General features: G+C 42.5%; 1 protein-coding gene across 6 annotated transcripts; it reads left to right on the top strand.

Moving 5' to 3' along the window:
* Nucleotides 1-99,558: 99,558 nt before the first annotated feature.
* Nucleotides 99,559-286,555, top strand: RALGAPB (Ral GTPase activating protein non-catalytic subunit beta). Of its 6 annotated transcripts, none has more exons than XM_073606330.1 (32): nt 99,559-99,782; nt 119,005-119,216; nt 131,254-131,456; nt 140,534-140,697; nt 160,266-160,452; nt 163,267-163,398; nt 165,870-166,048; nt 168,585-168,632; nt 175,161-175,306; nt 183,741-183,957; nt 185,849-185,884; nt 201,713-201,914; nt 209,743-209,910; nt 213,885-213,999; nt 214,114-214,258; nt 218,421-218,485; nt 231,257-231,383; nt 237,219-237,340; nt 242,264-242,446; nt 257,224-257,378; nt 257,734-257,921; nt 258,052-258,158; nt 263,430-263,582; nt 266,430-266,639; nt 270,869-271,027; nt 274,063-274,228; nt 278,727-278,849; nt 278,955-279,088; nt 279,544-279,652; nt 281,937-282,015; nt 282,102-282,250; nt 282,701-286,555. In XM_073606330.1, the coding sequence occupies exons 2-32, from the start codon at nt 119,031-119,033 to the stop codon at nt 282,889-282,891; spliced, it is 4,548 nt and encodes a 1,515-aa protein (XP_073462431.1). In that variant the 5' UTR covers nt 99,559-99,782; nt 119,005-119,030; the 3' UTR covers nt 282,892-286,555. The 6 variants fall into 6 exon arrangements, with proteins under 6 accessions (XP_073462431.1, XP_073462430.1, XP_073462433.1 ...); XM_073606329.1 differs by having other exon boundaries at nt 237,207-237,340; XM_073606332.1 differs by lacking the exon at nt 168,585-168,632 and having other exon boundaries at nt 99,560-99,782; nt 237,207-237,340.
* The last annotated feature ends 1,803 nt before the right edge of the window (nt 286,556-288,358 follow it).

The raw sequence follows: 288,358 nt of genomic DNA, 5'->3' as shown, positions 1-288,358 counted from the left end.
GACCACTTAATGTTATCTCACATATATATTATTATTATTATTAGTGGGACTGCTTTAGCAGTCCCACTATTGTTATTCGATTTTATTTATTTTTAATTTTAATAATTTTATTCCGTACGTTTTTTGGTTCTGCGTAACTTCTGCATACTTTCAGCTATTAAAACCATTCAACTATTAAAATGTTCGTCTCTTTTAGCATAGGTGTGCTCTTTTTCAACTTTTTTTCTACCATTTATACTTTTTAAAATATTAAGCTTTTTAACACTTTTTTTAAACATTGAAGTCAAAGGGAGCATGCTTGAAATCCTTAAATTCTTCTTCCGCTCCCAAAAGTTTCAGCTCCTTCATACTTTCACCTAGAGACACCAAACAAACTTTAAAATGTTCACAAAATATTCAGCTATCTGGCTATATCTTTTCAGTTTGATATCTTTTACAGTTTTAGAGAAAAATCTTTTTGTTTAGAGGTAATTTCAGGAAATTTTAGCCATTATTAAGAGTGTACTGTGTTTGTTTTGTTGCCATGGTTACCAAAGCTTCTGTTATACACAGGGGGGAGGTGGCTGGAGCATCTCAACTCTGATTACAGAGCCCGGGGGAGGGGACAGACACACCATGTACCTATTTATAATAGAGGAATATGATGGAGCAGTTTTGATGGGGTAATTCTAATGGGGCAGTTTTGATGGTGGCAATATGATGGGAAAGTTTTGATGGGGACAATTTTTATGGAGCAGTTTTAAAGGTGGCAATATGATGTGGCAGTTTTGATGGTGGCAATATGATGGGGGCAGTTTTGATGGGGCAATTCTAATGGGGCAGTTTTGATGGTGGCAATATGACGGGGCAGTTTTGATGGGGCAATTCTGATGGGGCAGTTTTGATGGGGCAATTCTGATGGGGCAGTTTTGATGGTGGCAATATGATGGGGCAGTTTTGGTAGGGCAATTCTGATGGGGCAGTTTTGATGGGGCAATTCTTATGGGGCAGTTTTGATGGGGGCAGTTTTGATGGTGGCAATGTGATGGGGCAGTTTTGATGGGGCAATTCTGATGGGGCAGTTTTGATGGTGGCAATATGATGGGGCAGTTTTGATGGTGGTAATATGATGGGGCAATTCTGATGGGGCAGTTTTGATGGTGGCAATATGATGGGGCAGTTTTGATGGGGCAATTCTGATGGTGGCAATATGATGGGACAATTTTGATGGGGCAGTTTTGATGGTGGCAATATGATGGGGCAGTTTTAATGGGGACAATTTTGATGGGGCAATTCTGATGGGGAAGTTTTGATGGCAGTATGATGGGGCAGTTTTGATGGCGGCCATTTTAGCAATTTAGCTATTCAGCATTCCCACGCATTTTCCCCAGGAAATGCATTTTCTAGTTAAGTGTTCTTGCATAGCAAGACCACTTACTGTTATCTCACATATATATTATTAAGTGTTCTTGCATAGCAAGACCAGTTACTGTTATCTCACATATATATTATTAAGGGTTCTTGCATAGCAAGACCACTTACTGTTATCTCACATATATATTATTATTATTATTAAGTGTTCTTGCATAGCAAGACCACTTATTGTTATCTCACATATATATTATTAAGTGTTCTTGCATAGCAAGACCACTTACTGTTATCTCACATATATATTATTAAGTGTTCTGGCATTGCAAGACCACTTACTGTTATCTCACATATATAATATTCTTCTTCTTATTAAGTGTTCTTGCATAGCAAGACCACTTACTGTTATCTCACATATATATTATTCTTATTATTATAGCCAAATCTACCACCCTAACTCCTCCCACAGTTTTTACACTACATAGACAAGTAATATACCGAAACGTGCGGATCGTTCCCGAATGGTGTGCTATTACTTTGTGGAACGTTTCGCCGAATGGTTCACGAAATATCGTCGTTTTTGCGGCGAAATTGGTCCCATAGGAATGAATGGGGAAACTAGAGTGGGAGATGACAAAAGCTGGAAAATCAGAACATGATTTCTAAACTGCCGCCACTCCCTCATTTTCAAGCCCACCTACACAAATCTTATATCAAAACGTTCAGCTATCCCTGCTGCCACTAAACATGTCCACGGCTAAGCCATAGTCCTGATAGTTTTCACAATATGACCATTTGTTTGCAACTCACACCGTCCATTGACATTCATTGAAACTACACTCTAGCCCCTTCAAATTTGAAGGGCAATTTCTAAACTGCGACCGTGCCTTCAATTTTAATATTTCAGAGACATACTATACATCAAAATCTAGGTCTGGGTCTTGTGATTCTCACAATATAAAGATCTTCGCTGTAGGATGTATAGTTTTTAAAATACGGCCATTTGTTTAGAGGTCATTTCAGGAAATTTTAGCCATTAATCAGAGTGTACTGTTAGTGTTTGTTTTGTTGCCATGGTTACCAAAGCTTCTGTTATACACAGGGGGGGAGGTGGCTGGAGCATCTCAGCTCTGATTACAGAGCCCGGGGGAGGGGACAGACACACCATGTACTGATTTATAATAGAGGAATATGATGGGGCAGTTTTGATGGGGTAATTCTGATGGGGCAGTTTTGATGAAGTAGTATTTGAGAAGCATAAACAGGGCATGAGCGTTGCTAGGAAACAGTGGTTGTAAACACAAGATGCTGAGACACCCCAAATGCATGTGACTTCATCTGCTAGACTTGATAATGCTTGTAGACTCCTCCCACAGTTTTCACACTACAGAGACAAATAATATACCGAAACGAGCGGATTGTTCCTGATTGGTGTGTTATTACTTTGTGGAATGTTTTGCCGAATGGTCCACGAAATGACGTTTTTGTGGCGAAATTGGTCCCATAGGAATGAATGGCGAAATGTTCAAAACTAGAGTGGGAAGTGACAAAAGCTGACAACCCCATGATCAGCCAAAACATTATGACCACCCCATGATCAGCCAAAACATTATGACCGCCCCATGTTAAAAAAAAAATATTTTTGAAAAAAAAAAATTTTTTTTGAAAAAAGTAAAAAAATAATTTTTGAAAAAAAAAATATTTTTGAAAAAAAAAATATTTTTGAAAAAAAAAAATTTTTGAAAAAAAAAAATATTTTTGAAAAAAAAATTTCTTTTAAAAAAAAAATTATTTTTGAAAAAAAAATATATTTGAAAAAAAAAAATATTTTTGAAAAAAAAAATATTTTTGAAAAAAAAAATTATTTTTGAAAAAAAAATTACTTTAAAAAAAATAATAATTTCGAAAAAAATATTATTTTTGAAATAAAAAAAATCATTTTTGAAAAAAAAAATTACCTTTGAAAATAAAAATTACTTTTGAAAAAAAAAATCATTTTTGAAGAAAAAAAAATCATTTTTGATTAAAAAAAATTCATTTTTGAAAAAAAAAATTACTTTTGAAAAAAATGTTCAGCTCTTTCAGCGAATGATGGAACTTTTTTACTACTATTTATACTTTTTAAAATATTAAGCTTTTTAACACTTTTCACAGTTACTCAAGCCACTCCACCCCAACCAGTTACTCCGCCCACTCCAGTTGTAGAGGCAAGAACACTTTCACAATTTCCCCAGAAATTGTACCTTTTCTAGTTATTAAGTGTTCTTGCATAGCAAGACCACTTACTGTTATCTCACATATATATTATTCTTATTATTATAGCCAAATTTACCACCCTAACTCCTCCCACAGTTTTTACACTACATAGACAAGTAATATACCGAAACGTGCGGATTGTTCCCGAATGGTGTGCTATTACTTTGTGGAACGTTTCGCCGAATGGTTCACGAAATATCATCGTTTTTGCGGCGAAATTGGTCCCATAGGAATGAATGGGGAAACTAGAGTGGGAGATGACAAAAGTTGGAAAATCAGAACATGATTTCTAAACTGCCGCCACTCCCTCATTTTCAAGCCCACCTACACAAATCTTATATCAAAACGTTCAGCTATCCCTGCTGCCACTAAACATGTCCACGGCTAAGCCATAGTCCTGATAGTTTTCACAATATGACCATTTGTTTGCAACTCACGCCGTCCATTGACATTCATTGAAACTACACTCTAGCCCCCTCCAAATTTGAAGGGCAATTTCTAAACTGCGACTGTGCCTTCATTTTTAATATTTCAGAGACATACTATACATCAAAATCTAGGTCTGGGTCTTGTGATTCTCACAATATAAAGATCTTCGCTGTAGGATGTATAGTTTTTAAAATACGGCCATTTGTTTAGAGGTCATTTCAGGAAATTTTAGCCATTAATCAGAGTGTACTGTTAGTGTTTGTTTTGTTGCCATGGTTACCAAAGCTTCTGTTATACACAGGGGGGGAAGGTGGCTGGAGCATCTCAGCTGATTACAGAGCCCGGGGGAGGGGACAGACACACCATGTACTGATTTATAATAGAGGAATATGATGGGGCAGTTTTGATGGGGTAATTCTGATGGGGCAGTTTTGATGAAGCAGTATTTGGGAAGCATAAACAGGGCATGAGCGTTGCTAGGAAACAGTGGTTGTAAACACAAGATGCTGAGACACTCCAAATGCACGTGACTTCATCTGCTAGACTTGATAATGCTTGTAGACTCCTCCCACAGTTTTCACACTACAGAGACAAAAAATATACCGAAACGAGCGGATTGTTCCCGATTGGTGTGTTATTACTTTGTGGAATGTTTTGCAGAATGGTCCACGAAATGAAGTTTTTGCGGCGAAATTGGTCCCATAGGAATGAATGGCGAAATGTTCAAAACTAGAGTGGGAAGTGACAAAAGCTGACAACCCCATGATCAGCCAAAACATTATGACCACCCCATGATCAGCCAGAACATTATGACCGCCCCATGTAAAAAAAAAAATATTTTTGAAAAAAAAAAAATTTTTTGAACAAAGTAAAAAAATAATTTTTGAAAAAAAAAAAAATTTTTGAAAAAAAAAAATTATTTTTGAAAAAAAAAATATTTTTGAAAAAAAAATTTCTTTTAAAAAAAAAATTATTTTTGAAAAAAAATATATTTGAAAAAAAAAAAAAATATTTTTGAAAAAAAAAAATTATTTTTGAAAAAAAAAATTACTTTAAAAAAAATAATAATTTCGAAAAAAAAATTATTTTTGAAATAAAAAAAATTCATTTTTGAAAAAAAAATTACCTTTGAAAAAAAAAATTACTTTTGAAAAAAAAAATCATTTTTGAAGAAATAAAAATCATTTTTGATTAAAAAAAATTCATTTTTGAAAAAAAAAATTACTTTTGAAAAAAATGTTCAGCTCTTTCAGCGAATGATGGAACTTTTTTACTACTATTTATACTTTTTAAAATATTAAGCTTTTTAACACTTTTCACAGTTACTCAAGCCACTCCACCCCACCCAGTTACTCCGCCCACTCCAGTTATAGAGGCAAGAACACTTTCACAATTTCCCCAGAAATTGTACCTTTTCTAGTTAAGTGTTCTTGCATAGCAAGACCACTTACTGTTATCTCACATATATATTATTCTTATTATTATAGCCAAATTTACCACCCTAACTCCTCCCACAGTTTTTACACTACATAGACAAGTAATATACCGAAACGTGCGGATTGTTCCCGAATGGTGTGCTATTACTTTGTGGAACGTTTCGCCGAATGGTTCACGAAATATCGTCGTTTTTGCGGCGAAATTGGTCCCATAGGAATGAATGGGGAAGCTAGAGTGGGAGGTGACAAAAGCTGAAAAATCAGAACATGATTTCTAAACTGCCGCCACTCCCTCATTTTCAAGCCCACCTACACAAATCTTATATCAAAACGTTCAGCTATCCCTGCTGCCACTAAACATGTCCACGGCTAAGCCATAGTCCTGATAGTTTTCACAATATGACCATTTGTTTGCAACTCACGCCGTCCATTGACATTCATTGAAACTACACTCTAGCCCCCTCCAAATTTGAAGGGCAATTTCTAAACTGCGACCGTGCCTTCATTTTTAATATTTCAGAGACATACTATACATCAAAATCTAGGTCTGGGTCTTGTGATTCTCACAATATAAAGATCTTCGCTGTAGGATGTATAGTTTTTAAAATACGGCCATTTGTTTAGAGGTCATTTCAGGAAATTTTAGCCATTAATCAGAGTGTACTGTTAGTGTTTGTTTTGTTGCCATGGTTACCAAAGCTTCTGTTATACACAGGGGGGGAAGGTGGCTGGAGCATCTCAGCTGATTACAGAGCCCGGGGGAGGGGACAGACACACCATGTACTGATTTATAATAGAGGAATATGATGGGGCAGTTTTGATGGGGTAATTCTGATGGGGCAGTTTTGATGAAGCAGTATTTGGGAAGCATAAACAGGGCATGAGCGTTGCTAGGAAACAGTGGTTGTAAACACAAGATGCTGAGACACTCCAAATGCACGTGACTTCATCTGCTAGACTTGATAATGCTTGTAGACTCCTCCCACAGTTTTTACACTACAGAGACAAGTAATATACCGAAACGAGTGGATTGTTCCCGATTGGTGTGTTATTACTTTGTGGAATGTTTTGCCGAATGGTCCACGAAATGACGTTTTTGCGGCGAAATTGGTCCCATAGGAATGAATGGCGAAATGTTCAAAACTAGAGTGGGAAGTGACAAAAGCTGACAACCCCATGATCAGCCAAAACATTATGACCACCCCATGATCAGCCAAAACATTATGACCGCCCCATGTAAAAAAAAAAAATATTTTTGAAAAAAAAAAAAAATTTTTGAAAAAAGTAAAAAAATAATTTTTGAAAAAAAAATTTCTTTTAAAAAAAAAATTATTTTTGAAAAAAAAATATATTTGAAAAAAAAAAATATTTTTGAAAAAAAAAAATTATTTTTGAAAAAAAAAATTACATTAAAAAAATAATAATTTCGAAAAAAAAATTATTTTTGAAATAAAAAAAATTCATTTTTGAAAAAAAAAATTACTTTTGAAAAAAAAAAATTACTTTTGAAAAAAAAAATCATTTTTGAAGAAAAAAAAATCATTTTTGATTAAAAAAAATTCATTTTTGAAAAAAAAAATTACTTTTGAAAAAAATGTTCAGCTCTTTCAGCGAATGATGGAACTTTTTTACTACTATTTATACTTTTTAAAATATTAAGCTTTTTAACACTTTTCACAGTTACTCAAGCCACTCCACCCCACCCAGTTACTCTGCCCACTCCAGTTGTAGAGGCAAGAACACTTTCACAATTTCCCCAGAAATTGTACCTTTTCTAGTTATTATTATTATTATAGCCAAATCTACCACCCTAACTCCTCCCACAGTTTTTACACTACATAGACAAGTAATATACCGAAACGTGCGGATCGTTCCCGAATGGTGTGCTATTACAGTGTGGAACGTTTCGCCAAATGGTTCACGAAATATCGTCGTTTTTGCGGCGAAATTGGTCCCATAGGAATGAATGGGGAAACTAGAGTGGGAGATGACAAAAACTGAAAAATCAGAACATGATTTCTAAACTGCCACCACTCCCTCATTTTCAAGCCCACCTACACAAATCTTATATCAAAACGTTCAGCTATTCCTGCTGCCACTAAACATGTCCACGGCTAAGCCATAGTCCTGATAGTTTTCACAATATAACCATTTGTTTGCAACTCACGCCGTCCATTGACATTCATTGAAACTACACTCTAGCCCCTTCAAATTTGAAGGGCAATTTCTAAACTGCGACCGTGCCTTCAATCTTAATATTTCAGAGACATACTATGTATCAAAATCTAGGTCTGGGTCTTGTGATTCTCACAATATAAAGATCTTCGCTGTAGGATGTATAGTTTTTAAAATACAGCCATTTGTTTAGAGGTCATTTCAGGAAATTTTAGCCATTAATCAGAGTGTACTGTTAGTGTTTGTTTTGTTGCCATGGTTACCAAAGCTCCTGTTATACACAGGGGGGAGGTGGCTGGAGCATCTCAGCTCTGATTACAGAGCCCGGGGGAGGGGACAGACACACCATGTACTGATTTATAATAGAGGAATATGATGGGGCAGTTTTGATGGGGTAATTCTGATGGGGCAGTTTTGATGAAGTAGTATTTGGGAAGCATAAACAGGGAATGAGCGTTGCTAGGAAACAGTGGTTGTAAACAAAGATGCTGAGACACCCCAAATGCATGTGACTTCATCTGCTAGACTTGATAATGCTTGTAGACTCCTCCCACAGTTTTTACACTACAGAGACAAGTAATATACCGAAACGAGCGGATTGTTCCCGATTGGTGTGTTATTACTTTGTGGAATGTTTCACTGAATGGTCCACGAAATGTAGTTTTTGCGGCGAAATTGGTCCCATAGGAATGAATGGCGAAATGTTCAAAACTAGAGTGGGAGGTGACAAAAGCTGACAACCCCATGATCAGCCAAAACATTATGACCACCCCATGATCAGCCAAAACATTATGACCGCCCCATGTAAAAAAAAAAGTATTTTTGAAAAAAAATAATAATTTTTGAAAAAAAAAAATGATTTTTGAAAAAAAAAAAAAAAAATTTTTTGAAAAAAATAAAAATAAAATCATTTTTGAAAAAAAAATATTTTTGAAAAAAAAAATATATTTTTGAAAAAAAAAATTATTTTTGAAAAAAAAAATCATTTTTGAAAAAAAAAATCATAATTTTTGAAAAAAAAAAATCATAATTTTTGAAAAAAAAATCATAATTTTTGAAAAAAAAATCATAATTTTTGAAAAAAATGTTTAGCTCTTTCAGCTAATGATGAGACTTCAACTTTTTTACTACTATTTATACTTTTTAAAATATTAAGCTTTTTAACACTTTTCACAGTTACTCCAGCCAATCCAACCACACAACAGTTACTCAAGCCACTCCACCCAGTTACTCCACCCACTCCAGTTGTAGAGGCAAGAACACTTTTCACAATTTCCCCAGAAATTGTACCTTTTCTAGTTCTTATTAAGTGTTCTTGCATAGCAAGACCACTTACTGTTATCTCACATATATATTATTAAGTGTTCTTGCATAGCAAGACCACTTATTGTTATCTCACATATATATTATTCTTATTATTATTATAGCCAAATTTACCACCCTAACTCCTCCCACAGTTTTTACACTACATAGACAAGTAATATACCGAAACGTGCGGATTGTTCCCGAATGGTGTGCTATTACTTTGTGGAACGTTTCGCCGAATGGTTCACGAAATAGCGTCATTTTTGCGGCGAAATTGGTCCCATAGGAATGAATGGGGAAACTAGAGTGGGAGATGACAAAAGCTGGAAAATCAGAACATGATTTCTAAACTGCCGCCACTCACTCATTTTCAAGCCCACCTACACAAATCTTATATCAAAACGTTCAGCTATCCCTGCTGCCACTAAACATGTCCACGGCTAAGCCATAGTCCTGATAGTTTTCACAATATGACCATTTGTTTGCAACTCACGCCGTCCACTGACATTCATTGAAACTACACTCTAGCCCCTTCAAATTTGAAGGGCAATTTCTAAACTGCGACCATGCCTTCAATTTTAATATTTCAGAGACATACTATGTATCAAAATCTAGGTCTGGGTCTTGTGATTCTCACAATATAAAGATCTTCGCTGTAGGATGTATAGTTTTTAAAATACGGCCATTTGTTTAGAGGTCATTTCAGGAAATTTTAGCCATTAATCAGCGTGTACTGTGTGTGTTTTGCTGCCATGGTTACCAAAGCTTCTGTTATACACAGGGGGGGAGGTGGCTGGAGCATCTCAGCTCTGATTACAGAGCCCGGGGGAGGGGACAGACACACCATGTACTGATTTATAATAGAGGAATATGATGGGGCAGTTTTGATGGGGTAATTCTGATGGGGCAGTTTTGATGAAGTAGTATTTGGGAAGCATAAACAGGGCATGAGCGTTGCTAGGAAACAGTGGTTGTAAACACAAGATGCTGAGACACCCCAAATGCATGTGACTTCATCTGCTAGACTTGATAATGCTTGTAGACTCCTCCCACAGTTTTTACACTACAGAGACAAGTAATATACCGAAACGAGTGGATTGTTCCCGATTGGTGTGTTATTACTTTGTGGAATGTTTCGCCGAATGGTCCACGAAATGACGTTTTTGCGGCGAAATTGGTCCCATAGGAATGAATGGCGAAATGTTCAAAACTAGAGTGGGAGGTGACAAAAGCTGACAACCCCATGATCAGCCAAAACATTATGACCACCTCATGATCAGCCAAAACATTATGACCGCCCCATATAAAAAAAAAAATATTTTTGAAAAAAAAAAATATTTTTGAAAAAAAAAAAAATTTTTTTTGAAAAAAAAAATATATTTTTGAAAAAAAAATTACTTTTAAAAAAAAAATTATTTTTGAAAAAAAAAATATATTTGAAAAAAAAAATATTTTTGAAAAAAAAAATTATTTTTGAAAAAAAAATTACCTTTGAAAAAAAAAATTACTTTTGAAAAAAAAATCATTTTTGAAGAAAAAAAAATTCATTTTTGAAGAAAAAAAAATCATTTTTGAATAAAAAAAATTCATTTTTGAAAAAAAAAATTACTTTTGAAAAAAATGTTCAGCTCTTTCAGCTAATGATGGAACTTTTTTACTACTATTTATACTTTTTAAAATATTAAGCTTTTTAACACTTTTCACAGTTACTCAAGCCACTCCACCCCACCCAGTTACTCCACCCACTCCAGTTGTAGAGGCAAGAACACTTTCACAATTTCTCCAGAAATTGTAGCTTTTCTAGTTATTATTAAGTGTTCTTGCATAGCAAGACCACTTACTGTTATCTCACATATATATTATTCTTATTATTATAGCCAAATTTACCACCCTAACTCCTCCCACAGTTTTTACACTACATAGACAAGTAATATACCGAAACGTGCGGATTGTTCCCGAATGGTGTGCTATTACTTTGTGGAACGTTTCGCCGAATGGTTCACGAAATATCGTCATTTTTGCGGCGAAATTGGTCCCATAGGAATGAATGGGGAAACTAGAGTGGGAGATGACAAAAGCTGGAAAATCAGAACATGATTTCTAAACTGCCGCCACTCCCTCATTTTCAAGCCCACCTACACAAATATTATATCAAAACGTTCAGCTATCCCTGCTGCCACTAAACATGTCCACGGCTAAGCCATAGTCCTGATAGTTTTCACAATATGACCATTTGTTTGCAACTCACGCCGTCCATTGACATTCATTGAAACTACACTCTAGCCCCCTCCAAATTTGAAGGGCAATTTCTAAACTGCGACCGTGCCTTCATTTTTAATATTTCACAGACATACTATACATCAAAATCTAGGTCTGGGTCTTGTGATTCTCACAATATAAAGATCTTCGCTGTAGGATGTGTAGTTTTTAAAATACGGCCATTTGTTTAGAGGTCATTTCAGGAAATTTTAGCCATTAATCAGAGTGTACTGTTAGTGTTTGTTTTGTTGCCATGGTTACCAAAGCTTCTGTTATACACAGGGGGGAGGTGGCTGGAGCATCTCAGCTGATTACAGAGCCCGGGGGAGGGGACAGACACACCATGTACTGATTTATAATAGAGGAATATGATGGGGCAGTTTTGATGGGGTAATTCTGATGGGGCAGTTTTGATGAAGTAGTATTTGGGAAGCATAAACGGCATGAGCGTTGCTAGGAAACAGTGGTTGTAAACACAAGATGCTGAGACACCCCAAATGCATGTGACTTCATCTGCTAGACTTGATAATGCTTGTAGACTCCTCCCACAGTTTTTACACTACAGAGACAAGTAATATACCGAAACGAGCGGATTGTTCCCGATTGGTGTGTTATTACTTTGTGGAACGTTTCGCCGAATGGTCCACGAAATGACGTTTTTGCGGCGAAATTGGTCCCATAGGAATGAATGGCGAAATGTTCAAAACTAGAGTGGGAGGTGACAAAAGCTGACAACCCCATGATCAGCCAAAACATTATGACCACCCCATGATCAGCCAAAACATTATGACCGCCCCATGTAAAAAAAAAAATATTTTTGAAAAAAAAAAAATAATTTTTGAAAAAAATAAAAAAATAATTTTTGAAAAAAAAAAAAAAATCATTTTTGAAAAAAAAAAAATATTTTTGAAAAAAAAAATTATTTTTGAAAAAAAAAAATTATTTTTGAAAAAAAAAAATTACTTTTAAAAAAAAAATTATTTTTGAAAAAAAAAATATATTTAAAAAAAAATTACTTTAAAAAAAATAATAATTTCGAAAAAAAAATTATTTTTGAAATAAAAAAATTCATTTTTGAAAAAAAAATTACCTTTAAAAAAAAAATTACTTTTGAAAAAAAAATCATTTTTGAAGAAAAAAAAATTCATTTTTGAAGAAAAAAAAATTCATTTTTGAAGAAAAAAAAATCATTTTTGAAAAAAAAATTACTTTTGAAAAAAATGTTCAGCTCTTTCAGCGAATGGAACTTTTTTACTACTATTTATACTTTTTAAAATATTAAGCTTTTTAACACTTTTCACAGTTACTCAAGCCACTCTACCCCACCCAGTTACTCCGCCCACTCCAGTTGTAGAGGCAAGAACACTTTCACAATTTCCCCAGAAATTGTACCTTTTCTAGTTCTTATTCTTATTATTATAGCCAAATTTACCACCCTAACTCCTCCCACAGTTTTTACACTACATAGACAAGTAATATACCGAAACGTGCGGATTGTTCCCGAATGGTGTGCTATTACTTTGTGGAACGTTTCGCCGAATGGTTCACGAAATATCGTCGTTTTTGCGGCGAAATTGGTCCCATAGGAATGAATGGGGAAACTAGAGTGGGAGATGACAAAAGCTGGAAAATCAGAACATGATTTCTAAACTGCCGCCACTCCCTCATTTTCAAGCCCACCTACACAAATCTTATATCAAAACGTTCAGCTATCCCTGCTGCCACTAAACATGTCCACGGCTAAGCCATAGTCCTGATAGTTTTCACAATATGACCATTTGTTTGCAACTCACACCGTCCATTGACATTCATTGAAACTACACTCTAGCCCCTTCAAATTTGAAGGGCAATTTCTAAACTGCGACTGTGCCTCCATTTTTAATATTTCAGAGACATACTATACATCAAAATCTAGGTCTGGGTCTTGTGATTCTTACAATATAAAGATCTTCGCTGTAGGATGTATAGTTTTTAAAATTTGTTTAGAGGTCATTTCAGGAAATTTTAGCCATTAATCAGAGTGTACTGTTAGTGTTTGTTTTGTTGCCATGGTTACCAAAGCTTCTGTTATACACAGGGGGAGGTGGCTGGAGCATCTCAGCTCTGATTACAGAGCCCGGGGGAGGGGACAGACACACCATGTACTGATTTATAATAGAGGAATATGATGGGGCAGTTTTGATGGGGTAATTCTGATGGGGCAGTTTTGATGAAGTAGTATTTGGGAAGCATAAACAGGGCATGAGCGTTGCTAGGAAACAGTGGTTGTAAACACAAGATGCTGAGACACCCCAAATGCATGTGACTTCATCTGCTAGACTTGATAATGCTTGTAGACTCCTCCCACAGTTTTTACACTACAGAGACAAGTAATATACCGAAACGAGCGGATTGTTCCCGATTGGTGTGTTATTACTTTGTGGAATGTTTCGCCGAATGGTCCACGAAATGACGTTTTTGCGGCGAAATTGGTCCCATAGGAATGAATGGCGAAATGTTCAAAACTAGAGTGGGAGGTGACAAAAGCTGACAACCCCATGATCAGCCAAAACATTATGACCACCCCATGATCAGCCAAAACATTATGACCGCCCCATGTAAAAAAAAAAATATTTTTGAAAAAAAAAAATAATTTTTGAAAAAAATAAAAAAATAATTTTTGAAAAAAAAAAATCATTTTTGAAAAAAAAAAATTATTTTTGAAAAAAAAAAAATTATTTTTGAAAAAAAAAAAATTATTTTTGAAAAAAAAAAAATATTTTTGAAAAAAAAATTATTTTTGAAAAAAAAAAAATTTTTGAAAAAAAAAAAAATATTTTTGAAAAAAAAATTACTTAAAAAAAAAAAAATTTCGAAAAAAAAAATTATTTTTGAGAAAAAAAATTACTTTTAAAAAAAAATCATTTTTGAAAAAAAAAATCATTTTTGAAGAAAAAAAAATAATTTTTGAATAAAAAAAATTCATTTTTGAAAAAAAAAAATTCATTTTTGAAAAAAAAAATTACTTTTGAAAAAAATGTTCAGCTCTTTCAGCTAATGATGGAACTTTTTTACTACTATTTATACTTTTTAAAATATTAAAGGGGTTGTAAAGGTAAAAATTTTTTCACCTTAATGCATTCTATGCATTAAGGTGAAAAAACTTTTGACAGTACCGCCGCCCCCAGGCCCCCCGTTTTACTTACCTGACGCCTCGAATCTTCGCTCCTCGTCCTCGTCAGCTTCATTGCAGCTCAGCCTGTTCGCTGATTGGCTGCAGTGGATGGATTGAAATCAGCGCAGCCATTGGCTCGCGCTGCTGTCAATCACATCCGATGACGCGGCGCGCCGGGGGGCGGGGCCGAGTGATACAGCGAGCGGCTATAGCCGCCGGCTGTATCACGGGAGCGTGCCCGCAAGCACTCACCACCGTGCGAGGGAGCTCGCATGAAGGTGGTAAATGCTTGCGGGGAGGAGCTGAAACAGCCGCCGAGGGACCCCAGAAGACCAGGTTCGGGGCCACTCTGTGCAGATCGAGCTGCACAGTGAAGGTAAGTATAACATGATTTCTAAACTGCCGCCACTCCCTCATTTTCAAGCCCACCTACACAAATCTTATATCAAAACGTTCAGCTATCCCTGCTGCCACTAAACATGTCCACGGCTAAGCCATAGTCCTGATAGTTTTCACAATATGACCATTTGTTTGCAACTCACGCCGTCCATTGACATTCATTGAAACTACACTCTAGCCCCTTCAAATTTGAAGGGCAATTTCTAAACTGCGACCGTGCCTTCATTTTTAATATTTCAGAGACATACTATACATCAAAATCTAGGTCTGGGTCTTGTGATTCTCACAATATAAAGATCTTCGCTGTAGGATGTATAGTTTTTAAAATACGGCCATTTGTTTAGAGGTCATTTCAGGAAATTTTAGCCATTAATCAGAGTGTACTGTTAGTGTTTGTTTTGTTGCCATGGTTACCAAAGCTTCTGTTATACACAGGGGGGGAAGGTGGCTGGAGCATCTCAGCTGATTACAGAGCCCGGGGGAGGGGACAGACACACCATGTACTGATTTATAATAGAGGAATATGATGGGGCAGTTTTGATGGGGTAATTCTGATGGGGCAGTTTTGATGAAGCAGTATTTGGGAAGCATAAACAGGGCATGAGCGTTGCTAGGAAACAGTGGTTGTAAACACAAGATGCTGAGACACTCCAAATGCACGTGACTTCATCTGCTAGACTTGATAATGCTTGTAGACTCCTCCCACAGTTTTTACACTACAGAGACAAGTAATATACCGAAACGAGTGGATTGTTCCCGATTGGTGTGTTATTACTTTGTGGAATGTTTTGCCGAATGGTCCACGAAATGACGTTTTTGCGGCGAAATTGGTCCCATAGGAATGAATGGCGAAATGTTCAAAACTAGAGTGGGAAGTGACAAAAGCTGACAACCCCATGATCAGCCAAAACATTATGACCACCCCATGATCAGCCAAAACATTATGACCGCCCCATGTAAAAAAAAAAAATATTTTTGAAAAAAAAAAAAAATTTTTGAAAAAAGTAAAAAAATAATTTTTGAAAAAAAAAAATTATTTTTGAAAAAAAAAATATTTTTGAAAAAAAAATTTCTTTTAAAAAAAAAATTATTTTTGAAAAAAAAATATATTTGAAAAAAAAAAATATTTTTGAAAAAAAAAATTACATTAAAAAAATAATAATTTCGAAAAAAAAATTATTTTTGAAATAAAAAAAATTCATTTTTGAAAAAAAAAATTACTTTTGAAAAAAAAAAATTACTTTTGAAAAAAAAAATCATTTTTGAAGAAAAAAAAATCATTTTTGATTAAAAAAAATTCATTTTTGAAAAAAAAAATTACTTTTGAAAAAAATGTTCAGCTCTTTCAGCGAATGATGGAACTTTTTTACTACTATTTATACTTTTTAAAATATTAAGCTTTTTAACACTTTTCACAGTTACTCAAGCCACTCCACCCCACCCAGTTACTCTGCCCACTCCAGTTGTAGAGGCAAGAACACTTTCACAATTTCCCCAGAAATTGTACCTTTTGTAGTTATTATTATTATTATAGCCAAATCTACCACCCTAACTCCTCCCACAGTTTTTACACTACATAGACAAGTAATATACCGAAACGTGCGGATCGTTCCCGAATGGTGTGCTATTACAGTGTGGAACGTTTCGCCAAATGGTTCACGAAATATCGTCGTTTTTGCGGCGAAATTGGTCCCATAGGAATGAATGGGGAAACTAGAGTGGGAGATGACAAAAACTGAAAAATCAGAACATGATTTCTAAACTGCCACCACTCCCTCATTTTCAAGCCCACCTACACAAATCTTATATCAAAACGTTCAGCTATTCCTGCTGCCACTAAACATGTCCACGGTAAGCCATAGTCCTGATAGTTTTCACAATATAACCATTTGTTTGCAACTCACGCCGTCCATTGACATTCATTGAAACTACACTCTAGCCCCTTCAAATTTGAAGGGCAATTTCTAAACTGCGACCGTGCCTTCAATCTTAATATTTCAGAGACATACTATGTATCAAAATCTAGGTCTGGGTCTTGTGATTCTCACAATATAAAGATCTTCGCTGTAGGATGTATAGTTTTTAAAATACAGCCATTTGTTTAGAGGTCATTTCAGGAAATTTTAGCCATTAATCAGAGTGTACTGTTAGTGTTTGTTTTGTTGCCATGGTTACCAAAGCTCCTGTTATACACAGGGGGGAGGTGGCTGGAGCATCTCAGCTCTGATTACAGAGCCCGGGGGAGGGGACAGACACACCATGTACTGATTTATAATAGAGGAATATGATGGGGCAGTTTTGATGGGGTAATTCTGATGGGGCAGTTTTGATGAAGTAGTATTTGGGAAGCATAAACAGGGCATGAGCGTTGCTAGGAAACAGTGGTTGTAAACAAAGATGCTGAGACACCCCAAATGCATGTGACTTCATCTGCTAGACTTGATAATGCTTGTAGACTCCTCCCACAGTTTTTACACTACAGAGACAAGTAATATACCGAAACGAGCGGATTGTTCCCGATTGGTGTGTTATTACTTTGTGGAATGTTTCACTGAATGGTCCACGAAATGTAGTTTTTGCGGCGAAATTGGTCCCATAGGAATGAATGGCGAAATGTTCAAAACTAGAGTGGGAGGTGACAAAAGCTGACAACCCCATGATCAGCCAAAACATTATGACCACCCCATGATCAGCCAAAACATTATGACCGCCCCATGTAAAAAAAAAAGTATTTTTGAAAAAAAATAATAATTTTTGAAAAAAAAAAATGATTTTTGAAAAAAAAAAAAAAATTTTTGAAAAAAATAAAAATAAAATCATTTTTGAAAAAAAAATATTTTTGAAAAAAAAAAATATATTTTTGAAAAAAAAAATTATTTTTGAAAAAAAAAATCATTTTTGAAAAAAAAAATCATAATTTTTGAAAAAAAAAAATCATAATTTTTGAAAAAAAAATCATAATTTTTGAAAAAAAAATCATAATTTTTGAAAAAAATGTTTAGCTCTTTCAGCTAATGATGAGACTTCAACTTTTTTACTACTATTTATACTTTTTAAAATATTAAGCTTTTTAACACTTTTCACAGTTACTCCAGCCAATCCAACCACACAACAGTTACTCAAGCCACTCCACCCAGTTACTCCACCCACTCCAGTTGTAGAGGCAAGAACACTTTTCACAATTTCCCCAGAAATTGTACCTTTTCTAGTTCTTATTAAGTGTTCTTGCATAGCAAGACCACTTACTGTTATCTCACATATATATTATTAAGTGTTCTTGCATAGCAAGACCACTTATTGTTATCTCACATATATATTATTCTTATTATTATTATAGCCAAATTTACCACCCTAACTCCTCCCACAGTTTTTACACTACATAGACAAGTAATATACCGAAACGTGCGGATTGTTCCCGAATGGTGTGCTATTACTTTGTGGAACGTTTCGCCAAATGGTTCACGAAATATCGTCATTTTTGCGGCGAAATTGGTCCCATAGGAATGAATGGGGAAACTAGAGTGGGAGATGACAAAAGCTGGAAAATCAGAACATGATTTCTAAACTGCCGCCACTCACTCATTTTCAAGCCCACCTACACAAATCTTATATCAAAACGTTCAGCTATCCCTGCTGCCACTAAACATGTCCACGGCTAAGCCATAGTCCTGATAGTTTTCACAATATGACCATTTGTTTGCAACTCACGCCGTCCACTGACATTCATTGAAACTACACTCTAGCCCCTTCAAATTTGAAGGGCAATTTCTAAACTGCGACCGTGCCTTCAATTTTAATATTTCAGAGACATACTATGTATCAAAATCTAGGTCTGGGTCTTGTGATTCTCACAATATAAAGATCTTCGCTGTAGGATGTATAGTTTTTAAAATACGGCCATTTGTTTAGAGGTCATTTCAGGAAATTTTAGCCATTAATCAGCGTGTACTGTGTGTGTTTTGCTGCCATGGTTACCAAAGCTTCTGTTATACACAGGGGGGAGGTGGCTGGAGCATCTCAGCTCTGATTACAGAGCCCGGGGGAGGGGACAGACACACCATGTACTGATTTATAATAGAGGAATATGATGGGGCAGTTTTGATGGGGTAATTCTGATGGGGCAGTTTTGATGAAGTAGTATTTGGGAAGCATAAACAGGGCATGAGCGTTGCTAGGAAACAGTGGTTGTAAACACAAGATGCTGAGACACCCCAAATGCATGTGACTTCATCTGCTAGACTTGATAATGCTTGTAGACTCCTCCCACAGTTTTTACACTACAGAGACAAGTAATATACCGAAACGAGCGGATTGTTCCCGATTGGTGTGTTATTACTTTGTGGAATGTTTCGCCGAATGGTCCACGAAATGACGTTTTTGCGGCGAAATTGGTCCCATAGGAATGAATGGCGAAATGTTCAAAACTAGAGTGGGAGGTGACAAAAGCTGACAACCCCATGATCAGCCAAAACATTATGACCACCTCATGATCAGCCAAAACATTATGACCGCCCCATATAAAAAAAAAAATATTTTTGAAAAAAAAAAATATTTTTGAAAAAAAAAAAAATTTTTTTTTTAAAAAAAAATATATTTTTGAAAAAAAAATTACTTTTAAAAAAAAAATTATTTTTGAAAAAAAAAAATATATTTGAAAAAAAAAATATTTTTGAAAAAAAAAATTATTTTTGAAAAAAAAATTACCTTTGAAAAAAAAAATTACTTTTGAAAAAAAAATCATTTTTGAAGAAAAAAAAATTCATTTTTGAAGAAAAAAAAATCATTTTTGAATAAAAAAAATTCATTTTTGAAAAAAAAAATTACTTTTGAAAAAAATGTTCAGCTCTTTCAGCTAATGATGGAACTTTTTTACTACTATTTATACTTTTTAAAATATTAAGCTTTTTAACACTTTTCACAGTTACTCAAGCCACTCCACCCCACCCAGTTACTCCGCCCACTCCAGTTGTAGAGGCAAGAACACTTTCACAATTTCTCCAGAAATTGTAGCTTTTCTAGTTATTATTAAGTGTTCTTGCATAGCAAGACCACTTACTGTTATCTCACATATATATTATTCTTATTATTATAGCCAAATTTACCACCCTAACTCCTCCCACAGTTTTTACACTACATAGACAAGTAATATACCGAAACGTGCGGATTGTTCCCGAATGGTGTGCTATTACTTTGTGGAACGTTTCGCCGAATGGTTCACGAAATATCGTCATTTTTGCGGCGAAATTGGTCCCATAGGAATGAATGGGGAAACTAGAGTGGGAGATGACAAAAGCTGGAAAATCAGAACATGATTTCTAAACTGCCGCCACTCCCTCATTTTCAAGCCCACCTACACAAATATTATATCAAAACGTTCAGCTATCCCTGCTGCCACTAAACATGTCCACGGCTAAGCCATAGTCCTGATAGTTTTCACAATATGACCATTTGTTTGCAACTCACGCCGTCCATTGACATTCATTGAAACTACACTCTAGCCCCCTCCAAATTTGAAGGGCAATTTCTAAACTGCGACCGTGCCTTCATTTTTAATATTTCACAGACATACTATACATCAAAATCTAGGTCTGGGTCTTGTGATTCTCACAATATAAAGATCTTCGCTGTAGGATGTGTAGTTTTTAAAATACGGCCATTTGTTTAGAGGTCATTTCAGGAAATTTTAGCCATTAATCAGAGTGTACTGTTAGTGTTTGTTTTGTTGCCATGGTTACCAAAGCTTCTGTTATACACAGGGGGGAGGTGGCTGGAGCATCTCAGCTGATTACAGAGCCCGGGGGAGGGGACAGACACACCATGTACTGATTTATAATAGAGGAATATGATGGGGCAGTTTTGATGGGGTAATTCTGATGGGGCAGTTTTGATGAAGTAGTATTTGGGAAGCATAAACGGCATGAGCGTTGCTAGGAAACAGTGGTTGTAAACACAAGATGCTGAGACACCCCAAATGCATGTGACTTCATCTGCTAGACTTGATAATGCTTGTAGACTCCTCCCACAGTTTTTACACTACAGAGACAAGTAATATACCGAAACGAGCGGATTGTTCCCGATTGGTGTGTTATTACTTTGTGGAACGTTTCGCCGAATGGTCCACGAAATGACGTTTTTGCGGCGAAATTGGTCCCATAGGAATGAATGGCGAAATGTTCAAAACTAGAGTGGGAGGTGACAAAAGCTGACAACCCCATGATCAGCCAAAACATTATGACCACCCCATGATCAGCCAAAACATTATGACCGCCCCATGTAAAAAAAAAAATATTTTTGAAAAAAAAAAAATAATTTTTGAAAAAAATAAAAAAATAATTTTTGAAAAAAAAAAAAAAATCATTTTTGAAAAAAAAAAAAATATTTTTGAAAAAAAAAATTATTTTTGAAAAAAAAAAATTATTTTTGAAAAAAAAAAATTACTTTTAAAAAAAAAATTATTTTTGAAAAAAAAAATATATTTAAAAAAAAATTACTTTAAAAAAAATAATAATTTCGAAAAAAAAATTATTTTTGAAATAAAAAAATTCATTTTTGAAAAAAAAATTACCTTTAAAAAAAAAATTACTTTTGAAAAAAAAATCATTTTTGAAGAAAAAAAAATTCATTTTTGAAGAAAAAAAAATTCATTTTTGAAGAAAAAAAAATCATTTTTGAAAAAAAAATTACTTTTGAAAAAAATGTTCAGCTCTTTCAGCGAATGGAACTTTTTTACTACTATTTATACTTTTTAAAATATTAAGCTTTTTAACACTTTTCACAGTTACTCAAGCCACTCTACCCCACCCAGTTACTCCGCCCACTCCAGTTGTAGAGGCAAGAACACTTTCACAATTTCCCCAGAAATTGTACCTTTTCTAGTTCTTATTCTTATTATTATAGCCAAATTTACCACCCTAACTCCTCCCACAGTTTTTACACTACATAGACAAGTAATATACCGAAACGTGCGGATTGTTCCCGAATGGTGTGCTATTACTTTGTGGAACGTTTCGCCGAATGGTTCACGAAATATCGTCGTTTTTGCGGCGAAATTGGTCCCATAGGAATGAATGGGGAAACTAGAGTGGGAGATGACAAAAGCTGGAAAATCAGAACATGATTTCTAAACTGCCGCCACTCCCTCATTTTCAAGCCCACCTACACAAATCTTATATCAAAACGTTCAGCTATCCCTGCTGCCACTAAACATGTCCACGGCTAAGCCATAGTCCTGATAGTTTTCACAATATGACCATTTGTTTGCAACTCACACCGTCCATTGACATTCATTGAAACTACACTCTAGCCTCTTCAAATTTGAAGGGCAATTTCTAAACTGCGACTGTGCCTCCATTTTTAATATTTCAGAGACATACTATACATCAAAATCTAGGTCTGGGTCTTGTGATTCTTACAATATAAAGATCTTCGCTGTAGGATGTATAGTTTTTAAAATTTGTTTAGAGGTCATTTCAGGAAATTTTAGCCATTAATCAGAGTGTACTGTTAGTGTTTGTTTTGTTGCCATGGTTATCAAAGCTTCTGTTATACACAGGGGGAGGTGGCTGGAGCATCTCAGCTCTGATTACAGAGCCCGGGGGAGGGGACAGACACACCATGTACTGATTTATAATAGAGGAATATGATGGGGCAGTTTTGATGGGGTAATTCTGATGGGGCAGTTTTGATGAAGTAGTATTTGGGAAGCATAAACAGGGCATGAGCGTTGCTAGGAAACAGTGGTTGTAAACACAAGATGCTGAGACACCCCAAATGCATGTGACTTCATCTGCTAGACTTGATAATGCTTGTAGACTCCTCCCACAGTTTTTACACTACAGAGACAAGTAATATACCGAAACGAGCGGATTGTTCCCGATTGGTGTGTTATTACTTTGTGGAATGTTTCGCCGAATGGTCCACGAAATGACGTTTTTGCGGCGAAATTGGTCCCATAGGAATGAATGGCGAAATGTTCAAAACTAGAGTGGGAGGTGACAAAAGCTGACAACCCCATGATCAGCCAAAACATTATGACCACCCCATGATCAGCCAAAACATTATGACCGCCCCATGTAAAAAAAAAAATATTTTTGAAAAAAAAAAATAATTTTTGAAAAAAATAAAAAAATAATTTTTGAAAAAAAAAAATCATTTTTGAAAAAAAAAAAATTATTTTTGAAAAAAAAAAAATTATTTTTGAAAAAAAAAAAATATTTTTGAAAAAAAAATTATTTTTGAAAAAAAAAAAAAATATTTTTGAAAAAAAAATTACTTAAAAAAAAAAAAAAATTTCGAAAAAAAAAATTATTTTTGAGAAAAAAAATTACTTTTAAAAAAAAATCATTTTTTAAAAAAAAAAATCATTTTTGAAGAAAAAAAAATAATTTTTGAATAAAAAAAATTCATTTTTGAAAAAAAAAAATTCATTTTTGAAAAAAAAAATTACTTTTGAAAAAAATGTTCAGCTCTTTCAGCTAATGATGGAACTTTTTTACTACTATTTATACTTTTTAAAATATTAAAGGGGTTGTAAAGGTAAAAATTTTTTCACCTTAATGCATTCTATGCATTAAGGTGAAAAAACTTTTGACAGTACCGCCGCCCCCAGGCCCCCCGTTTTACTTACCTGACGCCTCGAATCTTCGCTCCTCGTCCTCGTCAGCTTCATTGCAGCTCAGCCTGTTCGCTGATTGGCTGCAGTGGATGGATTGAAAGCAGCGCAGCCATTGGCTCGCGCTGCTGTCAATCACATCCGATGATGCGGCGCGCCGGGGGGCGGGGCCGAGTGATACAGCGAGCGGCTATAGCCGCCGGCTGTATCACGGGAGCGCGCCCGCAAGCACTCACCACCGTGCGAGGGAGCTCGCATGAAGGTGGTAAATGCTTGCGGGGAGGAGCTGAAACAGCCGCCGAGGGACCCCAGAAGACCAGGTTCGGGGCCACTCTGTGCAGATCGAGCTGCACAGTGAAGGTAAGTATAACATGATTTCTAAACTGCCGCCACTCCCTCATTTTCAAGCCCACCTACACAAATCTTATATCAAAACGTTCAGCTATCCCTGCTGCCACTAAACATGTCCACGGCTAAGCCATAGTCCTGATAGTTTTCACAATATGACCATTTGTTTGCAACTCACGCCGTCCATTGACATTCATTGAAACTACACTCTAGCCCCTTCAAATTTGAAGGGCAATTTCTAAACTGCGACCGTGCCTTCATTTTTAATATTTCAGAGACATACTATGTATCAAAATCTAGGTCTGGGTCTTGTGATTCTCACAATATAAAGATCTTCGCTGTAGGATGTATAGTTTTTAAAATACGGCCATTTGTTTAGAGGTCATTTCAGGAAATTTTAGCCATTAATCAGCGTGTACTGTGTTTGTTTTGTTGCCATGGTTACCAAAGCTTCTGTTATACACAGGGGGGAGGTGGCTGGAGCATCTCAGCTCTGATTACAGAGCCCGGGGGAGGGGACAGACACACCATGTACTGATTTATAATAGAGGAATATGATGGGGCAGTTTTGATGGGGTAATTCTGATGGGGCAGTTTTGATGAAGTAGTATTTGGGAAGCATAAACAGGGCATGAGCGTTGCTAGGAAACAGTGGTTGTAAACACAAGATGCTGAGACACCCCAAATGCATGTGACTTCATCTGCTAGACTTGATAATGCTTGTAGACTCCTCCCACAGTTTTTACACTACAGAGACAAGTAATATACCGAAACGTGCGGATTGTTCCCGAATGGTGTGCTATTACTTTGTGGAACGTTTCGCCGAATGGTTCACGAAATATCGTCGTTTTTGCGGCGAAATTGGTCCCATAGGAATGAATGGCGAAATGTTCAAAACTAGAGTGGGAGGTGACAAAAGCTGACAACCCCATGATCAGCCAAAACATTATGACCACCCCATGATCAGCCAAAACATTATGACCGCCCCATGTAAAAAAAATATATATTTTTGAAAAAAAAAAAATTTTTGAAAAAAAAAAATAATAATTTTTGAAAAAAAAAATAATTTTTGAAAAAAAAAAATCATAATTTTTGAAAAAAAAAATCATAATTTTTGAAAAAAATGTTCAGCTCTTTCAGCTAATGATGAGACTTCAACTTTTTTACTACTATTTATACTTTTTAAAATATTAAGCTTTTTAAAACTTTTCACAGTTACTCCAGCCACTCCAACCACACAACAGTTACTCAAGCCACTCCACCCAGTTACTCCGCCCACTCCAGTTGTAGAGGCAAGAACACTTTCACAATTTCCCCAGAAATTGTAACTTTTCTAGTTAAGTGTTCTTGCATAGCAAGACCACTTACTGTTATCTCACATATATATTATTCTTATCATTATAGCCAAATTTACCACCCTAACTCCTCCCACAGTTTTTACACTACATAGACAAGTAATATACCGAAACGTGCGGATTGTTCCCGAATGGTGTGCTATTACTTTGTGGAACGTTTCGCCGAATGGTTCACGAAATATCGTCGTTTTTGCGGTGAAATTGGTCCCATAGGAATGAATGGGGAAACTAGAGTGGGAGATGACAAAAGCTGGAAAATCAGAACATGATTTCTAAACTGCCGCCACTCCCTCATTTTCAAGCCCACCTACACAAATCTTATATCAAAACGTTCAGCTATCCCTGCTGCCACTAAACATGTCCACGGCTAAGCCATAGTCCTGATAGTTTTCACAATATGACCATTTGTTTGCAACTCACGCCGTCCATTGACATTCATTGAAACTACACTCTAGCCCCCTCCAAATTTGAAGGGCAATTTCTAAACTGCGACTGTGCCTTCATTTTTAATATTTCAGAGACATACTATACAACAAAATCTAGGTCTGGGTCTTGTGATTCTCACAATATAAAGATCTTCGCTGTAGGATGTATAGTTTTTAAAATACGACCATTTGTTTAGAGGTCATTTCAGGAAATTTTAGCCATTAATCAGAGTGTACTGTTAGTGTTTGTTTTGTTGCCATGGTTACCAAAGCTTCTGTTATACACAGGGGGGAAGGTGGCTGGAGCATCTCAGCTGATTACAGAGCCCGGGGGAGGGGACAGACACACCATGTACTGATTTATAATAGAGGAATATGATGGGGCAGTTTTGATGGGGTAATTCTGATGGGGCAGTTTTGATGAAGCAGTATTTGGGAAGCATAAACAGGGCATGAGCGTTGCTAGGAAACAGTGGTTGTAAACACAAGATGCTGAGACACCCCAAATGCATGTGACTTCATCTGCTAGACTTGATAATGCTTGTAGACTCCTCCCACAGTTTTCACACTACAGAGACAAATAATATACCGAAACGAGCGGATTGTTCCCGATTGGTGTGTTATTACTTTGTGGAATGTTTTGCCGAATGGTCCACGAAATGACGTTTTTGCGGCGAAATTGGTCCCATAGGAATGAATGGCGAAATGTTCAAAACTAGAGTGGGAAGTGACAAAAGCTGACAACCCCATGATCAGCCAAAACATTATGACCACCCCATGATCAGCCAAAACATTATGACCGCCCCATGTAAAAAAAATGTGAAAAAAAAAAAATTTTTTGAAAAAAGTAAAAAAATAATTTTTGAAAAAAAAAAGTCATTTTTGAAAAAAAAAAAAAATATATTTGAAAAAAAAAATATTTTTGAAAAAAAAAAATTATTTTTGAAAAAAAAATTACTTTAAAAAAAATAATAATTTCGAAAAAAAAATTATTTTTGAAATAAAAAAATTCATTTTTGAAAAAAAAAATTACCTTTGAAAAAAAAAATTACTTTTGAAAAAAAAAATCATTTTTGAAGAAAAAAAAATCATTTTTGATTAAAAAAAATTCATTTTTGAAAAAAAAATTACTTTTGAAAAAAATGTTCAGCTCTTTCAGCGAATGATGGAACTTTTTTACTACTATTTATACTTTTTAAAATATTAAGCTTTTTAACACTTTTCACAGTTACTCAAGCCACTCCACCCCACTCAGTTACTCCGCCCACTCCAGTTGTAGAGGCAAGAACACTTTCACAATTTCCCCAGAAATTGTAGCTTTTCTAGTTAAGTGTTCTTGCATAGCAAGACCACTTACTGTTATCTCACATATATATTATTCTTATTATTATAGCCAAATTTACCACCCTAACTCCTCCCACAGTTTTTACACTACATAGACAAGTAATATACCGAAACGTGCGGATTGTTCCCGAATGGTGTGCTATTTCTTTGTGGAACGTTTCGCCAAATGGTTCACGAAATATCGTCGTTTTTGCGGCGAAATTGGTCCCATAGGAATGAATGGGGAAACTAGAGTGGGAGATGACAAAAGCTGGAAAATCAGAACATGATTTCTAAACTGCCGCCACTCCCTCATTTTCAAGCCCACCTACACAAATCTTATATCAAAACGTTCAGCTATCCCTGCTGCCACTAAACATGTCCACGGCTAAGCCATAGTCCTGATAGTTTTCACAATATGACCATTTGTTTGCAACTCACGCCGTCCATTGACATTCATTGAAACTACACTCTAGCCCCCTCCAAATTTGAAGGGCAATTTCTAAACTGCGACTGTGCCTTCATTTTTAATATTTCAGAGACATACTATACATCAAAATCTAGGTCTGGGTCTTGTGATTCTCACAATATAAAGATCTTCGCTGTAGGATGTATAGTTTTTAAAATACGGCCATTTGTTTAGAGGTCATTTCAGGAAATTTTAGCCATTAATCAGAGTGTACTGTTAGTGTTTGTTTTGTTGCCATGGTTACCAAAGCTTCTGTTATACACAGGGGGGAAGGTGGCTGGAGCATCTCAGCTCTGATTACAGAGCCCGGGGGAGGGGACAGACACACCATGTACTGATTTATAATAGAGGAATATGATGGGGCAGTTTTGATGGGGTAATTCTGATGGGGCAGTTTTGATGAAGTAGTATTTGGGAAGCATAAACAGGGCATGAGCGTTGCTAGGAAACAGTGGTTGTAAACACAAGATGCTGAGACACCCCAAATGCATGTGACTTCATCTGCTAGACTTGATAATGCTTGTAGACTCCTCCCACAGTTTTTACACTACAGAGACAAGTAATATACCGAAACGAGCAGATTGTTCCCGATTGGTGTGTTATTACTTTGTGGAATATTTCGCCGAATGGTCCACGAAATGACGTTTTTGCGGCGAAATTGGTCCCATAGGAATGAATGGCGAAATGTTCAAAACTAGAGTGGGAGGTGACAAAAGCTGACAACCCCATGATCAGCCAAAACATTATGACCACCCCATGATCAGCCAAAACATTATGACCGCCCCATGTAAAAAAAAAAAATATTTTTGAAAAAAAAAAGTAATTTTTGAAAAAAGTAAAAAAATAATTTTTGAAAAAAAAAAAATCATTTTTGAAAAAAAAAATATTTTTGAAAAAAAAAAATTATTTTTGAAAAAAAAAAATTATTTTTGAAAAAAAAAAATATTTTTGAAAAAAAATTACTTTTAAAAAAAAAAATTATTTTTGAAAAAAAAATATATTTGAAAAAAAAAATATTTTTGAAAAAAAAAAATTATTTTTGAAAAAAAAATTACTTTAAAAAAAATAATAACTTCGAAAAAAAATTATTTTTGAAATAAAAAAATTCATTTTTGAAAAAAAAAATTACCTTTGAAAAAAAAAATTACTTTTGAAAAAAAAAATCATTTTTGAAGAAAAAAAAATCATTTTTGATTAAAAAAAATTCATTTTTGAAAAAAAAAATTACTTTTGAAAAAAATGTTCAGCTCTTTCAGCGAATGATGGAACTTTTTTACTACTATTTATACTTTTTAAAATATTAAGCTTTTTAACACTTTTCACAGTTACTCAAGCCACTCCATCCAGTTACTCCGCCCACTCCAGTTGTAGAGGCAAGAACACTTTCACAATTTCCCCAGAAATTGTACCTTTTCTAGTTAAGTGTTCTTGCATAGCAAGACCACTTACTGTTATCTCACATATATATTATTCTTATTATTATAGCCAAATTTACCACCCTAACTCCTCCCACAGTTTTTACACTACATAGACAAGTAATATACCGAAACGTGCGGATTGTTCCCGAATGGTGTGCTATTACTTTGTGGAACGTTTCGCCGAATGGTTCACGAAATATCGTCGTTTTTGCGGCAAAATTGGTCCCATAGGAATGAATGGGGAAACTAGAGTGGGAGATGACAAAAGCTGGAAAATCAGAACATGATTTCTAAACTGCCGCCACTCCCTCATTTTCAAGCCCACCTACACAAATCTTATATCAAAACGTTCAGCTATCCCTGCTGCCACTAAACATGTCCACGGCTAAGCCATAGTCCTGATAGTTTTCACAATATGACCATTTGTTTGCAACTCACGCCGTCCATTGACATTCATTGAAACTACACTCTAGCCCCCTCCAAATTTGAAGGGCAATTTCTAAACTGCGACTGTGCCTTCATTTTTAATATTTCAGAGACATACTATACATCAAAATCTAGGTCTGGGTCTTGTGATTCTCACAATATAAAGATCTTCGCTGTAGGATGTATAGTTTTTAAAATACGGCCATTTGTTTAGAGGTCATTTCAGGAAATTTTAGCTATTAATCAGAGTGTACTGTTAGTGTTTGTTTTGTTGCCATGGTTACCAAAGCTTCTGTTATACACAGGGGGGAAGGTGGCTGGAGCATCTCAGCTGATTACAGAGCCCGGGGGAGGGGACAGACACACCATGTACTGATTTATAATAGAGGAATATGATGGGGCAGTTTTGATGGGGTAATTCTGATGGGGCAGTTTTGATGGGGTAATTCTGATGGGGCAGTTTTGATGAAGCAGTATTTGGGAAGCATAAACAGGGCATGAGCGTTGCTAGGAAACAGTGGTTGTAAACACAAGATGCTGAGACACTCCAAATGCATGTGACTTCATCTGCTAGACTTGATAATGCTTGTAGACTCCTCCCACAGTTTTCACACTACAGAGACAAATAATATACCGAAACGAGCGGATTGTTCCCGATTGGTGTGTTATTACTTTGTGGAATGTTTTGCCGAATGGTCCACGAAATGACGTTTTTGCGGCGAAATTGGTCCCATAGGAATGAATGGCGAAATGTTCAAAACTAGAGTGGGAAGTGACAAAAGCCGACAACCCCATGATCAGCCAAAACATTATGACCACCCCATGATCAGCCAAAACATTATGACCGCCCCATGTAAAAAAAAAAATATTTTTGAAAAAAAAAAAAAATTTTTGAAAAAAGTAAAAAAATCATTTTTGAAAAAAGTAAAAAAATCATTTTTGAAAAAAAAAATATATATTTTTGAAAAAAAAAATATTTTTGAATAAAAAAAAATTATTTTTGAAAAAAAAAAATATTTTTGAAAAAAAAATATATTTGAAAAAAAAAATATTTTTGAAAAAAAAAATTATTTTTGAAAAAAAAATTACTTTAAAAAAAATAATAATTTCGAAAAAAAAATTATTTTTGAAATAAAAAAATTCATTTTTGAAAAAAAAAATTACCTTTGAAAAAAAAAAATCATTTTTGAAGAAAAAAAAATCATTTTTGATTAAAAAAAATCATTTTTGATTAAAAAAAATTCATTTTTGAAAATAAAAATTACTTTTGAAAAAAATGTTCAGCTCTTTCAGCGAATGATGGAACTTTTTTACTACTATTTATACTTTTTTTAAATATTAAGCTTTTTAACACTTTTCACAGTTACTCAAGCCACTCCACCCCACCCAGTTACTCCGCCCACTCCAGTTGTAGAGGCAAGAACACTTTCACAATTTCCCCAGAAATTGTACCTTTTCTAGTTCTTATTCTTATTATTATAGCCAAATTTACCACCCTAACTCCTCCCACAGTTTTTACACTACATAGACAAGTAATATACCGAAACGTGCGGATTGTTCCCGAATGGTGTGCTATTACTTTGTGGAACGTTTCGCCGAATGGTTTACGAAATATCGTCGTTTTTGCGGCGAAATTGGTCCCATAGGAATGAATTGCGAAATGTTCAATGTCATTTAATTGGTGTCCTATTACCTTGTGGAACTTTGTGAAAAGCTGAAAAATACCAGTGTGAATCCGGCCTCAATGTCATTTAATTGGTGTGCTATTACTTTGTGGAACGTTTCGCCGAATGGTTCACGAAATATCGTAGTTTTTGCGGTGAAATTGGTCCCATAGGAATGAATGGTGAAATGTTCAAAACTAGAGCGGGAGGTGACAAAAGCTGACAACCCCATGATCAGCTGAAACATTATGACCGCCCCATGAAAAAAAAAATATATTTTTGAAAAAAAAAAATATTTTTGAAAAAAAAAATATATTTTTTTGAAAAAAAAAAAATATTTTTGAAAAAAAAAAATTATTTTTGAAAAAAAAAATTATTTTTGAAAAAAAAATATTTTTGAAAAAAAAAAATATTTTTGAAAAAAAAAATTATTTTTGAAAAAAAAAAATTATTTTTGAAAAAAAAAAAATTATTTTAGAAAAAAAAAAAAATATTTTTGAAAAAAAAATTACTTAAAAAAAATAAATAATTTCGAAAAAAAAATTATTTTTGAGAAAAAAAATTACTTTTAAAAAAAAATCATTTTTGAAAAAAAAAAATCATTTTTGAAGAAAAAAAAATCATTTTTGAAGAAAAAAAATCATTTTTGAATAAAAAAAATTCATTTTTGAAAAAAAAAAAATTCATTTTTGAAAAAAAAAAATTAATTTTGAAAAAAATGTTCAGCTCTTTCAGCTAATGATGGAACTTTTTTACTACTATTTATACTTTTTAAAATATTAAGCTTTTTAACACTTTTCACAGTTACTCAAGCCACTCCACCCAACCCAGTTACTCCGCCCACTCCAGTTGTAGAGGCAAGAACACTTTCACAATTTCCCCAGAAATTGAAGCTTTTCTAGTTCTTATTAAGTGTTCTTGCATAGCAAGACCACTTACTGTTATCTCACATATATATTATTCTTATTATTATAGCCAAATTTACCACCCTAACTCCTCCCACAGTTTTTACACTACATAGACAAGTAATATACCGAAACGTGCGGATTGTTCCCGAATGGTGTGCTATTACTTTGTGGAACGTTTCGCCGAATGGTTCACGAAATATCGTCGTTTTTGCGGCAAAATTGGTCCCATAGGAATGAATGGGGAAACTAGAGTGGGAGATGACAAAAGCTGGAAAATCAGAACATGATTTCTAAACTGCCGCCACTCCCTCATTTTCAAGCCCACCTACACAAATCTTATATCAAAACGTTCAGCTATCCCTGCTGCCACTAAACATGTCCACGGCTAAGCCATAGTCCTGATAGTTTTCACAATATGACCATTTGTTTGCAACTCACGCCGTCCATTGACATTCATTGAAACTACACTCTAGCCCCCTCCAAATTTGAAGGGCAATTTCTAAACTGCGACTGTGCCTTCATTTTTAATATTTCAGAGACATACTATACATCAAAATCTAGGTCTGGGTCTTGTGATTCTCACAATATAAAGATCTTCGCTGTAGGATGTATAGTTTTTAAAATACGGCCATTTGTTTAGAGGTCATTTCAGGAAATTTTAGCCATTAATCAGAGTGTACTGTTAGTGTTTGTTTTGTTGCCATGGTTACCAAAGCTTCTGTTATACACAGGGGGGGAAGGTGGCTGGAGCATCTCAGCTGATTACAGAGCCCGGGGGAGGGACAGACACACCATGTACTGATTTATAATAGAGGAATATGATGGGGCAGTTTTGATGGGGTAATTCTGATGGGGCAGATTTGATGAAGCAGTATTTGGGAAGCATAAACAGGGCATGAGCGTTGCTAGGAAACAGTGGTTGTAAACACAAGATGCTGAGACACTCCAAATGCATGTGACTTCATCTGCTAGACTTGATAATGCTTGTAGACTCCTCCCACAGTTTTCACACTACAGAGACAAATAATATACCGAAACGAGCGGATTGTTCCCGATTGGTGTGTTATTACTTTGTGGAATGTTTTGCCGAATGGTCCACGAAATGATGTTTTTGCGGCGAAATTGGTCCCATAGGAATGAATGGCGAAATGTTCAAAACTAGAGTGGGAAGTGACAAAAGCTGACAACCCCATGATCAGCCAAAACATTATGACCACCCCATGATCAGCCAAAACATTATGACCGCCCCATGTAAAAAAATATATATTTTTGAAAAAAAAAATTATTTTTGAAAAAAGTAAAAAAATAATTTTTGAAAAAAAAAAAAATCATTTTTGAAAAAAAAAAAAAATATTTTTCAAAAAAAAAATATTTTTGAAAAAAAAAATTATTTTTGAAAAAAAAAATATTTTTGAAAAAAAAATTACTTTTAAAAAAAAAATTATTTTTGAAAAAAAAATATATTTGAAAAAAAAAATATTTTTGAAAAAAAAAAATTATTTTTGAAAAAAAAATTACTTTAAAAAAAATAATAATTTCGAAAAAAAAATTATTTTTCAAATAAAAAAATTCATTTTGAAAAAAAAAATTACCTTTGAAAAAAAAAATTACTTTTGAAAAAAAAAATCATTTTTGAAGAAAAAAAAAATCATTTTTGATTAAAAAAATTCATTTTTGAAAAAAAAAATTACTTTTGAAAAAATGTTCAGCTCTTTCAGCGAATGATGGAACTTTTTACTACTATTTATACTTTTTAAAATATTAAGCTTTTTAACACTTTTCACAGTTACTCAAGCCACTCCACCCCACCCAGTTACTCCGCCCACTCCAGTTGTAGAGGCAAGAACACTTTCACAATTTCCCCAGAAATTGTAGCTTTTCTAGTTCTTATTATTATTATAGCCAAATTTACCACCCTAACTCCTCCACAGTTTTTACACTATATAGACAAGTAATATACCGAAACGTGCGGATTGTTCCCGAATGGTGTGCTATTACTTGGTGGAACGTTTCGCCGAATGGTTCACGAAATATCGTTGTTTTTGCGGCGAAATTGGTCCCATATTAATGAATGGGGAAACTAGAGTGGGAGGTGACAAAAGCTGAAAAATCAGAACATGATTTCTAAACTGCCGCCACTCCCTCATTTTCAAGCCCACCTACACAAATCTTATATCAAAACGTTCAGCTATCCCTGCTGCCACTAAACATGTCCACGGCTAAGCCATAGTCCTGATAGTTTTCACAATATGACCATTTGTTTGCAACTCATGCCGTCCATTGACATTCATTGAAACTACACTCTAGCCCCTTCAAATTTGAAGGGCAATTTCTAAACTGCGACCGTGCCTCCATTTTTAATATTTCAGAGACATACCATACATCAAATCTAGGTCTGGGTCTTGTGATTCTCACAATATAAAGATCTTCGCTGTAGGATGTATAGTTTTTAAAATACGGCCATTTGAATTACTGCACAGTTGTTAAATCTATCATTATCCTGTCTATTGTGTATTGAGCAGTATTTGTGAAGCATAAACAGGGCATGAGCGTTGCTAGGAAACAGTGGTTGTAAACACAAGATGCTGAGACACCCCAAATGCATGTGACTTCATCTGCTAGACTTGATAATGCTTGTAGACTCCTCCCACAGTTTTTACACTACAGAGACAAGTAATATACCGAAACGTGCGGATTGTTCCCAAATGGTGTGCTATTACTTTATGGAACGTTTCGCCGAATGGTCCACGAAATATTGTCGTTTTTGTGGCGAAATTGGTCCCATAGGAATGAATGGCGAAATGTTCAAAACTAGAGTGGGAGGGACAAAAGCTGACAACCCCATGATCAGCCAAAACATTATGACCCCCCCATGATCAGCCAAAACATTATGACCACCCCATGATCAGCCAAAATATTATGACCGCCCCATGTAAAAAAAAAATTATTTTTGAAAAAAAAAATCATTTTGAAAAAAATAAAAATTAATTTTTGTAAAAAAAAATTTTTTTGAAAAAAAAAAATATTTTTGAAAAAAAAAAATATTTTTCAAAAAAAAAAATTACTTTTGAAAAAAAAAATAAAAAAAAAATCATTTTTGAAAAAAATAAAATTCATTTTTAAAAAAAAAAATCATTTTTGAAAAAAAAATCATTAAAAAAATTCATTAAAAAAAATCATTTTTGAAAAAACAAAAAAACAAAATCATTTTTGAAAAAAAAAATAAAATCATTTTTGAAAAAAAAAAAATCACAAAGCTCTGAGGGGAATTATAGCTCCTCTCACACAGCTCTAAGGACAATTATAGCATTATAGCTCCTCCCACACAGCTTGGATGAAAGTTATAGCTCCTCCAATACAGCTTTGAGGGGAACTATAGCTCCTCCCACACAGCTCAAAGGGGAATTATAGCATTATAGCTTAGCATTATAGCTCCTCCCACACAGCTCTGAGGAGAATTATAGCTCCTCCCACACAACTCTGAGGGGAATTATAGTTTCTCCCACACCGCTGTGAGGGGAATTATAGCTCCTCCCACACAGCTCTGAGGGGAATTACAGCTTAGCAATATAGCTCCTCCAACACACAGCTCTGAGGAGAATTAGAGCTCCTCCCACACAACTCTGAGAGGAATTATAGTTTCTCCCACACCGCTGTGAGGGGAATTATAGCTCCTTTTAAACAGCTCTGAGGGGAATTATAGCTTCTCCCACACAACTCTGATGGGAAATGTAGCTCCTCCCACACAGCTCTGAGGGGAATTATAGCTTCTCCCACACAGCTCTAAGGGGAATTATAGCTCCTCCCACACAACACTAAGGGGAATTGTATCTCCTCCCACACAGCTCTGAGGGGAATTATAGCATTATTGCTCCTCCCACACAGCTCAGAGGGGAGTTATAGCTCCTCCCACACAGCTCTGAGGCGAATTATAACTCCTCCTCCAACACAACTCTGAGGGGAATTATAGCTCTTCGAACAAAGCTCTGAGGGGAATTATAGCTCCTTCCACAAATATCATCATGCCATCTAAAGGAAAGAGATCTAAAGTTGCAAAGATACGCTGGACTAAACTGGATCCGGAGCCCCACAGCAGCATAGTGGATATGGAGGTTTGTGACAGTGAATGTGCCCAGGAGGTACATAGTGAACCTGTGGTGTCATTTTCATGTTCAACTCAGTGTCAAGTTCAAGAGCACAGTGACAGTGTGATGGGCACTTCTGAAAACCATGGCATGCAAGAACCATGTGTACCAAGTGAGATTTCTGTGCAGGCATCATTTCATCAGGGTCATCATGGCTATGGAAGGTTAAGGAACAAACAGTGTACATGCATTTCTCTGACATTTTTGGCATACCACAGTGAGCTTGATGATGTGAGAAAGGGTGATCTTGATCAAAATACTGAAGAAGGGCAACAGCTTGTATGGCTCAACAATAAAACAGCTAAAACAAAGAAATGTCTATCAGCATCAGCACTTGACAATGGAAGAAGTGCCCCTCAGAGTCAACACTGACAAATATGAGTATAACGTTGTTTAATCTCCAGTGTTATCGGGATGTATGAGAGACACGGTAGACGGTGACAACCAAGGTTGGTTTGTTGACCTCTCCACAAGACTTCAGTGCCTCAATGCAGATGTTACACATGCACTTTTTATAGTAGTGCCATATTGCATTGCATTGTTCAGAGACAAGTCTGGGAGATATGGACTGTTTGATTCTCATAGTCGAAATAAGGATGGACTTCCTGCGACTGGAAAAGGAAAAGCTGTTATGATCACTTTTACACATTTGAGTGATATGGGGGCAAGGATTTATAAGTTGTATGAATTGCTCCTTACAGACACCAGAGGCCCTATTGATGGACTGCAGTATGACTTCATGCCAGTCTCATTTCATCGTGCAAGACGTCTGTCAGATGGTTTGCTGTCCCCACTGGTGCAATCTGACAAACCACATAATGCAAAGCATGTGGAGAACAAAGTGACACAGATAACCAAAGATGCAACACACACTGGATTCCCAGCCAGCAAGCATTCTCCACGGTCACTTGATGCAAAATCCTCACAGGGCATATGGAAGGACAGTAAGGCATTGTCCAAATTAAATGCACAGAGACGACAAAAACTGAAGACAAGACACAAAAATGAAAGAAGGCGTGATTTCAAGGCTACAAAGATGTCTGTCACCAATAAGAAAAGGACATACATCACCAGCCGATACAGAGCAGATGCTGATTTTAAGTTGAAGCAGAAGCAATATATCATTCGCAAATATGCAACAGATGCCAATTTCAACTTGAAGAAAAAGCAATACATCACCAGAAAATATGCAACAAATGCAGATTTCAACTTGAAGCAGAAGCAATACATCACCAGAAAATATGCGACAAATGCCGATTTCAACTTGAAGCAGAAGCAATACATCACCAGAAAATATGCGACAAATGCCGATTTCAATTTGAAGCAGAAGCAATACATCACCAGAAAATATCATAATGATCCTGCTTTCAGAAAACGTCACTTGCAACATTGCATGAGTTACATGAAAATGAAGCGTCACACTCAAGCAGATTTTCGCATAACCCATAAGATGCAATGTGCCTTCAAAATAAGAATGAAATACAGACAATGGACTCGTGTCATGCGGGAATGCAGTCAACCAGTGGACAACAGCCTAATGCAGACAGCTATATCCACTTTCCATGAATGCATTAAAGCTGGGCCAACATTTGTGTGCACGATGTGTCATCGCACCCTTTTCCCTAACCAAGTGAAACATTGCATTCACAGCAATTACAAGAAGAATCTACACATTGTTGCTGCCTGTTTGACAGGGAAATATGTCCATGTGTGCAACAATCACTGTCAAGGACCTGAACAATGCACCGTACCAGATGAGAGGACCAAAGAATGGATTTGTCACAACTGTGATTCGTATTTAAAAGCAGGACACAAATCATCCATCACTGTGGCTAACAAAATGGAGCTGGCGCCCATTCCCCCAGAGCTCTGCGATTTGAATGTGCTGGAAAGACAACTTTTGGCCAAAATACTGCCATTTGCCAAGATCATCACACTTCCCAAAGGTCGACAGGCAGCTATACATGGCGCTGTAGTGTGTGTGCCATCCGAGGTGGAAACCACGGTCAATGCTCTACCAAGATCGCGCAGCACATCCCAGTTACACTGAGTGAAGCTGAAAAGACATCTGACTTACAAAGGCCACCAGCTGTTTCATAATGTCAACATGGGAAATGTAGTAGCAGGTCTGTCAAAACTCATTGACACACACCCCAACTACAGTGACATTTCAATTAGAGTGGATGAGACAATCGCTGATGATGATGATGATAATGATGATGGGATGGAACTCGACAGTTGTGACGAAACTGAAATGATGGAGATACTTGAACCCATCGAAAATTGTGATCCATCAGAGGTACAGTCTGCATGTTTACCGGCTGCTTCTGAGCAACAGGAAGGCCATGACCAACAACCTCCCAATGCAGAGGATGAGAAGGATACACTAAGACCTGGAATTGGCCTAGACAGTTGTTTGCAGCCATCTGACCTTGGAGAGGAAGCACTGACACATGGTGATGGAATATTCAGCATTGCACCTGCACAAGGAAACACACCTGTCAGCTTCTTTAAAGTTCCTAGGCTTGAGGCAATGGCTTTCCCTGTTCAGTTCCCTACTGGACAGAATACATTGGACCAGGCAAGACAAGTCAAACTGTCCCCGAGCATGTATTTCAATGCAAGGCTTTTTTGTGTTGATACTCGTTTTGCAAGAGACACAAGCTACCTCTTCTTTGCGCAGTTTGTCACAGAAACACACATGGCCAAAAGCAGCATGTCCATCCAGTTAAGGAAAGGAAAACCCAATACCAGGGATGGACGGAAAATATCCAACAAGCTGCTACAGGACAAGTGTGAGGTTGAGAGGTTGGTGCGAAACCGAGATGCCACAAGGTTCATGCAACCACTGAGAGGGAGTCCAGCTTACTGGGATAAAAATCTGAAAAATTTGCTAGCCATGGTCAGACAATTGGGTAAGCCAACATTTTTTCTTACCTTCTCTGCTGCAGAATTCAGATGGCCAGAGGTAATAACGGCAATAAAGGCACAACAAGGTCAAAAGGTGGATTTTGCGGGGCTAGACTGGGCTGAAAAGTGTGACATTCTTCGAGGCAACCCAGTGACCACCATGCGCATGTTTGACAAACGGGTTGATGCTCTGATGCGAGAGCTGCTGTTGGGTCCTGCACAGCCAATTGGTGAAGTTATTGATTACTTTTACCGGGTTGAATTTCAGGCGAGAGGGAGCCCTCATATACATTGTCTCTGTTGGGTAGCAGGAGCTCCTATATTTGGACAAGACAGTGATGACAAGGTGTATGCCTTTATAGATCATAACATCTCATGCCAGCTGCCTGATGAAGCCAAACAGGCCTTACTTCACAGATTTGTAACAGAACTTCAAATGCACAGCAGATCTCATTCAAAATCATGCAAGAAAGGTAACAGAGTATGCAGATTTGGATTTCCAAAGCCACCTATTAGAAAAACGAGGATAACTTACCCGATGCCAGAAGAACAAGGAGATTGTGCAATGAAACCACAAGCAGCCAAAAACAAACTGAAACCAGTCTGGGATTTGCTTAATAACCCAAAAGTGCAGCTTGAAGACATATCACAGCTACTGGCACAGTGTGATATGACTTTGAATTAGTACAACTCGTACATTGAGGCATTGACCTCCTCAAGCGTGATTCTAATGAAGCGTGATGTCAAGGACTGCTGGGTGAACAACTACAATCCACATTTGCTGACGGCCTGGAACGCCAACATGGACATCCAGTACATTCTTGATGAGTATGGTTGCATCATGTACATGTTGTCCTACATATCCAAGCCAGAAAGGGAGCTGAGTGACTATCTCAAAACAATAGTCAAAGAAATGAGCCCAGAAACAGCGACAGAACGAGAAGAAATGAAAGAGGTTCTTCAGGCTTATTCAAAACACAGAGAGGTCAGCGCCCAGGAGTCTGTGGCCCGTACGTGCAGCCTGAAAATGAAGTCTTGCTCACGTGAGGTTGTTTTTCTGCCAACTGGTGACAACGCACTGAAAATGAGTCTCCCGCTCAGTGCATTGCAGAACAAACCAGCCGATTCTCTTAATGTGTGGATGACGAGTTTTGTCGACAAATACAGAGCCAGACCCGAAACACCAGAGTTTGAGTCCATGTGTCTGGCAGACATTGCATCCCATTACAGGGTTGTCTATGGCAAGCAGAAGGAAGACAGCAAGCGTGTCAGCCTATTGAATGAAATGGGAATGATTCAAAAACGCACAAGAGGGAAGCCTGCAATCATCAGGTACGCACGCTTCTCAGAGAAGAAGGACCCCGAGAACTACTACGGCAGACTGCTTAAACTCTACCTCCCCCACCGTTCAGAGTCATCACTGAAAACTGTAAGGTTCCCAACACACCAGGATTTTTACAAAGGCGCCTGTGTGAGCTTACCAGGAGAAGAAGCAATCCGAGCAGTGTCTGCAAGTGTTACCAGCAACCAAAAGAACTTCGAACAACACAACAAAATTGTGGAACAAGTCTTGGATGACTTTGTAAAAAACGGCCCTGTTGAAGATGCTTGGAACACCTTTGCCCCAGAAGCTGAGTTGGATAGGTTGGAATGTATAGAGGAACGCAAAGAAGGGGAGCCACTTCATGAGAATGAACAAGATGATGTTCCGGAGTATACACGTCACAAACAAACAGGTGGAATTGCGCTTACTGTGAAGGCCCCACAAATGTGCCCTGATTTCCTTTGGAAAATGTACAGAAACCTTAACTGGACACAAGCTCAGACATTCTACTCAGTTTGTGACTGGTGCACTAACCGTGTGCGTGGCCTAAATCCTGACCCATTCTATTACTTTGTCACTGGTGGTGCAGGGACAGGCAAATCACACCTGATAAAGTGCATCTATGCTGAGGCGACAAAGATACTCTGTAAACTTACCAGACTACGTGAGGAAGCAGACATATCCATGCCCAGCGTTTTACTAACTGCATTTACAGGAACAGCAGCTTTCAACATTTCAGGCAACACTTTGCATTCTCTGCTGAAGTTGCCAAGAAGCTTGAAGCCACCCTACCAAGGACTTGGAAATCTAATAGATGAAGTGAGGGCACAGCTGTCAAATGCGGAGATCATTGTTATTGACGAGGTGTCAATGATTTCAAAGCCCCTGTTTGCCTACATCAACTGGAGATTACAGCAAATCAAAGGCAGTAAGAAACCTTTTGGTGGTATGTCAGTACTAGCAGTAGGAGACTTTTACCAGGTCCCCCCGCTGGGAAAAAGTAAGCCACTCTGCGTGTTTGAGGAAAATACCAATGACCTCTGGAAAGACAACTTTCAGATGATCACGCTGACAGAGATCATACGACAGAAGGATGACATTTCATTTGCTGAGCTTTTGAATAGAATCAGAGTCAAGCAGAAGACTGTCACCTTAAGCAATGATGACAAAGCTCTGCTTGCTCAGGCTTTTACAGATCCCACCCACTGCCCTAATGACGTGCTACACATGTTTGCCACCAACAAAGAGGTTCACAAACATAATGCTGCAACTGTGTCTGTTCTCCATTCAAACGTCACCAACATAGATGCCGACGATTACAGAAAAGACCCTAAGACAGGAGTGATGCTGAGGCAACACCAACCTTTCAAAGGACACAAAGACAATCTGATTGACACACTGCAAGCAGCTGAAGGTGCCCGTATCATGATCACAAGAAACATTGATGTAGAAGACGGGCTTGTTAACGGGACATTTGGCAAGATTGCAAGAATAATCATCCACACTGAGAATGGTACTACTACGGTAAACAAGCTTGGGCTTATGCTGGACAATCCAAATGCAGGACAGAGATACCGTAACAAGTGGTCTTGTGATGCTGACAACTTGGTGTACATAGAAAGGGTAGAGGAAAACCTGAGACAGAAAGGAGTTGTTCGCAGGCAGTTCCCCCTGAAGTTGGCTTTTGCATGTACGATTCATAAGTGTCAGGGGATGTCGATACAGTCAGCAGTGGTCTCATTGAAACGGGTCTTCCAACCGGGAATGGCCTATGTTGCTCTGTGTAGAACAACTACACTGCAAGGACTGTACATAACCGACTTTGATGAGAAGAAGATCTTTGCTGATCCTGAAATCACAGCCTCCCTGGATTCAATGAAGAATGCATCACTGGAAAGTGTTATGCCCCTCTTAAAGTTTCTACAGACAACAGACAAACAGCAAACATTAACAATTATCCATCACAACACGGAAGGATTACCAGCTCACATTGAAGATATCAAATCTCACCATGAGTTGACACTTGGAGATGTTTTATGTTTCACTGAAACTCATCTCTCAGGCTCTTCTGTTGCTGAAAGTCTCCAGCTGGAGGGCTACAAACTGTTCAAACGCAACAGACACCTCTCATACACAAACCTTCCTGACATTGCAAGTAAAAGTGGTGGAGGTGTCGCCTTGTATGTCAGAAACCATTTCAAGGCCTTTGAAAAGCAGTATCATCACAATGTGACTGACTTGGAGTTCTTGGTTGTCAAACTGGAGTCCCCTATACAAGCTTTGATCGCTGTTGTTTACAGGCCACCGGATTACAGTATTGGCCAATTCTTTACTAACCTGCTGGGCCTCTTGGAATCTTTGGAAATAATGGATTGCCAACCTATAATACTCTGTGGAGATTTTAATGAAGATTTTCTGTGCAGAGAAAAGAAGCCAATATCTGACCTTCTTCACTCAAGAGGATATACCCAACTGGTCTGGGCAGCCACCACAGAAAAAAACACACTGTTGGATCACATTTACATCTCCAGGGTGCAGCACTGTCTCCAGTCAGAAGTACTGCACAGTTATTACAGCTATCGTGATCCTGTGTATTGTGTTTTGAACAGTGGTTGTGAACACGCTTAGAGCCTGCATAAACAGGGCATGAGTGATGCCAGGAAACAGTGGTTGTGAGACAGTGGTCATCAAACAGATAATAAAGTGGCAATGAGGGTCAGTTTATGTTATGTGAGTTTTATGTCAGTTTTAGTTATGTGGGACCATTTACAATTAGCTAAAAATCATTCTCTATATTTCATGTTCGGTGTACTTGTTAGACACTGAACTCATTTACTCCCCCTCATCCATCACAGACATCTGTCCTCATCGCACTCACCCTCTCCTTCCTGTGCTATAGCCTGCTTGCTGATTAGTAAGACAGATAAAGAAACAGCAAGGAGCAAAACTGCAGAGAAACTGAAAATTTGTAAGGGTTTAAAGTATATGCTTTAATGAATTGCCTTGTATCCAAAAAGTTCAAAAAGTTGACTGTTCAAAATGTTAATACAATGTATAACGGAAATATACTGCCAGTTCGCTTGTGATGCAATATATTGAAATTATATGTACACTGTGTAAACTGTTTTTGACACACTTGATTTTGAGACGCGAGTCCGTCAGGTGCTATGCTTTGGCTGGGGCGGAATAAATCCTGGTAACCCTTAAGTCTGTGTCCGACAAAGTCATTTACCGATATTTCTACCTTCTACATCATTAGCACTTTTTAAATTTGATCAATCAATTGGTTAGTGTAATGTTTACTATCTTTACTCACTACAAACACTCCACACAGTTACTCTGCCCATCTGCCCAGTTCAACCTTTCCACAGTTACTCCAACCACACAACAGTGCGGATTGTTCCCGAATGGTGTGCTATTACTTTTTGGAACGTTTTGCCAAAAGGTTCACGAAATATCGTCATTTTTGCGGCGAACTTGGTCCCATACGAATGAAAGGGGAAACTAGAGTGGGAGGTGACAAAAGCTGAAAAATCAGAACATGATTTCTAAACCGCCGCCACTCCCTCATTTTCAAGCCCACCTACACAAATCTTATATCAAAATGTTCAGCGATCCCTGCTGCCACTAAACATGTCCACGGCTAAGCCATAGTCCTGATAGTTTTCATAATATGACCGTTTGTTTGCAACTCACGCCGTCCATTGACATTCATTGAAACTACACTCTAGCCCCTTCAAATTTGAAGGGCAATATCTAAACTGCGGCTGTGCCTTCAATTTTAATATTTCAGAGACATACTATGCATCAAAATCTAGGTCTGGGTCTCGTAATTCTCACAATATAAAGATCTTCGCTGTAGGATTTATAGTTTTTAAAATACGGCCATTTGAATACGGCACAGTTATTACATCTATCATTATCCTGTGTATTGTGTATTGAACAGTATTTGTGAGGCATAAACAGGACATGAGCGTTGCTAGGAAACAGTGGTTGTAAACACAAGATGCTGAGACCCCCCAAATGCATGTGGTCATACCTTCATCTGCTAGACTTGATAATGCTTGTAGACTCCTCCCACAGTTTTTACACTACAGAGACAAGTAATATACCAAAACGTGCGGATTGTTCACAATTGGTGTGCTTTTACATTGTGGAACGTTTCGCCGAATGGTTCACGAAATATCGTAGTTTTTGCGGCGAAGTTGGTCCCATAGGAATGAATGGCGAAATGTTCAATGTCATTTAAATGGTGTGCTATTACTTTGTGGAACTTTTTTCGCTGAATGGTTCACGAAATATCGTCGTTTTTGCGGCAATATTGGTCCCATAGGAATGAATGGCGAAATGTTCAATGTCATTTAATTGGTGTGCTATTACCTTGTGGAACTTTGTGAAAAGCTGAAATATACCAGTGTGAATCCGGAATCAATGTCATTTAATTGGTGTGCTATTACTTTGTGGAACGTTTCACGGAATGGTTCACGAAATATCGTCGTTTATGCGACAAAATTGGTCCCATAGGAATGAATGGCGAAATGTTCAAAACTAGAGTCGGAGGTGACAAAAGCTGACAACCCCATGATCGGCCAAAACATTATGACCACCCCATGATCAGAAAAAACATTATGACCGCCCCATAAAAAAAAATATTTTTGAAAAAAATATATATATATTTTTGAAAAAAAAATTATTTTTGAAAAAAAAAATTCATTTTTGAAAAAAAAATCATTTGTGAAAAAAAAATTCATTTTTGAAAAAAAAATTCATTTTTGAAAAAAAAAAATATTTTTGAAAAAAAATAAAAATTCATTTTTGAAAAAAAAAATAACGTTTGAAAAAAATGTTCAGCTCTTTCAGCTAATGATGGAACTTCAACTTTTTTACTACTATTTATACTTTTTAAAATATTAAGCTTTTTAACACTTTTCACAGTTACTCAAGCCACTCCTCCCAGTTACTCCGCCCACTCCAGTTGTAGAGACAAGAACACTTTTCACAATTTCCCCAGAAATTGTAGCTTTTCTAGTTCTTATTCTTATTATTATAGCCAAATTTACCACCCTAACTCCTCCCACAGTTTTTACACTACATAGACAAGTAATATACCGAAACGTGCGTATTGTTCCCGAATGGTGTGCTATTACTTTGTGGAACGTTTTGCCGAATGGTTCACGAAATATCGTCGTTTTTGCGGCGAAATTGGTCCCATAGGAATGAATGGGGAAACCATCAAAATCTAGGTCTGGGTCTTGTGATTCTCACAATATAAAGATCTTCGCTGTAGGATGTATAGTTTTTAAAATACGGCCATTTGTTTAGAGGTCATTTCAGGAAATTTTAGCCATTAATCAGAGTGTACTGTTAGTGTTTGTTTTGTTGCCATGGTTACCAAAGCTTCTGTTATACACAGGGGGGGAGGTGGCTGGAGCATCTCAGCTCTGATTACAGAGCCTGGGGGAGGGGACAGACACACCATGTACTGATTTATAATAGAGGAATATGATGGGGCAGTTTTGATGAAGTAGTATTTGGGAAGCATAAACAGGGCATGAGCGTTGCTAGGAAACAGTGGTTGTAAACACAAGATGCTGAGACACCCCAAATGCATGTGACTTCATCTGCTAGACTTGATAATGCTTGTAGACTCCTCCCACAGTTTTTACACTACAGAGACAAGTAGGGATGAGCCGAACACCCCCCGGTTCGGTTCGCACCAGAACCTGCGAACGGACCGAAAGTTCGCACGAACGTTAGAACCCCATTGACGTCTATGGGACTCGAACGTTCGAAATCAAAAGTGCTCATTTTAAAGGCTAATTTGCATGGTATTGTCCTAAAAAGGTTTTGGGGACCCGGGTCCTACCCCAGGGGACATGTATCAATGCAAAAAAAACTTTTAAAAACGGCCGTTTTTTCGGGAGCAGTGATTTTAATGATGCTTAAAGTAAAAAAAAAAAAAGTGAAATATTCCTTTAAATATCGTACCTGGGGTGTGTCTATAGTAGGCCTGTAAAGTGGCTCGTGTTTCCCGTGTTTAGAACAGTCCCTGCACCAAATGTCATTTTTAAAGGAAAAAATCTCATTTAAAACTGCTTGCGGGTTTAATGTCATGTCGGGTCATGGCAATATGGATGAAAATCAGTGAGACAAATGGCATGGGTACCCCCCAGTCCATTACCAGGCCCTTTGGGTCTTGTATGGATATTAAGGGGAACCCCGCACCCAAATTAAAATAAGGAAAGGCCCTATATACTCTGAACAGCAGTATACAGGCGGTGCAAACAAGACAGGGACTGTAGGTTTGTTGTTAAGTAGAATCTCTTTGTAATTTTGAACGGGTACATTTTTAAAGCGTTTAGCTCCAGCCAAAAAATCTTTTTTAAGCTTTTTGGAAAACATAGGGAAGGGTTATCACCCCTGTGACATTTGTTTTGCTGTCTTTCCTCCTCTTCAGAAGATTTCACCTCACTTTTTGTCCCAATGAAAAATGTTTTTTGAAAATTTGGGTTTTTTGTGGAACAAGGATTGGAAAGCATCAGTGGAAAGGAGAAATTGTTTTCCCATATTAACTCTTACAGGAGAGAATTTCCCTTCCTAGGGGTAGATTTCATCTCACTTCCTGTTGTCTCCTTCCGTTTGCAAGTAGGAGTCGTTTGTAAGTTAGATGTTTGAAAGTAGGGTCCTGCCCTATATACTCAGCAGAAATTTGGGCCTTAGGTGTTGCTGTGGCCACAACACTGTAAGCCCTCACAGGGCCCTGCTGTGAAATATTAGATCAAGAATTGTAATTACATGCCACTGTTGAACAGGAGCTGAAAAATTAGGCCTTAGGCACTGGTGCTGGTGCCACAACACTGCAACCCCTTACAGACACTCTAGTTGGAACGCAGGAACGAGCCCTGCTGCAAAGTATTGCATCAAAAATTGTAATTACACGCCCCTGTTAGACAGGGGCAGAAAAATTGGGCCTTAGGCACTGGTGCTGGTGCCACAACACTGCAACCCCTCACAGACACTCTAGTTGGAACGCAGGAACGAGCCCTGCTGCAAAGTATTGCATCAAAAATTGTAATTACACGCCCCTGTTAAACAGGGGCTGAAAAATTGTGCCTTAGGCACTGGTGGTGGCGCCCAGAACCAAAAATGTTCTTACAAGCTATCAGCGTGATGATTGAGGAGGAAGAGGATAATTACTCAGGGATAGTCACTCAGCATCAGCATAGGCAGTCTTTGAAGGGATCTGAGATTTCAAAAAAAATTATTCGGTTACATCAGCATCAGGTGCTTGGTAGCTGGTGGTGATCCAAGACTGATTCATTTTTATGAAGGTCAGCCGATCGACCGAGTCGGTGGACAGACGCACCCTGTGATCGGTTACCACGCCTCCAGCAGCACTGAATGTGCTTTCTGAAAGAACGCTGGATGCAGGACAGGCCAGTAGCTCAATTGCATACTGTGCAAGCTCTGGCCAGTGATCCATCCTCAAGACCCAGTAACCCAGAGGATTTTCGGTGGGAAAGGTGTCTAAGTCTGATCTTGCCCCTAGGTATTCCTGCACCATGTAAAACAGACGCTGGCGATGGTTGCTGGAACCGATCATACCTTGGGGCTGCGGACCAAAAAATTGTCTGAACGCATCGGTCAGACGGCCACCTTCTCCACCGCTCCTTCTTTGACTGACCGAAGCCTCAGCAACACGTTGTCCAGAAACAGGAGTTTGTAACCTCCCAGTCTCTGGGAACGCATTGCACAGACCTTTCTGCAAGGCCTCCCGAAGATGTTTCATCCTCTGCTCCCTCTGCGATGGCAAGATAAGGTCCGCAACCTTACCCTTGTAACGTGGATCAAGGAGGGTTGCCAGCCAGTATTGGTCCTTCTCCTTGATACCACGAATACGAGGATCCTTACGCAGGCTTTGCAGGATCAGGGAGGCCATGCAGCGTAGGTTTGCTGAGGCATTCGGTCCGGAGTCCTCTGGGTCACTAAGGACGACAACGTCCGCAGCCACCTCCTCCCAGCCACGTACAAGTCCATGTGTTTCTTGGGACTGATCCCTTAAAGACTGCTGCTGATGCTGAGTGCCAGGCTCCACCTCCATACTGACACAATCTTCCTCCTCCTCCTCCTCCTCCTCGTCCTCTTCCTGTGTGATCGGCAGGCACGCAGGAACACTGTCTGGATAAAGGGGGCCTTGAGAGCTAAGGAAGTCCTCCTCTTCCTGCCTCTGTTCTGCCTCAAGTGCCCTGTCCATTATTCCACGCAGCGTGTGCTCCAACAGGTGGACAAGGGGGACAGTGTCACTGATGCATGCACTGTCACTGCTCACCATCCTCGTGGCCTCCTCGAATGGTGACAGGACAGTGCATGCATCCCTGATCATGGCCCACTGGCGTGGGGAAAAAAAACCAAGCTCCCCTGACCCTGTCCTGGTGCCATAGTCGCACAGGTACTCATTGATGGCCCTCTGCTGCGTGTGCAGCCGCTGCAGCATGGTCAACGTTGAGTTCCACCTGGTGGGCATGTCACAGATTAGGCGGTTCTTGGGCAGGTTAAACTCCTTTTGGAGGTCCGTCAGCCGAGCACTGGCATTATATGACCGGCGGAAATGCACACAGACTTTCCTGGCCTGCCTCAGGACATCCTGTAAGCCCGGGTACCTGCCCAAGAACCGCTGCACCACCAAGTTAAGGACGTGAGCCAAACAGGGCACATGGGTCATTTGTCCCTGTCAGAGGGCAGAGAGGAGGTTGGTGCCATTGTCGCAAACCACCATTCCTGCCTTAAGTTGGCGTGGCGTCAACCACCTCTGAACCTGCCCCTGCAGAGCTGACAGAACCTCTGCCCCAGTGTGGCTCCTGTCCCCCAAGCACACCAGCTCAAGCACCGCATGGCATCTTTTGGCCTGCGTACTTGCGTAGCCCCTTGAACGACTACGGAGCACCGCTGGTTCCGAGGAAGAGGCCATGGAGGAAGAAGAAGAGGAGGGGGTGGAGGAGAGAGGTGTGTCACAATCAGCATTTTGGAGGCGTGGTGGCGGAACAACCTCCAACACTACTGCACCTTGTCCTGCATCCTTCCCAGCTGCCAGCAGAGTCACCCAATGTGCCGTGAAACTTAGGTAACGTCCCTGTCCATGCCTGCTGGACCATGAGTCAGCGGTAATATGCACCTTACCGCTGACCGCCCTGTCCAGCGAGGCATGGACATTGCCTTCCACATGCCGGTAGAGAGCCGGAATCGCCTTCCGTGAGAAAAAGTGGCGTTTGGGTACCTGCCACTGAGGAACCGCACATTCCACAAACTCACGGAAGGGGGCAGAGTCTACCAACTGAAAAGGCAGCAGTTGAAGTGCTAGCAATTTTGCCAAGCTAGCATTCAACCGCTGGGCATGTGGATGGCTGGGAGCAAACTTCTTTCGGCGGTGCAGCAGCTGGGGCAGGGAAATTTGCCTGGTACAATCTGACGTCGGTGTACCAAAAGCAGATTGCCCACAAGTACTTGGCTGTGACACACTTAATTCTACACCTTCATTCCTCTCACTGCAGGTCTCAGAGAGGACTGGAGGTCTAGTGGGGTTGGAAATCTCAGCTGATGAGGAGCAAGGAGAGATCCTCTTTGTTCTTTGGTGTGGGTCTTTTAGATACGCTTGCCAACGAACTGCATGGCAGGTCAACATATGTCTGGTCAAGCATGTGGTACCCAAGCGGGAGATGTTTTGGCCACGTGAGATACGCTTGAGACATATGTTGCAAATAGCAGCGGTGCGATCTGATGCACTCGTCTCAAAAAAGGCCCACACCAAAGAACTTTTTGAATAATGCGCAGAGACTGCAGCGCCCTGCACATGTGGAGCTTTGGGGTGTGATGCAGTCAATGTGCTGCCCTTAGGCTGGCCCCTGGAGGGCATCCTGCCTCGTTGGTGATGTGCCGCCTCCTCCTCCTCCTCCTCTCTCCTATCAGGCACCCACGTTGAGTCAGTGACCTCATCATCCCCTCCCTCCTCATCACTGGAGCAAACCTGGCAGTATGCTGCAGCAGGGGGAGCATGACTGCCAGATTGCTGTCCTTCTTGGGCACCCCCTCTGTCCATGCTCATGTTACTGCCTTCATCGAGCTCAGTATCATCATCAGAGCCTTCCAAACGCTGGGCATCCTCCTGGAGCATGTACCCAACACTGTGGTCAAACAGTTCGAGGGAATCCTCATGAGGACATGGTGGAGCTAGGGAAGGAGTCACTGATGACATTGAGCTGAGGGAAGAGGCCGCTGCTTTGCCAGACAAAGCACCCTGGGCATGGGTGAGAGAGGATGAGGAGGATGAGGACGGCTTGGTCATCCACTCGACCAAGTCTTCCGCATGTTGCGGCTCAACACGGCCAGCTGCCGAAAAAAAGGCCCAGCGTGTCCCATGGCCACGTGCTGATGAGGATGCACCGTCTCCACGACCAGCACTAGACACGGAGCCTGCTTGCCCTCTCTTATTGGCTTGTGACTGTCTGCCTCTCCTTCTTGGCCTTCCAGACATACTAATGGCCTGTAGCTGCACTAAGCTGGGATAGAACACCAGTAATTTTCTTCAGGTAGCTTTATATACTGTAACCAGACAAGCCTGCCTGTCAGTAGGAAGATAACAGGAACGGATCTAGCTGAACACTGTGAGCAGGACGCACTGTACTAAATGTAAATAGTCTAGCTGCCTGACCGTGGTACTAATAGGATCAAACAGAACACCAGTAATTTTCTTCAGGTAGCTTTATATACTGTAACCAGACAAGCCTGCCTGTCAGTAGGAAGATAACAGGAACAGATCTAGCTGAACACTGTGAGCAGGACGCACTGTACTAAATGTAAATAGTCTAGCTGCCTGACCGTGGTACTAATAGGATCAAATAGAACACCAGTAATTTTCTTCAGGTAGCTTTATATACTGTAACCAGACAAGCCTGCCTGTCAGTAGGAAGATAACAGGAACGGATCTAGCTGAACACTGTGAGCAGGACGCACTGTACTAAATGTAAATAGTCTAGCTGCCTGACCGTGGTACTAATAGGATCAAATAGAACACCAGTAATTTTCTTCAGGTAGCTTTATATACTGTAACCAGACAAGCCTGCCTGTCAGTAGGAAGATAACAGGAACGGATCTAGCTGAACACTGTGAGCAGGACGCACTGTACTAAATGTAAATAGTCTAGCTGCCTGACCGTGGTACTAATAGGATCAAATAGAACACCAGTAATTTTCTTCAGGTAGCTTTATATACTGTAACCAGACAAGCCTGCCTGTCAGTAGGAAGATAACAGGAACGGATCTAGCTGAACACTGTGAGCAGGACGCACTGTACTAAATGTAAATAGTCTAGCTGCCTGACCGTGGTACTAATAGGATCAAATAGAACACCAGTAATTTTCTTCAGGTAGCTTTATATACTGTAACCAGACAAGCCTGCCTGTCAGTAGGAAGATGACAGGAACGGATCTAGCTGAACACTGAGCAGGACGCACTGCACTAAATGTAAATAGTCTAGAAGATAACAGGAACGGATCTAGCTAAACTGAATACAGTGTATATATATATATATATGCAACACCTGGGATGCATATATATACACAATACACTGTAAGTGCAGCTAACTGACTGACTGTTCTGCCTAATCTATCTAACTCAAATCAAATGACACTGTCTGTCTCTCTCTCTCTCTCAATGAACGCCGGAACACACACTACACAGGGCCGCCGTGCAGGCGGCCTTATATAGTGTGGGGCGTGTACTAAATCCCCTGAGCCATAATTGGCCAAAGCCTCCTTGGCTTTGGCCAATTATGGCTCTCTGTTCAGGCGGCGCTGTGATTGGCCAAGCATGCGGGTCATAGTGCATGCTTGGCCAATCATCAGCAAGCAATGCACTGCCATGCCGCAGTGAATTATGGGCCGTGACGCGCCACACGAATTTGGCGCGAACGGCCCATATCGTTCGCAATTCGGCGAACGGGCGAACAGCCGATGTTCGAGTCGAACATGGGTTCGACTCGAACACGAAGCTCATCCCTAGAGACAAGTAATATACCGAAACGAGCGGATTGTTCCCGATTGGTGTGTTATTAGTTTGTGGAATATTTCGCCGAATGGTCCACGAAAAATCGTAGTTTTTTGCGGCAATATTGGTCCCATAGGAATGAATTGCGAAATGTTCAATGTCATTTAATTGGTGTCCTATTACCTTGTGGAACTTTGTGAAAAGCTGAAAAATACCAGTGTGAATCTGGCCTCAATGTCATTTAATTGGTGTGCTATTACTTTGTGGAACGTTTCGCTGAATGGTTCACGAAATATCGTCGTTTTTGCGGTGAAATTGGTCCCATAGGAATGAATGGTGAAATGTTCAAAACTAGAGCGGGAGGTGACAAAAGCTGACAACCCCATGATCAGCTGAAACATTATAACCGCCCCATGAAAAAAAAAAAAATATTTTTGAAAAAAATATATATATATTTTTGAAAAAAAAAATATATATTTTTGAAAGAAAAAAATATTTTTGAAAAAAAAAAATTATTTTTGAAAAAAAAAAAAAATTTTTGAAAAAAAATTATTTTTGAAAAAAAATAATTATTTTTGAAAAAAAAAATTATTTTTGAAAAAAAAAATTATTTTTGAAAAATAAAAAATATTTTTGAAAAAAAAAATTACTTTAAAAAAAAAAAATAATTTCGAAAAAAAAATTATTTTTGAGAAAAAAAATTACTTTTAAAAAAAAATCATTTTTGAAAAAAAAAAATCATTTTTGAAGAAAAAAATCATTTTTGAATAAAAAAAATTCATTTTTGAAAAAAAAAAATTCATTTTTGAAAAAAATGTTCAGCTCTTTCAGCTAATGATGGAACTTTTTTACTACTATTTATACTTTTTAAAATATTAAGCTTTTTAACACTTTTCACAGTTACTCAAGCCACTCCACCCCACCCAGTTACTCCACCCACTCCAGTTGTAGAGGCAAGAACACTTTTCACAATTTCCCCAGAAATTGTAGCTTTTCTAGTTAAGTGTTCTTGCATAGCAAGACCACTTATTGTTATCTCACATATATATTATTAAGTGTTCTTGCATAGCAAGACCACTTACTGTTATCTCACATATATATTATTCTTATTATTATAGCCAAATTTACCACCCTAACTCCTCCCACAGTTTTTACACTACATAGACAAGTAATATACCGAAACGTGCGGATTGTTCCCGAATGGTGTGCTATTACTTTGTGGAACGTTTCGCCGAATGGTTCACGAAATATCGTCGTTTTTGCGGCGAAATTGGTCCCATAGGAATGAATGGGGAAACTAGAGTGGGAGATGACAAAAGCTGGAAAATCAGAACATGATTTCTAAACTGCCGCCACTCCCTCATTTTCAAGCCCACCTACACAAATCTTATATCAAAACGTTCAGCTATCCCTGCTGCCACTAAACATGTCCACGGCTAAGCCATAGTCCTGATAGTTTTCACAATATGACCATTTGTTTGCAACTCACACCGTCCATTGACATTCATTGAAACTACACTCTAGCCCCCTCCAAATTTGAAGGGCAATTTCTAAACTGCGACTGTGCCTCCATTTTTAATATTTCAGAGACATACTATGTATCAAAATCTAGGTCTGGGTCTTCTGATTCTCACAATATAAAGATCTTCGCTGTAGGATGTATAGTTTTTAAAATACGGCCATTTGTTTAGAGGTCATTTCAGGAAATTTTAGCCATTAATCAGAGTGTACTGTTAGTGTTTGTTTTGTTGCCATGGTTACCAAAGCTTCTGTTATACACAGGGGGGAGGTGGCTGGAGCATCTCAGCTCTGATTACAGAGCCCGGGGGAGGGGACAGACACACCATGTACTGATTTATAATAGAGGAATATGATGGGGCAGTTTTGATGGGGTAATTCTGATGGGGCAGTTTTGATGAAGCAGTATTTGGGAAGCATAAACAGGGCATGAGCGTTGCTAGGAAACAGTGGTTGTAAACACAAGATGCTGAGACACCCCAAATGCATGTGACTTCATCTGCTAGACTTGATAATGCTTGTAGACTCCTCCCACAGTTTTTACACTACAGAGACAAGTAATATACCGAAACGTGCGGATTGTTCCCGATTGGTGTGTTATTACTTTGTGGAATGTTTTGCCGAATGGTCCACGAAATGACGTTTTTGCGGCGAAATTGGTCCCATAGGAATGAATGGCGAAATGTTCAAAACTAGAGTGGGAGGTGACAAAAGCTGACAACCCCATGATCAGCCAAAACATTATGACCACCCCATGATCAGCCAAAACATTATGACTACCCCATGATCAGCCAAAACATTATGACCGCCCCATGTAAAAAAAAAAATATTTTTGAAAAAAAAAATAATTTTTGAAAAAAGTAAAAAAATAATTTTTGAAAAAAAAAAATCATTTTTGAAAAAAAAAAAATATATTTTTGAAAAAAAAAAATTATTTTTGAAAAAAAAAAATATTTTTGAAAAAAAAATTACTTTTAAAAAAAAATTATTTTTGAAAAAAAAATATATTTGAAAAAAAAAATATTTTTGAAAAAAAAAATTATTTTTGAAAAAAAAATTACTTTAAAAAAATAATAATTTCGAAAAAAAAATTATTTTTGAAATAAAAAAATTCATTTTTGAAAAAAAAAATTACCTTTGAAAAAAAAAATTACTTTTGAAAAAAAAAATCATTTTTGAAGAAAAAAAAATTATTTTTGATTAAAAAAAATTCATTTTTGAAAAAAAAAATTACTTTTGAAAAAAATGTTCAGCTCTTTCAGCGAATGATGGAACTTTTTTACTACTATTTATACTTTTTAAAATATTAAGCTTTTTAACACTTTTCACAGTTACTCAAGCCACTCCACCCCACCCAGTTACTCCGCCCACTCCAGTTGTAGAGGCAAGAACACTTTCACAATTTCCCCAGAAATTGTACCTTTTCTAGTTAAGTGTTCTTGCATAGCAAGACCACTTACTGTTATCTCACATATATATTATTCTTATTATTATAGCCAAATTTACCACCCTAACTCCTCCCACAGTTTTTACACTACATAGACAAGTAATATACCGAAACGTGCGGATTGTTCCCGAATGGTGTGCTATTACTTTGTGGAACGTTTCGCCGAATGGTTCACGAAATATCGTCGTTTTTGCGGCGAAATTGGTCCCATAGGAATGAATGGGGAAACTAGAGTGGGAGATGACAAAAGCTGGAAAATCAGAACATGATTTCTAAACTGCCGCCACTCCCTCATTTTCAAGCCCACCTACACAAATCTTATATCAAAACGTTCAGCTATCCCTGCTGCCACTAAACATGTCCACGGCTAAGCCATAGTCCTGATAGTTTTCACAATATGACCATTTGTTTGCAACTCACGCCGTCCATTGACATTCATTGAAACTACACTCTAGCCCCCTCCAAATTTGAAGGGCAATTTCTAAACTGCGACTGTGCCTTCATTTTTAATATTTCAGAGACATACTATACATCAAAATCTAGGTCTGGGTCTTGTGATTCTCACAATATAAAGATCTTCGCTGTAGGATGTATAGTTTTTAAAATACGGCCATTTGTTTAGAGGTCATTTCAGGAAATTTTAGCCATTAATCAGAGTGTACTGTTAGTGTTTGTTTTGTTGCCATGGTTACCAAAGCTTCTGTTATACACAGGGGGGAAGGTGGCTGGAGCATCTCAGCTGATTACAGAGCCCGGGGGAGGGGACAGACACACCATGTACTGATTTATAATAGAGGAATATGATGGGGCAGTTTTGATGGGGTAATTCTGATGGGGCAGTTTTGATGAAGCAGTATTTGGGAAGCATAAACAGGGCATGAGCGTTGCTAGGAAACAGTGGTTGTAAACACAAGATGCTGAGACACTCCAAATGCATGTGACTTCATCTGCTAGACTTGATAATGCTTGTAGACTCCTCCCACAGTTTTCACACTACAGAGACAAATAATATACCGAAACGAGCGGATTGTTCCCGATTGGTGTGTTATTACTTTGTGGAATGTTTTGCCGAATGGTCCACGAAATGACGTTTTTGCGGCGAAATTGGTCCCATAGGAATGAATGGCGAAATGTTCAAAACTAGAGTGGGAAGTGACAAAAGCTGACAACCCCATGATCAGCCAAAACATTATGACCACCCCATGATCAGCCAAAACATTATGACCGCCCCATGTAAAAAAAAAAATATTTTTGAAAAAAAAAAAAAATTTTTGAAAAAAGTAAAAAAATAATTTTTGAAAAAAAATATATATATTTTTGAAAAAAAAAATATTTTTGAAAAAAAAATTTCTTTTAAAAAAAAAATTATTTTTGAAAAAAAAAATTACCTTTGAAAAAAAAAATTACTTTTGAAAAAAAAAATCATTTTTGAAGAAAAAAAAATCATTTTTGATTAAAAAAAATTCATTTTTGAAAAAAAAAATTACTTTTGAAAAAAATGTTCAGCTCTTTCAGCGAATGATGGAACTTTTTTACTACTATTTATACTTTTTTAAAATATTAAGCTTTTTAACACTTTTCACAGTTACTCAAGCCACTCCACCCCACCCAGTTACTCCGCCCACTCCAGTTGTAGAGGCAAGAACACTTTCACAATTTCCCCAGAAATTGTACCTTTTCTAGTTATTATTATTATTATAGCCAAATTTACCACCCTAACTCCTCCCACAGTTTTTACACTACATAGACAAGTAATATACCGAAACGTGCGGATTGTTCCCGAATGGTATGCTATTACTTTGTGGAACGTTTCGCCGAATGGTTCACGAAATATCGTCATTTTTGCGGCGAAATTGGTCCCATAGGAATGAATGGGGAAACTAGAGTGGGAGATGACAAAAGCTGGAAAATCAGAACATGATTTCTAAACTGCCGCCACTCCCTCATTTTCAAGCCCACCTACACAAATCTTATATCAAAACGTTCAGCTATCCCTGCTGCCACTAAACATGTCCACGGCTAAGCCATAGTCCTGATAGTTTTCACAATATGACCATTTGTTTGCAATTCACGCCGTCCATTGACATTCATTGAAACTACACTCTAGCCCCCTCCAAATTTGAAGGGCAATTTCTAAACTGCGACCGTGCCTTCATTTTTAATATTTCAGAGACATACTATACATCATAATCTAGGTCTGGGTCTTGTGATTCTCACAATATAAAGATCTTCGCTGTAGGATGTATAGTTTTTAAAATACGGCCATTTGTTTAGAGGTCATTTCAGGAAATTTTAGCCATTAATCAGAGTGTACTGTTTGTTTTGTTGCCATGGTTACCAAAGCTTCTGTTATACACAGGGGGGAGGTGGCTGGAGCATCTCAGCTTTGAATACAGAGCCCGGGGGAGGGGACAGACACCCCATGTACTGATTTATAATAGAGGAATATGATGGGGCAGTTTTGATGGGGTAATTCTGATGGGGCAGTTTTGATGAAGTAGTATTTGGGAAGCATAAACAGGGCATGAGCGTTGCTAGGAAACAGTGGTTGTAAATACAAGATGCTGAGACACTCCAAATGCATGTGACTTCATCTGCTAGACTTGATAATGCTTGTAGACTCCTCCCACAGTTTTTACACTACAGAGACCAGTAATATACCGAAACAAGCGGATTGTTCCCGATTGGTGTGCTATTACTTTGTGGAACGTTTCGCTGAATGGTCCACGAAATATTGTCGTTTTTGCGGCGAAATTGGTCCCATAGGAGTGAATGGCGAAATGTTCAAAACTAGAGTGGGAGGTGACAAAAGCTGACAACCCCATGATCAGCCAAAACATTATGACCACCCCATGATCAGCCAAAACATTATGACCGCCCCATGTAAAAAAAAAAAAATATTTTTGAAAAAAAAAATCATTTTTGAAAAAAAAAAAAAAAATTTTTGAAAAAAAAAATAATAATTTTTGAAAAAAAAATATATTTTTGAAAAAAAAAATAATTTTTGAAAAAAAATAATAATTTTTGAAAAAAAAAAAATAAAATCATTTTTGAAAAAAAAATATTTTTGAAAAAAAAATTATTTTTGAAAAAAAATAATTTTTGAAAAAAAAACATTTTTGAAAAAAAAAATTTTTGAAAAAAAAAAAATATTTTTTGAAAAAAATAAAAATAAAATCATTTTTGAAAAAAAAATATTTTTGAAAAAAAAATAATTTTTGAAAAAAAAAATAATTTTTGATAAAAAAAAATAATTTTTGAAAAAAAAAATAATTTTTGAAAAAAAAATAAATAATTTTTGAAAAAAAATCATAATTTTTGAAAAAAAAAATCATAATTTTTGAAAAAAATGTGCAGCTCTTTCAGCTAATGATGAGACTTCAACTTTTTTACTACTATTTATACTTTTTAAAATATTAAGCTTTTTAACACTTTTCACAGTTACTCCAGCCACTCCAACCACACAACAGTTACTCAAGCCACCCCACCCAGTTACTCCGCCCACTCCAGTTGTAGAGGCAAGAACACTTTTCACAATTTCCCCAGAAATTGTACCTTTTCTAGTTCTTATTGTTATTATTTTTATTATTATAGCCAAATTTACCACCCTAACTCCTCCCACAATTTTTACACTACATAGACAAGTAATAAACCGAAACGTGCGGATTGTTCCCGAATGGTGTGCTATTATTTTGTGGAACGTTTCGCCGAATGGTTCACGAAATATCGTTGTTTTTGCGGCGAAATTGGTCCCATAGGAATGAATGGGGAAACTAGAGTGGGAGGTGACAAAAGCTGAAAAATCAGAACATGATTTCTAAACTGCCGCCACTCCCTCATTTTCAAGCCCACCTACACAAATCTTATATCAAAACGTTCAGCTATCCCTGCTGCCACTAAACATGTCCACGGCTAAGCCATAGTCCTGATAGTTTTCACAATATGACCATTTGTTTGCAACTCACGCCGTCCATTGACATTCATTGAAACTACACTCTAGCCCCTTCAAATTTGAAGGGCAATTTCTAAATTGCCAAAGAAAAGAGGGGGACACAGGGAAGGGAAAGGGAATGCTGCTCACCCCTGTTAGTCAGGACGAAAAAGGAAAAGGTTTCCCCAAATGGGGTTTTTAGGCAGCAAAAGGAAGATATTATGCCAATGTATGTAAAAATTATTAAATTTTATTGTACAAAAATAGCTTCAACACACCGGTTAAAAAATGAGCTCCAATACAGAGTGTTTGCAAATCTCATGACACTCAGCACATATAATACAGGCATGTTTTCATAGCAACATTGTATATATATTGACAGTATCAGAAAGGTAGAGCTGACGCGTTTCGACCTATATGTTCCAGGTCTTCTTCAAAGGTCAGTCTGCTAAAAATATACAACAAAGGTACATATGTCAAAATTTAATTGCGTAAATTTCAAAAACAGGTATACCATATATTAACATGACATAATTACCCAATGATGAGTGTCCTAGGACGAGAAGCTTTCTATAGGGAGGTCCCCTTAAAATCAAAAAATTGCCTGTTCACCTTCCCCCAGAGGTCCTATGACATCACTGCTGCAGCCCCCAATCCCAGGGTAAGATCCCAAAGATGTGGCTTACGAGAGGTCACACTATAGAGCGCCCCCCATCTATAGGCCCGGACTCCACAGCCGGTCATGCGGGAGAGGACACCTGCAGCAACAATCCAGGAAGGAAAACACAATTTGGAATCACATGCATTATATGCACTCCAACGTTGAGTCTAGAAAATATTTGCTTGGTTGGAAGATACCATAAATCTATGTGTACACCCAATCCACAGGCTGTAGCCTTATTATGTTAGGTGTATATATATGTGTATATAAACACACATACACATATATATATATATATATATATATATATATATATATATATATATATATATATCCATATACATATATATAAAGAAACTATATTTTAATATAGAAGATATATATGGGTGCATGCATAAAGTATGAAAATAATTGAGTTTACACGAAAACTTAAACGTATACCCAAAAAGTGTGAAAAGGCTAATTTATACTGCTGGTGGAGAGTGACGCTTTGAGGTAAGATATTAGAATGGTGACAAAGAGTGTGAAAAAATAGGAAACAGTGAGTCCCTAGTGTGGGCAGCAAACGTGTATAAACTGTGAACACACAGAGTGTCATGCAAGACCAAAATAAGTGATAAAGTGAATGGAAATAGGGGAATGTGGTGAGAGAGTGCCCACATGTAGAGAAGACCAAGTAAACTTGGATATATTACCTAATAAGCAAGGTGAAAATAAATGTAGAACCGCACTGTGTTGCCCTATGTACTTGCACTCAATTGTGACCTGACCCGGGATTGGTCACAGCCTTGAACCGGGCTCAGTAGGTGCCCGTCCAAGTTGCGTTTAGCAAGTCTGAAAATATATAAAGTAGGGAGATATTGTATACACTAAAGCATTTAAAGTATATGTATGGTCATTGTAATAAACCAAGCATTCTATATAGGACAGCAACAGTGCGAGAACACATTGTCATAGAGTGTACTTACAGAGTGAAGCTGCAGAGAAAGCCACCAACCAGACGGAAAGATTCTCAGTGTGGTATGTATGGGAGGGTATATGTACCCTTAGTTTTGGGCGTGTATCCAACGAGGGTTGATTGGTAACAGGTACGAACGCCTCCCCCTCCCGATGGGACCGATCCATGGAGACCGTGCTGGGGGACATGGCAGCCAAATGGCAGCCTCGTGTGGCCCCCGGCGTTCGGGGCGAGTCGGGACTCCGTCAATTGACGTCATCGCCGTCGCAATCGCGTGACGCGTCCACATCACGTGGCACGCGCGGGGCCCCCGCGCATGCGCAGTGGGCGGAAGCGTCCGGGGATGTCCCCGAACGCCGCCGGCAAGGAGAAAAATCCCCAAAGTGGTAGCCAGGACCAGCCTGGGTATCCAATGGGGAAGGGGGGGAGGAGGAGCCGGCTATACAGGCGGCCCTCCCCCCCCACCTTGCCGGGAAGGCACATCTAAGGGAAAAGGACCCTGGCCTGAGGGTCACAGCAAAAACATGATGACAGCTCGCATGGGGAGGGGCGAACAGAACATAGGGGAGATAGAAAACTCTATTAGTATGTAGATTCACTTGTTGATCGAAAAGAAGTACATATGGACTGATAGTCCATCGCATACATGGACATGTCATCCTATATTGATATATACATTGGTTAACAAAAGGAATTACACATGAGGCATCCATATATGTAGAGAAAATTCACATGCCTTGGTATATGAAAAGCAGGATACATGTTTAGAGCAAAAAAAGGAAAAACAAAAAGAAAATGAAGTAAAATATAAAAATATGCATGTGTATAACAAAAGAGGAAAAAATCGATACATAAGTAATCATAAATACCACTGGATTGACAGGGGGAGGGGGGAAGGGAAGAAAGAAGGAGAATCTTCGGAGATGGAACAGGGGGAAGACCCATAACAAACAAACAAGATTGCTCTGTGTTACTCAAGGGGGGCCGAGAGGACTTTATTGCGTCTTGCCCGAAACAAAACCTTTTAGGAACGGGGCAAATGAGATAGCCTCATTTAACCCCGGGAACGAAGTGGCATTTAATTTAAATATCCACCTCTGTTCATGTTGCAACAGGATTTTGTTCCAATCACCGCCTCGATTCGGTATGTGTACCCGATCGAGAGCGGTGAAGGACACTTTTGGCATTCTATAATTGTGTACTGACACTACATGTCGACCTAGTGGTAGATAGTGGTTGCCAATCTGCATGTGATAAATATGCTTGGACATCCGGCGATGGAATTCTTGTTTGGTCTTACCAACATAATAAGCACCACACTCGCATGACATAAGATATACAATCCCTCGTGTTTGGCAGTTGGTGAAGTGTTTGGGATTGAATAGTACCCCGTTTGGAAGGCGGAAGGTTTTATCACGTCTGATGTATTGGTAAAAAGAGCAGTGTCCGCATGGGAAAGATCCTATAATTGAACAGTGTTTGGATCTTTTTAGTTCGTCCTTAAACTCGCTTTGGACCAATTTGTCTCTTAGCGAGATAGCACGTTTGTAGGTAATTGATGGTCTATTGGAAATAAAATTAAGGACCTTCGGATCATTCATCAATATGGGCCAATGTTTTTGGATGATATTACTGACCACCTGGTGTTGTCTAGAGAAGCGTAGGATGATCCTGGTGGGACCGGTGCTAAGGCCATCCATTGACCTTTTTTTGGATAAAAGTTCACACCGGGATTGTGCAACCGCTCTGTGTATGCTTTCCGAAGGCAAGAGCGGCTGTAGCCTCGTGCCAGCAATCTAGTTTGTAAGTTGTAAGCTTCCTGTTTGAAAAGGGCATCATCCGAACAGTTCCTGCGTAAACGCAGGTACTGTCCATACGGAATTGACCTTTTCAAAACTGTAGGGTGAAAGCTCTCGGCGTGCAACACCGTGTTGCCTGCCGTGCTTTTTCGAAATAGGGTGCTTGAGATCTTGTTTTCGGGGGTGCGTCCCAACTTGACATCCAAAAATGTAATTTGATCACGATCATAGGTCATGGTGAATTTTAGATTATATTATATATTATATATATATAGACTATACATCAAAATCTAGGTCTGGGTCTTGTGATTCTCACAATATAAAGATCTTCGCTGTAGGATTTATAGTTTTTAAAATACGGCCATTTGAATTACTGCACAGTTACTACAGCTATCATGGTCCTATGTATTGTGTATTGAGCAGTATTTGTGAAGCATAAACAGGGCATGAGCGTTGCTAGGAAACAGTGGTTGTAAACACAAGATGCTGAGACACCCCAAATGCATGTGACTTCATCTGCTAGACTTGATAATGCTTGTAGACTCCTCCCACAGTTTTTACACTACAGAGACAAGTAATATACCGAAACATGCGGATTGTTCCCGATTGGTGTGCTATTACTTTGTGGAACGTTTCGCCGAATGGTCCACGAAATATCGTCGTTTTTGCGGTGAAATTGGTCCCATAGGAATGAATGGCAAAATGTTCAATGTCATTTAATTGGTGTGCTATTACCTTGTGGAACTTTGTGAAAAGCTGAAAAATACCAGTTTGAATCTGGCCTCAATATCATTTAATTGGTGTGCTATTACTTTGTGGAACTTTTCGCCGAATAGTTCACGAAATATCGTCGTTTTTGCGGTGAAATTGGTCCCATAGGAATGAATGGCGAAATGTTCAAAACTAGAGTGGGAGGTGACAAAAGCTGACAACCCCATGATCAGCCAAAACATTATGACCACCCCATGATCAGCCAAATAATTTATGACCACCCCATTATCAGCCAAAACATTATTACCACAACATGATCAGCCAAAATATTATGACCACCCCATGAAAAAAAAATTTTATCTAAAAAAATAATTTTTGAAAAAAAAATCATTAAAAAAAATTATTTTTGAAAAAATCTTTTTCGAAAAAAAAAATCATTTTTGAAAAAAAAAATCATTTTTGAAAAAAAAAATCGTTTTTGCTGCAAAATTGGTCCCATAGGAATAAATGGCAAAATGTTCAATGTCATTTAATTGGTGTGCTATTACCTTGTGTAACTTTGTGAAAAGCTGAAAAATACCAGTGTGAATCCGGCCTCAATGTCATTTAATTGGTGTGCTATTACTTTTTTGAACGTTTCGCCGAATGGTTTACGAAATATCGTAATTTTTGCGGCGAAATTGGTCCCATACGATTGAATGGCAAAATGTTCAAAACTAGAGTGGGAGGCGACAAAAGCTGGCAACCCCATGATCAGCCAAAACATTATGACCACCCCATGATCAGCCAAAACATTATGACCACCCCATGATCAGCCAAATAATTTATGACCACCCCATGATCAGCCAAAACATTATGACCGCCCCATGATCAGCCAAATAATTTATGACCACCCCATTATCAGCCAAAACATTATGACCACAACATGATCAGCCAAAATATTATGACCACCCCATGAAAAAAAAATATTTTTTATAAAAAATAATTTAAAAAAAAATCGTATTTGAAAAAAAAAATAAATCATTTTTGAAAAAATAATAATTTTTGAAAAAAAAAACATTTTTTAACAAAAAAATAATTTTTGAAAGAAAATCATTAATTTAAAAAAATCATTTTTGAAAAAAAATCATTAAAAAAAGATAATTTTTGAAAAAAAAATAATAATTTTTGAAAAAAATGTTCAGCTCTTTTAGCTAATGATGGGACTTCTTTAACTTTTTTACTACTATTTATACTTTTTAAAATATTAAGCTTTTTAGCACTTTTCACAGTTACTCCAGCCACTCCAACCACACATGAAAAAAAAAATCATTTTTGAAAAACAAAAAAAAACATTTTTGAAAAAATCATTAATTAAAAAAAATCATTTAAAAAAAAATTTGAAAAAAATCATATTTGAAAAAAAAAAATCATATTTGAAAAAAAAAATCATTAAAAAAAAAAATTTTTTTAAATGTTTTGAAAAAAATTTTTTTGAAAAAAAAATAATTTTTGAAAAAAATGTTCAGCTCTTTCAGCTAATGATGGGACTTCTTCAAATTTTTTACTACTATTTATACTTTTTTTTAAATATTAAGCTTTTTTAACACTTTTCACAGTTACTCCAGCCACTCCAACCACACATGAAAAAAAATCATTTTTGAAAAAAAAAATTTGAAAAAAAAATCGTTTTTGAAATTAAAAAACATTTTTGAAAAAAATCATTTTTGAAAAAAAAATCATTGAAAAAAAACTAATCATTTTTGAAAAAAAAAAATTTTGAAAAAAAAAAATAAAAAAAAAAATGTTCAGCTCTTTCAGCTAATGGTGGGACTTCTTGAACTTTTTTACTACTATTTATACTTTTTAAAATATTAAGCTTTTTAACACTTTTCACAGTTACTTCAGCCACTCCAACCACACAACAGTTACTCAAGCCACTCCCCCAGTTACTCTGCCCACTCCAGTTGTAGAGGCAAGAACACTTCACACAATTTCCCCAGAAATTGTAGCTTTTCTAGTTATTGCTGTTCTGCTTTGTTAAGAATATTTCCCAAATAAATCCTTCTTATTAGCCTTGGTGTGTCAGAGGGTGTGACATTGTTGGAAGGGTCATTATCATCCAGAATAAGGGGACCCAAACATCAGTGGCTCCGTCGGAGGTAAGCACTACATAAGTATAAGGATAGCAACAGTCATTGCTGTGACCAAGTCCCTGCTCTAAGGGAAGGGGCTTATGCCAGCTCTGCAAAGGGGTGTGCCAGATCCTATGCCACCTTCACTTGACCACTTGACCTCCCCTTTATGGCCAGGCCATTTTTTTGCGATACGGCACTGCATTATTTTAACTGAAAATTGTGCAGTCATGCAACTCTGTACCCAAATAAAATGTATGTCATTTTTTTCCCACAAATAGAGATTTCTTTTGGCGATATTTGATCACCACTGCAGTTTTTATTTTTTGCGCTATAAACAGAAACAGACTGACAGTTTTGAAAAAAAAACCAATATATTTTACTTTCTGTTATAAAACATTGCCAGTATAAACATTTAAAAAATCTAATTTCTTCATAAATTTAGGACAATATGTATTCTGCTACATGTTTATGTTTAAAAAAAAAATCCCCATAAGTGTACATTGATTGGTTTAACGTTATAGCGCCTACAAACTATGGGATATATTTATGGAATTTTTTTTAATTTATTTGTTATATACTAGTAATGGCAGCAATCAGCGACTTACAGTATAGCGGCACTGCGATATTGCGGCGGACAGATTGGACACTAACTGACACTTTTGACACTTTGCAGGAACCAGTGACACTAATACAGTGATCAGTGCTAAAAATATGCAATGTCACTGTACTAATGACACTGGGTCAGAAGGGGTTAAACATCTAAGGCACTTCAAGGGTTAAATGTGTGCCTAATCAGTGTTTGTGTTTACTATTCTTATACATGCTGCTTTTACTAGGGGGAACTTTGCTTTGCAAAGACACAGAATCCATGCCTTCCCTCCTGCCAGAACCGGGTTCTGCCTTGTTTACTGTACATAGGCAGATCCCCGTTCTGTGTAGTTTACCGGAGATCGCCGGGTGCCCGAGAACATTGAGTGCCCAACACCTGCAGATCGGCTTCTGCTATGAATTTTCATAGTAGAAATGGCCCACCAGCGATTTGTGTGCCCCCTGCAGGCGGAAGTCCGGAATCACGTATATATATGTGATCCGGCGCACAGCAGCTGGCCTGTAGCAGTAAAACTGCTATAGGATGGTCGCTAAGTGGTTAATCACGTAAGAAAGCAACCTTGCAGACAGATATTAAGCAAATTATATCTTTACCGGTGAGGCATTTCCCCGTTCTGCCTAGTGACATGACAGAGATCACTGCTTCCTGTCATTGGGAGCAGTGATCGCTGTCATGCGAGTAGTAGCCCAATCCCCCCCACAGTTAGAATCACTTCCTAGGACACACTTAACCCCTTGATCACCCCCTAGTATTTAACCCCTTCCCTTCCAGTGTCATTTACACAGTAATCAGTGCATTTTTATAGCACTGATCGCTGTATAAATGACAATGGTCCCAAAATAGTGTCAAATGTGTCCGCCATAATGACGCAGTCACGATAAAAATCGCAGAACACCGCCATTACTAATAAAAAATAATAATAATAACATTTTTATAATATGCCATAAAACTATCCCCTATTTTGTAGATGCTATAACTTTTGCGCATTATCAGCTACACATTTTTTTTTTCCTCCGTCAATGGAAATACAGTTCTCTCATATGAGTTAGGGTAAATAAAGAAGCAAGAAAATGTTCTGGGTAAGAGAGCAGACCATAGCAAAGGCTTGTAATATTAGGGGGACCATTTGTAAACAAATTGCTGGACGAATGCCACAAGCATTTGCCCAGCTGTCATGAATTCCAGCTGTATTTTGCCTAATATGTTTATTACCTATGATCGCCAGCACCATCTAGTGGCCTTAATGCAGTAGTTTCCTGAAATGCGCAATCAGTAAAATACTTCATTATGGCCACTAGATGGAGCTGGCAGCTATAGGAAATAAACATACGTATATGACGAAATATGGTGAGAGTTTGACGGCTGGGCAAATGCTTGTGACATTTGTCCAGCAATTTTTTTTATAAATAGACCCCTATTTATTTGTGTACCTACAGGCTCCATTGATGCAAAAACAACCTCTATAGAGCACTCCAGTGGCATCGTGGAGGACAGTTAAAGTCGATGCTTTGAATGTAAACAAGGATCTTTCCTGCTGGCTAGAGAAGAACCAAAGATAGGGTGTTGTCCAGTGTTTGTCTGCATAAGAGGGGGCATCACAATGGTTTTAAAGAATGACTATCACAAAAAAGCCTTGTTTTTTAACAAATGTATACAGAAGATGACAACGGTTTTGAGTTATGTTGCTTTTTATTTAAAAAAATGTTCATGTTTTCTGAGAGAGGACACTGATTGGCTGCTGTGCAGCCCGGGAGAAAAAAAGGCTGCTGGGAATATTGCTGCTGGGGGATGTAGTCCCCAGGTGATAGTTCTCTAGCAAGGGCTGGGGGGGTTAATTTATTTATTATTTATTAAAACTGGATCATGTAAGGGAGCTTCTGTATGGCCGATTGTTGGTGCCAAATTGCCCAAGCTCCTGCCCCATTCCTGTTGGATAGGACAACAACTCATTTCTATTAGCTGAAAGCCTCCACCATCTTGTGCCCAACTCCTTGCCATAGGCCTACCTATGACATCCCCAGCCATTAGCCTTTATATTCATAAGAAAGGAATGTCCACACAAAAGCTATGGTTTGTGCACTTTACTGTTCTTCTTTAGAGATGGAATTGACATTAAAATCACATAGACATACTGATAGATGGCTATGGCATACATCGCCATACACAAAAGTGGACAAGCTGTAGCAGTCATTTGTGAAAGCTGAACATTGCACATCATTTATAAGCCATCTTCCACTTATATCTCCTCTCTTTGGGAGCACCAGAGTTTTGGGGCTAATTTCCCTAGATACTAGATTCTGTAGCATTCTGCTTTATTCAAACCAAGGTTAAAGTGATTGTAAAGGCTTGTTTTTTTGTTTTTTTAAATAACAAACATGTCATACTCACCTCCACTGTGCAGCTCATTTTGCAAAGAGTGGCCCCAATCCTCGCCTTCTGGGGTCCCTTGGCAGCTCTCACAGCTCCTCCTCACTTCAGATAACCCCCTAGGAGAAGCGCTCTCCCGGGGGGTTACCTTGTGGGCGCGCTCCCGAGTCCAGCATTCGGCGTCCATAGACACGAATGCCGGACTCGGCCCCGCCCCTCAGTACCCGCGTCATTGGATTGACAGAAACGGGAGCCAATGGCTGCACTGCTATCAATCTATCCAATCAAGAGCCAAGACCCCGTGCAGAAAGGGACAGCGTGTCTCCGGCGTGGGAATTACGGGGCTCAGGTAAGTAAAACAGTGGGGGGGCTGGGGGGACGGTGACTGCCAGAAGTTTTTTCACCTTAGCACAAGAACATTTCGGGACATTAGACTAAAATCCGTGAATGTCCCGGCAAAGCCATAACTGTGTGGCAACTATGTTTTCCCTACCCATACTATAGCTATACTGCATGCAGTTTAATTGGGATTGTCCTTAAGTGCATGCTCTTAAAGGGCCCCAACGATAGCCGGCAGAAGAACATCTCAAAGGACTGCCCCTTCCATAATAATTATTCAGCCAGCCCCTTTTATTACCCTTACCCCTCAGCTGTCATCCTCCTTTTCTTTTGGACAGTGCATACAATGTCTGGCAGTATAGTTCCAGCACTCGATAGATTAAACTTTACTACCACTTACTGCTGCACTTGTGGTGGCCTTGCTACTGCCTTGCTGATCTGGACTCAAAATGTCATCTTGTGCCCAGTCCTTATTGTTGATCACGTTGTATGCTTAATTGTGTTATTACCATTTATAATCCTTTTTATGCTTGCCTAGTTACAAATCATATTGGGTGGCAATATATTAAGATTGCCTTTAATACCTGGTTTAGCACCTGTTTTCTTTGATATAGTGCTGCCAAGTATTACCTTCAGTGATTTCCTGTGATACTGTATGTTTGTACACTCAACCTGGTGTGTTAGAGGGAATGAGGTTTTTTGGAAAAGGTTGAGGCAAAGAACAGAGGGCCCAGCCTAATCAGCGGCTCCTATGGGGGTAGCTCTACAAGGTGAAACGTCCTACTCTGTCAGCCAAAATGAATAAGGTGCTTTCTATAGTATACCAGTCTTTCTCTATGTTCCACTCCATAGTTGTGTGCAGCCGGCATGCTCCCAGATCTTGCTCTCTTTTTCATTAGCACTTTCTCAGAGCACTCTAACCTGGCCCATTAGGCTCTATGCATCCAGCTCATGACTCCCTGCATATTGTATCAGAAACAGGACTGCTGCAGCTGCACCTACTGAAAAATGTACACATCTCCCAGGACTTGGCAGTATTTGACTACATATACATGGCTCTCGGGTCTTTGGCTCCCATACCCCAATTCTAAAGCTCTCCTCATCCTCATCACTACTGTAAATCTTTGTCTAAAAGGGGACCTAACACCCACTTACATAATTCCCTATTACCACATTATTTTGGGACAGAGCCACCTAGTGGCAGACTAGCTAACTGCACCTACTTACAAGCATCCTGAACCTGGAGTAGCTGTGCATGGCAACTAATCAGCTTCTATCTTTCATTTTTAAAGTTTTACTGAACAAACTTAAGACAGAAGCTGATTGGCTGCCAAGCAAGCTGCTCCCGATTCTCGCTGCCCCAGTTTTAATAAATTCCCCTTTGTATTGGAATGTGAAGTAGATGTGGCCTGGAAATAATTTATAAATGAACTAAGGGGAAATTCTGAGCTTATTTAGCATTTTTGTTAAACATAAAACCAATGCAGAAACTCCAAGAGATCTCGCCAAGTGGAGAGAAGTGGATGGGGTGGGTGCTCTTGGAACTTACATACAGATAAACACTTGGGCACTGAGCTATGTACAGTGTCTATAAAGAGTATTCACTTCCTTTGAAGGTATTTCATGTTTTATTGCCATATGGCATAGTTAGCTGAAGATCACCTGTCAAGGGGTTTTAAGCAATTGCTCCAAATTTTGGTGAGTCTGTATTGCGTCATAACCTATATGATCCCACAAATGAACGTTGGTGCTTTTTCAGTGTTAGTCCATCAAGGTGTAAGGAGAGGGTATTGCAGTACTCACAGATTCACATATACATTCCTCAGTTCTTTCTCTGTTCTTTTCCCATTTCCAGAGCTGAGAGGAGAGCTCGACTTGGGCTACATCTTTTCAGGTCTTCTCTCTCTACTAACAACTAAGCCATTCACGGCCCTTAAAAGCTAAGGGGGAAGTTTCACCAGACATTACAATAAAGGGTAACTAACCTCTTCTTACCCCTATGGCGACTGGCACCTATTTTCCTTTTACCCCACAAGAAGCCAAGGATTCCACCCTGAGAAATGAAATGCTAGCCTGTCTCAACATCTAAAGGGATCATCCCCAACCACCCTAGACGAGAGAAGTGTACAGTGCACAGTCTATTTGCCTTTAGTAAATCAACCCCCAAGATTCACTTTGCAAAGAGTACCCAATTACGTGCAAGGGAAATAAAAAAACAACATTTTTGCTTGCAGAGCTTCTGCTCATTTACTAAGCTCTGCACTTTGCAAAGTGCACAGTTTATTTGCCATCAGTAAATCAAACCCTAATGTCTCTTGGACTCAAGAATCAGAGGTGAGAAAAAAAGGTCTGATGGTTTTTGCCCTGCCAACTGCTTAAATTCATGCTGATAGCACATACTGTTTTCCAGCTCCTAAGTGATCACCACGGCTTTGATCACAGATGTTTCAGTTCACTACTCTATACAAATTATTTGCCATATTAGGCTCAATTCACAAAGCATTGTACAAGGAGAAGGAACTTTTTCAGCCATGTGACTGTATTATTCAGATCTTTTTTGAAAATTGTCCATCACCAAGTGATTTATCCAAATGTTTTAGTTTTGTAAATTGAGAACACAGACTGCTATTTTCAGCAACGGCAGTCAGTGGCAGTTGAAAAGAAACTCGTATCGACCGTTACGGCAAAGAACTTTCAGTTACATTCACTCTAAGGGCTCTTTCACACGGAGGATCCGTATGTCCGTTTTTCATCCTTCCGTTTTCGGACGAAAAACGGACATACATGTATCCCTATGGAGCGTCGGGTGTCAGCGGTGACATGTCCGCTGACATCCGACCCGCTCCGATCCGAAAAGTGTAACGGAGGAAAACCCTACTTTTCCATCCGTTTTCGGATCGGATCGGGTGACGACGGACTCTACGGTCCGTCATCATCCGATCCCCCATAGGGGAGAGCGGCGCTCTGACAGGTCCGATCAGCGGAGCGATCCCCGCTGAGCAAGCGGGTGTTCACAAGGCAGATCATCGCTGATCCGCCCCGTGTGTAGGCTACTTTCACACGGGGGCAGGCGGGCGTTGAAGGTAAAAAATCACTAGTTTTAGCGGCACTTTACTGTAATTGTAGCGGCACTATTCGGCCGCTAGCGGGGTGCTTTTAACCCCGCTAGCAGCCAAATAAGGAGTTAAATGCACCTGTGTAGCACCGTTGCTGAAGCGCTTTGCAGGCGCTTCAGCAGCAGTGCCCATTAATTTCAATGGGCAAGAGCGGTGGAGGAGTGGTGTATACACCGCTCCTCCACCGCCCCAAAGATGCTGCTTGCAGGACTTTTGTAATGTCCTGCCAGCGCAGCGCCCCAGTGGGAAAGCACTCAGGCTCTCACACTGGGACTGCAGGGAAGGCGTTTTTCAGGCTCTTTACAGGTTCTATTTTTAGCCCAAAAGCCTGAAAAAGTGTGAAGGGCTTGTTCATATGTGCATTAATACCCTGTGTTCAAAGTGGAACTTTAGTCAGAAAATGAAGTCAGAAAATTAAGTCCTACTCCATCACTTCAGGCTGGCCCCTTTTGCAGGTATAACTATGAAAAACATTAAAATAAGTGGATATACTGTTTAAAATCTAGTAATACACTGTCTAAAGCCTCGTACACATGATCGGATTTTCCACAGACAAAACCTTCGGACCTTGTCCAAAGGCGTGTGCCTGGATTTTGTCTTGCATACAAATGGCAAGGAATTGTCGGCCAACAAACGCGAACGTAGCACCACCCTTTGGACTCCGTGCTTTTCAGTTCGTTTCTGAACAGCCCTTCGTCAACCAGACATGCTGCAGAATCAGAGGAGATAACATGTTATTTATTATTGGCCTTGGAGTTATTGCTTTGACCTAAGTCCAGTCCAGGAACGAGAGGAGGAGGAGTTCTTGGACCAAAAATTGGTTGCTTTATTAATTGTGACCAATTATGTCATTATGCCTTTGCTGCGGGAGCTCCAGGAGAATAATCCAGATGATTTTCAGAATTATTTCTGGATGACGGATCCCTGCTTTCACCAACTCTTGGCATTGTTGACCCCCTAATATTAAGAAGCAGGACACATGTATGAGGCTTTTATTTTATTTTTTGGTTGAATAATGATTTGATTTGTTATATTTTCTATATTTTTGGATGCATAGAATGCACTTTTTGGTTAAGTTCTATTGGCAGATAGCATGTCCAATTGTATTTGTTTTGTTTTTTATTGCACAATAAAAAAATTGTGGAGAATAATACTTGGCTATGTCTTTTACTTCAAATGACAATTTGGGAGTAGGCAGTTACATTTAAAAAAATATAATGTAAAATTAACAAGGGACACCAACATAGTTGTATCTTTGATCTTAAAACTACGGGATAATGGTGTTGTGGTAAGTTGCCCAAAAAAATTTAAAAAAAGCATAATAATATTATTTTTGATATCACTAGAAAAAAAAGCCTTTGAAATGAAAATGTGTTTGCAATAACTCCATCAGTATCACCAGCAAAGCAGCTTCATTATTATCCCATTAAAGAAGAAGAGAATGTGCGCTGCATTTCGAGATTTCAGAAATTGCCACATCAGGAATGTTAATTCTCCATTACGAACGCTAGTTTACAAGACCGACAGCTTCTGGCTCATCCTTGCTTCCGAGCATGCATGTAAAACCTGCCATCCAACAGATTTTCCACCAACAGCCTGTCATCACACATTTCCCGTCAGAAAATCCAATCGTGTGTACGCGGCTTTACCCTGCTTTGCACATGCTCAGTTGCTCTCCATTTTGTTCCAAAAATCAGAGCCACTAGAGGCCAAACTGCTGGCAACCTAAAGATTTTTTGCTGCTCAGGGGCTCTGGGCTTTAGCAAAATGGCAGCCAGCAGCAAGAAGAAACATATCCCCCTGATGAAGACACGTGATCCCTGTGTCGAACACGCGTAGGGGAGGGGCCAGGACGGAGCAAGGAGCTGTGAGTTCTTACCCCCATTACCGCTGTATTACTTGAAGTCTGTGGATAGATTGGTGCACTAACGCACCTTTGAATTGTGAGTACCCCTTTGTGGGGAGAGTTTTTGTTTAATAAACCTTTTAAATGTTATCACACTATCGAGTTTTCTCTTTATCATATATTACGATTGTGGAGCTGTATTGGAGTCGTGCATCTGGTGATCAGCATTGAGCCGTGGGTGGGCTCTTAAGCGTGTATTGACTTAGTGTAACAGTTGGGTCACACGCTCTGAGGTGAGCGCAATTCCTGAGGGGTCACTGCACAGCACTGGAGCATGATTTTGCAGCACAGAGGAACACTTTGAGCATGCTGGATCTGGATCTTTGGACACTTATGATATACACCTATGTTATTGGATTTAAAGGATTACACTGGTCACTTTGCGGTATTTAAATGATTGATGATCACATTAAATGCTGGACACTGAGCACTTTTTATACTTTGTATGCACTTTATTATATTTGTATATAGATTTGCATTATGGTTTATGCACTTTACTGGGTATTTTACTATATTTGTTATTCTCATACACTAATTGATTGATGAGTGGTGTTATATTATTAGCACTTTACCCGTATCAGGGTATGTAACACAAGAGGCACAGCATCCCTTTTGCCTTCTAGTATATTTATTATTTTGTGTTTTTATATATATATATATATATATATATATATATATATATATATATATATATATATATATTTATTTTTTTGGTTTATTAATTGATACTATACACTTTAGCACAGCGTAATTTTTTTACATTGTTAAGAAGAAACAGGAGCAATGTTGGAGGCAATTTACAGCACACACTTATTTTGGTACCATAATTATTAATTGGAATGTATTTTCCTTGCTAAAGAAAATTTTTTATCAAGTTGTTGTGTGTGTAAAGCTTCACTTTAAATCGTCATTTATGCAGCATTTGTAAAGCCTCATAACCGCCCCTCAATGCCTGCTATGAATATTACAATGGGCACCACAGTAGTAGACACTGGAGGGGTAGCGTTGTGTTAAAAATTAAGCAGCGCGTCGCTTTTATGAGGCAACAACGCTTATCTGCTGCCTTTATTCACTTTTAATGACAACGCACTATAACCGCAACTATAGAATTTTATGCTGTGTTATTTTATAAAGTGTTAGCTGGGTGCTAGGCGAAGGGCAGTGGAGGTTTCTGTATCCCAGAATGCACTGGGAAAAAATAAAGTACTAGGGCAGAGCAGCTTCAGCCGCATCTTATTTGTACAGAGCAGCTGTGTGGTAACCCAATTTGTGGTAAATAGTATGGAAGTGCCCCTTGGAAATTCTCTGTGAGACTATGGGATATACCCATTACCAGCGCCACACCCTCCTTTTTCTCTGCTGGGCCATTCTTTCTATGATCATCTCGAGCTGGACTAAGCCAAGTGTCAAGGAGATCACAGTATACACTTCCATCTGGCAGAGAATTCACAAAAATGCCTGCTATCACACCACAACCGAACCATGCCTCAAAGCAGATCATTTCCTCTACATCACTTCCCCTTTAACCGCTTTAGCCCCGGAAGATTTTACCCTCTTCCTGACCAGAGCACTTGTTGCGATTCGGCACTGCGTCGCTTTAACTGAAAATTGCACGGCCGTGCGTCGTTTCACCAAAACAAAATTTACATCCTTTTTTTTTCCCACAAATAGAGCTTTCTTTTGGTGGTATTTGATCACATCTGTGGTTTTCATTGTTTTCGCTATAAACAAAGTAAGAGCGACAATTTTGAAAAAAAAAGCAATATTTTTTACTTTTTGCTAGAATAAATATCCCAAAAAAAATATATTAAAAAAATTGTTTTTTTTCCTCAGTTTAGGCCGATATGTATTCTTCTACATAGTTTTGGTAAAAAAAAAATCGAAATATGCATATATTGATTGGTTTGCGCAAAAGTTATAGCGTCTACAAAATAGGGGATAGATTTATGGCATTTTTATTATTATTATTTTTTATTAGTAATGGCGGCGATCTGTGATTTTTATCGTGACTGCGACATTATGGCGGACACACCGGACACTTTTGACACTATTTTGGGACTATTGTAATTTATACAGCGATCAGTGCTATAAAAATGCACTGATTACTGTGTAAATGACACTGTCAAGGAAGGGGTTAAACACTAGGGGGTGATCAAGGGGTTAAGTGTGTCCTAGGAAGTGATTCTAACTGTGAGGGGGATGGGCTACCACTGACAAGACAGCGATCACTGCTCCCGATGACAGGGAGCAGTGGATCCCTGTTATGTCACTAGGCAGAACAGGGAAATGCCTTGTTTACGGCCATTCTGACACTCCGTGACATGATCGCGGGACACCAGCGGACATTGAGTCCGCGGGACCCACGGGCATGGGCGCGCGCCCACTAGCCCCGCAAATTAAAGGAGACGTACATGTACACCCATTTGCCCACCGCTGCCATTGTGCTGACGTATATCAGCGTGCGGCGGTCGTCAAGTGGTTAAGCACTTCCAACGAGAAAAACATAGTACCCCTATTCATTCACCAAAAAAAATGTTTGGGGCCTGGAATGGATTGTGGAGAGACCTCCACATCATTTTTTTAATTTTTACTGACAGCTCATTTGTTTATATTCTGCTGTCATCCGGGATGAGTCACTGGTTGTTAGGACACCAGTGGGTGCCAGCTCCTTAACCACCAATCTCATCTCTGCTGTCAAAGCAGAGAGGCATTGGGGTAGATTTACTATAATTGGAGCACTCAGAATCTGGTGCAGCTGTGCATAGTAGCCAATCAGCCTCTAACTTCAGCTTGTTCAATTAAGCTTTGGCAATAAAACCTGGAAGCTGACTGGTTTCTATGCAGAGCTGCAAAAGATTTTGCACTCCCCAGTAAAAACCTCCATTGTCTCCAAAACATGTCCGGATAAGACAGAGTTACTGGAGTCAGGCTGCATATGCTCAGTTTGGTGTGTATTGCTAGAGAGTTTTTTTTTGTCTTGGGAGAATGCATGTGATCAGCACAGGGCCAATCAGCATTTTCCAGACAGAGGGTCAAGGGTCCTGCATACTGATAGGACAGTCAGTGCAGTATGAAAACTCCTACAAGCTTTAACCAGGCACTGAAGGAAATCACAAGATTGCTATATCCTGCTGATGAGAAAAGATATTTAGCAGTTTATATTTAGTAAAAGGATTTCATTTCCATGTTCTGTGTAATGTGGGAGACCAGATATAGTAAATGCAGGGTCCTGGGTTTAGTAACACTTTAACCGCTTCCGGACCAGCTGCCGCAGTTTTACTGCGGCAGTTTGGCTCCGATGCGCGAAACCACCACGTAACTATACCTTGGCTCGCGGGTCGGATAGCAGGCGCGCCCGCTGATGCTCGTGGCCGATGGTCGCGATGCCCGCCAGCCACGTGAGCTGGAGACACAGAACAGGGCCGAGTGTGTGTAAACACACACTTCCCTGTTCTGTTCTGACAGGAGTGACAGATCGTGCGTTCCTATTAGCTAGGAACCACTATCTGTCACTTCTTGTAGTCAGTCCCCTCCCCCTTCAGTTAGAATCACCTCCAAGGGAACACAGTTAACCCCTTGATCGCCACCTAGTGTTAACCCCTTCACTGCCAGTGACATTTTTACAGTAATCAATGCATTTTTAATCGCACTGATCGCTGTATTAATGCCAATGGTTCCAAAAATGTGTCAAAATTGTTCGATGTGTCCGCCATAATGTCGCAGTCACCGCCATTACTAGTAAAAAAAAAAATAATAATAAAAATGCTATAAATCTATCCCCTATTTTGTAGACGCTATAACTTTTGCGCAAACCAATCAATATACGCTTATTGTGATTTTTTTTTTACCAAAAATATGTAGAAGAATACATATTGGCCTAAACTGAGGAGAAATTTTTTTTATATATATTTATTATTTATTTATATATTTTTGGGGGATATTTAGTATAGCAAAAAGTAAAAATAATGCGTTTTTTTCAAAATTGTCACTCTTTTTTTGTTTATAGCGCAAAAAATAAAAACCTCAGAGGTGATCAAATACCACCAAAAGAAAGCTCTATTTGTGAAGAAAAAAATGACGTCAATTTTGTTTGGGTACAACGTTCAATGACTGCGCAATTGTCATTTAAATCAACGCAGTGCCGTATCTCAAAAAGTTCTCTGGTCAGGAAGGGGGTAAATCCTTCCAGGGCTGAGGTGGTTAAAGCGGGGGTCCACCTATCTATCATTTTTTTTTTTTTTTTGAGTTCATTCACAAACTTTTCTTCTCAGCATTACATACTCACATATTGTGTGTAATATGTCCGCCTGTGTCAGATTTCGTCGGAAAGAATAACTTATATTATTCACTGCAGGCAGTTTCCATCTTCATTGTGGGCATTTGAAGCCCACAAGCATTTATTTCCTGGATGTGGTGAATGCTGTGCTCCCAGCATTCACCGCTCGTTCCCGCACATGCTCAGTGGCATCCTGGGAAGCCCGAGACTAGCTCCCAGGAGTCTGGGAGAGGCTAGAAACACGCCTACTCCCACGGGAGGAGAACCAGGAAGTGCAAAGAAGAATAGAAAAATAAAAGGTAATTACGGCGATTTAAATTTTTTTAAACGGCATGTCAGCATCTAGGCAAGGAAGAGAATACATACAGATATTGTTCAAAATTTGGGTGGAACCCCGCAACCTGTATGATCAGCATACTACCGCCGGAACTACAAGTCCATAGTCTATCTCAGAAACAAGCAAGAAAAGATGGCTACATTCCTACATACTGTGGGACCATGAAGAACAAACATAGTCACCCACTAACAGGAAATCATATCACTTCAGCAAAAAAAATAATTTTTGAGATTTGGAGGAGGTTAAGACCTTTTTAAATTAAAAATACATGCTTGAATAGATTTTTTTTAGTGTCACTTTAACCACTTTATTTGTATGTGGCAGCCCACTTCTGGGTTTGTGGCGTGCGCATGCCTGCCCCCCCCGCCAGGCTCCCACTGGGATTGTACACAGCGGGAGCCTGTCAGCAAGTTCCGGTCAATGATTCACAGCTTGGACATGCTGATCGGCTGAGTGCATTCACAGCCCAGAGCTCTGTGTTGACATTCAACACAGTGCTCTGTACACAGAGAACAACCTCTGTGTTTCGGCTTTGCAGGGATGAGAAACTTAGAGATTGGTTAGTAAAAGCAGCACACTTTACACACATTACACATAGTTAGGCACACTTTTAACCCCTTGATTGCCCTACATGCTAACCCTTCCCAGCCAGTGTCATTAGTACAGTGACAGTGTATGGTATTATCACTGATCACTGTATTAATGTTACTGGTGATGTCAGTGGCAGTTAGTCAGTTCCCCCCAGCGTCAGTTAGGGGGTCATTTACTATAGCGCAAATATGCGATTGCACGGTCCCTGAAAATAGCGCCCAATTAAGCCAATTAAGAGTTCAAGTGGGCGAATGTGTGATTCCTGGATCGTGCTATTAGCGACGAACGTGTCTTTGTAAATTCAGAATCGGCGTTAATCTTCGATTCCACGGATCTGCAAGTGCCAATTGCGAACCCCATTGAAGTCTATGGGAAACGAACAGGAAAAATCAAAAGTGCCCATTTTGAAGGCTTATATGCAAACAATTGGCCATTAAAGGCGTTTGGGGGTCTGGGTACTGCCCTGGATGTTTTTTTTTTTCAGGAGCAGTGATTTTAATAATGCTTAAAGTGAAACAATACAAATGAAATATTCCTTTAAATATCCTGCCTGGGGGTTCCCCTTAGTCTGCCTGTAAAGTAGCGCATCTTGCCGATGTGTCGAACAGTGTCGCAGCAAAATTACATTTCTAAAGGAAAAATGTAATTAAAAATTGCTCACGGCTGTAATGTATTGCCTGTTTCCCGCAATATAGATGCCAAAATGAAAAAAAAAAATTGATGTAGGGCCCCCCAAAATCCATACCAGACCCTTATCCGAGCAAACAGCCTGGAGGACAGGAAGGGGGGGGATGAGCGAGCACCCCCCCTTCTGAACCATACCAGGCCACATGACCTCAACATGGGGAGGGTGCTTTGGGGTCCTCCTCTCACATTGATGGGGACAGGGGTCTCTTCCTGACAACCCTAGGTTGTGGTTGTCGGAGTCTGAGGGTGGGGGCTTATCGGAATATGGGATCCCCCTTTAACAAGGGGGCCCCCAGATCCCGCCTCCCCCTATGTGAATGACTATGGGGTACATCGTACCACTACCCATTCACCAAAAAAGTAGATAAAGAGGAAAAAGGGGGAAAGGGGTTGGAGAACCCCGGGACTTTTAAAATAAGAATACTATGTGCCGCATATATCGAGAGGGATCGAGATCGCCTTAGGGACACCTTGGTACACAGCCATCATGACATCTCAACCAAAACTTGCAGTGAATCCCTGAAGGGCAGCAGACCATGCCACCGATGCAATTTTTGCAGATTTATATATGCGGCATGTAGTATTCTGCTTCCTATTGGCCGCCTTTTTAGACCTAACTTTTCGCTAACATGCCAATCAATAGGCATTGTATACATCATGCAATGCAAATGCCAAATGTTCTACATTGGTAAAACCAAGCGACCCTTTTTCTGTCGAATAAGGGACCATGTTTCATTGATACACAAAAAATGAATGGAAACCCCCATGAGTCGACACATTGGTTTGTACCATAACTTTGATAGCAGTTATATGCACTTCTTTGCCCTTGAACACATTCCCCCTGGCGACGGGGGGGGGGGATTATGATAAGGTGTTTTTTCAAAAAGAGGCATGCTGGATACATGAGCTATCAGCTCTAAAATACCCAGGTCTCAATGATGCATTTAGTTTTAAACCTTTTCTATAAACCCTACCTAAATATTTTCACTCTGGTTGGCTTTTTGGATCTATTCCTATTTTATTTATTTTTCTGTCTCATTTCCTTTTTATTTCATTTGCATTGCATTTTATTCGTATGTTTTTTACCCCATTTATCTGATACCATGCCCTTACAGGCTGCCTTCCTAAAAATTTAAAATCAATATCATTTATAAAATACAATGTAGGAATTATCAAGTTCAACATCTCTCACTCATAAGTATCTCTGTCTGCATATGCCTGGTCCACACGGATGCCAGGGGCACTCACATGATGGGCGAGTAATCAATCGCCATCCACCTGTGTGCCTTAGAGGTGTCAGTCCCGGGGTTGTTCAGGATGGCGGTAATATTACCATCTATACTACTACTACTATCTGTGTGCCCTCTTGGATTGAATATACATTGTAGCATTCATTGATTTATCTATTATCTGTTTCCATGTTCTGAAATGGTGTGGTCAGCTTTATTTTACAGACTTACCTGCCTGATTCACTGCACTGGCTTCCCCTTTCCAAGATGGCCCCTTAGGCTTCGGCTGTCTCATAGACACGCTGTGCGTATATCCCGTCTGGCGCATGCGCATTGGTAGCTGCTGACGCACTCAGCATCATGCCTACGATGCCGCCACTCCCCCCATTCGTCCACTCCCCTGGCTCCCTCATTACCTGTCCGCATCCCGGCAGTGACGTCAGACGCCACCGGGATGGAGGGAATATAAGAACGCAGTTTTTACACCACCACCTTCTGTTGCAGGCTCTTCACTAAGGGGAGAGGTTGTGCCTATCCCAAACTCCTTGTCTGTTTGACCCTGTCCAACTGGTAAGTGCCCCTATACAGCCGTGTCTGATCTATACACAGGCTGTATATAGGGCTTCATTTCTGATCAGTCTTTGTTGTTTTCTTTTTGCCTTATAGAAGCACATTTTAACTTCATCTTCTGGAATCTCATGTTCATGACTCCCAGATGATTGATTAGGGCCTCCCAGTGGACACTGATTCATTACCCCTTTGTAAACTTGCATTGAGGTGGTTCTGCCTCCAGCAAAAAGATTCTTGATTCTATTAAAGGTACTTTTTTATTTTCAACACAATGGCCAGTGTGGATGCCCTTTTAAATATGGACTTCCTATCTACATCTCACATTTTCTTTTCCTTCTCACTAAGGATACGTAAATTCTATATCCCTTTGTGGTCAAAAACGATGGGAACTTCTGATGTGAGAGAGACGTAGTTGAAATTTTCTTTAACATTGATGCCCTTTATCAGCCTCTTTTGTCAAATACAATTTGCCTTTTTGGTGCGGCAGCCTGGCAGGATCATTAATATTGATGTATTATTCCTTTGATTGATAGATATTCTGGATGTTTTTCAACTGTATGAACTATTATCCATATATATATACTTATATATCATCATTGTAAATTCTACACTGTATCATTACAACAGTATATCTTATTTTTGTTTTTTCTATTATCTACAGTATACCACAATTTATGCCAAAACTCCTGAGGAAGCTCCAAATGAGCGAAACATGTAGAGTGGTATTTAATCAAGTGGTCTATCGACTATTTGCCCACTATTAGATGTGGCGTTTTTGACATTCATACACTGTTTTAAGTGAAAACTTTTGCTATGTATCTGTTTTAATTGTAATTAATTAAAATTATTTTTATGGATAAGCTGTATATGTTTCTCTACCCTATCCACCTTGATATTTAAGCACCTTTAAAGTCATGGGGTTCTCCAACACCTTTCCCCCTTTTTCCACTTTATCTGCTAGAATATATGGGATGTGGTGCTAGGTGTTGCCTATGTCTGCCCTTACTATTCTATTCACCAAAAAAGTAGGTATAATGTGACAAAAGGCAATAGCCCGTTTTTGACAACTCCTTTATTAAAAATGTCTTCTTCCCTGCTTCTTCCTTCTTATTCTTCAGTCGCAGCTCCCGCTGAAGATTTCAAAAACGAACCTCCTCCAATGATACGATAGGGCGGATGATGTCATTCTGAGACCCCGCCCCTTGTGACTTCCCTGCTCGGGCACGATTGGTCTGTGATGTCACAAGGGGGCGGGGTCTCTGGGTGACACCTTCCAGTGGCCACGCCCTATAGTTATATATGACATGTGCACCATGGAAGCAGACAGATCGGTGGGCTGCAGCATCAGAGGAGGGTCGTTTATGGATCTTGAGCGGGTCGGTGGAGGAAGAAGAAGCGAGGGGAGAAGAAGCCGGAGGAAGACCGAAGGAAGAATGAGCAGACCAGGAGAAGTGGGAAAGAAGAAGACATTTTTAACCACCAGGCCATAGCCAAATGACGGCTACAGCGCGGCTCAATAACTCTTCACCCAATTCTCATATACAACTTGACAGGTATCCTCAGAATGAAAAGAAACATCGTATTGACCACTGGCCACAAAATCCTGTAGAGCGAATATATCACTGACCTGTAAATTCAGCAACTTCTGTAACATCTAAAGACCCACTTCACCACAGTATTCAGGCTTTACCTGTATTCTCATAGAATATAACAAACACATCGTACCCCGCAACATGGCAATGTCCTTTATTAGTTCCACCTTTATTAGGCCTCTCATTTATCCAGGGGTCCCCCTAGAACACCCCCAACCCAAAGCCTAGGTAAAAATGACACCCACTCTTGAGTCATGAGGCCAAGCAGCCATCTTTGTAAGAAAAATTCAGGCCTGTTCTTAGGCCAAACACCTGCCACAAATGCAGGCCTCTAAATAACCTAACAAGCTTGCTCACCTCCACCCAGTAAAGGACACACCCATCAGTGTAATTGATTCTGTCTCTTGAGGTGGACTCAAGTGGTCACACCCGTTCATTAGGGATACACACTCTTTACAAATGAAAAAATGCCTCATTCATCATAAGCATACAACATTAAAATATGTGTGCAGCATCACACCAGACGTATACATCCATATCTGGGCCAAAACACCCTAGTTCTAGATTTGGTGCAAACCTACACTTGCTTGATTTATAATGTGATTTCTTGGGGTTCCATTATGCGATACCCATCAAAAATGTTAGCACTGGTGAAAAACAAAGTTTAACACCACAACATATAAACCTGCAGCCATCTAGCAGGATTGGGAATCAACCCCAGAAACACAGCACTGCAAGGCTGAAGCTCTAGGCTGTGAGCCACCAGGCTGTTCCATGTTTTTAGCCTGCATCTCTGTGGTGTCAAACTGTCCTAAGTCCCAGGGTCAATGCAGATGTACTGTGGAAGGCCAGAGAGACAGTGAACAACCTGTTTCTGGCATATGCCATCTGTTTTGAAGGATGGTTATGGCTGATTACTGTCAACATGCTGAGAGATAAACAGCTGTCATTTTGTGGGTTTTGGCTTTCTAAGAGGCTGCAATTAGTGGTGGTGGGGAAATGTTAAGGCTGATTATAGTCCTTGCCCATGGAAAACATATGACACAATTTGCAATCGTGGTGGAACCCTTCTACAAATAAATACTACATTTAGAAAAGTCCTTGAGTCAGGAGTTATGTTTAACAACATAGGAAAAACAGAACTTTTCTACATGAAGTGGCAAGTTTGGGATGCAAACCCAAAAACTCGTAAATAGGGGAGTTATTACCCCGCTATCAAATATGGAAGCGGCTAGGAGTGGAAAAGCCGCATGCACCGATAAGGTAAACACCTGACCTTTTAAATAGATTTATGTGAGTGGTGCTGCGCTGATCCTCAATATGAAGACAAATGTGATTTGAATAATAAATAAATGCGTGTATCGCAAATAAAGTGGAAATACGTGAAGGAAAAAAATATATATGACACAAAATAAAAGTCTAAGTGTTCAAATTCTTAAATAGCTGGTGAGAAGTGACATAAGTAAATTCTAAATAAAATAATCACTTAAATCGCCTAAAGTAAAATTTGCATGATCTAAAATGCATTAACGTGATGGTGAGGCTACCTAGACACAAATAACTAACATTAGGTCAAACATAAATAAAGTGCATAGTGAATGTAAACAACGTGCATCTGCAGTTAAACCAGCAAAGTGTACAGTGCAAGCAAAAGGTGCAATGTGCAACCATAAAAATGGAGGAGTAATAAGTTACTCTTTTTTATAAAGTGCATACTGTGCAAAACGACATCAAGGATAAATAATTTGCTGGAATCTCAAAAAATGAAAATGACAAGAGGAAAAAAACATACAAAAAATTCATAAAAAAAGTCCTTTTGAAAAAGTCCCCTGATGAAGTCACGTGGTGTGATGTCACGCGTAGGGACGAGACAGGCTGCACACACTACCAGAGGCATACGAGCTCGCCGGATTGATACCGCTGTTTTTAAAATTTTATGTGAGTACCTATTACTTTCTTAATAAAGAGATTTACCATTTACCAAACGGGATTACACTATTGGCTTTCTTTCTGCCGATTACCCCCTATATACCCCCCCGCACCACACCTGAGGGAATCCCATCCTAGGATCCAGGACAGTGAGGGACGTGTTGGAGTCTATAGGCGGATGTCATAAAAGCTTTCCTGATATATGCTTTTGCCCTATTACCTTAAGGTAAGGGGCCATTACTTATCTGAGTGGTTTTGCACACGAAGAAAACACTTGATGTGGTTCACCTCAGCACTTTAATTGCAACGTGTGCATGCTAGGACGTTGCTGTCACAATTTTCAAAAGGACTTTTTTTTATGAATTTTTTGTATGTTTTTTTCCTCTTGTCATTTTCATTTTTTGAGATTCCAGCAAATTATTTATCCTTGATGTCGTTTTGCACAGTATGCACTTTATAAAAAAGAGTAACTTATTACTCCTCCATTTTTATGGTTGCACATTGCACCTTTTGCTTCCACTGTACACTTTGCTGGTTTAACTGCAGATGCACGTTGTTTACATTCACTATGCACTTTATTTATGTTTGACCTAATGTTAGTTATTTGTGTCTAGGTAGCCTCACCATCACGTTAATGCATTTTAGATCATGCAAATTTTACTTTAGGCGATTTAAGTGATTATTTTATTTAGAATTTACTTATGTCACTTCTCACCAGCTATTTAAGAATTTGAACACTTAGACTTTTATTTTGTGTCATATATATTTTTTTCCTTCACGTATTTCCACTTTATTTGCGATACACGCATTTATTTATTATTCAAATCACATTTGTCTTCGTATTGAGGATCAGCGCAGCACCACTCACTTATATAAACCCAAAAACTCAGTGCTGGTAGGCGGAAATGCTAACCTCTAAGCCACTGAGATGCCACATGTGGAACCCTCCTACACATAAATACGCATAAATACTGCATTCGTTTGGACATATAGGTGGTGGAATTACATTAGCCAGGAGTTATTCTTGATTTATTTTGTGATACTTGGTGGTTCTTGGTGTGTGAGTGTAGAATAGTGAAGTTACCCTCTGAATTTTGGGAATGCCATTTCTATTTCTGATGTTGGTACACATATCACATTTTTGGGGCTTAAATTATGATTATTTGGAAATAATAAAAAACACACAAAATTGAGACTTATTTTAAATTTGCATCAGCAATGGTATTGTTTGTGGTTTATAAAAACACCTGTGTGAGTTTGGGTAAAGATTTTTGTGAGATGGACAGCAACAAGTGAAAGTGACAGAGAAAAATATCTTTTACCAAAACATCAAAACATTGCACATTCTAGCATTCTTAACCACTAGGCGCCCACGCTATAGCCGAAAGATGGCTACAGCGCGGCACTCAATTGCCGGGAGGGCATCCCTGGACGGCCTCCTGTTTACTCGTTCCCCGCACGCCGCCTCGGGTACGCATTGGGGAAAATCTGTGTTGGCCGTGTCCCTTGGACACAGCCAATCACAGATCGTGCTAAATGGCCAATCACATCAGCCATTTAGCACTCGATCGGCGTGTCCAATGTGAGATGATCTCAAGTGTAAAGATATGAGATCATCTCTCATTGCCGGCTCTCCCTCCTCACACAGAGACCGCGTATGAGGAGGGAGAGCGACCTGTGCTGCAGAGTGAGTGAAAAGAGTAAAAAAACAGTAAATACAGTGCCCACAGTCAGTACCTGTCCCCAGTGCCACCTGTCCCCAGTGCCATCTGTCCCCATTGTCATCTGTCCCCAGTGCCACCTATCAGTGCCATCTGTCCCCAGTGCCACCTGTCAGTGCCATCTGTCCCCGGTGACATCAGTGCCATCTGTCCCCAGTGCCACCTGTCCCCAGTGCCATCTGTTCCCAGTGCCACCTGTCAGTGCCATCTCTCCCCAGTGCCACCTGTCAGTGCCATCTCTCCCCAGTGCCACCTGTCAGTGTCACGTGCCATCTGTTATCAGTGTCACGTGCCATCTGTTATCAGTGTCACTTGTCATCAGTGCCACGTATCAGTGCCATCTGTCATCAGTGCCACATCAGTGTCACGTGTGATCAGTGCCATGTATTAGTGCCATCTGTCATCAGTGCCACGTATCAGTGCCATCTGTCATCAGTGCAATCTGTCAGTGCCACATCAGTGCCACGTGTCATCAGTGGCACGTATTAATGCCATCTGTCATCAGTGCCACGTATTAGTGCCATCTGTCATCAGTGCCACATCAGTGTCACGTGCCATCAGTGCCACGTATTAGTGCCATCTGTGCCACATCAGTGTCACGTGCCATCAGTGCCATGTATTAGTGCCATCAGTGCCACGTATTAGTGCCATCTGTCATCAGTGTCACAACAGTGTCACGTGTCATCAGTACCACATCAGTGTCATGTTTCATCAGTGCCACGTATCAGTGCCATCTGTCAACAGTGCCACGTCAGTGTCATTGTCCTGGTGCTCCAGGGCCTTCAAAAGAGTAATAGGTAGTCAACAGGTTAGATGTGTAATTTATGCTCCTAGAACACCTGATTGTGCTCCCTGCATGTTAGGCCTCTCTATGTGGCTAGGCTGTGAAAAGGACCCACACATGTGGTATCGCCATACTCGGGAAGAGTAGCAGGATGTATTTTGGGGAGTCATTTGTGGTATACACATGCCATGTGTGAGAAATAACCTATTACAATGACAATTTTGTGGGGGAAAAAAATCTTCATTTTGCAAAGAATTGTGGGAAAAAATAACAACATCAAAAACCTCACCCTGCATCTTACTAAATACCTTGGAATGTCTACTTTCAAAAAAGGGGTCATTTGGGGGGTATTTGTACTTTCCTGGCTTGTTCGGGTCGCAAGAAATGAGATGAGGCCACCAGTACATCAGGTGTGATCAATTTTTTATGATTTGCACCACAGCTTGTAGACTCTTTAACTTTCACACAGACCAAATAATATCCACTAATTTGGATTAGTTTTACCAAAGATATGTAGCAGTATAAATTGTGGCCAAAATTTATGAAGAAAAATGAATAATTTGCAAAATGTTATCACAGAAATGAAGAGAAATGCTAAATTTTTTCAAAATTTTTGGTCTTTTTTCATTTATAAAATGAAAAAAAATAAAATACCCAGAAGTGATCAAATACCACCAAAAGAAAGCTCTAATTGTATGAAAAAAAGGACAAAAAATGCATCTGGGTACAGCACTGAAAGCTGAAAATTGGTCTGGGCAGGAGGGGGGTTTAAGTGCCCAGTAGGCAAGTGGTTAAAAGTGGTTAAAAAGAAAATAGATGAAACAGAAGCAACATTGTAACAATATAAAAGGCAATTTCTTTGAGAGAAAGATAAATTTCATCTCAACATGAAAAGTATTTATTTGGGGAAGTTACAATTGTACCATTAGAATGAATGGCTGAAACTTGCATTGGGCTACATAACTCTCATTTTCACTCCCAAAAAGACCTGTTTGCAGGTCTGAGCATGCTCAGTTGTGTTGTCACCTAGTTGTAAAGAGACAGGGAATTTATCTCTTCTCAGCCTTTCAAAGATATTTCAGTGTAGAAATCACTTTTTCACACAATTTAAAAGCAGATTATCTTTAAAAATATACTGCATATTTCAGTACTATTTAGGCAATTACAGTATATCATGCTCTAAACATTATTTCCATGTGCAATAGTCATGGTCCTAACAAGAGACATGGTTTGGGCGCTATTTGTTTTCAGGGAGCTATAGTAAATTTGTTTCTGAAAGTATTGTTTGCACCAGCACTATAGGGAATACCGTTTTAGCACTAATTAGCATGATTAGGGCTAATTTGCGGTAAATAGCAGGCAACGCTATAGTAAATGACCTCCTTAGTGTCATATTGATCGCCGCAGTATCGCAGTCCTGTTATAAGTTGCTGATCGCTGCCATTAGCACTATAAAAAATGTTTTAATCCTAGTATATAGTATACCATAGTTTGTAGACGCTATAACCTTCACGCAAACCAATCAATAAACACCTATTGGGATTTTTTTAATAACAAAAAGATGTAGAAAAATTTTTTTTTATTAAATTTATGAAATTTTATTTTTTAAATTTTTTTATTGAATATGTTTTATGGCAGGAAGTAATTAATATAGCTTTTTTTTTCAAAATGTTCCACCTTTTTCATTTATGTACCACCAAAAGAAAGCTCTTTTTGTGTATAAAAAAATTATATAAATTTTGTTTGGTGACAGCGCTGCATGACCGAGCAATTATCAGTTAATGAAAGGCAGCACCGAATAGAAAAAATTGCCTGGTCATGAAAGAAGCTGAAGTGGTTAATGATATTGAAGATAGAATTACCAGCTCAATTTCAGTTTTTGCTTATAACACCAAGCTAGTGAAATAAAATCTGCATAGTATGCTACATTGCAGAAAGACCTTGCAAAATAGGGGGTTGGGCAGCTATATGGCAGATGAAGTTCAATATTGAGAAATTTAAAGTTATGCACTTGGGTATCAAAAATATACATGCAAATTATACATTAGGAGGAGTTCCCCTGGGAGAATCAGTGATGGAAAAAGTTCTGGGGGTGCTTGTAGATGAAAGACTTAGCAATAGCATGCAATACCAAGCCGCAGCTAACAAAGCCAGCAAAATACTACCATGCATTTAAATAAAAAGGGCATACATTCCAGAGATAAATCCATAATTCCACCCCTTTATAAAATATTCGTTCAGCCTCATCATGAATATGCAGTTTAGTTTTGATCACCAATCCACAGGAAGGATGTCCTTGAGCTGGAAAGATTTCAGCGAAGGACAACAAAATTAATAAGGGGACTGGAGGACCTCAGCTCTGAGGAATGGTTACACAGATTACACTTATTCATTCTGGAGAAGTGATATGATCAAAATCTACAAATTTATCCAAGGTGATTATAATAAATGTATGTAGCACCCTCTAGTGCTAGAAGTGTAAATAGTTTTTTTCTAGTACAGGTAAATTTATGCAGGCTTGGCTGGTAAGTATTGGAGCCTTCTAGAAAGATGGGAGGGGAAGTAAGGTGGAGGTGTCGGGAATAATGACCAATGAAAATGACCAATCCCCAACTTGAGTTGACAGGGGCAGGCCTCCTCAAATACTCTGGGTCAGCCCAGCTGGGGAGGAGAGTTTGGGTGGAAGCTGGAGACAGAGCAATAGGCTGTCGTGGCCTTTAAGGGAGTTCCCCAGTCTGTGGGGGATGACCTTGGGCCTGGGCTCGTGTGCGGATGGGACCCTCTCAGAAACCAGGAGGCACTGGGAGCAAAAAGGACAGCAGGAGAACACTTCCGGGCAAGTCTCCAGGAGCAACAGGAACAGCCAGGAGGTCTGGTGAGTGGCACACAGTCAGGAGGACTGGGAGGCACACCTGAGAGGACTGAGATGCAGCAGTCTGGGATGGGTGCAGAGTCAGTCAGGAGGACTGTGGTAGCACGAGCAGTGGAACGGGGCAGCTGCAGCCAGGAGTGCTGGCAGTTCCTGGAGAGGTGGTACTGGGAGCAGTAGCCACATGTGGACTACCATTTTTGCTACACCCGCGGTCCCTGCCTGCAAAGGGCATTTGCTTTGGGCTTGACAGAGTCAGTGTTAGGTCCCCCCATCAGTGCTAGCTGGACCTGGGAGTGATAGTCTGCAAGCAAGTGTATTTGCTGGAGGTAAAATAGAAGAGGTTGTAAATACCAGAGTGTACATAGATTAGTCCCTATGTATATTTCAATCAAGTGGGCATCCCATATGTACCCCATCCCCATCCATGTTTAATTCCCCCAATAAAACAAAAAAAAACAAAGTGCAAGGACTTCTTCCTGACTCAGTGTTTTTGGAAATTCGGGTGATTGGCTGTGCAGGGTGGGAGACGAATCACATTAACCAGTGGACCCTACGGGGGGAGCGCTACATGTAGTAAACTGTTTACTCTGAGGTCCCTGAAGAAGACAGGTGTTCACAATTTGAGATTGGATGAAAGGAGGTTTAACCTTAATGTCCCTTTTCAGACAGAGAGGAATCCGTCAAGCGGAGCCACCTGCTCAGTGGGGGATCTGTCCGCTAATCCCAGCTGAACAGGCGGATGACAGGTCTGTGTCTGCTCCATTATGCAGAGCGGACATGGACACAGCCCGCTGTTCTCTATGGAGCTGTCATCTGATCTGATCCAGATCCGAACATATACCCATCCATTTGTTTTTAGCGGACCGGATGCTTGCGGGTGTAAACAGGCACATGTTTTCAGGCTGGGTTCCCTGCTGAAAGCTGAATGTAAAAAAACAAAAATTGCCAGCAAAAAATTTTGCGAAAAATAAAAAGGCGTGGGGCTCTCCCCCAGGTCCCTACCAGGCCCTTCAGGTCTAGTATGGATTCGGAGGGGACCCCCACACCATAATTTAAAAAAAAAATCGTATGGGGCCCCCCAAAATCCATACCAGACCCTTATCCGAGCATGCCACCCGGCAGATCAGGAAAGGGAGGGGACGAGCGAGCGCCCCCCACCCTCTCTGCCCCCCAACCCAAAGCACCTTGCCCCCATGTTGATGATGACAAGGGCCTCTTCCCGACATCTCTAGCCGGTGGTTGTCGGGGTCTGCGGGTGGGGGGCTTATCGGAATCTGGAAGCCCCCCTTTAAGAAGGGGGCCCGCAGATCCCGGCCACCCCTATGTAAATGGGTATCAGGTACATTGTACCCCTACCCATTCACCAAAAAAGCAGTGAAATGTAATAAAAACAAGAGCCGGTTTTTGACAATACCTTTATTAACCACTAAGCGTCCACGCTATAGCCGAAAGACGGCTACAGCGCGGACGCCAATTGCTGGGAGGGCGTCCCTGGACGTCCTCCTGTTTACATCCGCGATGCGCGCGCCCATGGATGCGCATTGGGGAAATTCTGTGCTGGCCGTGTCCCTTGGACACAGCCAGTCACAGATCGCTGTTAATGGCCAATCACAGCAGCCGTTTACAGCGTGATCGGAGCTTCCAATGAGAGATGATCTCATATGTAAACATATGAGATCATCTCTCATTGCCGGCTCTCTCTCTTCACACAGAGACAGTGTGTGAGGAGGGAGAGCTAACGGCTGCAGCGGTGAGTGTCAGTAAAAAAAAAAAAAGGGAAATAAAGTGACCACAGTACCTGTCAGTGCCATCTGTCCCCACTGCCATCTGTCCCGACTGCCATCTGTCAGTGCCATCTGTACCCACTGTCATCCGTCCCCACTGCAATCTGTCCCCACTGCCATCTGTCAGTGTCATCTGTCCCCAGTGCCACCTGTCAGTGCCATCTGTCCCCAGTGCCACGTATAAGTACCATCTGTCATCAGTGCCACATCAGTGTCATGTGTCATCAGTGCCATGTATTAGTGCTATCTGTCATTAGTGCCACATATTAGTGCCATCTGTCATCAGTGTCACGTGTCATTATTGCCATCTGTCATCAGTGCCACGTATCAGTGCCATCTGTCATCAGTGCCACCTGTCAGTGTCACGTGCCATCTGTTATCAGTGCCACGTATAAGTACCATCTGTCATTAGTGTCACGTGTCATCAGTGCCACGTATTAGTGTCATCTGTCATCAGTGCCACGTATTAGTGCCATCTGTCATCAGTGCCACCTGTCATCAGTGCCACGTATTAGTGCCATCTGTCATCAGTGCCACATATTAGTGCCATCTGTCATCAGTGTCACCAGTGCCACGTATTAGTGCCATCTGTCATCAGTGTCACGTGTCATCAGTGCCACACGTCAGTGCCATCTGTCATCAGTGCCACGTCAGTGTCACGTGTCATTGTCCTGGTGCTCCAGGACCTTCAAAAGTGTAATAGGTAGTCAACAAGTTAGATGTGTAATTTATGCTCCTAGAACACGTGATGGTGCTCCCTGCATGTTGGGCCTCTCTATGTGGCTAGGCTGTGAAAAAGTCCCACACATATGATATCGTAATACTCAGGAGTAGCAGAATGTATCTTGGGGTGTCATTTGTGGTATACACATGCCATGTGAGAGAAATAACCTATTACAATGACAATTTTGTGTGTGTGTGTGGGGGGGGGGATATCTTCATTTTGCAAAGAATTGTGGGAAAAAATGACAAAATCAAAAACCTCACCATGCATCTTACTAAATACCTTGGAATGTCTACTTTCAAAAAAGGGGTCTTTTGGGGGGTATTTGTATTTTCCTGGCTTGTTGGGTCACAAGAAATGAGATAGGCCACCAGTACATCGGGTGTGATCAATTTTTTATGATTTGCACCAAACTTGTAGACTCTCTAACTTTCACAAAGACCAAATAATATCCACTAATTTGGGTTATTTTTACCAAAGATATGTAGCAGTATAAATTGTAGCCAAAATTTATGAAGAAAAAATAATAATTTGCAAAATTTTATCACAGAAACTAAGAAAAATGCATTTTTTTTCAAAATTTTTGGTCTTTTTTCATTTATAGCGCAAAAAATAAAAAACCCAGAGGTGATCAAATACTACCAAAAGAAAGCTCTATTTGTATGAAAAAAAGGACAAACAAGTCATTTGGGTACAGAATTACATGACTGAGTAATTGTCATTCAAAGTATAAGAGCACCGAAAGCTGAAAATTGCTCTGGTCACGAGGGGGGTTTAAGTGCCCAGTTGTCAAGTGGTTAATAGCTCTGTCTTCTCTAGCCATCTCTTCCCACTATCTTCACCTTCCTGCCGTCCTCTCCTTGAGCTGTCTCTTCCCGCCGCTGTCGTCTCTTCCCTCTGCTGTCTTCTTCCACGCCTCCGGTTACCCGCAAAAAATTTTTTAAAAGCCACTCTTGTTCTGTTGTCTGTATCTGTTTGGTTGTCGCCCGCTTTCTGACGACTTTTATAAAGCAATGGGGTGTGGCTATCCGATGACATCACCCAGAGAGCCTGCCCCTTGTGCCTCCGGTTACCCGCAAAAAATTTTTTAAAAGCCACTCTTGTTCTGTTGTCTGTATCTGTTTGGTTGTCACCCGCTTTCTGACGACTTTTATAAAGCAATGGGGTGTGGCTATCCGATGACATCACCCAGAGAGCCTGCCCCTTGTGACAAGGGGCGGGCTCTCCGGGTGATGTCATCAGATGGCCACGCCTCATTGCTATATAAGAGTCGGCAGAGAGCGGGCGACAACCAAACAGATACAGACAACAGAACAAGAGCGGCTTTTTAAAAACATTTTTAGCGGGTGATCTGCCGGGTGGCATGCTCAGATGAGGATCTGGTATGGATTATGGGGGGGACCTCACACGATTTTTTTTTTAATTTTGGTGTGGGGGTCCCCTCCAAATCCATACGAGACCTGAAGGGCCTGGTAGGGACCTGGGGGGGAACCCCACGCCGTTTTTTTTTTTGCAAATTTTTTTTCCCGGCAAATTTTTTTTTTTTTAAACATTTTTAGCGGGTAACCAGCAGCGAGGAAGAAGAAAGCAGCGGGAAGAGACGGTGGGAAGGCGAAGACGGCGGGAAGAGATGGCTAGAGAAGACACAGCTAATAATAAAGGCGTTGTCAAAAACCGGCTCTTGTGTTTTTATTACATTTGACTGCTTTTTTGGCGAATGGGTAGGGGTACGAAGTACCCGATACCAATTCACATGGGGGGGCAGGATCTGGGTGCCCCCTTCTTAAAGGAGGGCTTCCATATTCTGAAAAGCCCCCCGCCCGCAGACCCCGACAACCACCGGCTAGGGTTGTTGTGAATAGGCCCTTGTCCTCATCAATATGGGGGAAAGGTGCTTTGGGGTCCTCCCATATTGAGGGCATTTGTCCTGGTACGGTTCAGGAGGGGGGCGGCGCATCGGTTGTTAAGGACGTGGCGGACGGCCCCCTGCTTAGCAACCACCTATATATAATGGTGAAATAAGAACCGCGAAACACATTAAAATCGCATAAAAATGCACCACTTGCGTTTCTGGTGCAGCTCCATTGAAGTCTATTAGCCGCAAATCGTGGGAAAAACGTCCCCGACCCTTTCCAAAAAAGCACCGGCCACAAAATGCATAGATGTGAACTAGTATCATAGGAACCCATGTTAAATGGACTGTATTGAATATCTGCAAACTGCAAAACGCACTAAAAAACGCATAGGTGTGAACATATGGTAACACCTTTATCTTAAGGGCTCGTTCACACCATGTCTGCATGGAAACTGATGGGAAAACTGTGCAGATTTCACTTGCAGAGACATGAGTTTACTTCAGTTTTCATGCGCATTTTAGTCAGTTTTTATGCATGTTGACATCAGTTTTCATGCGTGTCAGTTACAGTGCCTTGAAAAAGTATTCCTGCCCCTTGGAATTTTCCACATTTTGTCATGTTATAACCAAAAATGTAAATATAATAGTATTTTATTGGGATTTTTTGTGATAGACCAACACAAAGTGGCACATAATTGTGAAGTAGAAGGAAAACGATAAATGGTTTTTAACATTGTTTACAAATAAATATATTTGTCTTTACAGAAGTGTGGATTACATTTGTATTCAGCCCCCTTTATTCTGATACCCCTAACTAAAATCTAGTGGAACCAATTGCCTTCAGTCCCCTAAGTATTAAATAGAGTCCACCTGTGTGTAATTTAATTTCACTATATATATACAACTGTTCTGTGAAGCCCTCAGGGGTTTGTTAGAGAACCTTAGTGAACAAACAGCATCATGAAGGCCAAGGAACACTCCAGACAAATCAGGGATAAAGTTGTGGAGAAGTTTAAAGCAGGGTTAGGTTATAAAAAAAATATCCCAAGCTTTGAACATCTCACAGATCACTGTTCAATCCATCATCCGAAAATGGAAAGAGTATGGCACAACTGCAAACCTACCAAGACATGGCCGTCCACCTAAACAGACAGGCCGGGCAAGGAGAGCATTAATCAGAGAAGCAGCCAAGAGGCCCATGGTAACTGTGGAGGAGCTGCAGATAAGGAGGAGAATCTGTCCACACGACAACTATTATGCCGCGTACACACGGTCGGACTTTTCGTCTACAAAAGTCCGACAGCCTGTCCGACAGACTTCCGACGTACCTTCGGCGGACTTGCGGCAGACTTTCTTACGAACGGACTTGCCTACACACGACCACACAAAAGTACGACGGATTCGTACGTGATGACGTACACCGGACTAAAATAAGGAAGTTCATAGCCAGTAGCCAATAGCTGCCCTAGCATGGGTTTTTGTCCGTCGGACTAGCACACAGACGAGCGGATTTCGGGGTCCGTCGTACTTACGACGTAAAGATTTGAAGCATGTTTCAAATCTAAAGTCCGTCGGATTTGAGGCTAAAAAAGTCCGTTGAAAGTCCGGAGAAGCCCACACACGATCGGATTACCAGCCACCTTTAGTCCGTCAGCGTCCGTTGGACTTTTGTAGACGAAAAGTCCGACCGTGTGTACGCGGCATTAGTCATGCACTCCACAAATCTGTCCTTTATGGAAGAGTGGCAAGAAGAAAGCCATTGTTGAAATCCATAAAAAATCCCAGCTGTAGTTTGCAAGAAGCCATGTGGGGGACACAGCAAACATGTGGAAGAAGGTGCTCCAGTCAGATGAGACCAAAATTGAACTTTTTGGCCTAAAAGCAAAATGCTATGTGTGGTGGAAAACTAACACTGCACATTACCCTGAACACACCATCCCCACTGTGAAACATGGTGGTGGCAGCATCATGTTGTGGGGATGCTTTTCTTCAGCAGGGACAGGGAAGCTGGTCAGAGTTGATGGGAAGATGGATGAGCCAAATACAGAGCAATCTTAAAAGAAAACTTGTTAGAGTCTGCAAAAGACTTGAGACTGGGGCGGAGGTTCACCTTCGAGCAGGACAACGACCCTAAACATACAGCCAGAGCGACAATGGAAAGGTTTAGATCAAAGCATATTCATGTGTTAGAATGGCCCAGTCAAAGTCCAGACATGAATCCAATTGAGAATCTTTGGCAAGACTTGAAAATTGCTGTTCACAGACGCTCTCCATCCAATCTGACAGAACTTGAGCTAATTTGCAAAGAAGAATGGGCAAAAATGTCACTCTCTAGATGTGCAAAGCTGGTAGAGACATCCCCAAAAAGACTTGCAGCTGGAATTGCAGCGAAAGGTGGTTCTACAAAGTATTGACTCAGGGGGGCTGAATACAAATACTCAACACACTTTTCACACATTTATTTGCAACAGATTTTTAAAACCATTTATCATTTTCCTTCGCCTTCACAATTATGTGCCACTTTGTGTTGGTCTATCACATAAAATCCCAATAAAATACATTTACGTTTTTGGTAGTAACATGACAAAATGTGGAATAAATGTCAAGGGGTATGAATACTTTTTCAAGGCACTGTATGTGCCCTATTCACACCAGTGTTAATGTCAGTTTTTTTTTTCCTGTGCAGAAAACTGCATACACGTTGCAGATTGCTGCGCAGAAAAAAATCTGCACGTTGTGGTGAGAACAGGGCACATAGAGAACCACTGTTTTTTTTTTTTTTTGTGCCCTTGCAGAATGCATACAGAAAAACTGACGTCTCTGCAGCATGGTGTGAAGGAGTCCAAATGGTTTGCCTCAACCCCCTAACTGCCACGTTTGCAGGGCAGCTGGATCTGTTAAAGGAAGTTAAAAAAAAAACAAAACAGACTTACTGGTAGGAGCAACTGGTGAAAATAAAAAAAAAGAATCCTACAGAAATAAAACAAATAAAGCCAACACATCTAAGGATTAGTAAACTGCAATATAATACATTTTTGTTTTTGAGTTTAATACCATTTTAAATTGTGTAAGGGGTTCTTTACTGTTAGAGCAATGGAACTCCCTTCCTCAAGTACTAGCTGAGGGTGTTGATAAATTCTAAAAACATTTAGATGTTTTCCTCAGTGAGCATAATATATAGGGGGCATTTTTAGAGACTCAAACTCACTCACATACACACACACCTAGAATGAATTAGATGGAACTGTGTTCATTTTATTGACTTTGTTACTATGTAGTTGCATATTTTGGATCATGGGGCCTATTAAAAATGATGGGCATGCTCATGCCACAAAGCAAGAAATGTGAAAATGTGCATGAAATGATCCTAAAATTGACCTCCCTAAAAATGAAAGCTTAACCACTTAGCCGCCTGCTGTCATTTTAAGTCGCTACTTTGAGGAGGATTATCGTTGTTATGGCAGCAGCTAGCTGCTTTCAGATAAAAGTGGTCTCTGCGGCGGATTCGCTACAAAATCACTTTTATCGGCGGCGGGAGGGTGCCCCTCCCTCCCGCCGCGCTCTGGTGCCATCGGTAGGGGCGGAGGCGATCGTGTCCTCTTGCTGGCTTGGTATGGAGACGAATGAGGGGAAGATGGCCTCCACCTGTCTCCATATCATTGCAGGGCGGAAGCAACGTCAAAACGTCACTTCCACCCATAGCCCTTAGAGGGACATTTTTTTTTTTTTTCAAATGACAAAATCTTTTTTATTTTATTTTTTTGCATTTTTGTGTAAATATGAGATCTGAGGTCTTTGCTCTGTCATGCTTTTTTTCTATTACAAGGGTTGTTTACATTCCTTTTAATAGGAATAAAAGTGACACAATTTTTTGTAAAGAATAGTGTAAAAATAAAAAAATAAAAGGTAAAATAAATAAGAAAGAAACATTTTTTTTTTAAAACAAGCCCCGTGTCGCCGAGCGCGCGTGCAGAAGTGAACGCATACGTGAGCAGCACCTGCATATGAAAACGGTGTTCAAACCACACATGTGAAGTATCGCCACAATCGTTAGAGTGAGAGCAATAATTCTAGCCCCAGACCTCCTCTGTAACTCAAAACATGCAACCTGTAGAATTTTTTAAATGTCGCCTATGGAGATTTTTAAGGGTAAATGTTTGTCACCATTCCACGAGTGGGTGCAATTTTAAAGCGTGACATGTTGGGTATCAATTTACTCGGCGTAACATTATCTTTCATAATATAATAAAAATTGGGCTAACTTTACTGTTGTCTTATTTTTTAATTAAAAAAATTGTATTTTTTTCCAAAAAAAGTGCGCTTGTAAGACCGCTGCGCAAATACAGTGCGACAGAAAGTATTGCAACAACTGCCATTTTATTCTCGAGGTCATACTTACCTCAACTGTGCAGCTCGTTTTGCACAGAGTGGCCCAATCGTCCTCTTCTGGGGTCCCTCGGCGGCTCCTCCCCACATTAGATAACCCCCTGGAAGAAGTGCTCTCCTGGGGGATTACCTTGCGGACGAGCTCCCGAGTCATTAATTCGGCATCCATAGAAGCCAAATGTATGACTCGGCCCCGCCCCCGGGATATTGGATTTGATTGACAGCAGCGGGAGCCAAAGGCTGCCCTGCTTTCAATCCATCCAATCAGGACCAGAGACACCGGTTTTGCTGGTGTGCTCGTCCCCGGGACGAGATAGAGGGGGTACAGTACAGGTAAGTAAAACAGAGGCTCGGGGGGGTGCTGCAACATTACAGGAGGTTTTTCTATGCATTGAGGTGAAAAACCTCGAAGGTTTACGACCCCCTTTAACTCCAGGATAAGCAAATATTGTCTTTAAGAACCCAGCCAGTCTGCGCCCTGGAGAGGAGGAATTGAACTCTCTGCTCACTGTCCAAGCGTCTGCGCATGCGCAGCTTCCCCGGACCTGTCACTGTCAACAAGCCGCGTTCCAAACCTCTCTATGGAGACCAGGCGACCCCGCCCTCTTCCTGGAGCCATCGCGACATCCCTATTGGCCTTTCCGGCCCGTGAGGCTGTTGCTGACCAATAGCTGATGCCGACGTCACGTAACCGGAGCGGGAGGCCGGACTTCTTGCGGCGGCTGTGGATGGTCCGCCCTGCGGGTTGCGGAAGCGGTGACCCGGCCGGGCTTGTCCAAGTGCTGGGAGGGTCGCTACGGCGGATGTAGGGCGAGGAGAGCGTCCGCCTGCACTGGATAAGGTGAGTAGGAGACCGGAAGAGGTATGGGGGGCGTCCTGTGCCACTTCTGTGTCAGCTCATTGAGGGGGGGGGAGGGGGTGATATGAGGGCAATGTATTTGTGTGGGGGACTACAACACCCAGCCTGCCCTGAGGGGCAGAGACTCCTCACCTGGTAACCATAGAGGATTAGAGGAGGTGTGCGCCCCCCATACACTATACAATCTGATTGTACCATCTCCTCAAGGCCGTGTTGACAATAGGCGTAGCAGTAGTTCACTTGAAAAACGCGCCAGTTTGGGCGGTGAGCTTTGCGTGTTTTTTTTATTTTTTTTATATTCGCTGTGTGTCTCTCGCTCAACAAAACTCGCCTCTGCTAACTGCGTTTGGGGTCCATTAAATATAAATTGCGTTGTGCCTTTTGTAGTGTGGTGTGTTTTTTTTTTTTTTTTTTTTTTTGCCCATTCACAAAACTTTTGGGTGTGTGTGGGGCCGTAGATCTACCGGCAGTAGTAGCGGGGGGGCCTACCGCTTCACTATAAAATGAGACTGTTTGTTTGGGTTTCTCCTCATATTACAGTTTTGGTAAATATTGTCCAATCAGATTGCAGCGTGTGTAGCCACCCCAAGGTTAGGTTCGCACTGGTGGCAAAGGGGCGGTGAAAACACGAGGTACTGCATGATGAGCATGGACCTCAAATCATGGCTAAAAATCCGTCTTCTTTATATCGATCAGTTAAATACAGGACATCAGCGCACACACAGCGAGGTTGACGCGTTTCACTTCTCACTGACGCTAAGGGGAGATTTAGATGTGTGTAGAGATTACACTTGCCTCCTGGAGCCTGATCTGCTTCTGGATCGCGCTCCAGAGGCTATTGACGGGTGCAAGTAGAGGAGAGACGATCGGCTGCTCTCCTGACGGGGTCTGTGCTGATTGTTTATCAGTGCAGTCCCCCGTCGAATGCCCACCCAGGACCACCAGGGAAATGCTGGACCACGAGATATGCCACCCTGGACCACCAGGGAAATGCCAATCAGTGCCCACCCCCAATGCCTGCCAGTGCCATCAGTGATGCCTAACAATGCCATCTATCAGTGCCACCCATAAGTACCCATTAGTGCAGCCTTTCAGTGCCCACCAATGCCACCCATCAGTGCTGCCTATCAGTGCCCATCAGTGAAGGAGAAAACTTATTTACAAAATTTTAAAGCAGAAACAAAAGAGAAACTTTTTTTTTTTAGGTTTTTTTTTTTTTTTTGTTTAGCAAAAAATAAAAAACGCAGAGGTGATAAAATATCACCAAAAGGCCAAGAGGCATGATAAACCATCCTCTGATAGGCACAACCACGCGTACATGCTCGTCTCTCTTTACAGGGTATCGTCTTACGTCACTTGATTCCCCGCTACGCCCGATCCTGGGAACCCCAGGCATCCCACTTCCTCATAAACGGCCAGTGGCCCTCCACAACTGATCTCATGAGTTCAGAGGGCCCATTCCGTTTACATTTTTGGAGGGCTTTCCAATTCAGCCACTTTCTTAAATCGTTACCTCCACCCGGAAATTTCGACCAGACCCTGACTACTTACGAAAATTATTGTTCGGAGGAGGGAGCTCTGCCACCTACCAACTGTTGATTACGCCACCAGATAGCCATCACATGCACGGCCTCGATGCGTGGGAAAGGGATATGCAGTCTACCTTTACGTTACGGCAAAAACAAAATATCCTTCACTCTACATATAGATCCTCGCTCTGCACAAAGATGCAGGAAACCATTTATAAAATCGTCACTAGATGGTACAATACCCCTGCGAAATTACAAAAGATCTTCCCATCTTCCTCGGATCGCTGTTAAAGATGTCAGGGAGATCGGGGAACGATTCTTCATATTCTCTGGACCTGCCCCATCTTGGAGCAGTTCTGGAAGATCATCCAACATACGGTGCAGAAGTTCACGGAGTGCCCTATTCTAGCTGATCCTGCCTTCTTCTTGCTCCATGATTCTAATATGTCATGCAAGGCCTACAAAAAATCTTTGATTATTACCTATTGGATGCTGCTAAGGCATGCATTCTCCTATTGTGGAAGTCCACAAAATCTCCGACCGTGGGCATGTGGCTTAATAAGGTGGAGGACATCAGAAAAATGGAAGATCTAGTCCTCACGGCCTGCCATCAAAATGAACAGTATACCAGAACATGGTCCATGTGGATTATGTTTATTTTCTCGGAAGAGGGTCGAGCCCTTTTGGAGGGTTGTGCTCTAGATTAGGGCAGCTGCATCATAGAAGGACTGACGGCTGGAGTGGTCCGGTGAGGTCAACTGGCCGTATTTACTAATGCCCGCAGCCCGAGTCAGGCGTGTGCGCTGCCTCCCTGTGCCCCTCATCCCCCCCCCCCCTTTCTTCCCTCCTCTCCCTGCACCCTTCTCCCCCTTTTCTCCTTGATATACTCCCTCCTCCTTTCCTTTCTCTTTCTCCAGTCTTCTCTAGTTCTCCCCCTCTGTCCTTCTTCATTCCTTCTCTTCTCTTTTCATCTCTATCTATCTACTCCTATTGTTTCTCGAAAAGAAAATGGCAAAAAGGAATGGTTGACCCTGTCTGACTGGGTAGCATTGCAATGAAAGTTTTCTATGCTCTCTTTTGTAGAATACACATAACTCAAGAATTGAAGATGATATTGCCTTGTTCTCGGTTAATAAGTTGTTAGAGGCTGCGACCTCAAATGTTTGCATGTTTATGATGTTTCATTGGGTCCTTGCCCTTTCTTGAGCTTGAATAAAAATTTATATTTGAAAAAAAAAGTATCACCAAAAGAAAGCTCTATTTGTAGGAACAAAATGATAAAAATTCTGTTTGGGTACAGTGTAGCATGACCGCGAAATTGTCATTGTGACAGCGCTGAAAATTGGCCTGGGCAGGAAGGGGGTGTAAGTGCCTGGTATTGAAGTAGTTAATAGGCTGGTGATGCGGCAGTGACACAACAAGGTGAGGAACCTGGCGGCAGCAGCAGGTGAGTGGATGCCCACTAACAGGCGCTGCCATGATGATCTGAAATGACAGGTGCTCTTTAACCACTTAAAGACCACCCACCGCATTTATACTGCGGCAGGGCAGCTCTATTGTGCAAAATGACGTACCTGTACATCGTTTCATGCAATAGATAGCGTGGGAGTGCGCTGCTGCACGGAGGAGGAGCCGATACGCTTGCCCAGAAGACCTGATGTCCGCTGGCCACCCGCTATCTCAGTACACAGAGGCAGAATGGGGATCTGCCTATGTAAACAATGCAGATCCCTGTTCTGACAGGGAAGAACATGGAGATCTGCTGTGTTCCTAGTGATCAGGAACAGCGATCTCTGTGTTCTTCCTGTCAGCACTTACCCCACACAGTTAGGCCTCATGTACACTGCTGCTGGTAAACGGAGGTTCAGAGGCAGTTGGATGCTTTTTTCAGCTGCCCCTGAACTCATCCAATGTTATCTTATGTGTACATGTACACAGGTTCGTTTAATGTCGTTTTTAGGCAGTTGAGTTTAGAAGCCTTTTTTGGAAAGCAAAAAAAGAGTTCAGACACTGAGTTTAGAGGTATTTCAGGCGCCAAACGAGGCTAAACGCGAGTTACCGTTTACAAGCGTTTTTCATTTTTTGGCTATTTTGGGGAAAAAAAACATTTTCTTTTTTTTTTAAACGCGGCAAAACGGCTGTTTTAAACGTGGGTTATTATCTATCACGTTAAACCGTTCAGGAGAGGTTGTAAAAACGTCCCTTGTACATTAAGCCTTATGCCCCGTACACACAATAGGATTTTTCGACAATAAATGTTCGATGGGAGCTTGTTGTCGGAAATTCCGACCGTGTGTAGGCTCCATCATTTCCGACGACAAAAATTTGAGAGCTCATTCTCAAATTTTCCGACAACAAAATCCGTTGTTGGAAATTCCGATCGTGTGTGCACAATTCCGACACACAAAATTCCATGCATGCTCGGAATCAAGCAGAAGAGCCTCCCTGGCTATTGAACGTCATTTTTCTCAGCTCGTCGTACGTGTTGTACGTCACCCTGTTCTTGACGTTCGGAATTTCCGACAACATTTGTGCGACCGTGTGTATGCAAGACAAGTTTGAGCCAACATCCGTCGGAAAAAATCCACGATTTTGTTGTCAGAAAATCCTATCATGTGTACATAGCATTAGAGGGAACACATTTAACCCTTTGATCGCCCCTGATGTTAACCCCTTCCCTGCCAGTGTCATTTTTACAGTAATCAGTGCATTTTTTTTTTTTCCTCAGTGTAGGTCATGCTACATGCTATGAGTCCTGGTGCTATGGTTTGAGAGAGACCCCTTGCCCATTTGATCCCGATTGTATAGTTTCAATTGATTGGTATTATAATTGCACTTATTGCATTTTGTGCATGTAGTAAGGGATATGTCATGCTCCTTCAGTGGGCGGTCTATACTGGTCTTGGGCCGCCCACTGGAAAGGGGGAGGGACCTCAAGTCCTGGATTGATTGGTAAATTGAAAGAGGGTGCATATGTGTATATATAGGGACTGCTGAAGGAGTGTACACTGCTGAGCTCTGAGGAAGAAGGGTTTTCCCTTCGAAACGCGTCAACTGGCAATGGTCCCTGTGATTTCCTCCGTGACCTCTGGAGTGTATTGTTCGTCTCAGACTGATTGCTGTTATTTGGTGATTATTTATATTTCAAGAATTCTACAGTTGTTTGTGAGTAGTTTTCTTTTTTATCACTTTTAATAAATACATATCCAAAGGATAATGCACAAGGCTTTGCGCCCTTTTTTTCCTTTTATATCTTTGATGCGAGTTACACAGACATTCCCTGAAATTGTGGTACTGTGAAAGGGGCCTAACTGTTACCATTCAACTTCACCATCATGGGAGTGAGCTCTTTCTGATTCAAACCCTCTCACATTCTCTTCCCTGATGAGAAAGTGTAGCAACGTCCTGGGTGTTTTCTGCTCAGGCTTTTTTGAGGTGAGAAAACCTCCCAGGACGTTGCTAAGGCGCAAGCTCTCAAATGCTGAGCTCAGAGCTACTGCTAGTAGACGGTGAGTGGGAAGCTAGGTCTGGATTGGGATTGCCAGTAAGATTTTACTGTTTCTCCCAACAGTGGCTGCACTTATACAGCTCTATAGTATTGTCCCAGTGGCTGTATAAACTAATTTATGTATTTAGCATGTTACATACTAGTAAACCTGGTGGACTGGGCAACTAGTGCTAGATGATGGCAGGGTGGAGCTTGGCTGATGTTGCCGTGTGGACTTTGTGCAGTTGGTGGCTAAGAATGGCTTGGGGATGGAGTTTCCTGGGTGGAGCTGACAAGGCAAGCATTGCTCAGGTGATGCTTGCATGGCAGTGATTGCCTTGATAAATTTAAGGCAGTCAGTCGCTGTGAATGCCTGGATGGAGCTGGCATGGCAAGCGTTGTTTAAGTGATGCTGGTATGGCAGTGGTTGCCCAGGTGTAGCTTGGGCAGCCGGTGGTCATGGTTGCTCGAGTGAAGCTGGCGTGACTGGTGGTCATGGTTGTCTGGATGGAGCTGGCACTCGAGGCTTTCTTTGTAAAAATTACTGCATTTTTGGTTATCCTGAATTACTTAGGAGTTACCACAGTTATCAGACTGTTCTGCACAAGAGTGTGGCTGAAGCAGGTGGCTATTTGGGATTGTTAGACTGTTGTTGACCAAGGCTGCCCTGATGAAGAGGGTCCAAGCTTGAATTGCATAAGCAGGGATGCATGCTGGAGACAATGGCTATATATATCTACTACAGGGATTTCTTCCATCCAGTGAGAGCTGATCAGGTCTCTTCCTGGATGTTGTATGACAAAACAAGTTTTACGGCTCCATGCACACTGGACGTTAAAATAACGTTATAAAACCGCCAGTAGCTTTGCCGTGAATCTTTAACCACTTATGGACCGGGCCTCTTTTTGAGATTTATGTTTACAAGTTAAAAACTTTTATTTTTGCTAAAAAATTACTTAAAACCCCCAAAGATTAGACTTTTTTTTTCTAACACCCTACAAAAAAAAAATGGCGGCCATTGCAATACTTTCTTTGTCACCGTATTTGCGCAGCGGTCTTACAAGCGCACCTTTTTTTGGAAAAAATAAACTTTTTTTAATTAAAAAATAAGACAACAGTAAAGTTAGCTCAATTTTTTTTTTTATATTGTGAAAGATAATGTTACGCCGAGTAAAATGATATCCAACATGTCACGCTTCAAAATTGCACCCGCTCGTAGAATGGCGACAAACTTTTACCCTTTAAAAATCTCCATAGGCGATGTTTAAAAAATTCTACAGGTTGCATGTTTTGAGTTAGAGGTCTAGGGCTAGAATTATTGCTCTCGCTCTACCGATCGCGGTGATACCTCATGTGTGTTCCTTGAACACCGTTTTCATATGCGGGAGCTACTCGCGTATGCGTTCGCTTCTGCACGCGAGGTTGGCGGGACAGGGCGCGTTTAAAATTTTTTTCTTATCCTACATCATGGGACACAGAGCCATAGTAGTTACTATGTGGGTTATAGATCACCTTCAGGTCATGGACACTGGCACACCCTAAGACAGGAAGTCCACTCCCTATATAACCCCTCCCACTACTGGTAGTACCTCAGTGTTTTTTTGCCAGTGTCTAAGGTGTTGGTCACGAGTAAAGATGTGCTGAGCTCCACTGGAGCAATCCTTGCTGGGGCTAGCTTTGCAGCTGCATCCACAGTGTCTTTTGGGCCGAATTGAATGGTACCCGGGCCTTGTGTCTGAAGAAACAAGGTTTTGCCTGTAACGCTTCCCTTTTTAGAGAGTTGGACCCCAGGATCCAGTACTTTGGTATTTTAAAGCCATAAAGTTTTACTGGCGGGGTGCTATTACAGGTCCAGTAATGTGGGGTCCCCGGTTCCTGAAGGTTTAACTGAACCCACCGTGAAGGGTGAAGATTAGGTCTTTTGGTTTTACCACTGAAAACCCTGCGGCGGGAAAGGTAAGTGGAGTTTTTCTAAGGAATTTTTTTAATGAAATGTTGCCTTTAAAAAAGTAAATCGTTGTCATGCCTAAGTGTCACCACTGGGGGCTGTATGGAACACGTACCTTCTCGGGCTTTGCTCAGAGATCACCCTGTGTCAGGAAGCAGCAGACTTCTTTTCCTCTGGCTAGCAGGCAGACCTCCAGTAAGTTTGGGGGGGGGATTTTGCTTCACCAGACACCCCCACCTGAGCTGAACTCTCCCCCTCTTCATGAGGTTGAGCATTAGGAGAGAGCTAAAGAACGATCGGCGATGCCTTTTTTTTTCTTTCACCGCCCCTAGCATGGCGGCGGTCTCCTTCTCGCCATCCCTCCCACACAAGCCGATCCTATCAGATCGGAGGCCCGCGCTCACGTGGGAGAACTCTCTTTATAAAAAGGAGTGGAGGGGGGGGGTCATGAGGCGGCGGGGCTTAGCACGGCGTTGGCGTCCCCCAACGTCCGGCGCGGGAGTATGCTTTAAAAACTCCATTGTGCTGGCTGCAGGGAGGGACACGAGCAAAGAGGGGCATGCAAGTGGTTTGGTGACACAGGCATTCCTTTTCACACATTTACTATTTGCATCAGGCTGAACATTAATAGCAGCTGCAGGGCTGGACTATTGCTCAAGCAGGGGATGCGATCCTTCTGGTAGTACCTCTGCCTTGTGCATTGGGCTATGGTCGGAAGGGGGGGGAGGTAAAAACACCTCAAAAAAGGGCTCAAGAAGGACTTCAGCCACAAAAAAAAGCCTAGAACCATCTCAAAAAAGATGGCATCCTCCCCTGAAAGTTCAGAGGTGGTTGGTCAGAGTGAGCCATCAGGGCCGTTAGGTGTTGCAACTGCTTTCAACACTGGAGCCCCTGTCTATATTACAGAAGAGGTTTTTCCCTCAACCATTTTAGGGTTGGAGCAAAAGATTGATGCTTTAATTGCATCCCAGAGTGGGACTAAGCGCGATAGGTCCCCTTCCATTTCCCATGACCCTCAAACTGAGGAACAAGGGGCGAGAGATGATGAAATTCTCTCAGTGGACCAGGAAGAGGCTGATGACGCCTCTTCTGAAGAGTCAAATACGAATGGATCAGGTTCACAATCTGAAAGATTGTACCATCAATCTCTTAATTGGTCCGCTCCACATTCATGCTGCCATCACCTGAGTCAGTCGATGAGCCCACTTCTTGTTTGGGTTCGCTAAAGCCTCCCCAAGCTATTCATACTTTTCCTATCCATTCATTGCTAAAAAAGCTTATGTATTCTGAGTGGGAGCACCCGGATAAAGTTTTATCCTCCAAAAAAGTTTTCAAAACTTTATCCTATTGAGGAAGAATTTAATAAAAAATGGGGGATGCCAGCAATTGACGCTGCCATATCCTCTGTGAATAAAAATTTGACATGTCCGGTAGACAATGCTCAAATGCTGAAGGATCCAACAGATAAGAAGTTGGAATTCCTATTTAAAAACAATTTTTCTCTGGCAGGTTCAGTGTTTCAGTCTGCGCTGGCAGCAATAGGTGTATGTCAATCCTTAGGAGACCAGTTTAAACAGGTGCTCAAGATTATTCCTGATCAGCAGGCCCAAGATTTTGGCCAGGATACCAGGGGCGTTATGTTTTGCAATAGACACTATGAGAGATTCTATTCTCCAGGCCTCACGACTTATGCTCGGGCTGGTGCATGTGCGTAGAGTTCTATGGTTGAAAAATTGGTCAGCCGAAGCACCATGCAAAAAGCTCCTGGGTTTTCCATTTTGCGGTGAACGGCTGTTTGGGGATGATCTGGATAAATGCATCCAAACAATTTCTAATGGGAAAAGTTCGATGGCCTCTACCGTCAAGTTCAAGAGGTAAACCTCATGGTCAATCCCAGGGACAAAAGAGACCCTGGTGGAAAAAACCCACGAAACAAAATACTAAAACCTCCTTATGAAGGGGCGTCCCCACTCGCTCGAGTGGGGGGGAGGACTTCTGCAGGGGTCTGGCAGGAAGAGTGTCGAGACAAATGGGTGGCTTCCTCAATATCTCTAGGACACAAACTAGAGTTCCCGTCTCCTCGTTTTCTCAGATCAAATGTTCCCAGGGATCCAGGAAAAAAAGAAGTCTCTCTTTCAAGCTTTGGACCATCTTTTGTCTCAAAAAGTGATATCGGTGGTCCCCATGGAAGAGCAGGGGTTAGTGTTTTATTGAAACCTTTTCACAGTACCAAAACCAAATGGGGATGTCAGACCCATTCTAGATCTCAAAGATCTAAACTGGTTTTTGAATATCCGCTCTTTTCGCATGGAGTCAATCCGATCAGTAGTCTCCATTCTACAAGGTGGAGAACTGCTAGCGCCAATCGACATCAAGGATGCTTACCTCCATGTACCTATTTTTCCTGCTAACCAGAAATATCTACAGTTCGAGATAGAAAATCTTCATTTTCAGTTTGTAGCTCTGCCTTTCGGTCTAGCTACTGCACCTCGAGTGTTTACAAAGGTCTTGGCTCCCCCTTTAGCCAGATTAAGGGCTCAAGGTATAACGATTCTAGCTTGGAATACTTGGGTCTGATCATAGATACAGATCAGAAGAGGGTGTTCTTGCCCCAGGCAAAGATCAGTTCCTTAAGGGAACTGATTCAGGTGGTCAAAGCAAAGAAGAATCCTTCTATTCGACTTTGCATGTGATTGTTGGGAAAGATGGTGGCTTCATTCGAGACTGTTCCTTATGCTCAATTTCAGTCAAGACTACTGCAAAACAGTGTCCTATCGACTTGGAACAAGAAGGTCCAAGCTCTAGACTTCCCAATACATTTATCCCCAAAGGTGCGCCAAAGCCTCAGTTGATGGTTGATAGCCAAGAATCTCCAAAAAGGGAAATCCTTCCTACCAGTTACGTGGTAACAACAGATGCCAGCCTTCTGGGCTGGGGAGCAGTCCTGGTAGAAGTGTCTATCCAAGGGAAATGGTCCAAACCAGAAATGACCTTGCCCATCAATATTCTTGAAACTCGGGCAGCACGCCTGGCCCTGAAGGCCTGGACGCTCAGACTATGAAATTGTCTTGTCAGGTTCCAATCTGACAATGCCACAGCAGTGGCCTATATCAATCACCAAGGGGGCACGAGAAGTTGTGCGGCCCAGAGAGAGGTGAATCATATACTAACTTGGGCAGAAAACAACATACCTTGTCTATCGGCAGTCTTCAATCCAGGAATAGAGAATTGTCAGGCGGACTACTTCAGTCGCCAGCAGTTGCTCCCGGGAGAATGGTCTCTTCACCCCGACATCTTTCTGTCAATATGTCAAAGAATTCCGGAATCCTGTTTGTGTCCAGGTTCAACAAGATCGACAACTTTGTGTCGAGGATCAAGCAGGAAGGGAAGGTGGTGATTCTTGTGGCCCAGGAGATCTTGGTATGCAGAGATTGTAAAGATGGCGGTAGGAGACCCATGGACTCTGCCGCCATGACCAGACTTTCCCTCGCAAGGTCCGGTATTCCATCCTACCTTACAAACGCTAAATTTAACAGTTTGGCTATTGAGACCCTCATTCTGAAGAAGCGTGGGCTATCAAGTTCAGTAGTGTCTATTCTGGTTAATGCAAGGAAGCCGGCCTCCAGAGTCATGTATTATAGAGTCTGGAAGGCATATGTATCCTGGTGTGAATCCAGGGGTTGGCACCCCAGGAAATATGTCATAGGTAGGATCCTTCACTTTCTACAGATGGGATTAGAAATGAAACTGGCCTTGAGTACTATCAAAGGCCAGGTTTCGGCCTTATCGGTATTATTTCAACGACCACTTGCTTCGCACTCTCTGGTTCGTAGCTTTATTCAGGGGGTAACGCGGCTTAATCCTTCAGTTAGATCACCCCTTGGGACTTGAATTTAGTCCTGTCGGCATTACAAAAACAGCCTTTTGAGCCAGTATGACATATTCCCTTGGTCCTTTTAACAAGGAAATTAGTTTTTCTGGTAGCCATATCTTCTGCAAGAAGGGTATCGGAGTTGGCTGCCCTTTCTTGTAAAGAGCCATATTTGATTATTAACAAGGATAAAGTTGTATTGCGTCGTCATCCTAAATTTCTACCGAAGGTAGTGTCAGGTTTTCATTTGAACCAGGATATTATTCTACTTTCATTTTTCCCAGAACCCTGTTCTGCGAAAGAAAAATCACTACATTCTCTTGTTGTGGTGAGACCAGTCAAGGTCTACTTGAAGGCGACTGCTCAGGTTCGTAAAACCAGATGTTTTGTTTGTGTTGCCTGAAGGTCCTAAAAGAGGACAGGCAGCATTGAAATCTATTTCTAAATGGATTCGTCAAGTGATTGTTCAAGCTTATGGTTTAAAGAGGAAAGTTCCACGTTTTCATATTAAAGTGCACTCCACCAGGGCTGTTAGTACCTCCTGGGCAGTGCATCACCAAGCCTCCATGGCTCAAATCTGCAAGGCCACAACTTGGTCTTCAGTCCATACTTTTACCAGATTCTATCAAGTAGATGTAAAAGGTCATGAGGATATTGCCTTTGGGCGCAGTGTACTGCAGGCAGCAGTATAAACCCTCTAGTCTCTTGATGCCCTACTTTTGTTGTGTCTCCCTCCCTTCAGTTGGCCTTGCTATGGGACATCCCACATAGTAACTACTATGGCTCTGTATCCCGTTCTGTTCGATAAGAAAATTGGATTTTTATAACAGCTTACCTGTAAAATCCTTTTCTTTGAAGTACATCACGGGACAAAGAGGTCCCTCCCTTGTTTCTAGTATACACGTGTAATTGTAGCTTTGCTACAAAAACTGAGGTACTCCCAGGAGTGGGAGGGGTTATATAGGGAGTGGACTTCCTGTCTTAGGGTGTGCCAGTGTCCATCACCTGAAGGTAGCCTATAACCCACATAGTAACTACTATGGCTCTGTGTCCCGTGATGTACTTCAAAGAAAAGGATTTTACAGGTAAGCTGTTATAAAAATCTATATTTATAATTTTTTTTCTTTATTTTACCTTTTTATTCTTTATTTTTACACTGTTCTTTTTAAAAAAAAAAAAAAAAAATGGTGTCACTTTTATTTCTATTACAAGGAATGTAAACATCCCTTGTAATAGAAAAAAAGCATGACAGGACCTCTTAAATATGAAATCTGGGGTCAAAAAGACCTCAGATCTCATATTTACACTTAAATGCAATACAAAATTTTTTTTTATTTATTTATTTTTTTTGTAATCTGAAAAAAAAATGGCCCTTTTAAGAGTTATGGGCGGAAGTAATGTTTTGACGTTGCTTCCGCCCTGCAATAGTATGGAGACGGGTGGGGGCCATCTTCCTTTCACTCCTCTCCATATCTAACACCGAGAAGGATCCGATAGCCTCCACCGCTACCAACGGCACCGGGGAGCGGCGCAGGGGGCCTCTGCCGCCGCCGATTAAAAGTGATCTTGCGACGAATCGCCACAGAGTCCACTATTATCGGAAACTGGACCGCTCACTGAAGAAGAGGATACTGGGGGTTATGGCAGCTAGATGCTGCCATAACAACGATATTCCTCTTCAAAGTTAGGACGTATATCGGCATGCGGCGGTCCGGTGGTTAAACGTTTCTTAACGTTTTTGCAATGGCGTTTCTTAGCTTTTTTTTTTTTTTTTTTTTTTTTTTAATAGATCAAATACGTTAAATGCTGGTGAGCCACGTTATTGAACATTTATCAGCGTTTATACGCATTTAACGTTTTTAAGAGTTTTTTTGTAGTCAGATAAACCGCTCCTGAACGTGATTTTAGGGCGTTAAGACAACAGCCCATAAACTCCACTGCTGATAAATGTCCATGTGTGCATGGACACATAGGATAACATAGAGGGGAGTTTATGGGCTGTTAAAAAAAACGCCCAAACTCCCAAAAACGTCCGTTTATGAGCTTCAGTGTGCATGGTGCCTTAAGCCAGTCTTTACTATTTTTTAATAAAGGATTTGTGAAGGTGTCGCACAAAGCTTGTGCATGTTCTGTTTTTCTATAGTGTTCACCAGGGGTTGTATCATTCCAGGAAATTTGTCTTTTACTACCATGTCTGTGTCCCTCCTTCTGGCTGTGTTTATTTCTCTTTCCAAAGCTGACAGTTTAAAACCCGTCAATGTGCACAGACATGTACGCCAGGGAACGGCATAACCTGAAGACTGCACTACAGTAGGAAATTAAAATTTATAGAGGAGCTCAAGTCTCCCCGAAGAAAAATTAAGTCAGCAGCTAAATACTGTAGCTGCTGCCTTTTAATATAAGGACACTTGCCTTTTCAGGGATCAAAGCCAATTGAAGCCAATTCTTCAGTCGGCTTTGGGTGCAGGCAGCGGCATTTTCACTAAGGGAAACCGGCAGTGAAGCCTTCTGGTGGATCGGATGGCACCCCCTGTCCATTTCCATCTGACAGCCCCATAGAGAACAGCGGCGCGGACACGGACCTGTCATCCGCTTGCTCAGCAGGGATCAGCGGAGAGATCACCCGCTGAGCAAGCGGATCCCGCTTCATGCAGGTGCCCTTATGAAAGGGGCCTTATTTTTGTGACCAGTGATAAGATCTGGGAAATTCTTTTTGGTGTCTCCAGGATATACGAATCTGGCCAGTGATTGAACCCTCTGAAATAGTTACATTATTGTTAAAGCAGTTGTAAAGGATACATTTTTTTTCTAAAATAATAAACCTATTATGCTTACCTGCTCTGTGCAATGGTATCGCAAGGAGTGGCTCCAAACCTCCTCTTCTGGGGTCCCCCACTGGTGCATAGCAAGCTGCTTCCTTGGGGGGCACACATGCATCCATAGCCAAACACAGCACAGCTCGGCCCCCCCCCCGCACCCTTCCTACAGGATTTAATTGACCCGCTGCTGCCTCTATGTCCTTGAGGAGAGGAACAACAGAGACCAGCACTGCCATAGATGGGCACAGTGCTGGATTGAGATAGGACTCAGGTAAGTATATAGGAAGGTGGAGCGGCGATACAACTACTAGGACATTTTTACGTTCTTGCAGAGGGTGCATTAGGATATAAAATGTCTTGCCTTTAATCGGTAATCTGAGAGAAGGCTCCTCCCACCTGAAAACAGGAAACGCATAATCCACCATTATAAACAAAGTGACACATACCTCTGGACAAGACCTCAGTTCTTTGTGTTTCCTCTGGACCAACAGGAGCACCAGATGTTTGTGATTTTTCTAAGCCAGGTTGTCATGCTTGTTGCAGGAGTCTTCTGTCTTACCATTCCACTGCATCAGAGGATTCCAGGCATGTTTTTTCCTGGGCAGAAATGGACAGTGTTCATCCCATGCAAATTTTGTTTCAGCCCGGGGTCTCACTTCCACTGCGAGGTCTGCAACCATCCTCCCAGCCTTTTTTTTTGGTAGCCAGCCCATGTGCCTTCCCTCAGCGGCCCCATGCAGATCTAGCCCAACCATGGAGTAGATGCCCCACATGGAAGTTTTTTGCACTATCCTGGGCTCCGGTGCTAGGCAGGCCACATGATGCCCTGTGCGCTGCAACATGGAACTGGGTGGAACCAATCATGCCGACCGTGTCACTTCGCTAACATCATAGAGGCTTGGAGAAGAGAGCAGTATGAGGGAGTCACACACTGGCTGGCAATGTAGGGGGTTACTACTTCTATATCAATTAATGGTTTGTGTTTGATTTACCCCTTGTAGATATTTATCTACAAGCTAAAGCTACATACTTTCATTAAATGGGGTTGTAAAGGTTCAGGTTAAAAAAAACCAAACATGTCATACTTGCCTCCGCTGTGCAGTTGGTTATGCACAGAGTGGCCCCCGATTCTCCTCTTCTCGGGTCCCTCTGCGGCTCTCCTGGCTCCTCCTCTTCTTGAGTGTCCCGTCGGAGAAGCGCTCTCCTTGTGGACACTCGGGCGGGTGCGCTCCCATGTCCTGCTGCTGCATCTGTTGACACAGACACCAGGACTCGGCTCCGCCTCCTGGTGCCCGCTTCATTGGATTTGATTGACAGTAGCAGGAGCCAATGGCTGCGCTGCTATCAATCCTATCGGGACACGAGAAACTGTCCGGAGCTGGTGTGCTCGTTCCCGTTGTGGGAATTACGGGGCTCAGGTAAGTATAAGGGGGGCTCGGCGGCGCTGCTGCAGTAAAGAAGTTTTTTCACCTTAATGCATAGAATGCATTAAAGTGATTGTAAACCTTTGTTGTTGTGTATCATACTTCCCTCCACTGTGCAGTTAGTTTTGCACAGTGTGGCCACGAACCCCTCGTCTTCTGGGGTCCCCCGGTGGCGCTCGCGGCTCCTCCTTGCATCGGTAAACCCCCTAGGAGAAGCACTCTCCGGGGGGGGGGTGTTACTTTGCGGGCACGCTCCCGAGTCTAGCATTTGCGTCTATAGACACAGAATGCTGGACTCGGCCCCGGCGCCCGCGTCATTGGATATGATTGACAGCAGCGGGAGCCAATGGCTGCGCTGCTATCAATCTATCCAATCTCGAGCCAAGAACCCCGGGCAGAGAGGAAGGGCGCGTCTCTGCCGAGGGAACGAACGGGCTCAGGTGAGTAAAACGGGGGGAGGGGCTGGGGGGCCAGTCACTGTCAGAAGTTTTTTAACCTTAATGCATAGGATGCATTAAGGTGAAAAAAACACGAAGGTTTACAACCCCTTTTTAAAGTGTTACTAAACCCTCAACAGTAAGACCTCATGCACCCTGGATGTTTTTACAGCTGCTATTTTTGGCTTCAGGTTTTTTTTTTTTTTTTTTTTTTTTTTTGCTTTGCAGCCAGTAAACTCCCCAGCGTGTTATCCTATGTGTTCTTGCACACATAGGCTGTTATCAGTGTTTTTTGGCAGGGGAGTTTACTGGCTGGAAAAAAACCCAGAACCAGTGGGTTTTAAGGGATGTTTATCATCTGTAAAAAGCTCTAACTGATAAAAGCTGGAAAACGCGTATATTCTGCGTTTATCAGCGTTTTTGAGTAGGAACTCTTTTCTAGACCTGAGTTGCTCTCATTAGAACGGTTACATTGCACTGCATGGACATCGACTTATCAGGCAGGCTAAGTCGCCAGACAGGTCGCCCCAGTGTGAAGCAGCACTAACACTTTAAGTAACCCAAAACATAAATACAAGTTTAACAGCGGAGAGCTATTTCCTTTACATGATGGATCGTGGTTGTTTTGCATGACGCCAAGTGTCATGAAGAAAATATATTGAAGGTTACCTTGGGCAGACACATTCACGATCATTAATAATGATTTAGTGCAGTCATATGCGTCATATTCAGTGCAGATTTGTGTTGCATATAAACGTTGTCCAACATTTCCCCAAAGTCAAATTCTGTTAATTTTTTAGAAAACTGCAGTGCACCCGGTTTAAACTGGTTATAAAGCCTAAACATTTTTTAACTTGGTGCATTCCTTGCATTACAGTACAAAAATATTTTGGTAGTAGTATCTCCTTTCAGTATAGGGATACTTACCTGAGCCATCATTCGGTCCAGTGCTGGTTTCACGGGCTTTGAGGCAGCGGGGGCCATTGGTTTGCACTGCTGTCAGTCAAAGCCAATGACATGGGGGAAGCGGGGATTGTCATCTGTAAATGTAAACTATTGCTGAAAGAACACTGGGGCTGCTGTTGCTGAAAATACCAGTTGTCTGGCTGTCATGTTGACCTCTGGCTTACATTCCTTTTAGTCCTTAACCTGTAACAGTTAAAGCAGTTGTACACCCCGCTTGGTGACTTTTACCTACAGGTAAGCCTATAATAAGGCTTACCTGTAGGTAAAATTAATATCACCTAAACTTGCACGGTTTAGGAAATATTCACCCTGTATTCAGCTGCTGGCGTCAGCGGCGCATGCGATCTGAAGGTCAGGCGTTTCGTGCCGCAATGGAGGACTGCCACATGCATGTGTGGGAGGGACGTCATCGTGGCTCCGGCCACTCACTTTGTTCTAAGGTAAGTATTTCATAATGTGCTAGTATGCGATGCATACTAACACATTATGCCATTGTCTTGCAGGTAGGGGTCAACTCAGTGAGGTGCGGCCGATGGTATTCACTCATCAGTCGCTCGGCTGTTATTGCAAGCAGCGGGAGGGGACTTGTATTCCACCCCCACCTGAGCTTTTTACCGCTCGCCAGGGCTCTCCCGTCCCACTGGGAGACATGAGCCACCTAGCCGGTGCGTCCGCTGGCTAGCCGAAGACCCGAACAAAGCCGATGCTTTGTTCGTCTCGGATCTAATAACCCTGATCATGACATCACTTCCCGGATTACTGGCATCTTAAAGGAGCTAGTTTTAAAAATAGAAAGCATTCAAAAAGCAGATCTTGACGTTTTGAATACGTTCAAGTGCAGAGGAGGTGTTTGGAGTCTTTATAGAGTACCTGTAACTGCTTATTACTGTCACAAGGGATGTTTTTTGTGGCCACCATTATTTTCCAGCACTGCCTTAACCCTCTTGGACATGAAGTTCACCAGAGCTTCACAGGTTGCCACTAGAGTCCTCTCCCACTCCTCCATGATGACATCACGGATCAGGTGGATGTTAGAGACCTTGCGCTTCTCCACCTTCCGTTTGAGGATGCCCACAGATGCTCGCTCAATAGGGTTTAGGTCTGGAGACATGGTTGGCCAGTCATCACCTTTACCCTCGTCTTCTTTAGCAAGGCAGTGGTCCTCTTGGAGGTGTGTTTGGGGTCGTCGTCATGTTGGAATACTGCCCTGCAGCCCACTCTCCGAAGGTAGGGGATCATGCTCTGCTTCAGTATATCACAGTACATGTTGACATTCATGGTTCCCTCAATGAACTGTAGCTCCCCTGTGCCGGCAGCACTCATGCAGCCCCAGACCATGACACTCCTATCACCATGCTTGACTGTAGGCAAGACATACTTGTCTTTGTACTCCTCACCTGGTTGTCGCCACACACGCTTGACACCATCTGAATCAAATAAGTTTATCTTGGTCTCATCAGACCACAGGACATGGTTCCAGTAATCCATGTCCTTGGTCTGATTGTCGTCAGCAACCTTTTTTTCCCGGCTTTCTTGTGCATCATTTTTAGAATAGGCTTCCTTCTGGGATGACAGCCATGCACACCAATTTGATGCAGTGTGCAGCGTATGGTCTGAGCACTGACAGGCTGAAACCCCCATCCCTTCAACCACTTCAGCAATGTTGGCAGCACTCCTACGTCTATTTCCCAAAGACAACCTATGGATATGACTCTGAGCACGTGTGCTCAACTTCTTTGGTCGACCATGGTGAGGCCTGTTCTGAGTGGAACCTGCCCTGTTAAACTGCTGTATGGTCTTGGCCACTGTGCTGCACCTCAGTTTCAGGGTCTTGGCAATCTTCTTATAGCCTAGGCCATCTTTAAGTAGAGCAGGCTTTCTCAACCTTTTAACCCTAGAGGAACCCCAAAAATAATTTTCATGTCTCGAGGAACCTTTCCTAAAACCAAATCATCAGGGCTCAATAGGAACAATGTTCCTTACATTGGTGGTCAATAGAAAGAATGTCCCCCTTAAAGTGGTGTTCAGAATGCCACCCTTAAAGACCGCTAAAAAGATATTTGGTGTCATGCTGCTGGCTTTGCTAAGTGGTGCTGAACCTTGAACTCTGTAGACATCTTCAAATAGGTGGTTCATCAGCCACAGCTCAAGGAACCCCTAGCAACATCTGGAGGAACCCCAGGGTTCCACGGAACCCTGGTTGAGAATGGCTGATGTAGAGCAACAATTCTTTTTTTTCAGATCCTCAAAGTTCTTTGTCATGAGGTGCCATGTTGAACTTCCAGTTGCCAATATGAGAGAGTGAGAGTGATAACATCAAATTTTTACACACCTGCTCCCCATTCACACCTGAGACCTTGTAACACTAACGAGTCACATGACATCGGGGAGGGAAAATGGTTAAATGGACCCAATTTGGACATTTTCACTTAGCGGTGTACTCACTTTAGTTACCAGTGGTTTAGACATTAATGGGTGTGTATTGAGTTATTTTGAGGGGACAGCAAATTTACACTGTTATACAAGCTGTACACTCACTACTTTACATTGTAGCAAAGTGTCATTTCTTCAGTGTTGTCACATGAAAAGATAGAATAAAATATTTACAAAAATGTGAGGGGTGTACTCACTTTTGTGAGATACTGTATATACACACAATGTGTGTATGTATGTGTTTTGTTTTTATTTATTTTTTTCCACTGACATAAATTGTGTCCTTTCAGGCAGTGGGATCTGCAAAGTGTTCAACATGTACTCGGAGTGGCGGACGCTGCACCTCGTTATCAAGAATGACCAGGGACACACCAGCGTGCTGCACAGTTATCCTGAAAATGTGGGCCGCGAAGTCGCAAATTCCGTGGTCCGTCCGTTGGGACAGGCTGTCAATGCTCCTTCCACCGCTGCAAGCGAAAGTATACTAAAAAGTGATAAAGAGGTGAGATCTACCATTCATCAGCTCTGTCTAGTTTAAAAATAGCCCGGCCTTCTCTCCAGTGTTTGGAAATTGTTCTATTAATATTTTTGTATACAGTATATGTTAACTACTACTAAGCCTAATCTTATCAAGCAACTGGCAACTAACTGTATTATTTGTAACCACTTGACCTCCTGGAAGATTTACTCCCCTTCATGACCAGGCCATTTAACTGACAATTGCGCATTAATGCGACGCTGTTCAAAAAAGTACGCCCTTTTTTCCCAACAAATAGATCTTTCTTTTGGTGGTATTTGATCACACCTGCATTTTTAATTTTTTTTTTTGCGTTATAAACAAAAAAGGCCCACAATTTTGGAAAAAAAATAATTTTTTACTTTTCTGCTATAAAACGTATCCAGTAGGGAAGAGCTGAACACCCCCCTGTTCGGTTCGCACCAGAACATGCGAACAGGAAAAAAGTTCGTGCGAACACCGTTAAAGTCTATGGGACACGAACATGAATAATCAAAAGTGCTAATTTTAAAGGCTTATATGCAAGTTATTGTCATAAAAAGTGTTTGGGGACCTGGGTCCTGCCCCAGGGGACATGGATCAATGCAGAAAAAAGTTTTAAAAATGGCCGTTTTTTCAGGAGCAGTGATTTTAATAATGCTTAAAGTCAAACTATAAAAGTGTAATATCCCTTTAAATTTCGTAGCTGGGGGGTGTCTATAGTATGCCTGTAAAGGGGCGCATGTTTCCCGTGTTTAGAACAGTCTGACAGCAAAATGACATTTCGAAGGAAAAAATCCATTTAAAACTACTCGCGGCTATTGCATTGCCAACAATACACATAGAAGTTCATTGATAAAAACGGCATGGGAATTCCCCACAGGGGAACCTCGAACCAAAATTAAAAAAAAAAAAATGACGTGGGAGTCCCCCTAAATTCCATACCAGGCCCTTCAGGTCTGGTATGGATTTTAAGGGGAACCCCGCGCCAAAAAAAAAAATGGCGTGGGGTCCTCCCAAAAATCCATACCAGACCCTTATCCGAGCACGCAACCTGGCAGGCCGCAGGAAAAGAGGGGGGGACGAGAGTGCGGTCCCCCCCCTCCTGAACCGTACCAGGCCACATGCCCTCAACATTGGGAGGGTGCTTTGGCCGGTGGTTGTGGGGGTCTGCGGGCGGGGGGCTTATCGGAATCTGGAAGCCCCCTTTAATAAGGGGACCCCCAGATCCCGCCCCCCCCCCCCCCGTGTGAAATGGTAAGGGGGTACTTACCTCTACCATTTCACTAAAAAACTGTCAAAAATGTTAAAAATGACAAGAGACAGTTTTTGACAGTTTTTCCTTTATTTAAATGCTTCTTCTTTCTTCTATCTTCCTTCATCTTCTGGTTCTTCCTCCGGCGTTCTCGTCCAGCATCTCCTCCGCGGCGTCTTCTATCTTCTTCTCCTCGGGCCGCTCCGCACCCATGGCATGGGGGGAGGCTCCCGCTCTTATCTTCTCTCTTCTTCCTTCTTCTCTTCTCTTCTTCTCTTCTTTTCTTCTTCATTTTCTTCTCCGGGCCGCTCCGCACCCATGCTGGCATGGAGGGAGGCTCCCGCTGTGTGACGGCGTCTCCTCGTCTGACGGTTCTTAAATAACGGGGGGCGGGGCCACCCGGTGACCCCGCCCCCCTCTGACGCACGGTGACTTGACGGGACTTCCCTGTGACGTCACGGGGAATGCCACAGGGAAGTCCCGTCATGTCCCGTGCGTCAGAGGGGGGCGGGGTCACCGGGTGGCCCCGCCCCCGTTATTTAAGAACCGTCAGACGAGGAGATGCCGTCACATAGCGGGAGCCTCCCTCCATGCCAGCATGGGTGCGGAGCGGCCCGGAGAAGAAGATGAAGATGAAGAGAAGAGCGGGAGCCTCCCCCAATGCCATGGGTGCAGAGCGGCCCGAGGAGAAGAAGATAGAAGACGCCGCGGAGGAGATGCTGGACGAGAACGCCGGAGGAAGAACCAGAAGAACCAGAAGAAGATGAAGGAAGATAGAAGAAAGAAGAAGCATTTAAATAAAGGAATTGTCAAAAACTGTCTCTTGTCATTTTTAACATTTTTGACAGTTTTTTAGTGAAATGGTAGGGGTAAGTACCCCCTTACCATTTCACACAGGGGGGGGGGCCGGGATCTAGGGGTCCCCTTGTTAAAGGGGGCTTCCAGATTCCGATAAGCCCCCCACCCGCAGACCCCCACAACCGCCAGGGTTGTGGGGATGAGGCCCTTGTCCTCATCAACATGGGGACAAGGTATTTTGGGGGGCTACTCCAAAGCACCCTCCCAATGTTGAGGACATGTGGCCTGGTACGGTTCAGGAGGGGGGGCGCACTCTCGTCCCCCCTCTTTTCCTGCGGCCTGCCAGGTTGCGTGCTCGGATAAGGGTCTGGTATGGATTTTTGGGGGGACCCCACGCTGTGTTTTTTTTTTTAATTTTGACCGGGGTTCCCCTTAATATCCATACCAGACCTGAAGGGCCTGGTATGGAATTTAGGGGGACTCCCACGTCTTTTTTTTTTTTTTTTTTTTTTTTAAATTTTGGTTCGAGGTTCCCCTGTGGGGAATTCCCATGCCGTTTTTATCAATGAACTTCTATGTGTATTGTCGGCAATGCAATAGCCGCGAGTAGTTTAAATGGGTTTTTTCCTTCGAAATGTCATTTTGCTGTCAGACCTTTACAGGCATACTATAGACAACCCCCTAGCTACGAAATTTAAAGGGATATTACACTTTTATTGTTTGACTTTAAGCATTATTAAAATCACTGCTCCTGAAAAAACGGCCGTTTTTAAAACTTTTTTTTTGCATTGATCCATGTCCCCTGGGGCAGGACCCGGGTCCCCAAACACTTTTTATGACAATAACTTGCATATAAGCCTTTAAAATTAGCACTTTTGATTTCTCCCATAGACTTTTAAAGGGTGTTCCGCGGCATTCGAATTTGCCGCGAACACCCCAAATTGTTCGCTGTTCGGCGAATTTGCGAACAGCCAATGTTCGAGTCGAACATGAGTTCGACTCGAACTCGAAGCTCATCCCTAGTATCCAGTAAAAAAATGTCAAATGAAATTTCTTAAATTTAGGCCAGTGTGTATTTTGCTACGTATTTTTGGTAAAAAAATACCAATAAGCGTATATTGATTGATTTGCACAAAAGTTATAGCATTTACAAACTATAGGGATATATACTGGAATTTTTATTTCATTATTTTCCCTAGATTTTTAAATATAGGGCGATAAAGGGTTAAATGTGTGCCTAGCCAGTGTTTGTGTTACAGTGTGAGGTGCTTTCACTAAGGGAAGCAATGGTTTTTATTCCCTGCTTTGCGGGGTGGGGGGAACCACTACTTTCCCCGCTGACAGGACAGAGCTCTGCCTTGTTTACATAGGCAGAGCCCTGTTCTGTGTGTGTTTTCTAGCTGGTCAGCAGGTGCTGGCAGTGATCTGTTGACTGGCATCTGATGTGTTCAATCACAGCACAGCCGGGTCTCCGGCGGCACGCCGATGCTCCCTACCCGGAAGTGCTGGATCACATACTAAGTAAGTAATCTAGCGCAGCAGGGCCGCTTTGCCGCCGTATAATTAAGTTAATCTAGAATATTTGTATACCATGCAAATTCTCATATTATTGGTGCCTTTTTAGTGCTATTGTGCAACTATACTAACCTGCTATTGTGCAACTATACTAACCTGCAATTGTCTCAGAATTAATCTGTAGCAATCGATCACTACACATGGGGAGCAATAGAGTGTAGTATGTAGAAGCAATATTTGCTAATGAGATATCATTTTGTACAAATCATTAGTAAGACCTCATCTGGAATATGCAATTCAGTTTTGGGCACCAGTTCTCAAAAAGTTTATCGGGGAACTGGAGAAAGCGCAGAGAAGGGCATGGAGGAGCTCCGCTATGAGGAAAGCATGTATTCTCTCATAAGAGGAGATTAAGGGGGGATATAATCAACATATACAAATACATAAGTGTTGCGTAATAGTCAACTTGGAGTTGAGTTATTCACTTTTAAGAGGACTTTTAACCATTAGGGCACTTGCCTGTTAGGGATCCCGCAGTGTCCTCACCCGAGCCGATTGTTGAATTCGCTCTCGGGTGCTAACGCTGCCATCTTGTGTGCTTTGTGAATGGGCCGGCTGCAGGAGTAAGAAGGGGGGGGCCCATACTTCCGGCTCACTTTGCCACAGCAGACTGAGCCAGAAGTGGCAGCAGGTACCTGTCAAAACCAGATATCCAATCCTCCCCCCAAAAGATGTCGAATGTGGCAGCGGATGGGGGGGGGGAGGCAGACAACAGAGCTTTCTGTTTTTGGGTGGAGCTCCGCTTTAAGGTCATCACAGAGGACAAGGGGGCAATCTTTTTCACAGTAAGAGCTGATAAAATGTGGAATAGACTCCCTCCAGAGGTGGTTCTGTCCAGCTCAGTAGATCGCTTAAAAAAAAAAAAAAAAAAAAAAAAAAAGGCCTGGATTCTTTCCTAAGGGCCGGTTCCGACAGCTGTGATGTCAGACATCGCATGTGATTAGCACTGCACTGCTGTGCAAATTACATGCGATGTCTGTGCAACGCAAATTCAGCCACACAGATTGTATGGCTGTATTTGCATCGCATTGGACCAAACTCCTGCAGGACCTTTTTTTTTTTTTTTTTTTTTTTTTTTTTTTTTTTTTTTGGTCCGCACCAGAACCAGATCGCGTGGGTGTTCACCCACGTGATCCAATTCCTGTCCGAATTGACAGTTTGCACTGCGTCCATATGCGATCCAAACTGGGGGTGTCATTAATTTTGTATTGACACTCCCAGCGGTTCACATAGGGCAGTGTGAACTGCCTGCAGGAGACATGCGATGCGGAAACCCTTACTGGATTCGCAGGGTTCCCGCATCGCTGCAGTGTGAACCGAGCCTTAATGTACATAATATACCTGGATACTAATATTTAGGGCTGAAACAACCAATCGATTAATCGACAACTAATCGATTATGAAAACGATTACTATTTTCCTAGTCGATTTTGGCCAGTAACATAATGGGGTTAAAAAAAAAAACTAAAATGAGCCCTTTATAGTACAAAAAGAGCAAATAATCGCTACTGCAAATATTACTTTCACAGTTCTACACTAAAAAAAGTTAACCACTTACAGTAGTGATTATCTGCTTTTTTTTTGTACTATAAAGGGCTAATTTTAGTTTTTTTTTTTTCACCCCATTATGTTACTAAACATCTTAGACCTGGTTCACATCTATGTGTTTTTTGGTGCTTTTTGCAGAAACACACTACAGTTCAATCAAATGGTTTCCTATGGGACACGTTCATGCAAAACGGTGCGTTTTTGGTTCAATATACTTCAATAGAGAAGCCGCAGAAAAGCATGTAATGCGTTTTTGCAGCAATTTGTGTTTTTTAATCTGCCCAACAACAAATTGGCCAAAAAAATGCAAAAACGCAAATCGCAGCGAAATCACGTGCACAAAAATCAAAACGCACAGCAAAAAGCACTGCAGAAATAGAAGAAAAGCAAACTGCATAGGTGTGTACTGAGCCTTATGCTGGCCACACGGATCAATTTTCAGACGAGAATATTCAGACGAAAAATCTTTGTACATTCACTGAATGAAAGAACGAACGTTCTTAAAATTACATTTTTTTTTTTTTTTTTGAAGGAAGACATTGTTTTTGTTTTTAATAAAAAATTTTGATCACGGAGTCTGATGATATTTACCAGATTCACCCTTTTAATAGTATATACAGTATATATCCTCTAATAGTATATACAGTATATCTCCTCTAATAGTATATACAGTATTGCAACGCGGCTTGGTACAGTGATGGATGATTTAGTCCATGTAGACCAGACGGGGTTTATGGCAGGTAAGGGCACCGATATTAATATCCGTCGCTTATTTTTGAACCTGTCCACATCCCATGACAACACTGGTAAGAGAGTCATAGCCTCTCTGGACGCGGAGAAGGCTTTCGACTCCGTGGAGTGGGGTTATCTGTGGGAGGTACTGAGGAGGTTTGGTTTTGGTCCAAGGTTTCTCCACTGGTTGGGTCTCCTTTATTACGCTCCTAGAGCCAGAATCCACATAAATGGTAACCTTTCGGATTACTTTCTCCTCCAGAGGGGGACCCGACAGGGGTGCCCGTTGTCACCCAGCCTGTTTGCCTTGGCGTTGGAGCCCCTGGCAGTCCTAATCAGAGATTCCGTACGAATTGTGGGTCTTCGGGTCGGCCCTCTGGAGGAGAAGATATCCTTATACGCAGACGACACTCTGCTGTACCTGCAGGATGCTGAGGAGTCGTTAAACGCTGCCTTAGCAGCCTTTGATGAATTTGGGGGTTTTTCCGGTATTCGCATCAATTGGTCCAAGTCCGTCTTGTTCCCCTTGGATGCGCAAGCCCAAACGGGTGGGGCTCACACCCCACTGCAATGGGTGGAAGAATTCACTTACTTAGGAATTAGAGTCACGAGGGATCTGGGCTCCTTTCAGCGTCTTAATCTCCAACCTATAGTACATCGCCTTCGAGACCACTGTTCCAGGTGGGCTAGTCTCCCGCTTAATCTTCTGGGCCGCATTAATATCTTAAAGATGATATACCTTCCCAAATTCACCTATATTCTTAGGAATTGTCCTGTTTGGATATCCCCGTCTTTCTTTAAGGGCATAGACGGCTGCATTGGTTCCTTTCTGTGACAGGGGGCCTCCCCCCGGTTGGCTAGACAAACCCTTCAGCTACCAGTGAGTAGTGGAGGACTCGCCTTACCCAATTTATTGGTATATTACTGGGCAGCAATGCTTGTCACGGTGAGGTGGTGGTTTCAGCAGTCTAGGGCGAATGCAGCTGTGTGTCTGGAGGCGGCCATAGTGGGTTCTCTGAAGGAATTGGGTAATCTGGTTTATAGGGGTTACTCGGCGTATCCTTCCCTTCCGTCCCCGACTGTGGCGACCCTCAAGGTGTGGGGAGCGGCTAGAAGATGTTTTGTCAAACCTAACAGGTGGTCCCCCTTCTGCCCCCTATGGGGGAATCCCTCCCTTCCTCATTTCCGTACTATTCCGGACCCACAGCTGTGGGCCCGGCATGGTATCAAACTGCTAAGAGATGTGTTTCAGGCTGGAACTCTTATCTCGTTTCGCGAACTAATAGACAGATTTGGACTTCCAGTCTGGATGTTGTTTAGGTACCATCAGTTGCGTCATGCAGCCAGGGCACAGTTCCCACGCCCTCCTAGCCTTGCAGTCGATCCTATTGAAGAGGTATTGGCGCAGGAGACCTTAACTAAGACTATGTCCACAATATATTTTGTTCTCCTCCAGAGGGATTCACCAAAAATGGAGGCCCTATGGGTTAGGTGGAGGACTGATTTGCCTGATCTGGACAGAGAGACCTGGGAGGAATGTTTTGAGGATAGCTCTAAATTAGTAATCTCATCTAGAGACAAATTAATTCAAACAAAATTTTTACATAGGGTATACTATACTCCTCAGAGATTGCATAGAATATATCCGCTGCGCTCCCCAAATTGCCCGCGTTGCCAATCACCGGACAGCACCTTCTTCCACATGTTTTGGTCGTGTCCGCGGTTGACAGAATACTGGACTGAGGTGGGGGACTCTATTAATATTAGGCTCCAGCTGGATATCCCGGTGACACCGGAGCTGGCGCTGTTGGGTATTCAGGATGATGAACAGAGACCCAGATACACCAAGATATTGATTTCACTGTTGCTATTCTATGCAAAAAAACAAATTTTGCTGAAGTGGACCTCACATAGACCTCCCACGGTGAGATCATGGGAGGACTCAGTTAATGCAGTTTTACCGTTATATAAGCTAACTTACATGAGTAGAGGGTGTCCCCGGAAGTTTGACCGGATTTGGAAGCCATGGACGGATCCCACTTATGTTGCTGACCCTTAGTTCCAGAGGTCTTTGTGGGTGATTCCAAATATGGGTGGTGCCCGGGTGGATTGTCTCCCCTGCGCCCCCCCCTTCCCTTCCCTTCCCCTTACCCTCCCCCTCCTTACCCTCCTATTTTTCTATTGATAATAGACCTTAAATGTCAAGTATGTCAACTGTATTGTATAGGATATGATGTATACCACGATGTGAGTGTACACGATTACGTTCCTTGTTTATCTATGACTACGTTTATTCAATCTCAAACTACTATGTATTGTATTTGTTTTTTCTCTCCCTTTTTTTAAATAAAGACCAACCTTGCTGTGAAAAAAAAAATAGTATATACAGTATATCTCCTCTAATAGTATATACAGTATATTTCTTCTGTCTGTTCTTCTCAGAGTGGATTAGATATTTTGCTCCCTAACCATATAGTTGGTTATTTATATTTACCACTGTATAGAGATATATTTAAGAATAAATTACCTTTTTTTTAAACTGTACACATTAACTAAATTATACACCACACTTTTTTTTTAAGGTTATTAACCGAATAATCGATTAAATCGAAACAATAATCGGCCAACTAATCGATTATGAAAATAATCGTTAGTTGCAGCCCTACTAATATTTATAGGTTATAGGGCCGAAACAACTAATCGATTATGAAAATAGTTGTCAACTAGTTTCATAATCGGTCAGCCGATTAGTTGGCCTGCGTAAAGAATGCATTATTTGTTTACATATCAGGAAATACAGTGCAGCACACATACAGCTCAGTACACCATCCATCAATGTCAGTAAGTGCCTGAGAACTTGTGAATGTGTGAGGAACAATGCCCCATGGGACATGTAGTCCTGGGCAGGAAGTGAGGTGGTTCTAAAGGCAGAAGTTTTGTTTTTTTTTACATTGCTATAGGGCCACTCTAAACTGTAAGTTGCAGCTTGCTATTGGGGCACTCTGAAGGCAGGAGGAGGACCCCAGAAAAGGAGAATTAGGGATGCTCTGTGAAAACGTTCTTAAAATTGAATTTTTTTTTTGAAGGACGACATTGTTTGTTTTTGTATGGCCAGCATAAGTGACAGCAGGCGCAGGTAGCTTTTATCAGACCACCTTCCTATGACAAGGGAGTCTGTCATACATAGTATGAAAATCGACAAAACTGTCTTTAATTTTTTTTTTTTTTTTATATATAAAAAATGTGCTCTCTGAGTCTATTTACCAGATTCAGCCTCTAATAGTATACAGTGGAACCTCGGTTTGCAAGTAAAGCGATTAACAAGCGTTTCGCAAAACGAGCCCTGTATTTTTAAAAATCATAACTCGGTTTGCGGGTCTCGCAAAACGAGCAGGATTCAGGGCAAAAACGGTGTGCAGTACCGCTTTTGGCCTGAGGTGGGGGGCGCTGGAGCCGAACAGCACCGATCGTCGGCGTTCGGAAATGCCAGAGGACACTTCGGCTGACCTTGGCAAACCTCGGAAAGGCTCGTGAACGGAGTCTTTCCGAGGTTTGCCGAGGTCCACCGAAGTGTGCTCGGGCCGTTTCCGAGGCTCTCCGGCACCCCCCTGCCTCTGGCCGCATGCGGTATTGCATCCCATTGAAGTCAATGCAGAACAATTTATTTTTGTTTCCATTGACTTCAATGGGAAAACTCGCTTTGCTATGCGAGTACTTTGGATTACGAGCATACTCCTGGAACGGATTATGCTCGTAATCCAAGGTTCCACTGTATACAATTTATCTCTTCTGTCTGTTATTTATATTTAATACTGCATATAGATATTAAGAAGAAATTGCCTTTTATTTTAAACTTTACATATTAACGAAATTATACACCACACTTTTTTTAAAGTTATTATCCGATGAATCGATTAATCAAAACAATATTCGGCCAACTAATCGACTATGAAAATAATTATTAGTTGCAGCCCTAATAGGTTAAGTTGATCCAGGAAATTTTCAGTTGCTTCTCGGGGGTCAGGAAGAATTATTTTTCCCCTGCTTGAGCAAATTGGATCATGCTTTGCTGGGTTTTTTTTTTTTGCCTTCCTCTGGATCAACTGTGGGTATAGTATTTTGTGTGTGTGTACATATAAGATTGTGAAAAACTATTTTTTTTTTCTTCTTCCTTTTATTTTTTATTTATTTATTTTATTGGTTGAACTAGGTGGACCTGGGTCTTTTTTCAACCAGACTAACTATGTGTGTATTTTTTTATTTTTTTATTCGGCCAGCAGGCTAAATGGTAAAAAAAAAAGAACATACTCCTCCACCCACACAAGCAAGGGGTGTGAAGGGAATTCTCCACCTGCCCCGCAAGCCTACCGGTCACCCGCTGCTGTCAGAATACACTGATCAGCAGCTGCAGCCGCTGAACAACAAAACTTTTCCAACTTGTTCATTCGACAGAAGGCGATCCAACGATCTGATTGGGCCAGTTCAAATCAGATGAAGTTCTGTTTTTTCTGCACCAATGCAGTCAGTTCCAGTCAGTTTCTGACTGGAACTGACTGCACTGGTGTGAACTAGAGCCATTGGAATACATGGAAAACACTGTGCATGCATTTTTAGTGCAGAAAAAAAGCGCATGGAACTGCATCTGGTGTGAACTGGCCCTTTGAAATTTGTCCAGTCCCTGTGGTCCACTGGATGAAGCTGTAGGTGGCCAACTTTAGACTTTAGAATGGAGTTGAATGCACAGACATGATTTGACCCCTATTAAGCCCCATACACACGGGCCGAATGCTGGGCGACATCAGCCGGTTCAATAAATACCGGACAACATTCAGCCCGTGTATAAGGCAGCTGGTCCAACAGAAGCTGGCCAAGCATGCTGGAAAACCAGCAGCCGACCGGCCGGCTCCAAATCAGTGCTCTCAGCCAATGGCAGAGAGCACTGACCGGAGTGTTCTGGCGGGGGCGCCGCCCCCCGGTCAGAACACAACAGCTCAGTGGGGCAGATCGCTACACTAACGTCGGATCGTTTAGCACAGCGGCATCGACCAGAGCTTACAGATTTTTTTCGCTCAACCTGCTGGGTTGAATGGGAAAAACTTGGTGTGTACCAGGCTTTAGGATAGTAAATCCATCCAATACTGTGGAGCTCTTCATAAAGCTGTAAAGTAGTCTCTACCAGTCTGACAGATGATAGAGTGAGGAGGTGACCGGTAAGTTACCTAACTTGCCCAGTTGATATTATGTAATATGTATGTGTTATGTATATGTAATAAGCATATATAGCTGATCATGTATACGTAGAATCACAAACTATATTTTTGTGTGTTTTTTTTTTTTCAAAACCTTGCTACACACTGATATAATTATTTTCCCTTTTACCATTTTGCTGTCTGGGCCAATTTTGACGTTACTCACATGTTAAAGACAGCGTTTGCTAGTAAATTAGCACCCCAAAATGTTATATACATTCCCTGAAAGCAGGGGGGGGACAGGGATGCTTTAATTTTTTTTTTTTTTTTTATATACATATACTTTTAAAAAAAAAAAAAGCTTTATTAGTATCATAAGAGATGAACAGCATCCCTTAGGCAGTTACAGGTTCTTTTGATTGAGATATCAGGGGTCTATAGGACCCAGTAAACAAAAAAACGTAAGTGACAAAATTTTGGTTGCTTCTGGCTTCATTCCTCACACAGGAGAGGGAGGAACGTTCCTTCTTTCTCTCTCTGCGCAGCCAATCTGATTGCTTACAGCGGTTTTGGGCTACCCTGTGGGACAGGAGGGCCGTGGAACGAAGGCGGGTGGGGGAGCTATGGTCCTTACGCGCACCGTGAAAAGGAATGGGCAGCCATGATCCTGTTATAACCACTTTTCTTCCAGGACAATTGTATACAGAAAGTGGTTAAATAAAACACATTGCATACCATGCACATTTATAGAACGTTTATTATAATAATGAATTTTTACAGTAAGCAAAGTATTTATTCAGGCAATATAGCTTGGATGTTTCATATTTTGCGGTCAGGTGAGTCAGTTTATTAAGCTTAGATTACTTTCCGTATGGCAGTAGAGGGACAAAGGCCTTTATAATGATTTGTAACTAATGCACTAATTGTGCTATTTCTTACATTCCAGGTGAAGTGGACCATGGAGGTCATTTGTTATGGACTGACGTTACCACTGGAAGGAGACACTGTGAAATACTGTGTGGATGTGTACACTGATTGGATGATGGCACTGGTGGCTCCAAAGGATTCTATTCCCCAACCAGTTATCCGAGAGCCTAATATGTACATCCAGATCATCCTTAAACACCTTCAGAATGTCTTTGTGCCCAGGTAAGGCTATCAGAGTGAAGCTTAAAGGGGCTGTAAAGGTAAATTTTTTTTTTTTTTTTTTAAATAACAAACATGTTATACTTACCTTCACTGTGCAGCTCGTTCTGCACAGAGTGGCCCCGAACCTGCTCTTCTGGGGTCCCTCGGCGGCTGTCTCAGCTCCTCCCCGCAATAACTAACCACCTTAATGCGAGCTCTCTCGTATGGTGGTTAGTTATTGTGGGCGCGCTCCTGTGATACAGCCGGCGGCTATAGCCGCTCGCTGTATCACTCGGCCCCGCCCCCGGCGTGCCGCGTCATTGGCTGTGATTGACAGCAGCGCGAGCCAATGGCTGCGCTGCTTTCAATCCATCCACTATAGCCAATCAGCGACCAGGCTGATCGGCTGAATGGAGGTCGGGAGCGAGCGGCCGAGATTCGAGGTGTCAGGTAAGTAAAACGGGGGGGCTGGGGGCGGCGGTATTTTCAAAAGTTTTTTCACCTTAATGCATAGAATGCATTAAGGTGAAAAAATGTATACCTTTACAACCTCTTTAAAGAGGTAATCCCCTTGTACCACATTTGTTGCAGTATTCACAATAACATGCTTGCAAACCCAGTGGTATTTTGTTGGGATCTGCAACTCTTCTGTTGGACACCGGGTGTCAAGCCGCTGGCTGTCTTTTCTGTTGTGGGGGGGAGTAGGATTGGGATGGTAAAAAGTGCAAATCATAAGTGTATGTATATGTGTGTGTGTGTGTGTGTGTGTGTGTGTGTGTGTATATATATATATATATGTATATATGTGCATGTGGACTGCTTCTACAAACATTTGTGAAAGGATGGGTCGCTCTCAGGAGCTCAGTGAATTTAAGCCTGCCAGTGCAATAAGTCCGTCCGTGAAATTTCCTTGCTACTAAATATTGCACGGCCAACCATTAGTGGTATTATAACAAGGTGGGAGCAACAGCAGCTCAGCCACAAAGTGGTAGGCCACGTAAAATGATAGAGCCGGGACAGCGCAAGCTGAAGCGAACAGTGCGCAGAAGTCGCCAATTGTCAATAGCCGCAGGCCTCCAAACTTTGTGTGGCCTTCAGATTAGCACAACAGTGCGTAGAGAGCTTCATGGAATGGGTTTCCATGGCTGAGCAGCTGTATCCAAGCTTAAGGCTGCACTTCAGCGTTTTGAAACGCGGGCAGATTTGCCGCAATTCCACCCGCGATTTAAAAGCGCCGATTTGTGAATGACAAATCGCGGGACTCGCATTTAAAATGCCATTCATTTGAATGACATAAAATTGTAGTGCGGGTCTGCCGCAATTGTCACGCAATAAATCGCGCTGCAATTGCGGCAACCCACATCGCTGGGAAGCATGTCACCCAAAAAAATTCAGGAGCTACTTTTGGGCGACATGCTTCCCACGATGCGGGTTGCCACGACTGCAGCGCGATTTATCGCACCTGACCCGCACCGCAATTTATTTGTCTCATACAAATGAATGGCATCTCAAATGCGAGTCCGCGATTTGTAATTCACACATCAGCGTTTTTAAATTGCGGGCAGAATCGCGGCAAATCTGCCTGCGATTCAAAACGCTGAATTTTGAATGCAGCCTTACATTACCAAGTGCAATGCAAAGCATCTGATGCTGTGTTGTAAAACACGCTACCACTGGACTTTAGAGCAGTGGAGACCTGTTATTTGGAGTGACGAATCGCGCTTCTCTGTCTGGTAGTTCGATGACCATTGCCAGGAGAACGTTACTTGCCTGACTGATTTGTGCCTTGTGTAAAGTTTGGTGGAGGGGGGATTATGGTGTGGGGGTGTTTTTCAGGGGTTGGGCTTGGCCCCTTAGTTCCAGTGAAGGGAACTCTTAAGGCGCCAGCATACCAAGACATTCGACAATTTCATGCTCCCAAACTTGTGGGAACAGTTTGGGGATGATCCCTTCCTGTTCCAACATGACTGCGCACCAGTGCACGAAGAAATGTCCATAAAGACATGGCTGAGCAAGTTTGGGGTGGAGGAACTTGACTGGCCTGCACAGAGTCCTGACCTGAACCAAATAGAACACCTTTGGGATGAATTAGAGCAGAGATTGCTAGCCAGGCCTTCTCGTCCAACATCAGTGCCTGACCTCACAAATGCACTTCTGGAAGAATGGTCAAACGTTCCCATAGACCAGGGTCATGCAATTAGCGGACCTCCAGCTGTTGCAGAACTACAAGTTCCATGAGGCATAGCAAGACTCTTGACAGCCACAAGCATGACGCCCAGAGGCAGAGGCATGATGGGACTTGTAGTTTTGTAACAGCTGGAGGTCAGCTAATTGCATATCCCTGCCATAGATACACTCCTAAACCTTGTGGACAGCCTTCACAGAACAGTTGAAGCTGTTATAGCTGCAATGAGTGGGCCAACTCAATATTGAACCCTACGGACTAAGACTGGGATACTATTAAAGTTCAGTGTAAAAGCAGGTGTCCCAATACTTTTGGCAATATAGTGTATATACTGTGTGTATATGTAGGGGACAGAGTGGCAACTGCAAACCTGGACCTGCCAGCATTAGAGAGAAGTACTTTTGTAGGTAAGTGCCAAACCAAGAAAAATTGAAGGATAAGGAAAAATGGACTTTAACGTCAGTTTTGAGCATCTTTTAATTCTTCAAGGACCTTTGAACACCCCAACAGCGAATGCCAGACCCTAGTGTGGGCTTTTCCGACACATACCAAGTATAGCCCCACAGGAAGTATACAAGTGGCTTCTTTTTCCTTGGGTTGATCAATGGGTTCCTATATTTGTATCTAATAATTAAATGTGTTTTATTGAATGTGCACTGTATATGTAGTCAATATATGTAAACTATTAAAATTTGTTATATTTTTCTATATGTGCCGTTAAAGTCCATTTTTCCTTATCCTTCAATTTCTATATATTAGGATGTGGCACTTTGGTATTTTTAAGGTGTTTAGATTGCCACCCTAGGGCATAGCAATCAATTTCTAAGTGCCAAACTATGCAAGTTATGACAACATTATAATTGACATTATGGCAAAAGCTTCACCCCACACAGTGGACCTAAGTTCTTCTTTGAAAATACTTAGTGATGATTTTTTTTGGTCTGATTTTTCAGTTTTTAGTAGTGAGATTTTTTTATTACCCCACAGAGATTGTTAGATCTCTGTGCTGATTTCTTAGGTCTGGGCACCTGCTGTGCCTATTATTATAATAGGCTTTCAGTGCTGTTTTTTTAATTCTTTTATGAAGGAAGAGCTGGAACACATGGAACAACCAAAACTCCCAGGTTGACAAATTGATTTAAGAAATGTAGCAGGGAGATATCACCATATCCAAGATACCAGTTCTCTACCCATAACCAAAATATCAGTTTTGCATGCTTATGGAAAACAACTGCATTATGCGGTGAATGAATACTACTTTGTTTCCTTGGTGCATGCTTGGGTACAGCAGTGTAATTACTGAGTGACGCCATTCCCAGGAGGACAAGTGTGTCACACCATAGGAAAGATCTCTAGCTTTTTCTGTATGGCCTTTGGGCAAGTGATGAAACAATGAGATGAAGGATGCAGAGCATTATTAGAATGTCCGTTTCTGTAGGCAGGAATTCCTGTCTGGATATGTGCTGCAAAGCTTAAACCGTTCAAGTGCACTTACCATTAATGAAAACAGGAGATGTTTTGTTCTTTGAAGAGAAAGTAAATAATCTCTAAGATAAATAAAATTATAAAACGTAAAAGAAGGGAAAGACTGATGTAAATTGCTGTCAGGGCTCTACATAGAAGCATTATTGATTACCCGAGAGTACAATTTAGTGGTTTGTTTTCTTCACCATCTACCGTATATACTTGAGTATAAGTCGAGGCCCTAATTTACCACAAAAAAATGGGAAAAAACGTATTGATCCGAGTATAAGACGAGGGTGAGAAATGCAGCAGCTACTGTAAGTGGAAAAAGAGGGTCAACAATGCCCATCTGCAGCTGTATACCTCCTTGTGTCCCTGTGTATATGTGCATGTGTCCTGTGCATGTGTCGCCTACCTGTGTCCCGCGCATGTGTCGCCTACCTGTGTCCCGCGCATGTGTCGCCTACCTGTGTCCTGTGCATGTGTCGCCTACCTGTGTCCCGCGCATGTGTCGCCTACCTGTGTCCCGCGCATGTGTCGCCTACCTGTGTCCCGCGCATGTGTCGCCTACCTGTGTCCCGCGCATGTGTCGCCTACCTGTGTCCCGCGCATGTGTCGCCTACCTGTGTCCCGCGCATGTGTCGCCTACCTGTGTCCCGCGCATGTGTCGCCTACCTGTGTCCCGCGCATGTGTCGCCTACCTGTGTCCCGCGCATGTGTCGCCTACCTGTGTCCCGCGCATGTGTCGCCTACCTGTGTCCCGCGCATGTGTGCATCCTACCTGTGTCCCTGTGCATGTGTATGTGTGCATCCTACCTGTGTCCCTGTGCATGTGTATGTGTGCATCCTCCCTGTGCATGTGTATGTGTGCATCCTACCTGTGTCCTGTGCATGCCTCCGTGTGCCGCTCTGCGCCGATCAGCGTGTCATAATACAATTTGGCCATTGTACTGTTCAAAAGCCGCGCCGCCTCCTCGTCTGCGATAGGCAAAAAACTCCATTTCCCAGCAGTCAGCGGTCAGCCTATCACAGACATTCTCTCATCCTCATACCATGGATGAGGATGAGAGAATGTCCATGATAGGCTGACCGCTGGGAAATGGAGTTTTCTGCCTATCGCAGACGAGGAGGAGGCGTGGCTTTTGAACAGTGAATGGTCGCCGAATGGTAATAGCACACGCTGGCCGCCGTCTGCCTGCTTGACACGCTGATCATGTAGACAGATGGCGGTGACTAGAGTTTAAGTTGGGGGGGGGGGGGGGGGCACTTTCAGCCCAAAAAAAAGGGTTGAAAATCTCAACTTATACTCGAGTATATACGGTATGTTAGAGCAAACCTAAAAAAAAGTTTATGCCCTTGCTATACTGCGTTTGAAAATTCTAGTTGCCTGCCGTGTCGGTCCGATGGCTCCAATACTTTCTAAGCTACTGAGAGGCCATTCTCAAGCAGTGTGTTAAAGGAGACGTAGGGCCAAAGCTCCTTTGGCCCTACTTCTGTGCGTCACAGACATGCACTTTGTTCTGCACTCCTGTGATCTGTATTCAGCTGGTCCAGGCTCTGGAGTGAACCCAACTTTAATGCCGGGACCCCCCAAAATGCCTCGACTGGCAGGTGCCTCAGGCTCTCTTGAGAGCCTGAGCTAGCCTCTTCCACAGACAACACTCCAGTGAGCGCTGGAGGGGCAGAGCAGAGAGGCAATGACTGACAGTCACTGCTCTCTGTTCAGTGAAGACAGAGAACTGAGTGATCAGTGGTCTTAGAGAAGGAGGAGGGGGGCAGGTGCAGCATCAGACCAATGCTGCCTCCACCTAGGTGAGTATGTACACTATATTACCAAAAGTATTGGGACACCTGCCTTTACACGCACATGAACTTTATTGGCATCTCTGTCTTAGTCCGTAGGGTTCAATATTGCGTTGGTCCACCCTATGCAGCTATAACATCTTCAACTCTTCTGGGAAGGCTGTCCACAAGGTTTAGGAGTGTGTCTATGGGAATGTTTGACCATTCTTCCAGAAGCGCATTTGTGAGGTCAGGTACTGATGTGGATGAGAAGGCTTAGCTCGCAGTCTCCGCTCAAATTCATCCCAAAGTTGTTCAGTACTATTGATAATATAGTGTTTATTTTTTTTAACCCTGCACTTCCCTTTTATTGTTCATTGCACTTGGGTGGCCTGTGGATGGGCTGCCAATTCACCACAACGGATGAAAAAATTGCGCATGACCCTTTTTAAAAATCTGGGGTTTCTACATCTCCCGCGTCTGTAGAGGAGAGCCAGGGACTCATTTGGTTAAACAGGAACCAAAAAAAGAGAAGTTCTCTGTTCTTAGTTTTGCATGTCGGTACATCTGGTGAGAAATGTGTTGATGAGTGGAAAACTAAAACCTTCCAAGAACAGTCTGGTAAAGCAATAACAGTTTAGAAAAGGATTACTCTGCATAGCTCCTGGCGCTTCATCCATGCATACCATGTACATTATTGGTCCTAAAATAAACCATTTTGAAGAGGAACGTTTGTTTTAAAAATGTGTTCAGCTTTATTTAAATACAGGCATACCCCACTTTTAAGTACACAATGGGGTTTATTTACTAAAGCTGGAAAGTGCAAAGTAGATGGCCTTTTTCTGTCTGTCGTGGGAAGATTCCCTGTTAATGGCTATAGCCAAATTCAGTGGGCATTCTTCTTTTAACACAGTTGCATTGTTTGCTGGATAGCATTATTACATAACAGACTGGCTTTACTTGTGGCTTGGAGTTGCTCTTTAGAATAAGGTTATTTTAAACTAAAATTTACATCTGAATATTGTGAAGGAACATGTTCATGGATTTGCTTGTTACCCTCCACGTTTGTACAGTGAGGCTTTTTATTTTTTATTTTTTTTCTATACAATTGAATCCATTTTTATTTTGCTACCTTCTATTAAATTATATTATTGCAAACATAAGACTTTCACTTTTTTTAAATTTAAAATAGTGTTTTTCTGTTTTTTTTTTTGTTTTTTTTTTAATCATCGGATAAATTTAAAGTCCTGCAAATTATGTAACCCAGTGTTTCACAACCTTTTTCCCAGTCAGGGCGATCTTGAAAAGTATTTTGGTTTGGTTCGCATTACTGCATGTCGGGAACACGCACAAAATTTGTGTGCGTTCCCAACATGCAAATAAATGCGCTGCTCTTTAAAAGACGTGCAGAGGTGTCATTAATTCTTAATAGTACCCCCACATATTGCCAAACACAATGCATTTGCCATGTGGTGTGATTTTTTTTAAAAGGGTCGGGGACTTCTTTCCCTGCATTTCTGCAGGTAAAGCAGCCTATTGAAATGAATGGATTGCCCTACGCTCAGCATGCAGCTGCACAGATGTGAACCAAGGGCTCATTTATGATTAGGTTGGGGGATAGTAAAACCACACAATTTAGCCGTGTTTTTTTTTTTAACTCTTTTTATTGAAAAAGATATAAAACTTTGGCACAGTAGTCAAAATGCTCAACATGAACATAGAAAACAATGAGGTACATTACAGTACATAAGGATATTTCCATAATAACAAATATGCAGCATTCTACATCATAACTGTGTGTGTGTGTGTATGTGTATAAATGTTATGAAGGCTAAGAATCAGATCGATCATACATGTAGCCGTCAAAACACGGACAGTTCCGTGGCATCCTTACCTAATACCATTGGCGATTCTCTCAGGTGTTTGTTATGGTATCAATATTATTACTACTTATATTCTATACTAGCTACTCATAGGTAAGAATGCTAGGACCATAGGTTCTATGTTCCCCTTCTTCCTATCCTTTGATCAATTACCATTGATCAAAGATTTTTTAATTTATTATAGATACCTCCAACGTATAGCTGCTCCTGATGAGTGGAAACAACCCACGAAACGCGTAGAGCATGTATTTTTGATGCTATGCCACAGCAATCATGTTTTACTATGGGTTTAACTGTTTGAATCAATCCTATAACCATTAATGCAATTTTATATCTTTTACAATGTTTTTTCATATGTTGGGTATGTTGCTGGTTCATTATCTAATATGTGCAATAATGTTTACTATATTACTTGGATTGTTATATGATTTAATAATCATGTCCTTCTTAATTTTGTACTGTACATGTTGGTTTATTATTATTAATGCTACCTGTATACAGTGCCCAATTATGGCTAACAATAAACATTCTAATTATCTAATTTGTTGATTCATTCTACCCAAGTGATGTGTATCGTATAAAGTCCCAATTTTCCCAATCCCCCCCCCTATTTTTACCTCAAGAGTAGAGGAACGCCATGCATCCTATACCATAATATAATTATTTAGGCAACCTCTATGTTCAAAGTTGAGTTTTTCATAAGGTAACATTTGTAGCCACTTACATATGGAGGGAGAAGTGGATCCACGTAAGTGCTACAGCCTTACGTGCTAAGAATGTTTCCATTAACTTTTGAGCCGCATTTTTACCACCTCCAACTGCTCCCTTTTTAGCTGCAAAGGCAGCAGCCAGGGTCCTGCACATGCTGTGGCTGCGGCAGGAGGTATATCCCCAGGAATGAGGCCGCGCTGCAACCGCCCTGTAACCTTGTGCATTGCACGCGGCTGCAGCGCGGTAATGATGCTTTTAGAGGGTTAAAACAGGTGTTGTGGAGGCGACATATTGGCTCTTCGCTGCTTATCAAATGCCTCAAAAAAGCAATCGAACCATGGATTGCTTTTCAGAGGAGCGGTGGGGTTTGCCGCGATTGTAAATGATCCCTAAAAAAAAAAAAAAAAGCAGTTCTGATCATACAGGGTTAGGGGTCAAAAAACACACCCACAAATTTGCAATACTGTACCTACCAGGGCCTCACTGTAGGAGTAGGCAGAGAGGTCCAGACTGAGGAAGAGGCCTCTTCCTTCCACTGATCTTCACTTCACTGTCCTCGCTGAGCTCCCACTGTGCCAAATTATAGTTCGGCTGAGGGGTGGGAGCTTGGCTCTGACGTGAATACCTCTCTCATCCAGGATCCCGCGTTACCCCTGAAAACCTCAGGCAGCACCCTGCTTGGGAAATGCTGCTCTAGCCAGCTGACAAGTGGAGTTTTAGACTTCTAGTTAACATGATTACCTGTTTGAGTCTGAGATTTCATCTAGACAATAGAAGCTGTAAAGTAAGATGTTCCCTTTGGCTAGTCAATAGGTCTTTTGGAATCCTTTGTCGTGTATGTATTTAGATGTTTGTTTATAAAACAAAGATTGAATATTCAAATTGAAATAACTAAAAATAAAATTGACCGAAAACTAATATGGTTTTCCTTATAATTGCAAAATAATGCTTCACATTAAGAAATACCAAATCTTGAAAGCCCTAGTTTTCAAATGTTCTGGGTAATGGATTGAAAACCGCCCTATTGTCACCACACACATATATTAATGGCTGCTTTACTGTTTTATTTGCAGACCGGAGCTGATAGCAAATCAAATTCGCCTTTGTCATCAGGTGTTGCGTGCTGTTCAGAAGCTGGCAAAGGATTCTACCAACATAGCTCGTGAGACTTGGGAAGTTCTGCTACTATTTCTTCTGCAGATAAATGACACCCTGCTGGCTGCACCAACGGTCACAGGTAAGTGGTTATAGACAGGTCTTTCTGGTTTTCAGAGTGTATAACAGTAACAATAAACCTAAAGCCTGCTATATTAGTGAAGAATATTCTTTTGATGACTCCCAGGGTGGGTAGAGTTCAATTGACCATGCTAATTTTACTGTATACACCAGAGATTGGCACAGCAGTTGACACGGTAGAAGCCTGTTCTAAAACTTGCTAACATATATTAAAGCGGCGTTCCACCCAAAAATGGAACTTCCGCTTTAAGGCAAGGTGACCTCGTGACATGCCACATTTGGCATGTAATTTTTTCTGGGGGGGGGGGGGGGGGGGAACGGAGACCCTCTTTTTTTCTCTAAGCATCTTCCAGGACAGCCCATGAGACCTAGGGCTCCTCCTACCAGGACAGGAAACGCGTTACCCCCACCAGATAAAAGGGCGGTCCTCCATGCCCCATGTCAGTTATTAGTGTTTCCTTTGGACGGAGGGTAACATGTTCCTGGAACCTGGTCCCCTAGGTCTCATGAGCAGGGGCTCTAATGGCTGTTTTGGGTGTATCACTGACCTTTCTGCTCTGCCAGAAGCAGCATCTCCGCTGGGGAAGTTGGTTGCACTGCTGTTCCCTGTTCTTAGTGCCTGGAGAGGGCCAAGACGAGGTGATGTCGGGCCCCATAGCGCGGGTTGCATAGGCAGCACGCTGGTATCCTTTCCCCGCTGACAGCGTGGCTTGTATGTGCAGGGGAAAGAGGAAGCCTCGGCACTCGGGGGGGGGGGGGGGGCTACTGCGCTCCAAGCTGGCCCACAGGAAGTATCCAGCGAGGGTCACTTCCGGGGCATATGACGTCATCATCGGGCGCCGGAGACACTGGTTCTGGTCCCCATTAACGACGTGAATAGCGGACGCTGGCTACTGGTGTTTGAATGGTGAAGAAGCAGCAGAGGCTGTGGACTACCACAGGGGCAGGATGGATCCTTCTACAGTACCTGCACAGGCATGGATGCGGTCCCCAACACCAGCAACTCACAGGTAAGCCTGGAGTGTTTTGTCACCCTCTTGCTATCCTTGTGAGTGTTCCCTCCCCCCCTCTCAGTAGGATTTGGTGTAAAAGGACACATTTTCCTCCCTCCTGCACGAGGTGCTTCGGAGTGATGGGTGGCTTAAAGTTACATTATGGGTCATTTATTTTGTCTTGCAGACCAAGACCCAGGACAAGGCCCAAGCGCAGCCACCAAAAAGAAAATGTGCGGTTTGTGCAAGCAAATTGAGCTCCTCATGGAGCAAAACAGTTTGCTGCACCTATATAGAAGGCCTAGTAAAGGATGACCTGGTAGCCTCCTGTCAGAAAATGCTGACTTCTGTTAGAGATGAGCTTACGTCTACCTTTAGCTCATTTAAAACTGTAATTGACAAGTTTCAGGCTCCCGCAGAGGGTCCGTCTCCAATTAGGGCTTCAATTGGTAGCGCTCCACAGCAGAGAGTGAAGACTGAGGCTGAAGCCAGATCTACCCATTCTTCTCCGGAAGAATCAGTGTCAGATACAGGGCCCAGGGATAGAGAATCCGCAAGGGGCTCGAGGTTTAAGTTATCTTTAGAGCATGTAGATGACTTATTAAAGGCTATCTATACAACACTTGAGATGGAAGAGGAGCAGGTACAATTGTCTAAACATGACCTTATGTACAAAGGTTTGCATAAGAAGAAGTCTAGAGTTTTTTCAGTGCATAGTGTTCCCTTCTTGATATTATCAAACTGGAGTGGGAAAATCCAGAGAGAAAACCTTTCTTTCTTTCTCGAACATCACGGGACACAGAGCCTCAGTAATTACTGATGGGTTATATAGGTATCACTGGTGATTGGACACTGGCACACCCTATCAGGAAGTTCAACCCCCTATATAATCCCTCCCCCTTGCAGGGATACCTCAGTTTTTACGCCAGTGTCTTAGGTGATGGACGTGTAAAGATGTCCTGTGCTGAGCTCCAAAGGGAATATCCTAAGATCCTATACTGGGGCAAGCCAGGCGAACCGTATCCATTCAAAGTGTCTTTTCATGGCCGAATTGAATGGTACCCGGGCCTCGTGTCCGAAGAAACGAGGTTTTACCCGTAATGCTTCTCTTTTTAGAGAGCTGGACCCCGCAGATCAGAAAATGGCTTTAAACTTCCTAATTTCTGGTGAGGTGCTTTACGGTCCCAGAACTGTTGGATCCGCCTATTCGTAGGGGGCCCCAGTCTCTGACGGTTTTTTCAAACGGAGCCCACCGTGAGAGGTGAAGATTGGGTCTGTGTAAACTGAACCCTGCGGCTGGATAAGGTAAGAGGAGATTCCACAGAAATTTTGAGTTCTAGTGGCTTTTCTCCTTTAAGGTAAATGCATGCTATGCCTATTGTGACCACCGGGGGCTGCCAAGAGCACAAACCTGCACATTCTGACTGTCTGTCTCAGTGTTTTTTCATCGCTGTTTATGTCCCAGCGTCTCAAGCCGGCTGCAAGGTAAGATGGAAGGGGGGATTTCTCATGTTTGAATGTTCCCCCCCAGGCTAGAGAGGGGCCACAGGGGTCTAGAAAGTGGTTATACCACCCGGGCTCAGCGGCCTAATGGCCACCATCTCTGAAGATAGCCGTTTAGGCAGATCTTGCTACCAGCCTCTCTCTCTCTCCTCCCCCTCCCCCAGCCTTTCTCCAGAAGCATGACAGGAGAGTCGGCCAGCGCGGGAAGTGCTCATTTTTTTTCAAAACTCGAGGGGGGGGGGGCGGTAGAGGAGGGGGCAGGACGTCAGCACAGGTGCTTAGACTCCCACTCAGGCCAGCTGCAGGCTATTAAAGGCACTCTGTACAGGTGCACACAGCCTTCTGAGAGACACAGAGCTGACGGTCGCATGTAAGGTGGGACACAGGCATTCTCCTAGGCAGCATTTACTGAAGTAACACCAGACTGAGCATTGGGTAGCAAGGCTTTTAGCCAGACTACATCGCTCAGCAGGCAGTGTTCATTTGTATACCTCACACCTTGTTGCTTTGCACTATGGGTAGAAGAGGTTCAAGCACCCCAGGAACCAGAGACACTAGGGGATCTCGTTCAGGTTCTGAGGGCCCCCTGTCAGCAGCATCCTCCCCCCCCCTAAAGATGGGCCAGGGACGGAGAGCCATCGGGGTCAGGGGCTACACCTGCTTCTGACACTTCAGCCCCTGTATATATTACACAAAAGGTTTTTTCCTCAACCATTAATGGTCTAGAGGAAAGATTAATGGCCGTGATTACGTCTTCACTCAGTGGAAGAAAACGCACTAGGCTTTCCTCTGTTCCCCAAGACCCTCAGACAGAGGAGCTCTGGGATAAAGGAGATAAATCCCTTTCAGAGGATCAGGATGGGACAGATGATTCCTCTTCGGAGGATTCAGGTGGAGAGGGACCCTCTGCGACTTCCCAAGAGGAGAAAGTCTTAGTGCAGATCCTCACTGGATTGGTCCGCTCCACATTTAAGTTGCCCATACCTGAAACTGCTAAAGAATCCTCTTCTGCTTTGGGGTCACTGAAACCTTTCCAAGCAGCACATGCTTTTCCTGTTCATACTTTACTTGAAAAGCTCATTTATTCTGAGTGGGATCACCCAGACAAACGTTTTTTTCCGCCGAGAAAGTTTTCAACACTTTATCCGATGGAAGAAAAGTTTATTAAAATGTTGGGAATACCGGCTATTGATGCCGCCATTTCCTCCGTAAATAATAGCCTGACTTGTCCTGTAGACAATGCTCAGATGCTCAGGGATCCTGTAGATAAAAGGATGGAATCCCTATTGAAGCATGTTTTCTCCTTAGCAGGATCAGTGGCCCAACCTGCAGTAGCAGCGACTGGAGTCTGTCAATACTTAAGAGACCATGTTAAGCAGGTCATCAAGGTATTACCTGAACAGCAGGCCCAGGGGTTTGCTAACCTTCCAGCGGCCTTATGCTTTGTGGTTGACGCCATTAGAGATTCTATCGTGCAAACCTCCCGTCTTTCACTGGGGTTGGTGCATATACGTAGAATCCTATGGTTGAAAAATTGGTCAGCCGAAGCACCATGTAAGAAGCTACAGGCTGGGTTTCCATTTCGTGGTGCAAGGTTGTTTGGAGAGGACTTGGATAACTATATCAAGAGAATCTCTTGTGGGAAAAGCACTCTCTTACCTGTCAAGAAGAAGAGTAAGCGTCCCTCTTTCAAACGGACTCATTCCCCAGCGCCGGGGGCTTCAGCCTCCAGGCAGTCTCAACGGCCACCTCCATCGGGGTCCAGAGACAAGAGTCAACCCCAGGGACAAAAGAAGTCCTGGGGAAAGAAGCCTACTAGGCAAAACACTAAGACCTCTGCATGAGGGGGTGCCCCCGCTCACTCGAGTGGGGGGAAGACTGCGACAGTTCTCAGAGCTCTGGCAGGAGGACTTCCAGGACAGATGGGTAATCTCCACGGTAACCTTAGGGTACAAGCTGGAGTTTCAGGAATTCCCCTCTCCTCGGTTCCTCAGATCAAGTGTTCCCAGAGACCCAGAGAAGAAGCAGTCGCTCCTTCTAGCGTTAGAGCGACTTTTGTCGCAGGAGGTCATTATGATAGTTCCCGCAAAGGACCAGGGATTGGGCTTCTATTCCAACCTTTTTACGGTCCAAAAGCCAAATGGGGATGTCAGGCCCATTCTGGACTTAAGGGATCTGAACCGATTCCTAAGGATTCAATCCTTCCGCATGGAATCAATTCGAACAGTAGTTCCCACCCTGCAGGGAGGAGAATTTCTGGCATCAATAGACATCAGAGGTGCATATCTGCATGTGCCCTTTTTTCCTGCTCATCAGAAGTTTCTGCGCTTCGAGGTAGGAGGGCGCCATTTCCAGTTTGTGTCTCTGCCTTTGGGGATAGCCACTGCACCTCGAGTGTTCACAAAGATCTTGGCTCCTCCTCTGGCCAGATTAAGGGCGCAGGGTATAGCTGTCATAGCATACCTAGACGACCTGCTCTTGATAGACCGGTCGGTAGCCTCTTTGAAGGGAAACTTGAGGACCACGGTCAGGTATCTAGAACACCTGGGTTGGATCCTCAACTTAGAAAAGTCTTTCCTAAAACCAGTAAGAAGACTGGAGTATTTAGGTCTGATTATAGATACAAGCCAGGAGAAAATATTTCTACCCCAGGCAAAGATCACTGCTTTGAGAGAGCTGATTCTGACAGTAAGGACCAAGAAGGGTCCCTCAGTCCGCCTTTGTATGAGGCTACTAGGGAAGATGGTGTCTTCATTCGAAGCAGTTCCCTATGCTCAGTTTCACTCAAGAATGCTGCAACACAGTATTCTGTCGACCTGGAACAAGAAAGTTCAGGCATTAGACTTTCCGATGCACCTGTCGCATGCGGTGCGTCAGAGCCTCAATTGGTGGCTCATACCCGAAAACCTGCAGAAGGGGAAATCCTTTCTACCGGTTACCTGGACGGTAACAGATGCCAGTCTGTCAGGTTGGGGAGCAGTTCTGGAACAGGCTGCGGTCCAAGGGGTATGGTCCAAGACAGAGAGGACCTTACCCATCAACATTCTGGAGATCCGGGCAATACATCTAGCTCTAAAGGCCTGGACTATCAGGCTACAGGGTTGTCCGGTCAGGATCCAGTCCGACAATGCCCCAGCAGTGGCTTATGTCAATCATCAGGGAGGCACCCGGAGCCGAGCTGCTCAAAAAGAGGTGAACCAGATCTTAGTCTGGGCAGAGATGCATGTGCCATGCATATCGGCAGTTTTCATCCCGGGAATAGAGAATTGGCAGGCGGACTATCTAAGTCGCCAGCAGTTACTTCCAGGGGAATGGTCTCTGCATCCCGACGTCTTTTGGGCCATATGCCAAAGATGGGGGGTTCCAGATGTAGATCTCTTTGCATCCCGATTCAACAAAAAGATAGACAGATTTGTGGCAAGGACAAAAGATCCTCTTGCATGCGGGACGGATGCGTTGGTGATTCCGTGGCATCGTTTCTCACTGATTTACGCATTCCCGCCTATTCTGCTACTACCACGACTCCTTCGCAGGATCAGGCAGGAAAGGAAGTCGGTACTTCTGGTGGCCCCCGCTTGGCCCAGAAGGACTTGGTATGCAGAAATAGTAAGGATGACAGTAGGTTCCCCGTGGACCCTACAGGTACGCTCAGACCTGTTATCTCAAGGTCCAGTGTTCCATCCTGCCTTACAAACGCTAAATTTGACGGTTTGGCTATTGAGACCCACGTTCTGAAGAGTCGTGGGCTGTCAGGTCCTGTCATATCTACCTTGATTAATGCAAGGAAGGCAGCTTCCAGGATGATTTATCATAGAGTCTGGAAAGCTTATATAACCTGGTGTGAATCCAGAGGTTGGCATCCCAGGAAATATGTCATAGGTAGAATTCTTGATTTTCTACAATTAGGATTAGAGATGAAGCTGGCCTTGAGTACCATCAAGGGCCAGGTCTCTGCTTTATCAGTATTATTTCAGCGGCCACTTGCTTCGCATTCTTTGGTCCGAAACTTTATGCAGGGGGTGATGCGTCTTAATCCTCCGGTTAAAGCGCCCCTAAACCCCTGGGACTTGAACTTGGTCCTGGCTGTGTTACAGAAACAGCCTTTTGAACCAATAAGTCAGATTCCTTTGGTCTTGTTGACAAGGAAACTAATTTTTCTGGTAGCCATCTCTTCTGCTAGAAGAGTATCAGAATTAGCAGCTCTTTCCTGTAAGGAGCCTTATTTGATTATACACAAGGATAGAGTGGTACTGCGCCCTCATCCTAGTTTTTTACCGAAGGTGGTTTCTGATTTTCATTTAAACCAAGACATTGTTCTACCTTCCTTTTTTCCAGATCCCTGTTCTCCGGAAGAGAGATCTCTACATTCGTTGGATGTAGTAAGAGCAGTTAAGGCCTATCTAGGGGCAACTGCTCAGATCCGCAAGACGGATGTTTTGTTTGTGCTGCCAGAGGGTACCAATAGAGGACAGGCAGCGTCAAAAGCTACCATTTCTAAATGGATTCGACAGTTGATTATTCAAGCTTACGGTTTGAAACGGAAGATTCCTCCGTTTCAGATCAGGGCACATTCCACAAGGGCTATTGGTGCTTCTTGGGCAGTGCATCACCAGGCCTCTATGGCTCAAATCTGCAAGGCCGCAACCTGGTCTTCAGTTCATACATTCACCAGATTCTATCAGGTGGATGTGAGAAGGCATGAGGATATCGCCTTTGGGCGTAGTGTGCTGCAGGCAGCGGTACAGGGTCCTCAGGTCTGATTGCACCCTACTTGGTCGTGGTTCCCCCCTCAGGTAGCATTGCTTTGGGACATCCCATCAGTAATTACTGAGGCTCTGTGTCCCGTGATGTTCGAGAAAGAAAATAGGATTTTTTAAAACAGCTTACCTGTAAAATCCTTTTCTTTCGAAGGACATCACGGGACACAGAGGTCCCGCCCCTCTTCTAATACACTATATTGCTTGGCTACAAAACTGAGGTATCCCTGCAAGGGGGAGGGATTATATAGGGGGTTGAACTTCCTGATAGGGTGTGCCAGTGTCCAATCACCAGTGATACCTATATAACCCATCAGTAATTACTGAGGCTCTGTGTCCCGTGATGTCCTTCGAAAGAAAAGGATTTTACAGGTAAGCTGTTTTAAAAAATCCTATTTTTCTGGTAACCTAAAAAGAAGGTTTTTAGGTTACCCATTTGATGAGGACACAGTGCAGCCGTGGAACACAAATCCTAAGTTAGACACACTTCTTTCAAAAGTTTCAAAAAACTCGGACCTAGCGTTTGACGATATATGGGCACGCTTAGGGACCTGATGGATAAAAGAGGGGATATCCTTCTTCACAGAGCCTGGGATTCAGCTGTTGGGAATCTTAAACCAGCTCTGGCCTCCGCTTCTGTAGCCAGAAATTTGGAAGTATGGTTGACACAAATACAAACACATTTGTTGGCAGGTACCTCTAGAGAGCAGATTCTGAAATCTTTCCCTCTCCTCTTTCGTGCAGTGTGGTTTTTAGCTGATTCTTCCGCAGAGTCGGTAAGAATGTCATCCAGGACTTCGGCCTTAGTGAATTCGGCCAGAAGAAGCCTATGGCTTAAAACCAGGTCAGGTGATTGTGCCTCAAAGTTGCGTCTATGTGGGCTTCCCTTAACAGGTGATCATCTTTTTGGCCCAGAACTGCAGGAGACACTGGAACGCACAGCCGATAGAAAAAAGGCTTTTCCAGAGAAAAAGAAAAAGCCGACAGCCAGAAAGTTTTTTCGTAGCCAAAGTAGGCAGCAAGGTCCTAAAGAAAAGGACAATAGGCCCAAAAAACATTGGACAGGGCACTAAGGCAGAGGTAGAGGGGGTGTCTTGTTTAATCCTCCTCAACAACCCGCCAAGCCACAGTGACTCGTGTCTCCCAGTAAGAGGAAGATTGAGGGCCTTTCTCCCACAATGGGCAGCAGTCACCTCAAGTCCTTTCATCCTGGACCTAGTGACCAATGGGTACAGGCTGGAATTTTCTTGCCATCCACCAGAGCGATTATTGGTCACCCTCCCTCCCCTCCCGGGAAAAAGCGAGGGCTCTGGGTCTCAAAATTGGAGACTTGTTAGATCAAAAAGTCCTGATCCCTGTTCCCCGGTCAGATCAGGGCTAGGGGTTTTATTCCCATATATTTGTCATCAGAAAGCCGTCGGGAAAGTATCGGCTTATCCTGAACCTTCGGTCTCTAAACCGTTCAATCAGATACAAGCACTTTCGCATGGAGACCGTGTTCACAATTAAAAACCTGCTTTACCCAAACTGCTTCATGGCCACTTTGGATTTGAGGGATGCTTATCTGCACATCCCTATCCATCCATCCTTCCAAAGATTCTCTAGACTAGCAGTCAAGATGGGAACAGAGATTCGGAACTTTCAATTTCAAGCCCTCCCCTTCAGTCTGTCCTCAGCCCCATGCATTTTTTACAAAAGTGTTGGCGGAGGTGCTGGCTCCGCTAAGGTTAAAGGCAATAACTATTATCCCTTACCTGGCCGACCTCCTAGTGGTGGAAGAGTCATACCAAAAGTTATTAGCGGATCTCCAGACTGTACAAGACTTCCTTCATTACCTAGGCTGGTTAATAAACAAAGAGAAGTCTTCCTTAATTCCAGCCCAGATGGTGACATATCAGGGGTACGACTTTTGCTCAGTAGACCAAAAAGTTTTTCTCCCACAGGAGAAGGTCTCAAAAGTGATGCAATCAATGTCAGCCTTACAGACCAATCAGGGGTCTTGCTGAGAGAGGTTTCAAGAGCAGTGGGTCTGATGACCTTGTGCTTTCCCGCAAGTGCCATGGGCAAGATTTCATCAATGTCCTTTACAGCTGTTTCTATTAAGGAACTGGGATGGAGACGCAAGTTCCCTAGAATCAAGGGTCTTGTTACCCACCAGGGTAAAAAGAAGCTTGTGGTGGTGGAGGACAAACCTGCACCTAACAAGAGGTCTCCCATGGTCCATTCCTATATCCCAGAGGATCACTACGGATGCAAGTTCCTGGGGATGGAGAGCCCACCTCCATTGGCACAGGGAGAATGGTCCTCGAGGGAAACAAGAGCTTCATCAAATCAGAGAGAGCTTCTAGCTTTTCAGAGAGTCTTGCAGATATTTCTGACGGAAATCGTGGGTCACAATCTCCAGATTCTATCCGACAATATCGCAACGGTTGCGTACCTCAACAAACAGGGAGTTACGAGGAGTTGGACACTTCAGTCTATTGCCCAGGAGATTTTATAATGGGCAGAAGGGAATCCTAGCCTCAATTACAGCACTACACCTGAAGGGGACACAAAACTGTCTGGCAGATTATCTCAGCCGCTAACGGGTAGATCGAGACAATTGGTCCCTTCATCCGAAGTCTTTGCGGATCTCACCGACAGATGGGGATGTCCCGAAGCGGATCTGTTCGCAAATGAGAACAATCGCAAGACAGAGAAGTTCTTTTCTCTGAACCCAGCAGATCGATCATTGGGGATAGATGCTCTGGCGAATCCGTGGCCATTCGGCCTCTGTTACGCCTTCCCGCTGATCACTTTTTCCCGGAAGTCCTCCTGAAGTTTCTTTTAGTAGAAACGGATCTTATCCTAATCGCCCCTTTCTGGCCCAAGAGACCATGGCTTTCCCTGCTACAGACTCTGGTCTCAGAGCCTCCACTGAGTCTTCTGAAGAGAGAAGACTTACTATCGAAGGGTACAGTGTCACACCCACAGGTGGTTTCCTTAAGCTTGACGGCTTGGTATCTGAAGAAAAGATACTAAGCACCCAGGGGTTCTTTGACAAAGTAGTCAAGACTCTGGTAGATTGTATAAAACCAGTCACTAGAGCCATATATTCCAAGGTTTGGAAAAATATTAACTCCTGGTTATCTGAAAATCAAAGATTAACTCACGATGTTCCTTCAATTTTGGATTTTTTTCAAGAGGGTGTCGACAAAGGTCTTTCAGTTAGTACCTTAAAGGTACAGGCGGCAGCTATCGGTGTTTTCCTCCAGTTTTCTCTCGTGGAAATTCCCACTATAGCTAGATTTTTCAAATCAATTTCTAGGGCCAGTCCAGTAGTGGCGAGAAGTTGTCCAACCTGGGACCTGTCCCTGATGCTTCAAACTCTGGTAGAATTTCCTTTTGAGCCCCTAGAGGATATTTCAGTTAAGTTACTTACATTAAAAACAATTTTTCTTGTAGCAATTACCTCAGCTCGTAGGGTAAGTGAGTTACAGGCCCTATCAGTGAGGGAGCCTTATCTCACGATCTTTGAGGATCGAGTTGTTTTGAGAACTGATCTAGGTTTTTTGCCTAAGGTGGCTAGTACATTCCACAGACCTCAGGACATTGTACTACCAACCTTTTGTAGTTTGCCACAGGGCGACCAAGAAAGAAAGTTTAGTTTTTTTAGACGTGAGAAGGATTCTCCTCGTCTATCTTGAGGTCACCAAGACCTTTAGGAAAACGGACGCCTTGTTTGTCCTTTTTTCAGGAGCACAAAAGGGAAAGAGTGCATCTAAAGCCACATTGGCTAGATGGATAAAGCAAGGCTATCTCTGAAACTTATAAAATTAGGGAAGGTCCTCCACCTTTTGTTACTGTGCACTCAACAAGAGCCTTGTCTACATCTTGGGCTGAGAGGGCTGGTGCCTCACCGGAACAAATTTGCAGGGCTGCCAGATGGTCCAATTATTCGACCTTCATTAAACATTATCACCTGGTTTTCCTATCTGCTCAGGAGCAGGCATTTGGTCGGAAGGTCCTTCAGGCAGTTGTCCCTCCCTAGACTGGTAAGTTCTAGCTCATCGTCTCATGGGCTGTCCTGGAAGACGCTTAGAGAAAAGCTGAGTTAGACTTACCGGTAACTCCTTTTCTGAGAGTCTTCCAGGACAGCCGGATTCCCACCCGGTTTTGTCTGAAGTTGTGTGTATTATGCATATGTTTTATAGGGACGTCCTACGGTTCTTGTGAAGACTGACATGGAGCCTGGAGGACCACCATTTTATCTGGTGGGGGTAATGTGTTTCCTGTCCTGGTGGGAGGAGCCCTAGGTCTCATGGGCTGTCCTAGAAGACTCTCAGAAAAGGAGTTACCGATAAGTCTAACTCAGCTTTTTAGAGGGTTCCAGCTCCCACTTCCTCCCGGGGCACCGCCGCGCCGGAAGTAAGTTCACCTCTCCCCCCTCCTTCTTGGCAATCATCTGGGATACATCACAGGTCCCAGACAGGTAGGACAGGTAAGTGTCCTATTATTAAAAGTCAGCCGCTACAGTATTTGTAGCTGCTGACTTTTAATTTTTTTTTTGGTCGGAACTCCGCTTTAAAATGCATGTAAAGCCTGCCACTCAAAAGAAGTCCTGTGTGATGCACAGACCCCATAAAGTAAACACAAAACTTCCTCTACATTCAATGAGCCATTTGTGTCTCACATGCTTTACCTTCTAAACATGCAGCTCCCAGTTGTAGGGTTTCAACTGCAAATGCTGTGTTGTCTTTCCAGAAAGCAGTGGGCAGGGCTATTTGTGCTTGACAGGATTGGCAATAACAATTCTGATAGCCACAGCCCCTACAGTGCATTCGGAAAGTATTCACAGCGCTTTACTTTTTCCACATTTTATGTTACAGCCTTATTCCAAATTGGATTAAGTTTGTTATTTTCCTCAAAATTCTACAAACAATACCCCATAATGACAACGTGAAAGAAGTTTGTTTGAAATATTTGCAAATTAATTAAAACTAAAAAATGAAAAAAAATCACATGTATAAAAGTATTCACAGCCTTTGCCATGACACTCAAAATTGAGCTCAGGTGCATCCTGTTTCCACTGATCATCCTTGAGATGTTTCTACAACATGATTGGAGTCCACCTGTGATAAATTCAGTTGATTGGACATGATTTTGAAAAGCACACACCTGTCTATATAAGGTCACACAGTTAACATTGCATGTCAGAGCACAAAGCAAGCCATGAAGTCCAAGGAATTATCTGTAGACCTCTGAGACAGGATTGTATCGAGGCACAGATCTGGGGAAGGGTAGAGAAAAATGTCTGCAGCATTGAAGGTCCTAGTAAGCACAGTGGCCTCTATCATCCGTAAATGGGAGAAGTTTGGAACCACCAGTACTCTGCCGCGCGGCCAAACCGATTGATTGAGGGAGAAGGCCTTAGTCAGGGAGGTGACCAAGAACCTGATGGTCACTCTGACTTCAAGAAGAACAACCATCTCTGCAGCATGCCGCCAATCAGGCCTGTATTGTAGAGTGGCCAGACTGAAGCCACTCCTCAGTAAAAGGCAGATGACAGCCCACCTGGAGTTTGCCAAAAGGTACCTGAAGAACTCTCAGACCATGAAAATCAAAATTCAATGAGAGACAAAAATATCGAAAGACTACATGATTTGCAGGTGTGAAAGTGATGACATGCTTTGCGTTGAAAGCGGAGGTTATGTAACAATATTCTCTTTTTTTTTTTTTTCCACTGTGTGATGAGACACCTAGTTTCAAAGAGGGAAAATTGTTGGTGCCTGCTTAAAGTGGATCTAAAAAGTCTACACACCCTTGTTCAATTGTCAGGTTTCTGTGATGTAAATAAATGAGACAAAGATAAATCATTTCAGAACTTTTTCGACCTTTTAATGTGACTTATAAACTGTACAACTCAATTTAAAAACAAACTGAAATATTTTAAGGGGGTGGGGGGGTCTGGGAGTAAAAATAAAAAACTTAAATAATGTGGTTGCATAAGTGTGCACACCCTCTAAGGCTTAATGTACATGGGGTGTTTAACCTCTCCTGAACGATTTAACTTGACCGCTAGAAACTGACGTCTAAAAATGTCTGTTTAGCCGTGCTTGCGTCTAGAAGTGTTTTTAATATATAAAATATATATATTTTTTTTTTTTTTTAACCACTTGCTGACTGGCTCACGCCGTTATACTTGGCAGAATGGCACGGGTGTGCAAAAGAACGTATAGGTACGTTGTTCCCTTTAAGAGCGCGCCGATCGGCGGCACAAGAGCCAGCATGGGGATTAGTGTCAGGGGAGAGGAGACATATAGTTTGTTCTTAGTAAGTAGGAACAGCGATATGTCTCCTCCCAAAGTCAGCCCTATCCCCATACAGTTAGAAACACTAACCAGGGAACACATTTAATCCCTTGATCTCCCCCTAGTGTTAGCACCTTCCCTACCAGTGACATTTACACAGTAATCAGTGCATTTTTATAGCACTGATCGCTTTATAAGTGTCAATGGTCACAAAAATGTGTCATTACTAGTAAAAAAAAAAAAAATAATAATAATAATAAAAATGCCATACATTTTTCCAATAGTTTGTAGACGCTATAACTTTATAAACCAAATATACGCTTATTGCAATAATTTTTGGAAAAAAAAAAAATGTAGAAGAATATCTATTGGCCTAAACTGATGAAGAAATTTTGTTTTTTAAAAACATTTTTGGGTATATTTATTATAGCAAAAAGTTAAAAAATATTGATTGTTTTTCAAAATTGTCACACTTTTTTTTTTGTTTATAGCGCAAAAAATAAAAACCGCAGAGGTGATTAAATACCACCAAAAGTAAGCTCTATTTGTGGGAAATAAAGGACGCAAATTTCGTTTGGGTACAGCATTGCATGACCGCGCAATTGTCCGTTAAAGCAGCGCAGTGGCAAATTGTAAAAAGTGCTCTGGTCAGGAAGGGGGCAAAATCTTTCAGGGCTGAAGTGGTTATTATGAAAAGTGTCTGTAAACGAAACGCTCTTAAATGCGAGATACCATGTTTAGCAGCGTTTACAGGCTGTAACAGGCATGGCTTTTCAAATCTCTGTACATCCTTCCTGAATGCATTTTTTGCATTCCAAAAAAATGCTTCTTAACTGCCTATAAACGACCCTGTGTACATGTACTGATAAGATAACATAGAGGAGAGTTCAGGGGCAGCTGAAAAAAAATGCCCAACTGCTCCTAAACGACAGTTTACCATCAGCAGTGTACATGAGGCCTTATAACTGGGGATGTAGCTGTGTTCAGAATTAAGCCATCACATTCAAAATTATGTTCAATAGGAGTCAGTACCCACCTGCCATCGTTTTTAAAGCTCCTCTGATTAACCCCAAATAAAGTTCAGCTGTTCTATTAGGTCTTTCCTGACATTTTCTTAGTCACATCCTACAGCAAAAGCCATGGTCCGCAGAGAGCTTCAAAAGCATCAGAGGGATCTCATTGTTAAAAGGTATCACTCAGGAGAAAGGTTACAAAAGAATTTCCAGGGCTTTAGCTATACCATGAAACACAGTGAAGACAGTCATCATCAAATGGAGAAAATATGGCACAACTGTGACATTACCAAGAACTGGACGTCCCTCCAAAATTGATGAAAAGACCAGAAGAAAACTGGTCAGGGAGGCTGCCAAGAGGCCTACAGCAACATTAAAGGAGCTGCTATGGGTTAGAGTGGCAAGACGGAAGGCTTTTCTTATGAAGAAAAACATCCAAACCTGGCTAAATTTTGCAAAAACACATCTGAAGTCTCCCAAAAGCATGTTGAAAATTGTGTTATGGTCTAATAAAAAAGGTTTGGCCATAATTCCAAAAGATCTATGTTTGACACAAAAAAATGTTTGGAGCAAAAGCAACACTGCACATCACCAAAAGAACACAATACCCACCGTGAAGCATGGTGGTGGAAGCATGTGTTGGGGCTGTTTTTCTTCAGCTGGAACAGGGGCCTTAGTCAAGGGAGAGGGAATTATGAACAGTTCCAAATACCAGTCAATATAGGCACAAAACCTTCAGGCTTCTGCTAGAAAGCTGAACATGAAGAGGAACTTCACCTTTCAGCATGACAACGATCCAAAGCATACATCCTTATCAACAAAGGAATGGCTTCACCAGAAGAAGATTAAAGTTTTCGAGCCCAGACCTGAATCCGTTTGAAAATCTGTGGGGTGATCTGAAGGGGGCTGTGCACAGGAGATTTTGCTGTGTCGTGAGGTACAGTATAAAAGGTTATGATGGCATATACAGTTTCTCAGAAAACGTCATATAAGCATAACAATTCTACTTCCTCCACTCCTCTTCCCTTCTCTGTCGGGGTCCCCCAAGGTTCTGTTCTTGGATCTCTTTTATTTACAATCTACACCTCTTCCCTGGCTCAGTTGATAGCCTCTCGGCTTTCAATATCAATTCTATGCTGATGACACACAAATCTATCTCTCCACTCCTCAACTCACTCCATCAGTCTCCTCACCATTCACTAACTTACTAACCAACATATCTGTATGGATGTCACACCACTTCCTCAAACTCAACTTGTCCAAAACGAGCTTATAATATTTCCTCCCCCACGTGCCTCTTCCCCTGACTTCTCTGTCAAGAGCAATGGCAAAACCATCCACCCATCCCACATGTCAGGGTGCTAGGTGTAATCCTGGATTCTGAACTCTCCTTTCGGCCCCACATCCAATCACTTTCCAAAGCTTGCCGCCTCAACCTCTGCAACATCTCTAAACTACGTGCCTTTCTAACCAGTGAAACCACAAAGCTCCTTATTCACTCCCTGGTTATCTCTCGCCTTGACTACTGCAATTCACTTCTCATTGGCTTACCTTTAAATAGACTATCCCCCCTTCAGTCCATCATGAATGCGGCTGCCAGACTCATCCACCTTACAAACCGCTCAGTGTCTGCTACCCCTCTCTACCAATCCCTCCATTGGCTACCACTCGCCCAACGAATTAAATTCAAAATACTAACAATAAGTTACAAAGCCATCCACAACTCTGCCCCCAGCTACATCACTAACCTAGTCTCAAAATACCAACCTAATCGCCATCTCCGTACCTCCCAAGACCTCCTGCTCTCTAGCTCCCTCATCACCTCCTCCCATATCTGCCTCCAGGACTTCTCCCGAGCCTCGCCCATCCTCTGGAATTCCCTACCCCAATCCCTCAGACTGTCTCCAAATTTATCCACTTTTAGGCGATCCCTGAAAACTTTCCTCTTCAGAGAAGCCTATCCTGCCTCCATCTAACAACTGCACTATTTTCTCCATTAGATCATCCCCCACAGCTATTACCCTTTTGTATAACTTGACCCTCCCTCCTAGATTGTAAGCTCTAACGAGCAGGGCCCTCTGATTCCTCCTGTATTGAATTGTATTGTAATTGTACTGTCAGCCCTAATGTTGTAAATCGCTGCGTAAACTGTCGGCGCTATATAAATCCTGTATTATAATAATAATGCATGGTCAAAAGGACATTGCACAGGATTGTGACCCAGATTTTTGCATGAAGAGAGGTATCGGATTCCATTATCCACCATCCAAGACATATGTTTGTCAATTCCCAGGAAAATTCAGGCTGTCTTGGATGCCAAAGGTGGTCCAACACCATATTGGGTAACAATTTTGTTCTTTAACCACTTCAGCTCCTGAAGATTTTACCCCCTTCATGACCAGGCCATTTTTTGCAATACGGCACAGCGTCATGTTAACTGACAGTTGTGCGATGCTGTACCCAAAAAAAATGATGTCCTTTTTTCCCCAAAAATAGTTTTTTTTGGTGGTATTTGATCACCTGTGCTAGAAACAAAAACAAAAAAAGACACGTTTGGGGAAAAAAAATGTTTTTTACTGTTTGCTATAATACATATCCAATAAATTTAAAAAAAAAAAATTGAATTTCTTCATCAGTTTAGCCCAAAATGTATTCTACTACATATTTTCGGTAAAAAAAAAATCCCAATAAGCGTATATTGGTTTACGCAAAAGTTATAGCATCTACAAACTATGGAATATTTTTATGGCATTTTTATTTATTTTTTTTACTAGTAATGGCGACGATCAGCACTTGGTGAACAGAGATCTAGGATATAAGCAGGAACACAAGATCACTGTGATCTCCCTTGTTTACTGCCTCTCTGGGGAATGATCAGTGGGTCCTGGCGGACAACGTGTCCGCCGGGCCTGCTGATTGGTTCCCCCTCTGTCTATTGCATGAAATGACATAAAGGTACGTTGTTTCGTGCAATAGAACCCACCCTGCCGCAGTATATCTGCGGCAGGCGGTTTTTAAGTGGTTAACAATACTTTAGTCCAACCCCTGTAGGTCCTTTTTATTAATCGAGTCACCAGGGTTTGGCAAACACCTGTTCATCATACTTTATAAGCATCTGTGCTGACTCCAATCTTTGATACCCTCTATGGCAGTGATGGCGAACCTTTTTGAGCCTGAGTGCCTAAACCATGTCGCAAAACCAACTTATTTCTTTCAAAGTGCCAACACAGCATTAAACCTGCCAGCGGCTCTGTACAGAGGATGGGACTGATCATCCCTCTGAATGAGTTTTAAGGAACCAAAAACGTACGATTCTGCCAGATTCGCTCAGAATGCAGGTTTCAGAAATGCATTGTGCTCAGAATGAACTGTGCAACATACACTCACCTACCTGACACATGCACTGACCAACCTAACACATGCACTCACCAAAAAAACATAAAAAATTATACCGCGCTATTATAACACATAACCTAAATTAAAAGCAGCTACTAAAGTGGGATACACACACAAATACAATAGGAAAAAATGTAGCAGCGCTAAAAAAAAATCAAATCTAAGTAATAAGTGAATCTGTAAAGTGATAATGAAAAGTGATAAATTCATCCAGGTATGAATGTCAATAATAAAGCAATCATAACAAATGATTATAGTGTATCAAAATTGGAACTTTTCTTCAATAGTAAGCTAATCGTGAACACAATCCATAAACCAAATGTGAAGAAATAATTGAATAGTTAGGAATTGAGTCCTCCACCGCAACCAGTGTCCACACCACACCAAATGCGCGCTTACCGCAAGGCAAGCTGTAGAAGCCTGCGGCCAATTACCTGGCCAGGGCCTTTATCTGGGAAAACCAAGGGGGACCAATGTCACGGCAGGATACTAAGTATGTGCTCAGCAGATAGCCCCGATCACCCGGGTCCCGGGTTCAGATAAGTGGTCAATTCAGATGCCGCTCAGATGTTCCCCAGAATAAAAAAACTTACATAGCATAATTCTGACAGATAATCATTTAATAAAAAAAGAGTAATACTTACAATGTCAAGGATTAAAAACAGCATATCACCCGGCCGGCTTGTATGAACGCCCATCCACTCGGAATGCAACACACGATGATGTGAGCACGTCAGCTCCTCCCGATGTGCGTTTCGTCATATAATGACGATGTCTGGGGCCTCGCCACATGCACTCACCAACCTAACACATACTTCCTGCACTACTCACATCCCCATCCCCCCACACACACACAGTACAATGTAGATCGTAGGATCCATCCTCCTTATCGTCCAGCTCTCCCTGGGCAGTATTGTAGGAATCCCCACCATCCAGCCGCTTCTCGATATTCCCTCCGCCGGGAGGTCAGCTAGCAGCCATTGCACCTCTCCCCATGGCCATGGATGATCTGCTCCGAGCACCACAACTCCCCCCTCCACTGTTTTACAGGCTGCACTAGAGGGACAGACTGAACGAAAGTCGACCTGGAGCAGGGGGAGCTGGAATAGGGTGCCTGCAGAAAGGAATGCCCGCATGCCTTACTGTAGGTGTAGGGGTTCGGGGGAGGCAATAAGCTGCAGAACAGAGTTGGAACCGTGGAGGAGGAATTTCACACTCCCCTAAACATCGCACATGGGACAAGATGATTGGCTGCCCACCCCTCCCCCCTGCCGAAATCACTGGCACTGATGCAAGGAAGGGAGCTGACTCCTCCGGGCCTGCACCGTCAGTGCAAGTGACTGCCTGGCTGGGGGATTCCCTTGGCGTGCCGACAGAAAGGGCTTGGCGTGCCAGCGGTTCCCCATCACTGCTCTATGGTCACAGTAACTCATAGGTAAGGCTGTGTGTATTAAGTAATGGTTGCAGAAAGTGATGTTAAAATGATGTTGGCCAAGTTTATATAGTAACAAGACTGTTGTAGGGTTTTTAGCCATTTTAGGCACTATAAAACATAGCATGTTTTGCCATTTACTGTATATTATACCTGGGCAAATTCCTTGTTTTTCTTTTCCCTTAGGTGGCATAGCAGAGAACTTGGCTGACAAATTAATCGGGGTTCTGTTTGAAGTCTGGTTCCTGGCATGTACACGCTGCTTCCCAACACCACCCTACTGGAAGACGGCCAAAGAAATGGTGGCTAATTGGAGACACCACCCTGCCGTGGTCGAGCAGTGGAGTAAAGCAATTTGTGCATTGACATCTAGGTAAAATTTGGTTTTCAGCAGTGTGGTGTGCATTTGAAAGAATATTAAACAGTTAAACTACAGCTAAAAGTTTGTTTTTCTTATGGGTTATTTCCTCTTTTGGGTTTTTATTGCTAGATTATAGGAAGTGTAGCACCACACTGGTTTTACAATCCAGAAAAGGTTTATAGGTCCCAAACTTTATTCAGGACAGCCAGTGGGGTTGTTTTATTAAAACCAGAGTGCAAAATCTGCTGCAGCTTTGCATCGAGACCAATCCGCTTCCAGTTTTTTGGTTTTTTTTTTTTGGTTTTTTTTTTTTGTCAAAGCTTGACTGAACAAGCTGAAGTTAGAAGATTGGCTGCCATGCACCAGATTTTGCACTCAAGTTTTAGTAAATCAACCCCAATGTGTTTTGAAGATTCTATAGGACCTCTTATCGGGGCTATAATAGAACAGATCGGACTAAATTATGATTGTAAATATGGTATCTGCTTAGCAGTTATAGTATGTCCAAGAATATTAACTATGTAAAATAATCGTATTAAAAAAAAAGCGATTTGGGATTGCAGGCAAAATCGGCGAGATTCTTCCTGCAGTTCAAATCGCACTGCAATGCTGGCAAAATGCTGCACGCATGTTTTTGTGTGCCATTCGTTTTGCGTGGCAAAACTGCACCGTGTTCTGGTGCCATTTAAAGAGGAGCTCCAGGTTTCTTCAGAAGAAATTAGGTCAGCTGCTGACTTTTAATAGTAGGGCACTCCCTTGTGCAGGAATCCAGCGGTGTCTTGTCTTCACAGAGCCGATTTTTTGCTGTCGGGTGCTGCTGCCGCCATCTTGACTACGGGCAACCAGTAGTGAAGCCTTGCAGCTGTACAGCTGGTTTCTTACTGCACATGTGCTCTGTAAATAGGCCAGCTGCAAGGAAAGGAGGGGGGGGCCAAACTCCGTGGCAAACTGAGCCAGAAGTGGGGGCGGGTACCTGTCAACCCTCCCCCCCCCTTACCATAAGGTAAGGTGCCAAATGTGGCAGCAGATGGGGGGGGGGATTGCAGACAAGTGGAGCTTTCCCTTTTGGGTGATGCTCTGCTTTAAAATGAATGATACACAAACATGCATTCTGTGCTTGAAAGTGGCTGGGTGACCTTTGATATGATACGGCACCTCATCCCAATACATTGAAAAATCAAACTGAGAGGAGGAAGTACAGGGATTATAGCGGTGCCAGAACATACACGTTACACTGAGGTAAAAACCAAAAATATTTTATTGACAAAAAAATTCTTAAAAAGTATCACAAAAACAGGGTGTGCATCATAAATGGATATATTTAAAAACAAATATGTAGCAAAATTTTTTTACGAGACTTGGCCTTAAAGGTGTAGCTGCCAATTCCGTGGGTAGGTATTTAGATGTCCGACATGTTTCGTCAGTGATGGCTTCCTCAGGGACAGATGTTTGTTACCTATAACGCTACAGTTCAATCTGTGGGTCACCAGGGACGGGCGTAGGGCACCCGCAGCAAATCCCCAGACACAGATTACCATAGGTAGCTGCAGGGGGCAGATGGAAGGACCTGGCAGACCATATCTAGAATTGCAATGGGCAGATAGTATGCAGGACACCGATAAAAGATTAATTCAAGGTATTGCAGATGTCATAAATTGCATAGTGGGTATAGCACTTGTTAAACTTAGTGCAATAGATTAAGCAGACAGCTGGTGTGGAACTTGCGGCTGATTGTATCGCTCAGTATGTCATGCAAGCCAAGAGGTAGATAGCGGAGCCGGGATCTACAGGACACCGCTCTTCTCGGGTCCCCCACCGGCGCTGCTGGCTCCTCCTCTCTGTCCGGTGCCCCCCACGTTAAGTCCCTTCCCATGGGGGCAGTAGTGTGTGCTCGCTCCTGAGCCCTGCTGCTGCATCCATTTTCAGACAGCGGGACTCCCCTTTCTCCTTCGTCACTGGCTTTTATTGACAGCAGCAGGAGCCAATGGCTCCCGGTGCCCCATCAAAGCCAGTGAGACACGGAAGTGAGGGGAGAGAGGAGCTGCAGACGTGATAAGAGGGGGATGAGGGGCCAAAATCAATGCCTAAATATTTTTATCCTAATGCAAGTAATGCATTAAGGTAAAAAAAATGTTTAGGCTATAGAACCACTTTATTTCTCGCCTAGGCAAGAAATGTGGAAGTGGAAAAATATATATATGTATGTCCGATTGTAAGAGAAGGATGGGGAGGAGGCAGGGCAACATCCTTATACTTTACTTTGGAATGAGGATCCGCTTTAAAAGAGTACAGGCAAAGAATGAACCGTACTCCTGTGACCCGTTTTCAGCAGAAGTCCGCTGTTTGCTGATGTCAAAGAGGCGGTCCAGGCTGGGCAAGATCACGACAATGGAGTCGGGATCCACCCACATGCCTGGACCTGCATTTGGCTCAGCCTCTCAGTGAGCATCAGACTGGTGTTGCATCCATCTAGGTACGTATGAATCTTAAAAAAAAAAAAAAAAAAAAAATACATCTTTTTATTATTAAATACTGTATGTATTTCCTCTATTTTTTTTTTTTTTTTCTGTTTACGAAGAAGTAAAAAGTAAAGAATGCACTTTTTTTTCTGGACTTCTGTTTTTGCCCCCTCTACATAGAGCAGGGCACTTGCTTACACCTATCGGGTATATTTCCCAGCTGCGAGAGACCAGAATAGCTGAAGCAGGCAGCCTACAAATGACTTTGATGGACTTGATGATCTGCTACCACAGGTTTCATCTCCCTGTTTTTAGGCCAGGACAGGTTAACTTTATTTTGGGCTTCTTTCCTTCATTTTTTTTCTAGGTTGCTGCGATTCACCTACGGGCCTTCATTTCCTCCTTTTAAAGTTCCTGAGGATGATGCCAGTTTGATTCCTTCTGAGATGGATAATGAATGTGTAACACAAACCTGGTTTCGGTTTCTTCACATGCTCAGGTAAGTACTGAAGGGTAGCAAATCCTTTACTGATATTCAAAAAGAATTCAGGGAACCTAAAGCCTACTTTTTTCCATAATCTCCATGGACATGCCACTGCAGCACAGCTGGGTCTACAAAATATTATACTACCAATCATAAGCTAGAGGCACTTTTTATTGCAGACCATAAGAATTGGATCTCTACCCATCACTCCGCTCTATTACATGCCAAAACCAAGAGACTAACCACTATTAAAGCTCAGGGGCAAGATGACTTACCTTCTGTCCAGAAAGAGATGTGGAAATAAAAATTGGGCCCACACATTCTTGCTGTTATATTCTCTAAAGATATTGACTTTAAGTACCTGGACCGTGTATATTACACTCCATATAGATTGTATAAGGGATACACCTACAGTAAGGGCCAGGTCACACCAGATGCAGTTCTGTTCAGTTCTGTGCGCTTTTTTCTGCACTCAAAATAGAGCTGCACGATTCTGGCTAAAATGAGAATCACGATTTTTTTGCTGAGAGGATAGATCACGATTCTCGCGGCGTAACATCATCTTTCACATTAAAACAAAAAAAATTGTGCTAACTTTACTGTTTCGTTTTTTTTATTTATTGAAGTGTATTTTTTCCCAAAAAATTGCATTTGAAAGACCGCTGGGCAAATACAGTGTGACATAAAATATTGCAGCTATAGATAGATAGATATATATATATATATCTATATAGAGATAGATAGAGATATATATATCTAATGTTTGGGGGATCCAAGTAATTTTTTTAGTAAAAAATATTGATTTTAACTTGAGAAAGAAGTGTCAGAAAAAGATTTAGACTTTAAGTGGTTAAAATTCCTGCATTTACACGTTGTTTAAAACTTGGCAGATTGCCCAGGTTATTTGTTTACACAGAGAAGTTCTATCCCTTTGATCTAAGAAGGAAGCTTAGTTACAATGTTTCAAGTTATAAACTTGGCAGAATGCCCGAAAGCTTTCTTTTGACAGCTGAGTGAGTAGATAATCTCTCCACTTGTTTATATGAAAGAATCGGCAAACTCAGCAGGAGAGATCGTCAGGGGAGGTGAATCGAGAATCGAGATCACGTTTTTTTTAACGATTAATTGTGCAGCTCTAACTCAAAATGCATGCACAGTGTTTTCCATGTATTCCAATGGCTCTAGTTCACACCATGCAGTCAGTTTCCGGCGCAAAAACTGACTGGAAACTGACTGCATGGTGTGAACTAGAGCCATTGGAATACATGGAAAACACTGTGCATGCATTTTGTGCAGAAAAAAAGTGCACGGAACTGCGTCTGGTGTGAACTAGCACTTGAAATGCATGCACAGTGTTTTCATGTATTCCAATGGCTCTAGTTCACACCAATGCAGTCAGTTTCAGTCAGTTTCCGGTCAGTTTCTGCTCCATTGGAATACATGGAAAACACAGTTCACACCACACACAGTTTAGTGCATTTTTGATACAATTTGCTAGGTACCAGTACAGTTCTGTGCAGAAAAAATGCAGCACGCGCTACTTTTTTTTTTTTTTTTCTGCATCGGAAACTGACTGCACTGGTGTGAACTAGAGCGATTGGAATACATGGAGAGCACTGCATGCATTTTTAGTGCAGAAAAAAAGCGCGCGGAACTGCATTTGGTGTGAACTAGCCCTGTCTGTTTTAAATGCCAAACACTCCTAGGTATTGTATTCCATATGATTTAGGATTGCCCTAAAGGTGGACCTTTTTGGTCTGAAATTACACATTTCATAATTGATCTGTAATCCACTTTGATGTCTTTTGGGTCATTTTGATTACTTTGATATGCGTAACTTCTCAAAATCACTTCTCCACTCTCTGCTGACGTCACAGAAGTCGGTCCAGGGTCCGCGTTGTCAAGACAATGGAAGTCGGGATCCGCCAGGTCCTTGGACCGACACCCAGCTCAGGCTCTCAGCAAGCCGCTCCGCCCCCTCCACAGCCCAGCTCTTCCAGTGAGCGAGGATGGGGCAGAGCAAAGTGTAGCTCTCATCTGTCCCACGGTCCAGCGATGCGGGTGAGCGAAGCCCCGCTCCTCTCCCCCTCCCCTCCTCTGCACTGGCATTGTGACTATGGGCGCCCGGCTGTGGCTCTACAGCCGGGCACGCACTGTGAGTGCCGGGCATGCACTGTGAGTGCGTGAGCCGAGCTGCGCGCTATGATTGGCCATGCAATCTTCTGGGACCTGTGACACAGAGGGAGGGGGGGAGATGTGAACTTCCTTCCATCTCTGCAAGGCCCCGGGAGGAAATGGGAGCTGGATGCCCCTAAAAAGAGGGTATCCACTACCCCCCAAATGTGGCATGTCAGGGGGTCACCTTTACTTACTCAATACCTGAGTCCTGCTTAGGCACAAGCCTGTACGAGTGCCGCCATAGCAAGCAGCTAACCCTAACAGATGTGACTTATTCTTCATAATTTTCAATCTTGTTTCTTTTCCAGTAACCCTGTGGATTTGAGCAACCCAAGCATTATTGGTACAACTCCCAAATTTCAGGAGCAGTTCCTGAATGTCAGCGGAATGCCTCAGGAGCTGAACCATTACTCCTGTCTAAAACAGCTGCCCCAAATCTTCTTCCGGGCCATGCGGGGGGTCAGCTGTCTTGTGGATGCTTTTCTAGGTAAAGTTGTCATCTTTAAGAATTTAGACACAAGTCTTGGACATACTGTAATGTAAATTGATCCTCCTCTACCTAAAGTCAGAAAAAAAGTCTGTACACGACTTCCGTAATTCTGAAGCAGTATTGCTGCTTTTGCCCCAGCTATAACCCCGTAGAGATAGAAGGGGGTTCGTGGCGATGAGTGGGTTTATAGATCAGTGCTGCTTTATTTGTTTACAGGAGAGTAGTTCTACCACAGCAGCACAGGGAAATGGTGATTTCACCACGAGTTTGTGAAAATGTGGATTCTTTGTGTTTCTATCCAAAGTTGTTTTTTTTTGGCCCCATCTTCATTATAGTTTTGGTTTGCTAAATGCTTGAAAGGTCACTTTGGCTTTTTGACTTGTATTTTTTAGATGCCTGTGTTGTTTTTTATTTTTTTTTTATTTTTATTTTTTTTTTGTTTTTTCATTTCATGATGGAGAATTCCAAAATCGCAAAAAACTTGCAGTTTGGTGAGATTGTCTGCCATTCACACAGGCATGCTCTTTTAGGCTCGATTCACACCTATGCATGTTGCTTTTGAGCGTTTTTGGAGTTTTCTTTTTATGCTTGCCACGTTTTTGAGCCGCGTTTTTGCCGCGTTTTTTTTTTTTTTTTTTTTACAGTTTAAAAAAAAAAACGGCAAAAATGCTGTAAAAACGCTGCAAAAACGGTGCACTTGCGTTTTTGATGCTTGTCCATTGAATTCCATTACATGCAAAACGCTGCATTTTGCATGAAAAAAAGTCCCTGACCCTTTCCAAAAATGCAGAGATACAAAAAGGCATTGATGTGAACATGTTCCATAGGAACCCATGTTAAAAAATTCCCATGCATTTCTGCAAAATGCATCAAAAAACGCGCTAGTGTGAATGGAGCCTTATAGGGCAAGGGTTCTTTAGAAAGAGATTGTAAAGCAATCAAGTCAATTGTTCAGCCACCTTCTAAAGGCAATTTAAACCAGAATTTCTGCTAAATACACATTTGAAATGCATTTTGTAATCTGTTGTGCTTGGCAATGGATTTTTTTTTAATTATATTTCTTTATTATAGATTTTCATCAGTACAGACCAGAATACATTCTTATTGGAAAATATAGTACTTATCATCTCATCTCTCATTTTCTTTCTTTTTCCTTGCATATATCATCTATACAAAATAGCTAGCATATAAACATCTACATATACACAAACATACAAAAACTAACCAAAAAAAAAAACTGGTATGGCCCTCCATACCCACTGGTATGGCCCTCCATCCCCATTTTCCTTCTGATACTGTACTTATTATCACACGCTACATTTGACCATCCTACATGGGAACAACAAGAGCCAATGAAGATGCAGCCATCCTTGGGGCTGATATCCATGGTTTCCACAATTTAATTTAATTATTAGGTATGCCCCTATTACAATAGATTTGTTGTTCCTTCAGAATGTTATCATTTACTTGAAGGCGCCATTCCTCAAATGAGGCAATGGATTACTTATTCCTTTCAGGTAATGTTGTGATTTTTCACTGCACATCCAGGTAGACGCATGTATTTCCTGGATCAGCGTTGCCTCTTAAAGCATAAGTCCTTCATCTTCAACTTCCGTATTGTAGCATGATGCAGCTTTGTCACCTGTCTGATAAGAGAAGTGATCCAGGAAGCTGAACCAAGAATTAGTAGTTCTCTTCTGGTTGTACAGTGTGGTATATGTATGGTAAAAACAAAGCTAGATGAACATTTTCTAGTGCTTTTGACAGGTAAAACCAGTAATCCTATGATTTTTTTATTTTTTTTTTTATTTTTTTTTATTTTCTCATTCATTGGAGGACAGGATTTCAGAGATTGTTGGGTTTTATATCCGAGGATCCATGAGGGATAATCGAGTAGCAAAATGATATGACCAAACATGTCAATATGATCATTCAGTCTAACATTCAGTGCAGCTAAACTGATCAAATTTAAATACAATTTCAAACCAAAGACCTTCCATTCAGTCAGTTTAGTAAGCTAGTGATCGACTTTACTCTGAACAATGCCATTTAAAATTGTAATTGATCATCAATCGCTTGTTTGCGATCACTTGCACCTAATTAGATCACAAATCACTTAGGGGTCTATGTATAAAAAGTTCACTCAACGAATGAGATGCACATCCGCGCAGATCCAATGGAATGTCATATTCCTTGCAATGCAATTGTCTGATATGATCGCAAGCAATATCCAATGACCATAATGTGCTGTTTGCTTTTAAATACAGTACCTCAATAAGGAATTAAAATGCATTATGGCCACTGGATGGTGTTTACGATCATACAAGATTACATAGAATACTGCAAGTTTTGTTGGATGTATGTCTCATTCATTCAGCAAACTTTTTTACATAGACCTCCAAGTGTATGGCTACCATTAGAGATTTTAATAGAGTGGATCTTGCAGCCTCAGCAGTCTTTGAAGGAACAGACAGTTATGTGGGATATTTATGAGATCTGTTAACTGTTGCAAACCCGTATGTTTCTTCTTCAGGAGTTGCAGTCTTTAAGAACATGGGGTTGGAAAGATTACTCAGATATGGTATCTAAGCCTCCTACTTCACTTACCATCAATGTGGTCTAAAAATCTGGGCTACAGGAACTGGCTATTAATAACTGCTGATTCTGTCCTGTCCACTCGAGGGGGGGAATAACACCAAGTTGCAGTATTCTGTGTTTTGCAAGTCATGCTGTTTGTTATTTCTTATATTGTATATTATAAGCCCTCACAAGTGCTGTGACTGGACAACGTTTTTCATCTGTACTAGCGTCTTTAAAGGTTCTCATTGATCCATGTCATAATATATCTTCTAGTACTTAACTGGGCTTGTTCTGTAATGCAAATGACATTTCACAACTCATTCACATGGCTTCCTCATCTCTGAGTGTCAAGGACATACTCCAGCATTTGTAGCCAATGGGTCTTCCATGTGGTTATACATTTTGGGGTATATTCCTGATGCTCATAAGAGCTGTGGGGAGTCTTCATCATTAAGCCTGGTACACACTAAGGCTAGAATCACATATGTGCAGCCGCGGCTTCTTGCCTGGGGTCCGGTGCATGTCCGTTCACCGGTTCAGGTGTGAATTTTTGCCTGAATTCGCACCTGGACTAGACCCAAACACGCACAGGACCCTTCTGCAATCCGGACCATGGCCGTCCCGGACCTGTGGGAACCGGTTCCACTGAGAACTGGTCACACTCGCCTGTCATGCGAATTGGATGCGGGGAAAGCCACATCCAGTTTGCATATATGTGAACCCAGCCTAACATTTTTTTTTTTTCGTTCAGCCATGTGTGCTGTACAAAAAACCCAAAAAACAAACAATCTCAGGAGGAGTTGCCATACTAACAATCCGGTGTTAGTACAGTGATCTCACTTGCTGAGCTATTGTGTTCTGGCAGGGGGTTTGCCCCCTGCCAGAACACACGATCTGCAGACCTTTTTCGGTCATGCCCCTTCGACAGAAGCTGGCTTCTGACAGAGTGGCTGCTGTACACACAGGCCTAATGTCAGCCAGTTTCTATTGAACACGCCAATATTCGGTCTGTGTGTACAGCCCTTTAGAGTTCAGTTAGATGTGACCTAATACTAGTCGATACAACATCTGTACTAGTCCAGTTATTATCTAACAGCCATGGTGTCTGCAAGGCCAGGTACATTAACCTGCCCAGCATAACAAGTGCATTGTCTGAATCTAAAGAAGCTGGGATTGGATTTCTGGAAACCTGTACTGTATACTTTTACTTCTCTACTTCTGCGTCACCATTTACCTTCACCAGTTCAATGCTGGTTTGAATTTGGATTGGTGGCTATAAGAAACATATTTTTCCTATCAGGCTTGCTGTATATGAAAGCCAGCCTTTAGTGGGTGTTTCTGCAGCACACGCAGGAGTTCCAAGATCACAGGATTGCTGACAAATTGAAGCCCAGTGGGCTGGTGCACTATTGCAATGCCCTGCTGAGAAAATTGTAATACTAGTCCAGTAGGCTGACGTACAGTTTGAAGGTACTATACTTATAAGGCCTCATGGACACGGGCATACCTATCTGTACACCTGTGTGAAGGGCCATCTTTGCCTGCGCGTTATGCACAGGTGTTATATGCATCTGGGTACAGGCAGTCCCATTCATGTTTATTGGGACGCAACAGCTGCTGCATGGTATGGAGGCTATTCAGTTAATCTTGCCAGAACTCATTGTATCTCACAAGGATAGTCAGGGGTGATCCTCAAGAACATATTTGGGGGGCACACCATATGATGCGTTTTAAATTCAAGATGGTGCTGCTATAAGACCTACCAACAGTACAAAATATTTTACAGCGCACACATACAAGAATGACATTTGCTGCAGGGCTAGTTAAAAACACCTGAACATATTTAAAAATGACGGGGGTTTGGTCCCACTATATGGTCATATAGTGCTAAGCCCACTTACTGCGACAAAGTACCCCGAATTAGTGGTCCTACGCTAGTAATAGAATGGAAGATCCTTTGTCTCAACCATGGGAGCTGAACTCCTCTATGTGGGAGAACTGAAGGGGATACATCCTAAACACTGGTGGCCACTAAATAGGAGGTAATGAGGAGGGGGAGGGGTGCTCCAGCCCAAAAAACCTGGTCAGGGCCTATGACAATATACAAGAACATATTTGGGGGGCACACCATACAATGCGTTTAAATTCAAGATGGTGCTGCTATAAGACGTACAAAATATTTTACAGCGCACACATACAAGAATGATATTTCTTGCAGGGCTAGTTAAAAACACCTGAACATATTCAAAAAATACGGGGGTTTGGTCCCACTATATGGTCATATAGTGCTAAGCCCACTTACTGCGACAGGGTGATCCTCAGTCAGCAGTATCTTTCTCAAAGAGGGCTTTCCCTTCCTCAGAGAAGACATTTTCCACAATGTCCAGTTTCTCTCCTCCTCCTCCACGACTTCTCACTGTCCGTACCCATAGCTAAGTGACCAGCTTTCTCTTCTGTGTGCCACTTCACAAAATGGCCCCAGCTTCCTTTATGGATAATGCGATTCAAAGGTAACCCCTTCTTTATCAGAACCACATTCGCATTCTCCAGCAATGTGGTGTCATCTTTTACACCTGTTGTTTTGTATGTCTTCTACTTCTCTCTCCCTGCTCAAATGTGATGTTGCCTGCAAAGCCACCAATCCACATGCCAACATCTTCTGAGCCGTGCCCATGCAGAGTAACTCTCCATTCCGTCTGCTTCAGCAGAGTACGAACTCCATCGGATTGAACAGAGTTCCGCATGTGTGTGAGCGCGTCTCAGAAGATTTTCACATGTGGCTCAGCTGCTTTGCTAGCAGTATGTAGCTGCATCCTGGACAAGTGAGTATCCTGGCCATGCAGGTTACAGTCTGATTGTACAATCCCTTTCACACTGGGGCGTTTTTCAGGCGCTTTTGGGATAAAAATAGCGCATATAAAGCGCCTGAAAAATGCAGCCCCAGTGTGAGAGCCCGAGTGCTTTCACACTGGAGCAGTGCGCTTGCAGGACGTTAGAGCAAGTCCTGCAAGCAGCATCTTTCAGGCAGTGGGGGAGCGGTGTATACACCGCTCCTCCACCGCCCCTGCCATTGGAATTGATGGGCACCACTGCCAAAGCGCCTGCAAAGCGGCCGCTTTACCGCTAACGCCCCCGCCCCTTTGTGTTTCAGTTGCGTTAATGCAAGCGTAGTGTGAAGGGGGGCCCGAGCCTTTGCGTTTTTATGTACTATCCTTTATTTATTTTGAAAATCGCAGCCATTTATGTATCTTTTAGCAAACATTGACTTACAAAATATAGAATACTGCACTTTCATAAATCTATTAGGAAATTGGTGATTGATTTATATAGGATGGTCTAATCTTTCAGCATGTTTCCTTTTTAGATTTCTCAAATCTCAAGATTTTGGTGTGAATGGTGATGGGGAAATTTGGCAATAGATATTGATCACTTTCCATAGATGACTTTACATTTTAAACTACAGTTTAGTTGTAGTGTTGTATTGATTTGAAGATTTACAGAAGGCTACATACACACTACAAGTATACTGTAAATGCCTTTGAGACTTTTATTCAAAAAAATCTACTGCAGAAAATGCATTTTACATATAAAATGGGTGTATTTATTTAATAACGCAAAGAACAGTATATCGTGTGCAGCAACTCAAAGCAGCATGAAACTGCTCAAGTCTAGTTATTGATAACAGGACATCATTGCTCTATGCATATTGTTATTAAATAAAGGATGTTATGCAAAATTGCATGAAGCAAATGGATTAATTCTTCAAATAACTTTGGGATGGTCTTGTAGTCTGTTTTCCTTTCTTCTTAGCAATCACTAAAATTCAGAGCTACGTTATAAAATATACACTCACCGGCCACTTTTATTAGGTACACCTTGCTAGTACCGGGTTGTCCCCCTTTTGCCTTCAGAACTGCCTTAATTCTTGGTGACATAGATTCAACAAGGTGTTGGGAACATTCCTCAGATTTTGGTCCATATTGATATGATAGTATCACGCAGTTGCTGCAGATATGTCGGCTGCACAATCGTGATGCAAATCTCCCTTTCCACCACATCCCAAAGGTGATCTGTTGGATTGAGGTCTGGTGACTGTGGAGGCCATTGGAGTACAGTGACCTCATTGTCATGTTCAGGAAACCAGTGGTGAGATGATTTGAGCTTTGTGACATGGTGCATTTTCCTGCTGGAAGGAGCCATCAGAAAATGGGTACACTGTAGTCATAAAGGGATGGACATGGTCAGCAACAATACTCAGGTAGGCCATGGTGTTTAAACGATGCTTAATTGATAATAAGGGGCCCAAAGTGTGCCAAGAAAATATCCCTCACACCACTACACCACCAACCTGAACCATTGATACAAGGCAGGTTTGATCCATGCTTTCATGTTTATGCCAAATTCTGACCCTACCGTCTGAATGTTGCAGCTGATATCGCGACTCATCAGACCAGGCAACGTTTTTCCAATCTTATATTGTCCAGTTTTGGTGAGCCTCAGTTTCTTGTTCTTAGCTGACAGCAGAGGCACCCGGTGTGGTCTTCTGCTTCAAGGTTCGATGTGTTGTATGTTCAGAGATGGTATTCTGCATACCTTGGTTGTAATGAGTGGTTACTCGTTACAACCTTTCTATCATCTTGAACCAGTCTGCCCATTCTCCTCTGACATCAACAGGGCATTTTCGTCCACTCAACTGCCACTCACTGGATATTTTTTTTTCTGACCATTCTCTGTAAACCCTAGAGATGGTTGTGCATGAAAATCCCAGTAGATCAGCAGTTTTTGAAATACTCAGACCAGCCGTCTGGCACCAACAACCATGCCACATTCAAAGTCACTTCAATCCCCTTCCTTCCCCATTCAGATGCTCAGTTTAAACGTCAGCAAGTCGTCATCACCACGTCTAGATGCCTAATTACATTGAGTTACTGCCATGTGATTGGCTGATTAGCAATTTGTGTTGCCAAGCAATTGAATAGGTGTACCTAATAGTGGCCGGTGAGTTTATATTGCTGCATAGCAATACAGACCATATAAGACCATCCTTGCCTTATTTTTTTGATCTGCTAAGAAAAGGATGGTAATGAGATGTAGATCCAGGATGGGTAATGTTAAAGAGTACCTGTATTGTGGATGTAGTGCCAAAAAAAGGCAGGCAGAGGACAAAGGGCTAGTCACCAGTATTGCTTGTGGTTTCCCTGCAGCCAGTCTTTTGCACAATACTAACATACCATGGCTTGTTCTTCACTGTCTCTGTGTGAAGATGACCATCTTGGTAGGGAAGCAGGACTATGCTTTCCACCTTTTGAAAACTGCCCCACTGATATCTGATGGGGAACAATGAGGCAGCAGAGGTAGAGGAAGGAAGCTCAGATGCACAGAATTATTAAAGCTTTTTCCCAAGCAAGGGGAAGTGAGCAGCACAGTAATGTTATCTCAAAATCTGAGGCAGATTTTGAGATAACAGTGGTTGCAGGAAAGAAAATGGAATCCTTTTTGACCTGCCGTACCTTCTCTGCCTTCCAGTTTTTGTGATTGGGATGAATAGCCACACTGATTAAGGAAGGGGAGAGTCCTAGCTAGACCTCAGGAGCTGGAGTGGAGATTTGTAGAACAGAATCCTGGGTTTTACAGCTCTCTGGACACTGTAGGGCAGTGGTTCTCAACCTCAGTCCTCAAGTACCTCCAACGGGCCATGTTTTGGGAACTTCCCCTAGATATAATAGCTCTTATCAATACCCTGTCATTGATATTGATTTTAAGCAAAGTAAAGGAAAACCTGAAAACATGGCCGGTTGGGGGTACTTGAGGACTGAGGTTGAAAACCATTGCTCTAGGGTACCTGAGTGCGCTTTTTAGGTTTGCAATCACATTGGGTTCAAAGTGAAAACAGGTTGACTTTCACCTTATTTAAAACTTTTATTGTCTTGTATACACTTTGTTGTTTTTCCATTTCCTTGGTTATGAATTTATATTTAGGCAGAGGGTGTGATACAGTTCTATTATCTGGATCCAATTAGGCCCGAGCTGATTTGTATCTCTGGACAGCCAAGGCAAAAAAATCTGCTTTATGAATTGTCAACTGACAATGGCAAGGAGCTAGAAAGATTAAGAAGTGTGGTTAGTATCTGTTGCAGTAGTGAGTATTTTACCCATTTTGGTTAAATTCGTCTTTAGGTTGAAATCCTTTAATTGTGGGACTAATAATAAATAAATATAGATGTTGACTTGATACTGAAGAAGCAGAAGGACATAACTTCTTGGCACTTTGGCCTATAACCCAGTGCATAACCTATAAACAATGACATTTCTGTCCACTATAGTCAAAGCACTTGACTTTGCTATAATAAATGAGGTCAAATGTATTATTCTTGGTCACTGTGATGAGCTTCTCCATCAGTGCCAAAGATGAAACATGTATGCATTGATTGGTTTAGTTGATTGTAATGGGTGTGTAGGTGGTTAATCTCCAAATCATAACATTTGTCTATGTTGGCCTTCTCATAGTAACTTGTTTACTTGCCACTAGGTATCTCTCGCCCCAGGGCTGATAGTGCTCCACCCACGCCTGTGAATCGGCTAAGCATGCCACAGAACACCGCAATGAATACCACGCCTCCACACAGCCGGAGACATCGAGCTGTCACTGTTAACAAAACCACCATGAAAGCAAGCGTAAGTCGATTTGCTGGAGAGTTCTAGAAGAATGTGGAGTCAAATATCTATTTTTTTCTTTGAAATTGTTGATTCACTGGATTACCCAGTGGGGTTATTTGTTTCTTTACCCTAGGTTATTAGAATAGGTTGCAGTGCTGGGACAAGGTCGTTAAGCACCTAAGGCAAAAAAAAAAATGCCAAAGTGAGATTTGAGCACTTCAGCAGGTTGGTGGTTCTACCCCTTTAGTGCCCCCCTTCTGCTGAAGTGCCCAAGGTGGTTGTATCTTCACCCCCCCATTCTTGGCCCAGCCCTGATAGGTTGATTCAACACCATGAAGCCCTGATAGGTTGATCTGCAGCCATAAAATAATTATGTAGCATGTGCTTTTATAAGGAAGTGTGCAAGCATGTACAAAATTAAAAGGTAGACAAGAGACAGGCTACAGTGTTTTGCACTACATGTATAAAGACCCTCTACGCACAAAGCTCCTTAATGGCCTCTGTAGAAGAACTGTAACCAGGGCGGATAAAAGTCGATTTAAAAAAAAAAAAAAAAATTAAAAAATCAGATTTTTTTTTTTTTTTTTAATTTAAATCCGTTTTTTTTTTTGTTTTTTTTTTTTTTTATCAAATTTTTATTTTATTAAAATGCTTTTGAAGTAAAAATCAATCTAAAGATAATTTTCTATTTAAGATACATTAATAATTTAGTTTATTCAGCATGAAATGAAGCTTAGTTATGTAGCTGTATATTCTGCAATACAGTGGAACCTTGGTTTGCGAGTAAAGCGGTTAATGAGCGTTTTGAAAGAGAAGCATCTTTTATTTAAATTCTGACACGGTTTGCGAGTGTTGTCTCGCAAAACGAGCAGGATTCAAGCTAATAGTGTGTGCAGTACCGCATTTGGCCAGAGGTGCGGGACACTCAGAATGGTTCGGAGCCAAAAATACTCCGTTCCCGAGTTTTTCCGGCGCCCCCCACCTCTGGCCACATGCGGTATTGCATGTAATAGAAGTCCATGCGGAACGTATTATCTTAGTTTCTATTGACTTCTATGGGGAAACTGGCTTTGATATGTGAGTGCTTTGGATTACAAGCATTCTCTTGGAACAAATTATGCTCGTAATCCAAGGTTCCACTGTATTCACATTTTTGGTAAACTCATTCAATGAATCCAAGCTCTGCAAGGTGAGATAACATCCACTGCATTGATGCATTCACACAATTTCACAGTAACAATGAGATAAAACAAAGTTCAGAAATATTCCTTTATGATATTGTTTTGCAAATCTATGTACACTACAGACTGTATGATTGAATCGGTTCTGAAATCGATGTTTTACTAACCTGACAGCTTATTATTCTAAATAGGAAACCTTTTGTTTGCCAATATTAAAGATTCTAACTACCAGCAAGAATAAGTCCTTACATTTAAAGAGTACCTGTCATTTCATATCTATCATGGTAGTGCCTGTTAGCGGGCAGCTGCCGCTACGTCCCTCACCTTGTGTCACTGCTGCATCACCAGCCGTCCAATTTAAAGTGAATGGGACTGTCGGTGAGTCAACAGCGGGTCAGAGGAGGAGTCGCTGCGGGACAGAAGCTACAGTCACTCTTTAAAAATTATGATTTAAATCAAAACCACCCTGACTGTAATACATGAATGTTGGGAAATGCTGTATTTGATATAGCTTCATATATCACAACGAGTTGTGATCAGGGAATATTTAGAGTGCAGAACCACTAATGATCTCAGCATAACTCCTAAGGCACAGCAAGGCAGAAGAATGTATATTTGCAGACTTGCTTGATTTGTTGGATATTTTAAAGTATAACTAAAGGCAAAACTTTTTTCTTTTTTTTTTTTTGGATTGAGTGGAGGATTAGAACGCTTGTCAGTTTTTGTTGCTGTCTGTGCCCCCATTAGGGAAATTCACCCTCTGTATTTGTCCTGTTAACCATTATTGAAAGTGAAAATAAAATAAAATCCCAACTTTTGGGTTGTCCACAGAAAAGTAGTCAAGGGCAAATCTAATGGGGACCTGGGGGTTCTCAAGGAATTCCCTTAATTTCTCTTCTCGTTTTCTGTTTGGCTATGGGACAGGAAGTGAAGGGAAATATCCACAATTGGGACACAGATGGCGAAAAAGATCTGACAGGGATTATAACCTCCCTTACTCTGTGCAAAATGAGGGGAAAAGTTTTGCCTATAATTCTACTTTAAAGTATACCCTTAGCAACTTAGTATCTTGAACTGATTTCAGGTCTGTATATATGGAGGTCTGTGTGTGTTGTTCACACTACTGTAGAAACACCATTAGGTGCTATATAATGTAAATTTAAACCTGGGTTTGCATAGTCATGCTTTTTACCAGCCTCCTCCCATTCCCCATGCTTTTCTGTTGGCCACTAAGTGGGATGGGCAGCTTTGGTGGCCAATAGAGAGGGGCAGGTCCTCAAGGGGGTGAGCAATGTTTCCTTACCTGAAATCAGAAAAGCCCCTTGGGTACATACACTGGCTGAGAATCTGTGCAAGTCTAGTTAATATGAGCACAGCTATATGCAGACAGATACTGAATATTGTCCATTCTGCATACAGTATTTAGTGTGCGTGTGTGTGTGTGTGTGTGTGTGTGTATATATATATATATATATATATATATATATATATGTATATATATATATATATATATGTATATATATATATATATATATATATATATATATATATATATATATATATATATATATATATAAATAATAAATGGGGAAAATTAATTATTTGATCCCAAGCAGATTTTGTAAGTTTGCCCACTTAAAAAGAAATGAAGGGTCTATCATTTTTATCATAGGTGTATTTTAAACGATAGACACAGAATATCAACCAAAAATCCGGAAAAAACACATGATACAAATGTTATAAATTGAGTTGCAGTTCAGTGAATAAAATACGTATTTGATCCCCAAGCAAAACATAACTTAGTGGGGTTGGAAGCCCTTCCAAGTTTTGGGGAAATGGGCGGGGTGGGGGGAAATGTTGCCCACTAAGGGCTGTTTTTTTGTTTTTTTTGGTTACAGCTTAAGATGTATGATCGTTTGTTTATCAGTTATTATATTGAATACCTCAACATGGCATCCGGCCCGGTCTCAACCACATAATCCTTACTCTCCTGTATGCCCCAGCACTTATGTCCGCCCTTAACATCCTGTCTTGGAACACCAGGGGACTGAACTCCCCAGGCACTGGTGTTCCAATTTAATAAATTATATAGCCCTCACATCTGCATACTCCAGGAAACTCATTTAGTGGGTAGCAGGACTCTTGTCTTTAAAAAACCGTGGGTGGGCCACCACTATCATTCCACATACTCCAATTTCACATGGAGTGTTAGCATGCTGGTACTTAAACTGCTCCCCTTCTGACTTTTGGACTTGGCTCTGGACCCAGATAGCAGATATGTTATTTTATATGCTAGAATTATTTCCCTGACATGGACTATTGTGGGTCTATGTTTGACTCCATCAGCATCGCTACAACTATTAAACCAAATAACCGCCAAGATAGCAGAGTTTGTTTCAGACCATGTGGTGATGCTGGGTGATTTTAATATGACTCCTAACCCAGGCATGGACAGAATGGCTGCTGCTGGTTCCCACTACTCTGGACTGGCGACATGGGCGGAGACCTATGACCGTATGGAGATGGCGACACCATCAGTCATAAGCTTTTAACTTTCAACTCTGCGTCCCACAGGTCTTTTTCCAGCTTTAATTTAATTTTCGCTGGGAGGTCTGTCCTACCTAAGACAGATCAAGATACTGCCCAGAGGCATATCTGACCATGCACCCCTATTCTTGAGCTTATGCACCTCGGACGTCACAGACAAGCTCTGGAGGCTCTCTAGGTTCTGGGTCTCGGACCCAGAGGTAGACACACAATTCAGGAAAGAGTTAGTGGGCTACTGGGCGGACAACCTGGGTTCAGCAGATGCCTTGGTGGTGTGGGGTGCCTTTTAAAGGTGTTTACGAGAGGGCAGTGCCAGACCATCATTGCTAACATTAGGGAAGAGAGAAGGACTGCTTTGATCAGGGCTGAATCTGAAACTTGCACTCAGGAAGCGCTCTGTTAGATTTCGAGAACCCCAACACTATGCCCCACTACAGTCTCTGACTAGGGAGGTCCTCTTCCCTCCGCACCTCCATCACTCAGAAGAAGCTACTGGCACAATCCCAATGCATATTTGAGCAGGGAGAGAGATCGGGGAATTATTGGCCTGGCCTTGGCTCTCTTAAGAGCAGTCATGCGGGATTAGTACACCCCACATTCTTGGCCCTAATGGTTACCTCCACTATGTCCCTGAAAAGATTAACCAATGCTTTGACTCGTATTACCGATCACTCTATAGCTCCCGTGTGACCTATAGGGAAGATGAGTTGAAGTCCTACTTGGAGGACATAGACATTCCAGTTCTGACTGCCACTTATAGAAACGGACTAGACGGGCCTATCACGGTAGAAGAAATACTCAAGGCACTCAAAACACTGCAATCGGGCAAGACCCCTGGCCCTGATGGTATTCCAGTGGAGCTCTACAAGCAGTATGCAGATGTCCTCGCAGTTAGACTCCACACCATGATGGTCGGCAGAATCAGAGACCCATCCCAAATCTATGGGAGAGGCGGTCATTGTAGTGATCCCTAAGCCGGGGAAGAATCCCTCCCTGTGCTCCTCCTATCGCCCTATCTTCCTATTAAATGTAGGTGTGAAAATACTAGCCAAAATATTAGACAACAGACTGAACACCGTCATAACAGCCCTTGTCCACCCCGACTAAATGGGATTTATGCTGGGCAGAGGCACAGATATCAACATTAGGAGACTCTTCATCCACATTGCTAGAGCAAGTCAGGAAGGCGCAGGGGTGGTGGCCTCTCTGGACACGGAGAAGGCCTTTGACTCCGTTGAATGGAGATATCTGTGGAAAGTTCTCTCCAGATTTGGCTTTGGCCCTAAATTTAAGTCATGGTTAAATATGTTGTATGCCAACCCACAAGCTAGGGTCCATACGAATGGTTGTCTTTCTGTGCCGTTTTTGTTGGGCTGTGGAACGAGGCAGGGGTGCCCCCATATCAGCGGGACTGTCTGCTCTGGCATTAGAACCTCTGGTCATCCTCATACGAGCTGACAGGGAAGTGCATGGTATACAGGTTGGGCCAATTGAAGAAAAACTGTCTTTCTATGCGGATGACGCTCTGCTGTTACTAGCGGACGCATCCACATCTCTCCGCACCGCGCTGTTCCAATTTGATCAATTAATTGGCTACTCAAGCATACACATCAACTGGGATAAGTCTGTACTTTTCTCACTGCACCCGTCACCCGCTCAACCTGACACCCAGACACCGCTTAATTGGGTGGAAGAGTTCACGTATTTAGGTGTTAAAGTTACTAGTGAGATAGGAGACTACATGGGAAAAACATACATCCCCTAATTTCTATACTTCTTTAGGAATACTCCGTCGCATATCCCCAGAAGCTTCTTCAAGAGGTTGGAGGAGCTGCTGGTGTCCTTTGAGCTGGAAAGCAAAGCGAATATTTTACCTACTTACCTACCTACCTGGGCAGCCGTCCTTGTTACTGTGTGCTGTTGGTTCTCCCATCCCAGACAAAACCCAGCGGTTACATTAAAAGCGGCCATTCTGGGTTCATATGCAGCTTTGAGCAACCTAGCTTTTCGCGGGATGCAGGCTGATCCCTCCTTAACCGCCCTTATGAAGACCACGATAAGGGCCTGGCAGGACGCTAGAGTAGTGTATAGAAAACCCTTTCACGTATCCCCTCACATGGCCTTATGGGGTAATCCAATGTTATCCCATCTAAATACCCTACCGGACCCCTCACTGTGGTCAAGCAAAGGGATCACAACTTTAAAACATCACCAAAGACGAAAAACTCATGACATTTCAGGAATTGAAAACCTTTTACTCAATACCCAGCTCATGGGAATTTAGATATTGGCAACTACGACATGCTTTCGGGGCCCAGTTCCCAGAGACAAAAATTTTGGAGTAAGATTCCATCAAGCGTCTATTAATCTCTAGTACGATGGGGAAACCCCTCTCCTCTCTATACCTTTACTTGATGTTAGCCCACGACATCAAACCAACCCTGTCTTTGGATAAGTGGAGGGCAGACATACAGACTCTTGGTGACGAGGAATGGAAGGAATGCTTCTCCACTTTTTTCCCCCTCTATGATAGCTGCGAAAGACAGATTTATTCAACTCGAGACTAGCCTGTATATATCCTCAACAAAACCTGTTAAGCCCTAGGTGTAGGCAGGAGGTCGGCTCATTTTGGCATATGGTCCAGTCCTGCCCCAAACTCCAACCTTATTGGCAGGCAGTCACTGATACCTTGAGTGCGGTAATTGGGACGCAGATTCCACTGGACCCCCTAACTCTATTGCTGAGTCACTTAGATGAGGTTCAGGGAGACAGGTATGCTAAGCTTTGTATGACGTTCTCCCTGTTCTATGCTAGAAGGGAAATACTCTGAAGATGGAAGACAGCCGATCCACCTATGTGTGACTCCTGGCGCCTTTCAGTAAACTCTATACTGCCCCTCTACAGGCTCACATATCGCAGCAAGCAGTGCCCATGGAAATTCAATTGGGTCTGGTCGGGGTGGATGGACGCTAATGGCTAAAATTAGTTGTGGCGGACCTTGAGGACCAAATGCGGGAGAGATTGTCTCATCTCGTCTCATTCTTGCTCACCTTCCTTCCTTCCTTCCACTCCTCCCCCCACTGGCATTATCACGCCTCTCAGTTATGTAGGCTATATGTATAGATATGTAAGGGAATAGGATGTGGGAAGACGATGCTGGTGGAGAATCCTGGTTGAGGTTAGGAATAATTATGTAAAACTCTAGAATGTAATAAACATTTCTGTTAAAAAAAAAAAACATAGTACTTGGTGGAGAAACCCTTGTTGGCAAGCACAGAGGTAAGACGTTTCTTGTAGTTAGTGACCAGGTTTGCACACATCTCAGGAGGGAAATTGGTCCACTCTTCTTTACAGATCTTCTCTAAATCCTTAAAGTTTATTTATTGGCTGACGCTTGACTCAGTTTCAGCTCTTTCTCTACATTTTCTATAGGATTAAGGTCTGAAGACTGGCTTGGACACTCCATTACCTTACTGTGCTTCTTTTTGAACCACTCCTTTGTTGCCTTGTATGTTTTGGGTCATTGTCATGCTGAAAGACCCACCCACGACCCATCTTCCGTGTTCTGGCTGAGGGAAGAAGGTTCTCATCCAAGATTTTACAATACATGACCCTGTCCATTGGCCCCTCAAGTTGGTCTGTACCTTTATCAGAGAAACAGCCCCAAAGCATAATGTTTCCACCACCTTTGTGCTTGACTGTAGAGATAGTATACTTAGGGTCATAGTCAGCATTTTTCTTCCTCCAAACATAGCCAGTCCCCTTCCTCAAGAAGGTGTATGTACAGTCATGCCAATGAACATCTAAATGACTAAATGACTCAGAGAAGGATTGGGAGAAAGTGCTGTGGTCGAATTAGACCAAAATTGAGCTCTTTGGCATTAACTCGACTCGCCATGTTGGAGGAAGGAAAATGCTGACTATGACCCTAAGAACACTATCCCTACAGTCAAGCACAGAGGAGGAAACGTTATGCTTTGGGGCTGTTTCTCTGCTAAAGGTACAGGCTGGCTTTGCCACATTGAGGGAGCCAATGGACAGCCAGAACACTGAAGATGGGTTATGGATGGGTCTTCCAGCATCACAATGACCCTAAACATACCACCAAGGCAACAAAGGAGTGGCTCAAGAAGGAGCACATTAAGGTCATGAAGTGGCCTAGTCAGTCTCCCAGACCTTAATCCTATAGAAAACTTATGGAGGGAGCTGAAACTTTAAAATGTCAAGAGACAGCCAAGAAACCTTAAGGATTTAGAGAAGATCTGTAAAGTAGAGTGGATCAAAATCTCTCCCGAGATGTGTGCAAATCTGGTAACCAACTACAAGAAACGTCTTACCTCCTGTCCTTGCCACCAAGGGTTTCTCCACCAAGTACTAAGTCATGTTTTGCTCGGGGATCAAATACTTATGTTACTCACTGAACTGGAACTTAATTTATAGCATTTGTTTTATGTGTTTTTCCTTCATTTAACATACACCTATGATAAAAATTATAGACGCTTCGTTTCTTTGTAAGTGGGCAAACGTACAAAATCTGCAGGAGTTCAAATAATTATTTTCCTATATATATAATATATTATATATAATTTATTTAGTATAAAATCCTGTTTTGTTTGTTTTTAGGTTTTTTTTCAGTTTTTTTTTTTTTTTTTTTTTGCTTTTCTGTGTGGGTAATAGTTGTTTACTATTTTTTTTTTTCTTATTTTCTTTTTTCTTTATTTAAGGTAAACACAACGCACAGCACAAAGGTTCAACAGCAGCCATCTTCCACATCCCCATTGTCCAGCCCAAACCAAACAAACTCTGAGCCACGTCCTTTGCCAGCTCCAACAAGGCCCAAAGTCAACAGTATCTTGAACCTGTTTGGCTCCTGGCTGTTTGATGCTGCCCTGGTTCAATGCAAGCTGCAGAATGGGGTCAATCGAGACAGTAGTATGACAGGTATGCCAGCCTATAGTTGTCTCCTCTCAGAATTGACCATACTTCCTGCCTGCAGATTAAACTGCTCGTAAGTGAGCAGGTGAGGGAGGGATGGACATAGATGCATCTGACGTTTTTCATCCTACCTGCATAGATGAAATGAATCATGTGTTGCTCTTCTTAGTTATATCCATGCACTATTACCTAAAATATGTGTTCATACCTTGCTCAGATGTATATGCTTTCACCTCAATATTGGTTTATAATGTCTCTGTGATGAAAATACACCATTTAATGAATAACTGCAGAGGAAGCCATTAGAAGTTGGCCACACTTTTTTTTTTTTTCTTTTCCCTTCAGTTATGTTAGTCTTGGACATGTGATGGTTATGAGTCAGTTCCACCAAATTCACTGTTATATATGTAAAGTGTGGTTCACTTTTAAACTAAATTCCGTTTATGCATAGCACACTAGCACCTTATGAAATGCTTAGAACAAAACCCTCCAGCGGCACAATGTCCCCGCTGACAGGGCTTCTACCTTCACCCGGTCTTCTTTACGAGCTGCATGATTGGCCGAGCCGCGATGACATCACTGCCATGGCACAGATCTCTAAAGGGACAGCACGAGTATGCTGTCCCTTCAGAGCGCATGCGTCGGTGATGTCACTGGCTGCATGCAGTGTGAATATCTCCTAAACAGTACAAGTTTAAAAAGAAAAACTTTACTACCACTTTAAGACCTCCTTTCTCCCAACTACAGCCTTATGCACAGTTCTTTTAAACAACCCCCTTACCCCAGCAGCCACTAAGAATTAATAGTGACACACGGTCTGATTAAAATTTATATTGTCTTTTTTTGGATCTTACAGCAGCTGCAACCTATATTGTATTTTTTGCAACTATAATTGGCTAGCCCTACGTGTTCTAGGATCCTGGATGTTTACCAATCCCCAATTTAAATAATAAACACTGAAAACTGGCCGCAGGCAGTTGTCAATTCTTGGAGATTAATAGGTTTAAAGGACAACTGTATTTTATGCACTAAACTTCCATAACCCACATACTTTTCAAACTAATCTACACTAACAACCCCACTCCAGCTACTTTACTTACCCCTGTAGCAGAGCCACATTCTGCAGCACTGTGTACTCCAGCTTTGGCAAACGTCCTCTTTGGGGGTGGTCTGGCATGTTCACTTAAACCTTGCAGACTTGTAGGGGGGGGGTCATCACTTGATGCAGCTCCAGTGTCTGGGTGACTTCATACAAGTCTATGAGCTGTCATGGCAAAGGCTAGGCTGATGCCAAAGAGGATTTTTGTCCAAATTGAAGTGAACAGTGCTCCAGGCTGTGGCTCAGCTATAGAGATAAGGTGTGTGTGGAGGGGGGGAGGGTGTTGGGGTAGGGTTGCTCAGGAGAACTCGAGGGTGGGTCAGAGGAGTTTAGTGTATACATGCAATTGTCCAAGCATCTGAAGATATTTTAGGTTCTGTTCCATGGTATGGTCTTTCTGCTCAGTTTTCTCGACTTGTCGGCAACCAGGTATGGATATTGCTGGGAAGAGACCAATTCATTTCATTAGACCAGTTATACCCCAATAGGTAGATGCCATCCTCCATTTTTGTGGATTTATTTTCCATTGTTGTGCCCAGTGTTTCCCAAACTCACATGTCACTGTCACCCCTCTCCCCCTACCCCACTCATTATTTTTTTTCTTTTTTCTTTTTCTTTTTTTTTTTTTTTTATTCCTTTTTTTTCTTTTTTTTTTTTTTTCTTTTATTCTTTTAAAGGAAAAAATGAGAGTAAGCCTTCCTTATTTAAATTGAACTTTACACCATAATTTTAAAGTACTTTCTTGTAACTACTTCTGTCCTTTTGATTTCTTTCCATTTTATTTCTGTTATCTTGCAGCATCTTTTATCCAAATTCTCCTTTCTTATAAATCTTGTAAGTAGGAATCTGTAGCTTCTCCTCAATTGCAATCATCTATATTCTCTATTTTTTATTTTATTTTTAATGTCCCGATAACCGCTCGCTTTCTTCCTAACATTGTCGTGGTCTTGTTGCTTTTTTATTTTATTCTCCAGTTTTTATTTTGACTTTTATTTTGCTGAGTATCCATCCTTCTCTGTTGCTCTGTGGGGTAAAAAATCCAAAAAAAAAAATCATTTCATTCCTTGAGTCTCGTCAGCCTGAATGGGAATGCATATTGGTACAGAGACAAAACCAGTCCATTTCCAGTCTTCCTCATTTGTTTCATGTCATGAATTTGAGGAATTTGCACTAACCATGGTTCCTTTTTTTTTTTTTTTTTTTTTCGTTTTCGTTTCTTTTAGTTATTTTTATCTTCTCTTTGGATGTACTGTTTGATCTATGTGCATGTAGTTCATTTTATTTCAGTAGTTATCTTGGTGTAGTATGTTGGCATAACCTGCATCCAAAGCAGAGGCTCATGGGAAAAAAAGGCATAAAGATTTTTGTTTTTTACAGAAAATTTGGCTAGAGTTGCTTTTGTCAACTTTATTGTTTTCCAGGTGAATAGTTGTGGTAAAAAATATTGTGCGGCAGAGTTTTTTTTCTTTTTTTGGTCTGACTTTTTAAAACTTTGCTAATTGTTTTATGGGTTATGTGTCCTGTTGTTTTGATGCACACCTGTCATATAATTTTGGCATTGGGTGATGTGGACACCCGTCCAAATTACTGAGTTCAGAGGAAAGTTAAGGGTTAAAGTAGCTCTTAACACTAAAGTTTTTTTTTTTTTTTTTTGCCTTAATGCATTCTCTTCACTACTTGTTGCCCTTCTTCCCTTTCACCTTTCTGGCTCCTTTATCAATCCAGTGCTTTCCCCCGGCTGCAGATTTTCTCACCCCTCTTCCTGGTCTCACAAGCTTTGCTGGTAGCAGCAGGAGCCATTGACACAGACAGGGCTGCTCGGCCCCGCTCCCTCGTCATAGGATTTGATTGACAGCAGTGGCAGCCAATGGCTATCAATCTGTCTGGTGAGGAGCTACAGAGCGCTGCACAGCGCTGGATCGAGAATGGGCTCAGGTATGTATAAGTGGGGAGGAGAGAATTCTGTGACACAGAAGGTTTTTTTACCTTAATGCATTAAAGGGTAACTCCACTTTCGTGGGGGGAAAAAAAGCAAATATAGAAAAGATAATATAGCGTTTACAATGCAACGCAAGTCATTTTGTAGTGGAATGTTATTAAAAATGACCTTTCCTTTTCAGTCTACAGCTCTATATATTCAGTATAATGCAATGCAATATGGCTACCCGGAGGTGTTCTATACACAGAACGTGTACAGAATGCCCCCCAGAAACATAATTTCCTGCTTGTGTGATTGGCTCATTGATTTTCCCAGAAGTCTGCACTAATGCACGTCAGATTTCTGGCGTCCCCTGCACAAAAAATGTTTTTTTTTTTTTTTTTTTTTGGTGAGATACTCCCAATAGGAAATCATGTTTAATCGCTTCAGCCACGGAAGATTTTACCCCCTTCCTGACCAGAGCACTTTTTGCTATTCGGCACTGCGTCTATTTAACGGACGGTCGTGCGACGTTGCACCCAAACAAAATTGATGTCCTTTTTTTTCCCACAAATCTTTCTTTTGGTGGTATTTGATCACCTCTGCGGGTTTTTATTTTTTGTGCTATAAACAATAAAAGAGTGACAATTTTGAAAAAAAAGCATTATTTTTTACTTTTTGCTATAATGAATATCCCCCAAAAATCTTTAAAAAAAAACATTTTTTTCCTCAGTTTAGGCCGATATGTATTCTTCTACATATTTTTGGTAAAAAAAAAAATCGCAATAAGCGTATATTGATTAGTTTGCGCAAAAATTATAGCGTCTACAAAATAGGGGATAGTTTTATGGTATTTTTATTATTATTTTTTTTTTTTCTTACTAGTAATGGCGACGATCTGCGATTTTTATCGGGTCTGTGACAATTTTGACACATTTTTGGGACCATTGACATTTATACAGTGATCAGTGCTATCAAAATGCATTGATTACTGTAAAAATGTCACTGGCAGGGAAGGGGTTAACACTAGGGGGCGATCAAGGGGTTTATCGTGTTCCCTAGTGTGTGTTCTAACTGATTGGGGGAGAGGTCTGTGTAGGGGAGATGACAGATCGCTGCCAATCTGTCTCTTCTCCTCTACACACACAGATCCTGGTTCTCCGTGTGTCAGCAGCGATCACGGGAGCCTGGCGGTGATCGTGACTGCCGGGCACTCGCATCAGCTCTGGGGGTGAGCACTCGCACCTCCAGCGGCGCGCGCGCTCCCCTAGTGGCCACAGGGCAAAGCAACGTTTTATAACATTGCTTCACCCAGCCGTGCCATTCTGCCGCAGTACAACTGCGGCGGCTGGTCGGCAAGTGGTTAAAGGGATGCAGGCCCAGAAACTTTGCTCATTAGTGCTCTGCAGGTGCAGCAGCTGATTGATAATTATGAAACCACTCACATTAGATTCACTTTTTCCACAAACAGACGCACATGGATTTCTTCAGAATAACAAGTTAGGAATCTGCAACAAAGTTTGTTAAAATCCTTGTATTGTACATAGATCACCCAGAGGGGAATGTTTTTTTTTTTCTCGACAAAAGTGGAGTTACTCTTTAGGTAAAAAAGGTAAAAAATCTTTAGGCTTTAGAACCACTAGAAGAAGAAAAAAGACTTTACAACCACTTTTTAATGCTACATTAACATTAAAGTTATTTTAGAAAATGTGCACTTCTAAACCTTTGGCATCAGTTCAGGGAAGGGTCTGATCCAGCATGCTTCACCCCTGTGCACAAAGCCAACTTCATAAAGACACGGTTTGATGAGTTTGGTGTGGAGAATTTCCAGTGGGCTGCATAGCCTTGGCCTCAACCCCATTTACCACATTTAGGATGAATTGCTAGCCAGATCTTCTTCTCCAACATCAGAGCCTAACTTCAGACATTTTCCTTTGACTGGTCACAAATTCCCACTGATACTCTTTAATTTCTAGTGGAAAAGAGTGAACGTTCTTTAGGAGCAAACAGGGGGGCCAACTCTAGGTTAATGTCCATGGCTTTGGAATTGGATGTCCTTCAATCTCATATTAGTGTAACGGTCAGGTGTCCACAAGCATTTGGGCATATAGGGTAATTGGCTGCCCCCAAACAACTCCATAAAAGCAGTCTGTGGTCCTCAACTTGGGGTCATACAAATAATGAAAAAGCATCTTATGTATTGCTTATGCAGAGCTGTCACTGTTGGGCAACTTTTATGGCAGGTCTTGTCACTGGAACAGTGCGCCATTCCCGACCTGCGCAAACAAGACGCATGCTTTTAATACAAATGCATGCCTTCCTGGCACTGCAGTAACTGAGCTCTGCGTGCTTTTGTGCTACGTTTAAGGCTTGAGGAAGATTGTGCTAGCAATGCAATTACTATCAGAGCCCCTCCTGTGTGCCCCTCTGAACTTGCCTGTCAGTCCTGTGCTTCCTCTGATAACACTTCTACTTCAATTTGCTAGAAGCAAAGCTCCATGCAGAGATAAAGTGGCTCTTCCCACTTGTAGAACAGTCATGTGATCATTGATTTCCTACCCTTTTACTTCAAAATCAGCTTGCAGGTTAAGGCTGCCAGACAGAGTGGGGTTGATTTTCTAAAACTGAGGAGTGCAATATCTGGTGCAGCTCTGCATGGTAGCCAATTGGCTTCTAACATCAGCTTATTCAATTAAGCATTGACAAAATAACTGAAAGCCTATTGGTTTCTATGCAAAGCTGCACCAGATTTTGCACTCCCCAATTTTAGTAAATCAACCTCATTGTGACTGAGCAGCATATCCTCTGCTTTGCCATCCATTTGTGTTACCTAAAGCATACGTAAATAGAACAACCTTAAAAATATGCAATGGAAACACTGCTTACATGCAGCATTCAAATGTCCATCTATACTGATATTTAACCGCTTGCCGACCAACCACCGTACATTTGCGTCGGCAGAATGGCATGGCTGGGCACATGGGCGTACCCGTACGTCCCTTTGAATTTCCTGCCATGCCGGTGTGCACGCCCCCTTCGCGCGCCCCCTTCCCCCTTTCACACGAGCAGGGGATCCCCTTTACTCAGCAGGGGATCTGTCTGCCGATCCCCTGTTGAACGGATCAGCCAGATGGCAGCTCCGTGTCTGCTCCACATGGATACAGCCTGCTCTGCTCTATAGGCAGTCGGATGTACACAAACCGGCTGTCTGTTTACACCCGACTTCCCTCCGATCCAGCCTGATTTAGAGGAACGGATCCCCTTACCGTTTGTTTTTGCCAGATCAGATCAGAGGTAGCAGGTGTAGTGCCGAGGCTCTACCTGATTGGTTCCATATCATTTTGTCAGTCAGACCAATCTTACCAGTTTGCTGTGATTGAGCCACGCTGACCTGTCTGATAATCCTGAGAGTGAACTGGCAAGTTTCTTGATAAAGCAGCAATCAATAGATACTACTCTATCAGATGATCAACACAAGGGAAGAGTATGGTTGTCTTGCAGTCTTTGTTTTGTTTCTAACAACTTCCTGTTTCGGAAACAACGCCACATCAGATGTACCACTGACCTTCTAGGCTGTAAAATCACCTTCTGTGGTCTCTGTGCATGGGCTTTCTGGGTGATTTTGTTACAAAACTGCAGGACAGGAAGATTGCTGCATAAATGATCTCTGTAGAAAAATTACCGGTACTAATCTGCATGTTATCTTGCTTGATTTTAAGGTCACATCAGATGCTTTATGCATGTAATCTTTCCATGCTTTATATTCAGCATTCAGTGCTTGTGTTTTTATATATGTATTGCTTTTAGTCCTTTTTGTAAGTATTTAAATATTTATTGAGCCTTTAGATGCTCTTGTAATCAGAGTTCGATTGGTTTTTAATACCAAAGTATAATACAGTCTGTAATTACTTTACTACAGTACAAACACAATGATAAAAACTCTCCAGTGAGCTTTAAATGCAAGCTTAGTTTTAAGGAGGTTTGTACAAAGTCTGCAGCAAAACTTTAAAGGTGCAACAAGGCACTGCATGGGTCAGTGCATGACCTTTGTAGTTTAAGAACTTGCACTTCTTCCTGTGTGGAAACTACATATCCCACAATCCTTGGGACTCCTTGGGGGGGAAGATGGAGGGGGGGCGCTAGTGATAAGGAGGTTATAAACAACTACTCAAAAGTGTACGAGAAAAAAAGAATATGCATAATAAATGTGCAAAAGGTGACAATGAATTTTAAGGGGGGTTGTAAAGTCAGAAGGTTTTTTTTTTTATCTTAAAGCAGAGTTCCACCCAAAACCTTTTTTTTTTTTTTTTTTTTTTTTTTCAGTGACTCTAAACAGGTTACCTGTTTAGAGTCACTGAGGAGATCTTGGGCTAGAATTATTGCTTTTGCTCTAACGTTCACATCGATAACTCACATGTGTGGTTTGAACGCCATTTACATATGCGGGCATGACTTGCGTATGCGTTTGCTTTTTTTTATTTTATTTTGACACTTTTCCTTTCTCATTTTTTTTTTTTATCACTTCTATTCCTGTTACAGGGAATGTAAACATCCCTAGTAATAAGAATAGTGCATGACAGGTCCTCTTTACAGCGAAATCTGGGGTCTAGAAGTTCCCAGAACCCGCCTCTAGGCTGGGAAGCCTAAAAAAAAAAAAAAACAACCGACCCGGCTTCCCAAATGAGGCAACATGAGTGTTTACAACTGCCGAGGCCGGACGTGACAACATAACGTCACACCCGGCCTCCGAAGGTCATAGAGATGACCGGGAACCATCTGGTCCTCAGTCAGCTCCACGGTAAACTGCCTCCGATGGCCGATTTGTTTCCCGGCTCACCGATCGCACGGGTGGTGGAGGATGTCTCCTCCCACCGCCTGTAAAAACAATCAAGCGGCTGAACAGCCGCTGTGATTATTTTTCGGTGCAGGGAATCGCCTACAGTAAAAGATATCTGAATATGGTAATGATGTCATGATTAAGCACAGGTTGGATGTGTGAAACGCGTCTACGTGACTAAATATCTGATGCTCCAGGTGTATCCTGGTGATCTTCAATAAAGGCACTTTGTTTGGAACCCTTTTGATGTGCAGCCATTCTTCTTTTCTCAGCTATGATTGTTTTTACAGTGCAGGGAATTGCCCGCAGTAAAAGAAGATATCTGAATGATGTCTGCGACGTCATATGACGTAGTTAGGCGGCAAGTAGTTAATGTTCGCTATCAACAACTACATACTGAAAATATAAAAACACTGCTTTAACAGAGCACATTTTCCAAGGCTGAGGGTTGCTCTCTAAGATTTAGACTGGGAGGGAATATTGGCATAGATAGATGGACACAGAACAGAAATGGAAATTCTTCCAAACAATATGAAAAATTTTAAAAAAACTATATAAAACCTATGTGGCCTACAGCCAAAGCTTTTTTTGTATGTCACTTATGGATCACATGAGTGCAGTTCGTTCTGCACTCCTGTAACCCGTTTTCAGCCTACAGCGGGGGACAGATGCAGCATCGAACCTAGGTGAGTATAAAGTGTTTTTTTTTTATTTTTTTTTTGTTTTTTTGCAAAGCTCATATTTTACTTCTCTTAAAAAAAAAAAAAAAAGCTATAAGTAATAATAGAAGCGTTTTTTAAAAAATATAAAAATAAAGGAGCACTATCCTCATGTAAATGTTAAATGGAACATAACAGAATATGTAAAAAGGAAATCAAGGCCACAAAAATTCAAAATGAACAACAGATTGCAAGAGTAGGACAAACCCTAAAAAAAATTCTTCAAAAATAGTAAAAAGTTCAGGTCTGAGCATATAGGCCCTTTACAAAATAATCTGAAGTGGGTTACTAGGGGCAAATTTATGAAATACCTTCTTCAGGATCATTGGGAGCTCATGTACATAATTGGGATGGTATTGACACAGCCCCCCAAATGATCCACAATGGCTCAAAATTGATATGGTCCAGAAATATTTAGACAAAATAAAAGTGAATAAAGCACCTGGACAGATGGCAGTCACCCACTAGTCCTAAAAGAATTGAGCTCAGTCATTTCAAAGCCATTATTTCTAATTTTAGGCACTCTTTAATGACTGGCATAGTAACACTGGATTGGCGTAAGGCCAATGTAGTGCCTACATTTATAACGGTCAAAGTCTTTCCAAATAACTATAGACCTGTTAATTTAACTTCTATAATTGGGAAGATACTGGAGAGTTTAATAAAAGACCACATAGATGAGTTTTTGCTAGAAAAGTAATAGCCATCATAGATTCCATGACAGAAGATGTCAAACAAATCTGATTTCTTTTTTTGTGGCAGTGACAAAAACCCAGCTATCTTTAGGCCGGACTCGTGACTCCCGCCTGGTCTCCTACTCCAATCCAGGGCTACTGCGGGAGGGGCACGTGACCTTGACGGCTGAGGTCAGAGGGAGATCTTGGCCACTCCCGCAGTAGCCCTGGTTCGGAGTAGGAGACCGGCCGGGAGTCACGTGACCGGCCTAAAGATGGCTGTAAAAGGGTATTTACAAGCTTTGTTTTAATAAAACATTTACCCTGTGTGTTATGTCTAGTTATATTAGAGGGGCTGGCAATGAAATACATTTTTATGGTAACAACCACTTTAATATTTTTAATGATATCGGGTCTGGGATTAAAAGTACTATTTCCATGTTTGGGGACACCAAGCTATGCAGTGGAATAACGTCCTTACAGGATGTCTCCAATTTACAAGCCGACCTCAATGCACAGTTTAATTGGGTAACTGTGGCAAATGAGGTTCAATGTTGATAAATGTAAATTTATTCACTTGGGGGCGAAGAATATGCATGCATCATACATACTAGGGGGAGTACAACTGGAGGGGAATCAATGGTGGAGAAGGATCTGGGGGTTTTGGTTGATCGTAAGCTTAATAATAGCATGCAATGCCAAGCTGCGGTTTCCAAAGCTATCAGATTCCTTTTTTTGTATTGAAAGAGGTAGAGACTGCAGAGCGATAGAGATATATTATTTTGCTATAATAAAAAAAAAAACACACAGACTTATAGCGCTAAATTGACAGCCATCAGAGAATCATCATAATGTCATAACAATTAAATTGAAGGAAAACTGAGAACCAGTGCAGCTGTCAACTCTTGGGGAAAAAAGTAACATCAAAATGCACAAACAAACAGCGCTTCAATGGAGCCTGAAATAAAAGGACTGTAGTGAAACTGGATAAAATAATTAAAAGTCACAAAAAAATGGAAAAAGTCAATGGTAAAAACTGGATAGAGCAACGCCAATTCCATAGTTTAAATATGTTGAAAAAATCCAGTTTCGCTACAGTCCTTTTATTTCTGGCTCCATTGAAGCGCTGTTTGTGTATTTAGATATTATTTTGCCCCTGTATAATTTGTTGGTAAGACCTCATCTGGAATATGTGGTTCAGTTCATAAAAAGGATATCTGAGAACTGGAGAGTGGTGCAGAGAAGGCCACCCAAACTGATAAGAGGCATGGAGGAGCTCAGCTATGAGTAAAGGTTATCTGATCTGAGTTTTTTCTCTTGAGAAGAGATTAAGCCTTGGTTCACACTGTCGTGACTTGTCATGCGACTTGACAGTTCAAAGTCATGACAAATCGTGCCCCATTAACGGCAATGGAACTGTTCTAAACGATGAAAAAGGTTCCTGCACTACATTGGTGTGACTTCAACACGACTTGCATTGACTTCTGGTAAAGAAGTCGTATGCAAGCTGCGCAGGGATGTCGGATTCAAAGTCGCAACAGTGTGAATAAGGGCTAATAGAGGATATGATCAACATGCATAAATACATAAGTGGCCAATACAGTGAACTTAGTGTAGAATTACCGTATTTATCGGCGTATAACACGCACCGGCGTATAACACGCACCCCAATTTAGGAGGGAATTTTAAGGAAAAAAAACTTTTAGGAGGGAAGTTGAAGGGAAAAAACTTACATTTAAATGCCCTTCATTGCAGCCTTGTCAGTGCAGCCTTGTCAGTGCAGCCTTGTCAGTGCAGCCTTGTCAGTGCAGCCTTGTCAGTGCAGCCTTCCCCAGTGCAGCCTTCCCCAGTGCAGCCTTCCCCAGTGCAGCCTTCCCCAGTGCAGCCTGGGATCCCCTGTCCCTGCTTCCAGGGCTTCAAAATCGCGGTCCGCGATTTGAAAATGGCGCCGCCGGCGCCGAAGTACACAGAGCCGGTCCTCGGCTCTTTCCGGCGGCTCTCGTTTACTTTCGGCTCCACTCGTAGTCCCGAGCGGAGCTATCCGAGTAGGTCATTTTCAAATCGCAGTCCGCGATTTTGAAAATGTGACAGCTCGGGATCGGCGTATAACACGCACCTGCGACTTTCCCCTGATTTTAAGGGGAAAAAAGTGCGTGTTATACACCGATAAATACGGTATTCATTTTAAGGTCATCACAGAGGACAGGGGGGCACTCTTTACATATAGAGGAAAAGAGAATTAATCTCCAAATAATAAGGAAAGGTTTCTTCACAGTAAGAGCTGTGAAAATGTGGAATAGACGCCCTCAAGAGCTGGTTCTGGCAAACTCAGTAGATTGTTTTAAGAAAGGCCTGGATTCTTTCCTTAACCGCTTGCCGACCGCCTCACGCAGATATACTGGGGCAGAAGGGCTCGTACAGGCAAAACCACGTACCTGTACGTTCCCCTTTTAAGGGGCGGCCAGCGGGCGCCCGCGGCAAGCTCCGTGAGTCGGGTCGCGGGTCCCGCGGACTCTATCGCCGCAGGGATACCCGCGATCGCCTCACGGGGAGATGCTAAAGCAAACAAGCATCTCCCTGTTCTGCCTAGTGACAGTGTCACTGGATCTCTGCTCTCTGTCATCAGAGCAGAGATCCGTCACATGTCACACACAGCCATGCCCCTCACAGTTAGACATGCCTAGGACACACTTAACCCCTACACTGCCACTTGGTGGTTAACCCCCTTCCCTGCCAGTGTTATTTACACAGGAATCAGTGCATTTATAGAGCACTGATTGCTGTATAAATGACAATGGTCCCAAAAATGTCCTCTGTGTCCGCCATAATGTCGCAGTCACGATAAAAATCGCTTATCACCGCCATTACTAGTAAAAAAAAAAAATTAATAAATTTTTTTTTCCCCCACTGGAGCAAATTGAATCATGCTTTTGTTTTTTGGGGTTTTTTTCCTTTCCTCAGGATCAACTGTGGGTATTTGTTAGTATATATGGAGGTTTTCTATTTGAGTGTGTTGGCTTTCTTTTTTTTTTTTTTTTCCTCTGTTGGTTGAACTGGATGGACTTGTCTTTTTTTTCAACCAGATTAACAATGTAACAGTGCTTTAGAAATTATATGCAATTTAATTAGGCTTTACATATACTTTAAAGTGAATTTGTATGCCCAGACTATGAACTCTAAAGTAATTACAGTGGCTCAATGATTAGCACTTCTGCCCTGTAGCAGTAAGGTCCTCAGTTTTAATCCCAACCAAGACACTACCTGCTTAGTTTGCATGTTCTCCCTGTGCTTGTGTGGGTTTTTGCTCCTGTCTAAATTGACCCTAGTGTGGGTGGGTGTGTGGATGTGTGTATGCACCTTAGATTGTAAGCTCCTTGACGCTAGGGACTGATGTGAATGTATAAATTCTGTGAAATTTGTTGGTTCTATATTCATATATAATAAATGATATACATATTCTGCATATTCTTGGTCTCAAAAGCGATATGTCACTTTCGTCAACTAAAATATGTACATCTCCAGCCTTGATTGTATGTCTTGACTCAATTAGAGAGTAAGGCAAGCCATAGATTATGCAATTTTCTTTCCTTCCACTGGTGGAAGGAAATTGCTTGATTTTCCCATCAACACAGTCAGTGTTGATGGGGGAATCCCTCCCGCATCGCTATTGTGTTCATCCAGCAGGGAACCTTCCCTGCCAGCAGAACACAATGATTAGCGTAATCGTTCGGGAAAACCTGACTGGCTGGTGCCCCTACATGGATCAAAATTCAGCCGGTCCCTGCTGAACTGGCCAAATTTCAGTGCTGAAGTTCACAGACTGCCAGGGAGAAAGGAGAGAATATCGGTGAGATAAGATAAGACACTATTTATGTTAAGCAGGGTACACACTAGAAATTTCTTTTTTTTTTTTTCGTTCAACCCATGGGGCTGAACGAAAAAAAACTGAGAGATTGCCGTACTAACCCAAGCAATGTTCGTGTAGCAATCTCCCCGGCTGTGCTATTGTATTCTGACAGGGGTACTGCCCCCTCATCAGAACCTACTGATCAGCGCTGGCAGCCATTGGCTTTCAGTGCTGATTGGATGCAGGTCGGATGCTGGTTTTCCAGCATAAGGGAAAGAGAAGGGCGCCTCCTAAGTGCAGTGGTTAACAGATTTATTACAGGCACAATGATATTAAAAACACTTACACGATAGTAAGAGGTCATAGGCATACAGTTGTGCTCATAAGTTTACATACCCTGGCAGAATTTGATTTCCATTCTTCAGAGAATGTGAATGATCACACAAAAACTTTTCTTGCACTCGTGGTTAGTGTTTGGTTGAAGTCATTTATTATCAATCAACTGTGTTTACTCTTTTTAAAGCATAAGGGCATTGGCAACAGAAACTAGCCAAATGACCCTAATCAAAAGTTTACATACCCCAGTTCTTAATACCGTGTATTGCTCCCCTTTCACATCAATGACAGCTTGAAGTCTTTTGTGGTATTTGTGGATGAGGCTCTTTATCTTCTCAGATGGTAAAGCTGCCCATTCCTCTTGGCAAAAAGCCTCCAGTTCCTGTAAATTCTTGGGCTGTCTTGCATGAACTGCACGTTTGAGATCTCCCCAGAGTGGCTCAATGATATTGAGGTCAGGAGACTGAGATGGCCACTCCAGAACCTTCACTTTATTCTGCTGTAGCCAATGACAGGTCGACTTGGCCTTGTGTTTTGGATCATTGTCATGTTGGAATGTCCAAGTACATCCAATGCGCAGCTTCCTGGCTGATGAATGCAAATGTTCCTCCAGTATTTTTTGATAACATGCTGCATTCATCTAGCCATCAATTTTGACCAAATTTCCTGTGCCTTTTGTAGCTCACACATCCTCAAAACATCAGCGATCCATCCCTATACCTTTCATCATAGGCCTTGTTGACTCCTCTCCAAATGTAGTGTTTATGGTTGTGGCCAAAAAACTCAATTTTGGTCTCATCACTCCAAATGACTTTGTGCCAAAAGGTTTGAGGCTTGTCTCTTTGCTGTTTGGCATATTGTAAGTGGGATACTTTGTGGCATTTGCGTAGTAATGGATTTCTTCTGGTGACTAGACCATGCAAACCATCTTTCTTCAAGTGCCTCCTTATTGTGCATCTTGAAACAGCCACACAACATGTTTTCAGAGTCCTGTATTCCACCTGAAGTTTTTTGTGGGTTTTTCTTTGCATCACAAACAACTTTCCTGGCAATTCCTTGGATATCTTTTTATATCCCTTTCCTGTTTTATACAGTTCAGCTACCTTTTCCCGCAGATCCTTTGACATTTTTTTTGCTTTCCCCATGACTCAGAATCCAGAAACGTCAGTGCAGCACTGCATGAAAGATGCAAGGGTCTGTCAGGAGTCCAGAAATGCATTGACCTTTTATACACACACACTATTTACAAGCAAACAGATCACAGGTGAGGATGGTTACCTTTTTTTATAGCCATTTAAACCCCTTTGTGTAAACTTGCGTGCATGTTATAAGACCAAAATCACCAGGGTATGTAAACTTTTGATCAGGGTCATTTGGGTAGTTTCTTTTGCCATTATGACTTAAAAAGAGTAAACACAGTTTATTGATAATAAATGGCTTCAGACAAACACTAACCATGAGTGAAAGAAAAGTTTTTTGTGTTATTCATATTCTCTGAAAATTGGCCATGAAATCATAAATTCTGCCGTGTAAACTTATGAGCACAACTGTATAATGATTTGTCCTCATGCGGATCGCTGTAATCCTCGTCTGTCTGGGGGAGAGAGAGCGAGCCGTCCTGCAGCTCTCAGAATCCCTGGTGACGTGGATTGGCGAAGGAGCTGTGCACGCTCCGAAATGCGTTGCTGCCCACCACCTTCACCTGATGTCACAGCCGCCTCATTGCTTCTTCACCTCCTCGCCAATCCACGTTACCAGGGACTCTGACAGTTGCAGGACGGCTCCCTCTATCTCCCCCAACAGACAGACGAGGATTACAGCGATCTGCATGAGGACAAATCATTATATGCCTATGACCTCTTACTATCTTGTAAGTGGTTTTTATTAAATCTGTTAACCACTGCACTTAGAGGCGCCTTTCTCTTTATGACCCTCCAGAGCTGCTGCTTGTCTACAAATTGCTGCCTTTAGTGCCATCTCTCCACTGCTTCTAAGGACTGGATACCCAGCCTCACCAGAACGCCCTCATCTCTCCCTCCTTTCTGGTTTTTCAGCATGCCTGTGTGACAGAAGCTGGTCGTGAGACTGGCTTCTGTAGAAGAGACCACTTTACACACAGGCTGAAAGTTGGTCGGTTCAACAGTAATTTCAGACTATTTTCAGCCTACATGTACAAGGCTTACGTTTTAACTCTTTTGTGTTTCCCTGTCAGCAGAGTTTGTCCCGTCGCCTGTTCTTTTCGTTTCTCTGTCATTCCTGTTGCTTTCTTCCCCATTCAGCAACTGTAAATCCTAAAGCTGTTTCGATCGAGCTCCAGTGGCTCTGATTTTATCCACAGTGCCGAGAGTAGAGAGCAACTGAGCATGTGCAGAGCAGGGTGAGACTGGATTTTAAACCATATAGGCCAGGGTTTCTCAACCGGGGTTCTGTGTTGCCCTGCTTCCCCCCCGTGTATTGTGCTCTCCTGACCCCCTGTGCTATACCTTGCTGCCACCCTGTACACTTCTTATCTCAAGTGACCCAGAATTGAGCATCTGTGCAGAAAAAAGCAAGCACAACTTTCGCAAAAAACAGGTATGTTTTTGATATTGATTCTATTTTTTTAATGTTATTTCTAAAAATGATTGTTATATCAACAACTCGCTGATCACACCAATGTTCCATGAGTTGTAGATGTGAACATTATTTCAGGGGGTTCCCTGAGATCTCAAAGTTTTTGCCAAAGGTTCTCCCAATAGGACCGTGCTACAACTACAAGCCAAACATTTGGCTTGCTGTTGTGGTGTGTTCCATTCAAAAACTCTGTACAGCAGAAGCATTCCGAAGGCGGCATAATTGCCTCCTGAATGCCTGGAGACAGATACTTAGCTGCCCTCTGAAAAGTTATCCAACGCGGATCACATTTTAAAGACTGCTGCCTTGTGAACATGGCCTTAGAAATCAACCAAACTTTAGAGTCTTTGAAAGTTGGCGGCCAGCACTGATCAGTGTGTTCTGGCGAGGGAGTCCCCCTTGTCAGAACACTAAGCCACAGTGGGGGAGATTGCCACACTAACATTGTTTGTGTTAGTATGGCAATCTCTATTGTTCCTCATTCAACTAAGCGGGTTCTAGTGTGTACCAGGCTCAAAACAGGCCCTGCACACTAGGGAGAGTTTTTGGGATTGTCACTATGGGTCTTGCAATGTGAAGTGAGGTTCTGGCAGAACAAGCTAGATGAATTAGACTTCAGGTCTGCTGGTGGTACATCATTGCTGTGGGCACTTTAAAATTTGAGCTTGATCCTTACTTTGCATGTACTGCATGCATGGAAACATGCCATTCGCTCATGTGGAGTCACTTATAACACAGAAGCAGTCTCCTATTTACATCAATTTGAAGCAGTCTACCTTCACTTCGCCAGTTCCTTTTGAAGGTCTCCCATAAGTTGGCCATTAAATGGCAGTTGCCCTAAGTATCTTCTGTAAATTGGTAGCTGTATATTGGTCCCTTGTCACCTGTAAATTGCCCCCAGCTGCTGCCCTTTGATTGTTGGGTTCCCCTATCTGTTTCTTGCAGATTGGCAGTTGCCCATTACTGTAATTTGTAGATTGATGGCTTCCCCCAATTGCTGCCTATAAGTCGGTTTGTTTGCTTTAGTGATTGCCCCTAGATTGGCAGCTGTTGCCTGTAGGTAGATGGCTTTCCCTAGTTGCCACCTGTAGGCTGTAGATTTCCACTAACTCTCATCCATAGATTGGCAGCTGTCCATTGATGCCCCTAGCTGTCGCTTCTAGATTGGTGGCTGCTCCCTGAAAATTGGCAGTTTGCCTTAGATATTGCCCATAGATTAGCAGCTGCCCCTAACTGTCGTCTGTAGATTGTCAGCTTCCCCTAGCTGTCACCCACAGACTAAGTGCTGCCCCTAGTGGGCTCTTTTAACATAGCCATGTCTCGCAGTAGTAAAAAAATTTTGGTTTTATGATGGGAGTGCAGGTTCAAAATGTTTCGTCTGTTATGTTGTCTTATTTCTGTACCTAGCCCTGGATTGTGAACTACTGTTTAAGCAGACTACGTATACCGTTCACCTTTAATTATATACCTACTGGCTGAGTCCATTTTAAAATAACACAACGTTTAAGGTAAAGTTACTGAATTAGTAAATGATCTGGCATATGTTCATGTACAGCGGATCACTACTTTTATGCTAATTAGAAAATAGTCTACTGCTGGCACTGATTTCTGTATCGCCTTTTGTCCTGTGAAATCTTTGTGTCCTTCTTTCCCATGAGCCCAGTTTTTTTTCTGTGTGTTAATAATGTCCAATCAAACACTTTCTTCACTCTCTGCAGCAATAGCTACACAGGCCACAGTCGAGCTTCGCCGTAAAGGTTCCCAGATGTCCACAGACACCATGGGATCAAGCAGCATTAATGATGCCAATGAAATTCCAGAAAATTACGAGGCTGGAAGGGCTGAAGCCTGCGGTACCTTATGTAGGATTTTCTGCAGCAAGAAGACAGGCGAGGAAATATTGTCTGCTTATCTTTCCAGGTATGGGGGTTTTCCTACTGTGTGTGATTCTTGATCTAATGGCAACCTGGTGCCTGGGGTTTGCCCTGTACTAAGGTCCCTTTTTAAATGTCCATAAAACAATACTGTGCCCTTCAAGTGACAAATAATGAGACTCGGTTGAAAAAACAGTATGATAAAGTGTCCATAAATCTTTGATGTCCTTCAGTAGTGCTCTTCATGCCATAAAGCCACAATTTAAAGATCCGTAGTTTGCCACCATTCCACGGGCAGACGCAATTTTAAAGCATGGAATGTTAGGGATCTATTTACTTGGTGTAATGTCATCTTACACATTATACAAAAAATATTGGGGTAAATATTGTGTTTTTTTTTTTTTTTTTCTAACCACTTGCCGACCGGGCCATATCCCAACGACGGCTACAGCGCAGACGGATAACTCTTGGAGATGTCCTCCCAGAATTGCCCCCCCGGGCACGCACCCAGGAATTTCTGTTGTGACCGTCGGGTCTCCCAGATCCGCATCGTTGATCATCTGTGTCGCATCGCTGATCACCCGTGTAGCAGTATACATTTTTGCCAAAATTTATGAAGAAAAATCACAAATTTGCTAAATTTTACAGTCAAAACAAAAATGCATTTTTTTTTTTTTTACATTTTTGTTTTTTTTTTTTCATTTATAACGCAAAAAATAAAAAACCCAGAGGTGATCAAATACCACCAAAAGAAAGCTCTATTTGTGTGAAAAAAATGATAAAAATTTCATATCGGTATAGTGTTGCATGACTGAGTAATTGTCAGTCAAAATGTGAGAGCACCGAAAGCTGAAAATTGGTCTGCTTAGGAAGGGGGTTTAAATGCCCAGTGGGCAAGTGGTTAATTCATTAAAGTGTATTTTTTCCCAAAAAATTGTTTTTGAAAAAAAAAATTGGAACACCCACCATGTTATTCCATAGGGCCTCTCTCGCTCTCGCTCTCTCTCTCTCGCTCGCTCTCTCTCGCTCGCTCTCTCTCGCTCGCTCTCTCTCGCTCTCTCTCGCTCTCTCTCGCTCTCTCTCGCTCTCTCTCGCTCTCTCTCTCTCTCTCTCTCTCTCTCTCTCTCTCTCGAGATATATATATACACACACAGTGGGGCAAAAAAGTATTTAGTCAGCCACCAATTGTGCAAGTTCTCCCACTTAAAAAGATGAGAGAGGCCTGTAATTGTCATCATAGGTATACCTCAACTATGAGAGACAAAATGTGGAAACAAATCCAGACAATCACATTGTCTGATTTTTGAAAGAATTTATTTGCAAATTATGGTGGAAAATAAATATTTGGTCACCTACAAACAAGCAAGATTTCTGGCTCTCACAGACCTGTATCTTCTTCTTTAACCACTTCAGCCCTGGAAGGATTTACCCCCTTCCTGACCAGAGCACTTTTTACAATTCGGCACTGCGTCGCTTTAACTGCTAATTGCGCGGTCATGCAATGCTGTACCCAAACGAAATTTGCATCCTTTTCTTCCCACAAATAAAGCTTTCTTTTGATGGTATTTGATCACCTCTGCCGTTTTTATTTTTTGCGCTATAAACGGAAAAAGACTGAAAATTTTGAAAAAAAAATGATATTTTCTACTTTTTGTTATAAAAAAAATCCAATAAACTAAATTTTAGTCATACATTTAGGCCAAAATGTATTCGGCCACATGTCTTTGGTAAAAAAAATGTCAATAAGCGTATATTTATTGGTTTGCGCAAAAGTTATAGCGTCTACAAACTAGGGTACATTTTCTGGAATTTACACAGCTTTTAGTTTATGACTGCCTATGTCATTTCTTGAGGTGCTAAAATGGCAGGGCAGTACAAAACCCCCACAAATGACCCCATTTTGGAAAGTAGACACCCCAAGGAAATTGCTGAGAGGCATGTTGAGCCCATTGAATATTTATTTTTTTTGTCCCAAGTGATTGAATAATGACAAAAAAAAAAAAAAAAAATTTACAAAAAGTTGTCACTAAATGATATATTGCTCACACAGGCCATGGGCATATGTGGAATTGCACCCCAAAATACATTCAGCTGCTTCTCCTGAGTATGGGGATACCACATGTGTGGGACTTTTTGGGAGCCTAGCCGCGTACGGGGCCCCGAAAACCAATCACCGCCTTCAGGATTTCTAAGGGCATACATTTTTGATTTCACTCCTCACTACCTATCACAGTTTTGAAGGCCATAAAATGCCAAGATGGCACAAACCCCCCCCAAATGACCCCATTTTGGAAAGTAGACACCCCAAGCTATTTGCTGAGAGGCATGGTGAGTATTTTGCAGCTCTCATTTGTTTTTGAAAATGAATTAAAGACCAGAAAAAAAATTTTTTTTTTTTTTCTTTTTTCAATTTTCAAAACTTTGTGACAAAAAGTGAGGTCTGCAAAATACTCACTATACCTCTCAGCAAATAGCTTGGGGTGTCTACTTTCCAAAATTGGGTCATTTGGGGGGGTTTTGTGCCACCTGGGCATTCCATGGCCTCCGAAACTGTGATAGGCAGTGAAGAGTGAAATCAAAAATTTGCGGCCTTAGAAAGCCTGAAGGCGGTGCTTGGTTTTCGGGGTCCCGTGCGCGGCTAGGCTCCCAAAAAGTCCCACACATGTGGTATCCCCGTACTCAGGAGAAGCAACAGAATTTATTTTGGGGTGTAATTTCACAAATCCCCATGGCATGTTTGAGCAATATAACATTTAGTGACAACTTTGTGCAAAAAAAAAAAAAAAATTTGTCTCTTTCCCGCAACTTGTGTCACAATATAAAATATTCCATGGACTTGACATGACTCTCAGCAAATAGCTTGGGGTGTCTACTTTCCAAAATGGGGTCATTTGGGGGGGTTTGAACTGTCCTGGCATTTTATGCACAACATTTAGAAGCTTATGTCACACATCACCCACTCTTCTAACCACTTGAAGACAAAGCCCTTTCTGACACTTTTTGATTACATGAAAAAATTATTTTTTTTTGCAAGAAAATTACTTTGAACCCCCAAACATTATATATTATTTTAAAGCAAATGCCCTACAGATTAAAATGGTGGGTGTTTCATTTTTTTTTTCACACAGTAATTGCGCAGCGATTTTTCAAAGCATTTTTTGTGGAAAAAACACACTTTTTAAAATTTTAATGCACTAAAACACACTATATTGCCCAAATGTTTGATGAAATAAAAAAGATGATCTTAGGCCGAGTACATGGATACCAAACATGACATGCTTTAAAATTGCGCACAAACGTGCAGTGGCAACAAAATTAATACATTTTTAAAAGCCTTTAAAAGCCTTTACAGGTTACCACTTTAGATTTACAGAGGAGGTGTACTGCAAAAATTACTGCCCTCGATCTGACCTTTGCGGCGATACCTCACATGCATGGTGCAATTGCTGTTTACATTTGACGCCAGACCGACGCTTGCGTTCGCCTTAGCGCGAGAGCAGGGGGGACAGGGGTGCTTTATTATTTTTTTGCTTTTTTATCTTATTTTTAAACTTTTCCTTTCATTTTTTTTTTTTAAATCATTTTTATTGTTATCTCAGGGAATGTAAATATCCCCTATGATAGCAATAGGTAGTGACAGGTACTCTTTTTTTGAAAAAATTGGGGTCTATTAGACCCTAGATCTCTCCTCTGCCCTCAAAGCATCTGACCACACCAAGATCGGTGTGATAAAATGCTTCCCCAATTTCCCAATGGCGCTGTTTACATCCGGCGAAATCTAAGTCATAAAATGCTCGTAGCTTCCGGTTTCTTAGGCCATAGAGATGTTTGGAGCCACTCTGGTCTCTGATCAGCTCTATGGTCAGCTGGCTGAATCACCGGCTGCATTCTCAGGTTCCCTGTTGAGACAGGAGAGCCAGAGAAAAACACGGAAGACGGTAGGGGGGGGCATTCCCTCCCACTGCTTGTAAAAGCAGTCTAGAGGCTAATTAGCCGCTAGGATTGATTTTACATGAAAGCCGACCGCTGGCTAAAAAGAATGATACCAAGATGATACCTAAACCTGCAGGCATCATTCTGGTATAACCACTCAAAGTCGTGAATGGCGTACCTGAAGACAAAAAAATGGTTAACAATAAAGCACAGTAAACGGTAAAGTATAAAAAATTGCATACCTGAAAAGCAAACATGATAAAACATAATAACAATAAAACATTGCAGAATATAATACAGTAAAAAAGAGCAGAACAATAGAGAGAGAGAACAATGAAACGACAACTATTTTTTTTTATTTTTGTTTGTGTTTTTTGTTTTTTTTTACACTTTTTTTTTGTAACTGTAACTTTTATAACTGTAACCGGTTCCAGGTTCGGGTCTCTCAAAATGCGATGGCATCTTGGGAGACCCTGTGATAGTGTGCCTAGTCTGTGCAATGCTGTACCCTACGCTAATACTCAACTAGTGAATGGTAGCGTTCAAAACATTCACCAATGCAAAGACCAGGATTATCAGGACAGGAGGGACAATAATAGCGGGTGTCACGCCTATATCCGCGCTTGCTGCAGACACGACATCTTTTTTGGGGGGGTTCATTGGGTAGGGGTACTCGGGAGGACATAAAGAAAATGCCTCTCATGCAGCCGACTGCATTTGGTTGGGGATGTGAATGGGGGAAGTACGGGCGCTGCAGAAGCGGTGGGTTCCCAATTAGGATTGGCGAATGCAGCAGGAAGGGCATTATGGGCACGACAGGCCTATGTTTGTCTTTTTGGTGGCAGCGGGACACTACTTGTGCTTGCCACCTCACCAGCTTGAACTGCACTTATGGGACTCGCCACGTCACGTGTTACTGCAGTGCTGGTTTGACTACGACCGGGGTGTACTAGGCCGCTGGTGCTTGCCAGTTCACCAAAACGCTACAAAAAAAAGTGACAGTGATCGATCGATACTGCACTTGGGTGGGCTGGGCTGGGCCGGGCGGAGGGGCAAAACGCAGGTGCTAGCAGGTATCTGGGCTGATCCCGCTAACACTGCGTTTTTGGGAACCCTAAACTGCTGGGGACGCCAGTATAGATCTGATCGGATCAGATATTGATCCGATCAGATACTATACCACTAAGGGAGGCGTATGCTGCGTGCGTGGGTGTTAGCTGTACTGGCGCTAATCTGACGCTGCCTGGGGCTGGTGCTTGCCAGTTCACCAAAATGCTACCAAGAAAACTGTTAGCGATCGCAGGGATCAGGCCTGACTCTGCGAACACTGCAGTTATGCGTTTGTAAGTGACAGTGATCGATCGATACTGCACTTGGGTGGGCTGGGCTGGGCCGGGCGGAGGGGAAAATGCAGGTGCTAGCAGGTATCTGTACTGATCCCGCTAACACTGCGTTTTTGGGAACCCTAAACTGCTGGGGACGCTAGTATAGATCTGATCGGATCAGATATTGATGCGTTCAGATACTATACCACTAAGGGAGGTGTACGGTGCGTGCGTGGGTGTTCGCGGTACTGGCGCTAATCTGACGCTGCCTGGGGCGACGCATATCACCGCCGGGCGATCAGGGGGCTAAACCTTTATTCGGTAATAAACGGCGGGTGCCCTGACACTATAAAAAATAAACGAACTAACCAGCGTCACCCGTAACAGTTATACGGTGATCAGTGGTGAAAGGGTTAACTAGGGGGCAATCAAGGGGTTAAAACATTTATTAGATAGTATATGGGGGTCCCTGTCGCTATAAAATGCTGACAGCGAACCTAAATATTTACGTTCCTAACTAGCGTCACCAGTGACACTAATACAGCGATCAGAAAAATGATCGCTTAGCGACACTGGTGACTGGGGGTGATCAAGGGGTTAAAACTTTATTAGGGGGGGTTAGGGGGTACCCTAGACCTACAGGGGGCTAACACTCACTGTCCTACCACAGTAACTGTCACAAACTGACACTATGCAGTAATCAGGAAAAAAAAAAAACCTGCTTGGTGTCAGTTTGTGACGGGGGGGGGTGATTGGGGGGGATCGGGGGTGTTTAGTGTGCCTGGCATGTTCTACTGTGTGTCTTCTCTCCTCGGCGCTGGAAGGGAAACTGCCCAGCCGAGGAGAGATGACATCACATCCTCTGCCTCTGTGTACTATACAGAGGCAGGGGATGTTTCTCATTGGCTGGGAGCGATCGCGAGGGGGGGGCCACGATCGGATGGTCTCCCCCTCGTCTCTCATCGCTCCCAACCACATGCCGACCGCCGATGGCACCGGGGGGGGTCCGATCGGACCCCCCGCCCGCGGGAAGGCAATCACGTACCAGGTACGTGATTTTGCCTGCCCGTGCCGCTCTGCTCACGTATATAGACGTGCGGCGGTCGGCAAGTGGTTAAGAGGCTCCTCTGTCCTCCACTCATTACCTGTATTAATGGCACCTGTTTGAACTTGTTATCAGTATAAAAGTCCCCTGTCCACAACCTCAAACAGTCACACTCCAAACTCCACTATGGTGAAGACCAAAGAGCTGTCGAAGGACACCAGAAACAAGATTGTTGACCTGCACCAGGCTGGGAAGACTGAATCTGCAATAGGCGAGCAGCTTGGTGTGAAGAAATCAACTGTGGGAGCAATAATTGGAAAATGGAAGACATACAAGACCACCGATAATCTCCCTCAATCTGGGGCTCCACGCAAGATCTCACCCCATGGGGTCAAAATAATCACAAGAACAGTGAGCAAAAATCTCAGAACCACACGGGGGGACCTAGTGAATGACCTGCAGAGAGCTGGGACCAACGTAACGAAAGGCTACCATCAGTAACACACTACGCTGCCAGGGACTCAGATCTGGCAGTGCCAGACGTGTCCCCCTGCTTAAGCCAGTACATGTCCGGACCCGTCTGAGGTTTGCTAGAGAGCATTTGGATGATCCAGAAGAGGATTGGGAGAATGTCATATGGTCAGATGAAACCAAAGTAGAACTGTTTGGTAGAAACACAACTCTTGGTGTTTGGAGGAGAGAGAATGCTGAGTTGCAACCAAAGAACACCATACCTACTGTGAAGCATAGGGGTGGCAAAATCATGCTTTGGGGCTGTTTCTCTGCAAAGGGAACAGGACGACTGATCCGTGTACATGACAGAATGAATGGGACCATGTATCATGAGATTTTGAGTGCAAACCTCCTGCAAGGGCATTGAAGATGAAACGTGGCTGGGTCTTTCAGCATGACAATGATCCCAAACACACCGCCTGGGCAACGAAGAAGTGGCTTCGTAAGAAGCATTTCAAGGTCCTGGAGTGGCCTAGCCAGTCTCCAGATCTCAACCCCATAGAAAACCTTTGAAGGGAGATAAAAGTCCATGTTGCCCAGCGACAGCCCCAAAACATCACTGCTCTAGAGGAGATCTGCATGGAGGAATGGGCCAACATACCAGCAACAGTGTGTGACAACCTTGTGAAGACTTACAGAAAACATTTGACCTCTGTCATTGCCAACAAAGGATATATAACAAAGTATTGAGATGAACTTTTGATCTTGACAAAGTACTTATTTTCCACCATAATTTGCAAATGCATTCTTTCAAAAATCAGACAATGTGATTGTCTGGATTTGTTTCCACATTTTGTCTCTCATAGTTGAGGTATACCTATGATGACAATTACAGGCCTCTCTCATCTTTTTAAGTGGGAGAACTTGCACAATTGGTGGCTGACTAAATACTCTTTTGCCCCACTGTATGTGTGTGTGTGTATATATATATATATATATATATATATATATATATATATATATATATATATATATATAAAATGTCACAATTTTTACTTGATTACATGTGTAAATGTAGATGTATTGATTTATTTACTATAGTATCCCTTTCTCCACAGGTTTTACATGGTCCTGGTGCAAGGATTACAGATAGGGGAATTTATCTGTCACCCAGTACTTGCCAGCATTATCCTCAACTCAGCTCCTCTCTTCTGCTGTGATCTTAAAGGGATTAATGTGGTGGTTCCTTATTTTATTTCTGCACTAGAAATTATTCTGCCAGACAGGTGAGCCTATGATTAGACTTTTCTGCCAGGTTTTAAATGCCATCTGTGCCCAGATTGGTTACTGTTTCCTGTCCCTGTGACAGGGCATGAATGTATATGATCTTCTGCTGGGGACAGAAATAACAAAAGCGCTTGTACAGTGCCTTGAAAAAGTATTCATACCCCTTGACATTTTCCACATTTTGTTATGTTACAACCAAAAAATGAAAATGTATTGTATTGGGATTTTATGTGATAGACCAACACAGTGGTACATAATTGTGAAGTTGAAGGAAAATTAATAAATGGTTTTCAGATTTTTTTACAAATTTCTGAAAAGTGTGGTGAGCATTTGTATTCACCCCCCCTGAGTCAATACTTTGTAGAACCACCTTTCACTACAATTACAGCTGCAAGTCTTTTTGGGGATGTCTCTACCATCTATACACATCTACAGAGTGAAATTTTTGCCCATTCTTCTTTGCAAAATAGCTCAAGCTCTGTCAGATTGGATGGAGAGCGTCTGTGAACAGCAATTTTCAAGTCTTGCCACAGATTCTCAATTGGATTCAGGTCTGTACTTTGACTGGGTCATTCTAACTCATAAATATGCTTTGATCTAAACCATTCCATTGTAGCTCTGGCTGTATGTTTAGGGTCGTTGTCCTGCTGGAAGGTGATCCTCTGCCCCAGTCTCAAGTCTTTTGCAGACTAAAACAGGTTTTCTTTTACGATTGCCCTGTATTTGGCTCCATCCATCTTCCCATCAACTCTGACCAGCTTCCCTGTCCCTGCTAAAGAAAATCATCCCCACAACATGATGCTGCCACCACCATGTTTTTTACGGTGGGGATGGTGTGTGATGTGCAGTGTTAGTTTTCCGCCACACATGGCATATTTTCAATTTTGGTCTCATCTGATCAGAGCACCTTCTTCCGCATGTTTGCTGTGTTCCCCACATGGCTTCTCGCAAACTGCAAACGGGATTTCTTATGGCTTTCTTTCAACAATGGCTTTCTTGCCACTCTTCCATAAAGGCCAGATTTGTGGAGTGCACCACTAATAGATTAGACTAAACAGATTCTCCCAGGAGCTGTGGATCTCTGCAGCTCCTCCAGAGTTACCATGGGCCTCTTGGCTACTTCTCTGATTAATGCTCTCCTTGCCAGGCCTGTCACTTTAGGTGGATGGTCATGTCTTGGTAGGTTTGAAGTTGTGCCATACTCTTTCCATTTTCAGATGATTGAACAGTGCTCCATGAAATGTTCAAAGCTTGGGATATTTTTTTATAACCTAACCCTACTTTAAACGTCTCCACAACTTTATCCCTGACCTGTCTGGTGTGTTCCTTGGCATTCATGATGCTGTTTGTTCACTAAGGTTCTCTAACAATCCCCTGAGGGCTTCACAGAACAGCTTTATACTGAGCTTAAATTACACAATTACAAACTCTATTTACTAATTAGGTGACTTCTGAAGGCAATTGGTTCCACTAGATTTTAGTTAGGGGTATCAGAGTAAAGGGAGCTGAATACAAATGTACGCCACACTTTTCAGATATTTATTTGTAAAATAATTTGAAAACAATTTATCATTTTACTTTCCTCTTCACAATTATGTGCCACTTTGTGTTGGTCTATCACATAAAATCCCAATAAAATACATTTACGTTTTTGGTTGTAACATGACAAAATGTGGACAATTTCAAGGGGTATGAATACTTTTTCAAGGCACTGTATGTTGTAGATTAGGGAAGGGATTCAAAAATAATTTCTCTCCCAGTAAAATTATCTGTCCTGGTCCTGGAGTTACACAGACAAGAAGTAGGGAGAAAGTCTTACTGACTGGGACACACGTAGCAAAGATACTTGATTCTTAAGCTGGTCATATATGGATTCAAATTTGGCTGGTTCAGCAGGGACTGGCTGAATTCCTATCCATGTATGGGCACTCTGGTTATACAAAAGTCGATCTATCTATGTATAACCAGCCTGTTGGGTTTTTCCCGTAGGATTAGTGCCGGCGACACTAATCGTGTTCTGCCGCCAGGGAAGGGTCCTTGTGATCCCCGCTGGCAGAATGCAATAGCGCTGCAGGTGGGATTAACCCGTGGAGGTAGGAAAGAAAATTGCCTGCCCTACTCTTCATCACACTGAAAACTGGGGGGAAAAAAAAGTTTAGGATAAACTTGGGCTTTAATGAATGCATTTATGACTGCTTAATTTGTGGGGGGGGTTTCGCAACAGCACAAGTCATAAAAGGTATCTGCAATTATGTGTATCCTGTTTTCAGACCACTGCTGTTTACTGTGCCGATCCAATGTTTATGCCAGAAAATTCTCACAGTTCTCTTCTTCTGGTGCTCCAAAGTTGCAGTTCTTGAGCAGTAAATGATCCTGACATTCGCTCTCTCCCCGGCCTCTACCCTTGTCCTTTCTCAAAATGATTGACGAGGCAAGAGCAAATGACAGAAACCTTTACTGTGTAAGACAGAATTCTCAGTTGCAGTGCCGGAACAAGAGCTCTGTAATATCCCGCATCCGTAAAAATAGGATTTGAATAGTTACGCAGCCATCCAAGCAAATGATATTCATTGGTATGCCTCATACACACAGGCGTATGAACTTCTGCTCAAAAAATCCTGGATTTCTTCTGCCAGAAAAAAATGCCTCCTATGTTGCATATGTCTGTGTGTTTTATTCATGTATGTTGTTGAGCATAAATGCAATCTACTGGTCAGAATATAAAGTTATCCTGGCAAAAAATTATGCTCAAAAGCTCCTCTCAGAATGCACCTTTTGGTGTGGTGTTTTTTTTTTTTTTTGCCTGTAAACGCCCTTTTAAATATGCCTTTAAACGCATGGCCACATAGGCTAACATAGTGGTGTGTTTAAAACAAAAACACCGAATGCCTGTATAAGTGGTGTTTTTAAGCCCCATATGCTTGAGCCCTTATACAGTAGGTGACCGCGATATTGTGTCAATCTCGCCGCATTTCTCGGCGAGATTTGACACCTGCAAGCTCCGTTGCAGGAGCCAGCGCAGAGATGTTTTCCTTCCGCGATGAGTGACAGGCAGTGCTGACAGCTGTCTGGTATGAATCCTGAGGGGGACGCCGCGCCAAATTTTAAATGAAAAAACCGGCGTGGGTTCCCCCCCCGAGCATACCAGGCCCTTAGGTCTGGTATGGATTGTAAGGGGAACCCCCTATTGACACTTTTCCCTAGGTGAATGGGTAGGGGTACCATGTACCCCATACTCATTCACACAGGGTGGGGGGCCGGGATCTGGGGGCCCCCTTATTAAAGGGGGCTCCCGGATTCCGATAAGCCCCCCGCCCGCAGACCCCGACAACCAACGGCCAGGGTTGTCGGGAAGAGGCCCTTGTCCTCATCAACATGGGGACAAGGTGCTTTGGGGCACCCACCCCCCCCCATGTTGAGGGCATGCGGCCTGGTACGGCTCGGGGGGGGGGGGGCGCTCGCTCGTCCCCACCCCCTTTCCTGGCCGGCCAGGCTGCGTGCTCGGATAAGGGTCTGGTATGGATTTTGAGGGGACCCCCACGGCGATTTTTCGGCGTAGGGGGTTCCCCTTACAATCCATACCAGACCTAAGGGCCTGGTATGCTCCTTGGGGGGGGGGGGGACCCACACCGTTTTTTTTCATTTAAAATTTGGCGCGGCGTTCCCCCTCAGGATTCATACCAGACAGCTGTCAGCACTGCCTGTCACTCATCGCGGAAGGAAAACAAAGTTTTCCTTTCCTGATGAGTGAGCCAGCGCGACATACACTGTACCATGATGCAGAGATCAAGCGTGATGGTATCGTGCTGGAAACACAATCTCGCGATCAGGTACTGTAGGTAACTTATGACTTGTGCTCTACAGTCTTCCATTGTCTGAGTTTCGAATGCAGCATGCCACCTTGTCTTTTATGTTTGTAGTGTGAAATACTTAATTTTCTATTTCTTTTGCATTTATCTCTTGTCTCTTACAGAGAGCTGTCAAAATTTAAAAGCTATGTAAACCCCACAGAACTAAGGAGATCTAGTATTCACATCCTACTGTCCCTGCTGCCTTTGCCACACCATTTTGGGACTGTGAAATCGGAGGTAATAAACTGAATATTTTTTATGTTTTTTTTTTTTTTTGTCCGTTTCTTGTCACAAGTGGCAAAATAAAACCAAATTTATTTAATTTGAATTTTTCTCATTATTCATTCGCAGGTTTTGTTAGAAGGTAAATTTAGTAATGATGACTCCGGCAGTGACAAGCCTGTTACCTTCCTGTCGTTAAAGCTCAGACTGGTCAATATCCTCATAGGAGCCCTGCAAACCGAGACAGATCCCAACAACACGCAGATGATATTGGGTGAGTTATAGCTCTGTGATTTACAAGATTCACATGTTTAATGGAAAAAATACCTATGTTATAGGTCGGCCTACAGCTGACCCTCCTGTGTTCAGAATGCATCAGACTGGTCACTCAGTATGGGCTCTGGAAGTACGTGCAGATCACTGGAGTAGCAAGTGTCTATTTCAGTGATTTCCAGCTTGGACCAGTAAACTATGTAGAACATGCTAATGGCACAGGACTATGCCAGTGAAAACGGCTGCAACAGGTCAGCTGACTTGAGATTTATCTGCTTCCCTAAAAACCAAACTATTATGTTGCTGCACCTATTCCCTTAAATTGTGTAAATTATAACAACTTATACCAAACAGAACCTTCACAAATGGGTGTGAAATAATAATAAAATCAAACCTCTTCGTGTCCCTATTGCTGTGGGCATGTGCTATAGCTCATACATATTAATCTGTTCAAATATCCACAAATTTAAACCATGTAAGCAAAAAATAAATAAATAAATAGTGCAATTCTTCCAGATGTCCTTTCAGTAGTCCAAATATGTGATATAATTCATACTGAACCATCTGCTTCCCTGTTTTACCCCTGAGATCGGAAGTTTGGTTAATCAAAAACTACCGTATTTATCAGCCTGTAACCTGCCCTTTTTTCCCCTGAAAGCAGAGGGTAAACGGTGCCTGCGTGATATACGACGATATATTTTTTTTTTTTTTACCAACGGGTGGGGGGGGGGGGGGGTTTGATCGGGCGGTCCGCCCTGGGTGCACCCTATTAAAGGGGGGTGTCAGGCCAGCTGCCCCGTCTCTCCTGGCCCTGGGACAGTGCTGCCAGCATAGTTTAAAGTTGAGAAAACATCGGTCCCAGCACTTTCTCATAAACCGCTCCTCCTGTGTCACTCTCAATGTAAATGGAAGCCTCTAAATACTTCAATAAACGCCGCTCTTTTTGGCCACTTTCCTCCTCCCGCTTCGCCTCCTGCTTGAGTGTAGCTTTTGATTAGAGGAGGAGAGCTGTCATGTGGCTGTCAATGAAACAGCAGAGGACAGAGGTCACAAGACTGGGTCCATGAAAGAGCGGCATTAATTGAGGTATTTACAAGCTTTGATTTACAATGACAGTGACACAGGAGGAGCGGTGTATGAGAAGGAGCTGACAGTGATGTTTTCTCCACTTTAGAGTATGCTGACAATGCTGCCCCAGGAAGCTGGGGGTCTCCTGGGAATGCAGGGGGGCTTTATAATGAAAGGGGGCTGTGTGATGTGCAGGAAAAGGGAGCTGTGTGATGTGCAGGGAAAGGGGGCTGTGCACTGTGTAGGGAAAGGGGGCTCGGTAGAGAAAGGGGGCTGTGAACTGTTTAGGGAAAGGGGGCTGTGTACTGTGCATGGGGTCTGTGGAAAGAAAAAATCCTGAAACTTCCCTCTTAAAGTTAGGGGGCGTGTTATACGCTGATAAATTGGATGTGCTACACACGCCCAGAAAAAGTAATCATTGTACACAGGACGTATGTAGCACATCTAGTGTCTTTGCACTCCTTCTGGGACCTCTCCCCCTCCAAGTATGTTGTACTTCTCAGCTGCGATTAATCCTAGTCGGCATTACAGTATACTCGGCAAAAAAGTTGGCAGCTCAAACTGTCAAAAAAGCAGTCTGAGGCTGGGTTCACACTACTGCGATGTCAGACATCGCATGTGATGCACACCTCATTGCTGTGCAGATCCATATGCGATGTCTGTGCGATGCAAATTCAACCATGCAGATTGTATGGCTGAATTTGCATCGCGTTCGGACCAAAATGGTGCAGGACCCTATTTTTGGACCACGCTGGAATCGGATCGCATGGGTGTTCACACCTATGAGATCAGATTCCCGCACCAATTTACAGTTCGCACTGCAATCTGCGAACCGATCTAGGGGTCTCATTAACTTTGTACTGACACCTGCAGCAATTCACATAGGGCAGTGTGAACTCCCTGCGAGAGACTTGCGATGCGGGAACCCTCACAGGTTTCGTGCTGATTCCCGCATCGCATATGTGTGAACCCAGCCTGAATCAGTGTTTATAAACAAAACATGAATATACAAAGTAACATACATTTGTTACATTTGTATCCTTCTGTTCATTGATCTGCAGATCAAAGGGATTAACCAGACAGTTAAAAAAAAAAAACTTAAAAAAAAAAAAAAAAGTTTCTCTGTTTAACCCCATGTTAACCCTTAGCTTGCTCTAATCAGCCCTAATTGACTCCTATTTTATTAACTATAAATATTTAAACTTTTTTTCTGTGTTTTGTTTAATATTTTTACATATCAAACATATATTTACACATTTCCCATTAAAAAACGCAAAATTGAAAAAAAAAAAAATACTTTATTTCATTTGTAAATAACTTTTTAATGCTTTGTACCAGAATCATAATTTGTTTCATTTTAACCACTTGTCTACTGGGCAATTTTACCCCCTTCCTGCCCAGGCCAATTTTCAGCTTCCAGCACTGTCACACTTTGACAATTGCGTGGTCATGCAACACTGTACCCAAACAAAATTTTTATCATTTTTTTTTCACACAAATAAAGCTTTCTTTTGGTGGTATTTAATCATCACTTTTTTTTCTAAATAAACGAAAAAAAGACAGAAAATTTTGAAAATATAACGGCCTCCCAGAACTGTCTGGTTACGGTGTAGCTGTCAATCCGCTATAGCACAGTTGGCAAGTGGTTTAACAAGACAAATTACAGAATAAAGTTTGTTCATTTGATGTGCAGTAACACTATTCATTACTAAACTCACAAAAAAGGAGGGGGTTTCCGGCGCTCCGCAACATGTGATGTCTAAGGTAAATAGTACAATGGTAGCTATAATAGCACATTAAAATAAGGCAGGTAAATTCCAGAATGAGGAGGCAGCCATCCTCAGAGGGTGGCCATTACCTCTGTTGATAATCAATGTTGAAAAAAGGAGGGGTGTGGAGGCGCCAACTGTGGTAGCTTGTTTATGCAAAAATAAAAGTTAGTGTAACAATTACACTTACTGGTTTGCAGGGTGGTTTCTTTGAGATGGGAAGTGTCCTGGGATGTGCTGTTATCTTGTTTCCGGCTCGGAGTTCATTCCTTCAGGCGTCTGGGTGTGGAGTCTGTACACAGGCTGAACCCCTGCATCCAGTGTATGGAACGCTCCACGCTGACCACTCTGGAGCGCGGAAGCGGAAATGACGTCACTGATGCACGGCAAACGTCCAGGCTAGTGTTGGGGATGATGCAGGGATAGTACAGGCCTGTAATTGTTACACTAACTTTTATTTTTGCATAAACAAGCTACCACAGTTGGCGCCTCCACACCTCTCCTTTTTTCAACATTGATTACTAAACTAACACACATTCCGATAACAAAATCCATGTTTTTTTTTCCGACAGATGTTGGCTCAAACTTGTCTTGCATACACACGGTCGCACAAATCTTGTCGGAAATTCCGATTGCTAGAACGCGGTGACGTGCAACATGTACGACGAGCTGAGAAAAATTAAGTTCAATAGCCAGTGTGGCTCTTCTGCTTAATTCCGAGCATGCATGGAACTTTGTGCGTCGGAATTGTGTACACACGATCAGAATTTACGACAACGGATTTTGTTGTCTGAAAATTTGAGATCCAGATCTCAAATTTTGTTTGTCGGAAATTCCAACGGAAAGTGTCCGATGGAGCCTACACACGGTCGGAATTTCCAACAACAAGCTCCCATCGAACATTTCCCGTCGGAAAATCCGACCGTATGTACGCGGCATTAGGATTGCAGGGGGGAAAAAAATAATTGTTGCAAGACAATGTCATGAAAAGAAACCCTTGTTTGCCCTTTAATATATACAGTATGCATTACCTTGTTATCTTTAGTAATGACAAATTGTATTGTCAAATAAACAGGTCCATAGCAGAAATGTAAAAATTGCTCTGGTCTATAAGGAGGAACAGATGTGAGAGGGGAAAGGGATTAAAGCTGTTTTGAATATGGTCTGGCATTCCTTCTTTTGGTTTTTGGTTTATGCCCGGAGTGACTTTAGGATGTTGCAGTTAATACCATGTCCCCTGTAGAATCTCTCATGTTAGGTTAGGAATGACTAAGTGTGTATTTTAATAACTCAACTTCATTGTTTTTTTTCAAATTTTTGCTTTAGGTGCAATGCTGAACATTGTTCAAGACAGCGCATTTTTAGAAGCTACTGGAAATCAGGTGGAGATGGTAAGAAAGCTTTGTTCATATAGAATGTTTCTTTTTTTCAAAATCTGTGAATGTAGTTGAAGTATGTCTTAATTTGAGATAAGTGTCCAGCTGAAACCTTTTTAGTATTGGATAGAGTAGAGAAGGATTAGAATCCTTGTTTGGTTTTTGAAGATTTTATGGGCTCTGATGTGCTGACTAGGGATGGGCCATAGTTCCCTGTTCAGTTCACACCAGATCTTTCGAACACCGCGAAAGTTCAGACCCAAATATCCAACCCCATTAAAGTCAATAGGACCCAAAAGTGAAAAATCAAGTGCTCATTTTGAAGGCTTATATGCAAGTAATTGGGCATACATTAGTTATAGGGGTCCGGGTCCTGACTTGGGGGCACGTATCAATAAAAAATAGTGTGTGTGAAAAACGGTATATTTAAATGAGCAGTGATTTATTTATTTTTCTTTCTCGTACATAACGGGACACAGAGCCTCAGTAATTACTGATGGGTTATATGGGTATCACAAGGTGATTGGACACTGGCCACACCCTAGACAGGAAGTTCAACCCCCTATATAACCCCTCCCCTTACTGGGGATACCTCAGTTTTTTCGCCAGTGTCTTAGGTGTTGGTCACGTGTAAAGATGTGCTGTGCTGAGCTCCAAAAGGAATATCCTATACTGGGGCAAGCCATGCGAACCGGATCCATTTCAAGGTGTCCTTTCTAGGCCGAATTGGATGGTACCTGGGCCTTGTGTCCGAAGAAACGAGGTCTTACCTGTAACGCTTCTCTTTTTAGAGAGCTGGACCCCGGGATCCAGTATTTGGTTTTTCTAGCCATATCCCTGGCGGGGTGCTTTACGGGCTCAGAACTGCGGATCCTCCTTTTCTAGGGGGCCCCTGTCTCTGAAGGTTTTCCAAACGGAGCCCACCGTGAGAGGTGAAGATTGGGTCTGTATAACAGAACCCTGCAGCTGGATAAGGTAAGGGAGATTCCTCAGAATTTTTTAATTCTAGTAGGTTTCTCCTTTAAGTAAATGTATGCTATGCCTATTGTCGCCACCGGGGGCTGCCATGAGCACATACCTTCTCATGCTTGATCTGTTTGTCTCAGGGTCCACACTGTACAGCTCCTCCAGCCGAGCTCCAGGTAGGATGGGATGGGGGGCTCTTTTCTCAGGGATATTCCCCCCGAGGTTTAGGGGGGCCGGGGTGGCCTGAAAAGCGGTAGTATATTGCGCCACCGCCGCCGCCATTACTATTGGCAGGTTCCTCATCTGCCAGCCCCTCTCCTTTCCTCCTCCACCCCAGCCTCCCCTCCATGCTTGTCCCGGAGGATCGGCTCGCAAGGGAAAGCGCACGTTTTTGAAAAAACCGAGGGGGGGTGGGAGCAGTTCTCGGAGGAGGGGGGGTGGAGCATTAGCGCGACGTCCAGCGTGCTTAGATGCCAACATCGCCGGCAGCACAGGCTATAAAGAGCACACTTTTCAGATGCACACAGCCTATGGAGGGACACAGAGCTGACGGTCGCATGTAAGGTGGGATGCAGGCATTCTCCCAGGCAGCATTTACTTAGAAACACTAGACTGGGCATTGGTAGCAGCGGCAGTTGCTGTACTACATCGCTCAGCAGTCAGTGTTTCATTTGTGTGATACCTCCACCTTGTTGCTTTGCACTATGGATAGAAGAGGTACGAATACCCCAAAGACCAAAGGCTCTAGGGGATCTCCCTCGGGCTCTGAGGACCCCCCTTCTGCAGCACCTTCCCCCCCCTGAAGGATCTGGGATGGCTGGACAGGGTGAGCCGTCGAGGTCAGGGGCTGCATCTGCTTCTGGCACTTCAGCCACTGTATACATTACGCAGAAAGGTTTTTAACTCAACCATTAATGGACTAGAGAAAAGACTAATGGCCTTAATTGCGTCTTCACTCTACCCTGTTACCCAGGACCCTCAAGCAGAGGAACTCTGGGGAAAAAGGAGAGGAATCCCTTTCGGAGGATCGGGATGGGACTGATGATTCCTCTTCTGAGGAATCAAGTGGAGAGGGACCCTCATCAGCTTCTCAGGGTGAGAAGGTGTTAGTACAGATCCTTGCTGGGTTGGTCCGTTCCACATTTAAGTTGCCCGTATCTGAGTCAGTTAAAGAACCTTCCTCTTCTTCTTTGGGTTCACTGAAGCCTCCTCAAACAACACATGCTTTTCCTGTTCATAATTTACTAGAAAAGCTCATTTATTCTGAGTGGGATCACCCAGATAAATGTTTTTTTCCGCCTAAAAAGTTTTCAACACTTTATCCTATGGAAGAAAAGTTTAGAAAAATGTGGGGTATACCGACAGTTGATGCCGCCATTTCCTCTGTAAATAAAAGTCTGACTTGTCCTGTCGACAATGCTTAGATGCTTAGGGATCCAATTGATAAAAAGATGGAATCCCTGTTAAAAAATATTTTTTCCTTAGCGGTTCAGTAGCTCAACCTGTAGTAGCAGCGATCGGGGTCTGTCAATACTTGAGAGACCATGTTAAACAGGTCCTCAAAGTTCTACCTGAACAGCAGGCCCGGGGGTTGGCCAACCTTCCAGCGGCCTTATGTTTTGCTTTTGACGCTATCAGAGATTCTATTATCCAAACCTCTCGCCTTTCGCTTGGGTTGGTACATATGCGCAGAATCTTATGGTTAAAAAATTGGTCAGCCGAAGCACCATGTAAGAAGCTTCTGGCTGGATTTCCATTTCGTGGTGCTAGGCTGTTTGGAGAGGATTTGGACAACTACATCCAAAAGATCTCTAGTGGGAAAAGCACTCTCTTACCTGTTAAGAAAAGGAGTAAGCGTCCCTCTTTTAAAAGGGCTCTTTCCCCAGTGCCAGGAGCATCAGCCTCCAGGCAGTCGCGATGGCCTCCTCCGTCAGGTTCAAGAAATAAATTTCAGAGTCGACCCCAGGGACAAAAGAAGTCCTGGGGGAAGAAGCCTACTAGACAAGACGCTAAAGCCTCTTTATGAAGGAGTGCCCCCGCTCGCTCGCGTGGGGGGAAGACTGCTACAGTTCTCAAAGCTCTGGCAGGAGGATTTCCAGTACAGATGGGTAATCTCCACGGTAACTGTAGGTTACAAACTGGAGTTCCAAGAATTCCCTTCTCCTCGTTTCCTCAGATCAAATGTACCCAGAGATCCAGAGAAAAAGCAGTCGCTCCTTCTAGCATTGGAGCGACTATTGTCGCAAAAGGTCATCGTGGTGGTTCCCATGGAAGAACAGGGATTGGGATTTTATTCCAACCTTTTCACGGTTCGAAAACCAAATGGAGATGCTCATCAAAAGTACTTGCGTTTCGAAATAGAAAAACGCCATTTTCAGTTTGTAGCCCTGCCTTTCAGGCTAGCCACTGCACCTCGGGTGTTTACAAAGATCTTGGCTCCTCCTCTGGCCAGATTAAGGGCCCAAGGTATAACTGTCATAGCATACCTAGACAACCTGCTCTTGATAGACCGGCCTGCTTGAGCCGGAACTTGGTGACCACAGTCAACTATTTGGAATACCTAGGTTGAATTCTCAACCTAGAAAAGTCTTTCTTAAAACCAGTAAGAAGACTAGAGTATTTGGGCCTGGTCATAGATACAAGCCAAGAGAAGGTATTTTTACCTCAGGCAAAGATCAGTACCTTAAGAGAGCTGATTCAGGTAGTCAGGACCAAAAAGGGTCCTTCTGTCCCTCTTTGTATGAGGCTGCTGGGAAAGATGGTGGCTTCATTCAAAGCAGTTCCCTATGCTCAGTTTCATTCAAGACTGCTGCAAAAAGTATCCTGTCTGCTTGGAACAAGAAGGTACAGGCATTAGATTTTCCGATGCGTCTGTCTCCTACAGTGCGTCAGAGCCTCAGTTGGTGGTTAATACCCAAAAGCCTGCAGAAAGGGAAATCCTTTTTACCGGTTACCTGGACAGTGGTAACAACGGATGCCAGTCTTTCGGGTTGGGGAGCAGTTCTGGGACAGTCTGCGGTCCAGTGGGAATGGTCCGAAATCGAGAAGACCTTACCCATCAACATTCTGGAAATCCGTGCGCCGTATCTAGCCCTAAAGGCCTGGACTCTCAGGCTACAGGGTTTCCCTGTCAGGATCCAGTCCGACAATGTCACAGCAGTGGCTTATATCAATCATCAAGGAGGCACCAGGAGTCGTGCAGCTCAGAGAGAAGTGAACCAGATTTTAGTCTGGGCAGAAAAGCATGTGCCATGCATATCGGCAGTTTTCATTCCAGGGATAGAGAACTGGCAGGCGGACTATTTGAGTCGCCAGCAGTTAGTCCCGGGGGAATGGTCTCTTCACCCCAATGTCTTTTGGGCCATATGCCAAAGATGGGGGGTACCAGATGTAGATCTCTTTGCATCCAGGGTCAACAAAAAGGTCGACAAGTTTGTGGCAAGAACAAGGGATCCTCTTGCATGCGAGACGGATGCGTTGGTGATTCCGTGGCATCAGTTCTCACTGGTTTATGCGTTTCCTCCTATTATGCTACTACCACGGCTCCTTCGCAGGATCCGGCAGGAAAAGAAGTCCGTACTTCTGGTGGCCCAGAAGAGCCTGATATGCAGAAATAGTAAGACTGACAGTGGGTTCCCCGTGGACCCTACTGTCACGTCCAGACCTGTTATCTCAAGGTCCAGTGTTCCATCCTGCCTTACAAACACTAAATTTGATGGTTTGGCTATTGAAACCCACTTTCTAAAGAGTCGTGGGCTTTCAGGTCCTGTGATCTCTACCTTAATCAATGCAAGGAAGCCAGCTTCTAGAGTGATTTATCATAGAGTTTGGAAGACTTATGTATCCTGGTGTGAAGCGACGTGACTTTCTACAAATAGGATTAGAGATGAAACTGGCCTTGAGTACCATCAAGGGCCAGGTCTCGGCCTTATCAGTATTATTTCAACGGCCAATTGCTTCACATTCTTTGGTCCGAAGCTTTATGCTGGGGGTGACACGTCTTAATCCTCCGGTTAAGGCACCCCTAAATCCCTGGGACTTGAATTTGGTTCTGTCAGTTTTACAGAAACAGCCTTTTGTACCTATACGTCAGATTCCCTTGGTCTTGTTGACAAGAAAGTTAATTTTCCTGGTAGCCATTTCTTCTGCTAGAAGAGTATCAAAATTAGCAGCCCTTTCCTGTAAAGAGCCCTATTTGATCATGCATAAGGATAGAGTGGTATTGCGCCCTCATCCTAGCTTTCTACCAAAGGTGGTTTCAGATTTCCATCTAAACCAAGATATTGTTCTGCCTTCCTTTTTTCCAAATCCCTGTTCTACGGAAGAAAGGTCACTACATTCTTTGGATGTAGTAAGGGCAGTCAAGGCCTATCTGGAAGCAACTGCTCAAGTTCGCAAAACGGATGTTTTGTTCATACTACCAAAAGGTCCCAATAGAGGGCAGGCAGCATCAAAGTCTACCCTTTCAAAATGGATTCGACAAATGATTATTCAGGCTTACGAAACAAAAAAATTCCACCTTTTCAAATCAGGGCACACTCCACAAGGGCGATAAGTGCCTCTTGGGCGGTGCATCACCGGGCCTCTATGGCTCAAATCTGCAAGGCCGCAACCTGGTCTTCAGTCCATACATTCACCAGATTTTATCAGGTGGATGTGGGAAGGCATGAGGATATCGCCTTTGGGCGTAGTGTGCTGCAGGCAGCAGTATGAGGTCCTCAGGTCTGATTACACCCTATGTTGTGTGGTCCCCTCCCCTCAAATAGCATTGCTCTGGGACATCCCATCAGTAATTACTGAGGCTCTGTGTCCTGTGATGTACGAGAAAGAAAATAGGATTTTTTATAACCGCTTACCTGTAAAATCCTTTTCTTTTGATGTACATCACGGGATACAGAGGTCCCGCCCCTCTTCTAATACACTTATATTGCTTCGCTACAAAACTGAGGTATCCCCAGTAAGGGGAGGGGTTATATAGGGGGTTGAACTTCCTGTCTAGGGTGTGGCCAGTGTCCAATCACCTTGTGATACCCATATAACACATCAGTAATTACTGAGGCTCTGTGTCCCGTGATGTACATCAAAAGAAAAGGATTTTACAGGTAAGCTGTTATAAAAAAAAATCCTATTTTTTTTAAGTGAAAGCATAAAAATGTAAAATTCCTTCTAATATAGTGCCTGGGGGGTCTCCTTAGTCTACCTGTAAAGTGGCAGATCTGTACCATGTCTAGAATCCACTCAAGCAATAATTGAATTTATAAAGCCCGAAAAAATAACATTTTCCCTGCAAGCGTCTTTTATTTTGCTCAGCGACAGCTGGGGACCCAGTGTGTATGATGAGGCCACAATGTAGTGCACTGTGAACAAGATTCGAGATTTTTTGGATACATTCTGGTGTCACTTTGACTTTGGATAGAAGTAACAGGTGCGTGAAAATTGGTCTTTGGGTGTTGGTGCCTTCCCACTGTAACCCTATAGAGGTACTCTATATAAAAACAAGAATTGGCCTTGCTGCAAAAGATTGCAATGATATGCACCTGTCGAGCAGGTGCTGAAAAATTGGTCTTTGGGTGTTAATTGTGCCCATGAAACCTATACCAAAAACATTCATCCATATAAAATGATTGAACACCCTCAAAGCTAGGCAGCCTTGAAGTCCTGCAGAGATTCCACATCCCAAAAAGACTTAATTGGTGACAACAGCATCAGGGGCTTCATAGCTGGTAATCCAGGACTGATTCATTTTTATAAAAGTCAAACGGTCCACGGAGTCTGTGGATAGACGCGCTCTATGATCAGTAACTAACCTCCTGCAGCACTAAATGCCCGTTCTGAAAGCACGCTGGATGCAGGGCAGCCCAACAACTCAATAGCATACTGGGCAAGTTCTGGCCAGTGGTCTATTCTCATGACTCAGTAAGTCGGTGGATCGTCAGCTGGAAAGCTGTCCATCTCTGTTTTGGAATCAATGAGGTAATCATCCACCATGTGATGCAGATGCTGCCGATGGGATGTGGAAACTGACAGCCCTGGGCGGCGGGGACTAAAAAAATTTCGAAATGTCTCACTTAGGCGGACGCCTTCTCCAACGCTCCTCTATTGACATACTGGAGTCAGGAAAAATGTTCAATAAAATCCTCTTTAAGGCGTCCTCAAGAAATTTTATCTTCTGCACTCTGAGGACGGGATGAGTTCTGAGACCTTCCCCTTATAACGGTGGTCAAGGAGGGTTGCCAACCAGTAATCACCCTTCTCCTTTATGCCACGTATTCTTGGGTCCTTTCGCAGGCTCTGAAGCACGAGGTTGCCCATGCACCTCAAGTTTGCCGAGGCTTAAGAAGCAGACTCCTCTGGGTCACTCAGGATGAAATCATCTGGAACTTCCTCCTCCCAGCCACGTACTGCTCCCAAGGGTCCTGGGGTTGGAAAGCCATCACTTACAGATTGACGCATGTCTTTCTCTTCTTCAAAGCCTATAAAAGTGCCAAAATCCTCCTCCCCTCTCTCCTCCTGTGTGTTCAGTGACATAGGAATGATGGTGTCTGGATAAAGTGGGCCTTGAGAGGAAAGGAAGTTCTTCTCTTCCTCCTGCTGCTCTTCCTCCAGTGCCCTGTCCATAATGCCACGCAGAGTCTGCTCCAGCAGGAACACAACATGGATTGTGTCACTGATGCTTGCACTGTCACGGCCTGCCCATGCTTGCTGGACCACGTGTCAGCAGTAAGGTGGATGTTACAGCTGACTGCCTTTCCCAACGATGCCAGAAAATTCCCTTCCAAGTGATGGTAGAGAGATGGAACGGCCTTGCGTGAAAAGTAGTAGCAACTGGGAACCTGCCATTGTGGTTCAGCACATCCACGGAAGGGGGCAGAATCCACCAGGCTGAAAGGCAGAAGTTGGACAGCCAACAGCTTTGACAAGCTTGCATTTAGACGTTGGGCATGTGGGTGGCAGGGACTGTTTTTTTGTTTTGTTTTTTCCGCTCCCGCAGATTTGGTAGAGAAATTTGTCGGCTACAGTCTACAGCTGGTGGTGTGCTGCTGGCCGATGTGCTGCTAGGACCTTGGATACCCTGTGCTATACCATCATCCCTGTCAGTGGAGGCTGCTGAGAGGTAATGAGTGGTTGGACGTTGGATGCCTTGTTAAGCATGTGATACCCAAATGGTTGGTGTTTTTGCCACCTTTAATGTGCCTGAGACCCAGTTTGCAGATAGCTGAAAAAAGCCCAGACAGCTGAGCTTCGGGGAGTGGTCCGGGAGATGACCGCTGCAGAATGTGATGAAATAGGGCGGCTGCTCTCTACTCTTTCTTGATGTTGGCCTCCTTGGGGTTGTATTGCCTCACCTTCAGTTTCCTCCTCCTCTCTAGGCTCATGTTCCTCTCATCCTCAGCCTCAGAACCAACATCTGAATCCAACAATGGCTGGGCATCATCAAGGTGCAAGTGGCTGATGCTGTGGTCAAATAACTCAGCTGACTCCTCAATGGCTGATGTTGGGGCTATGGCAGGAATAAATGTCGATGAGGAGGCAGGTTTATCCACTCTGGCAACTGCAGGGGAATGCACACTTGTCTCTGCTTGTGTGACAGAGGATGAGACAGAGGATGAGAAAGGTTTAGTAAGCCTTTCCAACACCTCCTCTGCATGCTGTGGCTGGATAGCACGGGCAAACTCACTCAACAGAGGAAATGATGCCCTGCCTGAGGACTGACCAGCACGTCCACCTTTGCCTGTAGACATATTTGTTGCTGGCCCCCTTACAGTGCCATGGGAATGTCTGCCTCTCCCTGTTGTCATCCCAGACATTATTGGGAGGGAGGGGGCGGTGCTTATAAGTAATTGTAAAGAAGAAGTTGAAATCTGTACGTAGATGCACTTTAATCAATGTAAAGAGGTGTTTGGTGCACTTTAATTTGAGTACTCGCACTACACAGACACACTCCACGGACACACTATAATATACTGCAATATAATGCGCCAAATGTACAGTGCTGACAAATAACCTGCCTGAGAGCAGAAAGATGATCTCCTCATTTGCTGCTCCTTTACTGTCAAATAGAGGAGGGTGACCTAGTTGTGTTGCTTTGTTGCTAGAGAAACCTTACCCCTTACTTGCTGTCCCCATAACAATAGTTCAATAGTTTCACTAGAAGGAAGATGGGGAGGAAATATGTAACAGACAGCATATATAATATATATATATATATATATATATATATATATATATATATATATATATATATATATATAGATACAGTACATAATATATATATATATATATATATAAATATATGGTTTTCAACATTTTTTTTTAAAAATATGTGAAAAGTGTGGCATGCATTTGTATTCAGCCCCCTGAGTCAATACTCTGTAGAACCACCTTTCTCTGCAATTACAGCTGCAAGTCTTTTTGGGTATGTCTCTACCAGCTTTGCACATCTAGAGAGTGACATTTTTTGCCCATTTTTCTTTGCGTCTGTGAACTGCAATTTTCATGTCTTGCCACAGATTTTCAATTGAATTAAACTTTGAACTTTGATTGGGCTGTTCTAACACATGTATATGCTTTGATCTAAACCATGCCGTTGTAGCTCTGGCTGTATGTTTAGGGTCGTTGTCCTGCTGGAAGGTGAACCTCCACCCCAGTCTCGAGTCTTTTGCAGACTCTAACAGGTTTTCTTATAAGATTGCACTGTATTTGGCTCCATCCATCTTCCCATCAACTCTGACCAGCTTCCCTGTCCCTGCTGAAGAAAAGCATCCCCACAACATGATGCTACCAGCACAATGTTTCACGCTGGGGATGGTGTGTTCGGGGTGATGTGTGGTGAAAAACTTACACTGCACATGGCGTTTTGCTTTTAGGCCAGAGCACCTACTTCCACATGTTTGCTGTGTCCTCCACATGGCTTCTCGCAAACTGCAAATGGGACTTCTTATGGCTTTCTTTCAACAATGGCTTTCTTCTTGCCACTCTTCCATAAAGGCCAGATTTGTGGAGTGCACAACTAATAGTTGTCCTGTGGACAGATCCCAATTGAGCTGTGGATCTCTGCAGTTCCTCCAGAGTTACCAGGGGCATCTTGGCTGCTTTTCTGATTAATGCTCTCCTTGCCCGTCCTGTCAGTATAGGTGGATGGCCATGTCTTGGTATGTTTGTGTGACAGGAGGGCCCGTGGAACCAAGAATCCCTTTGAAAGGTTGGGAAACCCATGTTTCAGCTCCCCGTGCACCTCTTATGTCTAAGTCACCCTGTGCCATCCTGACACAGGGTGATTGAGAAAATATATCTTAGATTACCTAAAATGGGACAGTAATATTTATCCACAACATCTCCCAGGATATATGTAAAGACTATTCTTGGTTTGTTTGATTCTGAACTCAAAATGTTAGTTGAGAGAGCTGATCACATTGGCCTCTAGAACTGGGTAGGAGCCGGACAGTCTACTCCTACTATAGTTTGTTGCCTATTGGGCTGAGGAGGGGGGTATATCACTGTTTGTATTGTTAATTGTAATTAGCTCCTGCAATTGTGAGAGGGTGTCCTGTGTTTATACTAATGTGTGAAGCTCGGTGACCTGTCTGACCTGTAGTGAAATCCTGATTAATCATAACAATGACCTCATCAGCAGCCTCAATGCAGCCTGGTATGTGCCCATCTGCAGCCTCAATGCAGCCTGATCTGTGCCCATCTGCAGCCTCAATGCAGCCTGATCTGTGCCCATCTGCAGCCTTAATGCAGCCTGATCTGCGCCCATCTGCAGCCTGATCTGCGCCCATCTCCCATCAATGCAGTCTGATGCCCATCTGCAGCCTCACCATCTCTCATGCAGGAAATCACCGAGCTGTCATCTCCTGTTTACTCGACTCTCAGTTGGCAGTCACATACACAGTCCCGCCTCCGCCATCGGCATTGGATTAGCTCCTGTGATTGACAGAACACTGGTTCGGTGGTGGAGGCGGGACTGTGTAAGTGACGTGAGAGACAATTATACAGGAGATGATGGCTCGGTGAATTTCCGGTGGCATGTGTCCCCCTCCTTCCCCTCCAAAGGTACACTATCGGCATATAAGACACATCCATGATTTGCCCCCCATTTTCAGGGGGAAAAAGTGCGTGTTATATGCCAATAAATACGGTATTTTCATTTTTCTCCCTTTTGTCTTGCTGTTGCATTGTTGTCTCTTTGTTTGTTTATTTGTCATACCTTTTTTGGGGGGGGGGGGTATTTTATTTACACCATTTTAATCTTTTCATTATTAAACCATATTTTGGAAAATGTTAAACTGTGTCTAATGCCCTAATGGAAACTTAGAAGAATCCCTGTCTCTTGATGAGCGCTACTACACAGTAAAAAAGAAGATGGCAGGGGCAGCCAACGTTCCCACTTTGACAGGTTCTCTTTAAAGCTAACTCAATGAAAACAGCGGTTTTGCTTGATGGGTCCTATGAAACCCCACGATCATTCTGTGCGTTACCACTTCATAAACTATATACAGGTTTCTGGGGTCCCTTGTGCACCATGTGCTCATCTTACAGATCAGTATAGAACAGTCACATAAACAGTATTGGCTCTATATGCGCCATATAATCACATATGCATTTCACTAGTACAGTTTAAATATGGATATGCCAGCTCCAAGCAGTTATGTAGACCAGCGTTCCCCAACCTCTCCAGCCCCAGGGACCGGCCATGCGATAGTCAACCCCTCCCTGGACGGGTCACAGCCTGTGGTTGTAGTAGAGATATGAAATATAACTATCTTTAAAAGTTTGTTTAGATAGTTCAAGTTCAGCAGCATGAAAAAGATACTCTGATGGTAACTTGTAATCAAGTGAAAAGAACAGAATAAAGAGTATAAAATGAACACATAAAAGGGTGATATCAATGCACCAGGAGGTATGGGCAGACTCTAATTAAAAAATTATCAGCTAACTACTGACTGACTGCTAAAGGCTAGCTCCTTGTCCAGGCTGGGAACCCAGTGCCTGCAAAAGAGAGGTGAAAGATAGGGGCGCCAGGCAACAGTATAGCGTAGTAGTTAGTTTTATTGTGAAATAATTAAAAATACACTCACAAGTACTCTGTGAACAAAGGCATGTCACATACCATCTTCCAGGAGAAGATGTTCAGGATCCAGGGTCTGGAGTGCGGTATGGATGGGAGCCTTGATGAACTGCTGCAGTTGGGATTCCTACACTGGAGCCAGTGTAAATACCGATTGAGTTACCGCAGACTTCACTCTTGTACACCGCTGAGAAGAACTGTCAGGAGCACCCTCTGGTGGTCGGAGGGTGGTAGTGCAAGATGTGCTGGCCCGCTTTGCCCGCTGGCCACCCCCACACCCCGGCTCCCAGCAGGCCACGGACCAGGACAAGTCCACGACCTGGGGGGTTTGGGGACCCCATGATGTAGACTTGAGAGATTTCACAGTTCAGAGATGAAAGTGCCACAGCCTCAGTAACACATGGAAGTATAATGTGCTGTATATATTCCACTGTTAAAAGAAATATTAAAAAAAAAAAAGAAATAAAAGGTCCAGTTGCTGTATGCTGAAACAAATGCATGTGGAGTTTTATTTCACCCATCCCTGAAGGCAGAGCAGCAGAGAAACTTCATGTAGATGGCCTACTGGGCTGTGGCGATTAAGGGATTCCCGCAAGCTGGTGTAAGGGGGAGAGGTAAATGTGGGTACAGGGATCCTGCTATGATACATTTTGTCGCCCTTTGAAGCTGATATACTGTATATTTCTCATAGATGCCACTTTACTGTTCTAGAAGTTTTTTATTGGTAATTTTCTGTTTATGGTATTTAGATTGAAAATAATCAGATGAAAAGCCACAGCAGAACAAACAGCGGCATCAGCACAGCCAGCGGAGGCAGCACTGAGCCCACTACACCAGACAGTGAGAGGCCAGCACAAGTACTCATGCGGGACTATGGTAAGATTTGTTCCCGTAAGAGGAGAATTGGGAATGAATGATGTGTCTTGGTGACTAAGCGAACTAAAGTATCATGCAAGGGCAGCTATAGCAGCTTCTCTCTATCTTATAAATTTTAGTTCTGTCAGTTGTTACGCTATAATTGATCATTTAGTGTCCACTTTGATGTTGGCATAGAGGATAATATTGTCAAATCACAGTAGAGCTCTTAGAAGCCAGAAAAGAAGAATGCTGTGAGGGCTGGGCTTTAAAGAATAGAAAAGGAGTTGTCCCTGTGGTTACTTTTTAACCACTTTACCTCTAGAAAATTTACCCCTCTTCATGTCCAGGCCATTTTTTGCGATATGGTACTCAGAATTGCGCGGTTGTGTGATGCTGTACCCAATTAAAATGTGTCTTTTTTTCCCACTAATAGAGCTTTCTTTTGGTGGTATGTGATCACATCTCATTTTTTTTTTTTTTTGCGCTATAAACAAAAAAAAAAGAATGACAATTTTTAAAGAAAAAAAAAACATTTTTTTTTTTTTTTTTTTTAATTTTCTGCTATAAAACATATCCAATAAAAAAAATTGTAAAAATCAAATGTCTTCATAAATGTAGGCCAATATGTATTCTGCTACATATTTTTGGTAACGAAAAATCCCGCCAAGCGTATATTGATTGGTTTGTGCAAAAGTTATAGCGTCTACAAACTATGGGATATTTTTATTTGTTACTAATAATGGCGGTGATCAGCAGGGCTGTGATATTGCGGCGAACATTCGGATACTGACAGTTTTTGGGGACCAGTGACACTAATACAGTGATCAGTTCTAAAAAAAATATGCACTGTCGCTGTACTCATACTGGCTGGGGTTAACTGTGTGCCTAACCAGTGTTTCACTACACTCTGGGAGTTGCTTTTACTAGGGGGGGGGATGAAATTTTTGTCCCTGCAAAGCAAGGAATAAAATCCATCTCTTCCCTCCTGTCAGAATGGCGATCTGCCTGGTTTACATAGGCAGACCGCTGTTCTGTCTCTCTGCAGGATGATCAGCGGGTGTCGGTGGACATAGAGTCCACTATACCCGCCAATAGGTTCCCGTTTTGTGTAAATACTGCGGGAGCGAGCCCCCAGTGGCGCTCATGCGCACCTCCTACCTGAAAATGTCGGATCACGTGTGTATATATATATATATATATATATATATATATATATATATATATATATATATATATACATGATCCGGCACAGAGGTGCCAACCTGTAGCAGAAAAACTGCTATAGGGCGGACTTTAGGTAGTTAAGGTGCGTTAAGCAAGCCATTAAAGCCCAGTTCAGCCCTACTTTTAATTCCATAAAGACAAACCTTTCAATTTGTTAGTTTTTTTTCTTCTAAAATATGGACAGCTGTAGAAAAGCCTGTTCCCTGCCAGCATGTTGCAGAACGGAACCCTGGCTCCCTGTGTGCAAGCAGTGGTCGCATTGCAGAGGTGGGACATACCCCCTACGAAGTCAGACATAGCTCTACAATCAGCAAAGCTCATTATTCCCATTGACTGGGCAGAGCCAAAGTAACTTGCAGGAAGACTTGCCCATATAAATATTACCAATCGCGTCTAAGAACAGGAAGCTAGACATGACGATAAAAGGGCGATGTGGTAAACGTAATGAAGGTCTGGAGGTAAGGCAAGGCATGACCTGTGCTGTGTGGTCAGCATTATAATCCTCCGGAAATTAGGTTTAATTTTTTAATTCATAGTAAGTAGCCCAAAAAAAATCTAATTCAGCAAATGTATATATTAAAACAAGGTAATCACAGTGATGTATTAGTTGCATCATATGTGGACATTTGCTTTGCTAATGGGTCGTTGCATGATACCAATTATTAGTTTGCCTACTGTAGTTGGCAATAACATAGCATGGATGTATTGTTGTGTTAAATGTATTAGTGCTGTGTATGCTTTGATGTCTTGTCCATAAGTTTAAGAACCTTTTGTAGCTCCTTAATACATTGACCACGAAAGAAAAAAATGTTCTTAGCTAATGCATTTATGAAATGTAGCTCAATGCCATCAGCAGGCATGCTTGCAGGTCTCCATTCACCATTATTTTTTTTTACATGACCTGCACCAAGAGTTTTTCTTTTAGGATTTAGTACGCCTCTACCCTTTCTAAATGTATTCAACTGCCAGCAGCACCTAGAGATACTTTGATTTAACATAGTATCTAAAGCATTCTTGCAGCCTTTAAAAAGACAACAGGGGAGATTTACCAAAAATGCAAATAGTATATTGAAGAAAAGCAAGACATAACAGTACAATATACTGTGAAATACAAAATAATACAGGTGGTTACGTACGCCAAACGAAACAAAGGAAAACATCCCCCTGGTGCCATTAGGAATATGAGATAAATCATAGAATTGCACACGGGGAGATTTACTAAAACAAGTGCACTCACAATCTGGTGTAGCTGTGCATAGTAGTCAGTCGGTTTCTAACTTCAGCTTGTTCAATTAAGCCTTGTCAATAAAACCTGGAAGCTGATGGTTTGTATGCAGAGCGGTTGCAGATTTTGCACTCTCCAGTTTTAGTAAATAATTTAGTCCCCCGGCGCCTCTAACACCGCAGATCACTCGGCTCTCACAGTTCCCCAAGCAAAGAGCTGGTGACTATCAGTCATTGGCTCTCTGATCTGATGCTCCCCACGCTCACTGGAGAGCTGGGCTGTGGAGAGGGGGGGAGCGGCCGGCTCAGACTCTCAGCAGCTCGTTTAGAGTCTGAGCCCGGTACCAGTCCAGGCATGTAGGCGGATCCCGACTCCATTGTCGCAATCATGCCCGAGCCTGGACCAGCTCTGTGATGTCAGCAGACAGCGGACTTCAGGCTGCTGAAAACAGGTCACAGAAGTGCAGAACGAACTTCACTCCTGTGATCCACAGGTTTAAACCAGTGTGCTGTGATAGGTAAATGCTGGCCTGACTTGGGGAAGTCACGCTTATACACACACCCACCCTGTTTCTCACTATAAGGCTATATATCACATTGAGGAAATAGTTACAGAATGCAGTAGAGGTATCAGAGCTTAGCTTTGCCAGCTCAGCAGTGGATATTTCTTGAGTGCTCCAGGTTTGGGGGGACTCCTAGGTTGCAATGTTTGATGTCTGCTGGTGGTTTAGCAGAGTTGCACGTAAACATATGCTATGGCCAGGACCTACGTCCTCCAAAGGCCATCAATAGAGCAATTCAGATCTATACAATAGTAAGATTAGGTTCTCTGCTGCTTATAAGAAGAGGGGCAGATGAAGAACAAACCGCCATACTGCAGCAACGAAGGGTGTGATGAGTGGTCCACAATTTTGTTTTAAAGGTGTTGCCATAACAATGTAAACACATGATTTAGGTCTCTACCTCCTGCAGCTCTTTCTTACTAAAACAAGGCCTCTCTATTGGAGCTGTCAGCTTCTTTCTTCAGAAATCAAGGTAAATTGGGCAATGTTTTATCTATACAGATGCACTTATTTGCACTGACATTTTGGATCACAACCTTCTATAGATTTTCATTATCTTATGCCAATTCCCGAGAAGCCCCCTGACTTACTATTACAGAGTGCATTATAAGAAGGATATCAAGTTTTGCTTCTTGCAGGGTCCCTGAAAGGATTAAATAACCCTGATTCTTTTTACTGTTGTCTTTCCCATAGGATATCCAGGTACCAATCCAACCAACTATCATTATTGTAATTCTTTTAACTCTCTCCTTGGTATACCCAATCCACTTAGTAATTTCCAGATACAAATTAACAACTAACAATAACAGGTCACTGAAGTTCATTTTAATATGTAATCCATTTCATTTTTACATTATCAGAATGTGTGTTGCATGGGTTTCTATCATCATTAGTCATAATGCAAATACAAATGTTAATTGACAGCAGACTTGTTATCCTTTCAACAAAGAAAAGAGTTGAGAAACCGTATAAAATTAAGCAAGTGAAAAAGCATGGCAAATGATAGGTGGCACAAGCAAATCTTGCACTAAAATGAAATACATGTAACAAAGGAGTATTATAAAGTTCATAATTGAAAGAAGAAATTGACCATAATGAGCACAATGAAAGTACACTACTATGCTAGTTACATTTATATGTGGTGTCCTTTCAGCTGAGGTAGCTTGTGACAGTAAATATCAGAGGGCCAGTATCCAATGGGAAGGATAGTACACAAATGTAAATTGGAGACAGTCACCTTGCCCATGCAGTGCAAAGTGACTGTGTCTCTGCAGAACACAACTGCGCTTGCCTTGCTTGCACTGCCTAGCTGTCCTTCCTCCATTGCAGCTGGGAACACTAACCAGCTCTTCAGGGTATGGCAGAACATGTGACCTGCTCTCCTGTGATAGTGCTTGGACCTAGCAATCAAGAATAGGCCTGAGCACTGTTGTTGCATAAGACGTGGTGACTTCACTTCTCTCCTGGGTCGCCGATGCCACGGTTATGGCGGTATAAGCTGCTGGCTGAGATGGGGCGCAGGCAGGGTGAATATAAGGGGTTGACCATTTACAGAAACATTGTCACTTTGCCCATCAAGTTATAGAACAATAGTTGAAACCATAATAACAATGGGGAAATTGAGGTTATTATCAACATTCTTTCGAAAGTTTTGCCTCTCAAATGTGCTTCTGGAACGTTTTCACCTTTCTAACCTCTGCTTATGGAGATAAGTTGCTGACCACCCAATCTGGAAGATTATGGTTGGATTGGCAAGGACTGTAGGCATTTCCAACCACTGTAGAGTATCTCTGGTTGACCCATCTTGGGCAAAGCAACCAATGTTCACCGTAGTAATATGGCCATACATAGCCACATAAAAATTGGTGTTTCAACTAACTTTTTTTTTATGGAAATGGACACTCCACAATGGTCATCGGCTCTAATGTGCATCACCCACCCAGAGGCTTAATCATGGTGTAGTAGATGCTATAATTTAGCCCCCTTTGCGGTCCTTGGTCAAACTCTTCAGTAACACCATTTGTGTGGCTTAGAACCCACATTAGTCCCAGACTGTACTCTGCTATGAAAGACAGATGATTTCCATTTTTTTCTCCACCCTGTGCTTGTCAACATGCAAAACAATCTACATAATTAAAGCAGTATTAAACCAAAAAGCAAACTTTTTTTTTTTTTCTGTACTGCAGCCTACCACTTCTTGTGGTGTGATGGCTTGACTGCATTTGTTCTCTTTTTTTAGGCTTGCTTTCTGTTATTTTCACCTGGTGAATCTAGAAAGCAAATCAGTTTTTTTACAGAAAAACACATTATTTTGTTAAAGCTATTAACCAATTGCATCGTTTGTCATTTAAAATTTTTAGTCCCACTATAATTTTCCGGTACTATTGGCAGCTAAAAGTTTAAACTCTTCCAACATCAACAAAAATGAAAATGAAATGTTTAGTGTGCAATACTTATTTTAATAGTTTGAATAATTAAATGTTTGCCGCAGTCACCAGTCATGTACTAGCTTTCACTTCCAGTTGTTGTTTTCCAGTGCAGAGCTGGATCTGATTGGTGGTATTAGGGAAATAGCGGCTACGCTTAGTGCTGATATTTTGTGTCTCTTCGTAATGTGTCTGCTGTGAATTAACATGCCCATATATCTGATTGTGGACTGATTTAACCTCCGCTTGTGTCGTCTTTTGGGGAGTGGAAATGTTAATTGTTCCCGGTTTGTAGTCTCTGTGCTCTGTGGCTGCGCCCTGCTCCTGGGCTGTCCGCTTCCTGTTACTAACGAGCGGTTGTTTTCCCTCCCTGGCTTTGCACTGGTTCTGCGGTTACATCCTAGCTCTTCATACAGATACAGCTGCCGGTCTACTCATGCGCAGCATCCACCTGGTCACCCAAAGACTCAACGCACAATGGAGGCCAGACATGAGCATCTCATTGGCTGCCCTGGAGCTGCTGTCTGGACTCGCCAAGGTCAGTATCTGTAATTGCTACAATAAACATCTTGAAATTAACCTAAAAACCTGTATATATATTTTTTTTTTTTTTTTTGAAGGCAACCTGCCATGACAGCTGTCATCTGTCATGGATAAAGCTTTTGTCTGGCACTGAAAGACACTTTATAACCAGTACCTTGCTTCACCCAAATCCTGGGCTGTTCCGCCAAGCAGTTATCTTGCTTTAGGGTGGTTTTAAAACTTGCATGGTTCTTCCCACCCTCACCTATTCCTGTTGGCCTATTAAGAAAGGAAGCCTCAATGGCCAAGAGCAATGTGCGAGAGGCAAATTGGAAAAGCTCATCATTTGCGCAAAGCAGGATGTAATCAAAGCTTCTGCAGATATCCGTGGTGGGAACTTTGGTTGTCACCCAGGCTGGACTTCAAACATGTCTGTGTTGTTAATCTTCATTACATTAGATCTGATGGGATTGATCACAGATAGATAAAGTTGCTTGTGCTTTCTGATAAGCTCACAGGAAGTGACCAAGTACACTGCATTTCTTCCAGGATCAACAGGAAATCTTTACCTTCGGGTTATGCTGCCAACTACAGGTAGATTGGACAGTGGCAAACAAAAACAAAAAGCAGCTGAATGCCTCAGTTTTTTTTTTTTTTTTTTTTTTTTTTTTTGCTATTGTCTGAGGAGGATGGGCAAATTTTATTTGTCTCTGCTGGGAAAAGTCTAACCTAGTTTTTTGCTAGCATTTTTTCGTTAGTTTATTTTTCTGAAATCAAAATTCTTATTTACATCTCTGCTAGTCACTATGATTGTTCCTTTGTGGTGCAGCCTATTCTCAGCCTGGCTTTTGGAGTGCCCAGACTGGACTCCGATGGACTGGACTTTTTAGGGTTAGCCTGAAAGTGGCCTTCAAGAAATGTGTTCCACATAAAGCAGTTTCTAGACTTTCTTGTAACAATTTAGCCATGGACTGATTTCCAGGACCAGAGCCATTGCCTAACCACTGGCCCTTTCTCTGATTACAGTTAGGCAAGACTTTGCAACCACAGAGGCTTTAAGTGCATGCCCGTAGATTCCATTGCTGATTTGCTCACTCATCGTCCCAGTGACTAATTCTGATTCAAAGTAACTCCAGTCTCTACCTGATGGGATTATCTTCTGCTTTTACTCTAGAATTGATGCGGTATGCACTACTCTGAATCTGGAAGATCAGCCTGCTGTCTGCGGTCTTAGTCTTTTCATATATCTGCAAAGACCTTCCTTTTAATCCTTCTCTTGTAGGAAATGCTCTAAGTTTTGGAAACACTCCGATGTTCCCTTAACATCCCTCAAGCTCTTTCTGGACTTGGTCCCATTTGAAAAGAATTTTGTTAAATGGTGGTCTACACTCACTGTGGATCTGACAGTGGTTTTCCTTAATAGAGGAACCACAAGGGCAGTTGCAGCTCCTACGTGCAAGGATTGTACTTATCAGCAGTTGGAATGCCTCTTTAGGATCTAGTTGTTGCTGGCGGAACCCTGCCCTTCGCCTTATTCTGACTGTGACTTTATTTTTCAAACCATGGCAGAATGGTCAAAATTTCTCAATCATCTCTCCACTGCAGCAGCTGATCCTTCCTGCACTTTGTCCCCAAATTTTCTATTTCTCACCTTAATCCTTGTATGGGCAGTTCTTATGTGCCATTTCTCATTTGTAGATTGTGACTCTGTGGGATCAAAGCTTGCTTCTTTGCTCAGGAACCACAGTTACACTACTTGGTAGTGATATTACTATAATTCAACCTCAGGGAATTTTTTCTGGTAGTGAGCACCTCTGTGATATACTGTATACCAGATAAGGGGCTCAGATATTTCTTCTGGCCTAGGATAGTGGTTCTGACTTTCCCTCAACTAGGACATAATTTTCCTTGAGCCAGAGAGAGCTTCTCTTCTTTTTTGTCCATGGTTCGGGCCATTAACCTCTACAGTGGGAACGGAAAGTATTCAGACCCCCTTAAATTTTTCACTCTTTGTTATATTGCAGCCATTTGCTAAATTCATTTAAGTTCATTTTTTCCTCATTAATGTACACACAGCACCCCATATTAACAGAAAAACACAGAATTGTTGACATTTGTGCAGAGTTATTAAAAAAGAAAAACTGAAATATCACATGGTCCTAAGTATTCAGACCCTTTGCTGTGACACTCATATATTTAACTCAGGTGCTGTCTCTTTCTTCTGATCATCCTTGAGATGGTTCTACACCTTCATTTAAGTCCAGCTGTGTTTGATTATACTGATTGGACTTGATTAGGAAAGCCACACACCTGTGTGTATATAAGACCTTACAGCTCACAGTGCATGTCAGAGCAGATGAGAATCATGAGGTCAAAGGAACTGCCTGAAGAGCTCAGAGACAGAATTGTGGCAAGGCACAGATCCGGCCAAGGTTACAAAAAAAAAATTTGCGGCACTTAAGGTTCCTAAGAGCACAGTGGCCTCCATAATCCTTAAATGGAAGACGTTTGGGACGACCAGAACCCTTCCTAGAGCTGGCTGTCCGGCCAAACTGAGCTGTCGGGGGAGAAGAGCCTTGGTGAGAGAGGTAAAGAAGAACCCAAAGATCACGGTGGCTGAGCTCCAGAGATGCAGTCGGGAGATGGGAGAAAGTTGTAGAAAGTCAACCATCACTGCAGCCCTCCACTAGTCAGGGCTTTATGGCAGAGTGGCCCGACGGAAGCCTCTCCTCAGTGCAAGACACATGAGAGCCTGCATGGAGTTTGCTAAAAAAACACCTGAAGGACTCCAAGCTGGTGAGAAATAAGATTCTCTGGTCTGATGAGACCAAGATAGAACTTTTTGGCCTTAATTCTACGCGGTATGTGTGGAGAAAACCAGGCACTGCTCATCACCTGTCCAATACAGTCCCAACAGTGAAGCATGGTGGTGGCAGCATCATGCTGTGGGGGTGTTTTTCAGCTGCAGGGACAGGACGACTGGTTGCAATCGAGGGAAAGATGAATGCGGCCAAGTACAGGGATATCCTGGATGAAAACCTTCTCCAGAGTGCTCAGGACCTCAGACTGGGCCAAAGGTTTACCTTCCAACAAGACAATGACCCTAAGCACACAGCTAAAATAACGAAGGAGTGGTTTCACAACAACTCCGTGACTGTTCTTGAATGGCCCAGCCAGAGCCCTGACTTAAACCCAATTGAACATCTCTGGAGAGACCTAAAAATGGCTGTCCACTAACGTTTACCATGCAACCTGACAGAACTAGAGAGGATCGATCTGCAAGGAGGAATGGAAGAGGATCCCCAAATCCAGGTGTGAAAAACTTGTTGCATCTTTCCCAAAAAGACTTGTGGCTGTATTAGATCAAAAGGGTGCGTCTACTAAATACTGAGTAAAGGGTCTGAATACTTAGGACCATGTGATATTTCAGTTTTTCTTTTTTAATAAATCTGCAAAAATGTCAACAATTCTGTGTTTTTCTGTCAATATGGGTTGCTGTGTGTACATTAATGAGGGAAAAAATGAACTTAAATGATTTTAGCAAATGGCTGCAATATAACAAAGAGTGAAAAATTTAAGGGGGTCTGAATACTTTCCATGCCCACTGTATTTCTCAGTTACTGACTCCCTGTTGATCTCGGTAGGTTATTTTGTTCCACCCTTCTGGATGGATTGATAGGCCAGCTTTCAAGCTTGGTCCTATAGAATGTTTTTTCCCTCCCATTCAACAAGTGCTTTACTGGTCAGGTCTATGTTTTAGTCAAAGCCTGGTTCATTATGCTAGGCAATCACCTGGTCTCCTGGTTGCAGCCTTCTCTGGTGCCAGCTTCGGGTGGGCATGTTGGGCCTGTTAGCAGTTGTTTTGCTGTGTTGCTCTCCCCTCAGTTCGATTGCTTTTGTATGTCCTGAAGGACACTTCCTGTGACCTTCAGTTTTCCCCCAAAATCCTTTTCATTGAGGGATTCTGGTCCCACCCCTTTGTGTTTATGATCATGCTCTGCTACCAAACAGACGCACTGGCACCGGTAGTGGTAATCCTAGACTGGCCTACAGGTTTTTATTTTCTTTTATTTGCCAACATCGAAAACTCCTGTAAGCGGCAGTATAACCCGAAGGTGAAATCTTCCTGTGTTGTTCTATGAAAAATATTTTATGTTTCTGTACTTGCTAAAAAAAAATATTATTTTTTCTGAAAAAAGAGAGTTGATTTAGTATTCACATCGAAAAAATGGTGAACTGCAATATATTACATTTTTTTTTAGTTTAGTTATCCTTTGAAAGTTTAGGTTCTGGGTCTGTCATCCAGAGTAGGACATGGACCTGAAATTAGAAGGCAGGACAGGGCTTTAAACTTTTCAGACTTCACTGGCTGCCTGCCTGTTCCAGGTCCGTGAATCTTACAAAGCATCCCAAGACTGTGTAAAATAATTCAGTAATGGCAGCTGCTGTATTTTTCAGGACCTCACATTTAGGGTCACATTTAATAGTATGGTCAAAGGTTTTTGCCATACTTCTCTTTTGTGACCCAGAGTCAGCTGATAGCAGGCTATTGTCCACTGCCGGCTAACTGGGCATGGGCGCTCCAAGCTCTGGAAAGATCCCAACATTTTTGTTTGGACCCACTTGGCTGCCTGGTTGACAGCTGGCCCTTCCCCTCAGCATGTGGCTGACAGCCAGAGCCAGTTGTGACTGCCCCCTATCCATGCAGGCGCTCTAGTGAGCACTAGAGGAGCAGAGAGGAGAGCAGCGATTGACAGTGGTCATGTGATCACTCAGTTCTCGGTTACATGGTTGACATGATACAGCTGCAGCATCACATCGGTGAGTATGAAGGTTTTTTTTTTTTCATAACCCCATACTTCTCCTTTAACTTTGTGTCAGGTGCAGAGATTGTGTTTAGAACTACACCAATTAAGTCATTGTGCTCCTCTTTTGCCAGGTGAAGGTGAACATCGACTCTGCTGACAGGAAGAGGGCAGTGAGCTCAATATGCTTGTACATAGTGTATCAGTGCTCGCGGCCAGCTCCACATCACTCGCGGGATCTCCACTCAATGATTGTGGCTGCTTTTCAGTGCCTGTCCGTCTGGCTTACCGAGCACCCCGACATGTTAAATGAAAAGGTGACCTGCTTTCTTTCCCAAATATTTCATGTGTACTCCCTTCTTTAGTAGTTGTTTATGAATTGTATTAAGCTAAATTATGTGTAACTCCATTTTGTTGAAAAAAAGTCATCTCTGGGGATCTGAGGCGAATCTGAGGTTAAAACAAATCGGCATTTTCAGTAAATACAAAATCTCGAATTTGTCATACAAGCTTTTTGGCGACCCTTTTTTAACCAGCTGCTAAAAATACTGAAAATCTTGCAGTAGTTTTCTTTATCATACATTACGGGACACAGAGCCACAGTAATTACTGTCTGGTTTATATGGCACCTTTAGATGATGGACACTGGCACACCCTAAACAGGAAATTCAATTCCCCATATAACCCCTCCCCTTACCGGAAGTACCTCAGTTTTGTAGCAAAGCAATACATGTGTAACCAGAAAGAGGGGAGGGACCTCTGTATAACCCCTCCCCTTACAGGGAATACCTCAGTTTTTTCTCCAGTGTCTTAGGTGTTGGTCACGAGTAAAGATGTGCTGTGCTGAGCTCTGCTGGAATATTCCTTACTGGGGCAAGCCATGCAACCAGATCCATTCAAAGTGTCTTTTCCAAGCCATATTGAATGGTACCCGGCCCCTCGTGTCCGAAGAAACAAGGTTTTACCTGTAACGCTTCTCTTTTTAGAGAGCTGGGCCCCGGGATCCAGTATTTGTTTTTTTTCAGCCATATTCCTGGCGGGGTGCTTTTTACAGGCCCAGGCCTGTGGATCCCCCAATAAAAAGGGGGGCCTCAGTCCCTGAAGGTTTTCTAACGGAGCCCACCATGAGAGCTGGATAAGGTAAGGGAGATTCCTGAGGAATTTTTCTAATTCTTGTGGGTTTTCTCCTTTAACCAATTCAATACCAGGCACTTAGACACCTTCCCGCCCAGACCAATTTTCAGCTTTCAGCGCTGTCGCAATTTGAATGACAATTGCGCGGTCATGCTACACTGTACCCAAACAAATTTTTTATCATTTTGTTCCCACAAATAGAGATTTCTTTTGGTGGTATTTGATCACCTCTGCGGTTTTTATTTTTTGCGCAACAAATAAAAAAAGACCGAAAATTTTGAAAAAAAACAAGTTTTTCTTTGTTTCTGTTAAAACTTTTTTGTAAATAAGTACGTTTTCTTCTTCAATGACGGGCACTGATATGGCTGCACTGACGGGCACTGATACGGCGGCACTGATGGGCACCGATGAGGTGGCACTGACGGGCACTGATGATGGGCACTGATAGGCGGCACTGATGGGCACTGATAGGCGGCACTGGTATGCGGCACTGATATGCGGCACTGATGGGCACTCATAGGTGGCACAGATGGGCACTTATAGGCGGCACTGATGGGCACTCATAGGTGGCATTGATGGGCACTCATAGGTGGCATTGATGGTTACTTATGGGTGGCACTGATAGTTGGCACAGATGGGCATGGATGGGCACTGATGGGCACCGATGGGCACTGACAGGTGGCATGAATGGACACTGATGGGTGGCACTGATGGCACTGCTTGTTTGCAGTGATGCCCCTAAGGGTGGCATTGCTGGGCATCACTGCAACATAATGGTGCCAATCAGTGCCCATTTGTGGGCACTGATTGGCACAGACTTGGCACACTGGGCACATGTGGATGGCCATGGGGTACATACCTGGCCATCCACATGTTGCCCCTTCCCTGGTGGTCCTAGTGGCGATCCCTGGTGGTCCAGTGTGGTGATCTGCGGGGGGGCTGCGCTGATAAACAATCAGCGCAGACCCCCCCTGCCAGGAGAGCCGTCGATTGGCTCTCCTCTAATCGCGTCTGTCAGACGCGAGTGAGGAAGAGCCGATCAACGGCTCTTCCTATTGACAGCGTGATCAGCCATGATTGGACACGGCTGATCACGTGGTAAAGAGCCTCCGCCGGAGGCTTTTTACCAAGATCAGTGTAGCGGTGTGTCAGACTGACACACCGCTCCACCGATCGCCGCGATGCGCGCCCCCGGGGGCGCGCTGCGGCATTTATCCTGCTGGACGTCATATGACGTCCAGTCAGGATAACAGAACCACTTCCCGGACGTCAATCCACTATAGGGCGGGCGGGAAGTGGTTAAAGTAAATGTTGCTATGCCTAAAGTCGCCACCGGGGGCTGTCAAGAGCATGTACCTGTTCCATGCTTGTCAGTCTCGCCACTGTGTCTCAGGCTGCACGCTTCTCCGGCCCAAAGCTCCAGCTAAAGTCATGGGAAAGGGGTGTTTTCTTCTCCCGGGAATGTCCTCCCACATGGATAGCTTCCTCCAGGCAGGGGGAGCATGACGCAAGACGACGGTGTTCCGTGCCGCTCCCGCCGTCATTACAGCGGTCCCCCTTCGGCAGCTCTCCTCCTCCCCCAGCCCTCCTCCATGCGTTCGGGCAGGATTGGAGCCCGCTCGCATGGAAAATCCTCTATTTTAAAATAGATGAGGGGGTGGGCGCGGTGGGGGGTCGGAGGAAGGAGGGGGGGGGGCTTAGAGGCGTTGTCGCGAGTTGAGCGTTCACAACGCGGGCTGCATAGCTATAAAATGCACCTTTTTCAGGTGCATACAGCTAGGAGGGACACAGAGTAGACGGGGGGGGCATGTGAGTTGGTGACACAGGCATTCCCAGGCACATTTACTTTAAGCATCAGGCTGAGCTTAATAGCAGCGGCAGTTGTTGGACTATTGATCAGCAGTAGGTGCATTTTTTTGGTGGTACCTCTGTGTTGTGCTCGGCACTATGACCAGAGGAGGTGGTTCAAATGCTGCAAAGACCAAGGACACAAAGGGGTTGCCCTCAGGTCCTAAGGACCCTCCCTCTGCAACACCATACCGTACTAAGGAGGCTGATCAGAGTGAGCCATCAGGGGCTGCAATTGCTTCCGACACTTCAGCCCCTGTCTATGTAATGCCTCGTTTCCACTGAGCGGATCGGTTCGGGTCGGTACAGTTTGAATGGCCTAGAATGGTCCGGTCTATTCTGGTGAGCGTTTCCACTGCTAGTGGGGCCATACAGGGTTTAGAAAAAATGCCTCAGCATAGCACACCAGAGGGTTTTCTGTCAGCCAATCAGTGGAATGTATCGTAGCTCCGCCCTAACTGCACCGTTCCATTTTCTATGGCCCCATATCTGAAGCAGGACCCTGAATGGAGCGGTACGGTTCAGTTGTATGGGCCGCTTTCATAATGGAAACACCCAAAATTGCGTACCGAACCAATCCGCTCAGTGGAAACGAGGCATAACTGAGCAGGTTTTCTCCTCAGCTATGAGTGGTTTAGAGAAAAGATTAGTGGCATTAATCACGTCTTCACAGAGTGGAAGAAAACGCATTTGGCCCCCTTCTACCACCCAGGATCCCCAAACGGAGGAACTGTGGGAGGGGGAAGATGAATCCCCCTCAGGGGACCGTGAACAGGCTGATGATTCCTCTTCCGAATAGTCAAGTGGGGAAGGATCTTCAGGTTCACATGCTGAGAAGTTGCTGGTACATTTTCTTAATGAAATGGTCCGCTCCATATTTAAGCTACCCTTAACGTAGTCGGTTGAAGATGCTGAAGTTCACTAAAGCCTCCTCAAGCCTTGTGTGCCTTTCCTGTCCATTCATTACTAAAAAAGCTTATGTATTCTGAGTGGAATCACCCAGATGAAAACTTTTTAGGAGGGAAAAAGTGCTTAACACTTTTTATCCTATGGAGGAAAAATTTAGTAAGATGTGGAGTATACCAGCAATTGAAACTGCTATATCCTCTGTGAATAAAAATTTGACTTGTCCGGTTGACAAATGCTTAGGGATCTAACTGATAAAAAATTGGAATTCCTGTTAAACATTTTTTCCCTGGCAGGTTCAGTGGCTCAACCTGCAGTGGCGGCAATTGGGGTATGTTAGTCCTTGAGAGACCAATTGAAACAGGTACTCAAGGTGGTCCCTGAACAGCAGGCCCAGGAATTAGCTGAGCTTCCAGCAGATTTTTGCTTTACAATTGACGCAATTAGAGATTCTATTCTTCAAACCTCTCGCCTTACGCTTGGGTTGGTGCATATGCATAGAATCTTATGGTTGAAAGGTTGATCAGCCGAAGCACCATACAAAAAGCTCCTGTCTGGTTTTCCTTTCCGTGGTGAAAAGCTGTTTGGAGAGGATTTGGACAAATATATCCAAAGCATATCAAGTGGGAAAAGTACCCTTTTGCCAGTTAAGAAAAAGAGTAAACGCCCCTCATTTAAACGGGCTCTTTTTCCAGTGCCAGGGGCATAAGCCTCCAGGCAGTCGCGTTGGCCTCCACCGTCGGGTTCAAGAGGTAAACCTCAGGGTCAATCCCAGGGACAAAAGAGGTCCTGGGAGAGGAAACACGCAAGACCGAACGCTAAAGCCTCTTTATGAAGGGGCGCCCCCGCTCGCTCGAGTGAGGGGAAGACTTCTGCCATTCTCAAAGGTCTGGCAAGAAGAATTTTGGGACAGATGGGTGGTTTCCACAATAGCTCCAGGTTACAAACTAGAGTTCTGAGAATTCCCGTCTCCTCGTTTCCTCAGGTCAAATGTCCCCAAAGATCCAGAGAAAAAGAAGTCTCTCTTTCTAGCATTAGACCGACTTTTGTCACAAAAGGTGATCGTGGTGGTCCCCGTGGAAGACCAGGGGTCAGGGTTTTATTCAAACCTTTTCACGGTACCAAAACCAAATGGGGATGTCAGACCCATTATAGATCTCAAAGATTTAAACCGCTTCCTGAAGATTCGTTCTTTTCGCATGGAATCAATTCGATCAGTAGTCTCCATCCTACAAGGGAGAGAGCTTCTGGCATCAATCGACATCAAGGATGTATACCTGCATGTACCTATTTTCCCTGCTCACCAGAAGTATCTGCGTTTCGAAGTAGAAAAACGTAATTTTCAGTTTGTAGCCTTGCCTTTCGGTCTAGCTACTGCACCTTGGGTGTTTACAAAACTTCTGGCCCTTCCTCTGGCTAAATTAAGGACTCAAGGTATAATAATAATGGCATACCTGGACGACCTGCTCTTAATAGACCGGTCAGTAGTCCGCTTGAATCAAAGTGTAGTCACCACAATCAACTACCTGGAATACCTAGGTTGGGTCATCAACCTAGAGAAATCTTCTTTAAAGCCAGTAAGAAGATTAGAGTACTTGGGTCTGACCATAGATACAGCCCAAAAGAAGGTGTTTTTACCCCAGACAAAGATCAGCGCCGTAAAGGAGCTGGTCCAAGGGGTCAGGGCAAAGAAAGGTCCTTCCAGTCGCCTTTGTATGAGGTTATTGGGAAAGATGGTGGCTTCATTCGAAGCAGTTCCCTATGCTCGGTTTCATTTGAGACTGCTGCAAAACAGTATCCTATCGGCCTGAAACAAAAAGATTCAGGCACTAGATTTTCCTATGCGTTTGTTGTCAAAAGTGCGCCAGAGCCTCAGTTGGTGGAGGATATCCGAGAATCTGCAGAAGGGGAAATCCTTCTTACCGTTTACCTGCAAGGTGGTAACAACAGATGACAGCCTTTCAGGTTGGGGAGCAGTCCTGGAAGAAGCGTCTGTCCAAGGGAAATGATCCAGAACCAAAAAGACCTTGCCCATCAACATTCTAGAGATTCGGGAAGCGCGTCTAACCCTAAAGGCCTGGACATTCAGGTTGCAGAATGGTCCCTTCACCCCAACATCTTCCTGGCTATATGCCAACGATGGGGGATCCCGGATGTAGATCTGTTTGCATCCAGGTTCAACAACAAAGTCGACAACTTTGTGTCAAGAACAAGGGATCCACTCGCATGCGGAACAGATGCGTTGGTGACTCAGCGGGATCAGTTCTCACTGATTTATGCATTCCCTCCTCTGCTGCTACCTCGACTTCCTTTTCAAGCGTGAAAGGAAGTCGGTAGTTCTTGTGGCCCCAGCGTGGCCCAGAAGATCTTCATATGCAGAAATAGTAAAGATGGCGGTAGGAAACCCATGGACCTTACCACCAAGTCCAGACCTGCTATCGCAGGGACCAGTGTTCCATCCTACTTTACAAACGCTAAATTTAACGGTTTGGCTATTCAAAACCCACATTATAAGGAATCGTGGGCTTTCAGGCTCAGTGATACCTACCTTGATTTAATGCAATGAAGCCAGCTTCCAGAGTCATTTATTATAGAGTCTGGAAGGCATATGTTTCTTGGTGTGAATCCAGGGATTGGCATCCTAGGAAGTATGTCATAGGTAGAATTCTCGCCTTTCTGCAAATGGTGCTAGAGATGAAGCTGGCCTTGAGTACTATCAAGGGCCAGGTCTCGACCTTATCAATGTTGTTTCAACGTCCTCTGGCTTCGCATTCTTTGATCTGAAGCTTTATACAGGGGGTAACGCGGCTTAATCCTCATGTTAAAGCACCCCTGAACCCTTGGGACTTGAATTTAGTTCTGTCGGCATTACAGAAACAGCCTTTTGAGCTGATACAACATGTTCCTTTGGTCCTTTTGACAAGGAAACTAGTTTTTCTGGTAGCCTTTTCTTCTGCAAGAAGGGTATCGGAGCTGGTGGCCATATTTAATCGTTCACAAGGATAGAGTGGTATTGCGTCCTCATCCTAGCTTTCTGCCAAAGTTGGTTTCAGGTTTTCACCTAAACCAGGATATTGTTTTACCTTCATTTTTTCCAGAAGCCTGTTCTAAGGAAGAAAAGTCACCACACTCTTTGGATGTAGTGAGAGTGGTCCAGATCTATTTGAAGGCGACTGCTCAGATTCGGAAAACAGATGTTCTATACGTGTTGCCGGAAGGTCCTAGGAAAGGACAGGCAACATCTAAATCCACTATTGCCAAATGGATTCGGCAGGTAATTTATTCAAGCTTATGGCTTGAAGAGGAAGGTTCCACCTTTTCAGGTCAAAGCGCACTCCACCAGGGCTGTTAGTGCATCGTGGGCAGTGAATCACTAAGCCTCCATGGCTCAAATCTGCAAGGCCGCAACCTGGTCTTCAGTCCATACATTCACCAGATTCTATCATGTGGATGTAAGAAGGCATGAGGATGTCGCCTTTGGGCGCAGTGTACTGCAGACTGCAGTATAGGTCCTCAGGTCTGATTGCACCCTACTTTTGTTGTGTCCCCTCCCCTCAGGTGGCATTGCTCTGGGACATCCCAGACCGTAATTACCGTGGCTCTGTGTCCCATGATGTACAATAAAAAAAATAGGATTTTTATAACAGCTTACCTGTAAAATCCTTTTCTTGGAGTACATGACCGGACACAGAGGTCCCTCCCCTCTTTCTGGTTACACATGTATTGCTTTGCTACAAAACTGAGGTACTTCCGGTAAAGGGAGGGGTTATATGGGGAATTGAACTTCCTGTTTAGGGTGTGCCAGTGTCCATCACCTAAAGGTGCTATATAACCCAGACAGTAATTACTGTGGCTCTGTGTCCCGTGATGTACTCCAAGAAAAGGATTTTACAGGTAAGCTGTTATAAAAAGCCTTTTTTTTTTTTTTTGTATCCAGGAAATGCCAGTATTCCTGTGCTTTCCTATCTGTAATTGTAGATTGAGCTAATGCAAGGTTGGTTTTCATACAGTCTGTGACTGAGGAGATGACCATTTTTTATATTCCTGAAACTGGTCACATTGACCACTTCCATTTGAAACACAGGACCATCTTACTTATGGAGGCTAATTTACTAAATCAGGTGGAAAGGTAAGGGTAAAATTGGAGCTATAATTTCCAGTAGAGGTTAGAAAATAGGATAAAAATGTGATTGCTTTATTCCTCAGATTTTCTTTTACTTTCTTTATGATCTAGGCCAGGGGTAGGCAGCCCCCCCCCGGCACTGGTGCCGCAACCGACACGCCAAGTCTTTTATGCCATCACTTGACTCCCTCCCCATCAGCAGAGCAGCGCAGGGAAGTGTCAGTGAGACAATAATGCATTCCAATTTCAGAATTCCCCACGCCGCACATGTACTGAGGGGGAGGCACTGTGCTCCCACACATTGTAAAAGATGGGAAACATTTTTTGGTTTGCTGTAGCTGCGATCGTCCGCTTTTGTGATTGGGAAGAGATTGGGTGTAGTTCTGCTAGGGGGAGGGGAGGCTGGGGGCGGTCCCTGTTTACAGGAGGAGGAGGACTGTCTTGGCCACTGCTAAAGCCAGCCACAGTCTTGCTAGCCCTGACCACCATCTGGAGGAAGATGACTCGCTTGGTTGCCGCTACCGATCTCAGAAAGAAGGTATTTCACTGCGATTGAGAAAACCACAATCGGGTGACAGTGTGTGGAATTACTGTTGAGCTTCTGGGAATTTTGTTGAAATTATTCCTGAACCTTTGCGTCACTTACTACTGAACCCCTGCACTCCGTGTCCCTTTAAGCCACAGCCAGTATTCAGCGCAATGAAAATCACACCCAACTACTTTTTCTCAGCTGCGGGAGCACAACTTTTGATCCTGCACACAGGCCCACTGCTTTCAGAAGATGCCCCCTGACCTGAGCTCATCATTGCGCATCCATTCCATATGCTTGTATGTGACATCACATACAAGCTCGTGGGCTGGATGCGAGAGGTGAATCAGCAGGAGGAGTTTGCCAGGACAGGTAGATGTGTCACATCTCTGCTTCCTTTCAACATTCTGCATATCACAAATATCATAGATGAGAAGACAGACCAGCGGTGGGGAAAATGAGCAGGGGGGGGTTCAGAGGTGGAACAGAAGATCAGGAGGGTACAGCGCTGGGTCAGATGTGCAGGAGGTACAGTGGTGGAAGAGATGAGAAGGGGGGTTCAGCAGTGGGACAGAAGAGCAGGGGGGTACAGTAATGGGCAAGATGAGCAGGGGGGTTCAGTGTTGGGGCAGAAAAGCAGGGGGGTGGAGCAGATGTGAAAGGAGGTGTATTGGTGGGGCAGATGAGCAGGGGGGGTACAGTGGTGGGGCAGATGAGCAGGGGAGACAGTGATCTGAGGTGTGAAGGTGCATGAATTGGGGCTCATCTGAGGTGTGGAGTTGCAGGAATTGGGGCTGATCTGAGGCGTGAGAGTGCAGGATGTTAATGTCTCACTACTAAAGAAGTTTACAGCATTTACTTTATAAACAATCCTTTTCGCGATTGAGTATGAAGTTGACATTTTTTTCGTTATAAAATCGGCACGCTCAATTTCTTTGAAAACATTTTTCGGCACACTGTGTTCAAAAGGTTGCCTACCCCTCATCTAGGCCATGTCTTATTCCAAAGATAACAATCCTTTCCTCCTGGAAATGGAACCTTATATTTGTATTTACATTACACCATTGTTAGATGCAGGGTTACTGGAAAGTGGGCCAGCTATAGTCTGTGAGCAGGTTTTACAGGCAACTAATGATCTACTGTTATGGCATACAGCCTGGTTACTGGAAAACAAGCTAATCAAGAAACTAAAAATAAAATTACCAAGTAAAGTAGCCATTCAATTAGTACAGTACTTAAATTTATGTGATTTATGCAGCCTTGAACATTAACCTACCCGTACGCATGAGAGCTGTTCCATTCCACATCCTCTTTCTCCTGATCCAGTTCAGGATTCAGAAATGGAACCTCCTTTCCTTGAGGTTCTTATAGTGGAACGTTTAGTGGAAGTCACTAATTCTGTAGCAGAGTTGAATTGGATTTTCTCTACCCTACATTTTATTAGGTGCAAGCTGCAGCTTCACACCAAATGCTTCCTACACACACCACACTACACATTTGATCCCTGTGCATTAGTCTTTGCCTAGCAGCACCTGACTCTCCACAGCCTAAACAAGTCCCTATGGACACTAAAAGAAATAGGCGAGAAGGACTTGTCCAATACACACACAGATTGATTGTGTGCATTATTACTGGCACAATCCTGAAAGGGGTATTTACTCTTCCTAAGCTATTTGCTGAGATTTATCCTAGGAAAATTTTTTTTTTTTTTTAATGGACTATGGTGGGCCCTGCCATTTTAGTTCTCAGTGAGCACCTTACAATTCCTATTGGGGATGTTCCCTCTTTTAAGGATTCTCTTTAGCAGGCCTTACCCTACAGCCAGCTACTGTTGCCATGTTCATTTGCCAGACTATTGCTAACTGGACAAGTTGAATGAAGACCCTGCTTGCCTAGAACAATTGGAGCTGTTGCCATCAGCATTGTTGTTTTGTGTAGATGCTATGAAAAATGTGATGTCACCCAATCAGGGTACAGCCAAAAAAATGCCACAGTAGTGGCCTACAAAAGCAAACACAGAAGCAGCAGGAGTCAGACTGCTCCAAAAGAAACAAGGCTGATACTCTCCTGGGTGGGAACTCACATCTCAACCATTCACATCCCTGGATTAAACAATTGGCAGGTGGGCTTCCTAAGCTGCCAGTGCCTAAACCTTGGGGAGTGGACTCTGCACCCCGAGATCTGTCAAAGGTGGAGAATACCAGTTGCAGACATCCTGGCCTCCAGATTCAACAGCAAGCTTAACAAATTTGTAGCCAATGCCAGGGATCCTCTAGCCTTCACAGAGGATCCTCTGGTGATGACTTGGGTTTAGTTCAAGCTGGTTTATGCCTTCCCTCTGCCGAAGATTCTCGTACAACTGCCGCGCAGGATGAGGTATGGGTTTCAGTTACTCTCATAGCGCTAAATTGGCCCAGAAGAATGTGGTACACAGACATACTCAAACTTCTGGCAGACGAGCCTTGACCTCTTCCAAACTTTCACTGCCAGGTCCGTACAGCGTACAGATCTACAGCACTGCTTGCAGGTGGCCAGGTCTGTACGCCGTACTGACCCGACATTCCTCACATTTCTGCTTCTGTTATACTGTAAGTTCATGGCCTCTGCTGAACAACCCAATAGCTCTAATTAGTGGCTAACAAGCAGCTGATCAAAACTATTAACCTAAAATGTACCCCCCCAACCCACCTCCGCTGCTGCTGTACCTCTCACCCACTGCTTCATCCCCTCCACTTGCCTTCACTAGCTTCTGCACCTGTGTCTCTCAGCGCTGATCTCTTCCCCCCCCCCCCCTTCCCCCGCCCCCCCTTTCCTAGAACAAATACAGACAGCAGTCGGTGCCGTTAGCTTCTGTATTCATCACTGAAGAATAGTAGGTGTACAGATGTACAGCACTGTTTCCTGCTGGACATTCCTCCTTCTACTATACTGTAAGCTCATGGCCTCTGCTTAAGAAGGCAGTAGCTCTAATTAGGGACTAACAAGCAGCTGATCAACACTATTAACCTAAAATTGTGCCCCCACAACCCACCTCCACTGCTGCTGTACCTCTCACCCGCTGCTTCATCCTCTCCATTTTCCTTCACTAGCTGCTGAACTGACCCCCCCTTACTGTCCCCTTCTCCTGCTGCACCTGTGTCTCTCAGTGCTGCCTCCTATCCTTGAATAAATATAGACAGCGATCAGTGCCCTTTGCTTCTGTATTCATTCATCACTGAAGAATAGTAAACAGTGTTTAGTATTCTTCAGTTTGTGAAATAATAGGAGTCTCTATACAGACTCCTGTTCATTCATCTACAGTGCAGCTCGTACTGTAGGTTCAGACAGGCGTCTAAATCTCCCTTGCCCCTGAAGCACAAGGCTCTGCTCTGGAGGCTACTGACAGGCAGTGAGGCTGAGATGCAATGCCTGTTTTACCCCATTTTTGCCAATCAATGAGCCACAACGGCATGCATTGCAAGCAGTTGTGGGGCATTTGCGCAGCTTCCCCCAATGATTTGAATGTGTAGCATTCGGTGGGTGGCATCGCTACAAGTCCAGCTAACTTTATCTACACCCCTGCTAAAGCGCCCCTGCCCATTGAAAAAATGGGGCGTCGCCGGCAAAGCGCCGCTGCAGGCGGTTTTAACCCTTTTCCGGCTGCTTGGGGGGGTTAAAACCGACCCCCTAGCAGCCAAATAGCACAGCTAAAGCGATGGTAAAGCAGCGCTAAAAATAGCACCGCTTTACTGCCAACGCCTGCCCGCGTCCCAGTGTGAAAGTAGCCTAAAAGTCAACAGCTACAAAAAGTGTAGCTGATGACTTTAATAAACACACACTCACCTATCCCACGGTCCAGCGATGCGCCTCTCTCTCTTTCTCTCTTTCTCTCTTTCTCTCTTTCTCTCTTTCTCTCTTTCTCTCTTTCTCTCTTTCTCTCTTTCTCTCTTTCTCTCTTTCTCTCTTTCTCTCTCCCCTCTCCAATGATGTCCCCACTCAAAAAAATTGAGAGCGTCCCCAGTCAGCTCTTGCCCGTGATTCCTCCCCCCTCCCTCTGCTCGCTGACACTGCATAATGCGAGCGCTCACACTACCACGGCCGCCCAATCAGCTCCTTCCCCTGCATCCTCATTGGCAGCGAGAAGAGCGAGTTGCAGGAAGGACTCCACCAGGACTCTGTTGCTGAAAAAACAGACTGATTTCTCCTGTCCTTAGGACAGGAGAACCAGCCTGTAAATTCCAAGAGATGCCAGACCAGCGCTGTCAATAGCAGGGGCAGGACAGCAAGGGGAGGCTGGGGAACCCCACAGTGGCAGAACACCAGGGCCTGGTGGCAAGACAACCTTTGCAACCCTGATAGTTCTCCCACTGCTTTGGACCCTTATATTTTCTTGGTATGCTGGTGACATATATCTCTTGTTTTCTGCCACCCAGGGGGGCCCCAATACAGTAGGAAGGGAGCTCACTGCAGAACATGTGAAAGGGCTGTTGTGGGATCGTAGTAAAGGGCCCCAGGATATATATATATATATATATATATATATATATATATAGTTGCCCCCCTACTTTTGTCCCCCCATGGGCCCCCCCTAAATATGAAGGCTGGAGACGCCACTGCAGCGCCGGCATCACTACTGTGGGCACCCGGCTGTGACAGCTTGCGGTCGCGCTGTGTGTCCTGAGTGGCCGGGCAATCTTCTGTGATGTGTCACAGAACATTGCTGGGAGGGAGGGGCCACCTAGGCGGCCCGGAGCGGTATCTATCCACTCCCCCCCCCCCCCCCCCAAAAAATTACTTACCAAATGTGGCATGTCAGGGGGTCAGGATTCCTTAAAGCAGAAGTTCCACTTTTGGGTGGAACTCCGCTTTAAATTTTACGAACTTTGAAGCAAAATAAGGGTCAGTGCTCATCTGCAGTCTCACCGTTGCCCATCAATGCTGCCTGATCAGTGTCCATCTGCAGCCTCGCCGTTGCACGGAGATTAGTTTACACAGAGCAGGGATCTCCCGTTTACTCGGTGGCCGCTGTAATACAAAGTCCTGCCTCCTGGACTGGCTCCTATGATGGACAGAACACTGGCCCAATGCCAGCACATGTGACGTCTATCATACATAGGAGTCGGTCCAGGAGGCGGGACTATGTATTACAGTGGCCGCCGAGTAAATGGAAGATCCACGCTCTGTGTAATCCGGTCGCGCTCGCTCCCCCCTTCCCCTCCGAGGCAGCCCAGTGTCTGCATATGACACTCGCACATCATTTTCACTCTATTTTCAGGGTGAAAAGGTCCCTGTTATACGTCGATAAATATGGTATTTATACGCATTTTAATTAGTATTACTATACAGGATTTATATAGCGTCAACAGTTTGCGCAGGGCTTTACAACATGAGGGCAGACAGTAGTTACAATACAATTCAATACAGGAGGAATCTGAGGACATTTTGCGTACGTTCGATTTTCACCATTTCCCTAAAAGACGCAATTTAAAATTTTTAAATATTTGTTATTAACTCAATACAAGTTAGGAATTTTGTAAAATTTGCTATGTTTGTATCTGCTAATAATGATTTTAGTGTGTTTTTAGTGAAAATATTGATTTTGATAAATAATTTGTGCAAATATCGTGATCGATAAAAACATGATCTTGCTTCTAACATTGCTGTGGCAAAAACAATGCTGGCACTGCTACTTGTTTTAGTTTATAGATTACTGTAGAACACCTTATATCCTTTTCCTAGGTGGTACATTGCGCCTCCACTTCTTCCCAGGCCAGGATTAAGCTGCAGCCCCTGACAATCAAACTTTATTGAGCAGTATAGGCTGTGACATTTGACAGTTGAATTGCACTGGGAGGCGCTTAATACTGGGAGGGTTGGAGTTTAATGTCTCTTTTGGAGAGAAGTGAAGACCCTATGCAACAAACTGGGATCCAAGGGTCTCCAGAATCGCAGGGATCAGTTTAAAATCACACTCAGATGCTTGTAGCTACAACACACTGCCCGTGCTTCAGTAGAGTTGGTACCTTAGAAGGGATTTGGATTAGACCAGATTCACTTTAGACACACAAACACCAGTACCCTGAAATAGAAGAGTTGGTATACTTACCATGATCTCTTCCTCTATCCCCTTTATCACCACTAAGTCCTATAGCAATGTCCGGGTCAGAAAAAGTAACCACAGCATGTGACAGGGAAACGGGCATCTGAATCCCAAGGAAGTGTTGAATGCTGAATGACAAAGACTTGTCTGTCTGTGAATCAACTGATTCCAACTGTGGGTGTAGGTTTGTGTATATGGGATTGTATTTATTTTTTGGGTGAACTTGATGGACTTGTGTCTGTCTTTTTTCAACCTGACTAACTATGTAAAGATTGCAGCACTGAAACAGAAGTAAGGATGAGGACATGAGCCACCATAGGGGTCAAGTATTGCAGTAACCTGATGATTTTATTTTATTTATTTTTTTTAGAGACCTGAATAGGATCTCTTCAACTGCATAATTTCCACCTCCTACCTTCATTATCCTTGATGCAGTCTAGTGACATTGTATTTGCTAACCTCTCTCCATCTCCAGGATTGTCTGAAGGAGGTTCTGGAAATTGTTGAGCTGGGAATATCCGGCAGCAAGTCCAGAAATCCCGAGCAGCAAGAGGTGCGATACAAAGGGGATAAGGAGCACAATCCAGCCTCTATGAGAGTGAAGGATGCTGCAGAAGCCACCTTAACATGGTAACACACTTTTTTTTTTTTTTTTTTGTTTTTTTTATGACTTTGTGTAGCATTCATGTTATTTATGTGGGTTGTAAGTCAGGCCTGTAGGAATTTCTGGAGCCAGGACGTGAAAGGACCAAGAAACCTACACTCCTAAATGCTCACACATACGTTTTGGTGGTGAGGGGGGGGGGGGTGCTTCCATTTGTAGGAAGTCAGGTTGTGATGTTCATGGTGTGTGTTTTTATTTATTTATTTATTTTTAATCTTTACATTACATACAGAGAATTAAAAAGAAGGTATGAATAACTTGCTTGTGGAAGCCTTGCAGGGTACAGAGTGACTTTTTTTTTTTTTTCTTTTTCTCTCGCAGTATTATGCAGCTACTTGGTGCATTCCCACCTCCCAGTGGCCCAGCTTCTCCCTGCAGTCTGGTTAATGAGACCACGCTGATCACTTACTCCCGACTGCCCACTGTCAGCAAGTACAGTTTCCGCTACTTTGTGTTGGATAACAGTGTAATTCTGGCTATGTTGGAGCAACCACTGGGGAACGAGCAGAGTGAGTCATTCAGACAAATTCCTGTTTTCTTTATCAGTTATACATTTTTGGTTTTCAAGAATTTGTGTGTGGATCGATAATTTTATATCCATTTTTTTTTCTGTGGTGCTGATTTTTTTTTCTTTTCTAGGCAATCCAAGTCCATCCATCACTGTATTAATCCGAGGCATGTCTGGCCGCCATGCATGGTCTATGCAACTTTGCCATCTTCCACGAGCAGCCAGAGCCAATCAGCGAGTGAGTAATTTTTGCAAGTATCCAGACTAGACTTTCATGTGCACCTTTAACATCTTGTTCTGTGGCTTTGGAATGGTAGCTATTGTCTAATGAGCAAAGATCAGCTTCCGACTAGGACAGAAATGTCAAAATCTAGTGAAACAGTGACTAATTTGAATGGAAGTCAATGCAAAAACTAAAATCCCTACATTTATAGGCACCACAGAACGAACACTAACCTCTCTATCCCTGTAAAGAAAAAAATTAGTATACATACCTTTTTGGAAGCCGATCTGACCCGCTCCGACTGGATCCTACTCTGAGCTGTCAGCTGTGGCTTCACTGTAGGGGTGGGTGCAGAGGAGACAGACAGCGGAAGTCCCATAGTAAGTCTATGGGTGACGTCACTTCCCATTAATTTCACAGCCATTGTTGGCCGTGTCCTCTGCAGAGCTTCTGCCGCTGGAGATATGGGGTCGGAGCGGGTCAGACCGGCTTCTAAAAAGGTATGTATACTAATTTTTTCTTTACAGGGATAAAGAGGTTAGTGTTAGATCTGTGGTGCCTATAGATGCAGGGATTTTAGTTTTTTGCATGGACTTCCAATTTAAGAGCTGTGTTCGTGTTTACTGAGGGCTATACCTATTTCAGCACTTTGCCTAAATCCTTCCTCATCCGCATTTTTTACCTTTTTTTTTTTTTTTTTTTTTTTTTATCAAAGAAAATACTCAGTAATTCAGGTAAAGAGGCATGTGTGACTTGCTTTATGTGAAAGTGCTGGGCCAATCGCCAAGCACCAATGCTGTCACAAGGGGAGAGTTCCTAGCCTTTTGTAAGCTGTGACTTGTCACTTACACGTAGTGGCTTCTCTTGCTCATAGCAGATTAATGGAGCAGCAGAGAAGCAAAGTTTTCGAAAACTACAGTGCCTTGAAAAAATATTCATACCCCTTGAAATTTTCCACATTTTGTCATGTTACAACCAAAAACATAAATTGGGGTTTTATGTGATAGACCAACACAAAATGGCACATAATTGTGACATGGAAGAAAAATGATCAATGTTTTAAATTTTGTTTTACAAATCTGAAAATTGTGGAGAGCATTTGTATTCAGCCCCCCTGAGTCAATACTTTGTAGAATTACCTTCGCTGCACTTACAGCTTCAAGTCTTTTTGGGTATGTCTCTACTAGCTTTGCACATCTAGAGATCGAAATGTTTGCCCATTTTACTTTGCAAAATAGCTCAACCTCTGCCAAATTTGATGGAGAGCGTCTGTGAACAGCAAGTCTTGCCACAGATTCTCAATTGGATTTAGGTCTGGACTTTGGACTTGCCCACACATGAATATGCTTTGATCTAAACCATTCCATTGTGGCTCTGGCTGTATGTTTAGGGTCGTTGGCCTCCTGAAAGGTGAACCTCCGCCCCAGTCTGAAGTCTTTTGCAGACTCTTAACAGGTTTTCTTCTAAGATTGCCCTGTATTTGGCTCCATCTATCTTCCCATCAACTCTGAACAGCTTTCCTGTCCCTGTTGAATAAAAGCATCCCCACAACATGATGCGGCCACCACCATGATTCACGGTGGGGGTGGTGTGTTCGGGGTGATGTGCAGTGTTCGTTTTCCGCCACACATGTGTTTTGCTTTTAGGCCAAAAAGTTCAATTTTGGTCTCATCTGACCAGAGCGCCTTCTTCCACATGTTTGCTGTGCCCCCTACATGGCTTCTCACAAACTGCAAACAGGACTTTCTTCTTATGGCTTTCTTTCAACAATGGCTTTCTTCTTGCCACTTTTCTATAAAGGCCAGATTTGTGGCGTGCATGGCTAATAGTTGTCCTGTGGACAGATTCTCCCATCTGAGCTGTGGATCTCTGCAGCTCCTCCAGAGTTACTATGGGCCTCTTGGCTGCTTCTCTGATTAATGCTCTCCTTGCCCGGCCTGTCCGTTTAGGTGGATGGCCATGTCTTGGTAGGTTTGCAGTTGTGCCATACTCTTTCCATTTTCAGATGATGGATTGAACGGTGCTCCGTGAGATGTTCAAAGCTTGTGTTTTTTTTGTTTTTTTTATAACCTAACTCTGCTTTAAACTTCTCTACAACTTTATCCCTGACCTGTCTGGCGTGTTCCTTGGCCTTCATGGTGGTGTTTGTTGTCTAAGGTTCTCTAACAATCCTCTCAGGGTTTCACAGAACAGCTGTATTTATACTGAGATTAAATTAATACAAATGCACGCCACACTTTTCAGATATTTAATTGTAAAAAATTTTGAAAACCATTTATCATTTTCCTTCCACTTCACAATTATGTGCCAATTTGTGTTGGTCTATCACATAAAATACATTTACATGTTTGGTTGTAACATGACAAAATGTGGTAAAATTCAAGGGGTATGAATAATTTTTCAAGGCACTGTATGTACTGCTAGGGGAATATCATTTATAGCACTTTGGTAGCTGTTCTACTTATAGTCTAGCAAAACCAACAATTTTGGCAATCTAACATAGGCCTCATTACTTCCTCTCACTTCCTTTAGTATATACAGAACAGAAGTGAAGGGCAGTCTCTCCAAAGGGAAACGGATGGCAAAAAAGAAAAACTGACTGGTCTTAATCATTTCCTACAGCCTAAAAAAAAAAAAAAAAAAAAAAAAAGGTTTTAGCAAATCTTTAAAGCATTGTATAAAGAACTTAAAAAGAGATACAATGGCAATGTAGGACAAAATGTATTTTTGTCAAGGTGTGGTGAACCTAAAGCTGGCCATACATTCATCAGTTTAATCAGCAAGTAGGCTGACCTCACAAACGGGAACTGCCATAAATGGTTTGAAATTCGTCTGGTCCGTGCTGACCTGGCCGAATTTCAATCCATCTATGGCCAGCTTAACTCTAAAGACACATGTGAACACACTGTTCCCTTTATGTATTGCTATGTTGCCAAGTAAATTTTCGTTGATACACTTAATTCAGAAACAAAGCCATCTGGTTACTTATTGCAGATATTTTTTCTTTTTCGTTCATTGACTGACACATAGCTCCATATTCAGAACCATAGGGTTATATTGCCCCCTACAGGAGTAGGACAATAGGCAAAAAAAAAGACTTGGCTATGCCTATGGGCAATCCTAGGTGGTATATATCCCCCTCTCTGCTACAGGCCTTCCGTTTTTTTCTGCCTAGTCAGGAGTAAGTACCTAGTTCCCAGCCGGGATATCTGGTCCTGGCATTTTTTCCTTCCATATGTTTTTTTTTCCTGTGAGATCTACAATCAACTGCCGGACTTGGCGACGGGCTGGATATCTAGATCCAGTTCCCCCAGTCTGGCCAGCAAGCGTGTGTAGACCTGAGATCTGTGCTAGGTCGGCTGCGACATAGCTCCACTGGAGGGTGGCTGGCCTGCGTATTAAACATCTTGCGAGGTCGCATACGACCAGTTTGCAGCCCATATTGCAGTGTTCCTCCTGGCTGACAGCCCCCATTTAGATGGTGAGGAGGTTCTGTCTGGAGTGGTGCCCACCTGGTTCCTGGTATGGTGAGTAGCTGTCCCCCCTCCGTCTAAAGGTTGGACTTGCGGGTTCCCCTCAGGCCCTCCTTTTTGGTTTGGTGGCCCCTGTTGGTTGTCTTGGCATGCCCCTGGGGGTAGCGTGGTGGGTGGGTAAGTGGGATGGTGTGCTGCACTGTACGGGGGGGGGGGGGGTCACACCGCCAGTGGATGGGCTTCACAACTGGGGGGAGGCGCTGGCTACTGATGGTGATCCCTTGCCCGGGTGTCCCCCTCTTCGCTGTGGCTGATGTCAGGGCTCCCTCCTTGGTCCCTGGCGGACATTTTGCCGTAGCCGGCACAATTTCTTTGGGGCCTGTGTATTCCTAATGGCCGGCGGCCATTTTTGTGTAGTCCGGCAGCCATGTTTGGTTGGTCCAGCGTGCTGGTAAAGAGGTGGCCGTGACAGTGGAGCCTTCTAGGGCTGTGGGAGCTCCTCCTTTTTCATCCCTCAGGGTCCACTGACAATGGTTCAAAACCTTTCAAGTCCTCCTCGGGAGGTCCCAAGTGGCCCTGATCTGGCAAGCCAAGAGCGGGATTCTCTAGACCCGTGGACAAGGCTCCTTCAGTATGAAGGCGCGCCCTCACCCGTGCCTGGGGTCATGGGACGTCTTCGCTGGTTTCCGGGCCCATGGACCTCCTTGGTAAATGACAAATGGGCCCATGAACTTATACTGTCCAGTTACAAGATAGTTTCATTCTTGCCCTCTAGAATGGTTCTTCCCGTCCAATGTGCTCCTGTCCCCGGACCGATTGCAAGCTCTCCTTGGGGCTGTGCAAGACCTTTTGCTCCAAGGTGTTATTGTTCCAGTGTCAGAGCGGTTTGAAGATTTTTATTCAAACCTGTGTGCGGTCCCAAAGAAGGAGGACAAAGTATGTCTGATCCTGAACCTCAATACCCTAAACTGCTTTGTGCGGGTACAGAAGTTCAGAATCCAGTTGCACGGTGGTGGCATCCCTACATCAGGGGGACTTTCTTGTTACTATTGACATCAAGGATGCTTACCTGCACATTCCAATATGTGCACACCAGTGCTTCCTCCTGTTTTGCTGTGGGAAAGGAGCACTATCAGTTTGTGGCGTTACCCTTTGGTCGCTCCTTGGGTTTTCAAAAAAGTGTTTGGCCCCAGTTCTGGCGCTGCTACGTCAGTGGGGGATTTTGGTACTGGTTTACCTGGACAAACTCCTCTTGCGAGCGGAGTCCTCTTCCGCCTTGATGGACGATGTGGTGATCACTATATGGACCATGAAGGAGTTTGGCTTCTGAATTACCAGAAGTCTGCTCTGATCCCATCCAGAAAATTGGATTATCTGGGTCTGACTCTGGATTCAGCTCTAGCCAGAGTGTTCCTTCCTCTGGAAAAACTCCAGAAGTTGCATGCTTGATTCATCTGCTGCTGTCCAGCAGCTGGTCCTCCCTCCAGACTTGCATGCGGGTGCTGGGCCTGATGGTATCTACTTTCGAGGTGGTTCCGTTTGCACAGTTCCATACGAGACCCCTCCAAAGGAGATCCTGGTGAAATGGGACAAGTGTCCAAGGTCTCTGCATAATCGGATTCGGCTGAGCCGAGGGAGATCGATCTATCTATCTATCTATCTATCTATCTATCTATCTATCTATCTATCTATCTATCTATCTATCTATCTTTTATATATTTATATATATATATATACACATTTTTTTTACAATAGGTAGATAATCTTTCTGCATGATTCTTATTTCCAAATGGTTGATTTGCTTTACTTTTAGATGTTCATTCCTGAAGCAAGGCCAGAGCCTAAGAATGACGTGGGGATAAGGTACAATGTAAAGCACCGACCGTTTCCGGAAGAAGTGGATAAGATTCCTTTCGTTAAGGCTGATCTTAGCATTCCTGACCTGCATGAAATCGTTACAGAGGAGGTGAGGATGTGTTTATTTTCATGAGTACTCCAACTCCAGGCAAAAAGTCAGTCCACAAACTAATTAAATGCAAGAAAAAGTGTAGCATTTTTAGAGCCATGGTTTCTAACCTCTTTTCCTTGTTTGCAAAGCTTTTAAAGCAGTACTTGCAAACCTACCCTAATTTTATGATATTCTAACAGACTTCTCTGCAGGCATGATGTGATCAAATAGAAAAAAACACTCAAATAACACTTGTGCGCTGCCACTTAAATAACAAATTAAAATAAATTATAATAAAATCTAATTCAGCTGCTGCAAACATCCAGTGTGAGTTCTCCACCCATACTGCATAAAATCAAAATAAATGCATATTGCGCTGCTGTGTCTAATCCCTCTTTCTATATACACCATATTGTCAAAAGTATTGGGACACCTGCCTTTACATGCACATTAACTTTAACCACTTCAGCCCCAGAAGATTTGGCTGCTCAATGACCAGGTCGCTTTAACTGACAATTGTGCGGTCGTGGGACACTGTACCCAAACAAAATTGGCGTCCTTCTTTCCCCCACAAATAGAGCTTTCTTTTGGTGGTATTTGATCATCTCTGCGGTTTTTATTTTTTGCGCTGTAAACAAAAAAAAATGACAATTACACTGATTACTGTGTAAATGTCACTGGCAGGGAAGAGGTTAACACTAAGAGGCGATCAAGGGGTTAACCGTGTTCCCTCGTGTGTGTTCTAACTGTAGGGGGTGGGATTGACTAGAGGAGATGATAGATCGTTGTTCCTAGCTAATAGGAACACACAATCTGTTTCTCCTCACAGAACAGGGATTTGTGTGTTTACACGCGCACACACACATGTCCCTGTCCTGGCTCTTGTGCCCACGATCGCACACTAACAGTACACAATCGTCGTGCCACAAACACGAATGTGGTGACTTACTACGTGGAATTTCAACTCTGGAGTGCCACCCTTTGAACCCTTCCTGCTAATTTCGTATTTGGTGAGCATTGATTCCAAGCATGTGTGTTTGTACTTTTGACTTTTGTGTGACGGATTTGTGTACTGACCATACGAAAATCTGACGTCAAACTATTGTCCGCCGAAAATTTACTAGCCTGCCATCCAACATTTGTTGGCCGAAAGTTGGACAACAATTGTCAAAAGGAGCGTACTAACGGTAAGATTTTAGGACAACAGTCTGTCAACAGATAATCCCCTGCCAACAATCGTACCGTGTGTACGAGGCTTAAGTCTGTAGGGTTCAATATTGAGTTGGCCCACCCTTTGCAGCTAATAACAGCTTCCACTCTTTCTGGGAAGGCTGTCCACAAGATTTAGGAGTGTGTCTATGGGAATGTTTGACCATTCTTCCAGAAGCGCATTTGTGAGGTCAGGCACTGATGTTGCACGAGAAGGCCTGGCTTGTAGTTTCCGCTCTAATTCTTCCCAAAGGTGTTCTATTGGGTTGAGGTCAAGGCCTGTGTGCAGGCCAGTCAAGTTCCTCCACCCCAAACTCATCCATCCATGTCTTTATGTGCACTGGTCCAAATCAATTGGTGGAGGGGAGATTATGGTTCGGGGCTGTTTTCCAGGGGTTGGGCTTGGCCCCTTAGTTCCAGTGAAGGGAACTTTTAAGGTGTCAGCATACCAAGACATTTTGGACAATTTCATGCTCCCAACTTTGTGGTAACAGTTTGGGGATGGCCCCTGTTCCACCACGACTACGCACCAGTGCACAAAGCAAGGTTCATAAAGACATGGAGGGACTTGACTGTCCTGACCTCAACCCGATAGAACACTTTTGGGAGCCAAAGAAAATAAATAGACATGTAAACATAAATTAAATAATTCTGAATTCATAAATCTTAATGTAAAAAGCACAAACAAAACATATACAGTGTACCAAAAGTCATCAATAATCATAAAGTCACAAAGACAATTGAAGCCAGAATTCCAGTGCAGACAATCCAATTCCCTGCAATCCCAACTATTCTCAGGGTATGTGAAACCAAAATCCCAATGCTTCACACCACTATGCACCACCTCAAATATGGGATATAAATGTACCCTCACCTTGGTATAGTGGCCTATAAATATAATGGGACCCACAGCACTTTCTCCAACTTCTGGGGATAATCTGATCAAAAGCCTCTTTTGATCCAGGTGTCTCACTTCGCCCACCTTTCCACCATCACCTCTGTCTTTTTTCAACTCTGCTGCAAAGCCTCCAATACTCTATGGGACAAGCTCAGAGCCACAAGAGAACCACTGTACTTTAGTATACCAGTCAACCAATCGTTTAAAAAAAATGCACTCACATTAGTACATGACAAGATCGCTTTATGTACACCAATATCTCGGGAGTAATATCGCTACGCCACTGCACTGTGAGTGCCCGGCTCTGATGTCACCTGGCTCCTCCCCATGCATATTGTCACCGATCACGTCTCTGGTCTGGTAGCAGATGTGAGGGAGTGCCGAAAATAGGGGCAGTGAAATCCGGGGGGTGGTTTCATAGCTCCAGAATTTCAGCTCCGTCAAGCCGTTCACTGACACGGGAGCCACAGCTTACAGATCACATGACCACTCTAAAGCTCATGGGAAAAAAAAGGTGTCCACACAGAACTCTTGTATAAATAGTAGGCAGTGTGGGCATGAGGAGGGTGGGAAGCAACGTTTTTAACCTAAATTTGTATTAGCCTTTGCCTTCAGATTAAGCCTAAAATGACTCCTAACATAAGATAGACTTAGTGGGAAATTGACACATTTTTATGAATGGTATTTATCTAAGGTAGAGCAATTTGCATTTTGTTTTTAATTTGCTCAGTAATATTAGTAATGCTTTTATTATGTAGTTGGAGCTTAGGCACGACAAGTTGAAGAATGGAATGACCAAACAGATAGCGTATGAGACTGCACTAGACCTCAAGAAAGAGGAAGAGTTTAAGAAGAAGAGCTATCCTGACCCAGTAACAGAATGCAAGCCTCCCTCTCCAGCACAGGAGTTCCAGACTGCCCGGCTGCTCTTATCACACTTTGGCTTTTTGTCTCTTGAAGCACTAAAAGTAGGTAACATTTGTTTGATTTAATACTGCAACAGTTCATTTAATTATTTAATAGTTTTTTTAATACAACTTCCATATATGGGCTACACAATGGCTAAGTGGTTAGCACTTCCGCCTGGCAGCGCTTGAGTCGCCAGTTTAAATCTAAACTACGACACTACCTGCCTGGACTTTGCATGTTCTCCCTGTGCCTGCGTTGGTTTCCTCTGATTTCCTCCCACACTCTAAAGACATACTGGTAGGTTATTTTGCTCCTGTCTAAAAATTGGCCCTAGTATGTGAATGAATTAGTTCATTGTAAGCTCAACCTTAGAATGTAAGCTCCTTGAGGGCAGGGACTGGTGTGAATGTACAATATGTATGTAAAGCACTGCGTAAATTGACGGTGCTATACCTCAAATAAACAAAAAATTTACCGAAATCTTTGTCAAAATGGTTTTTCTGTAATCCCCTGCAGAGCAGCAGTCAGACTGGGAAACGGGATGGGCAGCACTCTAAAGCAAGCAACGCTTTGTTGATTTGCACATTAAGGCTAATACTTTGCATGCTAAAGCATGGTGCACAGGGTCAAAATATTGGCTGGTATCGGGTCAAAAGCAACTGGCTTCTGTCGAATGGGCATCTTGGAAAATCAGTATGTTCTGGATATTCCCTTTCCATGCAGCCACTGATGTCAGCGGCGCATGCGCTCTGAATGCCCAGGTGAAGGTCCGGCAGACGCTGACGGACCTTGACGGGAAGAAGACTCCCACGTGGAAGTGACGCCATCAGGGCTCCAGCCACTCAGCGCCGGAGTCGCGAACCCGGAAGAAACGCAGAGGGCAAGATGTCAGCTCCCTCGGCGTGGACTGGGCTGCGATACGGGGGATTTGATCTAAGGTATTTCATAATGAGCTAGTATGTGGAGCATACTAGCACATTATGCCTTTGCCTTGCAGGGTTTTTTTTTTTTTTTTTTGATCTGCGGGTGTACAACCGCTTTAAGAGGAAAGCAAAGCGTGCTTTTGCCCTTTTATTGTCCAAACAGTTTGAGGAGGAGCAGTAACCAGGGAAGCAGAAGATCAGCAGTTACCACCCAATGGCTGTGTATTGTTAGGATTTAAAGTGTATTTACACTTCAGCAGCCAAGTCGGATAAACGCCTACTTTATATTTGTTACATGTTCTCATTCTCATAGCATAAATTGAAAAATTGCTACTTACATTTTACTTTTTTCTGAAAACTCAAAAATGGATTTTCTCTGAGCTGAGAAGTTATCAGTTGTAAAATAGATTTGAACGCTGTCTGCCCTAACAAAAGGCTTTAGGATCTATAAGCGGCCCTTCTGCATTGCATGTTAATGAGGGGAAACTCAGTGTGTTCCTCTTTGTCAGTTTGGAAAAATTGAGTTTCCTCTCATTTCAAATTTTACAGAGTAGTTTGCAGTCTGTTCGAGACTTGTTCCAAACAGGCCCCTAGAAAAGTAAAAAAATGTTTTTTGTTTAATTTTTTTTTTTTAGATACAGTGCATTCAGAAAGTATTCACAGTGCTTCACTTTTTCCTTATTTTATGTTACAGCCTTATTCCAAAGTGGATTAAATTACCGTATTGGCGTATGACGTGCATTTTTTCACCCTAAAAATTGGATGCAAATAGTGCATGCATGTTTTACGCCGATTGTTCAATTTGGGCTGCCTCAGGGGGACAGGGAGGGGGGTCGTCAGATTACATACAGTGAGAATCTTATGTTTACTTGGCAGCCTCTGTAATAGGAAGTCCCGTCTCCTGGGCTGGCATTGGACCATTGTTCTGTATATCATAGCCGGCCAAGGAGGCGGGACTTTCTATTAAAGAGGCCGCACAGTAATCTGTATGTAATCTGTTGGTGCTCGTCGTGCCCCCTCCCTGTCCCCTCCGAGGTAGCAGTAAGGTGAGGCTGCATTGATGGCACTTGTTAGGCTGCAGCTGCAGATGGGCGTTGATCAAGCTGCAATGTTGAGACTACAGATTTGCAATGATCAGGCTGCAGATGGGCAATGGTGAGGCTGCAGATGGACACCGATCAGGCTGCATTGACAGGCACTGACCCTTATTTTGCTTCACAGTTCTTTATTTAAAATAAAAAAAATCTCCCTGAAACTTCCCTCTTAAAGTGAAGGTGCGTGTTATACACCGATAGATACAGTAATTATTTTCCTCAAAATTCTACAAGAAATACCCCATAATGACAACATGAAAGAAGTTTGATTCAAATCTTTTGCAAATGTATTAAAAATAAACAACCAAAAATCACATGTACATAAGTATTCACAGCCTTTGCTTAATACTTTGTTGAAGCACCTTTGGCTCCAATTACAGCCTCAAGTCTTTTTGAGTATTATGCTACAAGCTTGGCACACCTATTTTTGGGCAGTTAATCCTACTTCTTTGCAGGACCTCTCAAGCTCCATCAGGTTGGATGGAAGCATCGGTGCACAGCCATTTTCAGATCTCTCCAGAGATGTTCAAGTCTGGGCTACCCAAGAACCTTCACAGAGTTGTCCCATAGCCACTCCTTTGTTATCCTGGCTGTGTGCTTAGGGTTGTTGTCCTATTGGAGGATGAACCTTTGCCCCAGTCTGAGGTCCAGAGCACTCTGGAGCAGGTTTTCATCAAGGATGTCGCAGAAAAACATTCCCACAGCATGATTCTGCCACCACCTTTCTTCGCTGTAGGGATGGTATTAGCCTAGTGATGAGCGGTGCCTGGTTTTCTCCAGACATGACGCTTGCCATTCAGGCCAAAGAGTTCAATCTTTGTTTCATCCGACCCGAGAATTTTGTTTATCGTGGTCAAAGTCCTTCAGGTGCCTTTTGGAAAAAACTCTAGGCTTCCGTCTGGCCACTCTACCATACAGGCCTGATTGTTGGAGTGCTTCAGAGATGGTTGTTCTTCTGGAAGGTTCTCCTCTCTCCACAGAGAAACGCTGAAGCTCTTTCAGAGTGACCATCGGGTTCTTGGTTACCTCCCTGACTAGGGCCCTTCTCCACCCATCGCTCAGTTTGGCCGGGCGGCCTGCTCTAGGAAGAGTCCTGGTGGTTCCAAACTTCTTCCATTTATGAATGATGGAGGCCATTGTGCTCTTTGGGACCTTCAATGCTGCAGAAATGTTTTTGTACCCTGCCCCAGATCTGTGCCTCGATGCAATCCTGTTTCGGAGCTCTACAGACAATTCCTTGGACTTCACGGCTTGGTTTGTGCTCTAATGGCCCGTATACACAATCCGAATATTGTACGAAAACTGTCATCCGAGGAAGAATCGTACGATTTTCGGATCGTGTGTACACTACTTTCGACAGCCGATCACGACAGTTCATCCGATATTATTAGATCGGACATGCACGAAAATTTTCCTCGTACAACTCCAGATCATGCGATTTTCGTTTAGTCAGTATACTTGTCATCCGAAAATACAATACAAATACATTACAACACATGACATCACTTCCGTTTTTTTTTTTTTTTTTTTCGTACGAGAATTTTCGTGACTTTATTTACCTATTCAGTTTCTACTATTAAGTGACTATTAAGCAACAAAGGTCTTATGATCTGTCGTATGATATTCGGATCGTGTGTACGGGCCATAAGATGCACTGTTAACTGTGGGACCTTATATAGACAGGTGAGTACCTTTCCAAATCATGTCCAATCAACTGAATTTACCACAGGTTGACTCCAAGTTGTAGAAACATCTCAAAGATTATCAGTGGAAACAGGATGAGCCTGAGCTCAATTTTGAGTGTCATGGCAAAGGCTGTGAATACTTATGTACATGTGATTTATTTTTTTTTTTAATAAATTTGCAAAAAGTTCAAACTACTTTTCACATTGTCATGGGATATTGTTTGTAGAATTTTGAGGAAAATAATGAATGTACTCTATTTTGGGATAAGGCTGTAACATAACAAAATTGTGGAAAAAGTGAAGCACTGTGAATACTTTCTGGATGCACTGTATGCAGTGTCAATGTGAACTCACAATAAACGTGTGCTTTTTTTCAAATGTGACCGCAAAATTTGGAATAAACTTTCAGGGCAAGGTTGTTGAACTGTGCATATAGAGGAAGCTTACAGCTCTAACTTTTTAGATGCAGCCACACAGGCGGCACTCTGGTTGAGAAGGCTGACCTAGAGTCTTCACTTTGTACTTTGTGTCTCTTATACTGAAGCTTGTCAATTTAATAATCACTCATGATCCCCCTGTCTTTCAGGAACCTGTAAACAGTCGTCTACCTCCTCACCTTATTGCCCTTGACTCACACATGCCTGGCTTCTTTGATGATATTGGATACTTGGATTTACTTCCATGTCGTCCATTTGATACAGTTTTCATTTTCTATATGAAAGCCGGACAGAAAACAAGCCAAGAGGTGAGACATCTAGGGCTAGTCATGCTGAAAAGAATTGCTATAAACCTGACTGCTGTGCATTTACCAATGAAACTTTACAGTATTTTGATTGATTTTTGCCACCCCTACCCTTGTATGCCTGAAATATGCTGCATATTTATTGTGCTTTTTGCTGCATTTGTATAATTTCTTGTAGTGCACATAATAGAACTGGTCAGGGGCAAATCTGTCCCAATAAAAGGACCTTTTGTAAACCAACAACCCCCACCCACCCCTTCCCAATACAAACTGAACCCATAACTATAAGGCTTCATTCACATCTGGTGTTTTTTCTGGTGTTTTTGCAGCATTATTGAGTTGACGAGTGACCAATGAAAAGCAGTAAAACGCCTTTAATCTGCCAAAAAAGAAGCTCATGTACTTTTTTGAGGGAACGGGTATTTTGCTTAAGGCGATAGAATTTTCAGAAGTGAAATTAATGGGATTTGTCTTGTTGGGCATTTTTTTTTTTAAAGCTGAGGCTTAAAGCAGAAAATCGACCAAAAACGCCTAGATGTGAACAGAGACTCAAAGTCGTAAAACAAAACCCTAAATTACTTCCCTTCTGCTCTCGGATCCCTTAGAACACAGGTGTCAAACTGGCAGGCCTCTAGCTGTTGCGGAACTACAAGTCACATGAGGCATTGCAAGGCTGATAGGTACAAGCATGACTCCCACAAGCAGAGGCATGATGGGACTTGTAGTTCCGCAACAGCTGGAGGAACGCCAGTTTGACACCCCTCCCTTAGCAGCTTGTCATATGACCAAGTGCCTAACAATGTAGCCCTTTAGATCTCTGCTGAAGATGTGACAGTTTTTGCAGCTTAGAGCTAAAACATGGTTAGGGACTCTCTCCCCGCCCTATGTGACAGTGCTTAGAGCATGCGTGTCCAATGCCAAATCAACAACACTGTTACATGTGAGCAAGGGGAGTTACATGCTTCCCATACACAAAGACCAGGTATTTCTCTTCTCTCCCAGTGTTGGAATGGAGAGCGAAAGGAAGGAAAGTTTGTGTGACTGGAGCGGGCATCAGTTTCCACACTAAAAAAAAAATACGCAGGTTAATTGTAATAGTACAGGGGTCTCCAAAGTATGGGCCTCGGACCACGTTCAGCCTGCTAGGATGTTTTTACCGTCCCGCAGCTAGAGTCCTCAGAGTCACTGCAGGGACTATCTCTCTGTTAAAGCTTTGCTGGGTTGCGGAACCTGCGATGCATACTCGCCCCCACCCTGGCAATGTGCAGCGCACGTCCCGCAGCCACTCTTGGCGCCTCCATGTGTTGCTTGCTAGAACAGCCGGTGTTCTGCAGAGAAAGTTCCCCTCGGCGGATAATTACCCCCCTGTACTTCGCAGGTGCAGCGCTTGCGCAGTAGGAACAACAAGGGAGCCGCCGAAAAGAGCCGAAGCTGAACACCTGAGTCAGCTGTACACAGCGCCTGCGTGCCAATATGCGCTCGGCATATTAATATTCTAACTCTATGTCCACTTGGATGGTGGGGCTTTAACGTGGACTTAGGGCAGAATGTAGTGCGCAGGCGCCGTGTAGAGCTGACGATCAGCTGTTCATTTTCGGCGGCTCTGTAGTCGTTCGTACTGCGCAAGCACAGCGCAGGGGGGTCCTTATCCGCCGGGGGAACTTTCTCAGCAAGATACCGGCATCAACCTGTGAATTCAGTGCAGATCAGCGAATCCTCCCGGCTCCGCCCCGCTGTTAAAACTGCTGTCCTTTAGCACTGTAATTTTGCATACAGCGAGCATGTAACAGCGGGGCGGGAGCTGGTTAATACAGAAGGTCTGCACTTAGGGCTCACTGTACAGCAGAGAGACAGATGGGGAGGAAACAACGTGCAGGGTGGGGAGGGATTGCCTCTGATGGAGGCACAGGTAAGGGGGAGGGGGGTGATGGGGCACAATTCTCGGGAAGGGGAGTGATTGCTCTGATGGCAGAACAGTTGTGGGGGAGGGTGGTGATGGCTGTGATGGGGGCACAGTTGTGGGGGAGGGGGGTGATAGCTATGAATGGGGCACAGTTGTGGGGGAGGGGGTGATGGCTCTGATGGCAGAACAGTTGTGGGGGAGGGTGGTGATGGCTGTGATGGGGGCACAGTTGTGGGGGAGGGGGGTGATGGCTTTGATGGGGGCACAGTTGTGGGGGAGGGGGGTGATGGCTCTGATGGGGGCACAGTTGTGGGGAGGGGGTGCGATGGCTCTAATGGGGGCACAGTTGTGGGGAGGGGGTGCGATGGCTCTAATGGGGGCACAGTTGTGGGGGAGGGGGGCGATGGCTCTGATGAGGGCACAGTTGTGGGGGAGGGGGGTGATGGCTCTGATGAGGGCACAGTTGTGGGGGAGGGGGGTGATGGCTCTGATGAGGGCACAGTTGTGGGGGAGGGTGGTGATGGCTCTGATAAGGGCACAGTTGTTGGGGAGGGGGGTGATAGCTCTGATGGGGGCACAGTTGTGGGGATGTGTAATGGCTGTAGGGTGACACAAGTGTGCGGGAAGATTCTGATGGGGACACCGGTTTGTGGAGAGAATTTGATGGGTGATGGTGACACAAACGTTTTAGGGGGCTATGATGGGGACACCAATTTACAGAGAAACCCTAATGAGTGATGGTGACACAAATTTGCAGGGAGACTCTGATGGTAACACAAATGTAAGGCCCTAATGCACACTAGTAGTTTAACCCGCTGCATGAGGCTACTGCATTAAGGTATGGGCAACGGATACAGGTGCTGGCAGCCTGGCAAATTTTATTCTATTCCTCTACTGTCGATTTTATTTATAATTTTTTTTTTTTTGGCCCTTCAGTAAGTGTAAAATATACATTGTGCCCTTCGACGTGAAAAGTTTGGAGACCCCTGTAATAGTGTGGGTTTTTTTGTTTTTGTTTTTTTTTTTCTTCTATGCTACCTCATAAGAGATTGGGTCAATAAAACCACCCATTTGATTTATTCTGGGTCTTATTGATACAAAGTTTTAAATTAGTTAATATGTGACGCATTCACAGATCTTGAAGAATGTTGAGTCATCTAGTAATGTGCAGCCTCACTTCCTGGAGTTCCTGCTTTCTCTTGGCTGGCCTGTGGATGTTGGGAAGCACCCAGGGTGGACAGGCCATGTGTCTACAAGCTGGTCAATTAACTGCATCAGTGAGAATGACCAACAAGATCAAGGTATGTACAGAAAAACCTAAATGTGGCAGTATGCGTTCTTCCAGCTTTGACCAAAGACTCATGGGAGCATGTTTCCCCGGTTTCTGCATATTCACTGTAAAATCACTGACCACCGTATAAACACTGCAATCTGATATCCCTGCTGACTTCAATAATTGAATAATAATTGAATCACGCTGTTTTCAAAATGAATCATATTAGCACTTTATCTTGTAAAGTACAGTTATTTAGTCAGGTGTTGATTTTGTCAGCTAGGAATGTTTTTTTTTTTTCATGCATTTTGCTACTTTCTGTTATAAAACATATCCAATAGAAATCAAATTTCTTCATAAATTTAGGCCAACGTGTAATCTGCTACATGTCTTTGGTTAAAAAATAAAAACAATTCCAAAAGTTATAGCGTTTACAAACTGGTACTAGAAGCAGGTATGACACTATACTAGTATTGGCGGTGATCAGCGACTGTGATAGTGTGGCAGGCAATCTGTCGCTACCTGATGCTGGCTGGGAGGTACGCTAACTGACACTGACATCAAGTGATGCTAATACAGTGATCAGTGCTAGTACTGTACACTGTCACTGTACTAATGACACTGGCTGGGAAGGGGTTAACATCTAGGGGCAATCAAAGGGTTAACTGTGTGCCTAAGAATGTGTAATGTGTGCTGCTGTTACTTAACTATTTGTCTGTTTTTTAAGCAGGATGAAGAAACAGCCAGATCGCTGTTCACAATACACAGAGGTCTGCTTTTTTGTACACACAGAATTCTGTGTGTGATTGGCAACAGCCGATCAGCTGACTTCAGCCAAAATCATTGGCAGAAATCAGCTGCAAAACTCGTGTAGTGTCCAATCACTGCACAGGTTGGCGGGGGCACGCACATGCGTGCACCCCAAACCTGGAAGAAAAGCCGTGACTTACCAGTATGTCGCCTTGCCTGGAGCTGCCTCCCACTCGCAGTACAACTACTGTGGGCAGGGGGTTGGCAAGTGGTTAAAGCTGAATCCCAGGCAAATATAAAAATACCAGTGATGCAAATGTATGTTTACATACTTTTTTCCCTCACTAGTTGTATTTGATCCCCTGCTTATTTTGTAAGTTTGCCCACTGACAAAGAAATGATCAGTCTATAATTTTAATGGTAGAATTATTTTAACAGTGAGAGACAGAGTAACAACAAAAATATCCAGAAAAACGCATTTAAAAAAAGTTATAAATTGATTTGCATTTTAATGAGTGAAATAAGTATTTGATCCCCTATCAATCAGCAAGATTTCTGGCTCCCAGGTGTCTTCTATACAGGTAACGAGCTGAGATTAGGAGCACTCTCTTAAAGGAAGTGCTCCTAATCTCAGCTTGTTACCTGTATAAAAGACACCTGTCCACAGAAGCAATCGATCCGTTTTCAATCTCTCCATCATGGCCAAGACCAAAGAGCTGTCCAAGGATGTCAGGGACAAGATTGTAGACCTACACATGGCTGGAATTGGCTACAAGACCTCGCCAGGCAGCTTGTTGAGAGGGTGACAACAGTTGGTGCGATTATTCGTAAATGGAAGAAACAAAACATAATTGTCAGTCTACCTCGGTCTCGGGCTCCATGTAAGATCTCACCTTGTAGCATTTCGGTGATCATGAGAACGGTGAAGAATCAGCCCAGAGCTACACGGGAGAATCTTGTCAATGATCTCAAGGCAGCTGGGATCATAGTCACCAAGAAAACAATTGGGAACGCACTACGCCATGAAGGACTGAAAACCTGCAGCGCCTGTCGTGTCCCCCTACTCAAAACACATGTACAGACCTGTCTGAAGTTTGATCATGACTATCTGAATGATTTAGAGGAGAACTGGGTGAAAGTGTTGTGGCCAGATGAGACCAAAATCGAGCTCTTTGGCATCAACTCAACTCGCTGTGTTTGGAGGAGGAGGAATGCTGCCTATGACCCCAAGAACACCATCTCCACCGTCAAACTTGGAGGTGGAAACATTATGCTTTGGGGGGGTTTTCTGCTACGGGGACAGGACAACTTCACTGAATCAAAGGGACGATGGATGGGGCAATGTGCCGTCAAATCTTGAGTGAGAACCTCCTTTCCTCAGCCAGGGCATTGAAAATGGGTCGTGGATGGGTATTCCAGCATGACAATGACCCAAAACATTAAGGTCCTGGAGTGGCCTAGCCAGTCTCCAGACCTTCATCCCTCAACCTTCAGCCTCAACCTTAATAACTTGGAAAGGATCTGCAAAGAGGAGTGGGACAAAATCCCTCCTGAGATGTGTGCAAACCTGGTGGCCAACTACAAGAAACATCTGACCTCTGTGATTGCCAACAAGGGTTTTACCACCAAGTACTAAGTCATGTTTTGCAAAGGGGTCAAATACTTATTTCACTCATTAAAATGCAAATCTATTTTATTACTTGTTTGAAATGCGTTTTTCTGGATTTTTCGTTTGTTATTCTGTCTCTCACTGTTAAAATAAACCTACCATTAAAGTTATAGACTGATCATTTTTTTGTCAGTGGGCAAACGTACAAAATCAGCAGGGGACCAAATACTTTTTTCCATCACTGTACCTAAATCTTTATTAGTATTAAGCTGGGTACAGTGCCTTGAAAAAGTATTCATACCCCTTGAAATTTTCCACATTTTGTCATGTTACAACCAAAAACATAAATTTATTTTATGTGATAGACCAACACAAACTGGCACATAATTGTGAAGTTGAAGGAAAATTATAAATGGTTTTCAATTTTTTTTATAAGTAAATAACTGAAAAGTGTGGCATACATTTATATTCAGGTTCACACTGATACGGGTTTGAAATTGTGCGGGTTCAGCTGAACTCGTACGATTTTAAACCAGCAATGCAGTCCGACTTCAGTGGCGATTTGACAGATATCTGTGCAGGTTCATGCACAGATGTCTATTCAGATCGCCCCCCGAAGTCACCAAAAGTAGTACAGGAACTACTTTTGGGAATCTGTGCGGTGCCGCAAAGTGCCACTGCCGGCAATAGCCACCGATTTGGCATGCAATCTGACATGTCAAATCATATGCCAAATCTGCCCAATGTGAACGTGGGCTTACTCTGATACCCCTAACTAAAGTTTAGTGGGGGAAATTGCCTTCAGAAGTCACCTAATTAGTAAATAGTGTCAACCTATGTGTAATTTATTCTCTGTATAAATGCAGCTGTTTCGATCCATCATCCGAAAATGGAAAGAGTATGGCACAACTGCAAACCTATCAAGACATGGCCATCCACCTAAACTGACAGGCTGGGCAAGGAGAGCATTAATCAGAGAAGCAGCCAAGCGGAGGTTCGCCTTCCAGCGACCCTAAACATACAGCCAGAGCTAAAATGGAATGGTTTAGATCAAAGCATATTCATGTGTTAGAATGGCTCAGTCAAAGTCCAGACCTAAATCCAATTGAGAATCTGTGGCAAGACTTGAAAATTGCTGTTTGCAGACGCTCTTCATCCAATTTGACAGAGCTTTAGCTATTTTGCAAAGATGAATGGGCAAAAATGTCACTCTCTAGATGTGCAAAGCTGGTAGAGACATACCCAAAAAGACTTGCAGCTGTAATTGCAGTGAAAGGCGGTTCTACAAAGTATTGACTCGGGGGCTGAATACAAATGCACCCAACACTTTTCGCATATTTATTTGTAAAAATGTGAAAACCATTTATCATTTTCCTTCCACTTCACTATTATGTGCCAGTTTGTGTTGGTCTATCACATAAAATCCCAATAAAATACATTTATGTTTTTGGTTGTAACATGACAAAATGTGGAAAATTTTAAGGGGTATGAATACTTTTTCAAGGCACTGTATACACTTATAGAATTTCATATGACATTTTTCATTGTAAGAATGTTGTAAGAACATTTGCTCATTATTCTACTCATTAGTGGGATCAAATTGATGTTTAGATCGGAATTCGAGTGTTCTAAAACAATTTGTACAAATTTTCCTAAGAATTTCCATTTGAAATTCTACTAGTGTATATGCAGCTTAAGCCTCTTTTCATCCTCTGCACAGCTGCACTCAGACTGGGAGAGAGAGGGGAAGTGCTAGGTGTAAGTTGGGGTCTGGTATATATACAGTGCTGTGAAAAAGTATTTGCCCCTTCCTGTTGTTTGTTTTGTTTTGTTTTGTTTTTTTTTTTTTGTAACATTTAAATGCAATTAATTTTTCACATAGGGTCAGGCAGGTTTGGATAGTTTTTTCCCTTAATAAATTAAATCCTAATTTAAAAACTGCATTTTGTATTTACACGGGTTATCTATGTAATATAAAAATTTGTTTGATCTGAATCATTTAAGTGTGACAAATGCAAACCTAATTAAAAAATTAGCAAAGGGCAAATTCTTTTTCACTTTGTCATCCTTTTTGCTGTTCTGTCTGAAAGAGATTGTTATCATCACCATCTAGCATGCGCCAAAATAGTATACAAACCACTAAGCTCTTTTTTTGATTTACTTATAGATGAAACCACTAATGCAGAAGACTCAGGTGGAAGCATATTTAACGGACAGAAGAAAGTCCTGTATTACGCAGATGCACTTACTGAGATTGCTTTTGTGGTACCATCCGTAACTGAGGCTCTCAGTAAGTTTTGACGTGAGAATGTACAAGTGGGTCACAAAGCTTGATCTACAACCTAAAAATGTGACTGACTTGACTTCTTTTTTTTTTTTAATCTGCACTGACCAGCTGAGTCCTCAGAAAGTAATGCATCTGAACAAGAAGCAGATTCCAATATGGACCTTCTACATGGAATATTAAAGCAACCGTTGACTTTGGAACTTTTCCCGAATCACACAGAAGGCTTAAACTCCACGCAAAGGGTAAGTACTGTTTTATCTGTCCACGGACAAAAGATTTTTCTACAGTACAGGATAGGAAGTCATGGAGCATGAGTTATATCCCACTAGCTTCTGGTGATTGTATGCTGGGAATGCCAAATCAACTCAGGTCTAATCTAATTTGGCCAGACCTCTAGCTTTGCAATCAGGCTCTGACTTAGTAAGGGGTGTGTCAGACTACTACAGAATGACCACGGTTTCCAAACAGAGAGCAAGGGCCCTGCTCTACAGCATACTGCCAGGGGACAGGCCTTTCTACTCAGACTGTGGCTGTCTTGGAAAACTAAGAGTTTTGATGCACCTGGAATGTGTTTAACTGATTTAAGCTAAAAGTTCAATTGGGCTTTAATCATGTGTTTTTTGTGTTTTGGTTTTCTTGTTTTTTTTGTTTTGTTTTTTTTTTTTTGTTTTGTTTTTTGTTTTTTTATTATTTTTAGCTTAGTCCAACATCACGTGCTAAGAAGCTTCCACATGGGAGAACTGTCCCACCACTGGGACCAGAGACTAAAGTGGCTGTCGTGTGGCTGGAGCAATATGATGATTTGGGTATGTTTGTAAAACCACACAGTGTGACAATCATTTCCAGTATATAGTGTTTATCAAGATATACTGCATATATTTCAGTGCCCCTTCTGCACGTCAGTTACCCTTAAAGGAAACCTCTACTTGAAGAGATATGAAGGTTTCTGTTGCTGACATCCTTCTAGAAATTTTAGTTGCTGAGTGTGCTGAGCTGAGTGAAGGGTAATACTATAGAGCAGTGATTAGCGAACCTTGGCACCCCAGATGTTTTGGAAATACATTTCCCATGATTCTCATGCACTCTGCAGTGTTGTTGCACATCATGGGGTGTCAAGGTTCATCATCACAGCTAAAGACAATCACTTGAGTGGCTGACTGGAGCTGCTGACGTTGCAGTCATGATGGTGACAGCCAGCAGAAGCCTCAGAGCTTTTGTATGTGTATACAAGGGTTTTCCAGGTAAATAATGTGTTTAAAATGCATTAAATGCACATATCATAGTCTGCCTATAGTGGTTATGTAAAATTCAAGCAGCTGGCCATACATGGAGTGATGATCCATGTGTGGCCACTGCGGTCACAACAAGTATCCTTTTTAGATATTTATCACTCCTATTTACAAAGTCAATGCTGTAATTTTTTTTCAACCACAATGGGGGTTTACCACTAGCTGGTGGTAAACCCCCATTGTGGTTGAAAAAACATACAACAATGGAGAAGGAATTAGCAGTTACTAACTTTATCTCAGAACTGATGAGCTCTTCAAAGACCAACCCATTACTTTTTTTTTTTTTTAATGCTTGTGACAGCCTAAACATACATTTAATTTTATGTTGAGCGTATGATGCCTGGAGCAATGTATGTAGCAGTATTCAGCAGCATATAACACTGTATATGAGCCAACACTCCTACCATTCCGGCAAAGTGTAAACACAATTTTTAGTCTGATCTTGGAGCCCATTCACACGGGTGTGTTGTAAAAGGTAATATGTGGTTTTAGCTCATTTGTAAAGCATTGTGTTAAAATGTAACACAGTGCATATGCGTTTTAGATGCATTTTTACTGTCCACTGTTTGAATAGACCAGCATTCTCATGCTTCCTCCCAGTTACATGGCCATCCACTTGATCTACCAGCTGCTGATGATTTGCTGCAAAATAGTGCAAACAAATGAAGTATATAAATAAAATTACAATTTATTGCAATGTTCCAGTATAAAAGCGCATACCGTATCCAAATTCCCAACCACAGGTTTCACCCTTTCTGGCTTCATCCTGGGTTAAAGATGGAGATGAGGGCTAGCTGTTGGCTTTTGAACAAATGTCAGAAATTTGCATATGAATGGGAAAGCTGTTTAGTCTGCTTTGACTGCACGCATGTCGTAGAGAAAGGAGAAGTCCATTTAAACATCCTATAGAGCAGGCTTTCTCATCTTGGATTCTGGGGAACCCTGTGGTTCCTCCAGAGGTTGCTAAGGGTTCCTTTGAGCATAGAGCAATTTAAGCCTCTCGGATGAGTAATTGCTAACATCGGTCTTTTTTTTTTTTTTTTTATTAGCTATCTGTAAGGGGAAGTTTCTTCCCAGTGACCACATATGTAATGAGTATTCTTCACGCGCCATCACACTAATCTACCATGTGCTGTAGCTATAGTAATTATTAGGTGTTCCCTGAGTCCTAAGAGTTATTTCAAGGGTTCCTTAAAATTGTTGAGAATAGGGTTGGGTTCTATAGAGCATATTATGGGGATTGCCACTATGTTTATGTACTTGGGAACTGGAAAGGTTTAAAATGGTTGTGAACCTCAGTCATGAAATCTGAACAAAGCACATATGTCTGTATTGTTTTACTTGTCTATCTCCAAAGCGCTAAGAGTCATTTCTCTCTGGTGCTTCATTCCTCTTTTATCAGCATGAGTCACTTCTGAGAAGTTACCCCGACACATGAGATACATTTGTGATCGGGGAGGAGAGCTTAGCACACAGCTTGTCTTTTCAGGACACAGTTCTGCATGTTCCTTACCGTGCTGTGTGTAAATGGGGGGAGGCGGTGTCCCTTCCTCCAATCAGCTCTCACACACTGTAACTGCTGCTCTCCGCCCCCTTCTCTGTAATACTGACAGATGAAGAAGGATTTTATCACAATTCTGCACTTTTGCAGGGATGTAGAGAAGGGAAGATTGCAGATAAACAAGTAAAACTTATGTAGGAGAATTTGTTTTATCTCTGTGTATCATCTGAGGCTATTCACTTCACTGGGTATATGTAAGGGTTTACATCCACTTTCATTAAAGTTTTCTCATCCATACAGAAAACTTTCCACTGGCAGACCTGGCAGCAGAGACCAGCACTGGTATTGAGACCACAACCAACAGCAGTACTTCGATCAGGTAATACAATGTCCTGGGTTCAAAAGATTGTCGTCTAACATGAAAACAACTGCAGGATTAATCATGTGTGCTTTCCCTCATAACAGCAACCGCATGCCTGAGAAGGAGGTGCCTGTAATATTCATCCACCCTCTATACACTGGCTTGTTCCGGGTAAAAGTCCACGGGGCTTCTGGGAAATTCAACATGGTGATCCCCTTGGTGGATGGAATGGTGGTCAGCAGGAGAGCACTTGGTAGGCACGGAATGGGGAAAAACACCTTTTATGACCGATTTTTGACATGATGCACAGGTTTTTTTTTTAAACCATATTTATTTCCTGCATTGTTCCATCATGCAGACAAAGATTATTGATGTTTCCATTCTGATTTAAGGCAAAAGTCCTAAAGTGATTGTAAACCTTTTATTTTTAAAATAACAAACGTTATTCTTACCTGCTCTGGGCAATAGGGGAGCCTATTGTGTTCAGGCGAGAAAACCCCAACAAGCTGGTTGTTCTGAAGTCTATCACTGGATCGACCTCAGTACAGCTAACCTTCTCATATACAGATCGAAATTCAGCTGGTTCCTGTTGAACAGGCCACATTTAGATCTCTCTATGGCTGGCTTTTTTCTTTCACTTGAGCCTATTTCTCATCTTCACAAGTGTGAAATCGTGTTAAACATTCTCCATTTCCCTTTCCAGGCTTTTTAGTGAGGCAAACAGTCATCAACATCTGTAGGAGAAAGCGGCTGGAAAGCGACTCCAACACTCCACACGTGCGCCGGAAGCAGAAGATCACCGACATAGTAAACAAGTATAGGAACAGGCAGCTGGAGCCTGAGTTCTACACCTCCCTCTTCCAGGATGTGGGTCTGAAGAGTTGCACTCCTTAAACCAAAGTCCCTCTTTCAGGGGCCCACCGGCAAGTGACTTTGTCAAAGGGACCGCTCTGGCAAGGCCTGGAAACCAAAAATACGAGCTTAATGCACTGAATGTGTGGATGTAAGGAGGCTCTGCGACCTGCCACTTAGTGTCCAGCTCGAGGGATCCCATTCAAGGCTTGTGCTAGCAGAGAACTTTATCACTGATCACTCTGTAGACTGTCAAGCTGCATGTGGATCTTTAGGATCGATCCACACACCACTGCTAGAGCACCAACACTGGAGGGCAAAGGAAGGCTTGACTGAGTAGCGCAATGGACTCATGCCAGCGCTTTAGCCATATCAGTTTAGTCATCCCACTCCACATAACAGACCTGAAACCACCTCCATGAGTTGAAGTGACTCATGTTTTATAAGAAAGGGTGATTTAAGGCTATTGTCACCTTTTGTATCTTGTGTAGCCTTAACACTGACACAGTCCTGTCAGTATGGAGACCTTATAGCGAGGTTTTGAAAACCTAAACCTCACTAGATGTATGCAATGTTTTATTTTATAGTATTTTTCAGGCTTATTTAATAAATCACTGAGGTGCACTAAAAGGTGGCATCCAATCATAATTTTGCACCCTAGGCAGAGCATTCAAAGCTGATTCCTGATTTGTTGACATGGGTTATAGCACAGCTCTTTACAGGCCCTGATAGGTCAGAATGAGACAGAAACTTCATTGGTTAGAAAACAACTTGATTGGGTATTAGACCTTTAAAATAAAAAAAGATTTTTCAGTCAGTGGCTTCATCCTTAAAACCAAATCTTATTAAAGAAGCCTTTTTTTTTTTTTTTTTTTTTGTGCCACCACAAGGCTGTACCATATGCTATCAAGTCTTCTTTGATGTGTATTTTTTATTTTATTTTTCCCTGGGCCCTTCAAGAAAATTGAAAACGCCACACTTGTGGTTTGTTCTAAATTGTGCGCATTGATCATGGATCTAAATAGCTAGGCAGCACCTATAGGAAAGAGCCATATTAAATATGGCTCCTGTTACTGGTCTAGAGGTAGTCGCTACTCCACTATTTTTTTTTAATTTGTTTTTTAGTATACGAGTACAGTTTGTAGAAACCCATTTAAGTGATGAGTTTGCCCTTTTGAAATAAGAATCTTTGTATTGTTAAGGCGTTTCTTTTTTAATATTAATGAATTCTGAAGGGAAGATGGTTTGTCCATTAAGATGAACATCTGACCTTTTTAGTCGCAGGATTACAGTGGTTGTTATAATTCCTCCCACCTAAAATATTGATGCTAATATGCATTATTCTTGTACCATGTACAATATATGATTAGCACTATATCGCTGCATATATCCATAAATAGTTGACTGTGCCCTGTCTGTCTTTCAGGAATTAATTGGGTTCTCCACTTATTAATTACAATGGACCTCTACTTCAGACAACATTATGCATCACCCTAGATCAGGGGTCCCCAAACTTTCAAAACAAAGGGCCATCTAGCTGGCCTTCAAATTTTAGGGGGGCTAGACTGTGGCCAGTAAGAGTAGAAAATGCCCCGGCATTGGTGGGAGTAAGGCCCCCTTCACACTGAGGAGCTTTTCAGGGGCTTTTGCGCTAAATAAAAAGCAACTGAAAAGCTCACGAAAACTTATTTTCATTAAAATTAATGAATGCTTTCATACTGGGCTGGCAGGGTGGTGAAATAACTCCTGCAAGTAGCATGTTTGGAGCGCTAAAAAAAGTGCTCCTCTCCAATTAAATGAATGGGAAGCGCATGAAAAGTGCTTAAAAAATGCCTCAAAATGGTTCTTTTGAGTCACGTGACCTTCAAAAAAATGCGCCGCTAACGCCTTGAAAAGTGCCTCAAAAGCGCCCGGCGTGACGGGGCCTTAACAATGCCATAGGCTTGTTGGTAAGGAGTAAAAAAAATTGATGTCCGAAGGAGGAATAGTGCCCCTTCATTGGTGTCAGTGGGAGAATTAGTTCCCCATCATTGGTATTAGTGGGAGAATTAGTTCCCCATCATTGGTATCAGTGGGAGAATTAGTTCCCTATCATAGGTATCAGTGGGAGAATTAGTTCCCCATCATTGGTATCAGTGGGAGAATTTGTTCCCCATCATTGGTATCAGTGGGAGAATTAGTTCTCCATCTCTGCTGTCAGTGGGAGCATTAATGCCTCAAGTCTAGATAAAGGCAAGCAGTGGGCTACATCCGACGACCCCTGCCCTAGATTGAGCCTAAATTCTGTTATGACTCGCAGTGCTACTTCAGGTGAAAACTGACATTTCCACACCATCATTTAGATATAATTGTGCCGATTGTTTGCTATATTACCTGAAGAAACAGATGTGAAGCTCGTATGCTCAAAGTAGTATGCGCCATTGTACATGGCAGGCAGGGTAAATAGAGTATTGCTGAATAGGTTAACAAGGCGCAGTTAAAAGTCCAAGAGTATCCATTATAGGACAGATGTGGCAGGCAATATTCGGGGCAGCGTGCCGCAGTACAGACTTAGGGTCTCAAAGAGCTGTGCAGTCATAACAAACTCCTGCTTTTAGCCTGTGTAGGGCCTATTACATAGATATTCTCGTGTACGAAGTATCTGATTAAACAACAGCCTGGGTTTCCCTCTGCAACCAACTGTCTCCCTTTGATTTTCTGACCTGAAATGGGAGAAGTTGATTGGTTACTAAGAGGGAAATGGTCTTCATTCAGGCACTGCAATCATAAAGTTCATCGTGCATCTGCCATAGCCAAGCTACACAATATGCCATAGTGCCATATTAATTGGCAGGTATAGTGAAAGGTGGGTGTTTCTAAGGGCCTGCGTCAATGTGCTTTTTTGTTTCTGCGGTGTCTGCATCAGTTTTAAATGCTTCTAAAATCATTCAGAACTCATTGACAGATGCCTTTTGTAGTTAACCTTTTGACCTGCTTCAAGTTAGTCTTGCACCCCCATAGACCTTTATGGGAACTAAAAACACGTTGAGCAAAAGCCCTTAGTCACAGGCCCTAAAAGACTTGCTTTATTGTGATGCACCTTTTCTCATCTTCCAGCATCAGCTTTCTTTGTGACTCAGTATTTGTCATATCTCATCTCAGAGCCTGAAAAGTGAAAGTCTGTGCTGCAGTGGCGGCTGGTGGTATTTTATTGGGGGGGCGGGAAAGCCCGACAGCACAAGCCCCTGGCGGTCAGCCGGTCTAGTCTCCTGCACTTCTGCTTTACAAGATAAAAAAAACTCTGCATGTGGATTAGGGGGCCGGACACATGGATATGGGGGGCGGCGCCCCTAATGGATGGACCGCCACTGCTGTGCTGGAAGATTTGCCTCTGTCAGATGCTGCGATCGTGGGTAGTCATATAAATGCCCAGTATGGGTCAAACTGCAGGATCCCACTGTGATGTCTAAATGGTGAAGCATCTCCACTACCAATATACTTTCAGCATATCTTATAATTACCGGTCCAGGGGGCACATGCCAACCAGCCTATTCCTCCAGTGTGCGGATGCCACCTTTCTGTGCATACCACCTATTATTCAGTTACCCCTCCTATGTACCCAGAGCATGCTTTAGCAGGAAATGGTTTTAAAGTTCCCAACAATCACAGTAAGACAGCACCTGCCTCGCTGCTCATTAAAATCTGTTTTATGTTGGCCCTCCTCATATCACATTTGTGCTGTATTTCTTGGCAATTGTGGGGATCTTGACAGTTGTTTAGTCCATAAGACCTGCAGAATGTGTGACGTTCTACATGTAAAGACTCAGAAGTCCTAGTATGATTCATTCTTGTGCAGTCAGCGGGGCGGGTTCCTCTCTGACAATCAAAGATTAGATTAAGAGATCTTTTAAATGTACATACAAGTTTTTCTTTTAATGTTCAGGATTATCTTTTACATATTTTTTTTCACTTATCTAAAACCTCTTTCACTTGAATTATTGCCTTTTTTGTGGGATGGCTCTGTCTTGCCCTGATTTGTATAGTTTTCATTCGAATTATGTAACTTCCTCTCCTTTATTCGTTAGTGTTGCTATTATACACGGGTATTCTTTAACAGGGGAGGAAGGAAAGCAAAGCAGCCAATCAGATTAGTAGTAGGGTGTCAGAGGCAGCACTTCATGTTTTTTTGATTGGCCCCAATAGTTGATTAAAGCACAACTCCATCTTTTGGAAAAATCTGACACCGTAAAGTGGGGCAGTGGAATAAGCATTTTTAAAACTAGCATTCATCATTTGTTTTGTTCAGTTATACCTGTACGACCCATTCCACTGTCCATTGTGCCCAGCTGCCTCTTCCATGGTGGTGTGTCTGCGGTCCGTGGCTGTCTTCAGACACCTAAAATGGGGATGTTAGTAGTAGTTAGTGTAATAGTTTCCCATATTTCAACAGAGAAAACTAAAACATTAGACTTGAAGAATAATTTAAAAACTTGAATCAACATAATTAAACTCTTAGGTTTGGATAGAGCCAGGGGCATAACCTTTAATCCAGGGCACCATAGCAAAGTTTTGATGGAGCCCCTACTTTTCATCTACCCATTGGCCCCTCTCTATAACAGCTTTCCTGTTCCATGGTAGCCAGCAGGTCATTGGTTGCTGGATCTTATGCTTTGGTGACCAGTTGTCCTATTGGATCTATTCCTCTAATACATACATACATACAGCTTCCTGTATAAATATTTTTTGTTTTTTTAATTCGCTTCTTTATGTACTACAGAGCTCATGCACCCCCTCCTTACCTGCCAGAATTTTTGTAATAAATGTAGCATTTCCACATTGACAGTCCATAGAGTTGCGGTTTTATGAACACCGTTGCACATGTATGGTGTGAACAAGAGACATAGAAAACAATTGCTGTCTGTGTGCCCTATTCACATCATACATGTGCAAAAAAACGCAGGGGTAATCCCTCCCGCTGAGCTATTGTGTATTCCCAGCAAGGGGGCGGTGCACAGTGGTTATTGCTTATTACAGCGGATATAGCCGATGGCAATAATTGCATGTAAAAGTCAAACATGCTGGTTGTACCCAAGTATATCAATGGATCGACTTGGGTGCACTCAGCCTGCCCAGCCAATCCCTGCTGAGCTGGCCAAGATCCAAATCATCTATGGCCAGCTTAAACTGTTATCAAACACACAGTCCATCCATCATCGGTCACAGTACCCCCCCTATGAGTCGCCCTACCCTCCTTTGGTCCCAGATCCCTCCCAATCATCCATAGTACCCTGTTAAAGTGCCCTCCACCATCAATCGCCTACCTAACTGTCATGCTGTCCCCATCCAGCCATCAGTGACTTTCCAGTCCCAGCCACCCTCACCCATTACCCTCGCCTATCATAGCTGACCATACTGTGTGACATTAGTTACACCAATGGATAGAGCAGGAAAAGGTTAGAAACTTTGTAGTGTTTGTGTTCCTGTCTGTGTCCCACTAGGGAGTTCAACCTCCACTATTTGTCACGTTGAC

This window comes from Aquarana catesbeiana, linkage group LG12, assembly GCF_042186555.1.
Source record: "Aquarana catesbeiana isolate 2022-GZ linkage group LG12, ASM4218655v1, whole genome shotgun sequence".
Taxonomy (NCBI): Eukaryota; Metazoa; Chordata; class Amphibia; order Anura; family Ranidae; genus Aquarana; species Aquarana catesbeiana.
Note: the sequence above shows the minus strand (reverse complement) of the source record. Positions and strands in the feature narration are given on the sequence as shown.

Bases quoted from the DNA above. Each gene is read 5' to 3' on its own strand.
- RALGAPB (XM_073606329.1), top strand. From the start codon at position 119,031: ATGTACTCGGAGTGGCGGACGCTGCACCTCGTTATCAAGAATGACCAG. The intron at 201,915-209,742 runs GTATGGGGGTTT...CTTTCTCCACAG, and splicing joins TTGTCTGCTTATCTTTCCAG to GTTTTACATGGTCCTGGTGC. The intron at 209,911-213,884 runs GTGAGCCTATGA...TGTCTCTTACAG, and splicing joins GAAATTATTCTGCCAGACAG to AGAGCTGTCAAAATTTAAAA.